The sequence below is a fragment of the Pinus tabuliformis genome, chromosome 3_2 (genome assembly GCF_031772625.1).
Source record: "Pinus tabuliformis cultivar Carrire ecotype Pingquan chromosome 3_2, CPIR1, whole genome shotgun sequence".
In the NCBI taxonomy this organism is placed as follows: Eukaryota; Viridiplantae; Streptophyta; class Pinopsida; order Pinales; family Pinaceae; genus Pinus; species Pinus tabuliformis.
In genome coordinates this window covers 351,501,936-351,790,293 of record NC_142302.1, presented here as the reverse complement: position 1 = coordinate 351,790,293, position 288,358 = coordinate 351,501,936, and the positions used below count along the sequence as shown (strand labels likewise).

The 288,358-nt window shown below is 38.8% G+C and overlaps 1 protein-coding gene and 1 long non-coding RNA gene across 5 annotated transcripts; both read right to left on the bottom strand.

The window, feature by feature from the left end:
* Window positions 1–52,503: 52,503 nt before the first annotated feature.
* LOC149180914 (shaggy-related protein kinase kappa-like) lies at window positions 52,504–281,454 on the bottom strand. Of its 4 annotated transcripts, none has more exons than XM_089416387.1 (13): window positions 281,131–281,454; window positions 278,100–278,343; window positions 277,862–277,954; window positions 277,679–277,738; window positions 277,303–277,575; window positions 187,830–187,904; window positions 123,715–123,771; window positions 123,410–123,550; window positions 123,245–123,295; window positions 123,053–123,148; window positions 53,524–53,607; window positions 53,283–53,385; window positions 52,504–53,185 (listed from the first exon to the last, which is right to left on the bottom strand). In XM_089416387.1, exons 2-13 carry the CDS (start codon window positions 278,250–278,252, stop codon window positions 53,097–53,099), a joined length of 1,275 nt encoding a protein of 424 aa, XP_089272513.1. In that variant the 5' UTR covers window positions 278,253–278,343; window positions 281,131–281,454; the 3' UTR covers window positions 52,504–53,096. The 4 variants fall into 4 exon arrangements, with proteins under 4 accessions (XP_089272513.1, XP_089272514.1, XP_089272511.1 ...); XM_089416388.1 differs by having other exon boundaries at window positions 281,229–281,454; XM_089416385.1 differs by having other exon boundaries at window positions 278,100–278,360; window positions 281,131–281,452.
* On the bottom strand, window positions 256,703–257,439 carry LOC149180915 (uncharacterized). The gene is made up of 2 exons (XR_016257501.1): window positions 257,303–257,439; window positions 256,703–257,209 (listed from the first exon to the last, which is right to left on the bottom strand). It is a non-coding gene; the product is annotated as an uncharacterized LOC149180915 (long non-coding RNA).
* Window positions 281,455–288,358: the final 6,904 nt, after the last annotated feature.

Sequence of the window (288,358 nt, the reverse complement as noted above, 5' to 3'; positions counted from 1 at the left end):
GATGCTGCTCAAGTTGAGGCTTGGCAAAAGAAGATAGCAAAGTGTCGAAGGATTCTGTTGGAGGGCGTGAAGGATCACATTGTATCCAGCCTGCATGGAAAGGCTTCTCCATACTTGATGTGGAAAGCGTTGACAAATTTATTCCAAAGCAAGAGCGACCAAAGGAATTTGGCGCTCAAAGATAAACTCAGAAACATTAAGTGTGAGAAACGAGACAGTATGCCCAAGTATCTCACGAAGTTCACCCAATGCTGGGATGAGCTAGGAAGTGTGGGGGTGACTATCGATGATGAGGACTTGGTGAGCTTGGCTCTCCTTAGTCTTCCAAAGAGTTGGCATTCCTATCAAGACTTTGTCAATGGTCGGGAGAAATTGCCAGGATGGGACAGACTTTTGTCTGATCTTGTGCAAGAGGAGATCAGGCCGAATACCAGGGACAAATCTTCATCAAATGCATCTGATGAAGAAAATTGTGCTTTGGCTGCCAAAGCAAAGAAGGGGAAGAACAACAAAGCTTCTCATTCTGGTACGAAAGGCAAGAAGCAGGACATGTCCAAGGTGAAGTGCTTTCATTGTCACCAGCACGAACATTATGCCACAAATTGTCCGCAGAAGAAGAAAAATAAGCAAGCTGTTGGATCTGCAGTGGGAGAGGCCTTAGCCTCGCAGTTTGAGCTAGATTTTTCATTGATCGCATGCTTGGTATCAAGTGTGATGGGATTGGTATGGTTCTTGTACAGTGGTGCGTCTTTTAACATGACAAGAGATCGAGATTTGTTTTCTAATCTGGATGAGAAAGATCTTGGAGTGCACATCGAGATGGGCGATGATGGTAGATACAGTGCGACTGGTATCGGTACCATTTCCTTTAAGAGGGAGTCTGGTAAACCCTTCGTATTGAAGGAAGTGATGCATGTTCCAAGATTGAAGAAGAATCTTATCTCTGTGGCGATGTTAGAATATAAGGGATATGATGTTGTCTTCAGCGATGGAAAGGCTTTCCTGCGCAGTAAGACAATTGGAGAAACCCAGAAGATAGGGGTTCGAGTCAAGAACCTTTATCAATTGCATGTAGATAGCTGCGCAGCAATGGCATGCAAGGTAGGAGGATTGGTGAGCCAGGATGATGGCGAGTTATGGCACCGGAGATTGGGCCACCTTCACCATGGAGCCTTGAAGATATTGCAGCAAATTTTTACTGGGCTTCCTAAAGGCACTCTTGCGCAGTCATATCAGTGCAAGGGGTGTACTTTGGGAAAATTTGTGAAAGCCACCTTTCATGAGAAGGATAGTCGTGCCACGACGATCCTTGAGAGAATTCACACAGATGTGTGTGGACCTTTCTCAGTAGCTTCGACAGCAAAGCACAAGTACTATGTGATCTTTGTTGATGATTTCTCTTGAAAGTGCCAGATCTTCTTCATGCAGAAGAAGAGCGAGACATACTCAAAGTTCTGTGAGTTCAAAGCACTAGTCGAGAAGGAATCGGGGAAGAAGGTGAAGGCTCTTAGGAGCGACAATGGTGGTGAATTCATCTCTGGAAAGTTCAAGGACTTCTGAAACGCAGAAGGGATTCGAAGAGAGCTCATAGCTCCCCATAACCCACAGCAGAACGGGGTTGCTGAGCGGAAGAACAGAAAGATTGTGGTTGTTGCACGGGCGATCTTGCATTATTAGGGCCTACCCCTTCACTTGTGGGTCGAGGAATGCAATACTGCAGTATATGTGCAGAACCGTTGTCCTCACAAGATACTTGGCATGAGTACACCCGAGGAGGCTTATTCTAGTAAGAGGCCTGATATTTCCCATTTGAGGATTTTTGGTTCTCCTGTTTACATGCATGTGACGAAGGATGCCAGGAAGAAGCTGGAGCCGACTGCAGAGGTTGGGATATTTGTGGGGTACACCGATACGCCCCACAACTATCGTGTGTATTTGCGAGACAGTCGCAAGACTGTTGTGCGACGGGATATCAAATTTCAGGAGGAGAAAGCCATGAAGTGTTCGCTTGAGAGGGAGCCACACTTTCATGCAGATGAGAAGCTATTAGTTCCTAAGGATGAGCTTTAGGATGTGGATCAGCCACAATATGAAGTTCATGGAGTGGAAGAGACCACTCATGCAGTGCTAACCATCAGAGGGCGAAAGCGCACTACAGAAGCTGAGCGACTGGCTCAAGATGCAGAGAAGGTTGTAGGACCACCTACAGCACAACGCAAACAGAGACAGTCACCTGATTGGTACACTGGATACATGGCTCTTGTGAGAAAATGTGTCGTGATTGAGCCATCCTCTTTCGAGGAAGCTGTGGAGGATCCCGCATGGGTAGATGCCATGGTGGAAGAGTATGATTCGATTGTCAGAAACAGTGCATGGGAGATTGTCCCAAGACTGGAAGGGAAATCAGTGGTGGGTTCGAGATGGATCTACAAAGTGAAGCAGGCAGCTGACGGGAGTGTGGATAAGTACAAGACAAGATTTGTTGCCCGAGGCTTCTCACAGATAGAGGGGATCGATTATGAGGAGACCTTTGCACCTGTCGCAAGGTATTCTTCCATACGGACGATTCTTGCTCTCTTAGCGCAGATGGGGTGGCACATCCATCAAATGGATGTGAATACTGCGTTCCTCAACGGAGTCATTGAGGAGGAGAATGCTACTTCAGTGGAGGTAGTGGATGCCACTGTTTATCGATAGTTGGTGTGGTCGCTTATGTATCTAGTCAATACACGACCTGATATATGCTATGCTGTTAACCAGCTTTCAAAAGTTATGGTTAAGCCAACCAAGCTCTTCTAGAAGGCAGGCAAGCATGTATTGCGTTATCTCAGAGGCACATCGGGATATGGATTGTGGTACAGGTAGGAGGATGAGGTGAAGCTATGTGGCTTCACGGATGCAGATTGGGCAGGGAGCCCAACGGACAAAAAGAGCACATCTGGAGGGATCTTCAGTATCGGGTCGAAAACAGTTTCTTGGTACAATAGGAAGCAGAGATCCGTGGCACTCAGTTTAGCAGAGGCCGAGTATACGGCAACAAGTTTGGCTGCATGCGAGGCTATATGGATGAGGAAGATCCTGGTCGGGTTGTTCAGGTCACACTTGGAGCCTACTGTGATTTAATGTGATAAGCAGAGTTGCATTAAACTCTCGGCTAATCCAGTATTTCATGATAGATCCAAGCACATCGACATCAGGTACCATCATATCAGAGATTGTGTGCAGCGGAGAATCATGTTACTTTTATACATTCCCACGGAGGATCAGGATGTTGATATCTTGACGAAGGCACTCACCAGGAGAAAATTTGAATACCACAGAGGCAAGATAGGGGTTGCAGATAATCCATATCTTGTTGAGAGGGAGTGTTGAAAATGCAACAAGATGATGGAGCTTAGTGAAAAGAAGTTTCCTTCACTAAGTGAGCCCGCAGGCTATTTTTGGCGCAAAGTATATTTTTAGACTATGTCCATTTTTAGACATATGGATCATGGTCTATGAGTTGCAGGATGCTATTTATGGATGATTGGTCATGTTGGTAAAAATAGATGGACCTCTATTTTTAGACATATGGACGGAGTCTATTTTTAGACTACCAGTCTAAAAATAGAACAGTCAAATATTATTAGCTCTTAATAATATTTGGACTATAAACATTATCTTATCCTCTTGCAGCACTTCAGTTCAAGCTACGAATGTGGCACATGCAACTGCCAAAAGGAAATGTGCTTTTCCTATGGGTTAGTTGAGCTATTGCATGATGGACTTCATTTAGAACTCAAGTGATTGAGTTTGGTGGAGTTGATTGAGGAGTTGATGGAGTTGTGTTCAGTTTGACTTAGTTGAACTAGTTGTATTTAGTCTAACTGCCAAATACACTAGTGATGAGTGATGTGAATTAATTATTAATTAATTCACTAATTATTAACTCATAAATCAACTAAAGAATACATCAGTTAACTCAGTGCATGGACAGTTCAATGGAGACAAGTGTTAGAGGTGGGTGAAAGGGTGAGACTACTATCAGTTGTGACTATAGCTGTGCATGAGATTTGCACAATCATTGATTGAGATTGCCAATGAGGATTGCGCAGTACCAGCCAAGGGAATTCAAACTTGGATCAGATCTATTCTCAACTTGGATTGCGCAGTAGAGGCGGGCAAACAATGGAGGAGATTTGAACCCGTGACTTGTTCAGATCTGAGCTAGTTTGTGTGTAGCATGTGGAGATAGTACTAAGTACTTGTGAGGAGTATTGTACTATGTATTGTTACATGTTCTCTATCATTACAATATGTAGATAGTTGGGGGTTTTCAGCTGTATGTTTTCCCCATTACATACTGTGTTGATATGTGTGATTGATGTTTCAATGTGCGCATGCAATTGTTTTAATTCTGCAAATTGATGATCAACGTAGAGGAGGTTATGTATTATGCATGCATTCCACAGATAGTGTATAATCAGGATAATCTCTATGAATAAGTGTCATATTGTTCAAATTTCTACATAGCAAGTTGAAGCTTGCATATTACCGAGGTTCATGCCTCAATCATGTTGGAGCCTAGAGCAAGTCGAATCTTTCTCATCTCTAAGGTTGGTTCCTGTTGGTTCTTCAAAATGTCATATTTTTCATCCTCTTTTCATTCACTTTTAACCATATTCCACTATCTTATAACCTTACATTAAGACCATTTTTATGATTATATATGGGTTTAAAATTATTATATTATTTTCCAAAGCAATTATTTTATTATTTTGAGTGAATGTATGATTAAATATTAGAAAAATAACATGTTTTCACTTATATCTAGAATATAGATAAGTTTTGTGATGTTTGTAGGCATTTTCTAAGATTTCAACGGTGTCATATTTGACCATTTAGTCCCAAAGTCGAATTTCATATTTAACCCTTGAATATTTGATGAAGATTTGAGATAATCTTTCAAGCACATTTGATGGAGAAGAATCATGGAAGTTTTAATAATTTTTCTTATCAAATACTTTAGAAATTTGTGAGAGGATATGTAGAAATGCTACTTGTTAGATGTTAACACATGGTTGTAACCACATGATATATATGTGGATCTAGGAGAGATTTGTGGATATATGAGAGGTTTTTGGATCTACATTTATTAATTAGTTATCTTAGTTTTTGTATAAATAGGAGTGCCTTCTCCACTCCAAAGGAGGGACTTTTGCAGCATAATTCCAAACTATGATGGAATAAAGCATATTTGATAAGTTCTTGTGTTATTTAATTTATAGTTTTATATTCTTGTTTTGTTACAAGATGTAGTTTTATAATTCATTTAGTTTATATTAGTTTTCTTATGTTTTAAATTAGTTTCTTTTGCAGATCAATAGTAGCACTTTGCTTAGGGTTTCAATTATGATCTTTCAACACTTGATCAAAGATGGTGATTTAGACTGGTAGCAATTTTCAAGCACATAACTTTTGATGTAACTTTTGGGAAAACTAAGATAGCTCTCCAGAAACGAAAACATGGGTTTTGTGCAAAATGAGCCCATTTAGGTGAGAAGAGGGAAATTCTTCAAAACAATTCATGGTTTTGGAGATATTCATGGATCTTTCAAATGTATTTTCCTAGATTTTGTATTGCGACCACAAATGTAACAATAAAAGAAATATAACAATAAAAGAAATAATTTGAATTTTCCATCAAATTAAGAAAGAGATCATTCATTTTGAAACTAAATTAATCTAGTTTCTGAAGTCATCACAATTATCTAACAATTCTCTAATCTTTTTAATTAAGAAACAACTTACAATACAATGATCACATAGTTTAGGATTTGATTCATTTTCCTGTTATAGATACTTTATTTTCAGGTTTCTAATTGTCACTTCGTTCTTTTCCATGTTGCAATAAAGCACTTGAAAAATATAAAAATACAAAAAGATTTCAATTCTAAAGCATTCTCATGTGTAATTAGAGTTGATTTCTTTCCTATACGAAGAATGTTTGGTTTCATAAAAATATATTTCAAATGCTTTCTAGATTAAATTTAAAAGCTTTGATAGATTAAATTTACTTTATAGATTAGATATTCTCGTGCTTTCATAGCTTAAGTTTACATGCTTTCATAGATCAAGATTCCATGCTTTCATAGACTAAGTTTACATGCTCTCATAGATTAATTTTTTAATGTTTTCCTAAATTAATTCTCCAATGTTTTTTTAGATTAGTATTTCATTTTAAGTCATTTTATTCGCTTCCATAGAGTATAAATTTCTTTCATTGAAATTTATTTCCATTAGAATTGAAATCTAAACTCCTAGGATATATTGTGTCGTATGCTTCACAAGTCTATGTACCCGGATTGGCAATTTAATGTATAGTAATTTAAAGCACAATTAATTACCTAACAGTGCCTTAATCAAGTTGTAGACTACTCCAAGTAGTATCTTGTAGATTTTGGGGGTGGGCACCTCCAGCAGGTTGGTGCCTACAAATCTATGCAATGAATTGAAGAAGAAGAAGAATTTGTGGTTTTCTCCCATATGGGTTTCCACGTAAAAGTTTGTGTCCTCTTGTATTGATGTGATTCCTTTTTGATGTGTTGTTGATGTGATAATGGCTCATTAATGAATTGTTACAATTATTGATATGATGCAATTAACTATGATACATTGCTACATAATTTCTCATTGATAAAAGATTGTGAAATTTTACAATTTCTACCACTCTAATTCATCCCCCCCCCCCCCCCCCTCTCATTTTGATCTTTGTTCCAATAATGATAGATATATTTCCAATTGAGATGACCAAAATATTTGCACATGTCAAATTTAACGAACATACATTTATTTTTAGATGTTTTGAGAGTATGAATATGGTGTTGTACTAAGAGAATATTATCCAAGATTTGTATTCCTTAAATGTAACCTAATTTCTTGTGAGAGATTAGAGTTGGGAGCAAAGGCTTAAGTTGATTGGCAATAAATTTTGAGATTATCTTGTATATAATGTTGCGTAGAGAAATTGACCTGTAGTCTGAGGGACTCTCTGACTACCCTGTTTTGTTAATAAAGGTTAGAAAAGTTGTGTTTAGGGTAGGCAAGATAGTTGTTGATCTATGTGATTCCTCCACCAGAAGCCACACTTCTTCCCCTAGGATGTCCTAGCACTCTTGAAATTATTCTATTGTGAATCTATTTGGACCAAGAGACTTGTTTTTTGGCATTGTCATGACTATTTCCTCTACCTATTTGTTAGATATTCCTCTATTGAGACTGTCATTTTGGTCTTGAGAGACCAATTTAGGAATTTGTAGGGTAATCATGCATATGTTATGTGACCTATTTCTACTTGGTTCTAATAAAAAATCCAGATAGAAGCTTACCATTTCTTGCTTAATTTCCTTATGCTTTTTTAATTTTTTGTCCCAAGGAATTCTTGATATTTGAGATCATGTCATGTTTCCTATGTTGTATCATTTTTCAATGGAAAAATTTAGTATTTTTTCTCCTTCTTTGATCCATTGTATCGTATATTTTTATCTTCGAAGTATTTCCTCTTGTAAAAACTTTTCATTCAACTCTTATTGAATTATGTCTTCTTTTTGGTTTGTCTCATCTATTCTCCCTTCTTCTACGATGGCTTGTTGTGTATTTTGCATTTATTTTTGTATATTTTTAACCTCTTCCTGAATGTGACCAAATTCCTTCATGTTCCATATTTTAAGTCATTGTTTAATGTACTCTATCCTTTCTTGAAAGAAATAGATTCTGGTTCCCTTCATTCCTTATATTTCCTACCACCATTTTTTTCAATGTTTGATTTGAATTTGGGATGCCTAATATAAAAAAAATCAAAATGGAAGGGTCCTACTTTTGGTGTTCCTTGTTAATTCAGTTGAATTATTATAGGCCAATGATCAAATCCTGAGCTAGGTAGGATTTATGCTTCTGATTTTATACCTGAGGTACCAATAGATTCACTTATCATGAATCTATCTAGTCTATAGGCTACCTTATTTCCCCCTCGTCTTCTCTTGTTCTAGGTATAAAGTCCATTCTTGGTTTCTAGATTGACCAATTTATCTTTCTCAAAGAAGGAAGCGAATTTTTCGGAGTCCTCATCTAGTATTCTTAAGACTCCTCTCTTTTTTCTCAAATACTTGATGATGGTTAAATCTCCTCTCATTATCCAATGTTCTTATTTTATGATGTTGTCAAGAAAGTGAAAGGAATCTAAAAAATTTCCCTTTTCTGCACTTATGTTTGGACCATAAACATTGGTTACATAACTGGAGATTGTTGATCCGATGAGTTGGAGTTTGATGGATAGGGTTCTTGTTGTGGTAAATAATTCATTTACCAAGATAGTGGAAAGGTTCTAGGTGATTCCAATCCCTCTCATTGTTACTATTGTGTTTTATCTATCTGTTTGTTGTTGTGACATAGTTTTTTGGAGATTTTTTCTAGGGATTTCGATTGAAATTTAGTTTCTTGAAGCATAATAATATCAATTTTTTCTATCATTTTTTTGTTTTTTGGAAGCTTCTACTTTGATTTTCATTTGATATCTCTTACCTTCCATGATGTAATCTTCATGACAGGTTATTTGGGGAGGGATGGAAGGTTTTTGTCATGAGAGAAACCCTACCTAAGTTAACCAAAAAGTCTCTCAATTCTTGACTCTGTTGGGTCCCTATAATACTAGTGATTACCCCATTACTATTGTAGTTATACCCCTTATTAATATTTTTGTGCCCCTATTGCCCCCATATTGTTATTATTGTGCCCCATAGAATCCCTCTATTTTTATTTTTGTGGCTTTATATTATTATTGTTAGGTCGGCTGGATTATATTGTGACTCCTTAGACTCCTATATATAGAAAGGAGGTTTTGTCATTTGAATCATCCAAGAATTGTTCATTTATGTAATGTAAAGGAGGTTTCCCCCTCAAAGAGGCTGAATTCTAAGGCGTTCATCTATCTTTTCTATCTTTTCTTGAGCTGGTTTCATAACATTTGGTATCAGAGCTTTGGATTCTAGGGTTTTGTTGCTCCAAACAAGACATCGTGGAATTTTCGCTATAACTTTTTTTCTGTGATGTTTTAGAAGTCGCAAAAAAAACCCATTTTAGAAAAAATCACGCTGAACTTTGGGTCCAAATTTCAGAGCTTTTTGTGTGATATTTGCGGAGATATGATCTGAGGAAGTTGGTCTTTTTGCAGACTCCTGAATTACATTCAAAACAGGTGACCTGGGGAAAACCGTCATAACTTTCTCTCTGGGGATCGGATTGAAATTTCGTAAGAAGTTACAAAAAGAGGATGGACTGTAGTTTCTTTTATGCATGTTTCAGATCCAAAGGTTGAAACAGTGACTCGTGGCACGTCGTACAAGTTCGCTCTACTGAACTAGTCTATAAGCAAGTCACTGTGGGAGATTTCACATAACTCTTCCTTGGAGAATCCAATTTGGGTCAGACTTGTGGCATTGGAAAGAGGACACAGAGGGCTACTACAGCTCACAAATTCAGAACTAGATGATTGGAAAGTACAGAGATACATCAGAGGCAATATCAAGCTCCTACAAAGTGAAAAAAGGTGTGTAGATTTTCTTAAATTTTTGCTTAAGCTTGGTTTGAAAATTTATTTTGAAGGAATTCAAAGGGCATAGTAGAGAATTATTATCAGTAATTGATGCCCGGAGGAAAGAAAATGCAAACACCTAGTAAGGAACTTGAAAGCTCTAGCATGACTCATGAAGAAGAGGAAGAAATGCAACATGATATATCAAAATTACAAGACCAAGTGCAACAATTGTCCCTTGCACAAAAAGGAACAGAATCTAAGATGGATGGTTTAAAGAAAGATGTAGAAGCTAAGATGGATGGTTTAAAGAAAGGTGTAGAAGCTAATATGGACTTTTTAAAGAAAGGCGTAGAAGCTAAGATGATTGACATGGAAGCTAAGATGGATGATTTGAAGATAGATTTGAAGACAGACATGGACGAATTGAAGATAAATATGAATAATTTGCTACAAGAAATGGTCCCTAAGGGTGAAAGGGTACTAAAGGAAACTCATGATGAGAACAAAATAAATGTTAATCATGATTCCATAGACGCTAATGTTGGATCGAAGACTCACCATATTCCAAAAATCGATATGAGGAAGTTTGATGGCAAGGATCCTGCCACATGGATATTACAAATGGAGCAATTCTTCGATCTCAATAATGTGCAAAACACACGAAAGATACGTATGGCAACTTTATATTTGGAACCAAATCAGTTTGTATGGTATCAATGGCTTTGCTCTCGTAAACCATTTCACTTGGGCAATTTTTACGGAAGAATTGATAGCACATTATGAGGATACAAAAAGCAACACTTTTTTTAGCCAATTGATAAGTCTCAAACAAAAGGGTTCAACAATGGAGCACATTGAGGAGCTCCAAAAATTGAACATAAGGGTAAAATATATTCCAGAGGAGCATAGGATTGATGTGTTCATAGGGTCTTTAAAGGATAATATCCAACATGATGTTCGCCTTTGGGAATCTAATTCATTAGAGAAGGCATTCAGGTTAGCAAGAAAAATGGAAAGCAGAATTATGGCAACCAGGAAGCATACCACTCACAACTATAAAGACGGAAGTGTTGTTGCCCCTAGTCTTCCACAACCTATAAGGTTGACACCACAACAATTGGAATAAAAAAGAGCAAAAGGGCTTTGTTACAGTTGTGATAGCAAATACACTAAAGGTCATAAGTGTGCTAAGAAGAAATTATTCTACATAGATTGTGAAGAGGAAGAAGAAAAGGAGCAAGAAAGGTCAAAAGAAGAGGATATACTCCTGGAACAAAGCCTAGATGAAGAACAAATAAATCCGACCATATCTTGTAATGCATTGGCGGGAATTACCACTCCTCAAACCATAAAGATAGAAGGACAAATCAAGAAGAAAAAGGTAATAGTGTTGATTGATTCAGGAAGCACCCACAATTTTATTCATTGTAAGGTAGCAAAAGGATTGAATTGCTTCCTATATCCAACACCAGAGTGTCAAGTGATGATTGCAAATGGAGGAACAATAAATTGCTCTGGAAAGTGCCATAATATCAAGCTATCCATGGGAGAATATGTATTGACTAGCCCAATGCTTTCCATTCCAATGGGAGGTGCTGATGTTGTACACGGAGTCCAATGGCTACAATCCCTGGGTACAATAGCTTTTAATTTTCAAGAACTTTTCATCAAATTTTCTACGGAAGGAAAGGAAGTTGAATTAAGGGGTATTGCAGGGAAACCAAGAAAGTTAATCAGCTCTAATAGTATGACAAAGCTTCTAAAAAAGGAGCAAAGAGGTGTAATTGCACAATTATGCTCGCTAGATGTTTCCACATCGGAATCATCTATTTCTCCAGATCTCCAAAAAGTCCTGGAAAATCATTCCAAGGTATTTGAGACTCCCAAAGGTCTCCCACGTATGCGTGATCATGATCATGCTATTCATCTGATTCCAGGAAGTGTTCCTCCAAACATCAGGCCATACAGATATCCATATGTCCAAAAGAGTGAAATTGAACGTATGGTTGCAGAAATGCTAGAGGCTGGTATAATTCAACCGAGTCAGAGTTCTTTCTCTGCTCTAGTAGTATTGGTGCACAAGAAGGATGGATCATGGCACATGTGTCCGGATTATAGGGAGCTCAACAAGCTCACTATTAAAGATAAGTTCCCCATTCCTGTCATTGATGAATTACTCGATGAATTGCATGGATCAATTTACTTCACCAAGTTAGATCTCCGTTCAGGATATCATCAAATCAGAATGAAGACTGACGACATTCCGAAAACAGCATTTAGAACTCATGAGGGTCATTATGAATTTTTGGTCATGCCTTTTGGCCTTACTAATGCACCTTCAACATTTCAAGGTTTGATGAATTCAATTTTCAAACCATTCCTTAGAAAATTTGTGTTAGTATTTTTTGATGATATACTAATCTACAGCAAGTCTTGGAAGGATCATGTTGAACATGTTGACAAGGTGCTACAACTATTGAAGGAGAAACAATTATATGCAAAAAGGTCCAAATGTTTCTTTGGAGTCCAGGAGGTGGAATATTTGGGTCATATTGTATCTCATGAAGGAGTTAAGGTAGACCCTAGCAAAATTAAAACCATTAAGGAATGGAAAATCCCCACATCCATAAAGCATCTGCGAGGATTTCTTGGGTGACAGGGTATTATCGCAAGTTTGTTAAGAATTATGGGAGAATAGCAGCACCTCTAACAACATTATTGAAGAAAGATGCATTTTCATGGACTCCGGAAGCAACAAAGGCCTTTGAACATCTTAAAGAGGCAATGTGCCAAGCACCTGTCTTAGCTACACTGGACTTCACAAAAACCTTTATTGTGGAATGTGATGCTTCAGGAAATGGAATTGGTGCTGTTCTGATGCAAGATAAAGACCCATTACTTTCGAAAGTCGTCCAATCAAGGGAAAGTTTTTAAGCAAAGCTATTTATGAGAAGGAAATGTTGGAAATAATACTGAGAGGGGGGGTGAATCAGTATTATCTAATTCTTTTAATAAATCTTCCTTATTTGTTCTTTGAATTATTTTTGCATGTCAGTACCATAAAATAATGAGCATGAACAAAGAAAACAGATAGTCACACCAAAGAACACAAGATGTAAGGTGGAAACCCAATGTGGGTGAAAACCACCTGCTGCAATATGTCTCTATCTTCTTTCAAATTAGAAACTCCTTTTACAATGGTTTTGTACTGGTGCAGTCCTTTACCAGTACGCAGGCTGCAACCTGCAGAGAGCTACAACTCTCTCTCGTTTTCCAGACTCTCCTGGAAGGGAGCTACAACCCCCTACTTCTTTTCTTACAAGGACCACTTTTCATAAATTTTCAAACTGGATCCATAAGCATCAAATGATCATCAAGTATAAGAGAATCACCCAGTCAACTGTAGTAACCAGATCAACAATAATAGAACCAAACCCAGAACACAGCAATGATAAACAGAGATTTTAAGAGAAGTAAGCAGCTTCACCCATGTACTGCCTGCTTACAGTAAGCACCCTGCTCAACTGCTCGCCTGCTTATGTACGCACCCTGCTCAACTGTTCGCCTGCTTACGTACGCACCCTGCTCAACTGCTCGCCTGCTTACATACGCACTGTATCCATTGAACTGCCTGCGGACCTCCGCACCTGCAACCCTTCTGTGCCTGCGTACCGGCACACCTGAAATGCTTCGTTCCTGCGTATGTACGCACTTTTCTTTCACTGTACCTACGTACCTTCGGGCATAGATGATTTCAAGACTTCAAAAATAACCCAGACAGTCAGATCTACAGATCTGAACATGCGCCGAAGAGATCTCAATCTATCAGTAGATTCGCCTTATTTAGATCTAGACATTACTCCCAAGAGATCATAATATTTCAGATCTAGCCCTCATAAGATATTCAACACAAAACATGCTCAAGCCAAATGATCTCCTTTGCTTTATATAGGAAAGCTCTTCCTTAAATCAAGTATCAATACCACGGGCCGACACCATAATAACACAAAACCGTCGGCTAAATACCAAAGGTTATGTTGGCATTATGTTCTCTGGTATGGCTATATGTTACAGATGTTGTACTTGATGGCAACTCCCATGACAAGGCTCTCAATTTATTGAAAAATAAGAAGGACGCAGGAAATTAGTTCAGAAGGTGCGTACCCGCAGGTACACCTTGCAGGGACCGCGTCCAGAGATGCAGGCCAGCCGTTCAGGAGGTGCGTCCACCCAGTGCACACATTTCTAGGCAGTGAAAAGCTCACGTGGGGGTTTCTTGTGTTTTACTCTTGGTATCTAGCCGACGGTATTGTGTTATTATGGTGTCGGCTCGTGGTATTGTTCCATGTTTTGAGGAGGAGCTTGCCTATATAAAGCAAAGGAGATCATTTGGATTTGGCATGTCTTTGGTTGAATATCTTATGAGGTGAGATCTGGTCTAGATCTAAAAGGCGAATCTACTGAAGGACTGAGATCTCTTTGGCGCAAGATCAGATCTGTAGATCTGACTGTTTGGGTTACACTTAAAGTCTTGAAATCATTCATACCCGAAGGGACGCAGGTACAGTGAAAGGTAAGTGCGCCGGGACGCAGTGCAGTAGGAGGATACCTGCGTGGGGACGCAGGGTAGACGAAGTTCAGGTGCGTCCGGGACGCTGTTCAGTAACTGGAGATCTGCGTGGGGACGCAGGGCGACCAAGGTTCAGGTGCGTCCCTGAAGCAACAGGACGCGGCGCGATAGTGTCTTTGGGTGCGTCCCTGCAGCAACAGGACGCGGCGCGATAGTGTTTTTGGGTGCGTCCCTGAAGCAACAGGACGCAGAGCAGTTGAAGGAACAGTGCGTGGGCACGCAGCACAGCAGAAGGATCTCTGCGGGTGGTCGCAGGAAAGCAGAAGGTGAACTGCGTCTATACGCAGGTCACAGAAGGGAAAGTTGCGTCTCTGTATTAAGATGTTCTGTTGATTGAATTTCTCTGTTGATAAGGTGTTCTGGGTTAGTTCTGTTATTGCTGATCTGATAACTGTAGTGGACTGTAACTGATATGTACTTGGTGATCATTTGATGCTTTATGAAAAGAAGTAGGGGGTTGTAACTCCCTTCTAGGAGAGACTGGAAAACGAGAGAGAGTTGTAGCTCTCTGCAGGTTGCAGCCTGCATACTGGTAAAGGATTGCACCAGCACAAAACCATTGTAAAAGAAGTTTCTAATTTGAAAGAAGATAGAGACATATTGCAGCAGGTGGTTTTCACCCACATTGGGTTTCCACCTTACATCCTGTGTTCTTTGGTGTGACTATCTGTTTTCTTTGTTCATGCTCATTATTTTATGGTACTGACATGCATAAATAATTCAAAGAACAAATAAGGAAGATTTGCAAAAGAATTAGATAATACTGATTCACCCCCCCCCCCTCTCAGTATTATTTCCAACAATTGGTATCAGAGCAGGTCCTTTCAGAGGAAGCTTAATCGCTTGAAGGAAAAGATCCATCAGAATGGCTAACCCAGAAAGAGAGGCACACATCAGGCCACCAGTCTTTGACGGGAACAATTTTACTCACTGGAAGATAAGAACCACTGCATATCTACAATCACTTGGAGCAGAAGTTTGGGGAATCGTAGAAGGAGGATACAAATTCCCATCAGCAACTCCTACAGATCCAGCAGAGAAAAAGCAATATGAGCTCAATGCCAAGGCCGTTACTGTCCTATTGAGTAGTTTGACTCAATCAGAATTTATGAAGATCATGCACTTCAAATCAGCTAAGGAAATATGGGACAAAATCGTTACAAGCTACGAAGGAGATGATCAGGTAAAGAGAACAAAGCTTCAAACTCTCAGAATCCGGTATGAAACTCTTAAGAGGCGTAATAATGAAAGCATAGCTAATTATTTCCTACATATGGATGAGATTGTGAATTGTATGAGGGATCTAGGTGAAGAATTTGAGGAAGTTGTCTTAGTTGAAAAAGTTTTGAGATCTCTGTCTGCTAAATTTGATTCTAAAGTATCTGCCATAGAAGAAAAGGAGAATGTGCAGAAAATCACCATGTCACAACTTCATGGGATCTTAACTGCTTTTGAAATGCGACAAGAGGTACCACCAGAGGCCACATTCGAAGTGTCAGAGGAAGAAGATGAGGTAAATTTTGTCAAGAATCTTGAACGGGGAACTGGACGGTTCAAAGGTAAGCTACCTTTCAAATGTTTTCTATGTGGTAGAGTTGGTCACTATGCTGCTAGATGTCCTCATAACAAAGGAAAGATATCTGAAGAAGATGGTAGAAGCTATTATACCCATATTAAAAGTTCATTCAATGATAGTGAAGATATTAGAAGTCTCATGGCACATAAGAAGAAGAATGCTTCATCCAATAATAGCGAAGATATTAAAAGTCTCATGGCACATGAAGAGATGAATGCAGAAACTGAAGAAGTTGCCAAATTAAAAGAACAATTCGAGACAGAAATCAGGGTATGGGAGAAATTGCAGGATATAGTAAAGGATCAGAGTAAAACTATTCAGAGACTTGAATCAAAGATCCTCTCTCTAAAAGAAGACCTTAGAAAATCAAGAGAACAGAACAAAGAAGATCTTGAAGATCAAGAACATGAATTGACCAAACTAAAGCGACAAGTGGAAGAAGGAAGAAAAGCTGAAGAAGACCTAAGGAATCAATATCTGAAAAAGGAAGAACAACATCAAGTTGAGGTAAATATCTTGAAAGGTAAAATAGAAGAAAAGGATAAGCTTTTACGATTTCAAGATAGTACTAAAGTCTTGGATGATATTCTTAATAGTCAAAGGTCTCCTGCTATCAAGACTGGTCTTGGTTTTCATGAATATGTTGAAGGTGAATCTAGTTCACAAGGTGAGGCAAGAAAATCCAAGGAGAAATCTGAAATGCTCAACAAGGAACAACCAAGGAAAGAAATTCCTCAAGGAAGATCCTTTACTCCTAACTATGGACGTGATAGACGATTATTTCCTCCACTGAAAAATGTTGAATGTTATGTATGTCATAATCTTGGACATGTTGCAGCCAGATGTAGAAGTAGAATGGTTCAAGAAATATCATCGCATCCCAGGTATTTCAGATGATATTGCTTTGCCTGCAATGCATATGGACACAAAGCAGTTGATTGTGATAGAAGGAACATGAAAAATATAAGATGTTATACATGCAACAACTATGGGCATAAAGCAAGGGAATGCAGGAGCAGACTTCAAAATTCAAAACAAGAGGACCATACATCATCACAGTTGCAGGAATTGAAGAAGACAAAGACAGAAAGGTGTGGCATAATTCAGACAGTTGACACAGGGGAATCTGAAAGTGATGAAATTCAGTATTCCATCCTGCATACGCTGATATAATACAGACAAGTCGCGTATATACGCGAGTTACAGGCTGCAAAGTCGTGTATATGAAGAAAGGGCAGCAGAATAGACCCAGGTTCAGTCATGGTTGGCTCAGGCTCAGGGGGAGCAGAACAGACTCAGGAGATGGTACAGGTTCAGGGGGAGCATATAATGCATTGTTGGCATTATGGAGGATGGTCAGAAGGAGATCTTGGAAATAGCTGCAATATGTCTCTATCTCTTTCATGGTGGATCATGGTTCTTTGTTACAGATCTGGTTCTTTTTCAAGGGGAGCATGATCTTAGGGGGAGCATACCCCTTTGCCCTTGATGTCAAAGGGGGAGAATGAAGCTGAAGATTGTAAGGTTGCCATCAAGTCCAAAGGGGGAGATTGTTGGCATTATGTTCTCTGGTATGGCTATATGTTACAGATGTTGTACTTGATGGCAACTCCCATTACAAGGCTCTCAATTTATTGAAAAATAAGAAGGACGCAGGAAATCAGTTCAGAAGGTGCGTACCCGCAGGTACACCTTGCAGGGACCGCGTCCAGAGACGCAGGCCAGCCGTTTAGGAGGTGCGTCCACCCAGTGCACACATTTCTAGGCAGTGAAAAGCTCACGTGGGGGTTTCTTGTGTTTTACTCTTGGTATCTAGCCGACGGTATTGTGTTATTATGGTGTCGGCTCGTGGTATTGTTCCATGTTTTGAGGAGGAGCTTGCCTATATAAAGCAAAGGAGATCATTTGGATTTGGCATGTCTTTGGTTGAATATCTTATGAGGTGAGATCTGGTCTAGATCTAAAAGGCGAATCTACTGAAGGACTTAGATCTCTTTGGCGCAAGATCAGATCTGTAGATCTGACTGTTTGGGTTACACTTAAAGTCTTGAAATCATTCATACCCGAAGGGACGCAGGTACAGTGAAAGGTAAGTGCGTCGGGACGCAGTGCAGTAGGAGGATACCTGCGTGGGGACGCAGGGTAGACGAAGTTCAGGTGCGTCCGGGACGCTGTCCAGTAACTGGAGATCTGCGTGGGGACGAAGGGCGACCAAGGTTCAGGTGCGTCCCTGAAGCAACAGGACGCGGCGCGATAGTGTCTTTGGGTGCGTCCCTGCAGCAACTGGATGCGGCGCGATAGTGTTTTTGGGTGCGTCCCTGAAGCAACAGGACGCAGAGCAGTTGAAGGAACAGTGCGTGGGCACGCAGCACAGCAGAAGGATCTCTGCGGGTGGTCACAGGAAAGCAGAAGGTGAACTGCGTCTATACGCATGTCACAGAAGGGAAAGTTGCGTCTCTGTATTAAGATGTTCTGTTGATTGAATTTCTCTGTTGATAAGGTGTTCTGGGTTAGTTCTGTTATTGCTGATCTGATAACTGTAGTGGACTGTAACTGATATGTACTTGGTGATCATTTGATGCTTTATGAAAAGAAGTAGGGGGTTGTAACTCCCTTCCAGGAGAGACTGGAAAACGAGAGAGAGTTGTAGCTCTCTGCAGGTTGCAGCCTGCGTACTGGTAAAGGACTGCACCAGTACAAAACCATTGTAAAAGAAGTTTCTAATTTGAAAGAAGATAGAGACATATTGCAGCAGGTGGTTTTCACCCACATTGGGTTTCCACCTTACATCTTGTGTTCTTTGGTGTGACTATCTGTTTTCTTTGTTCATGCTCATTATTTTATGGTACTGACATGCATAAATAATTCAAAGAACAAATAAGGAAGATTTGCAAAAGAATTAGATAATACTGATTCACCCCCCCCCCTCTCAGTATTATTTCCAACAATTGGTATCAGAGCAGGTCCTTTCAGAGGAAGCTTAATCGCTTGAAGGAAAAGATCCATTAGAATGGCTAACCCAGAAATAGAGGCACACATCAGGCCACCAGTCTTTGACGGGAACAATTTTACTCACTGGAAGATAAGAACCACTGCATATCTACAATCACTTGGAGCAGAAGTTTGGGGAATCGTAGAAGGAGGATACAAATTCCCATCAGCAACTCCTACAGATCCAGCAGAGAAAAAGCAATATGAGCTCAATGCCAAGGCCGTTACTGTCCTATTGAGTAGTTTGACTCAATCAGAATTTATGAAGATCATGCACTTCAAATCAGCTAAGGAAATATGGGACAAAATCGTTACAAGCTACGAAGGAGATGATCAGGTAAAGAGAGCAAAGCTTCAAACTCTCAGAATCCGGTATGAAACTCTTAAGATGCGTAATAATGAAAGCATAGCTAATTATTTCCTGCGTATGGATGAGATTGTGAATTGTATGAGGGATCTAGGTGAAGAATTTGAGGAAGTTGTCTTAGTTGAAAAAGTTTTGAGATCTCTGTCTGCTAAATTTGATTCTAAAGTATCTGCCATAGAAGAAAAGGAGAATGTGCAGAAAATCACCATGTCACAACTTCATGGGATCTTAACTGCTTTTGAAATGCGACAAGAGGTACCACCAGAGGCTGCATTCGAAGTGTCAGAGGAAGAAGATGAGGTAAATTTTGTCAAGAATCTTGAACGGGGAACTGGACGGTTCAAAGGTAAGCTACCTTTCAAATGTTTTCTATGTGGTAGAGTTGGTCACTATGCTGCTAGATGTCCTCATAACAAAGGAAAGATATCTGAAGAAGATGGTAGAAGCTATTATACCCATATTAAAAGTTCATTCAATGATAGTGAAGATATTAGAAGTCCCATGGCACATAAGAAGAAGAATGCTTCATCCAATAATAGCGAAGATATTAAAAGTCTCATGGCACATGAAGAGATGAATGCAGAAACTGAAGAAGTTGCCAAATTAAAAGAACAATTGGAGACAGAAATCAGGGTAAGGGAGCAATTGCAGGATATAGTAAAGGATCAGAGTACAACTATTCAGAGACTTGAATCAAAGATCCTCTCTCTAAAAGAAGACCTTAGAAAATCAAGAGAACAGAACAAAGAAGATCTTGAAGATCAAGAACATGAATTGACCAAACTAAAGCGACAAGTGGAAGAAGGAAGAAAAGTTGAAGAAGACCTAAGGAATCAATATCTGAAAAAGGAAGAACAACATCAAGTTGAGGTAAATATCTTGAAAGGTAAAATAGAAGAAAAGGATAAGCTTTTACAATTTCAAGATAGTACTAAAGTCTTGGATGATATTCTTAATAGTCAAAGGTCTCCTGCTATCAAGACTGGTCTTGGTTTTCATGAATATGTTGAAGGTGAATCTAGTTCACAAGGTGAGGCAAGAAAATCCAAGGAGAAATCTGAAATGCTCAACAAGGAACAACCAAGGAAAGAAATTCCTCAAGGAAGATCCTTTACTCCTAACTATGGACGTGATAGACGATTATTTCCTCCACTGAAAAATGTTGAATGTTATGTATGTCATAATCTTGGACATGTTGCAGCCAGATGTAGAAGTAGAATGGTTCAAGAAAGATCATCGCATCCCAGGTATTTCAGAGGATATTGCTTTGCCTGCAATGCATATGGACACAAAGCAGTTGATTGTGATAGAAGGAACATGAAAAATATAAGATGTTATACATGCAACAACTATGGGCATAAAGCAAGGGAATGCAGGAGCAGACTTCAAAATTCAAAACAAGAGGACCATACATCATCACAGTTGCAGGAATTGAAGAAGACAAAGACAGAAAGGTGTGGCATAATTCAGACAGTTGACACAGGGGAATCTGAAAGTGATGAAATTCAGTATTCCATCCTGCATACGCTGATATAATAAAGACAAGTCGCGTATATACGCGAGTTACAGGCTGCAAAGTCGCGTATATGAAGAAAGGGCAGCAGAATAGACCCAGGTTCAGTCATGGTTGGCTCAGGCTCAGGGGGAGAAGAACAGACTCAGGAGATGGTACAGGTTCAGGGGGAGCATATAATGCATTGTTGGCACTATGGAGGATGGTCAGAAGGAGATCTTGGAAATAGCTGCAATATGTCTCTATCTCTTTCATGGTGGATCATGGTTCTTTGTTACAGATCTGGTTCTTTTTTAGGGGGAGCATGATCTTAGGGGGAGCATACCCCTTTGCCCTTGATGTCAAAGGGGGAGAATGAAGCTGAAGATTGTAAGGTTGCCATCAAGTCCAAAGGGGGAGATTGTTGGCATTATGTTCTCTGGTATGGCTATATGTTACAGATGTTGTACTTGATGGCAACTCCCATGACAAGGCTCTCAATTTATTGAAAAATAAGAAGGACGCAGGAAATCAGTTCAGAAGGTGCGTACCCGCAGGTACACCTTGCAAGGACCGCGTCCAGAGACGCAGGCCAGCCGTTCAGGAGGTGCGTCCACCCAGTGCACACATTTCTAGGCAGTGAAAACCTCACGTGGGGGTTTCTTGTGTTTTACTCTTGGTATCTAGCCGACGGTATTGTGTTATTATGGTGTCGGCTTGTGGTATTGTTCCATGTTTTGAGGAGGAGCTTGCCTATATAAAGCAAAGGAGATCATTTGGATTTGGCATGTCTTTGGTTGAATATCTTATGAGGTGAGATCTGGTCTAGATCTAAAAGGCGAATCTACTGAAGGACTGAGATCTCTTTGGCGCAAGATCAGATCTGTAGATCTGACTGTTTGGGTTACACTTAAAGTCTTGAAATCATTCATACCCGAAGGGACGCAGGTACAGTGAAAGGTAAGTGCGCCGGGATGCAGTGCAGTAGGAGGATACCTACATGGGGACGCAGGGTAGACGAAGTTCAGGTGCGTCCAGGACGCTGTTCAGTAACTGGAGATCTGCGTGGGGACGCAGGGCGACCAAGGTTCAGGTGCGTCCCTAAAGCAACAGGACGCGGCGCGATAGTGTCTTTGGGTGGGTCCCTGCAGCAACTGGACGTGGCGCGATAGTGTTTTTGGGTGCGTCCCTGAAGCAACAGGACGCAGAGCAGTTGAAGGAACAGTGCGTGGGCACGCAGCACAGCAGAAGGATCTCTGCGGGTGGTCGCAGGAAAGCAGAAGGTGAACTGCGTCTATACGCAGGTCACAGAAGGGAAAGTTGCGTCTCTGTATTAAGATGTTCTGTTGATTGAATTTCTCTGTTGATAAGGTGTTCTGGGTTAGTTCTGTTATTGTTGATCTGATAACTGTAGTGGACTGTAACTGATATGTACTTGGTGATCATTTGATGCTTTATGAAAAGAAGTAGGGGGTTGTAACTCCCTTCCAGGAGAGACTGGAAAACGAGAGAGAGTTGTAGCTCTTCGCAGGTTGCAGCCTGCGTACTGGTAAAGGACTGCACCAGTACAAAACCATTGTAAAAGAAGTTTCTAATTTGAAAGAAGATAGAGACATATTGCAGCAGGTGGTTTTCACCCACATTGGGTTTCCACCTTACATCCTGTGTTCTTTGGTGTGACTATCTGTTTTCTTTGTTCATGCTCATTATTTTATGGTACTGACATGCATAAATAATTCAAAGAACAAATAAGGAAGATTTGCAAAAGAATTAGATAATATTGATTCACCCCCCCCCTCTCAGTATTATTTCCAACAGGTTAAACATAAGAAACCCCACGTGTGCTTTTCTCTTCCTTGAAATGTGTGCACTGGGGGTACGCACCTCCTGTACGGGATAACTGTGGGTATGTACGCACTTTATGTAACACCGACTTGCGTATACGCACCTTATGTAAGGTGTACCTGCGTACCCCTTATTTTCTTCAATATTTGATAGCTGATCATCAATCTCTGCTGCTGACTTGAAGTACTGTGATCTATCACCTGAATGGGTTGCCATCAAGGACAACACTTTAGCCATAATGCTAACACCTTTATTGTGGAATGTGATGCTTCAGGAAATGGAATTGGTGCTGTTCTGATGCAAGATAAAGACCCATTACTTTCGAAAGTCGTCCAATCAAGGGAAAGTTTTTAAGCAAAGCTATTTATGAGAAGGAAATGTTGGCAATACTCCATGCACTTAAGAAATGGCGACCCTACCTAATGGGTATACACTTCAAGGTAAAAACGGATCATGATAGCCTTAAATACTTTTTACAACAAAGATTATCCTCTGAAGAGCAACAAAAGTGTGTCACAAAGATGTTGGGTTATGACTTTGAAATCATCTACAAAAAAGGGAAGCAAAATGTGGTGGCAGATGCACTCTCAAGAAAGGATGAGGATGTGGAAGCATTGTTGTGCGCCATTTCTATTATCCAACCAGATTGGATAAACGAAGCAAGGGAGGAATGGAAGAATGACAAAGAAGTGTGGGCACTTATTCAAAAGTTACAACAAGATTCCAGTACGTCTGGTACATTTAGCTGGCAAAATGATTCGTTATGGTACAAAGATCGCTTATACCTCTGTAAGAATTCCCAGCTAAAACAAAAGATTCTTATGGAATTTCACACTTCTCCCTTAGGAGGGCACTCAGGATTTTTAAAAACTTACCACAGGGTTAAGAAGGAATTTTTTTGGGATGGCCTTAAATCAGATATTCAAAATTTTGTGGTTGAATGTTTGGTTTGCCAACAAAATAAAGTTGAAACAATTAAGACACCGATCTATTACAACCTTTATCCATTCCAAGCCAACGTTGGGAGGAGGTTTCAATGGATTTTATCACAGGTTTACCCAATTCTAAGGGAAAGAGTGTCATCATGGTGGTAGTTGACAGACTTACCAAGCATGCACACTTTTGTGCATTATCACATCCATTTAAAGCCAGTATAGTTTCTACTGCATTTATGGAAACAATTCAAAAGCTACATGGAAACCCAAAGATTATTGTAAGTGACAGAGATCCTATTTTCACTGGAAATTTTTGGACAGAATTATTTTCTTGTCTTGGTACTCAGTTAGCTCATAGCTCATCTTATCATCCTCAATCTGATGGGCAAACTGAGATAGTAAAAAAATGTTTGGAAGGATATCTTCGTTGCTTTGTATCTGATAAACAGACACAATGGGTCAAATGGTTGCCTCTGGCTGAATGGTGGTATAACACTTCCTTCCATACAGCAACAAAAATGACCCCATTTATGGCACTTTATGGGTATCAACCAACATCCATCACATCATATTTAAGAGAAAATTCTAAGGTTCAGGCAGTGGAACATCACATCGAACATCAACAACAAGTCCTCCAACTCTTAAAGGATAACCTCGTGTTGGCACAGAATAGAATGAAACAACAGGCAGATCAACATCGCAGTGAAAGAAGTTTTGATGTAGGTGATTGGGTATTCCTACGGCTACAACCATATAAGCAAATGTCCCTCAAGTAAGCTAAGAAGGATAATAAATTATCACCAAAGTATTATGGTCCGTACAAGGTGTTGCAAAAGATTAGTACTATGGCATACAAATTGGAGCTTCCTGCAGCTTCTCGATTGCACCCAGTTTTCCATGTTTCATGTTTAAAGAAGGTTATAGGCGACAAGCTCCCAGTTCAAACAATATTGCCAGAACTTGACGAGGAAGGAAAAACTATATTGGAACCGGAAGCAGTCACAGAAACAAGAACTCGACAGCTACGAAATCGTTCAATTTCAGAGTATCTTACCAAGTGGAAGAACTTATCCGCTGAATATTCCACCTGGGAGGATGAGAATATATGCAGAAGTATCCAGAACTACTCAAGCGTTGAGGACAACACTTTTTTGAAGGATAGGGGCATGTTGGGTCCCTATAATACTAGTGATTACCCCATTACTGTTGTAGTTATACCCCTTATTAATATTGTTGTGCCCCTATTGCCCCCATATTGTTATTACTGTGCCCCATAGAATCCCTCTATTGTTATTTTTTTGGCTTTATATTATTATTGTTAGGTCGACTGGATTATATTGTGACTCCTTAGACTCCTATATATAGAAAGGAGGTTTTGTCATTTGAATCATCCAAGAACTGTTCATTTATGTAATGTAAAGGAGGTTGCCCCCTCGAAGAGGCTGAATTCTAAGGCGTTGATCTATCTTTTCTATCTTTTCTTGAGTTGGTTTCATAACAGACTCAGTTGTTTGTTAGTTTTCCTCCCTTTTTTTTCTCATTTTCCTAGCTTTTATTTCTCTTTGACACTGCAAGATGTTTTATTAGTATAGAAAGAGATGGGATTCGAAGGGTTACCTTGGAGCTAATGATGTAAGGTTTCTCGTGTTTTTGTGTTCTCCCTATTAATCAATTATACTTCATCTTCTTGGATTGCAACTGGATCTTTCTCTTTCTATTCTTAAGCTATATTACTTAGGTTCATATTTCCTAGTTCACAAAATTCCTCTTCTATTGTTTCTTTGTCTTGCACCATTCCTTCTATCATGTAAATGTAAATTATCTGTTCAGATTCTACATTTGGATTTGGAATAGCTCAGTCTCCTTTTTGTTGCATATATTTATTTGAGTTATTTTTTGCATCATATATCTTCCTTATGTTGGGGCTTCAGCCTCTAAGTTTTTTAGAGCTGCAAAACTATTTTGGTTTTTATGATCTACTTCTTTGTTTTTCCATGTCATTTTACTAGGGATCTTCCTTCTATTGTTACCAGAGTGTACCCTTCCTGATCTATCTCTTGAGCTATTTTATATCCTGATTGTTCAGTGTTTAAAGGGAATTATTTTAATATATTTCCACATTCATAATGTCATTTGTATCAAAAGGGTACTTTTTCATAATCAATCGACTAAATCCATATATTATCTTGGTAACTAAGTTGAATGGGGGCTAGCAAGATTTTTGACATGTCCATATATGTGCATAAAACAAGCGTAGAATGTGTAATGTACTTGCTTTGTGGTCTAAGAGAGCATGACAAAATTTTCTAATTTTTTCCTTATCCATTCCAGGATTTCTGGGTCCCAAAATTCCTGAGGAAGAGAATACAATCTAATCCAACTAGGACAAAATATAAGTCCTCTATTTCAGGATTGAATCTTTCAATCCAATGTTTTAAATATAGGCCTCCAGAGTGAAGAAAGTAAAGGCCACCTTGGAAGATTTGATATTTGTCCCCCACATAGTTAAAAATGGTTTTAAATAAACCTCTTGATCAAATCCTTAGTTCCATATCTCTTCTGAGGGTCCAAGTTATTATAATCCATATTATTTAGGTCTTTTCATAAATCAATATACACACAAATTTGCAGATCAGTACATGATCTTGCGTATATTGTATCTTGGATCCAACCTTAGTAGTGGGGATTTCATATAGTGGTGTTTCCACTGCTTATTGCAAGTAGGAGTTGGAGGACCTATATCCTTTGTGTTGGTGGATCGAGGTTTCCTTCCACAGATCCTTTGTGTGCTCATGTGTGGTTGTGATTTTTCCTTTATCCTTCAAAATTGAGTTAGAGTGTTTTCCTAGTCTAGGTAACTTGTCATCCAAAACATCACAGTAGGAGGGGATGTCCCAGCACCCCCCTCCCCCCCATTTCCTAATACCATTTTTTGGGACAAAACCCTAATACATTGTAATACTTTTTCTACTTGAGTTCAAAGAGAGTCGCAACCCAAACATAGTAATTATTATAATATCAAATGTAATTAAAATTATTAATAATAATAACATATAATGGGGTGGAAAGTGTGGAAGGGGTTATCATAAGCCTTGAAGTAAAAATTTAAACATTTTATGCCTAGGTTCTTAGTATTTCTTCAACCAATAGTGTAAAATCATATGACTTACTTCAAGGATTAATGATATCCAACAACTTCAACATCCAAAAATTGATTGTTAATATGGATTTAAAGACTATCATTATCCAGATGGTAAATAATTCTACCCTTAATGGCTCCTAGCATTAATGATAATTCGAGCAAGGAAAGAATAAAAAGAAATTTCTTCCATTAAGCCATATCATGTAGTAAGGGAAAATAATAACTTGGCTAATCATGTGGCTAACCATGCCATTGGTCTAAAAATTAGGGATATAATTGTTAATGGTAAGTTTATAACCACCCTATCTCATAATCAATCATAGTAGTCATGGAATGTATCACTCTTTTATGGAGTCACATGATTCAATGTAAGGAACTTTGGAGAATAGGAAGTCGACTAATGAGACTCAACTTCACCCCCTTCTTTGAAGGGATTATATAAAAGTTCACACTATTTTGAACTAAAGCAAAATTATTTCCCTCAACACGGTGAGATAATGGAACATCGACCCAAGATTCTATAGGATGTGGTGGGTTTCTAGCGTTAGTATTTGTGGGTTTTTTTCTTCTCCTTTATTATTACTAGCATAATTGACTTCATCATTTCCACTTCAATCTTGCAAGCCTCCACCTTGGCACCCTTTTGGATTTGATATGAAAACTGAGAAATTTTTATTGCTTTGTACATCCATCTTTGCTGATGACTCTACTCTTTAGGGGTTTGTACCTTGTAAGTTGGAATATGACATATCTCAGAATAGGTTTTTGTGCCTAGATGCCATTATTAGCATCACTCTGGCTATTTTAGGTTTCTCTCTAGTTTAATTGGAATTTCGAAGATCATATATTATATCTTTGTTTTGAGGAGATTGCTCCTACTCCCTCTGATATTAAATTATTTCTCCTTTTTCGTTATGTACCCTTTGTTTGTCTCTTTCATGATAATCTTATGGTTTTTAGGATTTTGGATAGAAAAAGAAAGCCAAAATTTTAAACTCTACTCTAAGGAGAGGGATAGAAAAATGCAAACTTGTGTTTCAAGTTAATGAAAAGTTATTGCTACTAAAAGGAAGATTGGATTGTTACATATTATTGATGGGTTATTATGAGTTGTATAAGATCAAAATTTCATTAATTTAGCACCACTTTATACCACTAATTTTAACCTCTGATCCTTTGTAAGGAAAAAGTTACCTATTATAGATTGTTGGGAGAGAGATGTGGGCCCCAAAAATTAGGTTTGAATCCTTTCTTCCTCCACCAATAACAATGTTTTCTTTGAGCCTGTGTTATTGATTTAATTATAAAAGCATCTTCCATTCAACTTAACTTAACCTTTTACTGAAATCATGGCCAAATTTGGGATTGATTTTGTACCTTAGTTATGTTATTATATTCCTTTAAATGGTTGTAAATAAACCTCTTAAAGTGGGAAAGAATGGAACAATTAACTCCCTTTTGCCTCTTATAATACCTGATATAAATTTTATCAATACTAATACCCACTTAGGCAGATTCAAAAACATATTAATCCTTCACTGTATTTACAAAATGAGTTAAGTAATATTGGTTGTGTCCTCCTTGTAGTAGCTTTCTTAAAGTAGGTTGGAGTGGAAACTTGGCCTTATTTTAGTATTTTATAAATCTCTTGTAATTTTTTATTAACACTTTTAAAATGCACTATATCTTTATAACAAAAAATCACTATAGCCCAAGAATATATCTAATATCCCACAAGTCAAATATATGAATTTTTTAACTTAGCAAGGATTGAGGCACACTAGAGTGTGTAACATCCCCTACGTTGACTATTATACTTGTAAACATGTTATATAATGGGCATTCCAGTGCAATGACTATTGTTGGAGAAAACTTTATTTAAACGTAATGAAGTAAAGCTTCCCTCCCTTCTTTTCGATCAAAGAAATAAAATATTGAAGAATCTCAATTAATCTCTTACGTTCTTAAGATTCGATAGACCATATTGGTCTTAGTGGATATTAATCATCATCATCATCATTAATGTTGAAATGCATTAGTGCTCTTTTTCCAGCGTTGAGATGTATTAATCTTTAATTAAATTTAAATTTTATTAATTATGTATCAATGTTTTATTAAATAATAATAATAATAAATCAAATATAATTTTTATTTATTACTTATTATTTAAATGTAAGCATATTGGAGAGAAGGCACGGTGGGAGAGAGTTTGAGAGAGATAATGTTTGATTCAAGTGCTTAACGTGGACCTCCATATCGCACCTTGTTGAAATCAAATTCCATACCACTTACGATTAAAAAGAGCAATTCCCTATTCTGTCCAAAACCATTAATGCAACTGGGAAAAACTTTAGAGTCGGAAGATCCACCAACTATTGGGAACATTAAGGGGCAAGATGGTAGGAAATGACATGTTGACCTCTCCTTCTTATGATATGAAGAGGTAATGTACAAAGGAAGGGTATGTGGGGGAAATTGGTGCCCTCTAGATCATATCTGGGACATAGTTATACAACCATAAATATGTTAGCAGAGACTCAGACATGGGTTTGACTTGACTTTGGATAAATTATAGAGATTCGGTGTGGGTGTGAAGCTCATGGAGAATGTTAGACCTATACTAGAGCATTGATTTGTCCTATATTTTTACGTAGTGTTAGTGTTACAAATTTGCGCACAGAGGGATATTGAGTTGAAACATTGGGTGCTTGATGAGACTATGAAATCACCATTGCTTCTTGTGGTTGTGAAACCACCAGTTCTTGTCTCACACTATTGAACCAACCATACAGTGAATATTTGGTGTTTTTGGTTGGCTGTGAAACCACTAGTGCTTGGTGAAAATTTGAAACCACCAATTCTTTCCAAAACTTCTATTAAACCACCAACAAGTGATATCAATCTCCTAGTCCAATCGATGTTACCCCTATGAAGTTAGTTCCTCAAACTTTGGACCTAGCTTGGGACTAGTTCATTATAGAGCAGGGTTCAGCGTAATAGATCTACATTTGGGAGGTTAGTGAGAGTCCATTCTCCAATTGTCAGCAAGAATTCAATCAAGAAGATAAGTAACCTGGTCCATGTTGGTTTTTTAATAAAATTTGAGCTATGTTTAATTATGATGGAAAAAAAATTATGTGTTCCTCTACGTGAATGACGCATGAACACAAAACTTTCTATATATCTATGATGAAAAATCTAGCTGAGATGTATGTTTTCATTTGATTTTCTAATTCTTCTAAAGAATTTAGAATTTTCCACTTGCCTCACATGTTGGAAAAATACCATAATTTTGTCGCATGCCCTATGTGTGCCTAGGACATTTAATTAGTACTATAATTATGAAATTCAGGATGTATTAGACTTTACATTTGTTGACCATAACGTAATGTGGATTCTAGAAATGATAGAATATGATTTATGAATTATGTTTGTTCTGAATACTAGTGTTACAAATGTTTTTCACTTAGTTATGAAATTACAAATATTTGATTCTTGTAAATGATGCAAGTTGTATAGATATTTGGCTAAGTGTTGCTTGAAAGTCAGGCGAAACTATCACTTTTTCTAGCACTATAGTTTCAATTTATGTATTTCGTATAAGCTCTCACTACATCTAGAACAATGTTCCATGAGCAATTTAAATATTACTAGTGTAAATTGAGTTGCCACTGCACCCCCTTCTGGCCTCAACATTTATGTTTGAGCAATTACATTCACCCATTTAGTCACATGATGTTGAGTTGGCATTCATAATAAGCTCAGATATACGTATATATATTATGAAAATGAGTTGGGTCATGCCCCTTTTCTAGCTTGAACTTTGTTTTTTGAGCAATTACATTCACCCATTTATTTTGCATTGTCGAATTGGCATGCATAAAACGTGATATGTGTGTGTGTGTGTGTGTGTGTGAAAGTTAATTGGGGTTGAAAAGATGTGGAAAACATGTGAGGAGTTTTTTCTGAACCCAATGTTTCAAACTTCAAAATGAGTCCATCTTCAGGGAATTGCAATTCATAATGAGGAGTTATAATGTAATTATAGAGCTACTAATTTTTGATAATTAAGTTTGGGATAATTTTTATTCATGTCAACTCACAATGTCCAAATTTAATTTTTAATTTTTAATTTTCTTTAACAAAGACTTCCAAGTGTTACTAAGTTTCAGAATGTCATATTGGTTCATGGTGTTTGTACTTTTTTCAAATTTTACTGTTTCTTTAACTCTTCTTTTTAATTGGGTTTGTTTAAGGTTTGGGAAATTACTATCACCCATATATTTACGCACCACTAGGTTGCCAATGTAGAGAAGGTCACGAGTTCAGCATGACTATTTGTTTCCTTTGTGTAATTAACTTAAGATTGGTTTGATCGCCTCAAAAATGTTTAAATCATGGTCATGGCTTTCATCCTATGAGATATCACACTCAATCAATTAACCATCGATGCATTCAAGCACCTTCTCCCTAGGAAAGGATTATAGGAGGAAGGTTGTGGTGATAATATTTTGCCTTCAAGAACTTGATAACATGAGAGTTAGCCTCACAACTTGTGGTGATAATATTTGGACTTTAGAGCTTCCACAACACAAGATTCGACCTCACATTATTTGGCATCCAACCTTCTCTCAAATACGTTAGGTATTCGGCACTCAAGCCATTTGAAAATTCCAAACATTTAACAATGATGGGTGGTCCAAATCTACCAACTTAGTGTAATACAAACTAGGATCTCACCATATATCAGGACCTCAAACCCCAAGAGATTCAAGTCGCAAGCCACAATTGAATGGTCCCCTAACCCGCTATGTCATAATCATGGTAGGATCTGCATGTTCTCGGGCCTTCAAGCTTCGAAAATATGTTTAAGCGCTCATTTGGACCATGGTCGATGGATCTTGAAGATGTGATGTGGCCAAGGTAGGTCCTGCCAAACTCTCGATCATTAGACAACTATGCAGAGTTAGCATGGCAAAGCCAAAGAAGGACCCCACCAAATTTTTGGCTTGAGGTCACCAAGTTGTTTCATGATGAGCTTGTAATGGGAACTTGTACCCCCGACCAAAAGTAGGATATGCCAGACTACATCCACTGGACATGGGCTTGTGGTCATCGAAGACTAAAGTTACGAAGTTATAATAGACCATCAATGAGCAAAGTTCGTTCCTATGTGACATGGACCACATGCTCCACTACGTTATATTCTCGGTCTTTGACTAGAACTCATACATAATTAGAAGCACCACATGTAAGCTCAAACCAACCCACTCTAGAGATGTGCACCCACAAGTCCACTTGGAATTTCCACTTAGGTCATGAGTGAGCCTTGTGGGTGCCACGTGGCATACCATTGATGATTTGGCTCTAATGGATGAAAAAAATAAAGTGCATAAATTTTGATTTGGGACTCAAATCGAGGAAAAAATTATATTGTTAAAAATATTTCATCAAGCTAGACATGATGGAAATGTCAATTTTAAATTCTACAACTTTTTGACAATGATCATTTTCATAACCCTATTTTTATAACAGACTATGAAGGTCGGGTTAATACTTCAGTAACACCTTCCACATCCCACAATAGCACAAGGGGGTGGGAGGGAGTGTTACAAAGTGGTATCAGATCCAGGTTCAACACTTGGACTAAATGGGACTTGAAAATTCAAATTTAGAACCTTGATACAAAAAAAATCATAACTGAGGTCCATTAGTAGACCTAAAGAAATTCACAGACATAATTTAAATAATATCTTAGAAATTGAATTTAAATTTGATATTAATGTTACACTTATTAGCATGCTAACAACTTTTGTAAAATTTTAGTTAACATAAAATCTAAACATCTTCAATATTAAGATAGCATTTAACTAACAATTGTGTGTGTTTAACATCACATAAGGTAGCATAAGTTCCATCTAGAAAATAAAGGATGAGCTGCAACATTGTGCAATACAGCACGGACATAGCCCAGTAGGATCAGGAGGAATAATTAGATGGGAATGGGGTGGAGGAGAATTCCCCTGATGAAGAGGCGGATGCCTAGTTGTTGGGGATGAAGAAATACTTTAGAAGTACATGACTACTCTGAGAACATTAAAGCCAATATAGAAATTTTCAACTTAAAAGGCAAAGTTGATATACATTGGGAGGTCTTAAAAATGTTAAAGACATTAAAGAAAAGGAGTTGTTATTGAATAAGTTTGAAAAATGTTTTTGGGAGAACATGTTGAAAAGGGTACTAAGACCTCAAGATCAAGGAATTTCACAGGCTTAAGTTGGGGTAGATTATTCTTGATGAGTTCACAAATAAATTTTCTAAACTACTAAGGTATGTACCGCACATCAAGAATGAAAAAGTAAGAATTCAAAGGTACCTCAGTGGGTTACCTCAAGAATTTAGAGACAAGATCGAATTTTACGAGCCCAAAACATTAGAGGATACTATATGGAAAACCAATTACTATTACGAGTAGTCCAAGCATAAGATTGAGAACCATATTGATCGGAAGAATAAATATCGGAGCAATATCAAAGGGAAAGGATCAAAAACCTACGGGCATAAGTAGGTGGGAAAGGCGATAAATCCATGACTCCTGCAAAAGGTGATTTCCCATGGACATTTCTTGCTAATAAAAAACAATATTCTAAACTAGTAAGAGAAGAATCCAAGGGGTTCAATAAAGCACCACTTTAATGGTGTATATATGGAGGAAACCACATGCGAAGGAATTCTCCTGAACCACAAAAGCATAATGATAAAAAAAATTACAACGTAGAAGAGCCAAGGACGATGAATGACGTGGCATAGACTATGCCTTGAATTTTCACAACGTTGGATAACTAGTAAGTGGATCATCAACCCTCCATTGTCAAGATAGAAAGTACAATCATCATTAGAGAAATTTTGAGGTCTAAAACGGGCCTCCTAAGGAATATTATAAAATAACAATGGAAATAATAAAATAAGATTAGATTAGATTAGTTCATCATGTTTTGGAGGGAAAAAAATAAAAATAAAAATAAATATACACTACTTTTTCAACTTGTATTTTCAACTTATCTCCCAATTAGTTTACTCAAATTTTGAGTAGGAGCATTTGTTGTATGCAGAATTTAATTTTTCATCCAAGGAGTACCCGTGTCTTTTGATGGACCCTACTACTTGAAAAATGTGAAACACGTGAAAAAATATGATTGCAATCACGTTTTTCATGTATTTCACATTTTTCATGTGGTACGATCCATCGAAAGTATGAAACATGGGTACTCCTAGGATGAAAAATTAAATTATGCATCCAACGAGTGTTCCTGCTCGAAATTTGAGTAAAATCATAGGGAGATAATTTGAAAATACGAGTTGAAAAATTAGTTTTTTTAGTTTTTTATTTGTTTATCTTTTTACCCTTTTACTCCAAAAATGGTGAATCATCCTCCATGGTTGAAATTATCATATTGAATCCTATTGGTCCTTATAAATTTGATTTTTGTTGTACATTTTTGTATTGATACTCATTTTATACTTCAAAATTTCTTTAATGTAACCAATTAGTTTCAATTTTAATAGATCTAGGCTCTAGCCTTAGTTATGTTAGACCTAAAGTTGTAAAATATTTTACCATGCAAAATAAGGAGCATGCCAAGCCATGGTTGGTCTAGCTAGCCACGAGATCCAAGAAGAAACTAACAAAGTTAGTAGAATCATGCCACCTAGGACTAGATTGCATGCCTATGACAACAAACCTCAAAATGCTTCCATTAGTTTCATATGATCTATTAATTGGCATGGACTAGCTAGTAGACCACATAACCAAAGTGGAATGTTACAATAAATCATTGGAGTGCCTTGATGATGAAGGTGAAGGAAGCACATTGCAAGGGAATAAAAAGCCTATTTTGTCAGACGTATTTTCACATTACAAACAAAGAAATGCAATCAACATGGATTTACTATGTTTATGATCCAGGTGAACATTGTAACAGAAGGCAACAAAACTGAACTTGAGGATCACCGTGTTTCATAGCAATACAATGATGTATTTCCAAATGACATACTAAGGTTACCACCCAAGAGAGACATTGATTTCTCTATTGAAGTAATTCCCAGTTTGGTACCAATTTCTAAGACACCATATCGCATAAGCACTCTCGAACTAGAGAAATTAAAATTGTAGCTAAAGGAGATGTTGGATAAGAGATATATCAAACCTAGCATATACCCTTAGGGAGAACTGGCTCTATTTGTGAAGAATTATGGTTATGTGTCAATTAATAGCAAATGAACAAAGAAACAATAAAGAATAAATCTCCACTACCTAGAATCGATGATTTATTTGACCAGCTAAGAGGATCCATTGTGTTTTCAAAATTTGATTTAAGATCTAGCTATTACTAAGATAGGATTAAGGATGAATTCATTCATAAGACTATGTTTAGGACAAGATACGGGCACTACGAGTTCATGACGGCTCCATTTGGAATTACAAATGCTCCACCCATGTTTATGTGTTTAATGAACAATGTTCTTATCCAATACCTAAACAAAATTATGCTAGTATTTGTAGATGATATTCTAGTTTACTCGGAAAACAAAGAGGAACATGAGGAGCAGTTTAAGGCAGTATTATAATTATTGAGGGAACAAAAGTTATATGATAAAATCAATAAATGTGAATTTTAAAGAATCAAGTTCAATATTTGGGGCACATGGTCTCAAAGTAAGGTGTGGTTGTGGAGCCCAAGAAGATCAAGGCCATCATGGAGTGGCCCACTACCAGAAATGTCACAGAAGTCATATCTTTTATGGGGTTTTCCAGATATTACCGGTGATTCATCTAAGACTTTTTGAATATTGGGCATCCAATTATAACCATGTAGAGGAACAGGGTAAATTTTCAATGGACTTAGTGCACATCCAACTTTGAACAACTCAAGAATTTTCTCACCAATGCACCTATGTCGAGGATAGTTGATGCAGAAAAGGATTTATTGGTTTGTACAGATGCATGTAAGGAAGGGCTAGGTGGATTCTTATTGTAATGAAGGGATGTGATCTTTTATGAATTGAGAGAATTAAATGAGCATGAAAATATCCATGTCACCCACAACCTAGAACTCGCAGCAATTGTGCATGTGCTAAAGATGTGGAGGCACTACTTGCTTGAAAGCAAAATTTGTGTTGATGTCATACCATGGAGGGTTGAAATATTTATTCGACCAGCCTAAATTGAATGAAAGACTGTCCATATGGTTAGCCCTCATCAATGAATTTGACTTTGAAATCAAGCATATTAAGGGTAAAGAGAAATGGTGGTAGAGGCATTTAGTAGAAGTCTGCAAGTGGCTCACTTGGTAGCCGTGAGAGCTGTAAATTTAACATCAAGGTAAATATCAAGGAAGAATTAGTACAATACAAACACTTCTAGTATGTGAAGGATTGTTTGAAAAAAGAGACAAAAGGACAATTGGCTAAAAACTACACATTCACAGATGATGCAATGCTAAAATTCAAAAACGGGTGGTATATGCCTTGCATGAGCGACTTGAAGAAGCTCATTTTAGATGAGTTTCACAAAATAACTTATTCAGGTCATCCCAGATATCAAGAAGATGTATTATTGGTTGAGTATGAAAAAATAAGTTGCATAGTACATTGCTAAGTGTTTGGAATGTCAACAAGTTAAAGTGGAATGCAAACACCCAGTTGGATTGTTGCAACCAATCCTGATCCCTAAGTGGAAGTGGGAACTAATATTCATGGTCTTCATCACGATATTTCCAAAGGTGCCAAGACAACATGATACCATCATGGTGGTAGTGGATGGATTAAGCAAGGAAACTCACTTCATACCTATCAAATCCACCCACAAGGCCATTGATATTATGCAAATATTCATGAAGGATATATTCAAACTGCATGGCATACCCAAGAAGATAATATCATATTGGAATTCCAAATTCACATCAAACTTTTGGAAATCATTACTTATTAGGTTTCAGACTCAATTGGAATTTATCACAGCATAGCATCCTCAAAATGATGGACCAAACGAGAGAGTGAATAAGGTGTTAGAATACATATTGAAAATGTGTGTTATGCACCAGCCAAAAAGGTGGGAAGAGTTTCTTCCCTTAGTGGAATTTTCATATAATAACAGCTATCAAAAATCATTAAATACCATCCCCTTTAATGCTCTTTATGATAAAAGGTGCAATATACCCATTAGTTGGGATGACTCAGTAAACAGGGTAACATTGGGGCCTTATATGTTTAAGGAGATGGAATAAGAGGTCAATAGTATCATACAAAAATTGAAGCCAACCTAGGACAGACAGAAGAGCTACACAAACATATAGAGAATTCATAGAGAATTTCAAGTGGGATATCATGTATATATCCACATCAAACCGAGGAGGACTTCACTAAAAGTAATATCATGTGCTAAGTTGGTACCCATGTTTTTTGAACCATTTCAGCTTTTGGAGAGAGTGGGGTCAATGGCTTATAGACTAACCTTACCCCCGACCATTAAGGCTCATGATTTATTTCACATATCCTTATTAAAAAGGTATGTGCATGATTCTAATTATGTAATTGATTGGTCAGTGATACATGTGGAATTTGAGGGAGAGTTCCAACTGAACCTTTACGCAGTCTAGATTGAAGACAAATTGTGCTCCGTAACCAAGGGATAGAGAAGCTTAAGGTGCAATGGAAGCACTTTGGACCCAATGAGGAAACTTGGGAGCATGCAGATCAAATGAAAGTATTGTACCCATTTTTTTCAATATGTCACAAAAGTAAAAGAGTTGTATCTATAAATCTTAGATTTTGTAATTTTTTTCCGTTTTATGAAACAAGAAGGATGGTGTTCCTTTAAGGGGTGGCATTTGTAACAACCCATATGTTGACTATTATACTTGTAAACATTTTATATAATTGTGTATTCCAGTGTGATCATTGTTGTTGGAAAAAAAATAGTTTAAACATAATGGAATTATTAATGTAAAAATTCATTAGTGTTGTCTTTGCAATGCTCGACTGCATTAATGCTTTAATTATATTTAAAAACTATTAATTATATATCAATGATTTATTTAATAAAAAAATATTAATTATATTTTTTATTTATTTTTTATTATTCAAATTTAAACTTGCTAGAGAGAAGGGATGATGGGACGAAGAGAGAGAATTTTTGGTTCAAACACGTCATATGGACCACCATACCACACCCTGATGAAATTAAATGCTATACCCCTTGCAATTGAGAACATTTGTTCCATGTTCTAGCCAAAATCATTAATGCAATTGGGCAGATTTTCAAAGTCAGCAGACCCACTGACTGTTGGGAGCATGAATGGGCAATGTGGTTGGGAGGTGCCATCATGACTAGTCCTAGAATTTCAAATTTATCTTGCCTGACAAGTGGAAATTTGTTGACAATCATTTCTTTTCCATGCCTACCAGTTATGTAAATTCACAAGCTTCTAATGTTTATGTGTCGTTATATGTATTTTTTTTATAACAATAGGGAGGTAGGCTTTAATGTAGTTATCTTTAGAAAAATAAATCATAGTAACTCACTACTTTATGAAATGTATGTCAAAGTAGACAATGTCACTACTTTAATCATTCTAATATTTCTTAGTATTCCCTTTTTGTGTCTGTAAGTATCTCATTTGCAGCCAATCCACAAAAGAATGGTGACAAAAAATAGGTGTTCTAACTAAATAGATTGCCAAACTTACCCTCCATCTAAATCACTTGTTATAATTTATGATGGACAACTTAAATATTTAGACATCAAATTGAAGGTTTCAAAATATTTTTACCAGTCAAAAGTGACGTTCCAAAATTTTCTATCCATGTCAAATACGTTTAAAAATGGAAAAAATGTTATGCAGAATGTCAAATTCCAGGCTCGATCTCGACCTCCTCATTTCAGGAGATGAAGAGGTAGTGTACAGAGGAAGGAATAGTGGGGGGAATTGGTGCCCTCTTGACCATACTAAGGACATAACTATACTGCCATAAATATGTTGGCCCATACTCGGACAAGGTTTGACTCTCCTTTGGAGAAACTCATGGAGAGTAAGTGTGGGTGTGAATCTCATAGGTAGCATTCAACCTGAATTGGACCACCAATCTATCCTGAGCTTTTACCTAGCGTTACCAATTTAGGCACAGAGGGAGATTGAATTGAAAATGTAGGGTGCTTGTTGAGACTGTGAAACTATCGATTCTTGTTGAGACTGTGAAACCACCATTGTTTGTTTGTCTCGAGCTATGAAACCACCAATACAAAGAATCTCTAGTGCTCACAGTTGGCTATTAAACCATTAGTGCTTGCTGCAACTGTGAAACAACCAATGTGTGTCAGATTGTTGTTAAACCACCTACAAGTGATATCGTTCTCCCAATCTAGCCAATGTTACCTGTGAATTTAGTTGCTTGGACTCTACACCTAGCTTAAGGGTGGTTCGATATGGGACAATTATCAACATAACAAATACATGGTTGCGATGTTAGTGGGAACTCTTTTCCAGTAACCAATAGGAATTGAATCAATTAGATAAGTAACATGGTCCACGTTGATTGTTTTATGAAAGGTTGGTTATGTTTAGTTGTGATGGCAATTTCTTGTATATGTGCCTCTGAGTGAATGATGCATGAACACATAACTTTCTATATATTTGCAATGAACAATCTAACTGAGATGTTTGATTTCATTTGAATTTCTAATTGTGCTGAAGAATTTATAATTTTCCACTTACCTCACATGTTGTGACAAATACCAAAATTTTGTGCTTGGGACATTTAATTAGTATTGTAACTATGAAATTCAGGAAGTCTTAGACTTTACATTTGTTTACTAGAACGTATTGTGGCCTTTGGTAATGATATAATATGAATTATGAATTATGGTTGTATCGAATACTGGCAATATGAATGTTGTTCAATTAGTTATGAAATTACAAATATTTGACTGTTGTGAATGATGCAAGTTGTACATTTATTTGGCTATGTGTTTCCTGAAATACAGGCGAAAACTCACAATTTTTCCAGCACTGTTGTTTGAATTTATGTATCTATTACAAGCGCTCACTACATTTAGAAAAGTGTTCCATGAGCGATTTAAATATTACTGGTGTAAATTGATTTAGAACTGCGCCCCCATTCTGGCCTCAACATTTCTCTTTGAGCAATTAAATTCACCCATTTAGTCATGAGCTACTAAGTTGACGTTCATAAGCAATATATATATATATATATATATATATATATATATATATATATATGGGTAGTTCACCTTTTATGGCTTGAACTTTGTTGTTTGACCAAGTTGGCAACATAGAGAAGGTCATGAGTTCAGCCTAGCCATTTGTTTCCTTTGTGTAATTAACTTAAGGCTGCTTTGATGGCCTCAAAATTGTTTAAATTGTGGTTGTGGATTTCATCCTATAAGGTACAAGCGCCTTCGCCTTAAGACAGGCCAATAGGACAAGGTCGTGGTGATAATCTTTGGCCTTCAGGCGTTTGACAACACTAGATTCAGCCTCGCATTGTTTGGCGACCAGCCTTCACTTGAATGCATTTGGTATTCATCCCTCAAGCCATTTGGAAATTCCAAACTTTTAATGTTGATGACTTGGTGTAATATGAATTGGGAGGTCGTCGAAACTTGGGACCTTGAACCCTATGAGATTCAAGTCGCAAGTCACGACTAAATGGTCCCCCAACTTATCATGGTTCTTTCACCTTTGTGGAGTTTTATTTTTTACGAAGTCATAAATTTTCGTTGGACATATTTTTGATGTTATAATGACAACCACTAGATTTCATCATAGGTCTAGTCCATCATTATGTAGTCGAAGAAATAAATGGTTGAAATAGTACAATTTTCTCATTATAGATTTTGATCATAAAATTTTATATATAAATTTTAATTCACATAAACTTGGATTTTTTTTTTTAGAATTACAGCAAAGTGAATATGAAAAATGTGTTGCTGTAATTTTGGAGGCAAATATTTTATGTGAAAAATACATCCACAACGTTCTCCCTTTGTGATGTGTTTCAAGATCTAAAAATTGAGGCAAAAAGTCATTGCACCCGACCTTAAAAAGACGTCTCAATGTTGGATTTTGAACTCCAAAATAACTCAGAATATGAGTGTGGTTAGTGTTCATAACTTTTTCTTTGTTCGTGTGCTTTGCATGAGGCCAAATAAACTGCATCATCCATGGTCCATAACCCCATCAACAATTTCTTAAGATGATTTCTAAGTCAGCAAACCAAAGTAAAGAGAATAGTGTAGGTGAACTTTGCATAGAAAACTCCCAAACAACCATTAAAAATGTGCCTCGATAGTTTTTGAGATTGATATTGTTTTGTCTTGCCTAGGAAGTCGTTAGTTTTTTAGATTCATAATGTTTTGTCTTGCCTAGGAAGTCAAAATGGTGTGCTGTCAAAGATAAAACATAGTGGACATTGAAGACTTTCCAACAATTGGTTTCATGATATCTTTGGTTTCCTTTATAATGTACTTTTCTAAGACAAATTTCCAACAATTGGTTTCATGATATCTTTGGTTTCCTTTATAATGTACTTTTCTAAGACGAATTTGGAAGCTTGGCACCTTCACGATAATTTTAAATAGTTGCATTTTTCATACTGCTACAGCTTGGAATTGAATTTCATCAACTCCGAGATGACCATTGAGCTCCAAGATGATTATTGAGCTTAAGAAGCTCTTTGAACCAGTGCTTGTGTTTACATAGATTATTTGGCCTTATGTCGAACACATTCTTGCACTTTATAGCTCAAAATTGGATTCCATAAAGTCCATTATGATCGGCGACTTTAATAAAGTTGTCCAAACCACTCTACACACATAATTTCCACATTTAGTTGTCAAGCATATTTTTACTCAATGTGGGCCCCAAAGGGGACTACAAAATATAGGATTATATTATCTTTGTGATGATCAATGACCCCATTAAACTTATCCAAACCATTTACAACAGAAATATTTCATTTGATTAATTTTCATAATTTAACCTAAAGTGGACCTTATAGGAAAAAACTAATTTTGAGCACTAAACCTTTTTAGGTAACACCACCATAAATAGTCACAATATTTGAGAGATCATGTACTACAGAGAAGGTGCAAAGGTCACGCAGTTAGTGGAGTTATTAATCCAAACCCCAATAAAGTAGCCTCATACCCACTTATCTTAGGACAAGACCCACCATTCAAAGAGTAGATGTCCAAGAGATGGTGGTCCAAGATCTCTATGCAAGTATTGGTTCATTATAAAAATGAAAGGTAAGGTCATCAAGTACCACTCCATTTGTTCCTTTGTTAACCATTCCTCACAATCAAATAGGTCAACCCCCCACAAAATAAAATGAAAGGTCAACAGACCCACGGTGATCCAAAGAAGGATGAAATCATCTACACACAAACAATGTGCAAATACATATAGACAGTCATCAATTTCAATTGCAGTGGGATGAGACTCAGCAAGAATGTGATGCTTTATGCCATGATAAATAGGTTATGGCTGATGAAACTGAAGTTGTTAGAGCTTATTTCGTTCATATGTAGATATCCCTACAAGAAGACATAGAGACTGAATATTTGCTCTTGATGAATACTTTGCTACTATGGTAGAGAAAGTATATCAAGCAGTGGAACTCATCTGGGAGTGCAAGCACACACTACAAGAGTCACTAGTAATGGAAAATACCATAGAGTCAAATGCATTGTAACTAATGAACACCATTGACCAAATCACCTATCAATAGAAGAGACGAAAGGGAAACTTAAGGGTGTGATTGAACGATGCAAAGATAGATCCATCCAAAATTGGGTGCAAATTATCAAGAAATGAGAGAAACCAATTGATCCATTATAGGAAAAAAATTGTTTAGAGGCACAATGAAGCCAATCAACTCATGTATTCAAGCCAAAAGGAGATGAAGCTAAAGGAAATTCAACACAGTAACAAAGAATTGGACCCATTGTTCTAAAACCATCTAGAGAAGTGCAAACCCTCCTTCACCAACTCAAGCCAATGCTACTTGAAATATACAGTACTCTTGTAACAAAGAATCCACAATTTTGTTGAAAGCTTCACTAGCCAACATAATCATCCCAATGAACAAAACCATTTCAGATTACAAGCATAGCTCTTTTAGATAACCATTTTGGAAGGAAAATGGACAAAGGAAATGGAATCAATTCTTCAATTCAAAGGATATGTTCTTAAGTTAGTCCCAAAGTTTGGATGCTTCATTTAGAAAAACAACCCTAGGTTGATTCAAGAGAGAGAAAATATACGTGGACGAATCTTGGTGATCCGAATTCGATTTTTTCATCCATCTCGATGCATTTGGAGTGGAAAAAGTGGAGGAATCAGCTCACAGGACCGTTTTTATTGGCGGGACCCAGTTTGGCGAAACAGGGTTTGAAACCTTCCAGGAGCATTTTGAGGCATAAAACAACATTTTTTGGGTTAAAACTTTGCTGCATAAATCTCACTCCTTTTCATCCTATTCTACACACAGAGAACTTTCCAACGACGCAATAATCGCATTAATCAAAGTGTGTATACAAAATTTATGCCACTCAGAAGTTGACCTTGTTTTCACACCTATAGTTTGGGAGGATGCCGCGTCAAACCCCATTATTCATGGAAAAGGGGCTAGCCTCATGTTTGTGATGTCAAAGACTCTAGAAGAGTCTATTTTATAAATCTAGTTAAAAGTTTATATAGTCAAACTTAACCACTATCAGGCTATCGGGTTGTGTTATAACCAGGCCACGAGGAGGAAGAGGCATTCCGTTCTTTCGACAGCGTTTTGTTCCATAGTTGAGCAAAGATAGCTAGGAGAGGTAGGAGGTTGAGCACAAAGAGAGGATATGTGCAATGTAGCATCCCATGGGCCACAGACATTACGTCTTTATATCTGCAGCCATATTTCTAGACAAAGAAAGAGAGCAAAGCAACCTCACCCTCCAGCTGGGTTTTCTCCTAAAAGGGTTTCCCATAGAGCATATCTTGTGTATTATGTGTGTGTGGGCTTATTTTGTCATTCTCTACTTTTCTGTTTGATTTACTTTTACATGCATGCAGTAATTATAGTTAGTTTTATAGATTTAGAAATTAAATAAAACTATAATAGCGTAGAATCTCAAATTTTTAATATAATATGAACATATTTGTTGTGACAAACTGTCCTGTGGAATATCCACGACAGTTTACAGATCATTTGGTATCAAAGAAGGTTTCTTTGGGTATTTTGTGCAGATTGCAGAGATCTAGATTGGCGAGGACTAAAATCGTAAACCCTAATCATGGCAACGAATCTGTAAACGAACCTCGTGATCCTATAGAGGTGAGGTTTTCGTGGCTCGAAGAACAAGTCACGGAGATAAACCGCAATGTCAACCTCCTCATGGTGGCCCTAAGCAATAAGCTGGGGATATTTGGAGAAGAAGGGGGTTCAAATGCAGAGGACAAATCAGGAGAGGGATCGAGAGATCGGGAAGACGTAGATAACTAGCCGAAGAAAGAACCCGAAAAACATCAACCCAGTTTGAGTGTTGTGAACCGATCCCTGTTTAAAGTGGAAGCAAAAGTCGATACCAAGCCATATCACGGCGAGATCGATGCTCTGAAGCTGAACCACTGGTTGCAATAACTAGAAGTTTATTTCAGTGTCCATGAGATCGAGGAAGGGCAAGAGATCTCATTCGCATCGCTGAAATTGGAGGGGGATGCACTGACTTGGTGGGAGAGCCACACGAAAACCCTGAGGTTGGAGGGAGAACCTCCAGTGACTAAGTGGGAGGATTTCAAAACCCTCATTAAGTCACAATTTTATCCCATTGGGTGCGTGGAAGACCAGTGGATCCGGTTGCATTACTTCAAGCAAAAGTCGGGTCAAAACGTGCAGAAGTACACCACAGAATTAAAAAAAAAATGGCTATAGTTTTGGGTATCTCTCCAAAGAACCCAGATGTACTCCTCAAGTATTTGGGGGGTCTGCACCGCCATCTGCATGAGCAAGTGATGTTGTTCAAGCCCAAAACGGTGGACGAGGCTTGTGTACAGGCACAATACCTGGAGAACATAGGCCTGAAAAGAGCGCAATCAAGTGGATTGAAGCAAAAGGAGAAAAAAGATGCTTCTAAGGATGGGAAGAAGAAGCAAAAAGGGGGAAAAGATAAAAAGACAACAGCCACAACACACCAGTGCAAAGATCCTAGCAACCACTGCAACATTGATGGCCATACAGAGGAGAAGTGTTGGAAGTTGCATCCATAGCTAAACCTGAAGAACAAGAAGAAAGATAATAAGAAGAAGAATCTCATGGCCACTGATTCGAGCAACCAAATTGAAAGCATCTCATATGTGGATGAGAATATCATTTGTACATCAGTGCAGAAGGAGGTGAATATGAGTAGCCTTTAGCAACAGGAAGAGAAAGAAATGACCAAACTCTTCCATGTAAAGATACAGGTCAGGAAGACGAAGATTGATTCTCTGTTTGACTCAGCATCACAGGCAAATCTCATTGCAGTAGATCTAGTCAAGAAGTTGGGGTTGGAAGTTTGTGATCATCCAAACCCATATCCACTGGCATGGGTACATAACGATGCAGAACTGAAGGTAACAAAACAGTGCAAAATTAGATTTGTTATCACTGTTGATTTTATTAATGAAGTGGATCTGGATGTGGTTCCCCTTGATATATATGGATTCGTGCTTGGGAATCCATACATGTACATGCGTGATGCAATATTCATGAGGAGAGATAACTAGTACCGACTCATTAAGGATGGAAAAGCGTTCATCATCAACGCGCACAAAGGCAAGTTGAAAATTTCACTGGTAAGTGCCAACCAAACCAAGAAATTGATCAATTCCAGCAAGTAGTATGTTTTATTGTTTTTAATGGAAGGTTAGTTTGTAGATGAGTCAATAAGAGGCAAGTCATCCCTAGAGGGGTGTACTAAGAAACAAAAATAGAAATTGGAGGAGTTGTTACAGCCATACAAGGACGTGTTTCAAGAGCCTAAAGGGTTACCCCCTAAGAGAGAAGTGGAGCACGAGATCCAGCGATTGCCAGACTCCCCATTGCCAAATATTAGGTTGTACAGGCAATATGTTATAGAAGCAAGTGATGTGAAGAAACAGTTGCAACAGCTGTTGGAAGAGGCTGTCATTCGACCGAGTACACCTTGTGGGTCACCCATCATCATTGTGCCAAATAAGGATGGGACTTGGTGGATGTGTATAGATTACATGGCATTGAATAAATCATGCTCAAGAACAGATACCCCCTGCCCAGGATAGACGATCTACGAGATCAGTTGCAGCAAGCAAAGTATTTCACCAAGCTAGACTTGAAATCTGGATATCACCAGGTTCAAGTCAAATAAGAAAATACATGGAAGACCACCTTCAAAACTAGGCAAGGTTTGTATGAGTGGTTAGTTATGTCTTTTGGCCTATGTAATGCACCAGCTACATTTATGAGATTAATGAATGATGTACTATGCCCTTTTATAGATTCATTTGTTATTGTCTATTTGGATGATATACTAGTATATAGTGCTACCTGGGAGGAGCATATTTCACATTTGACGCAGGGGTTGGAAACATTGAAGAAGCACCAGCTACTAGCAAATCTCAAGAAATGTGAGTTTGTGCAGCAATCCTTGGTGTATTTGGGATATGTGATTGGTGGAGGAGAATTGAAGATAGATCCTTCCAACGTGGTGGCCATCATGAAATGGTTGGTGCCTACTAATGTTACTGAGATTCAGAGTTTCATTGGAGCAGCACAGTACCTGAGGAAATTCGTAGCCTCGTTTTCAGTGGTAGCAGCACTACTCCACGTCATAACAACGAGTGGCAAGATTTTCCAGTGAGGAAAAAGGCAGCAGAAGGCTTTCGATGAGTTAAAGAAGAAGATCAGTGAAGCACTAGTTTTGGCATTACCAAACTTGCAACGGCCCTTCGAAGTGGAGACAGATGTGAGTGGGTATGTTATGGGAGTTGTCTTGATGCAAGGAGGAAGGTTTGTTTGCTACCATTCTGAACCATTTCATGGGGCAGCTCTTAACTACCCTACCTACGATAAGGATCTATATGCCATGGTGCAAGATGTGAAGAAGTTGAAGCACTATCTAATGGGAAAGGAGACGATAATCCACACGGATCACCAACCGTTACAGTTCCTGCAGGCTTGGAATAAGCTACAACATACCAGGGATTACAAGTGGATGGGGTTTTTGCAGTAGTTTCATTTGGTGATCAAGTATAAAAAGGGTAGCACAAACAAGTTGGTTGATATGCTTTCAAGGCCACAGCTTTGGGGACTCTTATGCACATGGAGCCATTCACCCATGATGTATATAGAGAGGCATATTTAGAAGATGAGGACTTCAAGGAGGTGTATCAACAGTTGCAAAGTCAGAGTCATGTGTACGATGGCGACAACACCGTTAACTACCATCTCCAAGATGGGTTACTCTATAAGCTGGATAAGCTATGTGTTCCTAAAGGTGAGCGTTTACAGTTGATTAGAAAGGCTCACACCTCCAAGGTTGCAGGGCACTTTGGTGTAGGGAAGATCGTGGCTAACTTGCAGAGGTATGTGTATTAGCCCAAGATGCAAGAGCAGATAGCTAGGTTCATAAGAAGATGCATGCTTTGTTGTACCAGCAAGCCTAGCAACAGGAAACAGGGTTTGTATCATCCCTTACTTGTACCTACTTGTCCTTGGGAAAGCATTTCCATGGACTTTGTGGGAGGTTTACCGACAACCAAGAAGGGACATGACTACCTGTTCGTGGTAGTTGACAGGTTCAACAAGATGTGTGTTCTAATGCCCTGTAAAAAGACCATCAGCGGACAAGAAGCAACAAAATTGTTCTTTGGACAGGTCTAGGTACACTTTGGGATACCAAGGAGCATCATTTCTGACAGCGATACAAGATTTCTCAATGCATTCTAGACTACATTGTGTGAGAAGATGGACACGAAGTTGAAGAGATCTACAGCATTCCATCCACAGACAGATGAGCATACAAAAGTAGTCAACTTGACTTTGGTGCAGCTTCTAAGGGGTTACAACTAGAAGCATCCGAAGACTTGGGAGGAAAATCTTGTATATATACAGTATTCTTATAACAAAGCTATCCACACTTCTACAAGAAAGTCCCCATTTGAAACTTGTTTTGGATATTTGTCACCTTCACCTTTGGATATTGCATATGGGCAGCAAGGAGTAGTGAAGGAAGACCTTACAAGAGCTGCTTTGAGGGCTGAAAAAATTATAGAGGAGATCAAGCAAATCGATCTACATGTACAGGAAACACTACAGAAGTCGCAGGTGAGGTATAAGGTTAGTCATGATCAGCACAGAACAGAGAAATCATTCAAGGTGGGAAACAGAGTATGGCTATAGTTGAACAAGGAGAGGTTGCAGGGGCTTGGTAAGAAAACCAAGGCTCTAAGGTATGGTCCCTTTGAGATACTAGAAAAGGTGGGTGATAATGCCTATTGACTAAGTGTACCACCATATATGCACATTTACTCAATTGTAAATGTAGAGAATTTGAAACTCTATGAGCCTTCCATGCTATAGATCAGGAAAAGGAACAGGTTCTTCCTTCTGTGGAGGATTTGGCACCAGAAGCTCAAGCAGAGTTGGCAAAAGATACAGTTTTGCAAAAGAAGTACAAAACTACAAGACAAGGGCAACAAGACCTTTCACAGATTGGGTTGAAGGGACAACTTTCAAGCAAAGCTATATGGTACACGAGAGAGAAGGTGGAGGAAACATTTCCTCACCTCACTCAATAAAAGCTTTTGGGGACCAAAAGCCTCCCAAAATGGCGAGGTGTGATCCGAATTGGATCATTATATTTTTTGTCATCCATCTCGATGCATTTGGAGTGGAAAAAGTGGAGGAATCAGCTCACGAGACCATTTTTTCTAGCGGGACCCAGTTTGGCGAAACGGGGTCTAAAACCTTCCGGGAGCTTTTTGAGGCATCAAATGATGTTTTTTTGGGGTAAAACTTTGCCACTTAAGCGTCGCACTTTTTCATGCTATTCTATACACATAGAGCTTTCCAACGGGGCAAGAATCGCGTCAATCAAAGTCCGTATGAAAAAGTTATTTCACTCAGAGCTTGACCTTCATGTTTTCACACCTATAGTTCAGAAGGATGTCATGCCAGCCCCCATTATTCATGGAATGTGGGCTAACCATGTGTTTGTGATGTAAAATACTCTAGAAGAGTCTATTTGTAACTCTAGTTAAGAGTTGATGTAGTCAAACTTAACCACTAGTAGACTATCGGGTTGTGTTATAACCGAGCCACTAGGAAGAAGAAGCATTCCATTATTTTGAGAGCATTTTGTTCCATAGTTGATAAAAGATAGCCAGGAGAGATAGGAGGTAGAGTACACAGAGAGGATTTGTTCACTATAGCAGCCCATGGGCCACAGAAATTACTTCTTTGTATCTGCAGCCATATTTCCAGACAGAGAAAGAAAGCGAAGCAGCCTCACCTTCCAACTGGATTTTCTCCCGAAAGGTTTTCCTAGAGAGCATATCTTATGTATTATGTGTGTGGGGGCTTATTTTTTCGTTCTCTACTTTTCCGTTTGATTTACTTTTACATGCATGCACTAATTACAGTTAATATTTGTGCACTATAGCAGCCCACGGGCCACAGACATTACTTCTTTGTATCTGCAGCCATATTTCCAGACAGAGAAAGAAAACGAAGCAGCCTCACCTTCCAACTGGGTTTTCTCCCGAAAGGTTTTCCTAGAGAGCATATCTTATGTATTATGTGTGTGTGGGCTTATTTTTTTTTTCTCTACTTTTCCATTTGATTTACTTTTACATGCATGCACTAATTACAGTTAATTTTATAGATCTAGAAATTAAATAAAACTGTAATAGTGTAGAATCTCATATTTTTAATATAATATTATCATATCTGTTGTGATGAACTGTTCAGTGGAATATCCACGGCGGTTTATGGATCACTTGGTGGCCCCCTTTTGCTAGAGGACACTTTGGTGACAACTCAAAAGACAAAGATATGAGTTACACCACTCGGAGTGAAGCTCACTGACAGTAAAAAAGTGTATCAAAGACAACAGAAAATAGAAACCAAGGTCTTATGATGACTTCAGGTGATTTAAGCCTAGAGTGGTGAAATGCTAAAGGCACTTGGCAAAAATTATTAAAGATGTCAATTAATCCATAAATGAAGAATTAAAAGTAAACTAACAGTTTTTGAGTTTGAATGAGTCCTCCCACCTCCTGGTACAAGTGTATACATTTAAAGGCATTGAATGATTTGGACTGCAGATGTTAGTTGTGTCATGATTTGGATCCATAGTAGTACTATTGCATCTTAGTGAGTGAATGAATAATATGGAAAGATGTATTGGAACATGTCAAAGTCTGGAATGAGACATCTTTTTCAATTTATGGTTTCCTTTGTGTTGTATGGTGATGATATTTTGTCCTTTATCCATTACGTTCAATGAAAATATAATTGCATAGCCTATATTGCATACATAGATTTAGATATATAATGATCTTGATGGTATTGTTCACTAGTTAAATGTGTAGGAGGAAGTTGCAATATGATGTTAAGAGGCATGCAATGGTATTTTTCATTTAAGTATAGTTATCAATATGGAAAATGGTTGTGTTAGTCACACCATTTGAGCCCTACATGATATGTCTCAAGATAGTGGTTCAAGTGATACCTTCCCCTCTACGAGGATTGAAAATGTCAATGCCTAGACAATAGTGAACCCCTTAGTGGACACCATGTAGACCTAGGTCTCAAATTGAGCCAAAAAGCGAGGCAAATATAAGCACATTCCAACTAATAGATGACCACTCAAGCACAGTGATACAACTATAATAGCTTCCAACATGCAATAGGTCAAGTTTCTTCTATGAGATACAGTGACTTAGATGTTGCTGACAAGAAGGAACTTATGGTAGAGGCATGGGAAATAGAAGAACCACAACTAGAATGGGAATTTTTCTCTCTAAGGTACTGTATAATTAATGCAATAAGATAGAGAGGAGAAGCAACAAGAAGCCTCCCTGGTTACAAGGATCTCACACCATGCACTACTCAATTTGTAGAAGAATCAAAGATACGTGGGAAGTTTTTTATTGACTATGTACAAGGAATTATTCGAGTTTATAATCACATAATAAACAAATTTGACTTGATTAATTCAACCAATACTAATGTAATATTTAATAATGTTTTGACTTGCAATTAGCATATTAAAGGATTAAAGGATTAGCTTATTAAAGGATTAAAGTATATGTTGGCATTGAAAAAGAAAAATAAAAAGTAGTATTTTATAACTTCTTTGGCCTTTTCTATTTTTTGCTGTTCTGAAAATTATATATATATATAGGTAATTCGTTCAAATTTTTAATAATAAATTGAATATAAGTCATAAATAAAAAAGTTTCAATATGCATTTTTAAATAATATTAACATGTATTTCAAATATAGTAGTTTGCAAAAAAAAAATCTCTTCTACCCACAGATTAAGCAAAAGATTTCAATGTCAACTATATACATATTATATATAGTTAGTTATTAAAAGAAAAACTATGTATATAATATATAGCGCAGATGGAAAAAAAAAAAAAAAATATTATGGTTAAAACATTTCAAATAATTTTATTATTTTACATATTATATATATATATATATATATATAGTCTGTCACTTTTGTCTAAAATCTAGCAAAGATTTGTTGGAATTGCAAGTTTAAGCTAGGTAAATTACACAATCCAACTGCTTAAGGGGATTTTCAACGCATTAAATTGATTTATACATTCAAAAATGCAATTTAAACAATGAAAATTTTCACGTGGTGTATATATAGAGATTAACCACAGATCTATCAAACACTAATCAAATCTCTCGAGATGCAAATATTTTTTCAAGTTTTGCACTATGATAGTAATTTGGACCTCGAGATTTGATCTATTGGGCGCTTGTTAGATCCATGGATAAGAAATATCTATACTAATTTACAGACACTACTACAACTCCCCATATTAAGCGGTAGAGCACAGCCTTCCTCAAGGTCATCATCTGAACCTAAAGGACATGATCTAAGTAACTCGACATGAAATGAGCCTGAGCCTTTAAAGATTCATAGCATGAACCTGCATTGCATGTATTGTAAACTTTATCACCATATGTAACGATTTGGTGTAAATGCGTGCTCGCTTATCATCCTGCGTAATTATTTGTGTCATTGTTTGCTCACCTGATCACCCTATGTTCCTCATTTTCTGGTTCACGTGATGTTTCGTTCTGTAGTCTTTGAAGCATGCATAAATGTGTCACCTTATCACCGTGTTCCTCATTCTTCCCGTTCACATGTTGTTTCATTATGTGGTCTTAAAGAAATTATTTTGCTAGATATTTATTCATAGGATGCATTAAAACAGGATAGGAATCTTCAATTCCATATCATTTCAAATAGCAATCACTGCCTTCTTTAACAAATAAGTTGTAAAAACCAAATTTAATGCTTCATGGAATACATAAAATCTTGGTAGCTTCTCCGTAACAACATTCCCTGTCTTGCTTAACAAATGACTTGCAAAACCAAATGTAATGTTTCATAGGATATATAAAATCTTGATAGCCTCTTCCTAAAAACATACAAGACAATAAATGAAATAAAACAATACTATGATAATCTCTACAAACTACAAGGTAAAAGCTAACGAAATGCCAATCTACAAAAATCGAATTATCACGCATATCAGTGACAGGAAAATTGATAAAAGGTCAATCAAACAAGTGTCATGATTCTACCCTGTAGATATTCTAGATAAACTGCCAGCAGTATAAAAAAGAATGAGATAAGTGTACAATTAGCAAAGTTCCTTCCACAACTTACTGGTACAATCGAACATACATACAGAAAAAATCTGTTGGAACTTCTGCAATATAGCAACTGCTAACCATTGGCAGAAAATAAACATAGTTACTACCAGTCAGTATCATAAATGATAAAACAGTTGCAAAACATGTTACAAGCACATATATTTTGTCATGTCAGAAATCAAAACTAGAAAGCTTAAGGGATCTCAATCCCTATTATTTTGGCATAGGTTGTCACAGACACATAGAACCTAACCATTGTCCTATACACCTTCACAACACATACTAAAATGAAAAGGCAGGTCTTCCAGAAAGCTTTGGAAGAGAGAATTTTTCTACTTGCAAAACTAGCAGAATACCAAAACCAGCTGCTAGGATGCACATCTCACATGGCCCATCTGTTGAAAATGTGAGCAGAGAGGATGCGACAAATCTGCTAGGCACCACTCAGTTATCTAGACGAGCTAGAAACGAGTGAGGAAATCTTTATTTTTTCATCGAACCTTCAAATCACACAATAGGCCACAATTAAACATCTGGACCATTATCCTTGAGACCTATGTGTGTAGGGCCATAAATAAATTCTGCTTCCGCGCATGTTCAGGAATGAGCCTTTCCAGAGTATCCGGAGGGATACCGGCCAACTCTGAAAGTAAAATTTAAGAACTCAGATACTCCTACATGAGTTAAGCAGATCTATAAGAAAAACTCTAGTAACAAGCATTTTAACATGAAAAGTATACCTTGGGGTTTGAAGTTGAACAATGGAGGCAAAGGTCGACCATTAGGTAGGCGAGTGTTAGGATCTCGCAACTCATCAAAGAACGGGTGGATGCAAGCATCCAGCTGTGGATCATAGTAATACATGCATAAAGCTCACATCTGAGCAAACGATTAGTTGCACCAAAAAGATCCTAACGTGTACAGGAATACACTACATGCATGCTAATGACATAAAATTACAAAATAGCAATTATGACTTACAGCAGTGCAACGAAGATTAGGCGAATACTGTAACAGCCTGCTTACCAAATCCACTGCTTCTGGAGGTAAGCGTTTTTGGAATACCTGACATCAAGGATGTTACCGCATAAGACGCTACAGCAATGATCCCTCCTTTGTATTCTATCAATAAACGAACCAGTTCAAATCTTATCCATCAATTTAGGAATAGTTAGTTCTTGCTTTCTTTAAACAAAATTTCCAATTTTGAAGAATGTATAAGATCTGATGCTCTCGCACACGTGCTTATAGTCTATGAAAGAATGTAACATCCTCCGCATAACATGAATCTCAATTCGCAATATTGACTATTCTTGGGGTTTGGGATTGTACTTGTAGTCAAATGGTAACTTGTTCAAGTCGGAAGGCACAAATTTGCAGTTCCATTTTCGTCCACTTAATCAGGCTACTTGTGGTTGTTTATCCAAAGCTTCGAATTTCCTATCCATGATGATGGGAACAGGTGGTGGTAGTTGATATCAGGCCAGGCTATCAACATAAAATGCCCAGATCCCACCCTTCCTATCCCATTTCGCTCAGGAGTCCAACATGATATCTAATAATACCAAATGTCAAGGAAAAAGATCCACGAGGTTACGAACAACTTTCCTGAAAAGGATTGTCCTTGGGTGCAGTTCAACTTTCAGATTACAGAATATAGAGTCTAGAATCTAGACAAGTTCATGTATGAGCCAGACTTGATAGTGACCCTCAGTTGTTACTATCAAGATCAAAGCTATCGGACTTGGATTCGAAAAGGGCAAAAATTATGCATGGGCTTGGACTTGGATGAATAAAAAGCATCAAATATTAAAAAAAAAAAAACTTAAAAAATAATAACGTTCGTATCAATGTAAATACAAACAATTAGACACCAAATAAAGTCTTTTTCATTTATATTGCATGCAAGGATTCATATTGGCAAAATTACGTCAAGATACATAAACTAAAGGCTTCTCTTCTGCATAAATTAAAGTTTCGAGACATAATCAATGATACCAGAATCAATTCTCACCGCACCATGTTCGCACTCTGGACGAAAGTGTTGCCGGAGTGATCCCAAGAGCACTCCTGAGAGTGCACTTCCACCCCAAAAAATGTTCCCGAGTCCGTTCCAGAAATCCATTCTGAAGTGTGCTCCCAATGTGCTCCTTTGGCACTCCCTGTACACTCGTCCCTGTACACTCGTTTATTTTTATTTTTGAGGTATATTAACCTTTCAGGGTGTCACCATGGCATGGAGCAAGGGTAAGGGAAGTATCAAAACCTTGTGACAACTATTTTCTCATACTATTTGTGGTTTTATTCATCTTTAGTTACAGGTTTTATTCATCTTTAGTTAGGGTTTTGAGTGGGCTTCTTAATTATTTTTTTAGGAAAGCAGATTACTGATAGCTTGGAGGACTGCTACCATAGTCACATTCTACCATGGTTAGATAAAGCACATTCTAACATTGTTAGTTAAAGAGCCTTGTGGTTTTATTCATCTTTAGTTAGGGTTTTGAGTGGGCTTCTTAATTATTTTTTTAGGAAAGCAGATTACTGATAGCTTGGAGGACTGCTACCGTAGTCACATTCTACCATGGTTAGTTAAAGCACATTCTACCATTGTTAGTTAAAGAGCCTAAGAGGCAGCACAATCCTCAATATTGACTTTAGGGATGACATGGATGCAAAATCGTTGAGGTTCATCTATCCATATCGTATACCAATCAATGTGCTCTTCCAGTATAACCATCGACGATTACAGCTCCAAGAATGAGGAGATGGAATTGTGTCACTAAACAAGGAAAAAAGCCAAAGTCCGCAGCACTCTAGGATGGTTTATAGATGAGTGGGCATCATAGTGCATATCCATTGTATCTGATCGTTGGACAAATGCTAGCATTTGATAAATGTTGTTCTTGGCATGTCAATCTAGTGGTGCTGTGTCCTTTCCAGCCCATCACTGTGAATCATTCGTCACGTCTACTTATATAACATTTTAGAGCTCCTACTGAGAACCATTAGATTGGATTATTCAATGTGATTCAGGTAATTATTGAGGTCTAAAATATATTTACAAACCACCTCTTGCACTACAATTATATAATATCTATATAATTATGGTTAAGTTCAATTAAAGAAATCTTTAAATATAAATTAATAAAAGCTCCTACTGAGAACCATTAGATTGGATTATTCAATGTGATTCAGGTAATTATTGAGGTCTAAAATATATTTACAAACCACCTCTTGCACTACAATTATATAATATCTATATAATTATGGTTAAGTTCAATTAAAGAAATCTTTAAATATAAATTAATAAATTATTGAGGTCTAAAATATATTTACAAACCACCTCTTGCACTACAATTATATAATATCTATATAATTATGGTTAAGTTCAATTAAAGAAATCTTTAAATATAAATTAATAAAGAAGCCCACTACTCATTACAAATAAAAGTATTTTTGGGAATATAAATTATTTTTAATAATAAATGTAGTACTACTAAATTACCATCCATAATTTGAAGCATATAAAATGTTACTACTTAAAAAATAATATATAATTCATAACATTGATTTTTTAAAATTTGAAGCATATAAAATGTTACTATTTAAAAAATAATATATAATTCATAACATGGACTATATGAATAAAGATTGAGCAAATCCAAAAGCGTTTTATAACATATAACTTTAAAATTAAAAGCAACACACCCTATCATATTCTCCTTATAGAAGTGGGTCTTTCCCCTATCGAGAGACTAGCTATGACTAGGCTTTTGTTGTACAAGCACAAACTCAATAACATAGGAGACCATAGACTTCCTAAGCTAGCTTTAAATTCCAGTCAAAACCACCTAAGGCTCAAACCAGGTTGGTATAAAGACACCAGGGCCTCGTTAAACCATTGGGAGATCGACGAGAATGTTGCATTGCAAAACATTAATAACATTAAAAATATTGTTACTTCTAAGTTCAAAGAAAAATGTGGTGTGAGAAAGATTTAGCAGCTAAAAGAAAATTAAGATATTATAAGGAGGTCATCAACCCCACCCTAGAAAATTAAAAGTATCTCTCTGTTTTAACTAGCTCAAAGAAGAAAATTAATATAGCCAAGATTAGAATGAACTCTCATGAGCTCCATAGTGAAACGGGTCATTGGCCAGTTCCTAAAACACCATGGATGGAAAGGTTCTGTCATCTCCGTGAAAATATGAACATCAAGATGAAAATCACTTCCTCTTAAAGTGCCCCGCTTACAACCACATTAGATCTCGGTTTCAAAACCTTTGTTGCAATACTGACCTTCCTAGCCTTTTACGTTGTCAAAATTACAGTGAACTCGACAGGCTTCTCTCCAAACTTTTTGAGCATAGGAATAAAATTTTAAATCAAACTAAATAATTTGTTTCTTTAGATCCAATAAACCAAAGTTTGGTCTAAGTAGACATTAACCATCATTATCATCATCACAAAATCAAACTAATATATATAGATACATAAGATAAGAACCATGTATAAATCATTTATCCATATATAAATTTAACTTTAACTAATATATAAAGGGCATTCCATGTATTACATTAGTTAAATTAATATATGAATATAATCTAACTAATATAAAGAATACGTGAAACTGAAACTAATATATGAGTACCCCGTATTAATTTAACTAGCATAGGTCGTTAATGGGTATTTATATATCATTTTAATTAATATATCTGATATAAACTAATATATGGATTACATGGTTCTATGTCTACCATATATTCATTAAATTAGTGTCGGTGGATTTATGTATATAATATGAATATATATATATGGATTACATGGTTCCATGTCTACAATATATTAATTAAATTAGTGTATGTGGGTTTCTATATTAAGATGAATATATATCTATGTAATGAATTATAATTTTTTATTTAATTTAGCATATAAAGTGTGAATAATGTTTGAAAATATATTTATTCAATTTTATTTATTTATTTTGAATTGGTATTTAATTTTTTTTAATGTATTTAGCCTTGAAGGGTTAGCTCAATTGGTTGAGGTCTTGTTGCTAAAGCACCTCACTATTGGGAGGTCACAAGGTCAATTCACCTCGATGCCCTCAAGATTAGGCTCTAACTAGTGCGGAAGGCGGGATATGACCCCTTGGAGTAGATTTGCCTGGATGTTGAAAATGTAGTGAGTAAAGGTCTTATGGCTTGTGCCTTAGCCAGTGAAGACTTCGATTTGTCTTTCTCTAGCATGAGTGCGAGCTCATGAGTTAAACTTCAGTGAGAATGAGTTTATTTCTAGTTTACTAGAAGGATCATCAAGATGGCATGCGTAGAGTTGGAGCTTCACTTAAGTGAAGTCTTCATCAGTTTGACTACAGAACGAGGTCGCAGTTATAAGTTCAGTTAGAGCGAGTTAATCTTCACTCTTGATTGAAGGAAGAACGAGTTAAGACTCCAAGTGTTGATTTGGGAGAGAATCAGTTGTACTTTTAGTTAACTTGCTACCAGAACTCGAATTCTAAAATTAAATTGAGTCTTCCTTGCATGCTCGAATTGGGTCTATAAAAAGGTGGACAAAGGCACAAGAAATCACAAGTTTGTTCATGAGTTTGTGAGATCATTCTTTGATTGTGGAGTGCACAGAATTGAGAGCTTGTGTCCTAAGAAATAGGAGACCACAAGTCCACAAGAAAATAGGAGGATTTGCGCTAGAGATTAGGAGTTACTTTGCATAAGGAAATAGGGATCTAGTGCGCTAAGAAATAGGGACCTAGTGCGCAAGGAAATAAGCCCAAGTGCACAAAGATCAAGAAGCTTCTAGTGTGCAAAGATCAAGGAGTAGGGATCAGGGATTGCAAGGACAATTCAAGGCTATCCAGTAGGGGAATAGTTGTGTGCTAGAGGGTCGAGACTAAGCAGTGATCAAGGTAGGCCGAGATCAATTGTATCAGTTGAGATTAGTGAGAAGTAGCAAAACGCTTTCTCAGAGACAGATTGCTTTGTAATAGATCCAAATTCTTAAGAACAATCAATAAAAAAAACAAAACAAAAAAGGCAACCTTTCCCATTTGGATTTCCTGGGTAAACAAGTGTGTCAATTTGTGTGATTGAGTTTTTATCTCTCAATTATTTTTCGTTGTTTATAAGTTGTTAAGAAACTATGTATCTTGGTGAAAGCAAATTGGGTTTCAATTTTCACTTATTCATCTAAGTAATTGCAGAGTTTCATGGAAATTTAACATGGTATCAGAGAGCAGAGATCAACATAAATACCAGCACCAAATTTATTAGTCAATTAAGAGCGCAAATTAGGTAGAAGGCTTGCGTTAGAGTTTTGAAGAGAATTATCTTTGGATAGCAATATGGCGTTCCAAGGACTAACCAGATCACTATTTAGAGGGAGCCTTGAACTTCTTCTCATGGAAGGAGCGGATCTCAGTGGTGTCGAAAGATAATGGGGTGCTAGAATTTGTCAAGCAACAAATAGCTCCACCTCAACATGCCCAACAATTGATCCAGCATAATAAAAGTAACACCAAGGCCAAGAGGATCATTCTTGAGGGGGTTAGAGACCATATTATCCCTCATCTCCATGGGAAAAAGACAACATATAAGATGTGGAATGCCATCTTAGATTTCTACCAGTGTTGGAAAATAGATGTGGCAGCGATTAATTCCAATTTTCCTTAACCTTAATACTTGTTTGTGAACTTTATTATTCTTCTTGCGTTTCTTTATTAGATCTTCTTCATCAAACAAATATCAAAAACAAAACAATAGTGGGCAAAGATATTAGGCTCCAAGCCACAACAAAACCACTCCAAGGGGAAAACCCAGAAACTCTTCTCTTCTTATATAATTTGCTTTAGATGAGACAACAAAAGACCCAAACCCTAGACCAATTCCTCCTCCAAGTATGAAGGCATCCCTTCCAATAAGTCCTTCTTTGATATAGCACCAACCAGCTTCAAACTGCAACTTCGAATTCCCACCTTTAGTATTGCTACTTTGACCTGCAACTTCGGCCCTGACGCTGTTGTAGAAACCCCAATCCAACTTCTTCAAGAGATCCTTCTTTGAGCAAGACAACTCCTACGGTCAACAAAGACAAGACAAAATATTCCTTCTCCCAGTAACTTAGTACTGCACTTTGTCCAACTGCAACATGGACCTGTTATTTCGACCTCTTTTGTAGCCACAGAAACCCTAGTTTTTCACACGTGTGAGAGAGAGAGAGAGAAAGAGCCCAAAAACAAATTTGTTCTTCTCTTCTTGGATTCCTTTTGTCTTCTAGACCTTCGCTCTTTCTTCCTTGTCTCTTCTTTCCCTAGATCAAACTTTTTCTTTTGAGATCGAACTTGATGATGAGTGAGTGCCATATGAGGTCGAACTACTTGTATTTATAGCCTTTCTAGGGGGTCGAATTCCCTCCTTTAGGCCGACTTGAAGTTGTCAAGGCCGACTTGTATTTTGGAGGTTTCCCAAACTTTCTAAACTCAAAAATAAATTATTTTGCAAGATATATTTTGCCTGGAAGGGTTTTATAAACATGATGTTGACTCCTTTGACTCATGACAATAAATCTTATGACCTAACAAACCCTAGAAGCATGAAGAACATGTTTTTACCTAGAAGACCATCAATAATGAGCATGAAACCCATGCTTTATAATAATAACTTTTTCTTTTCTTTTTGTTTGTTACATAAGATACAGATTGAAATGAGCACAAAAACAATTATGAAGACCGAAACTAGTTACATTTCCAACACTCTCTCATAACTAAGAAGGTATTCATAATTGTACAACTTGTACAACATCATTTTCAAACTGAAGAGTTCTCATAAGATCAGTTGGATCGATAACCCATCTGTAAGCATCATTATTATGACCAACACAGTCTCTAAGGCCTAACTAGACAAGCTCTACTTTATTCAAGAGCATTATGTTGGGAGGCTTTACGTGTGATATCGCATTGCCTCTACATGGCACATACCCCATCTGGATGTTCACAAGGTATGCCCTTTTAGGACTATTCTTATCTTGGATCGCCATTCCTGAGTCCTCAAAGAATATCGATCCTCTTCGAGCACTCTTCTCTTGGATACATGTCCCATTCTCAAAGAGTGTCGGTACCTTTCCCTTCTTGGATTTTATATCCTCAAGGAAACCACAGATGCTTATCTAATCCTCCACCATTCTCTCTTCATCATCTGAAAAAGATAATTCACATGTGATGTCCAACATCACTCCCTCTCAATCAGAGAGGATATCCCTATTCCCTTTTGATTATGGAATAGATCCTTGATCCTATCAAGGAGACTCCTTTACTCCCTCTCAAATCTAGAGGAGATTCCTAACTTCTTTTCTTTTAGGATAGGCATATCCACAAGCTTTCTAGCTTGTCTTCATAAGAGTATCAGCTACCAATTCTCCATAGTTGTATGGCTCCCTCTTTCTTTCACATCTCATCATATCGAGCCTGCTTCCTTTCGAAGTATCATGGAGGTCATCTCTCTCGCTGATCACTTTCATCTTTGACATCATAGATGAAGGCATTGCATTGGATCTTTCCAAACTTCAAGTTGATCATAGCTTCCTCGTGAAAGTGATCTCCTTTGACCTTCAGGTTATCTTCTCGCACTACTACCTTTCAATCCCAAGATGTGCACATCCTAACTTCACAGTTATCAGTACCAGATATTGAGCTTCCCTCAACATTCTTCATTCATTTCCATCCATACAGTTGAACTTGCTTCAACTGTCATCATGTATTCTTGCAACATCCTTCCAGGTAGTAAAATGTGAAAATTCCTTGAAATGCGGCAACTGGAATTAATTCTCTTAATTGATTATCAGTTTACTAATTTTATGATTAATATCGAATTAATCACACTGCAATTTCTTCACAAAATAAAACACTACGGAAGATAAACTGGAAACTAAGAAAACACTGGCACACACACATAAAAAAATCAGAAATTGTCTCTCCAAGCCCCTGCAAGTGATCTCTCAATTGAGAGATGTTCATCAAAAAGGATGCCATGTCCTCATCCTTTGATTTCTTCATTTTATATAGTTTATTCCTCAAAGACATCTTTTGTCCTGATGTACTTACAGAGTACAAATTCACTAGCTTGTCATACATAGCCTTAGAAGTTTTCATATTTGCAACAAATGAACAGGAGGATCCTTAATGGATTCAACTATGATCCTTTGTGCCCTCACTTCTCCTTTCTTGTACTTCGCTAGTTCCTGAGTCTTGTCTTTACTAGGTTTAGTGATTTCACCAGTAACAGATTCCATTACCTCATGTTCTATAAGTTCCAGGTCAATCCTTTTCTTCTAGGCTAGCAAGTTTGATGCTCCAACGAGCTTATTTCGCTTCTTGTAGAAAGAACCAATATGACCTGCAGATTCAGACATAGAGTAATAATATGATACTTACTTGATAAGCAACATTCTTCTCTTCCTTGATGGTGTCTTCAACTTTCTTGATGCTTCCAAGATCTTTGAAGAGACTTCAATAATGTCCTTGAAAGATGTTTCCTAGGATTCCTCCAACAACAGCTTCCAAGAGTCATTAATGATACCTAGATCCTTTGATGCTTCCTTCAAGAAGGTCTTCCAGTGATTCTTCAACTAGATCACTTGTTCAAGAGAGAACAACAATCTTCTTGTAGTATTCTTCAAGCTTTCTTCTGATGAGACCCTTCTTCTAAATCAATAGGTATCCTTTTCCCCTTAGAAAACCCTTCTTGTGTCTACAAGATGATCCTTCCAATTGCCTTCCTGTTCACCTCAGCGTTGATACCATGTTGGAAAATGCAATGTGGCAGCAATTAATTCCAATTTTCCTAAGCCTTAATACTTGTTTGTGAACATTATTATTCTTCTTGTGTTTCTTTTAGATCTTCTTCATCAAACAAATATCAAGAACAAAACAATAGTGGACACAGATATTAGGTTCCAAGTCATAGAAAAACCAATCTAGGAGGAAAACCCAAAAACTCTTCTATTTTTGTAGAATATGCTTCAAATGAGACAGCAAAAGACCCAAACCCTATCCCAAGTCCTCCTCCAAGTACCAAGTCAGCGCTTCCAATGAGCCCTTCTTTGATCTAGCACCAACCAACTTCAAACTGCAACTTTGACTTCCCAGCATTAGTACTACTACTTAGGCCCTATAGTTATTACAGAAACCCTAATCCAACTTCTTCGAGAGATCCTTCTTCAAGCAAGACAGCGTCTCCTAAGATTAGTGAAGAAAAGATAGAATATTCCTTCTCCCAGCAACTCAATATTGCACTTCGTCCTACTGCAACTTGGACCTACGATTTCTGCCCTTTCTGTAGCTGCACAAAACCTGATTTTTCACATGTGAGAGAGAGAGAGAGCCCAAAAATAGATTTTTTCTTGTCTTCTTAGATTCCTTTTGTCTTCTAGACCTTCGCTCCTTCCTTGTCTCTTCTTTCCCTAGATTGAACTTTTTTCTCTTAAGATTGAACTTGATGATGAGTGAGTGCCAAATGAGGTCACACTGCTTATATGTATAGCCTTTCCAGGGAGTCGAATTCCCTGCTTTAGGCCGACTTGAAGCTGTCAAGGCGAACTTGTACTTTGGAGGTTTCCCAGACTTTCTAGACTCGAAAATAAATTCTTTTACAAAATATATTTTTCTCAAAAGGGTCTTATAAACATGATGTTGACTCTTTTGACTCGTGACAATAAACCCTATGACCTAACAAACCTTGGAAGCATGAAGAACATGTTTTTACCTAGAAGAACATCAATAATGAGCATGAAACCCACGCTTTATAATAATAACTTCTTCTTTTCTTCTTTTGTTTGTCATAGAAGATACATATTGAAATGAGCACAACAACAATTATGAAGATCGAAACTAGTTACATTTCCAACATCCAGTGATGCTTGGAAGTCTGCTCTGAAGGACAAGCTAAGAAATATCTGGATGAGCAAAGGAGAGCCCATCATCATGTATCTTTCCAAGTTCATTCAAGTTCAGGATGAACTAGGTAGAGTGGGCGACACTATAATAGACAGTGACCTTGTGAGTCTTGCACTTCTGGGACTTCATAAGTCTTGGGAGATTTTTCAGGATACAAACAATGGCAGAGAGAATATTCCCCGCTAGGAAAGGTTGTGGTCAGAAAGCGTCCAAGAGGAAATCTAGAGAGGTATGAGAGCTAGGAGATCAGCTACGACAGAGGACGAAGAGAATTTTTCCCTAGCAGGCAAAGGTAGCAAAGCCAAGGAGAGGTCGAGCCCAATTAGACGGGCAAGAAGAAGAAGGATTTGAGCAAGATCAAGTGCTTCCGTTGCCATGAGTTCGGGCATCATGCCACTAAGTGTCCTAATTGGAAGAAGAAGTCCAGTAAGGATCATGTGGCTACATCAGCTAAGGTAGATGTGTTTTCTTCTCAATTCCAGAAAGATTTCTCATTGATAGCTTGCATGGCAAGCTTAGTGGGCAGCACCGTATGGTATATTGGTTCAAGAGCATCCTTCCACATGACCAGGAACAAGGAGTATTTTAGCAAGTTGGAAAAGAAGGACATGGAGTTTCACATCGAGCTAGGAGATGATGGCAAGTATGTGACTAGGGGAGTTGGTACTATCAGTTTTGAGAGGAAGTCAAGTAGCTCTCTCCATCTCAAAGATGTCCTCTATGTTCCAGGCCTAAAGAACCTTGTTTCAGTAGCTACCCTAGAGGACAAGGGTTATGATGTCATCTTCAGCAGAGGTAAGGCTTACCTCAAGCACTTAGCTTTTGGATGTATGAAGTAGATAGGTGTGAGGATGAAGAATTTGTATAGGTTGAAGGTTGAGAGAGGCGCAACCTTGAGCAGCAACGCAGGAAGTGCGTAGATTAGAGACGTGAGGTTTGAGGAGAGCATAGCTCTGAGGGAGTCCTTAGAGCAAGAGAAGGTTGGAGTAGCTAAGGAGGAGCTACTCGTTCCCAAGCAGGAGCCTCAACCAATATCACAGATTGACTCTCAGCCACGAGACAAATAGGTCATGCAGGAGAAGAGACCAGGATGAGTGGAGTCATCCATTCAGTCATTGACTCCCAACACAGGGAGACGAAGAGCCAAGTGGGCTGATCAAGAGGCCCGGGAGCGAGTTGAGGCTTCTAGCTCTATGTTCAAGCAGAGCAAGCAACTACAGAAGTACATGGCATTGATGATTGAGTATATGGCATTGATGACTGAGTTGATAGACTCAGAGCCTTCTTGTTATGAGAAGGTGGCCTCTCAGCAGGTTTGGCAGGATGCCATGGTGGAGGAATATTCCTCCATCATGAAGAACGATGTCTGGGAGATTGTGCCACGCCCAAAGGGAAAATCAGTAGTAGGCTCACGATGCGTGTACAAGGTGAAGCATGGAGTAGATGGAAGTGTGGAGACTTACAAGGTCAATGTCTTGGATGAAGGAACAATATTAGTTGCTGAGAGGGAATAGGTGGCAAGGAAGACTGATACTTCAAGTACTACCAAAAGCCTCAACTGGTATGATATGACATTGTTAGATGCTCAAGATCAGGATCCTAGGAGAATGGTTGGAAGGAATAGGTCTTCAAATCCGATTTCACAGTAGGAAGTAGGAAAGTCCTCTAGTTTAGAGGGAGCAGCTACAGCAACAGATAACGTGGTGGTGTTGGAGATAGATCCAGGTGGAGGAGGTTCTTCCAGAAGTACCTTCTTCACTAAGAGGGAGTGTTGAAAATGTAGTGAGTAAAGGTCTTTTGGCTCGTGCCTTAGCAATGAAGACCTTGATTTGTCTTTCTCTAGCATGAGTGTGAGCTCATGAGTTAGACTTCAATTAGGATGTGTTTATTTCCAGTTTATTGGAATGATCATCAAGATGGCATGCACAGAGTTAGAGCTTCAATAAAGTGGATCCTTCATCAACTTGACTAAAGAATGAGGTGGTAGTTATAAGTTTAATTAGAGCGAGTTAGTCTTCAGTCTTGATTGAAGGAAGAATGAGTTAAGACTCCAAGTGTTGATTGCAGAGAGAATTAGTTGAACTCTTAATTAACTCGCTTTTAGAAATCAAATTCTAAAATTGAACTGAGCCTTCCTTGCATGATCAAATTTGGGTCTCTAAAGAGGAGGACAAAGGCACAGGAAATCACAAGTTTGTTCACGAGTTTGTGAGATCATTCTTTGATTGTGGAGTGCACGGAATTGAGAGCTTTTGTCCTAAGAAATAGGTGATCACAAATGCACAAGGATTTAGGAGATTAAGCACAAAATTAAGAGCTTGTGTCGTAAGAGATTGGAGACCACTAGAGCGCAAGAAAATAGGAGGATTTGCGCTAGAGATTAGGAGTTGATTTGCACAAGGAAATAGGGATCTAGTGCGTTAGGAAATAGGGACCTAGTGGAAAAGAAAATAGGCCCAAGTGGGCAAAGATCAAGGAGCTTCTAGTGCGCAAAGATCAAGGAGCAAGGATCAGGGATTGCAAGGGCAAGTCAAGGCTATTCAGCATGGTAACAGTCGCGTGCTAGACAGCCGAGATCAAGCAATGATCAAGGCAGGCCGAGATCAATTGTATCGATTGAGATTAGTGACAAGAAGCAGAATGCTTCCTTAGAGACAAATTGCTTTGTAATATATCCAATTACTCGATAACAATCAATAAAATAACATAACAAAGAAAGCAAGTTTTCCCATTTGGGTTTCCTTGGTAAACAAGTGTGTCAATTTGTGTGATTGTTTTTTTATCTCTCAATTATTTTCCATTGCTTATAAGTTGTTAAGAAACTTTGTATCTTGGTGAAAGCAAATTTGGTTTCAGTTTTTAGTTGCCTAGTTTTAAGTTATTCATCTAAGTAGTTGCAAAGTTTCATAGAAATTTAACACCGGATTTTCCTCTGGGGAAAAAAAACTTTTGATGTATTGAAAAGTACTTTACATTATGAACATATTTTTATTATATTCGAAAGTAATTTATGAGTATTTTTTTCATTATGATCACTTTACTTGTAACACTACCAAGGTTAATTATAAGTTGTCGTTCACCATTTAGAACGTGACAAATAGGCATCTTTAAGTCGAGCAATTGCAAATCAACTAGTGGGGATGATGTCATCCTCTAAAATGTGATTGGTTCTTTTAAAATTGATTTCTAGAGTACATTTCGGTTTTGAAATCCATTTTTTCCCACAAAATTCCCCTAATGAATGCATCTGATTAAAAGGAAGCAAGAGCATCATTGAGTAAGTACATCTTCACATCTTTTGATCTAAGTGTTTAGTGCACATATAAAACCTTGTACATGATATTGTTAAGCATAAAGAGTGTGAATGGACTAATGCTTTGTACAAGAGAGGGAAGATGATCATTAGATTCATCATCAAGAAAAGTTTTTTCCACTACATTCACTGCTCTAAGTTACAACCACAATTTTTTGTAAAAATACTTCTTATATTCACATAGAAACCTATTTACAACATCAAAGGAAAAACAAAGGTAGAATAATCTATACAATGATATTTACATCCTCTTCCTCAATGCTACTAGAAAAGAAATAAAATTTGAATAAACTGTAGGTTCCAACAATTTCGTAGCTTTGATAGATTAAAAACATTTAGCCCAAAGTAATGTGCATGCCTCCATTCTCCAAGTCTGACAGGATGAAAATGAGGATCAAATCTCATTTTCAAAACACATTTGCACCAACATCTCCAGAGGACAAACAAAACCGAAATTCGCAGACAATACAAAATGCTAATAGGAGAAGAGTGATGCAAAGACCTAGAGTCACCAAAGAAGGTTGCACACCAATGTACTTTCCCCTAAAAAGCTACCAAAAGCTATGTTTGTACATGATCCCTATTACCACTCAAACTAGCAGGGGACCTAAGGGGAATCCCTAAAGGGAAAATGTTAGGCCAAGGGCAACAAATGGAGTCTTAGCCCACTATCACCTCAGCTAAGGCTCCCTTCTATTCACGGACTTTCACCGATGGGAGGAGACCCGATATGTGTGGAGTCACTAATGAAAGATAAGTCAATGGATGTGAGTGACCCGAATAACCCTTTTCCCAGAATTTAAAGGATAAATATTGCTTGCTTTGTAAGCAAGGTACTAGGTAATCTAGGGAAAGGAAGAGAGGATTTGAAGGTTAGGTGTATTGTCGCACAAAGTGTCTAGACACCGCGACAACGCTCAGAGTAAGGGTTGTCACTCTAATCCTTACTTTGCTTAGACTCTCTCCTAGACAAGTCAAAGGGGGCAGTCCGTAGGGGTAAATGAATGAGGAAAACCTCTGGAACACAAGCTCTAGGAGACATAAGGCTGAATAACTTAATGAAAATGAGACAAGTTTTGATTAACTGAGTTATTTGTATATATCAACTGAGATGAATAAGACACAACCACAAGATAAAAATGATTTTTAGACCAGTGCCTTAGATGCTCAATTAACCATGAACCTACTTGAAGAAACAAAATCAAGCTATTCAAAAGAGAATTAGAGATGTGATAGAAACAACGATCTTAGCATGCAAAATATTCTAGCAATTAAATTCCGAAAGATCTAAATACCATGAAGAACCATGAAATTTAAATGCTAGGCAATTCACAATTTTAAAATTAAAACGATTTTTCTTTAATGACCCAGATCTAGAAAAAAAATCGTTCTCCTATAATCAATCTTTAGAGACAATTTAAAAATATTAGGCATGTTTGACTATAGGGAAATAAAAATGTCAATACCACAAAATTTTCCCTTTAAATTTTACTCCTAACACAAAAAGACACCAAGAAGGAACTTTAGATTAAAAATTTAATTATTCCTTGGGCAATTTTTTTGTGTTAAGCTTGTGAAGCAAATTTAATGTGGTAAATGTAAAAAAAATCAAAAGGCTTTTAACAATTTGAATTTTTAATGGGCCAAAGGCCACATAAAAATTTAAATTTTTTAATGCCCAAACTCCCTTTTAATTTAATTTCTTTAGAAAAATCAAGGTCACATTAATAAATAAAAAAATGGAAATGAATTTTTTTTTTTATCAAAGGAAATCAAAGTATCATAAAGAAGTCAAAACACGAGGAAAAAAAAAATGAACTTTAAAAAAAAAAAAAATCAAAGTCACAAAAGAAAATTGAAATCAAAAATCAAAACAAAAAATAAACTAAAAAAACGTGAAAAGCAACTTAAAAAAAGTAAAATCGAATAATGAAAAGAACAAAATCTAACCCTAACGTATGTTCAAAACATAAAGAATACAATGGAAATCGAATGAAGGGTTTGTGTGCAGGCAGGCTCGACGGCGGCAGCGAGGGAGCACGATGCAGGTTTGCGGAAGGATAGAGTTGCGGGCAGAGATGGAAGCAAGCAGTGTATGGAAGAATGGGAATGCAGGGACGCAGGTCAAGCAGCTACAAGGGATGCGATGGTGGCGAGCTAGAGGTTGCACGAGTAATGAAAGGCAACGGGAGAGGGGAACGAGGGGACGTGGGCAAGAGCGAGACGAGATCTGCACAGCAAGGAGGAACGTGGATTGCAACGTGCAGAGAGAGTTGTCGGGGAAGAGTTCACGCAGAAAGTAAAGGGCAAGGAGCTGACGCAAGGGTGAGGGAGATGGCAGCGTTGGTTTGGGAGGAGGACGATGCCAATGAGCAGCGAAGAAAGAAAAACGCAGGAAGAAGAGAAAGGCCACAGGGTTAAGGAGAAGTTGTAAACTGGCAGGTGCGTGGAGCAGCAAGAGAATGACACACATTAGCTATGGCTAAGGGATGTTGTGACAGTCACAGGGAAATGGGAGACAGGTCAGCAAAGGAGGAAAGAGGGTTTCCAAACCCTTCCCTTAAAAAAAATTGCAATTTCTTTAAATTATTAAATGTGCCGAAGAAAACCCTTGGAGAAATATGCTGACAAACCCCAGAGATCCAGATCTTACCCTCCAGGGCCTAGATCTAGACTCTACACAAATTTTCTCTTCAGATCTGCAGCTACACAATAAGAAAGAGAACACCCAAACAATATATACAATGATAGATCTGAAAACCCCAATAAACCCTTGTTAGATAATTACAATATTTACAGACTGAAAGCTCTAAGTAGCCAGATCTACCATTATGTTGCAAGGAAATTGAAAAAAAAAAACATAATTTTAAATGGAGATACTAAATTAATTTTAAATGGAGATCCACAAAACAGCAATCTTATGATAAGCCCTAGGATTAGATAGATGGGCTCTTCAAAAAATGCAGATCAAGAGTTGGTTGGTCCAACTGAAGACTATCCCCTAACGCTCAATATTATCTCAAGATTTCCCTGCAAAACTTATTCCAACCATTAAAAATAGAGAGAAGAAACAATAATTAAATTAACACAAAATAGAGATACCTGCTATTATGTTCGAAATTAAAATTATTATTTAAAATCTAGCAAACTGAACAAGATACATGTGCTCAGATCACTCTTAAAAAGCTATCATCAATGGCTTCAGAAAAATTTAAGCATGGAATAAAAAAACATCTTACAGCATGCCCATGAAGAGTAACACCACTAGATCTTAACCCCAAAGTCTTTCTTTATTATCCAGAAAAAGATTACACAAGAGCTTCTTGCTTAGCACACGACTCAGAGATCAGATAGATCGACTGACAAATGACCTCCTATTTAAATATAAATCCTCCAACAGCTAGTTAAAGTGATCCTCATCAAAATAATCTCGACCGTTGATAAAGATTAAAATATCTTTTAATCTTATGCATCGAAATTATTTTATTTTTGAGGAAATTTGAATTTTTCATTTAAATGCACTTTAATTAACTCAAAAATAGAAGTTTTGAATTAATTTCCCCAAAAATTGACTTTCACTTAACCCCGAGAGATTAAAGGTTTAAAATTTATCAAAATAATTAATTTACCTTAGTCCCCAAACCTCTTAAAATTTAATTTTTTTGGACCGATGAATTTTGCCTATGGAGAATTTATATTTACCTAATACTTGGAATTAATTAAATTTATGGATTAAGATTTTAATTAATTTTGGGCTAGAAAATTTAATTAATTAACCTATGAGGGGATAAATTATTTTTCCAACCCTCAAATGTTTAGCCATGGTGTTCTAATTATGAGGGACCATGCGCTAAACATTTTACATCAAGATTTACACATTTTTACACCATTTGTTACAGACCCTCACAGAGTACCCATTTCTGCAACATAAGTATAATCTGGCAGACCAAGCAATTTGTAATAAACTAATCTAACCAAATAGTTAGGATTATTCCCAAATTACTTTTACATAGACTCAATCTAGAACACTAGGACTTGCCTAAAATCCTAGCAACAAATCCATTCCAGCGTTGGGGTAAGACTAGAGGAAAAAAACTTTACCAACCATCCGAAAATGGATCAGTGAGATTAAAAACCTCCCAGAATGGATATCGTCACTAGAAAGGTAGGTTTAACTAGGTTGTTACATACACTACACGGTTCTGTTGAGATTATTTATATCATATACATGCATAATGGGTTTACATTATAACATGATGATTAGGTGGATGATGATAGTTGGATGACACAGACACATCGATCAAGCGATATCCCTTTTGCAAAAAGGGGGTGTATTGCTATGGGGTCGTTGACACGGAGTGGTCAACAAGGTTTATGGGATAAGACTTGTTAAAGAGTTTCCCAATCCCTAAAATCCTTGTTAGAATTGGTATCCCGGATGGTTCTAGGAGAATGGTCTTTCAAAGGAGTGGGACCACACGCAGTCAAGTGGACTCGGTCTAGGGTATGAGGAAGGAATGTAGCAACCAATGATATTTTTACCCTAGACAAAGTGGGGAGAGGATCAAAGAAAATATAATTGCTCAAAGATGTTATTTTGACCTCGGGGTGTGCTAGCCTTGGGGATGGCAAGGCAAGTTTTGGTCCCGAAGCTAGGGCTTGGCTTTTCTCCCAACTCCACCATTGGAATGTCCTCAAATTTGGAGGAGGACTAGAGGAAAGGCCAACGTAGGAGACCCTAGGAGATCGAATTTTTTTAGTGGCTAACTTGTCGAGAAATTGATGCCCTAAGTACCCCAATGTGGCTAGACTTGGGAGAAGGTGAAGGAATAAGAGTTTTGGTTACCACCCTTGGTAGATCAGAGCCTTAATCCTTGGGAGAATGGACTCTATGTTGATTATGTGATAGATTTCTTGGTTCCCAATCAAAGAGGCCTCGAAATTATTTCACAGACCCTCTAGATCAAGTGAAAGCAATCTTGTAGCTTTTATACTTCAAATGCACAAGGGGAATGGTTTATCAAGGTCAAATTTTACCCTTAGGAGATTTCATTCGCACTACATTGGCCATACATGGAGAGAACGTTATAATAGAGACAATTCCACAATATTAAGCAATAACTGCATGCAGCAATTAGCCCTAAAACAACAAAAATCCCAGTCCAACATATATGACAAAAGTAACAAGAATAACATCAAAATTCCGTACTTACATGCAGTAGAGTATATCTAACCATTCACAAATGACAACAGAAAAACTCCAAGATAAGATAGACCAACAACCATACATCAAAATTCATCCATAAAAGCTCAAATTCATCCTCCAGAAAAAAATGCAAAATTCTCTAAGGAAGAGAGAGATCCAATCCATATTGATGATGAGAAACAATCTCACCTTACTTGTATTTATACACATCTTATGAGTTCGAATTAGCCTCCTTAACCTACATAAGCCCCAAAAATAAAATAATGTGCTAATAATACAACTTTTGGTGACAATTCCACCAAACTAGCTCATAAATGAGAAGATAAGTCTCTCAAGAGGTCAAATAATAATCTATGCATGTTGTAGGGCCCTCTAAGAGGCCTAATGAAGTCCATGGGTGCCATAATGAAGAGAAGGACGCTCAAAAGTAGTGGGCAAGTGGATGGCCCCTTGTAATAACCTGTGGTGCTCCAAATGACATCAAGGGGCACACAAGTGTCCTCATAGATCTCCAGGCAAATCGAAGAAGCCTATAGGCTACTCTCAAGGGCTAGGATGATGTTGTAGGTGATGCCACATCATCGTAGAAATCCGTGGAAATCCTAGATCATCTGCCAAGTGTATGGTGTAGATTTGGGGTCCGCTGGGCATGATGGATCAAGTGCATCCTCCTCGTCCAATAAGTGAACCACGAGCAATCTCTGAATGGTTGGGGGGATCCATGGAGTGCAATCTGCTACTGTGGAGGACCATGGCTCTCAACGCTCACCCTACATGTGCCAATGTAGGTCTCTAGAGGATTAGGACCTCGTATAGGGAGACCAAACCCCAAATGGAAACCATCTGCAACCCTGCATAAGATCCAACACGTCCCCTAGCCTTTCAGTGCAATAAGTAATTAGAGAAATCGAGTAAATGAGCTTACCTAATCATGAACCATAGGTGGGGACTTCATAATGGCCTGCCCTTCCATAATGGGCTTCAAGATGTGCTAATGTCTCCTAAACTCCAAGTGGGTTAACCAAGCACCCTTTTAGGTGGTTTCTACTTCTAAAGGGGACAATATTCAAGGTACATCCTTCAAAAGGTGGTGGCATGTGACAGATATGGTGAATGAAGTAGGGGATGAAAAGGGGTAGCCCTGGGTCACATGTCAAGGTGCAAGGGTAGCTAATAAGACGGAAGCCTACACTTGGGTTTATAATGTATAGGAGGGAGCAATCGTGGTACATAAGGTGCCCCAGCCTTGATTTTTCCATCCTTCTTTTATGCCTTTTGCCTTTTTGTGATTTTCTTTGATTAAATGCTCGGGGCTCGAGGGGTTAGAGCATGATGTGTAACATATAGTAGTGGAATCCCCTTTTAAGATAGGGCAGTTCATCGCCCACGAGGGGTTGGGACAATCATGGGTTCCTATATGATGAAGAAGACTGATAGAACCTGTAAAAACCAGGGTGATGGCCATGATAATGGGATAGAGCTCATGCATTGGCTTTTGCCCACGTGCTAAAACGTTTTTGTCCCGGCCATCTTTTGCATTTTGTGGTACTTTTTCTGTTGAATGTGGCCATATATGCTTTTAACTTTCTTTTCAGCTGCATCAACCTCCGGGCTTCATTTCAGGCCATGACGCAAGGTGTTGGCAAGGGGAAGGTGCAAGCTAACCCTATGTGTACCCAATGGAAGAATGTGGACCCAGGCGGGAAAAATGATGGATGGGGCAATAATGAATGGAAAGAGGGTTATATGAGCAGATAAGGGAGCAGGACCACACAACCAAAATCAAGGTTTCCCATGAAATACCATCCCTGAAACCAAATGGTCAGTAAAAGAAATACCACAGGACAAGAATCCAAGGTTATGTCATGTCCCTATTTTTATTCTTCTTCATAGTACAACCAGGGTGGATTTCCAGGGCAGGGGATAGCCAGGTCAATGGAGCAGGTTTATGTCATCAGGGGTCTAGATGGAGTTTTGAGGAGTTTTTACGGAATTTGATGGCATTCGCTTGGCATATTCCATCATCCGCGCAATTTGCCTTTCGTTCCATAGCATTCCGACAACTTTAAAAAATCAGCATTATTATTGGGCATAACTTAATTAATTATGCTCGAGGTGGCATTCTAGGGAGGTTAATTGATGGAACACCTCAGTGTAATAGCTCATTGGAACCAAGACGAGAAGATCTACAGGATGGGATGCTAAGAAGAGACTTCTAGTGGCTAAAGAGAGTATGGTGGGTGATTTACCATTTTCCTTATAGTTAAAAATGACTTTAATTAGTCATTTAATTAAGGAAAAATAATTAATTGGAGAAAAAGGGCCAAAAGTGACATAAGTGAAATAAAATAAAATTAAAGGGTCACTTTATAAAGTCAATGGAAGAGCTTCTAGAATAATAATAAAATAATAAAATAAGATGCTTATAGAGGCTTGGAGACCTATCCATGAGATCTATAAAAGAGGAGGAGAAGGTCATTTGGAGACATCTTGGATTTGTTATTGTTTCTTGTATGAGAGGTTGAGAACCTGATTCTCTACTCCATTGGTAGCCCCAGGATGGAAACCCTCGGGTGATTTAGAGAGATTGCATGAGCACCCATCTCCCCCTTGGTGGATTCATTCAAAATTCACAAAAGCTCTTATTGTTTGCAGTTTCATTTTGAGAGGTCAGATCTGGTGCTATAGCAGGGACATTTTGAGGCCAAATCTAGTTCATAGTAGTTGGTTGAGTTTCTCAGCCATTTTCCAATTGTTTCATATTGTTATGTACTATTGTTTTTGGTTAATATAATAAAGCTGAGATTTCCTTCTACTCATCATCGTTATTTGCATGTTCTATGTTATTAAATTTTACATAGCAATCTTTTTTTTATGAGTGGAAATTTTCTGTGAAGGGTTTGTTCCAAATTTATTTCATTTGGGACATTACAGGTTAATTCCTAAAAGGGGTCTAGGGGACAGAAGCACAGACCTAGCCCATCCTTTCCACCGAATCCCCCCATTAATCCATGCCCAGAAGTGTCAAAGATAAGCAAACTACAATACTCAATTTCAAAATAACAAGGCATACCTTTAGATTCGAGAGGCCAACCTTCAAACATACGATCATGGCAGATGGGCGAGGGACCACATGGCTGGCTCATGTGGCAGAGAAATGGCACAATGAGCTAGTTAATGGCTACAAGGGGTTGTTGGCTGCCGGCTGAGGACCATCTTGGAGAAAAAAATTCTCCTAGGGATATTACCCACAAAACAATGGGTAACATCTAGCTCCAACTAGGACATGATCTCTCGAAGAAATGGGTGAAGCTACTTGAACGAGAGGTCACGATAACTCTAGCAATCTCTTGGTTACTGTAGACTTGTCACCTACACATATACTAGATGGAAAAACATGGGGCAGCATGCTTTTGCGACATCTCATGATCGCACATGCTAATATGTTAGGCCATAAAATCAACAGAAAATAAAATATGCATCTATCTATCATGAGGAATATCATATGATGCTATTTCTAATGCAAAAATCAGCGTGCAATGCACACTACTATACCATACATATGATACAATGTCAAGTGCTAGGTATAATCATAGACCCAATGCAACCAACATGTCAATCGATCAATACAAGAATGCATGCTTCCATGATTATTTTTGCAATGGACTCGACAATGGGAATAATAATATGAGGGGTTGTGAGGGAGGGAGGTGGGAAAACAAGAGACCCATATGTCATAGAAAGGGATCCTAGAAGAAGGAAAAGACACCAGTCAAGAGGATTGGGTTTGACCCTTCAACCAGGAGATGGAAATGTCAATAACCCAATATATGAATCTTTGATGGAGAATTATCTCAGGGTTATCATCCTTAGGGTAAGAAGGGGTGAAAGACTCAGACATATTTAAGATGATATCGTTTTGGTCATTGGGAAAACAAGAAGTGGGCTCATCATCGTACCTGGGGAAAAACCATGATTCCTAGTTTTTTATAGGGGAAATCAGCGCTTCATCAAAACTAGGGGGATGAACATTATCACAAACATCTATCTCCGGTGTAGGGGAAGAAACCTCAAACATGGAGAAAAACCCTTTATCAATGGCATGGCCTAGGGAAGCATCCTCCTCAATTTCTTCTATATTAGAGTCATCATAATTTCCCACAATCTTGGAAGGCTCTTCTTTTATTGAATCATCTTGGAACATAAAGAAAAGACCTTTCCAATCACTAGGAAGGGCTTCATAAGGACCAACATTGTTATTTGGAAGGGGCGGAGCATTTTCTTCTTCCTTGAGCTCATTCTTATGGTCTTGAGGAACCATGGGGTCTTCATTTCTATAATCATACCTAATTCCCCAATCAACAGCCCCAAAGTCACTCGTAGATTCTTCGTTTATTTGACTATCATGATCTTCCTCAGAATCCTCAAATTCTTCACTATATATTTGGTGTTGGTTAGAATGCCATTCATTCCCTTCTTTAGACAGGGAGGATTTTTCCTCCATTCGTTCTCGAAGAATGATTTCCAAGGTATTTACTGCATGATTTCGAATAAATGCCTCAAGAAGAAGGTCATCGATAGGATTCTCTTTATATATACTTCTCATGTTACGGAGCCTTTCCGATTGCTCACAATAGTGGGAGAAAATCTCAAGTCATATGTGGCTGTCAGTTTTTTGCAAGACGTTTCACATTCCATCATCCATTCTTGCAATGTTTAAGGGCTCTCGAGCTTGAGATCTTCCTCGTCATATTTAGACGACATGCTTTCCAATTCATGAGTCTCTCCCTTGGCATTATTATTAAAGTACGCATCAATAAGAGGCCCTTCTTCAAACATAAAGCCATATTCAATAACTTCCTCCTCTCGAAGGGCCACATTTAACATTTGTGATATGTCTTCATGAGATTCGAAACTCGGCCTTTCATGCAACAAGAACTGTGTAGTCAACATCTGAAGAGAAGGAATGCTTTTAGGTTTACATGATTCAAGCCAATCATTACTTGGGGAAATGGATAGGACAAACAATTCCATTTGGTCACAAGGTTGAGTTATATTTTGCTTTGAAAGATACCTTATGAACCTTACCACGTGGTTTGCCGCGAACTGTGGATCCCCGTCGAACATTAGCATATTCTTCATGGATTTCAATGAAGGGCATCTTGGAGTCCCTGTCATATCTATGGCGGGAAAATATATGGTCAACATGTCGTTGGGTCCTTAATGACATGGGAGTCGCTAGTGTGAATGAAATTGCCTTAACAAATTCTTGCTTCACCCTACAAGCATTGACTTTAAAGTTGAATGAAGAACTAGGGCTTTGTTCTTCCAACAGATCCGCCAATAATGACATGTCAATATGTCATATAGGGAACAAAGCACATGTTTTGTGTCCCCAGCAACAGTGCCAAAATGCTACTGCTCAAAGTAGCAAAGGACCTAAGGGGAATCCCTAAAGGGCAAATGCTAGGTCAAGGGCAACAAATGGAGTCATAGCCCATTTTCACCTCAGCTAAGGCTCCCTTCTATTCACGAACTTTCACCAATGGGACGAGACCCGATATGTATGGAGTCACTAATGTCACTAATGAAGGATGAGTCAATGGATGTGAGTGACCCAAATAACCTTTTTCCCATAATTTAAAGGATAAAGATTGGTTGCTTTGTAAGCAAGGTACTAGGTAATCTAGGGAAAGGAGAAGAGGATTTGAGGGTTAGGTTTATGGGATAAGACTTGTGAAGGAGTTTCCTATTCCCTAAAATCATTGTTAGAATTGGTATAGCGAATGGATCTTGAAGAATGGTCTTTCAAAGGAGTGGGACCACACGGTGCCAAGTGGACCCAATCTAGGGTATGAAGAGGGAATGTAGCAACCAATGGTATTCTTACCCTAGACAAGGTGGGGAGAGGATCAAAGAAAATATAATTGCTCAAAGATATTGGTTTGACCCTGGGGAGTGCTAGCCTTGGGGATGGCAAGGCAAGTTTTGGTCCCAAAGCTAGAGCTTGGCTTTTCTCCCAACTCCACTATTGGAATGTCCTCAAATTTGGAGGAGGGCTAGAGGAAAGTCCAGCGCAGGAGACCCTAGGAGATCGAATTTTTTTAGTGGCTAACTTGTAGGGAAATTGATGCCCTAGGCACACCAATGTAGCTAGACTTGGGAGAAGGTGAAGGAATAAGAGTTTGGGTGACCACCCTTTGTAGATCAATGCCTTAAGCCTTGCGAGAATGGAGTCTACGTTGATTATGTGTAAGATTTCTTGGTTTCCAATCAAGGAGGCCTCAAAATTACTTCACAAACCCTCTAGGTCAAGTGAAAGCAATCTTGCAGCTTTTATACTTCAAATGCACAAGAGGAATGGCTTATCAAAGTTAAATTTTACCCCTAGGAAATTTCGCTCACACTACATGGCCCATACATGGAGAGAACGTTATAATAGAGACAATTCCACAATATTAAGCAATAACTGCATGCAACAATTAGCCCTAAAACAACGAAAATCTCAGTCCAACATATATGAAAAAAAGTAACAAGAATAACATCAAAATTTTGTACTTACATGCAGTAGAGTATATCCAACCATTCACAAATGACAATAGAGAAGCTCCAAGAGAAGATAGACCAACAACCATACATCAAAATTCATCCATAAAAGCTCCAATTCATCCTCCAAAAAAAGTGTGAAATTCTCTAAAGAAGAGAGAGATCCAATCCAAAGTGATGATGAGAAATTATCTCACCTCACTTGTATTTACACACATCTTAGGAGTTCGATTAACCTCTTTGACCTACATAAGCCCCAAAAATAAAATAATGTGCTAACAATACAACTTTTGGTGACAAGCCCACCAAACTAGCTCATAATTGAAAAGATAAGCCTCTCAAGAGCTCAAATAATAATTTGTGCATGTTGTAGGTCCCTCTAAGAGGCCTAATGAGGTCCATGGGTGCCATAATGAAGAGAAAGACCCTCAAAAGGAGTGAGCAAGGGGGTGGCCCCCACTAATAACCTGTGGTGCTCCAAATGACATCAAGGGGCACACAAATGTCCTCATGGGTCTCCAGACAAATCAAAGATGACTATAGGTTGCCCTCAAGGACTAGTATGATGGTGTACGTGGTGCCACATCATCGTAGAAGTCCTGGATCATCTGCCAAGTGTATGGTGTAGATCTAGGGTCAGCTGGGCAAGATGGATCAAGTGCATCCTCCTCATCCAATAAGTGAACCACGAGCAATCTTTGAATCACTATGGGGATCCATGGAGAGCAATCTGTTGTTGTGGAGGCCCATGGCTCTCAACGGTCACCCTACATGTGCCAACGTAGCCCTCTGGAGGATTAAGACCCTGTATAGGAGACCAAACCCCAAATGGAAACCATCTGCAACCCTGCATAAGATCCAATGCGTCCCCCAGCCTTCCAATACAACAAGTCATTAGAGAAATCAAGTAAATGAGCTTACCTAATCATGGACGACACGTGGGGACTTCATAATGGCGTACCCTTCCATAATGGGATCCGAGATGTGCCAATGTCTCCTAAACTCCAAGTGGGTTAACCAAGCACCCTATTAGGTGATTTTTTCTTCTAAAGGGGACAATATTCAAGGTACATCCTTCAAAAGGTGGTGGCATGTGACAGATATGGTGAATGAAGTAGGGGATGAAAACGGGTAGCCCTGGGTCACATGTCGAGGTGCAAGGGTAGCTAATAAGAGGGAAGCCCACACTTGGATTTATAATGTATAGGAGGGAAAAATCATGGTACATGAGGTGCACCGGCCTTGATTTTTCCACCCTTCTTTTATGCCTTTTGCCTTTTTTGGATTTTCTTTGATTAACTGCTCAAGGCTCGAGGGGTTAAACATGATGTCTAACATATAGCAGTGGAATCCCCTTTTTAAGATGGGGTGGTTCATCTCCCACTAGGGGTTGGGACAATCATGGGTTCCTATATGATGAAGAAAGCTCATAAAAACTATAGGAACCAAGGTGATGGCCATGATAATGGGGTAGAGCTCATGCATTGGCTTTTGCCCACGTGCTAAAATGTTTTTGTCACGACAATATTTTGCATTTTGTGGTACTTTTTTTGTTGAATGTGGCCATATATGCTTTTAACTTTCTTTCCAGCCACATCAACCTCCAGGCTTCATTTCAAGCCATGACCCAAGGTGTGGGCAAGGGGAAGGGGCAAGCTAACCCGATGTGGACCCAATGGAGAAATGTGGACCCAGGCGAGAAAAATGATGGATGGGGCAATAATGAATGGAAAGAGGGTAATATGAGCGGATAAGGGAGCGAGACCACACAACCAAAATCGGGGTTTCCTATGAAATACCATCCCTGAAACGAAATGGTCAATAAAAGAGATCTCGCGGGACTAGAATCCAAGGTTAATTCCTAGTCTAGGGCACAGAAGCACAGACCTAGCCCGTCCTTTCTGCTGAATCCCCCCATTAATCCATGCCCAAAAGTGTCCATGATAAGCAAACTACAATACTCAATTTCAAAATGACAAGGCATATCTTTAGATTCGAGAGGCCCACCTCCAAACATACAATCATGGCAGGTGGGCGAGGGACCACATGGTTGGCTCAGGTGTCAGAGAAATGACAAAAGGAGTCACTGATGGCTGCAAGGGGTTGCTGGCTGAGGACCGTCTTGGAGAAAAAAATTCTCCTAGGGATATTACCCACAAAACGATGGGTAACATCTAGCTCCAACTGGGACGTGATCTCTCGAATAAGTGGGCGAAGCTACTCGAACAGGAGGTCATGAGAATTCCAGCAATCTCCTGGTTACCATAGACCTGTCACCTGCACATATATTACCCACAAAACAGTGGGTAATAATCCCAACAACTCCTAGCAAACAAGCTATCCTACAACAAACATTTCACCATTTCAGAATGATGGCAAGGTAAAGGCCATCTAAGAGACCACCTTTTGACAACCAGGTATTTCAAGGAAATCCTTGATAAATGACCAACCATGCAAACACACACAGCTTTTAAGACACCTACACTAACCAAACATTGGACAACCTAAAGTCATCAAACAAGGTCACATGCCAATATACTTTCCCCTAAAAAACTATCACAAACTATGCTTGTACATGATCCCTATTACACCCTAGTTTCATTTCAGTGCACCTTATATTTTTTCACCTAATGCAACCAATCATATGAGAAAATTGTGTCTATCTTGATGATGTTGTAGCTCAGAATACCAGGATTAGATGTGCCACCATGATGCTTTGCATCCTTGTATCATCATCAACCAAAACTGTGACCATTCTTGTACTCCAAGCAAAATAAATAAACCAACTTACTTTACATGCATAATCCAATATTCACCATTAAAAATCTTTGATAAGAGCTCAATCGACCAAAAGAAAACCTTGGGCCTAATCGGCGACTAGGCCTCCATTGCACACCAGTAACAAGAGGAGTCAAGAATGAATAATGAATGTGTGAAAAGATCATCCAAATAAGAATTTGATTCCCTTATTTATATAATGCTAAGTTGAGTTGTTCCCTCCAAAAATATGCTGAAGAGCCCCACATAATCCATGAATCAAGGTAATAAGTTCACATGCCAACCTCAAAAAATAGCCATCTCAACTCAAAAACATAACAAAATGCCTAAAATGACACATTATTTAGCAAGAGTAGAGACTTCTCCTCGGAGTGCAAGAATATTGCAGAGGGTAGAACTCCTCGAAGATGCTTGTCCTCTTCTCTAGAGATCAGAACTATCAGCATACCCCAAATTTTCTTCAAATAATGCTTATGTAATCTCTGGGTTTCATTTAAAGAAATAATTGATTGGTGCTTGAGGTAAATTTCCATGGGTTTATTGACTGCATATCCATTGCCTGCAAGAGTTTAATGATTATGTGAATGTTTAAATGTCTCCCCCATAGCATATGTTTGAATAAATGTTTTCATGCCAAGTGTTCATTAAAATGTGTCAAAATTATTCTAGGAATTATTGGCATATGTTAGAAAGGAGCATTATAGTGTCCCAAAATGCCATTGAAAATTACTTAAAAGGGACATTACAGTGGTATCAGAGCTTTCATTTTGCCAACCTAATGGGATTAATAGTGAATGAGGGAGTTTTATCAAGCACTCCCAACGGAATTGTACAACAGTACATAGGATGGTTCCTTAACAATAATGTTTTCATGGAGAAAAGAAAAAAATAGAACAACAAGCCTTTCTCAAAAAGATTCCATGTTACTCTTCAACACAAGCAACTGAGGAATCTACAAAATGAAAAGGAAGTGGGAAAGTGGCTCTTCATACTTCGATCAAATTTGAAGTTTATGAAAACATGAGATGTCCTCTATAAACTGGAGGAGCTAGACTCATGTTTGTCTGAGGTAGACCAAGGTAATTGGAAGATTTTAAGTTGGGTTTTGAAGCCATCCTTGCATGCCTTGATCCAACACAGGTTTTTGGAACACCCTTGTGGAGAGGTAAGACTTGCAGTTGATTCTTGCCTCGATGAGATCATAAGGATAATTGCCCTTGTTCCCGCTGCAATGATAACATTTTAAGAAAGGTTCTACAGTTGAATGTAGAAAGCTTTCCTACATTGCATGATATCGAGGGCCCTACCCTTGGTAAGAAGCTCAAGGTCTTAAAAATTGACACACCATTTCTGGGGTCTGCAATTTTCAATCCTTGATGTCTCCACTCCAGAAGTTTGTAGCTTATGAGCCCACTAAACTAGCTTTTCTCGCCTTAAATCACAGCAACAAACTCATAGATCTCCAAACACCCCAACAGACCACCATCCCTTCTCTACGACCTCAGCCTTTCTGGCTGCTCCAAATTTTTCGTTCTTTCAGTGGCCAAGCATTCTGCCAACGTGGATCCCTCCTTTAATGCCACTCGGTGGTCTAAACAAAACCTGGTGTGTTCTCTTCCTTGACCCAACTAACCAGGGCCAACAGCATCGACTGGGTCGGACCGACTAACCCAACTTCAATCTTACTAATGGGTCGACTAACAAGCCTACCACCTCATCCGTTCTTACTCTTAGTCGAGGGTCATGGAATCGGTCTCTTCCAACCTTATTCCTTACTAGCTATAGTTAGGGGTGGGTCTTTACTGCAACTCAGTTCGACTGAAAGAAACGACCGACGAATGATCAGGTCGACTAAAATGACTCCAATTTTCTCAACGGGGCCCACACTTGGTCAAGGTTCAATTACTCGACTGACTTTCTTCTTCAATGGATGTCACAAGGCCCGACTACTGAAGGGAGTCCTAACCCAACTCTCCACGAAGTTGTTCAACACTTAATTCTCTACACCCGGCTCAAATCAACAATTCTCACTACACTTTGTCAATCCAACGATGTACGCATGGGTTGTGGTTCCATCCTCTCTGAACTTTGCATAAATCATGAATTCCTCGCTTTCCTTTAGTATGGAAGTGTTATCACTACCACCATCTAAACTCCAATTCTACCACGAACTCCAATTTCCCTTCGGCTTGACTTAAAGGCACAAACCTCCAATTCTCAACACTTGGATGCACGACAATCTTGAACTGGCACTCATATATGTATCCAGCTTCTCAGCCATGGTTTCGTTCTTCCACCAAAGCTACCTCCAACTTTTTTGTTACTTTTCTCCTCTACTCTCCATCAATCTCTGTCACCTTGATAGTCTGACAGATCTCCCCCCTTTGCACAATCGTTTCTGAACTTTTCTCCACGACTCCTCCACCACCAAGAAGGAACTCAAACAAGGACTATGACATGTAACATTTAGTTGACTTCCACAAGGCCACTTATATGACAGCAATATATAAGAAAAATGTAATATCCCTAAGGGAAAATTAACAATTAATATACAAAGCAAAATAGACAAACACACCATGAAATCAACACAAACAATCAAACCACGAATTTGCATCCAAATTGCACTATGTACTCATTTTATTAATGGAAATAGGTGTACAACAAGGTGTTGGAATGAGTGCACCTGGGCTTGCTCTAGGCAAGCTAGCAAAAGCCCAAAATGATCAATGAATCACCCTCCTCCAATCTGCTGCTAATTCGGCCCAAGTGTTACGTTGTAGATGCCCACAAATGGTGTTGTTTCCTTAAATGATCTACTGATAGAGCCCTCTCCGCTAATCAGAAAATTTCGGGAAATTAATCTCGACCTCTACTCAAGAAACCCAGAATAACCCACGAAAGGTTTGGCCAAAGCTTGACCCCCGAAATTTGATTCACTTGGGCTTGACTAGCTCTCCTACTAGGCAAATCGACCCACCTGAAGATTCTGTTGTTGAATACTCCAAAAATGTCTACAAACCCTGTTAGAAGGGGCTCCCCAAGCCTTCCCTCCAAGTCTCGTCCACAAACTACCCTCACTCCTCAACTTCCTGGAGTGCCTCTAGCTAAGACTATGTAGTCCCTGCGTTGCTGGAACTCTCCCCGTTGTTGTTACTCGACTCACTACTGCTGGTACGAATTGGGATGAAGTAGAACTCCCTCCTTGGGCTGGCACTCGAGGTCCACCAAAGCAAGGGTTGGGATTTCTGCTCGGAAACACCCATTGTGTTGAACAACACATGCAGACTTGGCTCACTGCTCAAGCGTGATTTGGGGTAGCATCGAATGTGCTCTAGCCACAAAAATTGGTGGAGAGGCTAAGGCACATGAGATCTCCAATACCCAGAAAGGGTTTGGGCAAATTCTAAACAATTTGGGAGATATTAAAATAATTAATATTTTTAATGGAGTCCCTAAGTCTAAACATAGGGAAATTAAAATATTAATGTGAATTAATATAACATTGTGTTAGAATGGTCCAAAAGTCATGGATCAAGCCAGATCTAATCTTAGTCGTTGATTAGGGACTTAATCTCGGCCGTTGATTTGTCAACGAGAAAAGTATAAGAAGAGACTTGAGGGTCACTTGGAGAACACACCAAGAGATCAAGATTTCGACTTTCTGGCTTTGGGTTTGCTAAGAAAGTTGAGAGAGTGATCAAAGTTGCAGCTGAGGGGCAGTGAATACAAAAGCAAAGAGGCAGAGATAGCACCGGGAGGATCAGCGCAGTAGCCAGAGAGAGGGACGCAGAAGCAGCCAAGGGTTCACGCAGAGCCAGCCAGGGCTCACGCAGAGCCAACCAGGAGTTGCGCAGTGCCTCAGAAGGCCAACATGGGTGATGTAGAGGGCCAAAGGACTGATGCAGTGCCTCCAGAGGCTGACGCAGGCCAATCCAAAGTGATGTTGGGCTAACGCTGGGCCAGAGAGAGGCTGACGTAGTCCCTAGAGGCTGACGTTGGGGTTTCGTGGGGCATATTGGAGCTGTGAAGCTGCCAGAGTGTTTATCCGGGGTTTCAGCCAAAATATCTGCTTCCAAGTAGAGAGGTACTACTGCCGAAATTTTTCTCTGTTGGGTGAGTCGGATTTGGCACCCAGATTGTATTCTGAACCTGCCTAATAAATCAAACCCTCAGATAGTTGCACCGGTTTTCCCACATTGGGTTTTTCCAAGGACATGAGTCCAAAAACAACAGTGTCATTTGTGTGCTTGTTTCTGTTTCCTTCATTTGATGATCTGTAATGTGTTGAGCATGCACTTGTATTTATTTCTAGTATTTACATGGTAAATAACTTGTTAATTAATAGAACAAGTAGATAGGAACAAATCAGTAAAGTGCATGAAGGGTTTCTAACAGGTTAGACTTAGAAAGTTCAACATGGTATCAGAGGGTGGTTGAAGATCACAGGAGAACCGAGGAAATCAGCCGAACAAAGCAGTAGCAGCAAAAAACAGTTGTCCCGAGTGACAGAAGTTGTTCCTAGAAGAGTAGCAGCAAGGGAGGGGTGTCGCAGTGCCTGTGTCATCAAGATTGAGCCAAGAAGAGGCAGCGCAGAGGCTGAGGGAAGCAAAGGAAGGCTCACGCAAAGCCACGCAGAGGCCAGGAGAGTTGATGCAGTTGGCTGAGGAGGTTGATTTGTTGGTGTCGTGATTGCGCAGAGCCTAGGAGCTCTAACCTTCAGTTTGTTGGGGTTTAGGAGGCTGTGGGTAAGTTGCAAAGTGGACCTGGTGGGGTATTGTAGTCAGGTGAGTACCCAACAGCGCAAGACCAAGGTAGAAGGAGTTGTTGCCGAAGTGGATTTCTAGCCAAGGAATCCAGATCAGTGTTGCAATTGCACAGACGATTAGAGAGGGGCATCTCAACATTGGCAGAAGGGTTTCCAAGAGGGAAATCGAGCCTCAGAGGAGTCATACCAAGAACTTCCAAGAGGGAAGTAGAAGAGCAGCGAGATGGCACTACACGGAGTAAAGAGTCCAGGACAAACTGAACGGAACCTCAAACTTCGCAGTTTGGAAGGCCAGAATCTTATCCGTACTAGACAGGAATAGTGTCAAGCACTTCACTTTAAGGACGATAGCTATCCCAGTTGACCCGATTGATAACGAAAGGTACGAGGATGCAATGGCGAGGGCTAAGAGTATCATCCTTGACGGGGTCAAGGATCATATAGTACCACATATTGTTGAGAAGAACACAACACAGGAGATGTGGGAGGCCCTAACCAAGTTGTATCAGCATACTTCCGTGCAGAAGAAGATGCTACTAGAAAATTAGTTGCGATCATACCAGATGAAGAAGGAAGAACAGATCGATCCATTCCTCTGTCGATTGAAGGAGATTCGGGATCAGTTGACTTCCATAGGGGCAACGTCGAATCCAGAATTGATGGTGAGAACAGCCCTAAACGCAGTCTCAGAAGACTGGGAGGTGTTTGTCCAAAGCATACTGGGCAGGGCGACCCTTCCAAATTGGGAGGAAATGTGGGCTGCTCTTCACCAAGAAGAGATCTGAAGGCTGAGCAAGGTGGGAAGCAGCGGCAAGGGGATCAAAATCAAGAAGGAGGAGGAGGAGGAGGAAGATGTTGCCCTAGCATCTGAGGGAAAGCAGGAGAAACAGAAGAAGAAGAACCCCTCCAAGGTCAAATGCTTCCACTGTGGGGAGTTGGATCATTATGTGACCCAGTGTCCAAGGAAGAAGAGTAAGGGAGAGGCCTCCAAGACCAAGGTAGCGCCAGCAAGGGCAGAGAAGGAAGTGGAGATAGACGATGATTGTGCCATGAATGCTCATGTGCCACTTCAGAAGAAGTGGGGAGACATCGAGCTGTGGTCGGGAGGACTACAGGCGATGAGGGGCAGGATCCTCGAGGTACCCAGCCTCTTGGATTAGACCTTGCTACGGGAGCCCCGAAGAGGTGTAGCAGTATTGGTGATGTCAGTAGAGACGAAAGCGGATGGAGTGACAGAGACAGCTACAGTGCAAGATTCCCAGGACAGCGCGAGGCTAGTAGGTTGCAACAGTGCGAGAGGCACGGGAGTGTTGCACCAGTGAAGGATGGCACAGAGAGGTGTACAACGATGCAAGATGCATAGAGTTGTTGCAGCAGCGGAGAGGTCAGAGATGGAGCACTTGTCAGTGACAGAGGGAGCTTCAGCATCAAGAGTGTTTCTAGCCTGACGGAGATGTCAGAGATGGGAGATCAGTTACTTACATCTCAATAACTGAGTTGTAATGCAGCAGTTAGCAGTGGTAGTGCTATGGGCAGCATGATGCAGCATGATGAGAGGGGTTGCAATGCATATGCAACAGTGGCAGTGGCAGGGCCATGGGCAGAGCACGGATGCAGAGGGAGTTACAGTACGAATGCAGCAGTGGCAGTGGCAGGGCCATGGGTAGCTGTACAGGATGCAGCCGTGCAAAGGATGTTGGGCAGCAGGCCTAGCATCAGCACAGGGACCGATGTCGAATGATCAGAGTGATGCTCAATGAGGAGTATTACTAGAGCACAATCCTCGCTAAGAGGAAGTGTTGATTTGGGGTAGCATCGGATGTGCTCTAGCCACGAAAATTGGTGGAGAGGCTAAGGCACATGAGATCTCCACTACCCAGAAAGGGTTTGAGCAGATTCTAAATAGTTTGGGAGATATTAAAATAATTAATATTTTTAATGGAGTCCCTAAGTCTAAACTTAGGGAAATTAAAATATTAATGTGAATTAATATAAAACTGTTAGAATCTAAATTGCACGAAACGGGGAAACCGGTACGAGTTTCCGAAACGGGCACGGGTACGAAACGTGACCCCCCCAAATTTTGGAAACAGGGAAACACAATATATATATATATATATATATATATATAGGACATTTAAGAAATATGTGCAATCATAAAGCATATATGATACATTCTAATTTATTACATTATGATTAAATTGTCAATGCATAAACTATAAGTCTCTAAATTTATATCACATTTACTCATGAATGATCACATAATGAAAATAGCAATATCCAAAATCAACCACGAGAAATTTCTAATTTCTTGTCTCGTGCTTGATTCGAAGTCTCCTCCTACATAGTCGAACGACCTTAGTGCTCTTGATTAAATACAAGTTCCATACCCTAGTATCCTACGTGCTATTGATTATTGGGAGTCTCCCCTGCATAGAGGGTTTGGTTCTCTTGATTAAATACAAGTTCCATACCCTAGTACATGACAAAATCCAATGGAAACATTGCAATCCCCCCAATCCTGAAATCCTGAAAAACAGATAAGTCTGCTGGATTTTGAGTGAGATCTAAAATTCTACTTTCTCCATATGAAATCCAATGAGGGCGAAACCACTCTTCAACATCCTGAGTCATTTCATGGTAATGTTAAAAATTTAAGTAAAAGGATGAAAATGAAAAATAAAGGAGAATGTCACCATCCAGAAGATATTTTAGTCGCCCAAAAAAAAAATAGAAGCAAAAAAATAAAAAAACATACAAGAAAAATTCAATTTAGAAGAGGAAACTCCGTCGTACGACCTGGAAACGCGTTTCTGGCCATACTGGCCATGTTTCCTCCTCAAGAAACGGGCCAGTACGGCCAGAAACGCATTTCCAGGCCGTACGGTACGAGTTTCCTCGTTTCCAGCTGGAAACGGACCCTTCTCCAATGTTTCCTGCAACTTAGGTTAGAATGGTCCAAAAGTCATGGATCAAGCCAAATCTAATCTTAGTCGTTGATTAGGGACTTAATCTCGGTCGTTGATTTGTCAACGAAAAAAGTATAAGAGGAGGCTTGAGGGTCACTTGGAGAACACACCAAAAGATCAAGATTTCGACTTTCTGGGGTTGGGTTTGCTAAGAAACTTGACAAAGTGATCAGAGTTGCAGCTGAGGGGCAGTGAATACAGAAGCAGAGACGCAGAGATAGCACCGAGAGGATCATCGCAATAGCCAGAGAGAGGGATGCAAAAGTAGCCAAGGGTTCATGCAGAGCTAGTCAGGGCTCACACAGAGCCAACCAGGGCTCAGCAAAGGCAGCCAGGAGTTGCGCAGTGCCTCAAAGGGCCAACGTGGGTTACACAGAGGGCCAGAGGACTGACGCAGTGCCTCCAGAGGCTGATGCAGGCGAAGCCAGAGTGACGTTGGGCTAACACTGGGCCAGAGAGAGGCTGACGTTGGGGTTTCATGGGGCATATTGAAGCTATGAAGTTGTCGGAGTGTTTATCCGGGTTTTCAGCCAGAATATCTGCTTCCGAGTAAAGAAGTACTACTGCCGAGATTTTTCTCTGTTGGGTGAACCGGATTTGGCACCCAGATTGTATTCTGAAACTACTTAATAAATCAAACCCTCAGATAGTTGCACCGGTTTTCCCGCACTGGGTTTTTCCAAGGACATTAGTCCAAAAACAACGGTGTCACTTGTGTCCTTGTTTCTGTTTCCTTCAGTTGATGATCTGTAATGTGTTGAGCATGCACTTGTATTTATTTCCAGTATTTACATGGTAAATAACTTGTTAATTAACAGAACAAGTAGGTAGGAATAAATCAATAAAGTGCATGAAGGGTTTCTCATGGGTTAGACTTAGAAATTCCAACATGAATCACCCTCCTCCAATTTGTTGCTAATTCGACCCAAGTGTTGCATTGTAGATGCCCATAAATGGTGTTGTTTCCTGAAATGATCTACTGATAGATCCCTCTCCGCTGCTCAAAAAATTTTGGGAAATTAATCTCGGCATCTACTCAAGAAACCCAGAATAACTCATGAAAGGTTTGGCCAAAGCTTGACCCCGGAAATTCGACTCTCTTGGGCTTGACTAGCTCTCCTACTGGGCAAATCGACCCACCTAAAGATTCTGCTGCTAAATGCTCCAAAAATGTTTGCAAACCATGTTAGAAGGCTCCCCAAGCCTTCCCTCCAAGTCCCCTCCACAAACTCCCCTTACACCTCAACTTCCTGGAGTGCCTCTAGCTAAGACTACGCAGTCCCTGCGCTGCTGGAACTCTCCATGTTGTTGATACTCGACTCACTACTGCTGGTACGAATTGGGATGAAGTAGAACTCCCTCCTTGGGATGGCACTCGAGGTCCACCAAAGCAAGGGTTGGGATTTCCGCTCGGAAACACCCAGTGTGTTGAACAGCACATGCAGACTTGGCTCACTGCTCAAGCATGCTATGTCAAAAGACAAATTCTAAAAATGATAGATGATGAGAAAAATGAGAGCCCCTCCTTCCTTTAGTCGATTTGCCTCCAAGGTTGCCAATGTGGGCCCATATCGAATTTCCCTCAACAATTTTTCTCTAATGAGAGCATACTCTCTATGTGGGCCGAAATTCCCTTGTGGTGGCCCCCACACTCCACCAAAGCCGCAATCTTTCCATCGAACTCTAATGTTGGGATGCTTCTCATGCCAAAAATCGAATGTGGGTCCCCTAAGCCCACTTCTCCTAAGTGAAACAATGTAATACGCCAAAATTGAGCAAAAACTGATACTCAATTAGTGAAACACTAAGTAGGAATATCACAATCCTCCCTGCCAAAGTGTTTCTTATCCTCAAGCAACTGAAAAGGAGGATGTTGTAGTATCTGTTCCCCCTCCCAAGTGGCATCCTCATTCGATACATTCCTCCATCGAATCAAAAACTCCCTAATGACCCTGTTATGCAGATGTCTCTCCTTGGTGTCCAAAATGGCCTCCGGTTCCAGCACTAACTGCCCCTCATCATCCATAGGGGGTAACTCTGTAACAGCTATAACCTGATGTCCTAGTGCCTTCTTCACGCAAGACACGTGAAAAATGTTATGCACCCGGTTCCCTAGGGGTAGCTCCAGCTCATATGCTACCTCCCCCCCCCTTCGAGTGACACGATAAGGCCCATAGAAGCGAGGTTTGGGCTTCTCGGCCCCCTTCGACTGCCTATACGGCTGGAGCCTCAAAAATACCAAGTCCCCTACTTCGAACTACTTCTCAACTCTGCCCCTGTCTACATAAAGCTTCTGCTGATTTTGGGCCATTTGCAAGTCATCCTTCAAAGCCCTCAAGATATCTTGGGTCTCCTGTATCCAGTCCTTGGGGGCCCTGCTGTCTCCAAACATAATGTCAGTGAAAGATAACGCAGTATAACCATACAGAGCTTGGAATGGCAACATACCTATAGACATGTGATGCATAGTGTTGTAGCGGTATTCACCTAAGTGCAGCCACCGTATCCACGATCTCTACTGCCCATGTCACATAGTTACGCAAGTAGCCCTCCAGCGACTTGTTAAGTACTCTGTTTACCCGTCTGTTTGAGGGTGGTATCTAGTACTCGGGGTGAACTGAGTACCCACCAACCGAAATAGCTCCTGCCAAAATCCACCCATGAACCTGTTGTCCCAGTCACCAACGATGGCCTTCGAAAGACCATGTAGCCAAAACACCTCCCTGAAAAACAATTCGGCCACCTGTCAGGCTGAGTACCGAGCTGGAATGGCAAATAAGTGAGCATACTTCGTCAAGCGGTCCACCACTACATATATGCAGTCTTTGCCCTAAACTATGGGCAACCCAGTAATGAAGTCCATCGATATGCTCTCCCATTTCCCCTCTGGAATGGGAAGCGGCTGCAATAGGCCCGCGAGGCATGTCTTCTCTCCCTTGTTCCGTTGGCATGTTTCACACTCCCGGATATGCCTCAGAACATCATCCTTAAGGCCCTTCCACGCAAAGCGCTCCCTGATGGTCCGATAAGTCTTGGTGAACCCTTGGTGCCCTATGAATGGTGAATCATGAGTAGTCTGTAGAATCTTCTCCATTAGCAGGGAGTTGGGTACCAAGAAATCGGTCTCGATAGTAGATCACCTCGTTCATCACCTGATACCAATCATCTGTCACCAACCCATCAAACACCTCACATGCAAACTTGTCCTTGGAGTACTCCACTAATAACTGTGTCCTCCAATCTGAGGGGATGCTCATCAAGGAAAGAGTGGTTGGCCTCTTGGACAACGCATCAGCCACTACATTGTGCTCCCCTTTGACATACTCAATGTCAAAGTCATATGCATGTAGTTTGCTCACCCACTTCTGTTGCCTCTCCTGCAAATGTTTTTGCTCCAAAAAGAACCTGAGGTTGTTGTGGTCGGCCTTGACCTTAAACTTGTTCCCCATCAAATACTGCCTAAACTTGGCCAACGCATGCATGATGGCCAACATCTCCTTATCATAGATGGCGTACAGTAGCTCATGGGGCAGTAGCTTTCGGTTATCAAATGCTATGGGGTGCCCCCCTACATCAATATGGCCCCCACACCCACTCCTGATGCATCACACTCCAGCACGAAGGGCTGAGTGAAGTCAAGAAGTGCCAACATCAGACAGCTACTCATGACCTCCTTGAGGCAATCAAATGCCTCCTGCGCTGTAGTGGTCCACTCAAAGGCCCCCTTCTTCGTCAAGTCTGTGAGGGGTGCAGCTAACTAGGAGAAGCCCTTCACAAACTTCCCGTAATAAGTGCAAATGCCCACGAAACCCCTCAGCTCGGTCACATTCTGGGGCTCTGGCCAATCCCGGATAGCCCTAATCTTCTCCTCATGTACTCTGACACCATCCTCCCCAATGATGTGCCCTAGGTAGAGCATCTCGGTCAACCCAAACTCGCACTTGGACAGTTTGGCATAGAACTGTTGCTCCTCCAGAATGCGCAATACTGCCTCAAGGTGTTGCAAATGCTCTTCCCACGTCCAATTGTAAATCAGTATGTCATCAAAGAACACCAACACGAACTTCCTCAACTACCCACGAAACACGTGGTTCATGCATGACTGGAATGTCGCAGGTGCGTTGGTTAGCCTGAAGGGCATAACTAGGAAATCGAAGTGCCGATAATGGCACCGAAATGCTCTCTTCGGGACATCATGGTCCCTCACCCATATCTGATGGTACCCTGACCGCAGATCAATCTTCGAGAAGAACTTAGCTCCCCTCAACTCATCCATCAGCTCATCTATACGGGGAATGGGATAGCAGTTCTTCAGTGTCTTCTTGTTGAGGGCCCTGTAATCTATGCACATCCATAAGGACCCGTCCTTCTTCTTCACCAGCACAACTGATGAGGCAAAAGGGTTATAGCTGGGCCTGATGTGCCCAAGTGTTAATATCTCACGAATGGACCTCTCGATCTCATCCCGATAAGCCTTGGGATGTCGATAAGGGGTGGTGATGACGGCTTGCACCCCTGGCTCCAACTTGATAGTGTGCTCAAACCCCCGGTCAAGCGATTGACCTGGTGGTATGTCCCCAAATACCACTAGATACCTGTCAAGAATAGCTTGTATCTCTAGATGTGGTGGCTTGGGCTTTACCCCAGCCTCTGAGATCCTCAACTCCACCGCCCCCTCAATGTCCCCATGTCTCAAGTCAGCCTCGATCAAGTGGGCCGAAACCTAAGTTGCAAGAAACGTAGGGTAGGAGGTTGTTTCCGTACGGAAACAGAAACGAAACCCTGAAACGCATGTGGTACGGCCGTGAAACGTGTTTCTGGCCATACTGGCACGTCTCACGATGCAGAAACATGGCCAGCACAGCCGGAAACGCGTTTCGCGGCCGTACGACGCACGTTTCAACTTGTAACTATGTTTCTTTTATTTTTAATTAGGTTTTTCTAATGCCTTCTAGTTGCTTCTAGATGCCTGTCTAAAGTTATAAAAGTGAACTTTTGCCCTAGTGTTGATATGCAGTTCATCAGGAAGTTTGAGGCATATGCAATTCATGGTAATGTTAAATTCTTAAAGTAAAAGTGATATTCTCCTTTATTTTTCATTTTCATCCTTTTACTTAAATTTTTAACATTCCCATGAAATGACTCAGGATATTTGAGAGTGGTTTCGTCCTCATTGGATTTCATATGGAGAAAGTAGAATTTTAGATCTCACTCAAAATCCAGCGGACTTATCTATTTTTCAGGATTTCTGGATTGGGGGATTCCAATGTTTCCATTGGATTTTATCATGTACTAGGGTATGGAACTTGTATTTAATCAAGAGCAAGCCCTCTATGCAGGGGAGACTCCCAATAATCAGGAGCATGTAGGGTACTAGGGTATGAAACTTGTATTTAATCAAGAGCACTAAGGTCGTTCGACTATGTAGGAGGAGACTCCCAATCAAGCACGAGACAAGAAATTAGAAATTTCTCGTGGCTGATTTTGGATATTTCTATTTTCATTATGTGATCATTCATGAGTAAATGTGATGTAAATTTAGAGACTTATAGTTTATGCATTGACAATTGACAATTTTATCATAATGTAATAAATTAGAATGTATCATTATGCTTTATGATTGCACATATTTCTTAAATGTCCTAATATATATATATATATATATATATATATCGATATATATATTTGTGTTTCCCTGTTTCCAGAATTTCGGGAGGTCGCCTTTCGTATCACTTCCTGTTTCGGAAACTCGTACCCGTTTCCCCGTTTCGTGCAACCTTGGCCGAAATAGTGTGCGGTGGGTATGAGTGCATCCCCCAAAGCAACACGGCCTTGCTATCTGGTCCTACGAACTCCATCTCCAACTTCCTCCAATCTGTTGTGACTTTGCCAAGCGTATAGAGCCACTGGACTCCCAACACTACATTGGTGTTTGGTACATCCACCACAAAGAAATGATCTGTCATGGAGTAGTTACCCATGGTCATTGTCAAGGTTGGCACATAACGAGTGCACTGCATGGTTCTATCCCCAGGCACAAGAACTAATAATCCCTCGAACTCGTCAATTGTGATGCCCCTCCTCTGAACCAATAGAGCATCAATGAAATTGTGGGTAGCCCCACTGTCCACCAAAACTAATACGCGTTGCCCCTGAACAATGCCTCTAATCCTCATAGTCAAGAATTTGGGTACCCCACGCAGTGATGCAAGGACCCCTCTAGTAGGTGCCAAGGAAACTCCCCCTGGTGGTGGTGGTGGTGGTGGTGGTGGTGGTCCTTCCCCCTGAGGTGTTGTGTTGTCCTCTCCACCCATCTCAAAATAGGTCTCATCCTTTGCATCCCTGTTAGAGAAGACCTCGATATAGTGGGCCTTGCCTACTACACAGTTATGGTCTGGTGCCCACGTTTCTCCTCCTCTGGTATCTTCGGGTCTCCTCATCCAACTGCCCATGCCCCTGATTGGCTCTCAGTGGTGGAGCCCTGGTATCCTGCCCCCTCTGTTGGAAACCCTGTGTAGGGGGTAATGGTGCCTGTGCCCTAGGTAGGGCATCTTGTAAATCTCGGGCTCTCCCGAGTCCCTACCGCATCTTGTAATGTAGTGGGCATGTTGGACCTCACTAACCCGCGCAATTGCTCTACTAGCCCATCCATAAACATGAAGATCCTCCTAGACTCCGACAAGTCAAGCACCATCACAGACAATTGCAAAAACTCTGAGATGTAGGATTTTGCACTCTCGGTCTGCTTGAGCTTTGTCAACTCCTCGAAATACTCCTCTGGATCCTTCCTCTCAAACCGCTCCAACACCCTCTTGGTGAAATCATAATAGGCAGACACTCCCGCATATCCCAACATGGTCAATCCATGGAACCACCAGTCGTGGGCTTCCCCTTCCAGATGCAACATGGCAATCTTGATTGCCTCTCCTTTTGTCATTTGGTTCAGTTGGAAGTAAACATCCAGCTTTTCGACCCATGCATTCGCTGAGCTCTTGGAGGAGCCATTGAAGGTTGGGAGAAATAGCCTCCCCACAGTGTGTTGCAAATCTATCCCTTACATGTAACCTCCTCCATTTTGTCCCTTGGGCTTATTGTTGCCCTTCAACTGACATAAATCTTTGAAAGTAATGGCCCTCCCAAAATCAAGCCCATAAGACTGATACTCCCAAAAATAGTCCCCATAAGGTGCCTCCTCCTGCTCCGGCTACTCACCTGCTCTAGATTGTACGAATGTAGGAATGGTGGATCTAGGGGGTGTGTTCTGAATCAACAGCATGTTGACATGGAGAGATGCATGTTGTTGTGAGATGCCAGATCCTTCTCCATAGTGGAAATCCCCTTGGACTCCGTAATGTCCCAAATGAAATAAATTTGGAATAAGCAAAAATTTTCTAACTCAAAATTCCTTCAGATAAAAATTCTATTCATAAACAAAAGATTGCCATGTAAAATAAAACAAATAGAGTGTTGCAATCCCATAACACAATGAACAAGAAATTCTCAACTTTATTATATTAGAAGAACTGGGGTTTATATGCACATCCAACCCATATAGATGAGATAAAATGGCCTCAAACAGATCTACAATAATGCCGCAATCGGCCTCCAAAACAAACTAAAAAACAATAACTGCAACCTGTGAACCCTGAATGGATCCACCAAGGGAAGAGATGGATACTCGCCCACTCTCACTGAATCACCTGAGGGTTTTCGTCTTGGGGCTACTGCTGAAGTAGAGAACTGCATTCTCAAACCTCTCCACAACGACAATACACAAATCCAAGATGTCCCAAATGATCTTATCCTCCTCTTTTAATACATCTGATGGATAGATCTCCAAGCCTCTAAAAGCATCTTATTTTATTATTATTCTAGAAGCTCCTCCATTGACTTTATCTTAAGTGACCCCTTTTTGTTTTATTTTATTTTATTTTACTTAAGTCACTTTTGGCCTATTTCCTCTAATTAATTATCTTTCCTTGATTAAATGACTAATTAAAGTCATTTTTAACTAAGGAAAATGGTAAATCGCCCACCATACTCTCTTCGACCACTGGAAGTCACTTCTCAGCATCCCATCTTGTAGATCTTCTTGTTTTAGTTCCAGCAAGCTATTACACTAAGATGTTCCATCCATTAATCTCCCTGGAATGCCACCTCGAGCATAATTAATTAAGTTATGCCAATAATAAACCCGTTTTACGAGAATTATCACAAAGTCATGCAACCAAAAACAAGATGTGTGGAACTGCTCATAATCATGAATATGCCAAGCGAATGCCATCGGACCCCATGAAAACTCCTCAAAACTCCATCGGAACCCCTGATGACATAAACCTGCTCCACTAGCCTGGCTATCCCCTGCCCTAGAAATCCACCTTGGCTGTACTATGAAGAAGAATAAAAATGGGGACATTACAGACTCCCTTTCCCTTGTTGCCAATGCCATTTCGCTGGCCCATTCCTTCAATGTTTCGAGATAAATCCTGCACTGCCTTCAGTAGGAGTTGCGCAAACTCCTCCTCCTCCCTTTTGTCTCCCTCATTGTCCCCCATGTTGGTTTCTTCTACCTCCGATTTTGTAGTCACAGGATCAGGGATGATCTCTAACTATCGTTCCTTGCTTCTATACCTCTGCCTCTGCTATGTCACATTCTGCCTATCTCCTGGTGTCATAGACTGCGCTACTCCCACAAGCTGTGCCAAGTCTATGAGTTTTGATACCACTGTAATATCCCTAAAGGAAAATTAACACTAAATATGTAACGCAAAATAGACAAACACACCATGAAATCAAAACAAACAATCAAACCATGAATTTGCATCAATATTGCACTGTGTACTCATTTTATTAATGGAAAGAGGTGTACAACAAGGTGCTGGAATGAGTGCACCTAGGCTTGCTCTAGGCAAGCTAGCAAAAGTCCAAAATGATCACTGAATCACCCTCCTCCAATCTGCTGCTAATTCGGCCCACGTGTTGCGTTGTAGATGCCCATAAATGGTATTGTTGCATGAAATGATTTGCTGATAGAGCCCTCTCCGCTGCTCAGAAAATTTCGGGAAATTAATCTCAGCCTCTACTCAAGAAACCCAGAATAACTCATGAAAGGTTTGGCCAAAGCTTGACCCTGGAAACTCGACTCTCTTGGGCTTGACAACTCTCCTTCTCGGCAAATCGACCCACCTGAAGATTTTGCTACTGAATGCTCCAAAAATGTCTGCAAACCCTGTTAGAAGGCTCCAAGCCTTCCCTTCAGGTCTCCTCAACAAACTCACCTCACTTCTCAACTTCCTGGAGTGCCTCTAGCTAAGACTACGCAGTCCCTGTGCTGCTGGAACTCTCCCTGTTGTTGTTACTCGACTCACTACTGCTGGTACGAATTGGGATGAAGTAGAACTCCCTACTTGGGATGGCACTCGAGGTCCACCAAAGCAAGGGTTGGGATTTCCGCTTGGAAACACCCAGTGTGTTGAACAGCACATGCAGACTTGCCTCACTGCTCAAGCGTGCTATGTCAAAAGACATTCTGAAAATGATAGATGATGAGAAAAATGAGAGCCCCTCCTTCCTCTAGTCGATTTGCCACCAAGGTTGCCAATGTGGACCCACATCGAATTTCCCTCACCAATTTTGCTCTAATGAGAGCATACTCTCCATGTGGGCTGCAATTCCCTTGTGGTGGCCACCACACTCCACCAAAGCTGCAATCTTTCCATCGAACTCTAATGTTGGGATGCTTCTCATGCCAAAAATCAAATGTGGGTCCCCTAAGCCCACTTCTCCTAAGTGAAACAATGTAATACGCCAAAATTGAGCAAAAATTGATATTCACTTAATGAAACACTAAGTAGGAATATCACAAAAAGTAGATCAAACACACGCAGGGGGCAATTTGGAAAGTACGTAACCTCTAATCAGGACAAAAATTAATCTATAGAGGATTTACAATGGTTCCTATCTGAGCTCTTCTAGACTCTTTCCATAGTTATCACTCTTATTCAATTTGATCAAGAGTTTTTCCTATTCTCTGAGCCTCTAATCCATGAGAGCCTACTCTAACTCTAACTATACACACCTTTAGGATTCCCTTGGTCTGGGAAAATATCTTAACAAATAGAGTTATCAGGGTACCTGTCCAAAACCATTTCACAACTCATCTTGACACTTGTCATTATTTACAAAGGCCCAATTGGTCAAAACACCAACTCATCCAAAATATCCTAATAACACAGTGATCCAAATTCTTTCTTGAATCAGGACACATGGCTTTACATCAAAATACTCCAAATTTCTAATTTATACATACTAAAAGTGAAGGAAAACAAAATCGTCTTCAGAATTTCCATGACCCTTTCAGGTTTTTAAACAAAATGATACGCCGAGGGTTGATGCTCATGCATCATACTCCCTAGGTGGAAAAGTTTGACCTCTTGGTCAAATGTCTTCAATGTGTTGAGTCCTCCAGGGTCCCAAACAAAGTGTTGTTGTTCATATGCATGGTTGTCTTGTTGTTCCAATTCTAGCTTCAATCTGCCAGGATGCCACACATGATTTTGCAGTACTCCACTTGTCTTGTTGATGTAATCTTGCACCTTGTTGTTGGTTGTCCTTCCATTCTGATTGTACATCCTTGTGGACACCTTTTGCATCAACATCTCTACTCCGGTTATATCCTCTTACTGGTCCAAACCTTTGGTACCAATCAACCTCATCAATGTCTTAAGGACTTCAATCTCCACCTCATCATATGGCTTCCATTCTTCATTGTAAAAGCTCATCATTCCTTCCCATGCATGCTTTATTGACAATAGATTTCCATCTTTTTCACATTGAATGGATCCATAGCAACAAGTTTTCTTCCTATTGTTGCCCTCAACAAAGAAAACTATTTCAAACTGCTGGCCATTTTATAGAATAATTTCTTGCCCCATACTCTCCGCTTGAAAATGAAATAATTTTTCATGAGACAAACTGGTCTCAAGCCTCTTCTCCTCTTCTGACAGCATCTGTTGTCCTTCCTTAGCTCTTGCAATTGTGCTTTCAACAGTCTGTTCACCATACAAATTACCATGTGATTTGGATGCTTCAAGCATCTCAACTTCCTTCAATTTCTTGGCTTCATTCTCCACGCATCCTTCCTCAATCTTGGGACTTTCCAACCAGTCCTCTGAGAATTTCAATTCCCTTTCATATTGTGATAGCATGATATATTGTCCCTTCTCCTTGCTGTAGTTGTCTCCACAATTTAGCTCTTTGGCTCTGCTTCTTTTCGTAACACCCTTCAAAAGCTTCCCTTCAACCTTTGTATGACTATCTTCATAAGCCAACTTCATTTTGTCTACAGGCATGGCTTCCCTTGTTTTATGGCAAGACCCCTTCTGATTGCCTCCAAAGGATAATTCCACCTCTTCTCACTCCTGCTCTATACTTTCCTCCTTCGAGACATTCTATCCATGCTCATCACCTGTGAGACCTTCTCTTATGACAACTTTTAATTATTGTCCATCTTCCTTACCTGCAAAGCCTGTATCCACACACAATTTGTTAGTTTAAAAAATGCAAGGCTCTCTAGCCTCATTTTCTATCACCTCCTCCTACTTTGGACCTTCCAGTCCCTTCTCCTTATCTTCAAGGAATGGTTCTTCTTCTAGTTCACAGTAGTGAATTGCTCCTTCCTTTGGATCAGTTGCTCTAAGCTCTTCTCCTTCCATCCAGGCTTTAATCAAAGGCCTCATCCTCCTTTTCCACAACTCTCTAGCTTTTGGGGATTTATTCTTAAAATCCTTCTACCTAACAAGTATTCTGACCCTTTTCCGTAGGACCCACATCTGTCTCTGGTCTTCTTCCCTCTCTTATAGCAGCTATAGCAATATGTTGACCTTTTCCCTTAGTTCCGCCATCTCTTGATCAAACTCTTCTTGGATCATTCTCCTCCTCATGCCATTCTTTTGGCATCTTTCTCTCCTTTGTTGTGGCTTACACTTGACCCTTCTTATGACTAGCAATGGCCATTTCCTTCTCCTTCTGCATGAGCTTCTCCATGCTCATCATGAGTTGCAACCTAGCCCTATTACAAGTCCTTCCTCACTAGTTACCTGAACACCTCACCTCAACCTACCTACTGGTATTTCTCTTGGTTCCCTCCTCTGGAACCTCTTAAGCACTCCTTGCTCCTCTCTGGTTGTTGCACCTTGCTCACCTCTCTTGAGAACTCCTTTGGTTCTCTTCTCCTCGAGGACTACCTTTGTCCCATTCTTCTTTCCAACCTTAGCTGGAAATCTGTAGATGCAGACTTTCTGCTAGAAGGCTCTCTTCTACCACCGTCCTTTTCTTCCCTTTTGTTGCTACCTACACTTATTAGTTGGCTAGCTAAAATTTAAACAAATTCAATGAACAGTTACCTGCCATGGTTTCTGAATTTCTATATCTTAGGTTTCTTGTTGTTCTTCACTCGGGTGAGATTTCTTCCTCTTCGTCCAGCTCTGCATCTTGCTGGAATTTCTTCCTTTGTGCCACTTCCTTTTCTGAACAGTCATCTTAATGTCCGCTCCTAGACTTGTTTCCTCTCAAAGTCTTGTATGGTGCTCCTTGTCTTTGCACTCATTAGGCTCTTCGCGCCTGCTCTAATGTTTCTTGTCGCAATTCTCTAACCCTTTGCAATCCGCTCCCAGAGCTTCCTCTTATACTTTCATAACTCCTACCCTCCCAGAGCATCTTCTATTTTGATATCCTCTGTCTTGACTCTATTGTCTCTGCTACGAATAGTCTTTCCAACCGTTCCTTCTCGTTGGCTGCAATTTCCTCCCAATTTTTCTTTTTGCAAAATAATCAGATTGTCAATTATAAACAAAACAATCATTACCTCTGCTCCAAAGTCCCCACTAGATTCTTTCTTCCCCTATCTTCAGCAATTTATGTTCGCTAGCTGCAATCTCCCTCTATATATTAATACCCAAAAGAGCCTTTGCGCTCTGATACCACTTGATGCAAACCGATTTTGGGGTTTGCAATTTTCGATCCCTGATGTCTCCACTTCCAGAAGCATGTGGGTTAAGGGCCCACTAGACTAGTTGTCCTCACCTTAAGTCGCAGCAACGAACTCATAGATCTCCAAAGGCCCCAACAAATCACGATGTGCAAGCCACCATCCCCTCTCTGTGACCTCGACCTTTCTAGCTATTACAAAATGTTCATTCTTTCCATGGCCAACCATTATGTCAAGGTGGATCACTCCTTCAACACGACTCGGTGGTCTGACCAAAACTCGATGCATTATCTTTGTTGACCCGAATAAACCAGAGTCGACCGCATCGACGGTGTCAGACTAACTAACCCGACTTCGATCTTACTGGCAGGCCGACTAACAACCCTACCACCTCGTCAATTCTTACCCTTAGTCGAGGGTCTGGCAGTCGGCCTCTTCCGACCCTATTCCTTACTGGCTAGTCGGGGGTGGGTTCCGACTGGAACTTGGTTCGACTGAAAGAAATGACAAACGAATGGTAAAGCTAACTAGAGATGGTGGAGACAACTAAACTGACTCCAATTTTGATGAGGCCCACACTTGGTCAGGGTTCGATTACTCAGTAGATATTCTTCTTCAATGGATGTTACTAAAGGGGGTCCCAACCGAACTCTCCACGTTGTTGTTCAATAATTAATTATTTGCACCCAGCTCCAATCAACGATTCTCACTACACTCTGTCAATCCGACAACGTACACGTGGGTGGTGGTTCCATTGTCCCTGAACTCTGTGTGAATCCTGAATTCCTCGCTTTCCTTTAGTATGGAAGTTTTATTGCTGCCACAGTCTAAACTCTAAATCTACCACGAACTTCATATTTCCCTTCAGCGTGAATTAAGGGCGCAAACCTCCAATTCTCAACACTTAGACGCACGGCAGTCTTGAACCGACACTCATATATGTATCCAGCTTCTCAACCACAATTTGGTTCTTCCACCAAAGCTACCTCCAGCTCCTTTGTTCCTTTGCTCTTTTACTCTCCATCAATCTCTATCACCTTGACAGACTAACAAATCTCCCTTTGCACTATCTTTTCTGAACTTTTCTCCCTGACTTCTCTACCACTGGGAAGGAACTCAAACAGGTACTACAACGTGCAGCATTTAGTTGAATTCCATAGGGCCACTTATACGACAGCAGTATATAAGCAAAAATAGATTAAACACAGGGGACAATTTGGAAAGTATATATCTTCTATTCAAAACAGAAATACAAAGGATTTACAGTGGCTCTTATCTAGCTCTTCTCGACTCTTTCCATAGGTATCACTCTTATTCAATTTGCTCAAGAGATTTTCCTATTCTCTGAGCCTCTAATCCACAATAGCCTACTCTAACTCTAATTGTACACACCTTTATGATTACCATGGGATGGAAAATTATCTTAACAACTAGAGTTATTGGGACACCTGTCCAAATCCACTTCACAACTTAGCTTGACACTTGTCACTATTTACAAAGGCTCTGTTGTCGCACAGATTGTCCAGGTAGGGCGACAACGCTCAGACCGGGGGCTGTCACCCTGATCCCCGATCTCTCTGTTTAAGTCGTCTCCCTGAAGCAGGCTAAGGGGGGTAGACCCTATGAGAAAAAGCAAGACCAACTAGGAACCAGTTGGGTTGGGGAAACAAGCACTTGATAGATTTTAGAATTTGATTAGATCTTTAAATGCTTAAGACCAGTGCCTTATGGAGTTAATGAAAACCAAGTAATTAATTAGTTGTCACTGCTTATGAAGTAATTTAACGATTGCTTGAAAATATTTACAAAATATCAAACATGTAATGAGCATTATATAATCCAAGGATTTTACCAAATGCGCAATGTTCTAGCAAATAAATTTCAAAAGATCAAATATTTCAAGAAACCACGAAATTTTAAATGCTAACCAACTTACAAAATGATTCACCACTTTTCAATAGCTAATTTTTAAATAAACATTTAAGCACATTTAACTATAAAAGAGTGGAACATAGATACCACAAAAGACACCAAAATGAATTTTCAATTTTTAGTTAATCTTTTCAAAAAAATATATATATATATATATTTTTATAAAATTTTAAGCTTAAAAATAAAACAAAACTAAAATCCTAATAAAATTAAAATCTAATCTAAACTTAAATCTAAATTAAATATAACCTAAAGACGAACCCTTTATAACTTTTTTTTTTTTAATTTTGATTTGAAAAGTTAAAATTAAGCTAAATTAAGATCAAACCAAAAAAAAAAAAAAAACTAAAATCCTTTTTATGATTTTTTTATTAGTTTTATTTTTTAATTTTTTTTTATTATTTTTTATTTAAAAAAAAAAAAAAAAAACACTTAAATCTAATTCTAGAACTAAAGCATAAGAAAAAATAAAAAGGAACCCTTTTTTTAACCTTTTATGATTTTTTTTAATTGATTTTTTAACATAAAATTGAAATCATAAACAAATAAAATGAAATTTATAAAAAAAAAAATTATGAAACCTAACCTAGGCTTTAAAGAAATCAAAAATATATACACCCTTAACTATATACAAACATAAAGGTAAATAAATAAATAAATAGAAAAAGAATTAATAAAAACTAAACGCATACATAGAAAAGTAAATCGAAATTTTGCTTTGTTTTGGCAACTGTAGGCTAATACGCAGAGAGCGTAGGAGGAAAAAAAAAATGTAGATCTGGAGGCTGAGCAAACTGGTCGGTGGAGAGAAGAGTCTCACGCAGATTGTAAATGATGAATCGAATCAGTGAGGGAGCCACGGAAGAGCAGACAGAGGAGGGCACGCTTTTTTGCAGGTTGGAAGTATGGACGGCAAAATGGCACCAACAGATCAATGTGAGGAACTTGTATGGCAGAGTGCTTGCAGGTACGCGGAAAAGAGAAGAAAATACGCAGAAATCCACAAGTTGATAAGGAGCAGCAATGACTGCGTCGAGCCGGAGGGGAGCATATGATGGCTGAGGGATATGCGTGCAGATCTGGAGATGGTTTGATGAGAGGGCTGCAAGCAAAGAACGAAGGACTGCGGATTTATAGAAAGGAGACAGGGAAAAGGATGTATGGCACGTGGAGATAGCTGAAGGTTTGCTTTGCAAATTGGATTGGCAGCTGCGCAGAGTTGTACGAGCAATGGGCAGCGTGGAGTGTAAAGAAAAACACGTGAAGGCTGGATGAAAGGTTGCAGCGTTTGAGAGGAGGAATATGGAAGACGCTGCAAGGAGATGGGTAAAAAATGGCAACGTCAGCGGATAAAGGGGGTAGCAAAGGTGATCACGCGGAGAGATGGGCGCAATGCCAACAAAGGATGGCAGCGTGAAGGTTTGAAAAGAAGCGCTGGAGATGAGTGGGGTTTCAAGTTTGCTGGTAGCGGAATGGAGGGACTGCATAGAGGATGAGGGAGCCGCAGTTGGGGTTTTCTGTGGGAGAAACGTAAGATTAGCAGCGTGGGAATGGCCAACGTTTGACAAAAGTGAATCAAGGGTAGAATTAAGGGATCTGGTGATGATAAGAGAGCTGGGCAGATTTCGAGAGGGTATTAAAAAAATTGAAATTTCTCTACAACCAAAATGAAAACCCAGGAACTTAGAAAATCCCACAAAAATTTATAGATCTAAAGTAAATATTCCTGCCAGAGCTGATCCTGAGGCCAAATCTTACCCTCTAGGGCCTAGATCTTGCCTCGGATAAAATGTTTTCTTCCGATCTGCAACCTACAATAACAAAAACCAAACACCCAGAAATAAAATGTGCAAGAAACAAAACTAAAAACCCTAAAACCAGCTAAATAATTACAATATTCACAGTTTAGAGGCTCTAACTAGCCAGATTTGTCAATATGCCAGAAGAAACATTTTCGGAATTTTAAATTTAATGTGAGGTGCTTCAGAAAACCCTTCATGCGTCCGCAACAGAAATTCTAATGATAAGCCCGGGATCAAAACTGGCTAGGCTCTTTAGAAAATGCTTTCTCGGGAGTTGGTTGGTTCAGCGGAGAACTTCCCCAAACGCCCGGTAATATAAAAAAAAGGATTTCCTGCACAGCTTAAATCAACCATTAACGAAGAAGGAGAAAATGATACTAAAATCCAAATGTAATGGAGATACCTGCCATCATATTCAGAAATTTAACTATCATTCAAACCCTAGCGACTAAACACGATACCTGTGTTTAAAATCACTCTTCATCAAGCTATCATCAATGGCTGAAAATAAATTTATGCAGAAAAATAAAACATCTTACAGCATTTCCAAAAGAGTAACACCAACAAGATATCAACTCCAAAGTCTTTCTTTATTGCACATAAAAAAGGGACTACAAAAGAGCTTTCTTTAGCACAGGACTCTAAGATCGAATGATCTCAAATGACCCCTAACACCCTATTTAAAGGAAAATTTCCCAATGGCTAGTACGAGTGATCTATGTCAAAGTGATCTCGACTGTCAATGAGGATCAAAATCTCTTTTAATCTCATCCATCAAAATTTCAAATGCATTTTAATATATTAAAAATTTGAAATTTTGCATTTATTTCCTCAAAACTTTGACTTATTATTATTTTATTATTTTCTTTTCTTTTATTATTATTATTATTATTATTATTTTTAAATTATTTTTTATTATTTTTATATTTTTTATTTTTTATTTTATTTTTTATTTTTTATTTTTTTATTTTTTTATTTTTTATTATTTTTATTGCACCCTCGAACTTAGCCTTTGGAAAAATCACCTAGGACCTAGGACTTATGAGGGGATAAAACATTTTCTAACCCTCAAGACAGTTTACATCATGATTTTTACATTTTTACATCTCAAAGAGGAAAAACCCATTTGACATAGACCTTCATAGACCACCCAGTTCTGTGACACATATAATCTAGCAGATCAAGCAATTTGTAATAACCTAACCAAATAGTTAGGATTATTTCCAAATTACTTTTACATAGACTCGACCTAGCACACTAGGATTCCCCTAAGATTCTAATGACAAAATCCATTCCGGCTTTGGGGTTAGGTTGAAGGAAAACTCTGCCGACCATAGGTTGGTGAGACAAAAAACCTTCCGGAACGTAGATCATCATTAGAAGATTAGGTTTACCTAGGCAAATACATACATGACACATATCTGCTACGATTATTTACAATTTACACATGCAAACGTTTACAAAATAACATGATCGGGCTGATGATGACAGTCGAATGGCACGGACACATTGATCAAGTGCTATCCCTTTTGCGGAAAAGGGGGTGTACTGCTATGGGTAGTTGACACGTAGTGGTCAACATCTGGCTCTACTTGGGGACACGTTGCTGCATTGTAGGCATGTGAGAATCCAGAATCTGCATCCACGCAACACACAAAAAAACATAAGTAGCGTCCATCCAAAAATCATCATATAACATTAAGCATAGGAAAGATATAAGCTCTTCATTTATTAACTAGTCTAACAACATGAAAAAACAAATCTAACTAAAACATTGAAATAAAAGGGCATAAGGATAGAAATACAATACAAAGATGCCCCATGGCATCAAATGCGTTCAATATAGTGCATACTGAGCATTTGCCTGCTTTCAGGCAAATCTGTCAGCTGCTTCTCGGATGTGCCATGTCCAATTCTGCATACGGTAGGACTTTTTCCTATCTGAAAATCAAGTTGCTCGCGACCATCTGATGCATCAAATCTTCTTCTCGTTCTCTTTCTTTTGCGTTTTTCCTTTGTGGCACGTTGTATCACTGATGACGTGGAACTTTCTGCTTCAAAGCTCTCAAATGAAGTATGTAAGATATGCGTGACATGTCTTTCTTCATTCTGCATCTGCCCTATCAAGGATGATGGATCAATCTCACAGGTGCCATGAGTTATAACTTGATCTTCTATGACTGGTGGATTAATCGTGTGAGCATCAACCTGATTATTAATTTCCCTTTTATCCAGGTCGCCTTCAATTAGCCATTTTTCAGTGGAACAAAGGACCTCATAATAAGATGGAGCTTGTTGCAACAGATAAGGAGGTGGTTTTTGATCTATTGACATTCCCTGGTTTCTTTCATCCGCTGACCGCTGTTGAAATTTTTGAACCTGTATTTCAATGGCATCCATCTGACTAGAGTGTTCAACCTTCATAGCAGTGATTTCCCTGGCATGGTCTTCTTCCATGGTCAATGACTTATCCTGAAGACATATTTGACTGGCTCCCATATCTTTTATTACTTTGTCGTCCTTTGCCTTTATGGTCATCTAGCAATGTTGCATAAAGTTTATCTCTTTCTTATGATTTGCTTGCAGGGTAGCCAACTGATTATTATAATCGAATCTCATGATGGTCATTTCATCATCCATAGTTGACAACTTGTTCTGAATAGCACTTATTTCTTCCTGAAAACTTGCTTCCCTGGCAGTCACTTGATTTGAATGATTGAGTTCCATGATCATCATATTTTCCTCTAAGCCTGATAACTTGCTTTGCATAAAATTAATTTCCCTGTCATGATTAGCTTTCATGGTCTCAATTTCCTTAGCATGCTGACTTTGCATGTCGGTTACGTGATCAGAGTGTTTAATTTTCATGATTTCCATCTCCTTATCACATTTTTCCAAGTGGGTGCATAAAGCTCTCACATCATTGGCGTAATTAGTTTGATTGATCTCCATATTTTTTACCAGCCACATTAGTTCTTCTATAATTTGCTTCTGATTTTCCTTTTCATTGTCGACACTGATTTTACAATTTGTCCCTGCTTTTCCACTATCATGGATTTGATCTGCAATGGTACAGGTGGATGGCACATTCTGATATGAAGAATTGTCTTGAAATCTTCCATCGACAGCTGGACCTTTCATAAGATTACTTTCATTCTTTTGCACAATTTTAAGGGCACAAGGCGAGCTATCTTGATAACCAGATCTATCTTTAAAAGCATTGACAATGTCTTGTAACGAAGTGAAAGAATCTTCAGGACAATTATTAAACCAATTCAAAGCATCACCCTCTAAAGAAAGGACAAATAGACGCATTTTGACATCTTCATGATCATACAAAGGAGATCTACAATATATGATCATTATACGAGTAAACTTGCATAAATGCTTTCTAACAGCGACTGAATCACCACTTGAGAACAAAGGTAATTTAGAAATGGCCACTTCCGGAACATCATGGAGAACATCAGTAAAATGACACGAGGTAAACGAATAATCCATGATGAAAAATGAGGGACCAAATGGATGATAGAAAGAGATCTCTACTCAAGAAAATCAAGAGATGAAAGAAGTGGAGTCGCCACTTGAACAATGCGTCTAATTCTAAGATCCAAAAAACAACAAACAATCAGATATGAGGGAGGCTTCTTGTCTGGGAAAAATAAAAGAAATGGAGTCGCCACCCAAACAAGAAACAAACTGAAGAGTAGGCGCTGATATGACGAAAGATAAGGTGATAAAAAGATCAAATGACACCAAAGAATGTTGGTTGTTTGACAGGCTAATGAATGGCGGAAAAGATGAGATGATGCCAAAAAATGTTGACCTTGTTGGCTCAAATGAAAAGATTCCAGATTCCAGATGAGAGACAAGAATGAGGATGAAATGTCGTTGAAACGCCAGGGACAGAAAAACTCTATCCCCGGCAACGGCGCCAAAAAATGTTGTCGTTGCTGGGCCAAATGAAAAGATGAGAAATGAATTGTCGTTGAAACGCTAGGGATAGAAAAATTCTATCCCCGGCAATGGCGCCAAAAAATGTCGCACAAATTTTCCAGGCAGCGTGACAACGGTCAGACCGGGGGCTATCACCCTGATCCCCAATCTCCCCGTTTAAGCCGTCTCCCTGAAGCAGGCTAAGGGGGGTAGACCCTATGGGAAAAAGAAAGACCAACTGGGAACCAGTTGGGTTGGGAGACACAGTGAGGGGAAACAAGCACTTGATAGATTTTAGAATTTGATTAGATCTTTAAATGCTTAAGACCAGTGCCTTATGGAGTTAATGAAAACCAAGTAATTAATTAGCTGCTACTGCTTATGAAGTAATTTAACAATTGCTTGAAAATATTTACAAAGTATCAAACATGTAATGAGCATTATATAATCCAAGCAATGATTAATTTTAAATATTCAATAGATGCGCAATGTTCTAGCAAATAAATTTCAAAAAATAAAATATTTCAAGAAACCACGAAATTTCAAATGCTAACCAGCTCACAAAATGATTCACCACTTTTCAGTAGCTAATCTTTAAATAAACATTTAAACGCATTTAACTATAACAAAGTGGAACATAGATACCACAAAAGACACCAAAGTGAATTTTCAATTTTTAGTTAATCTTTTCAAAAAAAATTAATTTTTATATACTTTTATATTTTTATATAATTTTAAGCTTAAAAATAAAACAAAACTAAAATCCTAATAAAATTAAAATCTAATATAAATTAAATATAACCTAAAGACTAACCTTTTTTAACTTTTTTATTTTTTTTTTAATTTTGATTTGAAAAGTTAAAATTAAGCTAAACTAAGATCAAACCAAAAAAAAAAAAACTAAAATCTTTTTTATGATTTTTTTATTATTTTTTTATTATTTTTTTTTTTTGGACCCTCGAACTTAGCCTTTGCAAAAATCACCAAGGACCTAGGACTTATGAGGGGATAAAACATTTTCTATCCCTCAAGACACTTTACATCATGATTTTTACATTTTTACATCTCAAGGGGCAAAAACCCATTTGACATAGACCCTCATAGACCACCCAGTTCTGTGACACAAATATAATCTAGCAAATCAAGCAATTTGTAATGACCTAACTAAATAGTTAAGATTATTTCCAAATTACTTTTACATAGACTCGACCTAGCACATTAGGATTCCCCTAAGATTCTAATAACAAAATCCATTCAGGGTTTGGGGTTAGGCTAAAGGAAAACTCTGTCGACCATAGGTCGGTGAGACAAAAGACCTTTCAAAACGTAAATCATCATTAGAAGATTAGGTTTACCTAGGCAAATACATACATGACACGGATCTGCTAAGATTATTTACAATTTACAAATGCAGACTGGGTTTACAAAATAACATGATCAGGCTGATGATGACAGTCGAATAGCACGGACATGTCGATCAAGCACTATCCCTTTTGCGGAAAAGGGGGTGTACTGCTATGGGTAGTTGACACGTAGTGGTCAACAAGCTCAATTGGTCAAAACACCAACTCATCCAAATATCCTAACAACCCATGATCTAGATTCTTTCTAGAATCATGACACATGGTTTTACATCAAAATACTCAAAATTTCTAATGTATACATACTAAAAGAGAGCAAAAGCAAAATTATCTTCAGAATTTCCATGACCCTTTCGGGTTTTTAAACAAAATGATATGCCTAGGGTTGATGCACTTGCATCAAAAATCATGGCAAGAAACAGATTGTATGCCATTATGCTTAATCTAGAGTGTGATGATTTGATTCTTCAAATATTCCAATCAGAGTTGCAGGAACCATCCCCCCTGGGTTCATGAGGCGGATTCGCGTCCCGGATGGATCAGTAGTAAATCCTTGGGCGGAACCGCAATTCCAAAAATCAGAACAACGGTTCCACCCTTTTTGTTTAGTTCCTGTACTTTCAGAACCGCAACGATTCCAAACTGCGGTTCAGTGGGCCCAAACCACATTTCTGCAGGCCCAAACCGCAACTCAAACACAGCTTTGTGAAGCATTTTCTCTTCTTTTTTTTTGGAATTTTCAAACCAACCATGATTCCCGAACACTCCCAAGGTACTCCCTAGATGCTCCCTAGATGCTCCCTAATGGTAATGTTAAATTCATAAAGTTAAAGTGAAACCCCCCTTTTACCTTTCATTTTCATCCTTTTACTTAAATTTTTAACATTACCATGAAATGACTCAAGATGTATGAGAGTGATTCCAACCTCATCAGATTTCACATGGAGAAAATAGAATTTCATCACCCATTCAAAATTCAACAGACTTAGCACCTTTCAAGATTTCAAGATCAATGGAATTGTGGCATTTCATTAGATTATATCATGTATGAGAGTATGTGATTGGCATTTAATCAAGAGCACCAAGCCCTATATGTACCCCAATGTTAATGGTGTTGATTGTTGAACTCCTTTGTCATGGCCTTAGCAAAAATGTACCCTTCACTAGAGTCAAAATCATTGATCATGCATGTTAAGCTTCTTCTACCATATTATAAGACTTGTATTAAGCAATTTAATCAAAATTGGGCAATTGTTGGCGAATATCCCTAGAGAATCGAAGTAGAGGCAAAGGCTAGACAAGAGGAGAGGAATCTAGATTCCAGATAGTTGACGCATCTATATGGTTGATGCTCGAATATTTAATCATTAATGTACAATGGGTGCCATTTCTTTCTTGATTTGTGTACAATATTCATGCTTTGATATATTCAGCAACTAATTTGGCACTCTGGATGTTTTTTTTAATATAAATGCAATGATATAACATATAATAGACGCTTCTAGGACACTTCGCTTCTGAGGACTTTTGGAAAATGACGCTTTTAATGCTTCGCTTCCAAAAAACGTCCATGATTCATCCTCGCTTCGTGCAACCTTGATTCCAATGCTTCTTTAACAACATCAGAGATCATCATCGAGACATTGTTAAAACTAGCATGCAAAATATTTTGACTTTAATTTCAGGTGAAGATGATGCCATTTGCAAGCAGCTGTGATCAAAGTTATTGGTTATTTGGAGGAAGGAGTAGATTGTTATGCCTGTTGCTCGTGAATTTTCAAAAATATTGGTTGAGCATAACCTAAAAAGGTTCAAAAAGAAGCTAACTAAAAAAGAACTAATGGGTTGCAGGACGCAAGATATTCCAACAAGGGTAAGGACCAAATAAGAAAGAAGCAAAATTGTCCATCATGTCAAGGAACGTGGACAACTGGTCACTTTGGTGGAAGAAAGGATCGATTGTAGCTAAATGGTGTTGAGGTCAAAGGAGCAGTGGTGACTATGGAGCGTGGAAACAATACCTTACTTCAAGAAGAGAACGTGTCAATTGATGAAGAACAGGTAGAAGAAGAAAGGGTTGGTGAAGCACATTCCTTGACATCTACAGATGCCATAACACAGGAGCACACAAAATTTGATGGGTGAGCCTCTTATGATGATCAAGTATGAAAAAACTTTCAGATTTGCAAAGACTTGAGGAGAGGTATAGTTCACATCAAAAGAATCATAAAACCCTCTTATGGAGAACTCATAGAAGGCTCAAACGATAGTATTGGACGAGACAGTTGAGCATTTAGCGATCAATGAAGTGCAAGCAGGCATGAAGATAGTCATCATGGCTACAAGGCTTTCAAATAATAGTCAACATGAACATACTTGGGAAGAGATTAAAAAAGACTTTTCAGCAATTAAGGAGAGAACGAGGGCACTAAAGGACACAATACTATAGCAAGACACTACACCTAAGACTTTGGAGTTAGAAGTTCTAAGATAGCTGCCAATCTTGTCAGTATTGAGCGACAGTTAGAGTTGCTAGTGGGGCAACAACAAAACTCCACTTCTGAGTTGTGGAGTAGTCCTCTTTAGCAATACATAGACAGGGCTTAAAGCGCTAGATGCCCATTTTTCAGCCCTCATACAAATGAAGGGACGACACATAAGGTTGGGATCAATGAGGAAGAAAGAACCCAATCTTGTAGGTAGTTTCTACAGGAGGACCAACTTATTGGGATACTGAAGCACAAGGCGGAAATTTTACATAGCAGCATCCCAATTGTAATCAGAGTAGCACAGCATCAACATGGTGGTCTTTTTCAAGGATTGATGATGGCTAGTGGGAGAGACATTCACTAGGAGATCATGAACTCCAGAGGTGTTATGGTTACAGCTAACATCCCCCATGACAAAGTCCCATGGCAATTAGACAAAAGGAGATTATGAGTTGGTACCCTAAGAAGTGGAGGATTTATGTAAGGACAATTCTAGCCAGGTTTATAGAGCAACAAGAAATTTTTGGGGGCAATAGACTCCCTATTTGGCAGTGGGATCCAGGTGGGTCATCCCATCACATGGCAGAGCTTGACTACCCTATTTGGCAGTGGGATCCAGGTGGAACCGTGGATCATCCCATCATATGGTAGGGATTGACCAAGCAGGAAAGCACAACTGGGAGAAGGAGGAGGTGTCATGGCAGAGACTCTTCCCGAGGTACTAACAACATACATTCTTTGTTTGGTGGATATCCCACTAGTTGAGGGGATACTCCAAGAACAGGCTTGCCAGTGAGTACTAGATGTTAGAGCTTCTACAAGCAATGGGTGGTTTGGAACATGCATGCAATAGCATGAGAGCTCAAATTCCTTATAGGAGATTTATAGTCTGCACTTATATCAGATTGGAGCAGTGAAAGCTTCGGGGAAGTACGAACAGGGAATTGTTAGCGGGTCTACCAATAGTTCATGGCAACAATTATAATTACAAAGAGGTTAGCTGAGTGCTCAGCTTATGCATTTCCTTACGATTCCGTGGGAGTATAGGGTTGCATCATATGACAGCCAACATAATGAAATTCAGATATCATCAGGCCAAGGGGGCAACAGACAACTTAGCATGGAAAATTGACCTCAAAGTTGCTCCAACGTTATTGAAAGACCAACAGCACCAGTTTTGCCTGAAGATATATCCTCAAGGAAACTGGGTGAAGCAGAGTGAGGAAGCTACTAGTCGATTGGAGTTGTTGTTAAGCAGTGGGCCTGGGACATGGAAGGGTGAACACTGTAGATTAAGCCAACAGGGAATGAGCTTCTAGAACAAGATGATTCATGGGGATAGTACCGTGTAGCAAACAAGACATAGAATTATCTTGTTTATCATTACATTAGCAGCCAGTATTTCAAGTGGGTGAGATATTTCCATCATTTAATCTCCTGATTATAACCTCAAGTTAGTCATACAGCAGCAAATGGGTCAACAAGAACCGATGGAGCATGTGATAGAATGCAGCAACAAGAAAGTCTTCTGGATGAGGATCTAGTTAGTACCTGGTGCCCACAGAACTTCACACTTGCCAATAGTTCATTATGGGGTGGCATGATAAGGCTTTTCACAAGAGGCCTTCCAATCGCAACTAAGGTCACAAAGCGTCATTGTATAATTCATCTTGAAGCATGCATAGACTATGCTATAGGGGGCAACCATGAGGAGCTAGCTCTTCACTTTTATCACAATTTTTTTTGGAACATGGCCTACATCCTTTAGATATGGCAAAAGGAGTGATTTGGAATTTAACAACATCGAGGTGATACAACAGAAATGCGCTGAAACCTTCCACATATTTATTTGGGATTCTGGTATTGGTGTTTGGATTACTTGGGGAAAAGCAATTTCAGGAAGGGATGATTGTAATGTCCCTTTTTCTGGATGATGGTAGGAGAGACCATCTCAATAGCCTAGCCAGTCTAATAGGCTACAAATTAAAATAAATTGTAGAACCTCAGAGGAGGAATTAATTAAAAGGGTGACTAAGGAAAAAGAATATTAAAAAGTCACTTTATTGAACGAAGAAAAGAGGTGGCCCATTGTATTTGAACAATCCATGGTATTGACCCATGGTATTCTGATAGCCATCGCAATAAAAGAAGGACAAGAGCGCATTCCCGGGACATGATTGGATGGTTGGACATTTGTTGAATTGATTTTGTGGGCTGACTGATCTTTGTGTGAGAGTTTGTAACCCTAAGAGTAGATCTACTTCAAGGGTGGATCTATCCTCCCTAGGGATCAATAACAGTTTTGGTGTTGCAACGATACACCCTACCTAGTCATTTGTAGGGATCACTCAGACTCCTCATTTGATTAATTTGTGGAATTTATTGTAGGAATAAGGAGGAACCACCCAGGTTTCTCACTTGATCGTAATTGAAGAATTTTGTTTTAGTGTTTTACTGAAGATTTGTGACGTTGTGGCAGCATTCATGGTAGTAGGTAGTTGAATAAGAGTATTAGTAGTTACAGTGAGAGGAATGCAGGTTATTTTCCAAGCAAGGAGGTGCAACTAATACCTAGGTCAAGTTATTGGAGAATTTATCATCATTTTCTTAAGATCGAATTAAGGAAGCCAAGCTCGAATTCCTAGAGATCGAATTCTTCCTTGCAAGATTCAAATCCCTTGGAGGTCAATTTATTGCTAAGGGAAATTTATTTTTGTGGTCAAGTTCTTGGCTAGGAAATCTATGGAGGCCAAATTTTTAATATTATTCGATGGGCAACTTATTTATTTTTAAAGGGACAAATTAATCCCTTAGAGGTCGAGGTTTTGGAAAACCAAATCTGTTTGGGCTGAGTTCATCTTCTTCTCTAGGTCGAATTGAACAGTGAGAAATTTGGGGAAGCTAATGCAGGTTGAAGTTTGAAGGTTGAATTGTGCCCTAGCCATGAATTAACAGGAGTTGAGTTGTTGAGCGAATTTATGGAGGACAATTCTCGGCAAGACGAGTTAATTTCAAAGAACAAGGTTTCATTCACATAGAAGTCCAACAATATTGTAGTCACGAAGTAAACCCTAGCGCGAGCAAGTTCTTACTGAAGACCAAATTGACAGGTTGAAGGACAAACTCTCTCTAGGTTGCATTGCATTAATTGTTAAGGTGCCAAATTATTTAACAAGAGTAGAGACTTCTCTTTGGAGTGTCGGAGTATTGCAAAGGGTAGAATTCTTGGTGGTCACTTGTACTCTCCTCCAAAGATCAAAACTATTAGCATACTCTCGGTTTTTTTCAAATAATAATCAAGTAATCTCTGGGTTTCACTTAATAAAATAATTGGTTGGTGCTTGAGGTAAATTTCCCAAGGTCTATTGAGTGCATTTTCATTGTCTACAAGGGTTTAATGATTATTTGAATGCTTACATGCCTCCACCATAACATATGTTTGAAGAAATGTTCATTGTTTTCATGCCAAGTATTTGTTAAAATGTGTCAAAGAATATTTTAGGAATTATTGGCATATGTTAGAAATGCGCATTACAGTGTCCCAAAAATCCACTGAAATTTATTTAAAGGGGCCATTACACAAATGGTTAAACATGACTTCATAATTCCATGACTCAATCATGACTGAGAGTAATTTTCATTTAGAAAATGTGTTGCTTCTTCCTTAGAAGTAATTGGCGAGATCTTTGGATCCCTCATTCTAGAAAATTTAAAGCATTATCGGTGTTTAACTCACTGTCCCACAAGTACATGTCCCCTAGGGTGGGGGGCACGCTCCCTGTTGCCCACCAAAAGTGGGTACCCCTAGGAGAGCGTCTCTCCTATTCATCTTCTTCCAATTGGCAACCAGCAACCACTGATAGCCACCTTCTAGCCGATGTGATATGCCCACTTTATCTCCACTCCCTATATCAATTGTATGTTTCCTCGCCCATCTGTCGAGAGCATATGTTAGAAGGTGGGAAGTATATCAGTTGTATGTTTCCTCGCCCATCTGTCGAGAGCATATGTTAGAAGGTGGGAAGTATATCAGTTGTATGTTTCCTCGCCCATCTGTCGAGAGCATATGTTAGAAGGTGGAAAGTCCAACCCAAAAGGTATGTTTTTCATGACGCAATCAGGTGCTTATGCTTGTTATTCATTTGGGCATTTTGGGCATGGATTATTGGGTAACTTGGAAGAAGGAATGGCTTTGATCGTGGTTTTGTTCCCTCACCTTAAATGGGGGGGGGGGGTTAATCCTCAATATTAGTCCCGTGGGATCTCTCCTATTAGCTTATGGCTTTAGGAAGGGCACTACTTGGGAAACCCTAATTTTGGTAGTGTGGTCCAGTTTTCCCAAACCACATTTTGCACTCCTCTCCACACATTACAAGCCTTATTTCACCATTCTCCTTCTCTGGTCCAAATGACCACTAGATCCACAGGCCATGGCAAACCCCCTCCCCTTGTCCACATATCTGGGTCGGGCCTAAAAACGTTGCTTTGGAGGTTGATGCAGCTAAAAGAAAGTTAAAAGTATATCATGGCCACAAACAAGAAACAAAAGAAAAAGGAGATCATAAAATGCAAAAGATGATCGAGACATTTAACATAGCGTGTGGGCAAAAGCCAAACATGAGCTCTACCCCTTATCATTATGGCCATCACCCTAGTGGCCCATGAGTGCCCCCACATCATTAAACAAACCGATACACGTCTTAACCCCTAGTGGGCAATGAACTACCCCACCTTAAGGGGTTAATAATTGCTTTACATCATTCACAGCATGATCTCACTCCCTGGAGCTTCAAGCAATAACACAAGAAAAACCAATTAAAAAGAAAAAGGTCAGTAAAGACAAGTGGAAAAGCAAAGGTTGGGCTAACTCACGTAACCACAATTGCTCCTTCCTCACATATGCATGCCCAATATGTGGACATCCCTAATCATTACTATCCTTATACCCATGGCATTTGGCCTTGAGACCCCTATGTCCCATCCATTTCATCATCATTCACATGCCACCTATTAATTAAAGGATGTACCAAGGACCCATCTTTCCCCTTAGGAGTTGGGAACACCTAATAGGATCATTTATTAACCACTCCTACCTAGGGAGGTAACACTATTACGAAATCAAAACCCCAAGTTTGGAAGGGAAGCCCCATATGAAGTCTCAAATTTCCCTTGACTAACAAGCTCGGTTCACCTAGATGCACTAATGAATTATTGTACCTGATGGTGAAGATGCAACACTGGACATTATGTGTGATTAGCACATAGTTTCATCATGGGTTGGGCAACTTAACTGGGGCCTAAGTCCACTAGAGGAGCATATGACACCCTCCAAGTGAAGCGTTGAGAGCCATGGGACTCCTGTTACTTGCATAGCATCATCATTCCACTCCATGGGCACCTACAGCACTAGAGAAGTCTGTGCTTTGCCCCACATTATTCATGAGATGATGCACTTGGACTAGTGTGCCCCCAGCCAGCTCAATAGTGCACCTATGGTTTGGCAAATGATTCGAGGCCTAGATGAGGTTTGTCTCATTCCCTAAGACATGGGAGGGCTAGCACCATTCTCCGAGCCCTTATTGATGGAGTAGATCTAGGCTATTTAATCACCAGGAGACCCATGAGACCCATTTTGTGCCCCAAACACAAAAGTGGGGTCCACATGATGATTTGCATGGTTATCTAGGGACCAATTTTTGGAGCCCTCTTGACTCAATTTGGCACCAAAGGAACTCAACGCATGCTTCCAAGAGGCCCACGCAGTGATGACATTAGCATTTTGTCCCTCTTGTGGGTTAATTTTTATAATTTCACATTGGCTATGTGGTTGGCTTGAAACCACTGTCATTTTTTGCCCTCCATCTGACAACTAAGAGGGGCTTTATGCTAAAACTAGACTTGATTGGACATGTATAAATATGAGAGACCTCATTTAGTCTCTCATCACCATCCCACTTGGAATTGGACCTCTTAAGAAAAACTTGCACTTGTTTCTTTTGACTATTGGAGATCTTTTGGATGCATTTCGATGTATGGGAGCTAGTTCGATTTTGTCTTTGGAGCTATTTCTTGGATATTGGATGGATATATTGCATGTCATCTTGTAAGTGCTTTATGTTGATGGATTTTTTCTCTTGAAATTGTTTAATGTATGGAATTGTTGCTTCTAGAATGTGCTAATTGTGCCCTAATTGTTGAAAATTAATTTTTGAAAAGGCTTTCTAGTTGAGTATTGCATATATTATTAATCGTATGACATGTAATGAATGTTCCTAGTGGAGGAATCCTTTAACTCTCCATCAAACTCCATTATCTCTTGAAGTAGGTAAATGCTTAAACTTGGTACCTAGGGCATCAATTTTAAGCCTCCTTAGAGACAATTTAGCTCATCTTGAGCCTCCTAAGACTCCATATGCCCAAAGGACAAGGCACTAATCCAAGTCCTTGGTGGTCAAACTTAATTCTTCTCCATAAATTCTCCTCTCTAAATTTTTGTCCTCTTAAGGTAGGACAGCTAGGCTAGGGCTTAGAGTAAATTGCATAGGAGAGGTTTTGTGGGATTCCAAGAGCCTAAACATCAAGCCTAGGGTTTTGACTACTTGACCTTAAAGTTTGGTGGGCATCCACTTAGATTTTGTCCATAAAATATCTCTCTAAGCGTTGCCCTAAGAGGGAAACCCTAGCTAGTTTTCCTCAACTTGGGGACTTCTTTGAGGGTTGTATGAACTTAGTACTTGGTGAAGTATATCGTAAGAAGCCCTTTCTCCCTATTTCCTTGATCTTGGCAGTACCCTCATCCACGCAAATTTACGAAACCCTAGCTTTTGTGCAATCCATTTATACGGCTCTTATAGGGAGTGAAGCACCTTTTGAAGCATTATATCATCACCTTGAGCATTCCTTGAGGGGTCATAATCCATCACATTGCACCTTAAGCCCTAGAATATCAATAAAGGTGATTATTATCCTATCGGGACTCCTCCCATCGGTGAAATTTTGTAAAGAGCAGGGGACCTTGGTTGTGGTGATAGTGCGCCATTGTCCCATTGTTAGCACTTAGTCTAACTCTTTGTCTTATAGGGTTTCCCTCTCCAAGGCCTGCTAGATTTTGTGGTAACACTCCCCATGTTTCCCATGCTCCCCGGGAAAGGAGGACACCTAGGGAAACATTTCCCCAAGTCCCCCTTTTGGGGAAACTCAGGGAAACATTTCCCCAGTGTGGGGAATTAGTTTCCCCAAAAGGGATGTTTGTGGGCATTCCCCACTAAATGTTGCATAAAACAATAATTTATGAGGGGGAAACCTAGTATTCAACTCTAGGGCCCTACTAATGCTCTATAATTAATGGTAAATTCTCAAAGTAAAAGTGCTTAAAATTTTCACATTACTATTAATTGTTTCAAGATGTTTGAGAGTGGTTCCCACTTCATTGGATTTCATATGGAGAAAGTACAATTTTAAATCCCACTCAAAATCTAGCACACTTAACAGTTTTCAAGATTTCACGAATGGGGGGATTGCAACATTCCCACTGGATTCTATCATATATGAGTGCATGGAACTAGCATTTAATGAAGAGCACTAACCCCTTTATGTACTTTGATGTTGGTAGCATTGATTGTTGAACTCCTCTATCATGGCCTTAGCAAAAATGTACCCATCACTCAAATAAAATATATATTTGACATGTTAAGCTTTTTCTATCTAATTTTAATGATTAGAGGGTGATATTGATGAGGAGGATCCCAATATAGTTACTTGTTGTGATGATATGTAAGTATTTGTTGTAGCTCGACTTTTTTGGACTATAGAGCCTATCTAGAGCCTCTTTGTTGATGTATTTTTGTTCAAATATGGATTGCAATCGAAGCTATTTAGGTTATATGCACCCTTACTAAATATCTATGAGGAACATTGCATATTTGTGTATAATGGTTTGGATTCATATGGATTCACATGAATATTTATGTCTTCTTTTTTTCAAAATTTGAATATTTATGTATTTTTTTGCTGACTAGTTCTTTTTTCCAGTTTCCGGTTTTGGGGTCAAGTGGTTCGATGACCAATCTAATCTTGATAGCATTGGTTCATTTTCAATTTTAACTTTTGAGTCTTGACTCTAGATACTGATGACCTCAAAATGAGTCTTTGACTCATCACTTTTGACTGTTTTTGAGTTTGAGTAATTTCAATTTACTATTCCAATCTTCACACTTTAGTATCTTCCATTTTGCTTAGTGCTAAATTGCTAATTATATTTTAGAATCATGAATGATCAATTTAAAATGGCATAGATTCTAGAATGATGAATGGTGAATTTAAATCAATGTAGATTCTAGAATGAAGATCAATTAATTTAAATCTATGTATATAATATTTTACTATTTCTGTTTCATTGAATCATTTATGATGTATGAATCAATGTATTTCATTATTGAATTTGAATTATACACACACACACACACCCTGATGTCCCCCTGTCCCCCTTGAATTTCCCTAAATCTTGTGGGTGCTCCCACACATCCCCCCTGTGTGTCTCCCCATTTCTGTGTCCCCCCTTCCTTGAAACTTGATGGAACATTGGTTTAACTAAGTTGCAGAGATCAAATAAGTTCTGGTTTGAACTTCTCTCTTTCCAATCGGATTATGACAAAGGATTCAGAGCTGGGAACAGTTCTGTAATCTCTGCGTTACTAGTTAATATAAACTCTGTTATATCAGTGGTAATTTAGAGCTTGTTCAAGGGTTGAGTAAGGGACCACTCAAAGGAAGGCAACTGATGAAACCCCTTCTTACTGTACAGTGTAGTATGATTTCATAGTTAGCAGTGTAGTGTGATTTCATTTCTTCATCCTGATTACTGAAAGATACTGTTGTGAACACTGTTCAACTTCAGCCGTTGAATGAACAGGTAGTAGTTAGGATCATTACCTTCACCATGTTTTCTAGTTATTGAATGAATTTGTTTGCGATTAATTTCTCATGTCTGAAGATCATTTTTTCATAGATGCATCTTAGGCTAAGAGAATTTAGAACTCTTGAACATTATATTTCTCAGTGGCCTAATCCCTGTAGTTTGCATGTATAATTTAAGATACCTCTGAAGTTTATACAATCCGGGATTGATAATAAAAATTAGTTCATATAGTTCAACACTTTATTCTTGTAATTTTGTAGCCCATCACGTATTCCTCATGAAAGGTGCCTAGGAAATCATCAAAATTATTGCTATGCAAGGTTAACCTGGTAGGCAAGTTGGGCAGCAGTCAGGGATTTTAGATCCAAAGAAGCTTCAAGGTACTCAGGTATTCACTATTGTGCACATCTGCGTGTGTGTATGTGAGTGATCACACGCCTACCACTTTTCACAACATTCTCACAATGAAAAAAGCACGGTATAGTTCATCAATCTGAGCACAATGATAAATCTAAGCTTCAAATGCAAAAGATGACCTGTACCTTGTGCCAAGGGTGAGCCTTTATCTGAGGGAATTTGAATTCAGTATAATTAGGATTCATGCATTTTATTTCCTCCCTGGTAGGTGTTCCCAAAACCTGTAAGAGAAGTCTTAATGAAAATCAGTAGAGCAACACTCGCATAAATGATTTGCCACAGGAGCTTTAGCACGTATCAACAGCAAAAGAAATTACCTTGATGATTTCAACAAGTTGGTCCACACCACTTTCTCCCGGGAACAAAGGCTGTATGACAGAGAAATAGAAAGAAATATAAGGTTATGTAATAGATAGACTTAAACCAAATTTAATGACAAACCATCAGAGTGAAATAAACAGAGTATACTATTTCCTACCAACCTGTCCGAGAAGTAGCTCAGCCATCACGCAACCTGTTGACCACATATCTATTGCAGTTGTATATTCAGTAGCACCAAATATAAGCTCAGGAGCTCGATAATATCTGGAGCATATGTATGAAATGTTTGGCTCCCCTTTAACCTGATACATAGAACCACGCTAAAGATAAAGCAAGGTGCAGATAACCAACACAAGAAAGACCTGTCCCTTTATATGAGTATGCACAATATCGCAGGCAGTAAGCTTAATAAGAAAGAGCTTTACACATGAAGCAATTTATCCAACTGAATGAATAGAAAACGCACCAGTACTTTTGCACTGCCGAAATCACAAAGCTTTAACTGATGTGTGTGAGGATTCACCTGAAAACCAGAAAAAACATTAGGATATTAAGGAAGGGAAATCTTTGATTGCTTCAGTACAAGCAATACTGAAAAAGAGTAACTGTAAAGTATTGTAATAATTGCACACTATGTTTGGTCCCATTCAACAATCCCAATATCTATACCCAACTTTGGATAGAATTCTGAGAATGTATAGAAGTCCAAGTTAAAAAACAAAGATTCTTTCTAATCATGTGTTTATGATACTTTCTTTCCTACCAAAAAAAAAAACATCAAAGAAAGAAGTATCTTTTAGATGCTGGTGAATAGAAATTTACCCTAAAACCACAGGCAATAATAACACAAGATGCACGAGCTTACTCTTCCTAATGTTATTTCTAATGTGACTCATTTTATTTGTAGATTTTCTTACCACAAACATACAAGCACTGTATGTACCTTTACTTCCCTTAGCTAATTTGGATGGTCATATTAGTCTAAATCGCCATATACTTTTATGACTTCTGCACTTAAGTTCATTTTTCACCTGTGGATTACTTCCAATGAGAGTATTTGTTGCAATGTTACAATGGTTTTGAATTACATAATTCTCGTGCCATTGATCTAGAAAATTCTTCAACAAATATTGAACATACTTTACAAGCTTGAAAAAATCTAAAAAATGATAACAGAAACATCAGCTCAAAATTTTTGCTAGCGAACCAAAGGACAAACAAAGAGAGGAACTGTTACCAACACAAAAGTGGGTAACCCTCTAGGAGAAAACAATTCTCCTACTTTGGATAGCCAAGTAGCTAGCAGCCCTACATTGCTCAATATACGATGATATGACATATTCCTCTGTCATTTGCACCAGTCAGACACCTCTCGCCATCTGGCATTCTTCTTGAAGGAAGGTGGGTGACCATTCAGCAGTTACTTTAACCATTTTGCAATCATATGCATTTACTTAATGTTTTGGGCATTCTAATATGAATTAAGGGGTGATCTAGATGATTGACTGATCTTAACTGTAAATTCTAATATGAATTAAGGGGTGATCTAGATGATTGACTGATCTTAACTGTAAATTTGTTCTCTCACCTTACCAGGGAGGTTAATTTTTGGCCCTAGTCCTGTGGGACCTCCCTTGAGGCCTTAGGGTTATAGGAGGGGCACTACATGGGAAACTTGGAATGAAGTAGCATGTCCATAGCTTTTCCATACTTACCACTCTCCACCATTCCCCTTATTTCATATCCATCCTTTGGGTTTGTTGTCATTGGTTCATTGGGATTGGCACCCTCATATCCTCATCCTTGAATCTGGAGCAGAAACTTTTCCCTAGATGTTGATGCAACTAAAATAAAGGTAAAGCGTAAGATGGTCACAATGAAAGAAGAGGAAAAAGTAAAATGCAAAAGATGGTTGGGACACATTAGCCATCAGTCGGTTCCTAAGCACTTGATGCTCCATCACATAATAACGGAACCCTTGTATGTGTGAAATTTCCTTAATTGTGGTATCCGGAAATTTAATCTTCTATCTACTGGAGATTATTTGTCTTCAAAAAATTAATTCAGCAAATAATGATTAATTCACTATTGCAATCTTCACAAATAAATACAGGAACTAAGAAAATAATGCACATACATGAAATTTTGACACCGATATTTTTGGACAAATGTCCCTAGAAAAACCCCAATGTGGGAAAAACCAATTTTGCAGATGAGGGTTTATATTCTTATTAAATCTTCAATGAAATTGAGAAATACAACAATCGTTTTCCTCTCACTAGCAAAGCTCCAACATACAATTTTTTCTGCTGGTAAATCAATCTAGAAATCCAAGTTTCCTTTGCAAAATAAACTCAGCCTCCTACCTGCAACTCGCACTCCTACCTGAAACTTGCACTGGCAACTGGAAATGCGCACGACCCAACTGAAACTCGCACTACCACTGGAAAATCATTCCTGCAATGCCTTCTTCTGCCTGCAACTCGACTAAACAATTCGTACTTCCTCTGGCACCAGCCTTTGGCAACTAGAAATCGATTTGTTTCCCTCTACAAAATAATTCAACCTCCCTTCCTGACACTGGAATGTTGGAATCACTGTGGAGAATTTCTCTGAAAAATCTCTCTGTTGAAACCCTGTTGTTGGTGTCTCCCTTTGCGCCCTTGCTCTCACTGCAAATCGCACCATTCAGTGTCTTTGTTGTGTTCTCCAAAGCCCCATCAACTTCCTCTTATAATGCCTCATTGAGCAACCAACGGCCACAATCTAATCACAATCGATGGCTAAGATCATCTTCACCCTGTCAAGTAACTTTTTCGAAACTCTCTAGATCAAAATCGATTTTCCTCAATTCATCTAATTTAATTAACCAGTTTTCCAAAGTTAAACTTGGGAAAATAATTAATAATTGGCTAATTAATCTAATTAAGGCTTTTCTTGCAAAACCTTTTCTGGGTATTGGAGAAAATGTGTTCCTTAGCCTCATAGACACTATAGAGACTAGAACACCTATCTATTGCTACCAAAAACTAACACTCCCTCTTAGCGAGGAAGGTATTCTCCACTACTCCCTTCTTATTCCTGAAGTAGACAAACTTTGCCTTACCCAAGGCCTTCGTGAGAAAATCTGCAATCTGTTGATCTGTGGGAACATGCTATAGTCGAACTAATCCACGTACACAATCTCTGATGAAGTGGTATTTGATGTCGATATGCTTCGACCTATCATGAAAGATTGGATTCTCAGAGAGCCTGATGCAACTCTGATTATCATAGTAGATACTAGTTGAACCCAACCTCTGACCAAACAAACCCACTGGCAACTTCTGAAGCCAATAGCTTCACATGTGGCCATGATTGCTACCATGTATTTTGCCTCTGCAAAACTCAGTTCCATGGACTTCTGCTTCCTATTGCACCAAGAGACAACCCTTGATCCAATACTGAAGCAACACCCTAAGGTGCTTTTTCAATCCACTGAATTATCTGCCCAGTCAGCATCTATATATCCACACAAACTGACACCATTACCTCAAGCATATCTCAATCCATACTCGAATGTGCCTCATAGATAGCTCAATATGTGTCTCGTTGTTGTCCATTTTACTCTCTTCGACTCCACCATGAACTGACTGAGAGTGTTGACTACAAAACAAATGTCTGGCCTTGTGTTGACCAGATACATATGAGATCCGATGAGCTGCCTATATAAGGTTGGGTCCCCATATGCGTCCTATGATGCGTCTATCTTCCTCTAGTTGGTAATCATTGGCGTGGACATGGTTCTACAGTCCTGCATCTTGAACCTCTTCAAGATATCCATAGTATACCTCCCTTTCCCAAGGAAGATATCCTCGTTCATCTGCCATAACTTCAGTCCTAGGAAGTAATGCATGAATCCCAAATCCTTCATCTCGAACTTGGCTTCCAAGCCCCTCTTGTAGTCCTCTATGAGCCTTGATGACCCTGTCAAGAATAGATCATCCACATACAAAACTTGGATGAGTAGCTCACCTCCTACCATCAAATAGTAGAGGTTGGAATCTGTTTCTCTCTTAACGAAGCCCATCTGCTGCAAGTACTTGTTTATCCGACGATACCATGCTCTGGGAACTTGTTTGAGCCTATATAGTGCCCTCTTAAGTCTGCACACATGCACTCCTCTCTCATGCATCTCAAAACCTTATGGTTGTTTGATGTACAGCTCCTCCGCTATCACCTCGTTCAAGAAAGTTGTCTTGGCATCCATCTAGTGAATCAGCCATCCCATTTGTGCTACTAGAGATATCACGACCCTGACGGAAGTGTATCTGGCCACTAGTGTGAAGGTATCCTCATAATCTATGCCTTCCTTCTGTGCATACCCCTTGGCCACGAACCTAGCCTTATACTTCTCCACCCTACCATCTGTAGCATACTTGATCTTATAGATCCATCGAGAACCTACAACTGACCTATCCACACGTCTAGGCACGACCTCCCATACATCATTTGATGGAGTTGTACTCCTCCACCATGGCATCTTGCCACACCTGATGTTGTGCAACTTCCTCATAGCTAGAAGCTTCTCTGTCGACGACTTCTATCACCAACGGTTTGTACCTATATGGTTGTCTATGCTCTCTAGTGCTCACTCTAGCAGCTCCCATGAACTCTTGCACATCTCTCAACGTCTGAAGCACCTTGTTGTTCCTTCTCATGCTAGTGGTGGTTGGAGCCTCTAGCTCCTCATCCTACCCCTACTGCTCCATCTATTATGAATTCGCAAGACCTCCTGCACCTGAGCTAGTGCTTGTGCTAGTAATTGTACTAGTACTTTGTTGTCCCTGTGGTTGTCCCTACAGTTGTTGCTCAACCCTCGGAGCTTTTGTTGGCCAACTCTAATCATCTATTGGCAACTCGTGAGATCCCTGAAGGCTTTCTCCTCCTGGAACTTCACGTCCTATCTCACGATGATCCCCCTACTACCAGGAAAATAGATCCTGTATGCCTTGGATGTTTCGTTGTAGCCAACAAAATAGCCCTTCTCTATAGTTTGATCCAATTTGGTGCGTTTATCATCTGGCACATGACAGTATGCTACGCTGCCAAAGATCCTGAAGTGCTCGACTTTTGGCTTCTTCCCTGTGAAGACCTCCTCTGGTGTTATCTTCCCCAACGCTCTGTGAGGAACCCTATTCTGTATGTACACTATTGTGCTACATGCCTCTGCCCATATAAACTTAGGCATATCCTAGTCATATAACATAGTCTTTGCTGCTCCAACAATCATTCTATTCTTCCGTTCTGCAACCCCATTATGTTGTGGGTTGTACGGAGTTGTCCACTCTCTCTCGATGCCCTCCTTCGCATAGAACCCTGTGAAGGCTTTATCTGTGTACTCGCCTCCATTATCTGTATGAAGCACCTTGATAACTTTTCTTGTCATATTCTCCACAACAGACTTAAACTCTTGGACCTGACTGAAGACCTCGTCCTTCGTCTTCAAAAAATAGATTTGGGTCTTCCTGGAGTAGTCATCAATGAAGGTCACGAAATACTTGTAACCCTGAGAGATCTGGTAGACAACAAGCCACAAATATCTGAGTGTACTAACTGAAGGACACCACTTGCTCTACTATCACTCCTTGGGAACGCTACCTTTGTGAACTTCCCAAGTACACACCCTATGCACATGTCATAGTGTTTCGTGCTCAATTCCCGAACCCCAGTTAGTCTCGCTGAGCAATTTCAGTGCCCCATGATGCAAGTGTCCCATCCTCCTATGCCACAACTCTTCCAAGTCTTCACCACTGCTACTATTGTTGCTAATCAGTGCCTTTGGAGAATCGAACTGTAACTTGTACAACTTGTTGCTTCGAACCCCAATCTATTTGAACTTTGACCTTCTTCTAACTCTTGGTGTTTGATGTACCCCTTCTGCCCCAAAAAGTAGACATCGTACTCCTTATCATGTAGTGTAGAAACTGAAATCAGGTTCATTCATAGACCTAGCACATGCAGCACATTTGTAACACCAGTGTTCTTGCCTGACTCCCTCTAAATGTTGATGGTGCCTCCCCCAACTGGAGTACACTTCGTCTTGTTTCCCATCTATATCTAGAAGTCCATCTCCTCTTCCCTGTAACTGGAGAAATAGTCTCTAATCCCTATCATATGTGTTGACGCTCCATTGTCTATATACTAGACTCTAGTGGACGTGGAGCTAGATAGGCATGCTACGAGAGCAAATTAATCTTCTAAGAAGACAAATCCTCAGTGTCCGTTTAAGTTGTTGTCTACTTCCCCTTCTTTTCCTTCTTCCAGTTAGGACATTGGCTAACATAGTGACCATGCTTACCGCAACCAAAACATTTGACCTTACTTAAGTCCTCCTTCTTGTCTCCTTTTGAGCCTTGTCCCTTACTGGAACCCTTCTTCACCTTCCCTTTTCCTGCTAAGGTGACATTTTCTTGCTCCACCTTCGGTGATTTGCCACTGCTGCTACTGGTGCCATTGACCATGTTCAGCCTAAGCTCCCCCTGAGTGAAGTCACTCCATAGGAAATCCTATCCTGGAAGTGTGTCTCGCCCAGAAATCACTTGAATGAACATCTCCATTCCTTGGAAAATCCATTGAGTGTTCTGCGCACTAGCTCATCGTCATTTGGCTTGTCTCCTACTACAGCCAATTCATCTCTGGAAAGTCGAACCTTGGTGAAATAAGAAGTCATGTCCTCACCCTTATGCTACTTGATGGTCCTCAACTTCTCTTTGAGAAACATCTTCTTGCTCTGTAAAGGACTATGGTACAGGTTGACAATCGTGTCCCACATCAACTTTGTTGTGTCCATCTTTGTGATATGCAGAACTATATGGTCCTTGACACCATCAATGATAATCCTATTTGCTTTGGCATTCTCCATTTTATAGGTGGTCAATTGTTGTGGATCGGTCGGTACAGCAAGCACATTCTCCGCAAACTCCCTCAATCCATACTCATCCAAAAGGAATGACATCTTAGCTTTCCAAACTCCAAAGTTAGAGGCTCCATCCAACCTCTCCTGATCTCTCAAACCAGCTGCGGACATCTTTGGAAAATATGGAAATGTAGTGAACTCAAATAGATTGGAGAATAACTGAAGAAATCGAACTGGGTTAAAACCCTTGACTTTCTCTTCATGTGCCTTGTGTTGATTTACTCCTACAAACCCTCTATGCTTAGATCTATTCTGATACCATGTGAAATTTCCTTAATTGCAGTAACTAGAAATTTAATCTTCTATCTACTAGAGATTATTTGTCTTCAGAAAATTAATTCAGCAGATAACAATTAATTCACTACTGCAATCTTCACAAATAAAGACAGGAACTGATAAAATAATGCACACACATAAAATTTTGACACATGTATTTCTGGACAGATGTCCTTGGAAAAACCCCAATGTGGGGAAAACCATTTCTGTAAATGAGGGTTTATATTATTATTAAATCTTCAGTGAAATTGAGAAATACAACAATTGCTTGCCTCTCACTGGCAAAGCTCCGACATACAATTTTCTCCACTAGCAAATCAATCTGGAAATCCAAGTTTCCTCTACAAAATAAGCTCAGCCTCCTCAGTGCAATTTGCACCCCTGCCTACAACTCGCACTCGCAATTGGAAATGTGTACGACCCAATCGAAACTCACACTACCACTGGAAAATCGTTTCTGCAACGCCTTTTTCCGCCTGCAACTCCACTGAACAACTCGCACTTCTTCTGGCACCCATCTCCAGCAACTGGAAATTGATTTGTTGCCCAGAGTTGTGCACTGACCAACTCACACTAACTAGTACAACCTCTCTACAAAATAATTCGGCCTCCCTTCGTGACACTAGAATGCTCAAATCACTGTGGAAAATTTCTCCATAAATTCTCTCCTCAATCTCTCTGTTGAGACCCTGCCACTGGTGTCTCCCTTTGTGCCCTCGCTCGCACTGCAAATTGTACCATTGAGTGTCTTTGTTGTCTTCTCCAGAGCCCCATCAACTTACTCTTCTAATCTCTTGTTGAGTAACCAACGGCCACGATCTAATCACAATCGATGGCTAAGATCATCTTGACCCTATCAAGTGACTTTTCTGGAAGTCTCTAGAGCAAAATCGATTTGCCTCAATTAATATGATTTAATTAACTAGTTTTCCTAAGTTAAACTTGGGAAAATAATTAATAATTGGTCAATTAATCTAATTAAGGCTTTTCTTGCGAAACATTCTCTGGGTATTGGAGAAAATGTATTCCTTAGCCTCATAAACACCATAGAGTCTAGAACACTTGTCTGTTGCTACCAAAAACTAGTAGTATATCCCAACCCTAATGAGCAAGAAAATGACCCATCATTAAAGGGTAAATAAATGTTATATCATTCAAAGCAAGCTTGGACACCAGAGTTATGCTCCCTGCCAAAGTATTATCAAAAAGAAGTAAAAGGCACACCAGAGGGGTGGAAAAAGAAGGGTTGAGGAAAGGGTAACTCATGCCTCCATAATTGCTCCCTCCATATATCTATATACTCAAGGCGATGGACGACCATCAGCAGGTCCCATGACCATGGCGCCTAGCCATGAAGCATTTCCCCTCTGTTGCCACATTATCGAAACACCTATGGTTGAAGGGTTGACCTAGGACACGACACCTTCCCTTAGAAGCTAGAAGCAACTACTAGGGTTAACCACCTAGCCATCAATAACACAGGTTGGGAACACTTTTACAAGACTTGGCCTAGTTAAATATTGGAAGATGATCCCAGTTTGAAGTATTAGTATGCCCTTAACAATTGAGTATGGCCCATTATGATGCATTTAGCCTCATAAACACCATAGAGACTAGAACACCTGTCCGCTGCAACCAAAAACTAACAGTATGTCCCAACCCTATTGAGCGAGAAGATGACTCATCATTAAAGGGTAAATAAATGTTATGTCATTCAAAGAAAGCTTGGACACATGAGTTATGCTCCCTGTCAAAGTATTATCAAAAGGAAGTAAAAGGCACACCAGAGGGGTGGGAAAAGCAGGGTTGAGGAAAGGGTAACTCGTGCCTCCACAATTGCTCCCTCCATACATCTATATACTCAAGGCAATGGACCTCCATCAGTTGGTCGCATGACCATGGCACCTAGCCATGAAGAAATTCCCCTTTGTTGCCACATTATCAGAAACGCCTATGGTTGAATGGTTGACCTAGGACACGACACCTTCCCTTAGGGGCTAGAAGCACCTACTAGGGTTGACCACCTAGCCATCCCTAAAACAGGTATGGAATACTTTTACAAGACTTGGTCTAGTTATATATTTGAAGGTGATCCCAGTTTGACATATTATTATGCCCTTAACAATTGAGGATGGTCCACTATGATGCATCTATGGTCATTTTCCCTAATGACTGGTAATTTTCACTTGAGTTTGGGATTTTTTTAGGGTTGTATAGAGACCTTGAGGGAACATGCCTCCACCACAGTGATGACCTTACACATGCGACATTGCCCCTCCAGAGCAAAAGGTTGGGCACTTTGATGACTCCAACAGATGATTGACACCTCAAAGCACCCCTAGATGTCGAAATGTTGAGCTCCTATTACATGGCTTTGGTGATTCTGAATGATCAACATAATTTTTGACCTAGCATAACCCCAAGTTGGCCTTGGCACTGTCTGATGGGCATGACTTGTTCTAAAGTCCAAATGACGATGGTTTGTTAGTTTTTGTAGCATTAGATGGTGTTCTAGTCTCGACAATTATCAAAGAGGCTAAGAAACACTAGGACTCCAAAACCTAGAAATGTTTCAGGGAAATCCACCTATAAATGCCTTAATTAAGTTAATTAATCAGTAATTATATTTTTCATAAGTCTAACTTAGGGAAAATGATTAATTAATAGCAATTAATTGAGGAAGGTGAGTGTTAGGCCCCTATACTACTAGTGTAACCCCTTATTGTTATTAGTACAACCCCCTTATTATATTGTTGTACCCATGTAGTCCCCATATTGTTACTATTGTGCCCCATAGAAGCCCACTATTGTTATTATTATGCCCTTACATTATTATTGTTATGTCTGCTCTGGTTATGTTATGACCCCTTAGACTCCTATATATAGAAAGGAAGTATTTTCATTTGGATCATCTAAGAATTGTTCATTTGTGTAATGTAAAGGAGATTGCCCCCTCGAAGAAGCTGAATTCTAAGGCATTGATCTATCTTTTCTATCTTTTTGTGCGCTGGTTTCATAACATTTGGTATTAGAGCTTTGAATTCTAGGGTTTCACTGTTCCAAACAGGTCATCGTGGCATTTGCGCTATAACTTTTTTTCTGCGACGTTTCAGACGCTAAAAAAAAACCCATTTGGGCCGAAATCATTCTGAACCGCAGGTCCAAATTTCAGAGCTTTTCGCACTATATTTGCGGAGATATGATCTAAGGAAGTTGGCATTTTTGCAAACTCCCGAATTACATTCCAAACAGGTGACCTGGGGAAAATAGTCATAACTTTTGTTTTGAGCATCAGATTGAAATTTCGTAAGTTACAGAAAGAGGACGGACTGTAGTTTCCTTATGTATATTTTCAGATCCTAAGGTCGAAACAGTGACACGTGGCACTTCCTACAAGTTCGCTCTTCTGAAAAGGTATATAATCAGGTCATCTTGGGAGATTGTGCATAACTCTTTCTTGGAGAATCTAAATTCGATCAGACTGGTGGCATTGGAAAGAGGACACAGAGGGCTACTGCAGGTCGCAATTTCAAAACTGGAAGAGCCGAAATTACAGAGTTATAGTCATTTCAATATCGAGCTCCTAAAATCAAGAAAAGGCGATATGAGGAAGTTTGATGGCAAGGATCCAGTAAATTGGATACTTCAGATGGAGCAATATTTTGATCTACATGGTATACCAGTGTTACAAAAGGTATGTATTGCATCTTCATATTTAGAACCGGATCATTTTTTATGGTATAAAGGGCTTTGTTCTTGTAAACAACTTGTTACGTGGTCAATTTTCACAGAGGAAATGATAGCACATTATGAGGATACAAAGAGAAACACCTTCTTTAGAGCAACACCACAACAATTGGAAAGAGTAAAAGGGCTTTGTTATATAGTGGAAAGTAAAATTATGGCAACAAGGAAGTCTACCCCTCACAACTATAAAGATGGAAGTGTTGTTTCTCCTAGCCTTCCACAACCTACAAGGGTTACACCACAAAAATTGGAAGAAAAAAGAGAAGAAGAGAAAAACGTCTTTGTTACAATTGTGATAGAAAATGCACTAAAAGTCATAAGTGTGCTGAGAAGAAATTATTTTACATAGAGTATGAAGAGGAGGAAGAAAAGGATCAAGAAACATCAAAAGAAGAGGATATATGCCAGGGCCCAACCCCAGAGAAAGAAGAAATGAATCCGACCATATCTTGTAAAGCATTGGCAAGAATTACCACTCAAACTCTCAAGATAGAAGGACATATCAAGAAGAAAAAGGTTTAAGAAGTGAAAGATCACATCGAGAAAGAAGAAATGAATTCAACCATATCTTGTAATGCATTGGCCAAAATTACTAATCTTCAAACTATCAAGATAGAAGGACATATCAAAAAAAAATGTTCAAGAAGTGAAAAATCACATCAAGCATCAAGAAATGAATCCGACCATATCTTGTAAAGCATTGGAAGAAATTACCACTCCTCAAACTCTCAAGATAGAAGGAAATATCAAGAAGAAAAAGGTTCAAGCAGTGAAAGATCACATTGAACATCAACAACAAGTTCTCCAACTTTTAAAGGATAACGCCACTTTGGTGCAGAATCGAATGAAAAAACAGGTAGATCAACATCGCAGTGAAAAATGTTTTGATGTAGGTGATTGGGTATTTTTACGGTTACATCTCAAGCAAGCTATTTATGAGAAGGAAATGTTGGCAATACTACATGCACTTAAGAAATGGTGACCTTACCCAATGGGAAGACACGTTAAGGTAAAAATGGATCATGATAGTCTTAAATACATTTTAGAACAAATATTATCATTAGAAGAACATAAAAAATGGGTCACAAATATGTTGGGTTATGACTTTGACATCATCTACAGAAAAGGGAAGAAATTTTTTGTTGCAGATGCACTCTCAAGAAAGGATGAGGATGTGGAAGCATTGTTTTGTGTTATTTCTATTATCCAACCAAATTGGATAAATGAAGCAAGGGATGAATGGAAGAAGGACAAAGAAGTGTGGCCACTCATTCAAAAGTTGCAGAATATCCCAATTCAAACAATATTGCCAGAACTTGAAGAGGAAGGAAAAATCATATTGGAACCTAGAGCAATCACAGAAACAAGAACCCAACAACTAGGAAATCGATCAATTTCAGAGTATCTCATCAAGTGGAAGAACTTACCCGTTGAAGATTCCACATGGGAGGACAAAAATTTTATACAGAAGCATCAAAAACTACTCAAGCGTTGAGGACAACACTTTTTGAAGGAGAGGGGCATGTTAGGCCCCTATACTACTAGTGTAACCCCTTATTGTTATTAGTACAACCCCCTTATTATATTGTTGTACCCATGTAGTCCCCATATTGTTACTATTATGCCCCATAGAAGCCCACTATTGTTATTATTATGCCCTTACATTATTATTGTTATGTTGGCTCTGATTATGTTATGACCCCTTAGATTCCTATATATAGAGAGGAGGTATTTTCATTTGTATCATCTAAGAATTGTTTATTTGTGTAATGTAAAGGAGGTTGCCCCCTCGAAGAAGCTGAATTCTAAGGTGTTGATCTATCTTTTCTATCTTTTTGTGAGTTGGTTTCATAACAATGAGATTTCTCTAGAAACTCATACAAATCAACTCAGAAATGATCTCAGCCATCAATAAGGATTTAATCGTGGTTGTTGGTGATCCAACTGGAGATTATAAGAGGAGGTTGATGGGGTTGGAGCAAGACACACTTGGAGAGCGAGTTTCCTTGGCAGTTCAATTTTCCAAAGAGAAGCATTCAGCCACAAGAATTCAAGCCAGAGAGGGGACGCAAAGACAATGAGGGACAAAGTCGGTGAGTCCGGAGGAAGTTTTCCAGTTCTGGAGAGTTAGCTAAAGGAGGGTCAAGTTTCCTCAGTGAGGTCGCGCAGGTAGCATCAGAGGCAGAGTTCGATTTAGCTAGAGTGAGGGTCGAATCAATTGCTGGAGGCCAAGAGATTTTTCAGAAGCGCTAGCGAGTCATTCTTAGAGGCTGAATTGAGCTATACAACTTGATCAGAGAAGCTTCCAGGCAGTGAGTGTGAGGGCCTGCGCAGAGGTGACATAGGGGCTTTCGTGTGGCCAGTTTGTGCTAGTTGTGGAGTTGGATCAGTGTCAAGTGAGACAAATTTTTTTTCACTAATTTTTGTGGCAAGTTTATCTTGTAGAGGATTGCCAATTTTCGGCATCCAATTGTACTCAGAATTTTTCATTAGTGCATAACAATAAAAACCCTTAGCCGTTGTACTGGTTTTCCCACATTGGGTTTTTCCAATGACATTTGTCCAAAAAATAGTTGTCAAATTTTTATGTGTGCTAGCATATTTCTCAGTTTCTAACATTTTATTTTCCGCAGTAATTTTATGGCGAAAAATTGCAATGTGATTTATTTATTGTTTGTCGTAGCAAATAAACTGCATAATTTACAGTTAAAAGAATAAATTTCCAGTTGCTGGAATTAGACTTGTAAAATTTCACATGGTATCAAAGGGAGTTTGGCAGACAGGAGGCTCTTAGACGAGGAGGGAGAAATTCATAGCTAAGAGGGAGCAGCAATACGATTTATTCCAAGGTTCAAATTTCTAGTTGCAAAGTGCAGGAAGGGTCCATTTGTCTGGGAAGTGATTCCAGCAAGCAAAAGGTGAGCAGCTCGTATTTTTTGCACAGCAAATTCCTTGATTGGGCACAAATGGTTTTTGTGGCAGTTTGCAGTAGCAAAATCAATGTCGGGTGGAAGACAAATAGCACACAAAATTATACTCAAGATGTCTCCAGTCGATTTTCTAGAGTCTTCCATTATGGCCATGGACAAATTTAATATTCAGGAGGCTACAAAATTGTCTTCCAGATTGGAGGATGCATTTGCTTGTTTTAATACCTCAGCTTCCCAGGGACTCTGGTATATGGACAGCGGATCGTGAGCACACATGACAGGAGTTATAGAGAATATTTCTCCACCTATAGTGAGGAGAAAATGGACTTCCAGATAACAATGGGAAATAGGACGAAATGTACTCTAGTAGAGAGAGGTACCATTGACTTAGAGAGAGAGTCAAGAACAAGCACCAGCGTTACAGATGTATTGCATGTGCCAGGATTGGGTATGAACCTGATTTTAGCATCCTGGTTACAAGATTGGGGTTATGATGTCCACTTTGTAGGGAAGAAGGTGTTCATCAAACACCAGAACTAGAAGAAAGAAAAATCGATTGGGGAACGAAGCAACAAATTGTGTAAGTTGTAGTTCGATTCTCCAATGGAACTAGTATCAATAGCATTAACAGTGGCAAAGACCTGAATGTGTTATAGCATATAAGGATGGGGCATTTACACCATGGAGCACTTAGGATGCTCATGGAGATAGTGACAAGTGTTCTAGAATTAGGCATGGAACATGATGATGCGTGCAAGGGGTGCGTACTTGGGAAGTATGCTAAGGCAGCATTCCCAAGGAGTGACAACAAATCAAATGGCGTGTTACAGCTTATACACTTAGACATTTGTAGCCCAATGTCCACTAGCTCTCTCAGAGGGTACAAGTATTTCATCACCTTTATTGATGATAATTCCAAGAAAATCTGGATCTATTTTCTGAAAACCAAGGATGAGGTCTTCAATCGCTTCAAGGAGTTTAAGGCTTTGGTTGAGAACACAACAGGGAAAAAGATCAAGGTGCTTCACTTAGATAATGGAGGTGAATACACAAATAGTGACTTGCGAAGGAAGGCATCAAGAGGGGTGGACAGTCCCATACAACCCACAGTAGAATGGGGTGGCGGAGAGGAAGAATAGGTCTATAGTTGGGACTGCAAAAGCAATGTTTTAGGACTAGGATTTGCCTAGGTTCTTATAGGCAAAGGCATGTAACACGCCTGTGTATATTCAGGACAAGGTTCCTCACAAGTAGTTGGGGGAAAATAACACCAAAAAAAGCCTTCTCAGGGAAGAAGCCAGGGGTCAGTCACTTCAAGATCTTTGGTAGCATAGCTTATTGCCATGTACCAGATGAGAAGCGCACCAATTTGGATCAAACTGCAGAGAGAGGTTACTTTGTTGGGTATAGCAAAACCTTCAAGGCATACAAGATCTATGTCCCTAGTAGCAGGAAGATCATAGTGAGATGGCCCGTGAAGTTTAAGGAGGATAAAGCCTTCAACAAGTCTTGTGAGATGCCAGTAGGTGATCAGAGTGAGCCAGCAAAAGCTCCATTGGTCCAGCAGTAGGGATAGCGATAGGGGCCACCGCTAGGACCACCGCAAGGATAGTCAAAGGGATCTAGTACTATTATGAATACCAGCATATCCTCAGGTGCAGGAGATCCAGTGAGTTCGCAACAGACGAAGCAGCAGAGGCAGGATGAGGAGTTGGTTGAGCCTCCCACCACTAGTGGTCGAACCAGTAGGGAAGTTCGTCAAACATTGAGAGATGCAGAGGAGTTCAATGGAGCTCCTAGGACGAACAAGAGAGAATGCAAATAGGCAAACAGGTACCAAGCATTGGTGGCACGGGCTAAAGAACCTTCCAACTATCAGGGGGCCGCATAGCATCAAGTGTGAATATATTCCATGGTAGAAGAGTATAGTTCTATCATGACTAATGATGTTTGGGAGGTAGTGTCGAGGCCTGAGGGCAAGTCAGGTGTGGGCTCTCGATGGATCTACAAGATCAAGTACATTGCAGACGGCAACGTGGAGAAGTACAAGGCTAGGTTTGTGGCAAAGTGGTATGTGCAAAATGAAGTTATAGATTAAGAGGAGACCTTCGCCCCTATTGCCATATACACTTCTATCCGGTCAATTACATCCCTAGCAGCACAGATGGGATGGAAGATTCACGAGATGGACGTTAAGCCAACATTCTTGAACGGGGTGATAGAGGACAAGGTGTACATAAAACAGCCAGAGGGCTTCGAGACACATGAGAGGTGCACACATGTGTGCAGCCTGAAGAAAGCTCCATAAAGCTCAAGCAGGCTCCTAGGGCGTGGTATGGTTAGATTGACAGCTACTTGCAACAGATGGGATTTGTCAAGAGTGACGCAGATCCCAACCTTTACTACTTGATGGTAGAGGCAGTGTTTTAAAAACCGGCTGGTTCACTAGCCCACCGGGTCAAACCGGCAGAAAAACCCGATTTGACCCCTCCCTTCGCCAAAAAATTAGCAAAACTGGTCCTAACCGGCCGATTTAAGATAGAACTGGCCGGTTCATGGTCAAACCGGCCAATTCCATCATAAACCGGTCGATTTATTGCCAGGGCAACCATAAACCCCACAGAATGCATTTTTTTGAGTTTTGAAGTTGTTTTGAGGGAAATTTGGGGTTGTGTTCCTCCAAATATAGTCCCTCCAAGAAAATTATGCCTACCCTATCATTTTCCTGACACATCTCAACCCTAGCAATGTTGGCAATTAATGGTAATGTTAAATTCTTAAAGTAAAAGTGACATTTCCTTTAATTTTCATTTTCATCCTTTCAAATTTTTAACATTACCATGAAATGACTCAAGATGTTTGAGAGTGCTTTCAACCTCATTGGATTTCATATGGAGAAACTATAATTTTAGATTTCACTCAAAATTCAGTAGACTTGATGGTTTTTAGGATTTCATAGTTTGGGGGTTTGCAATGTTTCCATTTGATTCTATCATGCGTGAGGGTATGAGATTGGCATTTGATCAAGAGCATGAAGCCCTTTAAGAACCTTGATGTTGGTGGCATTGATTGTTGAACTTTGTTGATGTTGGTGGTATTGATTGTTGAACTCCTCTACCATGTCCTTAACAAGAATGCACTCTTCACTCAAAGGAAAACAACTGGTTAGGCATGCTAATCTTTTTCTACCACATTATAAGGTTGAGGAGATGAACCCTTCACTCAAACCAAAATCATTGGTTAGGCATATTAAACCTTTTCAATTTCTATCATGTTATACGGTTGAGCAATCCAAGTCTAAAGACTTTGAGCTAGATGATGTTTATGTATCTCTTGTTGACGATGTTTATGTATTTCAAGTAAAGTTGAATCAATGATGAGTTTCATGAGTGACCATGTTGATCAGTGGGTTGTAGTTTTGATGTCTATTTTTGCTACTACTACTAAAGTTGTAGAGGAGTTTTAGGAGTCCTCAAACTCTGAGCCATATTATTTATGTAGCTCATGTTGATGATCTCTTGTCTAGTAGTGGTGATGAGTTTGATCATGATGAGGAGTGATCATGTTGTTGATCACAGATATGTAGACTTGTAGTAGGTCAGTGACCCCATAGCTTAGAGCATTGTTTTCAGACTCTAGAGGCCATTTAGAGCCTCATTGATTATGTATTTTGTTGCAGATATGTATTGCACTCGATGCCATTAAAAAAATAATTTTTTAATGTATTTTTTAAAAACCGATTCGTTTAGACCTTACCAGTCCCGGTTTGACCGATTCCGGTTCAAAACCCGGTTCATTAGGTGGACCGGTCCGATCACCAGTTCCGGTTTTTAAAACATTGGCGTAAAGGATGAGCCACTCATCCTTGATACAGGTGGATATTGGTGACCACCCGCCTATTCCACTTGGACCCCCACTGTTGTTTCTTTCAATTTCCTTAATGTAGCACAGCTTACTATTTTTGGCAATTTTTTGGGTCCTAAACTCGCAGAGTCGTTTTAAGGGCCTAAATGACATTTTTTGGGAAAACAGATAGACCGGAAAAGTGAAAGACCAATTTATTGTTTTTTTTTCAACCTCCTCTTGGAGATCTTCAAAACGAGGTATTATGATAGCCAAACAGAGATAGTATGCCAAACTTACGACCCCAGGAATTTGACCTTCCAACTAACCCCAGCAGTGTCCACAAGCTTTTGCCGCTTCATCTCCTAGGGTTAGGTTTTTGGATGTTTGGAGTTTCCCATTGTTTCTTAATGATAAAAAGGCCTGTGAGCCTCATTGTAACACAATTCAGAAGGCATGTAGCTGCCACACCTCTTCTCAGAGATAAGCTACCATCGCCTGAGCTAGTTTATTTCCATTCTGCATGTAACAGTTTTCAATACTTTTTTATTAATGAATTGAAGTTTTGTTTTCCTCGTATCTCTGGGTTTCTGTTCATATCTGTATTTCATTTGGTTCCTTCATAAATCTAGATCAGTGGTATCAGAGCAGACTACTCTTTCTCTATTGTTTTGTTCATGTCCCCAACGAGGTCGAAGTATAAGTAGTTAGGGCTCGAACTGGTTGAACCTTTAAAAGACCGACCTCGCCGACCCTGATGGCCTCCCATGGCGGAAGAAAAGAAAGACAAGGGAGCAGGAGATCCTTTTAAAATATTGCTCGAAGAAGCTCTCGAGCGACAAAGGAACACAATGATGGACAACTTTGCCCAAATCCTTCCGCAGATGCCCACCAACAATGCATCTTCATCCAACAGTCACTTCGGAGGCGTAGCCCCCTTCAAGGTACAAGTAAACTTCGATATCTCTATATTCGAAGGTCAAATAGATGTAGAAGTTGTAGATAAATGGTTGAAATTGTTGGAAGGTTACTTTTCGGTCCATAGTTTCTCTGATAGGGAGAAGATTACTTTTGCACTGCTTAAGATTGCTCCCCATGTCAAGGACTGGTGGGAAACTTACTTTGAGAAAAGGGTTGAAGAACCCACTCTATTTACAGTCACCCCCTCTTGGAACTCTTTCTGAAATGTTGTCAAGCAATAGTGTTACCCCGTGGGGAGCTATGAGAACAAGTACATACAGTGGACAACTCTATGACAGCAAAGGGACCAAGATGTGCATGAGATCACAAATATTTTTCATACTCTAGGCACAAAGTTGGGTATCAAAGACTTTGAGCGACATAAAGTGCTCCAGTACCGTGAATGTCTGCACAAATACATTCAGGAAGAAATGGAGTTCCTAGACATCTCCTCGCCTGGTGCAGCATATCAATATGTTGCCAAGATTGAACAAAAATTTAAACAAAAGAAGCGTGACTTTGGATCTACGAATCAGAAACAGGGAAAGAGCACCCCCAAACCGCAGAACAAAGGACAAAGCCAAGGCAGGGTGACCCAAGACAACCCATCGAAGCCGCAAACAAAGAACAACACCACGAAGACAAAGAAGGATATGGGAAAGTGGTGTGAGTTCCATAAGAGCCCCACTCACAACACAAATGAGTGTCAAGCCAAGTAGTCACGGTGGCCGAGCTGAAGGCTTCAAAGTCAAATGCACGATCCAACTCTGATTCAAACCCGACAAGGGGAATGACAAAGGGAAGCAGATTATTGATGCGGATCCCAACACCACCGTTGCCACCACCAAGATCCTAAAGATTGAGCTTCAAGATCCAAAGGAAGGGGAGCATCTCGTCCACTCGCAGATGTGGGTAAAGGGGTCTCTGTTGCAATTCATTGTCGACAGCGGAAGCCAAAAGAACATCATTTCAGCAAAGGTCATGAAGCAGATGGGCCAACCGACCACACCACGCCTACAATGGTACACCATCAAGTGGTTTCACCAAGGATGAGATCTTTGCATCAGCCAGCAGTGCCACCTTCCCTACAGCTTCAAGCCCTTCAAAGATGAGGTACTGTGTGATGTTGCTCTTCTTGAAGTTTGTGATGTATTATTAGGCCAACCATACTTGTGGAAGCGTCGTGTTGTGTATGAGTCAAGGCCTCGCACTATTATTATTACTTTGGATAGTAAGTTATATAAAATACTAGAGGTAGCCCCACCTACCGCCATCTCTTTGATCTCTGCCAAGCAATGCAGTAAGATCATCTCCAAGACCAGGAAATTTGTTTCCTTTTGTATTCATTCTCAAAGTAAAGGGAACATCGTGGCCACATCCATAGCCCCCACGGAAGGTTCCACCGCGTAACAGAGGCAGGTGGATAAGATCGTGGAAGAATATAGGGACATCTTCTCCTCACCCACAAGGGTACCCTTGCACTATCAGGCCAAGCATTCAATCGATCTGACTCATGGAGCACCTCTATCCAATGGGTCAATTTACCGTCGCTCCATTCTGGAAAATGAAGAGATCAAGAGGTAGATTGAGGAGTTGCTGCAAAAAAAAGACATTCGACCAAGTTCCTCACCTTGTGGGAGCCCAATTGTACTTATACAAAAGAAGGATGGGACCTGGAGGCTTTGCATTGATTATCGGGCACTAAACAAAATTATTGTGAGGAACACGTATCCAATTTCACAGATTGATAACCTTTTGGACTAGCTCAAGGGGGCCAAGTATTTCAACAAGATCGATTTGAAGTCTAGCTATCACCAGGTTCCAATAGAGCCCACAGATGTATGGAACATTGCCTTCAAATCCAACGAAGGCCTTTTTGAATGGTTGGTTATGCCTTTCGGGTTGACAAATGCCCCTACTACATTTATAAGGCTGATAAATGACATCTTGCGGCCTTTCACCAACTCGTTCGTGGTTGTTTATCTGGATGACATCCTCATCTTCAGCAAGTGTTGGGAAGAGCACTTGCAACACATTCGGCAGGTCCTTCAAACCCTACGGCAGCACAAACTATGTGCCAACTTGGAGAAATGTACCTTTGGCATGAGCCAAGTCCAATATCCGGGTTAAATCATAGATGAGCAAGGTGTGCATGTGGATCCGGCTAAGTCATTCGGTATTGGCCAACCCCGACCACTCTAATAGAGTTTCGCAGCTTTTTGGGCCTTGCCAATTTTTATCAGATGTTTGTGTTGGGATTTTCCCATATCACCTGGAAATCCATCTCCATGGACTATCTGTCTAACTTCCCTTCTACCAAGCATGGTAATGACTATGTATTTGTTGTCGTGGACAGATTTTTTATGATGGTTATATTGGCAGTCTGCAAGAAGAGTATCACAACAGAGCACACTACCAAACTCTTCTTTGAACGAGTGTGGGTACATTTTAAGATCCCGCAAATCATTATATCAAATCGGGATAGTATGTTCCTGAGCACATTTTGGTCGAGCCTGTGGATATTATTGGACACGAAGTTCACCAAGTCGACTACATTCCATCCCCAGACTGATGGCCAGACAGAGTGTGAAAATTCCTAGATCTAACAATCTCTGGAATCCTACTGCAACAAACTGAATCTACTTCACCTAGATCGTAAACTACATTACAAACTTATTTCAGATTTCTTCTTGAAATAATGAAGTATATTACTGAAGCATCCTACACCAAATTAAATATGATTCTGAAACATAAAAATTGAGCACGGAAATACAAACACATAGGACACCATTATTTTTGGACAAATGTCCCCGGAAAAACCCAATGTGGGAAAACCGGTGCAGTAGCTCTGAGGGTTTATTTTTATTAAGTAGTAGCAAATTCTAAATACCTCACTGGGTTATTCAGTTACAAAGAGAAATATTGGCAGAAAGAATTGTGAGGTTACCTCACATTATCACTGGAAATCCTGGCTGATCCAGCCCTAAACTGATTGTCTCCCCAAATTTTCTGGCTGCCTCTACGCTGCCTCTGCGCAGTGCCTGCGTCAGCCCAGCATCAAGCTCTCTGGGGATTGCGTCACTCCTCTGGCTAGACGATTTGCTGCCCAAGAGATTCGATTTCTGCCTCCAAGTCTCAAACCCCATCTCCCAGCTTCTGAAACTCGAATTCCTCTGTAAATTTCGGACTCCTCACTGGTTTCTGCACTGCCTCTACGTGGCTCTACATCAGCCCCTCTGGCTCAACGCTGCCACTGCTGGATTAATCTCTACCTATCTCTATTGATGATTCTCCGGCTGAGAAGATCACTTTCTCTCCGAAAGCTATCCCTGCCCCTCCGTTGCAAGAAATCTCCTCAATCGAATTTTCTTCCTGACAACTTCTCACTTCAGAGAATCGATTTCTTGATCTCTCTTGGTGTTTTGACTTGATCTTCGTCTTTTTCTAGAAGTTACACCCACAATTAGATTAAAACCCATTAGGAACCCCATTAAAAATATTAATTATTTTAATAGAATTGTCTCTAGGTGGAATTTCCCAAAATGGTTTATGGGTTCTTTGGAATACATGTGCCCACGCCTCCCTGCAAAATTTGAGGCCTAAAGCACATCCAATGCTACCCCAAATCAACACAGAGGTCGTCAACAGGATGATAGTGTACATACTCCGCATGTACAACTCCAAGCATCCACAAACCTGGGATGAGAGCCTTCCCTATGTGCAACATAGTTATAACAGAGCTCTCCATAGCGACTGGTCGCAGTCGCTTTAAAATGGGTCTGGGATTTCAAACATTGTGTCTAATTGATGTTGTCATGTATCGTGTGACTACACAAATAGAATCCACACATGTAGAGTACGAGGTTGATCAAGCAACCAGGTTTATTGAACACATCTAGCACATCCGCCAGCAGGTTCATGACATCCTGGAGAAGTCCCATGCCAAGTACAAGTAGCAACATGATCAACATCGGGTGCCACATAAGTTTCAGGTGTGCGACAAAGTTTGGTTGCATTTGCAGAAAGAACGCCTTGTTAGAGCCCATCGGAAGATCTGACCATTCTGATACAAGCGTTACACCATCACCAAGGTTGTGGTGACAACGCTTTCGAGCTCAACATTCCCCGATTCCTTGGTCTGCACCCAGTGTTCAATGTGAACTACCTTTGGCTATACTTTCCACCATTGTTGGACACATCAGACATTGCAGAACAGCTAACACCCACAAATCTCAACCCAAATTGCATGGAATAGGCCACAACTGATCGGATTATGAACACACAAATCAAGACCACTCGCCAACAAAAACCCAACTGTATCGGGTTGTCAAAGTTGGCCAACTCCTTGTAATATTCCTAACCTGAAATATTCCTCAAACCCCAGTAAAATCTCAACCAGAAAAACGCACAAGTGGTATAGTAGCCGAGAAAATCACAGAGATATAATAACAATAGTGCAGCAACAATAATATATATATGAAATATAAACAGATACACAAGAAATGCAGTGAGAAATGCTAAGCCATTTTATTATACTAAGTAAAGGAATGAGTACAAAGGTGATCAGAAAGACGACACCTCGACTTGCTCAAGGCAAGTGGAAAAATATACTCAAAATAGCAAAGAAATGGCTCCTCTCTGAACTGCGTCCAAGCTGCTGGAGATCTGCAGTGCTATTGCTGCTGCTAGAAATCAAATGAGGATTTGGGTTGATCCCCTCCTCAGAAAAGGCTGAAACTCTGGAATCGGACTCTACTCAAGAAACCCAGAAAAACCCAAAAAGCTTTCCTAGAATGGCCGACCTCCGGAAATCACCCCCTTTGGGTTCTGCGCAATCTCTCAAGGCTCTGCGCTGCCACTAAATGAAACCCTCCAGAAATTTGCCTAAAACCTCTGCCAAAACCCTCCAATATGCAAGGGTTGATCCCCTGCTCAATCCCCCAGCACAAATCCTACTACAAACCCTCAATCCCGAAATCCTGCTAGAAAGAATTGCGTCATCACTCTCAGTGTTGTGCAGTCCTCCAAGATGCTCAATCCTCCTGCCAAAAATGTTGATGGAACTACTGCCAAAAATGTTGATGGAAATACCTTGCCCGAGTAGGCACTCGAAGTCCCCCAAGGCTAAGGGTGAGATCTCCGAACGGAGACACTCAATGCACTAAACAGTACTGCAGACTAGCTAAACAGCGAGTGTGCTCTAAGTCGAAGTGACTAGCTCAAATGCACATAATCGAATCCAAAATGAAGAAGCTTCTCTCTCCTTTATAGCCTTTGCCTCTCTCAATTCCAAGGCCCACCTTCTCCAGCGTAATTCCTCTCTTGCCACGTGTTTCTTTCCTTCTGCGCAGTCCCTCCAAGTGTCTGCGTGGGCTCCATCTCTGCGTCCCCCTTTGGCCCCCTTGGCTCTCCTCTAAGTCACAACGTTGTGCTACTAGGAAGTGACTTTTATTCTAAAAGTGAGTCACGTCTCCTTACCCTCACCTTTTTATTCATAAATAACTATAGAAAGCAAAAATAAACAAAATCGAATATTCCAATTAACCATGGCTAATTAGGAATATTACAGTCTCCCCCGGCAAAATGTTGCTTGTCCACAAGCAACTGAAGTGATGGATACTGCAAGATTTTCTCATTCTCCCAAGTGGCATCCTCATCCGGAAAATTCTTCCACCTCACCGAGAATTCCCAGACCGTCCTGCTCCGCAGCCGCCTCTCCCTGGTATGAATAATAGCCTCTGGCTGCAACACCAAATGCCCCTCATCATCCATGGGTGGTAGCTCATCTGTCACTGTCACCTGTTGCCCCAATGCCTTCTTCAAGCATGATACATGAAAAACGTTATGAATCTTGCTGCCTTGGGGCAGCTCCAACTCATATGCAACCTGTCCAATCTTGTGTATCACCCTGTATGGCCCATAAAAGCAGGGCTTGAGCTTCTTAGCCCCCTCCTGCTTCAATGACGACTGTCGGTATAGCTGTAATCGTAGGTAGACCATGTCCCCTACCTCAAATTGTCTCTCCACCCGACCCCTATCAGCATACAGCCTCTGCTAGTTCTGCACTGTAGCCATGTATCCTTGAGAGGTTGGAGGATATCCTGGCTCTCTTGGATCCAAATCTTGGCTCTCGGAGCCTTGTTATCACCGAACATCATGTCAACAAAAGATAAAGGATGATACCCATACAAAGCATAGAATGGTGACATACCAATGGACATGTGATGTGTAGTGTTGTAACAGTACTCCCCTAGATGCAGCCACTTCAGCCATGCTCTCTGCTACCCACTGACATAGTTACGCAAGTAGCCCTCCAGCCAATTGTTAACTATCTCTGTCTGTCCATCTGTCTGTGGGTGATAACTGGCGCTCGGTGTCAACTCTGTCCCCACTAGCCGAAAAAGCTCCTGCCAAAACCCACCCATGAAACGGTTGTCCCTGTCACTGATGATGGTCTTAAGAAGACCATGTAGCCTTAAGACCTCTCTGAAGAACAACTCGGCCACTTGATCTGTTGTGTAGTGTGCGGATATGGCAAAGAAATGTGTGTACTTCATCAACCGGTCAACGACAACAAAGATACAATCCTTGCCTTGTACCGTGGGCAACCCTGTGATGAAGTCCATCGAAATACTCTCCCATTTCCCCTCCGGGATGGGAAGAGACTGCAATAAACCCGCGGGATGGCTCATCTCCCCCTTGTTCCTATGGCAAACGTCGCACTCCCGGATATGTTGGAGTATGTCCTCCTTGAGGCCCTTCCATGAGAACCTCTCTCTGATGGCCCTGTAGGTTTTGGTAAACCCCTGATGGCCGGCCAATGGTAAATCATGTGATGCCTGGAGTATCTTCTTCTTGAGTTGAGATCCCTCAGTCAAGAAGATCCGATCCCTGTAGTAGATGATCTCATCAACCACCCTGTACCTGTCATCCGCCACCTGCCAATCCAAAACCTCACACGCAAACCTGTCCTTGGAGTACTCTACTAAGAGTTGATGTAATATCCCTAACCTGAAATATTCCTCAAACCCCAGCAAAATCTCAACCAGCAAAACGTACAAGTGGTATAGTAGCCGAGAAAATCACAGAGATATAATAACAGCAGTGTAACAACAATAATGCATATACGAAATATAAACAAATACTCAAGAAATGCAGTGAGACATACTAAGCCATTTTATTATACTAAATAGAAAAATGAGTACAGGAGGTGATCAAGGAGATGGTACCTCAACTTGCACAAGGCAAGTGAAGAAATACACTCAGAATATCAAAGAATGGCTTCTCTCTGAACTACATCCCAGCTACTGGAAAACTATCGTGTTGTTGCTGCTGCTGAAAATCAAATGAAGGTTTGGGGCTGTTCCCCTCCTCAAAAAATGCTAAAACTCTAGAATCAGACTCTACTCAAGAAACCCGGAAAAACCCAGGAAGCTTTTATGAAATGGCCGACCTCCGAAAATCACCCCCTTGGGAATCTGCACAGTCCCTCAATGCTCTGCGCTGCCACTGAAGAAACCCCTCCAGAACTCTGCCTGAAACTCTGCCCAAAATCCTCCAATATGGAAGGGTTGGTCCCCTGCTCACTCACCCAGCACGAATCCTCCTGCCAAACCCCAATCCAAAACTCTTGCCAGAAATAACTGCGTCATCCCTCACAGTGCTGCGAGTCATCCAAGATTCTCAATCCTCCTGCCCAAAATGCTGCTAAAACTACTGCAAAAATACTGATGGAAATACCTTGCCCGAGCAAGCACTCGAAGTCCCCCAGGGCTAAGGGTGAGATCTCCGAACGGAGACACTCGATGCACTAAACAGTGTTGCAGACTAGCTAAACAACCAGCATGCTCTAAGTCGACGTGACTAGCTCAAATGCACATAATCGGATGCCAAAATGAGGAAGCTCCTTTCTTTTTTATAGCCTTTGCCTCTCTCAATCCCAAGGCCCACCTTCTCCAGCGTAATTCCTCTCATGCCACGTGTTTCTTCCCTTCTGCGCAGTCCCTCCAAGTGTCTGCGTGGGCTCCATCTCTGCGTCCCCCTTTGGCCCCCTTGGCTCCCCTTTATGTCACAACGTTGTGCTACTAGGAAGTGACTTTTATTATAAAAGTGAGTCATGTCCCCTTTTTCCTCACTTTTTTTTTAATTCATAAATAACTATAGAAAGCAAAAATAAGCAAAATCAAATATTCCAATTAGCCATGGCTAATAGGAATATTACAGTCTCCCCCGGAAAAATGTTGCTTGTCCTCAAGCAACTAAAGTGATGGATGCTGCAAGATTTTCTCATTCTCCCAAGTGGCATCCTCATCTAGCAAATTCTTCCACCTCGCCAAGAATTCCCGGATCATCCTACTCCGCAGCTGCCTCTCCCTGGTATTAATGATAGCCTCTAGCTGCAACACCAAATGCCCCTCATCATCCATGGGTGGAAGCTCATCTGTCACTGTCACCTGCTGCCCCAATGCCTTCTTCAGGCATGATACATGAGAAACATTATGAATCTTGCTGCCTTGGGGCAGCTCCAACTCATATGCAACCTCTCCAATCCTGCGTATCACCCTGTATCAGTGTTGCGGGGGAGCGCCCCCCCCCCCTCGCTCCCGCTCCCGATCCGCGCTCCGGGCGGGAGCGACTCGGGAGCGGGTCGGGAGAGCGCTCCCTAAAAAAAATTTCGCTCCCTGCGTTTTCGGGAGCGTTTTGCCTTTTTTGCATTTTTTTTTTTTGTAGTAATGTTCGAAATGCAATTTTTTTTGAAAGAAACAAATAGTTTTTGAGTGGGGCAACTTAATGATCAAGTCTAGGCCCTAGTATTGATATGCTATTCATGGTAATGTTAAATTCTTAAAGTAAAAGTGACATTTTCTTTAATTTTCATTTTCATCCTTTTACTTAAATTTTTAACATTACCATGAAATGACTCAGGATGTTTGAGAGTGGTTTCGTCCTCATTGGATTTCATATGGAGAAAGTAGAATTTTAGATTTCATTCAAAATCCAGCAGACTTATCAGTTTTTCAGGATTTCAGGATTGGGGGATTGCAATGTTTCCATTGAATTTTGTCATGTATTAGGGTATGGAACTCATATTTAATCAAGAGTACCAATCCCTCTATGTACCTTGATGTTAGTGACATTGGTTGTCGAACTCCTCTATCATGACCCTTCTAAAAATGTACGCATCACTCAAACAAAATCTTGACTTGACATGCTATGCTTTTTCTATCTTATGTTAATGCTTAGAGGGTGATATTAATGACAAAGATCCCTATACAGATACAAAGGTAATGACAAAGATACCTCTGGATATTAATGCTTGGAGGGTGATATTAATGACAAAGACCCTGATTTTGCAACAAGACTAAAAAATTAGACATTTCTCGTGGTGGCAAGAGGCCCAAGCATAAGAAATAGATAATAGATTTACTTCTCTTTTCTAGTTTCTAGTAGCTTTTATAACTATTGACTCTTTCATATTTATTATGATATTTTTTTAAACAATATATGACAATTTAAGTTTGAAGTTGGCAATTATAACTCATTAGTAATGAATTATGAATATGATGCTTCATGAAAGTTGAAAGTTGTTTCATTTCATTTCATTTTATAACATTTCATTTCATGTTAGATATTATTTGTTGTAATGGTTACACTTAGCTTACAAGTACAACTTTGGTGATCAATGATGATAAATGTTATATATTGAATTTTGAAAGCTTGAAACTTTAAGATTGATGAATCATGAGACTCAATATGTTGTATGTTACTATGTTACTAACTTGCGGACGTGGTTGATGAAGATTATAACTTCTAGATGATTGTTGTTATATGGTTCAATCTATGCTTTTTTATGTTTTTTATATTTAATTCATCATTCTACATGTTTTTGTTGACATATATGTATCAAAAATTAAAAAATATAAAAAATATATATATTTTTAAAAAATCGCTCCGGGATTCGCTCCCAAACCGGGAGCTTCTGAAAATGGTCGCTCCCGCTCCCGCTTCCGCTCCCGCTCCCTGCTTCCGCTCCCGCTCCCAAGTAACATTGCCCTGTATGGACCATAAAAGCGGGGCTTGAGCTTCTCAGCCCCCTTCTGCTTCAATGACGACTGTCGGTATGGCTGTAATCGTAGGTAGGCCATGTCCCCTACCTCAAACTGTCTCTCCCCCTGACCCCTGTCAGCATACAGCTTCTGTTGGTTCTGCGCTGTAGCCATGTTATCCTTGAGAGCTCGGAGGATATCCTGACTCTCTTGGATCCAAATCTTGGCTCTCGAAGCCTTGCTATCACCAAACATCACGTCAACAAAAGATAAAGGATGATACCCATACAAAGCATAGAATGGTGACATACCAATGGACATGTGATGTGTAGTGTTGTAGCAGTACTCCCCTAGATGCAGCCACTTCAGCCATGCCCTCTGTTGCCCACTGACATAGTTATGCAAGTAGCCCTCCAGCCACTTGTTAACTATCTCTGTCTGTCCGTCTGTCTGTGGGTGATAACTGGTGCTCGGTGTCAACTCCGTCCCCACTAGTCGAAAAAGCTCTTGCCAAAACCCGCCCATGAAACGGCTGTCCCTATCACTGACGATGGTCTTAGGAAGACCATGTAGCCTGAAGACCTCTCTGAAGAACAGCTCGGCCACCTATGCTGCTGTGTAGTGTGTGGATATGGCAAAGAAATGTGTGTACTTCGTCAGTCGGTCAACGACGACAAAGATACAATCCTTGCCCTATACCATGGGCAACCCTGTGATGAAGTCTATCAAAATACTCTCCCATTTCCCCTCCGGGATGGGAAGAGGCTGCAATAAACCTGCGGGATGGCTCATCTCCCCCTTGTTTCTCTGGCAAACGTCACACTCCCGGATATGTTAGAGTACGTCCTCCTTGAGGCCCTTCCATGAGAACCTCTCTCTGATGGCCCTGTAGGTTTTGGTAAACCCTTGATGGCCGGCCAATGGTGAATCATGTGATGCCTGGAGTATCTTCTTCTCGAGCTGAGATCCCTCAGTCAAGAAGATCCGATCCCTGTAGTAAATGATCTCATCGACCACCCTATACCTGTCATCCGCCACCTGCCCATCCAAAACCTCACATGCAAACCTGTCCTTGGAGTATTCTACTAAGAGTCGAGCCCTCCAGTCTGTGTCCAAGCTCATAAGAGACAATGTGGCTGGTCTACGTGAAACAGTATCTGCTACCACGGTGTTCTTACCCTTAACCAATGTTACTTGGGAGCGGGAGCCAGAGCGACATTTTTAGAAGCTCCCGGTTTGGGAGCAAATCCTAGAGCAATTTTTTAAAAATATAAATATTTTTTATATTTTTTAATTTTTGATACATATATGTCAACAAAAACATGTAGAATGATGAATTAGATATAAAAAACATAAAAAAAAACATAAATTGATCATTGAACCATATCACATCAATCATCTAGAAGTTATAATCTTCATTAACCATGTCCACAAGTTAGTAAAATACATATTACAACTGCAACATGTTGAGTCTCGTGAATCATGATTCATCAAATTCAATCTTAAAGTTTCAACTTCAAGCTTTCAAAATTGAAAATTCAATATATAACATTTATCATCATTGATCACCAAAGTTGTACTTGTAAGCTAAGTTTAACCATTACAAGAAATAATATCTTAGATATTTCTAAGTCCTAACTTCTAACTGTTAACATGAAATGAAATGTTATAAAATGAAACATGAATAATGAAATGAAATGAAACAATTTTAGTCTTTCACGAAGCATCATATTCATAATTCACAATCATTACCAATGAGTTATAATTGCCAACTTCAAACTTCAAATTTTCATTGTCACAGCCATATATTGTTTACAAAAAATATCATTATGATATGAAAGAGTCAAGAGTCAAGGACTCAAGACTCAACAGTTATGAAAACTAATAGAAACTAGAAAAGACAAGTAAACTGTAAATCTACATGTGGCCCTTGCCACGAGTGTCTCCAGGAGTATAAGCAGGTCGTGGTGGTCTTCTAGGAGTCTCCCGCACAGACCGACGACCGGAACTAGAAGGCACATGCCCTCCACATGAGGGTGTAAATGGAGGTGGCGACAGCAAAGGAACAAGACTCGGACCTCGAGCACTACTACTGGATGGTGAAGGTGGAGGTGGCATGGCTGCTGCAACTGCAGTTGCTTCATCTTCATCCCTTATAAGTTCCTCTTCCAGTTCTTCAAGATGCACTATACCATCCTCCAAATTGTCATCGTCTAGGTGATTGTCCCAAATTTTATATGTGGGATCCTCATAAGCCCAATCACAGTAATGACTCAACAACCTCAAGTTGTAGTGCACATAAACAAGCTTTCTGCTCGGTTTTCATTGACTCTGTTTCTTTTCACACTGTGTATGAAGCTGTAGGTGCTCCAACACCTCTCTGCAGAAGAAGTATTCACAACCTGTGATAGAATTTTTTTGCCAATTTTGGTAAAATCGCCATATGTTTCCCACCATGTGAGAGCATCAAATCTATCTCTGTCTTCCATTGCATGGAAGGTACCAAACAAACTAGTGCCACTAAAGTATTTGCCTATTTCAAGGCGCACAGCTGCACATTCCTCCCTGTCAGGTATCAACTTTTTTAATGCTTGCAAATATCCACTAGTTACCTCTGCATCTAAATGGGTTTGGTCCTAATCCCACCCCCTGGTGCAGGTTGGCCCAACCAAGATGTAGAGTAGTATTTTGGCGTAAGGATATACGCCAAGCAATGTAGTGGAAGATTAAGTCTATTCCACCATTCACACACACAATCATGAATCAGTTTGTACAAGTTGGGATCTCTGTTATGAACAATATCTTTTATTTGCCCCAACATGGTATCCATCTGCTCATACACCTCGCCAATCACTGGTTTGTCTGTATCTGCAAACCGAATCATGTGATAAATGGGCTTGGTGAAATCCAATACTTGCCTCACACTTGTCCAAAACTGACCTTCGAGAGCGGCCTCCTCCACCAATTCAAAACCTCGCCTGTCAGCTACATCTGTAGCCCTTTCCTTTAATACCTACCAATGTGGACTTGATACCATGCTAGCCAATGACTCTCTTACCTTCAAAAGGCGCCTAAAGGTGAGGTAATAGCTACCAAATCTAGTCTTCGCAATCTTCAACAACTCCAATCTCGAGTGATTGCGGAAAAAGCCATGGGTATTGCTATGATTTGTAATAAATTTTATCATTTGTTTGCCTTTCTTGTACAAATCACCAATCCATTTGTATTGTGCATTTTTGTTCTTGACAACATCATGCATCAGAAGGTTCAATGTGTGAACCAAACATCCAGACCAAAATATGTTGGGGTATTTATCCTCAATAATTGCTCCCACTGCCTTACAATTAGGAGCATTATCAGTGATGACTTGGATGACATTGTATGGCCCAATACGGTCAATTGTTTCAACTAATGCTTCTGCAATATTGATGGCGGTCCTGAACTTGTCTGAGTAATCATGTGCAGTTAGAAAGATGGCACCACTAACAGACACAGCAAGAACACTTATCAATGGCTTGCCTTTTACATTTGTCCATCCATCAAATACAATGGACACCCCATGGGCAGTCCAAGAACTTGTCATTCTATTCAAAGAATGTGATATTTTTGCTTTTTCATGATCAAGTCCAACGGTTCTTGCCTTGTCATACCCAGGGCTCTTGTATCCTTTAGGGGCATCATTTATGGCAGAAACCATTTCGTGCCAATAAGGTGAGCGAAGAACATTGAATGGTATCCCACATGCATAGAAAAACCTGTAAACCTTTGAATCCACATCATTCCTACAAGCCTCATCAACGAAATCTGATATGGTTCTACGCCTTAAAGCTGATGACCTTGTGCCTCCATATCCACTGCCTTGGGAGGATGCTAAAGGAGTTCTTTGTGATTGTGATTGCGAGCTTGGTTCAAAGAAACCCCTTGATTTTTTTGATTTGTATTGGGCTTCCTCCTCTTCCCTTATGTATTTGGCTCTATCCGCTGCTGACACCGCTGGACAAGTTTTGATTCCTATTTGTTTGTCTCCATCCCATGGCCTTTTCCAACAGAGGTGTTTTCTGGCACGGGTGTATGAACCTGTGTAATCATTGTTGCAATGGGGGCAATGAAATTTAGTGGTTCCACCCCCTCTCCCTGCTTCAGGCCTGTTAACATATTTCCACAATGGGGTTTGGTCTTGTTTAATTTTTTGAGAGTCATGTTCACCCTCCTCCAGCTCCTCCTCACCTGGGTTTTCATCAAATCCACTTTCTCCAGCTTCTTCATCCCCCTCTTCATTTTGGCCCCTCCGTTTCCTACTCTCCAGTACCATAATAACCATAAAAGGGACCAAGAAGAGGAAAATGCCAAGAAATATAGCCAGGTCCATGATGTTTGATATTTGTAGGCTTTTGAATCTGCAAATTAATTTAATTTATTTAGATTAATTAATTTAATTTATTAATTTAATTTAGATTTATGATTTTTTTACTAAATATAGTTAATAAACTAAATTAACTAAATTAAACAAACTAAATTACTACCTAACTAAATTAAACTAACTAAATTACTAAGTTACTTACCTCTTTGTAGGCTTGCTCCTTGCTTCTCCTCGCTCCTTTGCTCTTGCTCTCATTCAAGTGATAATGAAATTTTTTTGGCCCCATTGTGTTTTTAAAACATAAAAAAAATTTTAAATTTGATTTTTTTTGGCGTCCGCGATTTTTTTTCTCGCCGGATCGCTCCCGTCGTCGGCCGAATCGCTCCCGGAGCGAAAATTTAAAGCTCGAGAGCGATCGCTCCCGAGCTATAATTTTCGCTCCGGTTGCGACGGGAGCGACGCTCCTGATATCGCTCCCGATTTTGGCAGGGAGAGGAAACTTTTTTATCGGGAGCGCGCTCCCGAGCCACTCCCGCCTGGAGCGCAAATTGGGAGCAGGAGCAGGGGGGGCGCTCCCCCGCAACTCTACCCTTGACATACTCAATGTCAAAGTCATATGCTTGGATCTTGTTGATCCACTTCTGCTGCCTCTCCTGTAGCTGCTTCTGCTCCAAAAAGAACTTGAGGCTGTTGTGATCAATCCTCACCCTAAACCTATTACCCACCAAATATTGTCGATACTTGGCCAATCCATGCATGATGGCCAGCATCTCCTTGTCATATATAGAATACAACCTCTCGTGCGAAAGGAGCTTCTGGCTCTCATAGGCTATAGGGTGTCCTCCCTGCATCAATACTGCGCCGATCCCCTCTCCCGACGCATCACACTCCAAAACAAATAGCTGCGTGAAATCTGGCAATGCAAGCACTGGGCAGCTGCTCATAACCTCCTTGAGCCTGTCAAAGGCTCGCTGCGTTGTATCCGACCAACTGAAAGCCCCTTCCTCGTCAAATCTGTCAGGGGTGCAGCAAGCTGTGAGAAACCCTTGACGAACTTCTGGTAGTAAGTACAAATGCCAATGAATCCCCGGAGTTCTGTCACGTTCCTCGGCTCCGGCCACTCTCTAATGGCCCGGATCTTCTCCTCGTGGACTCTCACTCCATCCACCCCTATGATGTGCCCCAAATACAACATCTCCGTCAACCCAAACTCACACTTGGAGAGTTTGGCATAGAACTGCTACTCCTACAAGATACGAAACACTGTCTCAATGTGCTGGAGATGCTCCTCGCAAGTCTTGTTGTAAATGAGAATGTCATCCAAGAATACCAACAGAAACTTCCTCGAGTGACTATGGAAGATGTGATTCATGCAGGACTGAAATGTGGCGGGGGCGTTGGTTAGCCCAAAGGGCATCACCAAGAACTCAAAGTGCCCATAATGACACCTGACGGCAGTCTTGGGAATGTCCTGCTCCCTCACGCGAATCTGATGGTACCTAGATCTCAAATCAATCTTTGAGAAGAACCGTGCTCCTCTCAACTCATCCATCAACTCGTCGATCTTGGGTATGGGGTACCTGTTCTTCAATGTATTCTTGTTCAGGGCCCTGTAGTCAATGCACATTCTCAATGTGTCGTCCTTCTTCTTCACCAACACCATGGAAGAAGCGAAAGGACTCGTGCTCGGCCGAATGTGCCCAAGAGCCAGCAACTCCTGGATAGCCCACTCAATCTCATCCCGATAGGCCTTGGGGTGCCATAGGGAGTGGTAATCACTGCCTGTATGCCCTGCTCAAGCTCAATGGTGTGCTCAAACCCCCAGTCTGGTGGTTGTCCTGGTGGAATCTCCCCAAACACTATGGCATACAGGTCAAGGACGAACTGTATCTCTGGATGTACCGTTTGCCCTGTAGTCCCTACCTCTGATGCACGCAGCTCCACTACCCACTCTATGTCCCCCTTCCGGAAGATTGCCTCCATTCGATGAGCCGAAACAGTCTGAGGCGGATATGTGCGTTGTCCCCGTATCTTCTCATGCCTCCCTGTCTTCTCATCATCCCACTCCATCTCTAGGGTCTACCAATCTGTCGTGACCTTCCCTAGAGTGATAAGCCACTGAACACCCAGTATCACATTGGTGTCCGGAATATCGACCACGAAAAAGTGGTCAGTGAATGTGTAGGTGCCCATCGTCACTGACAGCTCTAGAACATAACGAGCACACATCATGGTCTGATCTCCCGGGACCAAGACTGAAAACCCATCGAAGCTCTCTGTCTGTATACCTCTTCGATCAACCATCTGTGCATCGATGAAGTTGTGGGTTGCCCCACTATCAACCAAAACTGATACTCGTTGACCACGTACTGTCCCCCATACGCGTAGCGTCGGATACTTGGGAACTCCTCGCAATGCTGCAAGGGCCCCTCCGGTAGGTGCAAAGATGCACCACCTGTTGCTGGCAGTGGAGGTGGCAAAGGTCCCTGCACGGCATGACTATCTCCTGCCTCCACATCATCCCCGTCATCCTCTTCCCCACTGCTCTCAGAGAAAAAGTCAATAAAATGTGCTTTGCCAGCAGCACATCTATGTCCTGGTGCCCATGGCTCCTGATAGGTGAAGCACAACCGCTTTTTCTTCAACTCCCTCCTGGCATCATCATCAATCTGTGCTCGTCCTGGATTCCCCTTTGGAGGTGGAATCCTCACATCCTTCCCCTTAGACTGGAAAGTCTGTCTCTGGGGGTAAGGTGTCCGGGTCCTGGGTAAGACATCCTGTAAGTCACAGGTCCTGCTAATAGCAGCCTGGAGTGTGGTTGGTCTAGTGGATTGAACTAAACCCCAAAGTGGCTCTACTAACCCCTCAACATACATATAGATCCTCCGTGCCGTGGATAGATCTAGCACCATCACTGAGACCCTCTCGAAATCTGCAATGTAGGTCTCTAGGCTCCCTGTTTGTTTGAGCCTCGTCAGCTCAACAAAATGCTGCTCTGGATCCCTCCGATCAAATCGCTCCATCAATCTCCTAGTGAACTCGGCATATGTCGTCACTGTGGAGTGTCTGAGTGTAACCATCCCATGAAACCACCAATCCTAAGCCTCACCATCCAAATGCAATGTTGCCACCTTGATGGCCTTTGTCTCCGACATCTGGTTAAGCTGGAAATAAATGTCCAGCTTCTCCACCCAAGACTTTGCCGAACTGTTTGATAATCCATCAAACGTAGGCAAGTGGAATCTACTCGCTGCACGGTGGGTGTCACCATCATGGTAATGTCGGTACCCTCTGCGATGGTCGCAGGGTTTACTATCCCGCTGGAGCTAAACAAAATCTCTAAATGAGAGAGCCTCCCTGAACTCTTGCCCATAGGTCTGGTACTCTGGAAAATGATCGCCCATATGACCGGGCTCTGCCTCCTGCTGGGCTCCGACCCCCGTGTCCACTCCTAAGAAAGTGGGCACGGTAGAGCGTGTAAGGGCATGTGAGGCCACCTGTTGGGTAGTATCACGCTGCTCTGGCAAATGGTGGGATGCACCCGATCCCTCACCAACCTGGAAAACTTGTGGGCTCTCCCTAACCCGAAATATTCCTCAAACCCCAGCAAAATCTCAACTAGCAAAATGTACAAGTGGTATAGTAGCCGAGAAAATCACAGAGATATAATAACAGCAATGCAACAGCAATAATGCATATACGAAATATAAACAGATACTCAAGAAATGCAGCGAGAAATACTAAGCCATTTTATTATACTGAATAGAAAAATGAGTACAGGAGGTGATCAGGAAGATGGCACCTCAACTTGCACAAGGCAAGTGAAGAAATACACTCAAAATAGCAAAGAATGGTTTCCCTCTGAACTGCGTCCCAGCTGCTGGTAACTGTCGTGCTACTGTTGCTGTTGAAAATCAAATGAAGGTTTAGTGTTGTTCCCCTCCTCAGAAAATGCTGAAACTCTGGAATCGGACTCTACTCAAGAAACCCATAAAAACCCAGAAAGCTTTTCTGAAACGGCCGACCTCCGAAAATCACCCCCTTAGGGATCTGCGCAGTCCCTCAATGCTCTGCGCTGCCACTGAAGAAACCCCTCCAGAACTCTGCCTCAAAATATGCCCAAAATCCTCCAATATGCAAGGGTTGGTCCCCTGCTCACTCACCCAACACAAATCCCCCTGCAAAACCCCAATCCAAAACTCCTGCCAGAAAGAACTGCGTCATCCCTCATAGTGCTACGCAGTTATCCAAGATGCTCAATCCTCCTGCCCAAAATGTTGCTGAAACTATTGCAAAAATACTGATGGAAATACCTTGCCCGAGCAGGCCTCGAAGTGCCCCGGGGCTAAGGGTGAGATCTCCGAACGAAGACACTCGATGCACTAAACAATGTTGCAGACTAGCTAAACAGCCAGCGTGCTCTAAGTCGAAGTGACTAGCTCAAATGCACATAATCAGATGCCAAAATGAGGAAGCTCCTTTCTCCTTTATAGCCTTTGCCTCTCTCAATCCCAAGGCCCACCTTCTCCAGCATAATTCCTCTCATGCCACGTGTTTTTTCCCTTCTGTGTAGTCCCTCAAAGCGTCTGCGTGGGCTCCATCTCTGCGTCCCCCTTTGGCCCCCTTGGCTCCCCTTTAAGTCACAACGTTGTGCCACTAGGAAGTGACTTTTATTCTAAAAGTCAATCATGTCCCCTTTTTCCTCACTTTTTTTTTTATTCATAAATAACTATAAAGGCAAAATAAGCAAAATCAAATATCCCAATTAGCCATGGCTAATAGGAATATTACAGTCGAGCCCTCTAATCTGTGTCCAAGCTCATAAGAGACAACGTGGTTGGTCTACGTGAAAGAGCATCTACTACCACGTTGTTCTTACCCTTGACATACTCAATGTCAAAGTCATATGCTTGGATCTTGCTGATCCACTTCTGCTGCCTCTCCTGTAGCTGCTTCTGCTCCAAAAAGAATCTGAAGTTGTTGTGATCAGTCCTCACCCTAAACCAGTTACACTACCACGTTGTTCTTACCCTTGACATACTCAATGTCAAAGTCATATGCTTGGATCTTGCTGATCCACTTCTGCTGCCTCTCCTGTAGCTGCTTCTGCTCCAAAAAGAATCTGAAGCTGTTGTGATCAGTCCTCACCCTAAACCTGTTACCCACTAAATACTGTCGGAACTTGGCCAATGCATGCATGATGCCCAGCATCTCCTTGTCGTATATAGAATACAACCTCTCGTGCGGAAGGAGCTTCCGGCTCCCATAGGCTATAGGGTGACCTCCCTGCATCAATACTGCGTCGATCCCCTCTCCCGACGCGTCACACTCCAAAACAAATGGCTGCGTGAAACCTGGCAATGCAAGCACTGGGCAGCTGCTCATAACCTCCTTGAGCCTGTAAAAGGCTCGCTGCACTGTATCCGACCCACTGAAAGACCCCTTCTTCGTCAAATTTGTCAAGGGTGCAGCAAGCTGTGAAAAACCCTTGACGAACTTCTGGTAGTAAGTACAAATGCCAATGAACCCTTGGAGTTCTGTCACGTTTCTCGGCTCCGGCCACTCTCTAATGGCCCTGATCTTCTCCTCGTGGACTCTCACTCCGTCCACCCCTATGATGTACCCCAAATACAACATCTCCGTCAACCCAAACTCACACTTGGAGAGTTTGGCATAGAACTGCTGCTCCTGCAAGATATGCAACACTGTCTCAATGTGCTAGAGATGCTCCTCCCAAGTCCTGCTGTAAATGAGAATGTCATCAAAGAATACCAACACAAACTTCCTCAAGTGATTGCGGAAGATGTGATTCATGCAGGACTGAAATGTGGTGGGGGCTTTGGTTAGCCCAAAGGGAATCACCAAGAACTCAAAGTGCCCATAGTGACGCCTGAAGGCGGTCTTGGGAATGTCCTGCTCCCTCACGCGAATCTGATGGTACTTGATCTCAAATCAATCTTTGAGAAGAACCGTGCTTCTCTCAACTCATCCATCAACTCGTCGATCCTGGGTATGGGATACCTATTCTTCAGTGTCTTCTTGTTCAGGGCCCTGTAGTCAATGCACATTCTCAATGTGTCATCCTTCTTCTTCACCAACACCACGAAAGAAGCGAAAGGACTCGTGCTCGGTCGAATGTGCCCAAGAGCCAGTAACTCCTAGATAGCCCACTCAATCTCATCCGGATAGGCCTTGGGGTGCCTATAAGGGGTGGTAATCACTGCTTGTATGCCCTGCTCAAGCTCGATGGTGTGCTCAAACCCCCTGTCCGGTGGCTGTCCCAGCGGAATCTCCCCAAACACTATGGCATACCGGTCAAGGATGGACTGTATCTCCGGATATACCGTCTACCCTGTAGTCCCTGTCTCTGATGCACGCAACTCCACTGCCCACTCTACATCTCCCTTTCGGAAGACTGCCTCCATCCGATGAGTCGAAACAGTCTAAGGCGGATATGTGTGTTTTCCCCATATCTTCTCATGCCTCCCTATTTTCTCATAATCCCACTCCATCTCTAGGGTCTTCCAATCCATCGTGACCTTCCCTAGAGTGATGAGCCACTGAACACCCAGTATCATGTTGGTGTCCGGAATATCGACCACGAAAAAGTGTCCAGTCAATGTGTAGGTGCCCATCAACACTGATAGCTCTGGAACATAACGAGCACACATCATGGTCTGATCTACTGGGACCAAAACTGAAAACCCATCGAAGCTCTCTGTCTGTATACCTCTCCGCTCAACCATCTGTGCATCAATGAAGTTGTGGGTTGCCCCACTGTCAACCAAAACTGATACTCGTTGGCCACGTACTGTCCCCCGTACGCATAGTGTCAAATACTTGGGAACTCCTCACAACGCTGCAAGGGCCCCTCCAATAGGTGCAAAAGTTGCACCACCTGCTGCTGCTGGTGGAGGTGGCAAAGGACCCTGCACGGCATGACTATCTCCTGCCTCCACATCATCCTCCTCATCCTCTTCCCCGCTGCTCTAGGAGAAGACCTCAATAAAATGTGCTTTGCCAACATCACATCTATGTCTTGGTGCCCACGGCTCCTGACAGGTGAAGCATAACCGCTTCTTCTTCAGCTCCCTCCTGACATCATCGTCAATCTGTGCTCGTCCTGGATTCCCCTTTGGAGGTGGAATCCTCACATCCTTCCCCTTAGACTGGAAAGTTCGTCTTTGGGGGTAACGTGTCCGGGTCCTGGGTAAGACATCCTGTAAGTCCCGGGTCCTGCTAATGGCGTCTTGGAGTGTGGCTGGTCTAGTGGATCGGACTAAACCCCGAAGTGGCTCTGCTAACCCCTCAACATACATATAGATCCTCCGTGTCGTGGATAGATCTAGCACCATCACTGAGACCCTCAAGAAATCTGCAATGTAGGTCTCTGGGCTCCTTGTCTGTTTGAGCCTCGTCAGCTCAACAAAATGTTGCTCCAGATCCCTCCAATCAAATCTCTCTATCAATCTCCTAGTGAACTCGGCATATGTCATCACTGTGGAGTGTCTGAGTGTAACCATCCCATGAAACCACCAATCCTGGGCCTCACCATCCAAATGTAACGTTGCCACCTTGATGGCCTCTGTCTCCGACATCTGGTTAAGCTGGAAATAAATGTCCAGCTTCTCTACCCAAGACTTTGCCGAACTGCTTGATGAACCATCAAACGTAGGCAAGTGGAATCTACTAGCTGCATGATGAGTGTCCCCATCATGATAATGCCGGTATCCTCTATGATGGTCGCGGGGTCTACTATCCCGCTGGAGCTGAACAAAGTATCTGAAGGAGAGAGCGTCCCTGAACTCCTGCCCATAGGCCTGGTACTCTAAAAAATAATCGCCAATATGACCGGGCTCTACCTCCTGCTGGGCTCCAACCCCGCGTCTGCTCCTAAGAAAGTGGGCATGGTAGAGCGTGTAGGAGCATGTGAGGCCACCTGCTGCGCAATATCACGCTGCTCTGGCAAATGATAGCATGCACCTGATCCCTCACAAACCTGAAAAACCTGTGGGCTCTCACGCTGTCTGGCCTCTACTGTCATGAATCTCTGCCCCATCACCTCAATCTGCCTCAACAAATCCTGCACTGATTTGAGGAGCATGTCCGCAAATCTCTTCCCGTCCTCATCTGCCATCGGAGCCTCCTGCTCTGCGTCCACCCTAGGCTCCTTCTGTTCTGCGTCCACCACAGGCTCCTCCTGTTCTGCGTCCACCACCGGAACACAGTCTCCCTCTCCGTAGGTGTTCTCCAACCTACACCCAGTGTCTCTGTATCTCCTACCACTGTAACAGATGTAGGGTTTTTCCCCTGGTGTCATAGATTGCTAGCTCCACAGGCTAAGCCAGATCTATGCTCTGATACCACTATAATATTCCTACCCCGGAATATTCCTCAAACCCCAGTAAAATCTCAACCAGAAAAACGCACAAGTAGTATAGTAGCCGAGAAAATCACAGAGATATAATAACAGTAGTGCAGCAACAATAATATATATACGAAATATAAACAGATACACAAGAAATGCAACGAGAAATGCTAAGCCATTTTATTATACTGAGTAAAGGAATGCGTATAGAGGTGATCAGAAAGATGACACCTCGACTTGCTCAAGGCAAGTGGAGAAATATACTCAGAATAGCAAAGAAATGGCTCTTCTCTGAACTGCGTCCAAGCTGCTAGAGATCTACAATGCTACTGTTGCTGCTAGAAATCAAATGAGGATTTGGGCTGATCCCCTCCTCAGAAAAGGCTGAAACTCTGGAATCGGACTCTACTCAAGAAACCTAGAAAACCTAGAAAGCTTTCCTGGAATGGCCGACCTCAAAAAATCCCCCCCTTGGGGTTCTGCGCAGTCTCTCAAGGCTCTACGCTGCCACTAAATGAAACCCTCCAGAAATCTGCCTGAAACCTCTGCCAAAACCCTCCAATATGCAAGGGTTGATCCCCTGCTCAATCTCCCAGCGCAAATCCTACTGCAAACACTCAATCCCAAAATCCTACCAGAAAGAACTGCGTCATCCCTCTTAGTGTTGCGCAGTCCTCCAAGATGCTGAATACTCCTGCCAAAAATGTTGATGGAACTACTGCCAAAAATGTTGATGGAAATACCTTGCCCGAGTAGGCACTCGAAGTCCCCCGAGGCTAAGGGTGAGATCTCCGAACGGAGACACTCAATGCACTAAACAGTGCTACAGACTAGCTAAACAACCAGCGTGCTCTAAGTCGAAGTGACTAGCTCAAATGCACATAATCGAATCTAAAATGAAGAATCTCCTCTCTCCTTTATAGCCTTTACCTCTCTCAATCCCAAGGCCCACCTTCTCCAGCATAATTCCTCTCTTGCCATGTGTTTCTTCCCTTCTGCACAGTCCCTCCAAGTGTCTGCATGGGCTCCATCTCTGCGTCCCCCTTTGGCCCCCTTGGCTCTCCTCTAAGTCACAACGTTGTGCTACTAGAAAGCGACTTTTATTCTAAAAGTGAGTCATGTCCCCTTACCCTCACTTTTTTATTCATAAACAACTATAGAAGGCAAAAATAAGCAAAATCGAATATTCCAATTAGCCGTGGCTAATTAGGAATATTACACTCTTGTACCAAAGCAAGTGGCTCACCAGGGACCAATTTCAGCAGAAGTTTCCCCATCTCATGGAGGCACTCAACGCAATGGGAACCATTGGTTCCTAAGGGAGGAGGAGTGATCCAGGTGGATATTGGTGGCCACCCGCCTATCCCACTTGGACCTCCACCATTGTTTCTTTCAGTTTCTTTAATTATAGCACAATTTACTATTTTTGGCAGTTTTTCAGGTCCTGAACTTCTGGAGCCGTTTTAAGGACCTAAATGGCGTTTTTTGGGAAACAAGGGAGATCGGAAAAGTGCAAGCACAATTTACCATTCTTTTTTTGGCCTCCTCTTGGAAATCTTTGAAACGAGGTATTATGATAGCCAAACGGAGATCGTATGCCAAAATTACAAACCTTGGAAGTTAACATTCCAACTAACCCCAAGGGGCCCATAAGCTTTTGGCGCTTCATCTCCTAGCATTAGGTTTTTGGATGTTTAGGGTTTCCCATTGTTTCTTAATGATAAAAAGACCTCCGAGCATCATTTTAACACAGTTCAGAAGGCATGTAGCCACCACATCTCTTCTCAAAGATAAGCTACCATCGCTTGAGCTAGTTTATTTCCATTCTACATGTAATAGTTTTCAGTACTTTGTTATTAATGAATTGAAGTTTTGTTTTCATTGTATCTTTATGTTTCTGTTCATATCTGTATTTCATTTCTTTCCTTCATAAATTTGGATGGATGACCTATTCATGACAAGGTCATCAAGGGTCATAGAGGACTGCGAGAGGAACCTCACAGCAGAGTTCGACATGAAGGATTTGGGGTTGATGCACTATTCCCTAGGCTTGGAAGTGTGGCAGAAGGACAGGGAGATCTTCTTTGGTCAAGGGAGATATGCTACAGAGATTCAGGATGCAAGATTGTAGACCCATGTCTACGCCCATGATCACCAACTAGATGAATATAGATGCATCAGAGGACAAGGATGTTGACCCCACCTTGTATAGGCAAGTTATCATTTCTCTCATGTATCAGGTCAATACTAGGCCAGATATCTACTTTGCAATCAACACTCTCAGTCAATTTATGGTGGAACCGAAGAGAGTGCATTGGACAACAGCACGGCACATTCTGAGGTATTTGCACAACACAATAGAGTATGCGTCGAAACACACACGAGGGTATGATGTCAAACTATGTGGATTCACAGATGTAGATTGGGTAAGCAGTTCAATGGGCAGGAAAAGTACCTTTGGGTATTGATTCAGTGTTGGATCAGGGATGGTTTCTTGGTGCAGCAAGAAGCAGAAGTCAGTACCACTGAGCTCTGTAGAAGCGAAGTACATGGTAGCTAGGACAACGACGTGCGAAGTTATATGGTTTCAGAAGTTGTTGGTGAGTTTGTTCAGGCAGAGAATGGAGGCGACTAGTGTCTACTGCGATAATCAAAGTTGCATCGAGCTCTCTGAAATTCCATTGTTTCATGAAAAGTCGAAACACATAGATATTCGATGTCTTTTCATCAGAGATTGTGTGCAGTGTGGAGCAATGTAGCTACAATATGTTCCCACAGAAGAGCAGGTTGCAAATATACTCACAAAAGCTCTAGGGAGAGCTAAGTTCGTCTATTTCAAAGAGCAAATGGGTATAGTGGAGAACCATTTTCAGTAGCAAGCGTAGAATTTTGGATCCCAGTTGCAACAACAGCAGTAGCTTGAGAGGGAGTGTTAGTTAGCTGTAGTTTAGTGCCAGAGTTGGCAACAATACAGTTGTACAATGCGGTGTCAGCGACAACACAGATCAACATTTTCAGAGTTGCGCAGTAGTTAGTGGGCAGTGGCGGAGTATCATAGTTGTCAGACATTAGCAGCATGTATGGACGATGTTATGGAGACAGTTGGAGAAGACCTTCCTCGCTAAGAGGGAGTGTTAGTTTTTGTAGCATCAGATGGTGTTCTAGTCTCGACAGTTGTTAGAGAGGCTAAGAAACACTAGGACTTTAGAACCCATAAAAAGTTTTAGGGAAATCCACCTAGAAATGCCTTAATTAAGTTAATTAATTAGTAATTAAATTTTTCCTAAGTCTAACTTAGGGAAAATGATTAATTAATAGCAATTAATTGAGGAAGGTGAGATTTCTCTAGAAACTCATATAGATCAACTCAGAAATTATCTCAACCATCGATAAGGATTTAATCGCGGGCGTTGGTGACCCAACTGGAGATTATAAGAGGAGGTCGATGGGGTTGGAGAAAGACACACTTGGAGAGCGAGTTTCCTTGGTAGTTAGATTTTCCAGAGAGCAACATTCAACCGAAAGAATTCGAGCCAAAGAGGGGACTCAGAGACAGTGAGTGGCAGAGTCAATGAGTCCGAAGGAAGTTTTCCACCTCTGGAGAGTCAGCTAAAGGAGGGTCGAGTTTCCTTAGTGAGGTTACGCAGGGACTGCATAGGCAGCTTCATAGGTAGAGTTCGATTTAGCTAGAGTGGGGGTTGATTCAATTGCTGGAGGCTGAGGGATTTTCTAGAAGGGCTAGCAAGTCATTCTCAGAGGTTGAATTGGGTTGGACGGCATGATCAGAGCAGCTTCCAAGCAGTGTGTGTGAGGATCTAGGCAAAGGTGACACAATGGCTTTCGTGTGGCCAATTTGTGCCAGCTGTGGAGTTGGATCAGTGTCAGGTGAGACAAATTTTGTCTCACTAATTTTTGTGGCCAATTTATCTTGTAGAGTGTTAATCATGACAATGGAAAAGACAAATTATGAATGATAAACATTCAATTGCATCTATTATTCACAATGATACATATATATAGTACATTGGTGTGACCCTTGGATTCATATTCCAAATGATCTTTTAGACTCTGGTGGTTGTTCACATTCCACACCAACCCATAGAGGATTAGGTGTCCAACATTCCCCCCTTAATCCGAAGGGTATGTATGAGTCCAAGAAGAGATTTGTAATACAAAATGTGCAAAAACATGCATGGCAGCACTAGGCTGAAAATGCTCTCTGAAATGTTGGTATAAGGCGGGTGGTTTAAGGATGACCACCAACACTGGAACGCTTAGTGCAGTTCCCGTAACTCTTCCAAATCTGGCATGAAGTTGAGGTCTTCTGCTAGAGGAAGTGCTCCTCCTGTTTTGAAGAGGGAAACATTCAACCTTGAAAGGGAGGTCTCACCCCACATAAAAAGGGAGAACTTCAACCTGAAAAGGGAGGTCTCAACCTGTGATGGTTTAAGGATGACCACCAACTCTAGAATGCTTAATAGAATTCCTAAAACTCTTCCAAAACTAGCAAGATGCTAAAGTCTTCTGCCAGAGGAAGTGTCCCCAATTCTTTGAAGGGAAGTCTTAACCCTGCATAAGGGAAGTCTTAAGTCTTTTAAGGCTGACCACCAACTGAAGGCATGTTGTGTGGCATATTTGTCTCTAGCTAGCTACAACTCTGAATCTGGTGTGGCAGGTTGTGGCTCAGACTCCCTTGATGTGGCTTGGAAACTTGTAGATGGCCATCACTTCCCCCCCATCAGATACAAGGTGAGATGATGGAGAAAACTCAATTGCAAGATTGTTCAATACTCTAGAATAAGTTCTGACATATGACTGAAATATCTTCTTGGCTGTTGAAGCCCACTGCCAAGAAGCGATCTATCCAAGATGAATCTTTGTTGTTGCAGGAGGCTTGTTTTTGAAGCATTTATTTGAAGAATGAATGGTTTTATGACATTGCTCACATGGATGAAGATCAAAACAATGATCTTTCATATGGCCAACTCGGTCACAGTGTTTCCATTTAACAACTTTTGGTTGTGAATGTGGAAGAGCAGAATCTGGAACGGTGAAGGTGAACCACCATGAAGAAACCCAGCATCCTCAAATTTGATGGGCTTTGAGTAATCTGGAATATGAAAGGACACATCCTTGTCATATCCAAGACCAATTTTGTGCTTGTTGTTGACAAGCTATTCCCAAGGTCTGATGATGGTCTTGGGAAGTGTGTTGAATTTTTTCTTCTCCTTCATTGGGCACTGAATCTGAATGAACTTCAACATTATTGACTTGTTGCTAATGGGAGTCTATCTCAATGTTCTGAACAAAAACAGGTTCAGAATGTTGTCTTTTCCGTCATTCATCTCGCTGAAGCTGAGATTAAAGCTGCAAAAATTCAATTTTGTCTTGTACATTTTGTAGAAAGAAATTAACATCAACAAGAGTGGTTTTGCTGATTTTGCTTGTCCTCAGCAGTAGAAAATATTAGATTGCTCAGTAATTCTAATACTTCATCAGCCATTTTCCAACGATTTAAATTCTTGAATCCAAATGTACTCCCAAGACCAAATAAAGAATTGCTACCTTTCTTAAAAATAAGATGTATTTGAATGTTACAGAAGGACTAGCACAAACACCAAATGTAAGAGTGGTGCAAGATCCAAATATCAAGAGGTAAAATGCGCTGCAGCGATGGATTTCTGAGGATCTCTTACGATTTTAAAACTGGTTGGATTTCATGTAAGACTTGAGAAATTGAGGATTTCGTTGGTGGTCGGCTTGATCACATCATTGATGGTATCCTGGTGTGTAAAATCAATATTCTTCACATTACCATGGTTGAGTCTCTTATCCACATTGCAAAATTGATGCACCCTTGCAATTCTCTTTTACCAAGAAAATTGTTGAGCACTTATAGTTAAAACATTGAAAATCTTGTATCCTTATCGCACCTGCAAATGCACTCATGTAACATATACCTTAATATTGCTATGATAGTTGGTCTTTATCTATGTCACTATCATAATTTTTTTTTCATCACCATCAACAAAAAGAGTTCATGCATATGCGCCACATAGTCTTGGCAAGTTATAAATATATAATTTGCAGGAGATATAACACTCAAAGTCTAAATGAGGCCACTTTTAGACGCATTTGAAGGTTTTCACGATGTTCCATCAATACCAATAGCCTTTCCTCATGGAAGATATAGCAATCATCTTATTCTGTAAGCTATAACGCTCAGGCAGTTCGATATCAAACTAGCACAGGTCCCACTCAATCGCTTCAAAAAACAGGAAGGCCGACAACATACTGGAAGCAGTGTAGTAGTTGAGAAACATTGCATCTGTGTAAGAGTTTTAATGGGCTACAAATAGGTCACAAACATAATATACTACTCCATCAACACGGGGGGAGAGCACTTCAAAGTAATGGCTCACAATGCGTAGTCCAACATGAAGAGAAAACACTTTCACACAGTTACACTCCTTTTTCAACAGAAGTATATACTAATCTCCAAGCTCGACATATATTTAAGGCCCAATTTCCCCTTTCGTGACTTAATTGTCAGCTCGCCAGATTATAGATTCTACTAGAACACCAATGCAATAGGAGAGAGTGCACAAAAAATGGAAAAAAATTGAAAACTTGACGCAAATAGGATTTCCTAAGCACATTGGCGTGGATGCCTATTAGAATGGCAGCGACAACGTTACAAAAGGTATGGCAGCAGTTGCGTATGGAGGGTCGCATATGGCAATCACAGCTAGAGTGTCAAGGAAGGGTGCTGACTGTGTAAGGGGAGAGGTCGAGGGTGCCACAGGTCTCGAGTTTGATTCTCGGAATGGGGATTTCTCGTGTCCTTTTGTTATCAACAATGACTGCTGCAACCTTAACAACGTCCCCTATTCTCGAATCCGCGAGGAAGTTCGCAAGCAGGTCTCTAGAGCAAGTGCGGTTTTACTGGTTTGGGTCATGATTGGTAATGAAACGGTTATGCAAGATTAATAGTAACAGTCCTAAGAGATAGGGGATAGGTGTGGAGTGAGGTTTACAAACAATGCCTAACACGCTGACCAAAAACAGGCTCCGACAGCGCTGAGATATTACATTATTCACAATCATTGCATGCAAAAATTGTACTATGAACGACGGTTGCAGGCGAAGAAACCCAACGCTTAGATAGGCATTAAGGTAGAAGCAGACAGGGCATGCAAAATAGGCATTGTTAAATGTCCAAAGAATAAACTACAACAAACCTGATGAAGGGCATAAATGGCCCAAAGCTTCAACGACATTCTACTTACAGCAAGTCGTACTTCAACAACTAGGAAAATAAAGCATTAGTTGTGCAGGTCTGAGTAGGAAGGGGCATTAAGGTCCCTACGAGCAGGTGCGGAATGAGGAATAGAGCGCTCAGTTTTGACAAGTGGATAGGGCAGAAATGACAGGCATAAAACTAGTGGCTCACACTTTGATCAGGGCAGGTATTTGCCTCAAGCTCTGATACCATGTTAATCATGACAATGGCAGAGACAGAATATGAATGTTAAACATTGAATTGCATTTATTATTCACAATGATACATATATATAGTACATTGGTGTGACCCTTGGATTCATATTCCAAGTGGTCTCTTGGACTCTGGTGGTTGTTCACATTCCACACAAACCCATATAGGATTAGGTGTCCAACATTAGAGGATTGTCAGTTTTGGGCATCCAGTTGTACTCAGAATTTCTCATTGCTGCATAATAATAAAAAACCTCAGTTGTTGCACTAGTTTTCGAAGAACACCTTCCTCGCTAAGAGGGAGTGTTAGTTTTTGTAGCAATGAATGGTGTTCTAGTCTCGACAGTTGTCAGAGAGGCTAAGAAACACTAGGCCTCCAGAACCAAGAAAAAGTTTCAAGGAAATCCACCTAGAAATGCCTTGATTAAGTTAATTAATCAGTAATTAAATTTTTCCTATGTCTAACTTCGGGAAAATAATTAATTAACAACAATTAATTGAGGAAGGTGAGATTTCTCAAGAAACTCACACGGATCAACTTATAAATGATCTCACCCATAGATAAGGATTTAATCGTGGTCGTTAGTGATCCAAATGGAGATTATAAGAGGAGTTCGATGGGGTCAGAGAAAGACACACTTGGAGAGTGAGTTTCCTTGGCAGTTTGATTTTCCAGAGAGCAGCATTCAGCCAGAAGAATTTGAGCCAGAGAGGGGACACAAAGACAATGATGGGCAGTGCCATTGAGTCCTAAGGAAGTTTTCTAGTTCTGGAGAGTCAGCTACAAGAGATTTGAGTTCCCTCAGTGAGGTTGCGCAGCGACTGCGCGGGAAGCTTTAGATGCAAAGTTCGATTTAGCTAAAGTAAGGGTCAATTCAGTCGCTGGACGCCGGGAGATTTTCCAGAAGGGCTAGGAAGTCATTCTCAGACGCTAAATTGGGTTGGACGACTTGATCAGAGTAGCTTCCAAGCAAAGCATGTGAGGGCCTACGCAGAGGTCACGCAGAGGCTGATGCAGGGGCTTTCATGTGGCCAGTTTGTGCCAGATGTGGAGTTGGATCAATGTCAAGTGAGACAAATTTTGTCTCACTAATTGTTGTGGTCAGTTTATCTTGTAGAGGATTGCCAGTTTTTGGCATCCAATTGTACTCAGAATTTCTCACTACTACATAATAATAAAAACCCTCAGTTGCTACACCAGTTTTCCCACATTGGGTTTTTCTGGGGACATTTGTCCGAAAATAACTATGTCAATTTTTTGTGTGTGCTAGCATATTTCTCAATTTCCGACATTTTATTTTCTGCAATAATTTTATGGTGAAAAATTCCAGTGTGATTTATTCGTTGTTTGTCGTAGCAAATAAACTACATAATTTACAGTTAGAAGAATAAATTTCTAGTTGTTGCAATTAGACTTGTAAAATTTCACATGGTCATCCCTAGGATCACAAGGGAGGGCTTGCACTACTACTTGGAGCCCCAATGCTAGAAAGGGATGATGCCATGTCACATTTCTAGCCACTGAGAAGGTGACGCAAACCACCCGAAGCATGGTTTTTAACACTTGGAGCCATTTTGAGGCACTTCTTGTAGGGATCCCCTCAAAGGATGGAGTTCATTATGATGATGGGGCATCCCCCTAGCCCATTCGATGCCCTTTCACGGCATTTATTGCCAAAAAAGGGCATAACATCATGCTTATGGAAAATTTATAAACCCACATATGTGAGCTTTGTGGCCTATTTTTGTTATTATGAGCTATTGGGTTGGCTTGTAACCCACTATCTTGATTCATACTCAAAGTCAAACTTGTCATACGGTTTTTAGGCTAGTATGAGTGAGTGATATACCTCATATATATTGAGGATCACACAGTTCTTATTTTCCATCATGACACTTGGATTTTGGCCCCTTCTTGAGAGCTTGACTTAGCCTTAGTGTAACTCGCTACTTGTGGAGATGTGATTTTAATGGTGTTCTTGCTATGGGAGATTGGCTTATGTCTTGGAGATGTCTTTTTGGGAGTGAAAATAGGCCTTTTCATGGAAGAATTGTAAGATTATTGCAACTATTTCAATGTTTTACATGTAGTTAATTATTTCTAGAGTTTTTCTTTTTTCCATGTCTAAATGCAAATTATCTATGGATAATCTTAGTTAATTTTTGCTTGTTGAATATTCTTCCTTCAAATCTATAGAAGACCTCCTAGTGTGCTTCTCTTTGTTAATTTTGGTAGCTCGGGGACAAATTACATTCGTATAGTCTTCCTCGTGAAGAAAGACCCCTCCTAGCCCTTGGAAGAATTTAATTTGATTAAGGAAAGATATTTTGTAATATAAAAACCCACTTGTGCACAAAAAGACAGGTCGGCCCAAAAGAAGAATTTGGACACCCTTGGATGGCTATAAATAAAAGTCAAGTGACCCTCATTTGGACATGATCATCAAGCATCTTCTTTTTCTCTCTTCTTTGATTTGGCTCGCACAAATCTGAGGTTGGTTCACTCAGGTCCGAAATTGCAAGGTCCAAAGCTCACACATGTGATTAGGGTTTTTGGTTATCAGCCACAGGATTGCCATAGGATATTTTCAGTTGCAACCGCAGGCACGCAAGCCTATGCGTGCGGTTGGAATCTTTCAACCGCACGCACATCTCTCTCTCCATGCAGTTGGAATCTAGGGTTTGATTTTGACAATTGACTGCAGTTGACCACAAATTCCGACAGCTGATGACAGTTGACCACAGGCTAGTGAACAATGACTTTGATTAGTATTATTGTTGGTTTCAACTTTGGGATATTTTTCGGTTGATTTTTCCAGATAGTCTTGTGGATAAAGAATTGGATTATTGTACTCTCTCTTTGCTAAATCATTCAATGACAATCTAATAAGAAGAAGAATTTGAAACGGTTTTGCCCTGTTCTCCAACCAATCCCGATGCCTCTATGTGTGAATGATTTTATTCTATTGTTCTTTTATGTTCCATTGCATTGATGATGATATTGTTCTTTCTATATAATTGCATATGTTGTTGAATAATGTTATGATGTTGTGGGGTGAATTCAATGTGTAAATAATGAAATGCAATTATCTAAAGCAAAGAACAATACAGCCCTAAGAAAAACTAACACTCTTATTTAACTTCTCGCCTCACAAAAAAGATAGTTAGGGTTTATTTAAGTGGAAACAAGAGCTTTCCCCCCATTACTCCAAGCATTTGTCCTTTATCTCTTGAATTTCCCTAAAGACTCCATCACCCAAGTAGGATTAGCCACTAGCAATCTTTATGTTGATCAAAAACTTCGAAAAACTAAACATTTTCCTTCTTTTCTATTTTCTCTAAGCCTTCTATGGCAAGCCGCTAGGGCATTTAGCTAGGGCCAAATTAGTTTAGGGCACTTGTGGATGAGTGTTTGTGGTAATAAAACGTATGGTTTATCTTGGTATCTTTTTAACTTAAAATCTGGCCTTTTGCATGGTAAAATTTCCTCTTGGAGCACTGACATCATGCTTCTCTAGATATTTTTCTCCCTAGAAAGGTGAATTCCCCGAAGCTTTGAAATTAAGTAGGGTTGGGATTTCAAGAATGAAAAGAAGAGGTCATAGAGATGGTGTAAACCAAGAGACACAAGGACCAAGAAAAAGAATTGAAAAGTTGGAAACAGTACAACAAAGTGGAGAACTTGAAGCCAATAGTTCGAAATAAGAGCGCAAAGAAGAAGAAGAAAATCAATAGGAAGGAGATGTTGCAACACAATTGCTTAGATTTTTGAAAAGTAAGAGAGTAGCCATAGTAAAAGCCTCATATTATGATGGAAGCATGAAAGTAGGAGCGAAAATAGATTATACATATGAGATAGAAAGATATTTTGAGTACAAGAAGATTGAAGAATCAAACAAGGTGAAGTTCACCATTACCAAGTTGAGAGGGCATGTTGTTATTTACTGAATTTGTGCAGTGAGAGTATGTTCGCCCAAACAAGGAAAAGATCAAGACTTAGAGTAATATGGTGTCTAAGTTGAGAGATATATTCTTGCAAATTAATTATAAACAATTGTCTTTTAGATAGACACAAATTGTACAACAAACATACCAAAGCATGCCAGATTTTATACATTTAATGAAGGAATTCTAGCAAATTTCCATCCACACAAGTCATGATGAGGAAAAGAACCAAAGAGTCTTCAGGTATGTGTATGCATTGAAGTTTTCAATCCAAGATGAGATGAGCCCACATAAGGTAGGTATTGTTGAGTAAGAGTATCTATTGGCATTACGAACAAAAGAAAACTTAGTGCACAATGATAATAGCAAGAATGTTAATAGAGGAAGAGGTGGTCCAGGTAACAAGAGCCTAGAGCCAGACATAGATGATTCACGCAAAGAGAATGTCAATAAATCAAAGGAAGGTGGAACATTAGGACAAGGAAGAGGCAAAAACTTGAGGAGGATTTCGAGGCAGACATCAAAAATGCTAGTGACTACAAGAGAAAGATTTACATAGGGATGCCACACTAGGAAATGAGACTAAAACATAATTGGCCTAAGCCCTAAGGTGAAACACAAGGAGATAACATAGTTGATGTAGCAATAACAAAAAAAAGTGTAATGGTAAGTACAAAGACAAGATATTGTGTGATATCATCCCTATGGATGTATGTCAATTGTTTTTCAAGTGACCATGGAAGTTTGATCATTTTGTTATACATGAAGGGACAAAGAACATTTATACCACCATGATGGATGGGAAAAAGTTCCAACTGCTTCCCATGAAAGATGAAGACACAAGAAATGTATAGTTATTGACAACAAAAGAAATTTCCACTATTGTGAAAGAAATCAAGGATTGTCATGTAATGGCTTCTAGGAAGGTGATAAAAGATTATAAAGGAGAGACAAGTGAATTGGAAAAAGAGATGCCTTACGATGTAACAAAATTGTTGCATTGATCCTTGAATATTGTAAGAGAGGATTTGTCAAATGAACATTCAATGAAGAGGAAGATTGCACAAGAAATAGATCTACTTCAAGGGGCTATGTTATTGAATCAAGCCATGCAGAGGATGCATCCACTGGAGAGTGCCAAATGTGAAAATTCTATCACCATAGCAACTGATTTATTTTACCTACTTATTTTCCAATAAGTTATTTACGAAAACCCTTCAGTAAATATTAAAATAAATTCTACTACAGATATCACACCATAATACAGAAACAAATACATGCACAAGAATCAAACACATCAACACAGATATTTTTGGACAATTGTCCCCGGAAAAACCCAATGCGGGAAAACCGGTGCAGCAGAGGAGGATTTTTATTATTAAGCAGCTTTTTTAGTACATTGGGTGCCAAACTAGCTCACCCGACAGAGATAAATTATTCGGCACCTCTCCTAGGCTCAGCGTCAGACCAGCGAGCCTCTGTGCAGCTCCCAGACCCTCTGCGTCAGCACTCTACCTCTCTGCATCAGCACTAGGGCTCTTTGTGTCACCCACACAGGCCCTCCAGTGACTGCGAAGTCCTGCTGCTTCTGTGTCTTCCTTTCTGATCTCTGCGCTAATCCTCCGGCATTGTCCCTGCCTCTCTGCTCTGTACTCGCTACCTCTTACTACACTCCAGGCCTCTAGTTCGAATTTCTCAGCAAAACCCGCTCCAAAAATTGAACTAACTGATCTCCCTCAGTGTATTTCCAACTGACCCTCAAGCCTTCTCTTATACTTTTCCTGTCAATGAATCAACGGCCGAGATTAAGTCCCTAATCAATGGCTAAGATTAAAATAGACTTGATCTTCGTCTCTTAGAAGCTTTTCATCCTTATCTTTATTAATACCCATTAACATTTTTATTTTCCTAAGTTTAGACTTAGGACCTCATTAAAAATATTAATTATTTTAATAACATTTCATCCGGAAGGAATTTTCCAAAAAGATTTATGGGTGTTGGAGATCTCGTGTGCTTTAGTCTCTCTACCAATTTTCATGGCTAGAGCACATCCGATGCTACCCCAAATCAACACTTCCTCTTAGTAAGGAATATGCTCTAGTAATACTCCATAACTGAGCATCACCTTGATCATCCGGCACCGGTACCTGTGCTGATGTTTGGCCTTCCTGCCCAACATCCTCTGCACTGTTGCATCCTGTACTGCTGCCCATGGCTCCACCATTGCCACTGCCACATTCGTACTGCAGCTTTCCCTGCATCCGTGTTGCTGCTGGTCCTTCTTCCCAACACTGCATCTACACTGCAACATCATACCCATTTCTGCTACTGAAATGGATTCTTTATCATCCCCATCTTCTCCCTGAAATAATCAAACTTTGTTCTTCCAAGGGCCTTGGTAAGGATGTCTACCACCTGTTCTCATGTAGGAGTGTAGCTCAATTGTACAACTCCTTGTTGGACACAGTCTCTGACAAAGTGACACAGAATATCAATGTGCTTTGACCGCTCGTGAAATACTGGATTCTCAGAGAGCTTGATGCAACTCTGATTATCACACATGATCCTGGTCGCTTCCATCTTTCTTTTGAATAGGTTCACAAGCAGTTTTCTAAGCCATATGCTTTGCACGAAGTTGTGCTTGCAGCCATATATTCTGCTTTAGCTGAGCTCAGAGCTATTGATTTTTGTTTCCTACTGCACCAAGAGGTTATTCCCGATCCAATGTTGAAACAGTACCCAGACGTACTTTTCTAATCCACTAAACTTCCAGCCCAATCTACATCAGTATATCCACTCAATCTGATATCCTTACTCTTGGTGTACAAGAGTCCATAATCGACTATTCCCTGTATATATCTGAGAACATGTTTGGTTGCTGCCCAGTGCGCCCTCCTCGCTTCCACCATGAACTGACTGAGCATGTTGACAACGTAACAAATGTCTAGCCTGATATTGACCGGATACATCAAGGACCCCGTGAGCTATCTGTATAAGGTTGGATCAACATCCTTTTCTTTTGATGCATCAATTTTCTTCCAGTTGGTGATCATTGGAGTAGTCATGGGTCTACAATCCTGCATCCTGAATCTCTTCAGAATTTCTGTAGCATATCTCCCTTGTCCAAGGAAGATCTCCCCCTTTTGCTACCAAACTTCCAACCCCAGGAAATAATGCATCTGTCCCAAATCCTTCATGTCGAATTCTGTGGCTAGATTCTTCTTGCAGTCCTCGATGAGCCTAGATGATCCTGTCAGGAAGAGATCATCCACATATAATACTAGGATTAGAGGCTCATTCTCTACAACCAAATAGTAGAGATTTGGATCTGTGTCACTCTTGACAAACCCCATCTTCTGCAAGTAGCCATCAATTTGACCATACCATGCTCTAGGTGCCTGTTTCAGCCCATACAAGGCTTTCTTCAATCTACATACATGAGACTTCTTCTCATGTGTCTCAAAGCCTTCTGGTTGTTCAATGTATACCTCCTCTTCTATTACCCCGTTCAAGAATGTCGTTTTGACATCCATCTGATGAATCTCCCATCCCATCTGTGCTGCAAGAGATATCACGATTCTAATAGATGTATACCTGGCTACTGGGGCGAAGGTCTCTTCGTAGTCAATTCCTTCCTTCTAAGCATACCCCTTAGCCACAAACCTGGCTTTGTATTTTTCCACACTACCGTCTGCAGCATATTTAATCTTGTAGATCCATCTCGAACCTACCACCGATCTATCTTGAGGCCTAGGCACTACCTCCCAAACATCGTTCACCATTATAGAGTTGTATTCCTCTACCATCGCATCCAACCAAACCTGATGTTGAGCAGCCTCCTAAAAACTGGAAGGCTCCCCATCCTGAGCTACTAATGCTTGATATCTATCTGGTTGTTTTCGCTCCCTTTTATTGTTTCTTGGTGCACCGATGAAATCTTCTGCATCTCGCAAAATCTGTCGAAGTTCCCTGCTCGTTCTTCCTCTGGTAGCAGGTGCTTATGTTAGCTCCTCCTCCTCCTGTGATTCTTCCTATTCCGAGGAAGAATTCTTGGCTTCCGTTGGTTGAAGTGGTTTGACCAACGGCTCATCTTTTGACTGCTCCTCGGAAGGCATTTCTCGAGATTTTCTAAAGGCCCTATCTTCCATGAACTTCACATCTCGTCGAATTACTACCTTCCTGCTCCCTGGAAGATAGATTCTAATGCCTTAGCGTTCTCGCTATATCCCACTAGATATCCTTTCGCTGCAGTTTGATCTAACTTCTTCCTTTTATCTTCGAGTATACGACAATATGCTAAACTCCCAAATATCCTGAAATGGCTGACTTCAGGAGTCTTTCCGATGAAGACTTTCTCTAGAGTAATCTTGCCCAGTGCCCTATGAGGAGTTCTACTCTGGATATACATTGTCGTGTTGCATGTTTCTACCCACAGGAATTTTAGCATATCCTAATCATACATCATGGCCCTAGCTGCTTCCACGACAGTCCTGTTCTTCCTTTCCGCTACTCCATTCTGCTCCGGATTGTAAGGAGTTGACCACTCTCTTTTGATGCCCTCCTTAGTGCAAAAATCATTGAATTCCTTATCAACATATTCTCCACCATTATCTGAGCACAAAACTTTTGTTTTCTTCCATGTCAAGTTCTCCACCAGAGCCTTGAATTCTTTGAATCGACAGAAAACCTCGTCATTGGTTTTCAGAAAATAAATCCAAATTTTCCTTGAGTGGTCATCAATGAAGGTGACGAAGTATTCGGCACCACTAAGAGCTTTAGTGGACATAGGTCTGCAAATATCTGAGTGTATCAATCCTAGTACACTCTTGGCCCTGTTTCTACTTCTAGGAAATGTTGCTTTAGCAAACTTGCCCAGAGCACATCCTTTAGATACATCATCTCGTTCTGTACTAAGATCTGGAACTCCTGTTACAGTTTTCCTGAGAATTCTCAGAGCCCCATGGTGCAAATATCCCATTCTTTTCTGCCATAGTTCATTCAAATCCTTGTCTCCATTACTACCTATCAGTGCCATTGGTTATTCTAGTTGTAACCTATACAACCTGTTACTTCTGATTCTGATCTGCACTTTCTTTTTCCAGCTCAGGTGTTTGACGTATACTTTCTCCTTGATGAAGAAAATGTCATAGCCCTTGCCTTGAAGTTGCGATACAGAAAGTAAGTTCATCCCCACTCCTGGTACATGCAGCACATTGGTAGCACGGGACCGCTCTCTCGTTTTTGTTTGAAAAACTATGGTACCCTTCCCTACTGGGGTACACTTTGCCTTATTCCCCATGGTGATCTAAAAATTCATCCTTTCCTCCTGATAATCTGAGAAACATTCCCAGATTTCTGTCATATGCCGGAGGTTCCACTGTCTATATACCATACCTCTAATGATGCAGAGCTTCTCACAAAAGCAACTTCTTCTTCCAATCTGGAAGCCAGCATAGAGAAATCGAAATTACTGTCTCTTGTGCAATTTTCTAAAAATTTGCGCGAGTCCCCTGACGTAGATGCCTCTGCATCATGATCTCGACCCATAATTGATTTTCCCTTCCTATCTCTGATTACTTGCTCTGATACCATGTGAAAATTCTATCACTGCAGCAACTGATTTATTTTACCTACTTATTTTCCAATAAGTTATTTACGAAAACCCTTCAATAAATATTAAAATAAATTCTACTGCAGATATCACACCATAATATAGAAACAAATACATGCACAAGAATCAAACACATCAACACAGATATTTTTGGACAATTGTCCCCAGAAAAACCCAATGCAGGAAAATCGGTGCAGCAGAGGAGGATTTTTATTATTAAGCAGCTTTTCTCAGTACACTGCCTGCCAAACTGGCTCACCCAAAAGAGATAAATTCTCTGGCACCTCTCCTATGCTCAACGTCAGACCAGCTAGCCTTTGCGCAGCTCCGAGACCCTCTGCGTCAGCACTCTGCCTCTTTGCATCAGCACTGGGCCTCTCTGCACGAGTCCCCTAATGTAGATGCCTCTGCATCATGATCTCGACCCATAACTGATTTTCCCTTCCTGTCTCTGATTACTTGCTCTGATACCATGTGAAAATTCTATCACTGCAGCAACTGATTTATTTTACCTACTTATTTTCCAATAAGTTATTTACGAAAACCCTTCAATAAATATTAAAATAAATTCTACTGCAAATATCACACCATAATATATAAACAAATACATGCACAAGAATCAAACACATCAACACAGATATTTTTGGACAATTGTCCCCAGAAAAACCCAATGCGGGAAAACCGATGCAACAGAAGAGGATTTTTATTATTAAGCAGCTTTTTTGAGTACACTGGCTGCCAAACTGGCTCACCCGAAAGAGATAAATTCTTTGGCACCTCCCCTAGGTTCAACGTCAAATCAGCTAGCCTTTGCGCAGCTCCCAGACCCTCTGTGTCAGCACTCTGCCTCTCTGCATCAACACTGGGCCTCTCTGCGCGAGTCCCCTAACGTAGATGTCTTTGCATCATGATCTCGACCCATGATTGATTTTCCCTTCCTGTCTCTGATTACTTGCTCTGATACCATGTGAAAATTCAATCACTGCAGCAACAAATTTATTTTACCTACTTATTTTCCAATAAGTTATTTACGAAAACCATTTATTAAATATTAAAATAAATTCTACTGCAGATATCACACCATAATACAGAAACAAATACATGCACAAGAATCAAACACATCAACACAGATATTTTTGGACAATTGTCCCCGAAAAAACCCAATGCGGGAAAACCAGTGCCGCAAAGGAGGATTTTTATTATTAAGCAGCTTTTCTGAGTACACTGGGTGCCAAACTGGCTCACCAAACAGAGATAAATTCTCTGGCACCTCTACTAGGCTCACCGTCAAACTAGCTAGCCTCTGCACGGCTCCCAGGCCCTCTATGTCATCACTCTGCCTCTCTGTGTCAGCGCTCGGCCTCTCTGCGTCACCCACGCAAGCCCTCCAATGACTGTGCAATCCTGCTGCCTCTACATCTTCCTAAGTGGCTCTGCGTCTGCCTTTCTGATCTCTGCGTTGATCCTCCAGCACTGTCCCTGCATCTTTGTTCTGTACTCGCTACCTCTTGCTGCATTCCAGAGCTCTAGTTCGAATTTCTCAGCAAACTCCACTCCAGAAATCGAACTAACTGGTCTCCCTCAATGTATTTCCCACTGGCCCTCAAGCCTTCTCTTATACTTTTCTGTTGATGAATCAACGACCGAGATTAAGTCCCTAATCAACGGCTAAGATTAAAATAGACTTGCTCTTCGTTTCTTCGAAGCTTTCCATCCTTATCTTTATTAATACCCATTAATACTTTTATTTTCCTAAGTTTAGACTTAGGACCTCATTAGAAATATTAATTATTTTAATAACTTTTCATCCAGAAGGAATTTTCCAAAACAATTTATGGGACTTGGAGATCTCATGTGCTTTAGTCTCTCTACCAATTTTCATGGCTAGAGCACATTCGATGCTACCCCAAATCAACACCAAACACTGAATTGATGACTTGAGGATTTATTGTTGAGAGGATTGATAAGGAAGATCATAAGTTTTTTTGTCGTACCAACATTGTTAACAACAAAGAAGGATTACAAGTGGAGAATGTGTAGTAACTCAAGAGCACTAAACAAGATTACAGTGACGAACAAATTCCCCTTACCAAGGATTGATGACTTGTTGATAGTTCGAGTGGCACAAGATATCACCAAAGATTGTTTTGAAAAGTGGCCATCACCACATTAGAATTAGGGAAGGAGATGAATGAAGACAATATTCACAGCCAGGAATGGACTCTAGAAATGGTTGGCAATTCTTTTAGCTCTTACTAACACAGCAAGAACATTTATAAGGCTAATCACTAAGGTGTTGCATCCTTAGGTAACTTTGTTGCTCTATACTTGGATGATTCTTTTATTTATATAAAAAGCAAAGGTGAATAGTTGCAAGGTGTCAAGATGGTGCTAGAAGTTTTCACTAGGGAGCAGCTGCATATAGACTTTAAAAAGTTTAAGTTCTTTATGCAAGCATTATTATATTTGAAATTTGTCACCTAATGGCAAGGATTGAGCATGGACCCAAAGAAGGTGAAGGTGATACTGGATTGGCCAAACCACACAATGTACATGTGGAACGAAATTTATGTGGCATTGCTAACCTTCATGGGAAGTTTATTTTAGGATTCAATGGAATTCACACACCTATGACAGTGATGAAGGTGTGGAACAGTGTTGCGGGGGAGCGCCCCCCCCCCCCCTCGCTCCCGCTCCTGATCCGCGCTCCGGGCGGGAGTGACTCGGGAGCGGGTCGGGAGCGTGCTCCCTAAAAAAAATTTCGCTCCCTGCCTTTTCGGGAGCGTTTTCGGGAGCGTTTTGCCTTTTTTGCATTTTTTTTTTGTAGTAATGTTCGAAATGCAATTTTTTTTGAAAGAAACAAATAGTTTTTGAGTGGGGCAACTTAATGATCAAGTCTAGGCCCTAGTATTGATATGATATTCATGGTAATGTTAAATTCTTAAAGTAAAAGTGACATTTTCTTTAATTTTCATTTTCATCCTTTTACTTAAATTTTTAACATTACCATGAAATGACTCAGGATGTTTGAGAGTGGTTTCGTCCTCATTGGATTTCATATGGAGAAAGTAGAATTTTAGATTTCATTCAAAATCCAGCAGACTTATCAGTTTTTCAGGATTTCAGGATTGGGGGATTGCAATGTTTCCATTGAATTTTGTCATGTATTAGGGTATGGAACTCATATTTAATCAAGAGTACCAATCCCTCTATGTACCTTGATGTTAGTGACATTGGTTGTCGAACTCCTCTATCATGACCCTTCTAAAAATGTACGCATCACTCAAACAAAATCTTGACTTGACATGCTATGCTTTTTCTATCTTATGTTAATGCTTAGAGGGTGATATTAATGACAAAGATCCCTATACAGATACAAAGGTAATGACAAAGATACCTCTGGATATTAATGCTTGGAGGGTGATATTAATGACAAAGATCCTGATTTTGCAACAAGACTAAAAAATTAGACATTTCTCGTGGTGGCAAGAGGCCCAAGCATAAGAAATAGATAATAGATTTACTTCTCTTTTCTAGTTTCTAGTAGCTTTTATAACTATTGACTCTTTCATATTTATTATGATATTTTTTTAAACAATATATGACAATTTAAGTTTGAAGTTGGCAATTATAACTCATTAGTAATGAATTATGAATATGATGCTTCATGAAAGTTGAAAGTTGTTTCATTTCATTTCATTTTATAACATTTCATTTCATGTTAGATATTATTTGTTGTAATGGTTACACTTAGCTTACAAGTACAACTTTGGTGATCAATGATGATAAATGTTATATATTGAATTTTGAAAGCTTGAAACTTTAAGATTGATGAATCATGAGACTCAATATGTTGTATGTTACTATGTTACTAACTTGCGGACGTGATTGATGAAGATTATAACTTCTAGATGATTGTTGTTATATGGTTCAATCTATGCTTTTTTATGTTTTTTATATCTAATTCATCATTCTACATGTTTTTGTTGACATATATGTATCAAAAATTAAAAAATATATATATTTTTAAAAAATCGCTCCGGGATTCGCTCCCAAACCGGGAGCTTCTGAAAATGGTCGCTCCCGCTCCCGCTTCCGCTCCCGCTCCCCGCTTCCGCTCCCGCTCCCAAGTAACATTGGTGTGGAAATTTCAACGTAGCGAGTGAGTGCAAGGAAGGTTTGAGATGTTGAAGGAAAGAATTACGAAAGGCCCTAGAGTTGGCATTACTTGATTTTGAGAAGATGGTTCAGGTGGAATGTGATGCAAGCCGAATAGTTATTGGAGCAGTCCTAGCCAAGAGGCCAGCCCACTAGCATTTTACAATGAGAAATTGAATGAGATACGAAGATATATCCCACATAGTTTGGAATTCTATGTTGTGAAACAATCCTAAAGCACTGGAGACATTCCCTGCCAGAAGAATTTGTGTTGTATACAACTCATCAAACCTCAAAATTTATTAATCATCACATAAATTTGAATGCGAATCACATGAGATGGGTAGAATTCCTAAAGAGTTATACATTTGTGTTGAATCACAAGTCAACAAGGAAAGCAAGACAGTGGAAAACTGATGTTGAATATAAGAAAAAAGTGTTGGTTGCATTTGAGGAGATAGCGTAGTTGTACATGCAAGATAGGGATTTCATACAAATTGCGGAGAGTTGCAAAAATTCAATTGCACAGGACAGAAGTGCAGAATTGGACATTTCCTTGCAAGGAAGACACTTGATCAAAGGTAATAGGTTGTGTATTCCTGACGATTTGTTGAGTAAGAGTTTGATCAAGCAGTTGCATGAAGGGGGATTAGCAGGTCACTTTGGGAGAGATAAGACCCAGAGCTTGCTTGACAAAGTGACCCTTACAATCCTAAGGATGCCAAAATTGCAGAATTCTAAATGGCCCTAATCTTAAGACTCTAATACCAACTGAAATAGGCACAAAACAGCAATATGAATACTCACATACAAGAACAGAAAACCCAAGAGAGAGGGCAAACATGAACATAGAAGGGAGATTGTCATAATGTACTGGTACACTGTTCACTGTATTGTCTATTTATAGAGGTATAAACTTAGTGGAAAGTGATCATGTTTGACCATGTCTCCTAGGGTTACCATTAAATTATACCTAATTAGGTGGGTGATCACACATGTCCAAGCCTCCTATGAATTATATAAAAATGGACAGGAAAAGTAAAGTGAACTGCAAATTAAAATTATAACACAGTCCACTAGAAAATTAGGGACTAACTCACATCACCTAAGTACACATCGGATGCAATGGAGACCCCAAGCCCTATGGATGAGTCCCCATGGTTAGCTACCTAGAAATGAGGTTGTTGTAGCTACTAAAGGTGTTGTTCTCTTCAAAATATTGAAATTCCACAATAGTGCGCCATTAATTGCTTAAATTCAACATCCCAAGTACAACTCATCATTAATTAAGCAAATTGTTGCTCAAATACACCAAAATAGCACAATCAAAGCTCTTGCATATGCACAGAGAGGAAGAATTGTTATGAAATCAGAAGATGGGTTACATATACAAGTTGCTCACTTCTGAACCCTTGTTGGCCAGCATGCTGCTAAAACGGATGCCACCCCATACGGGGCACTCCTGATGTGGAGTTCTGACACCCCTGCCCCCAAATGAGGCCCAACACTGACACCATTTAGTGTCTAAAAGAGAAGCACGTCAGCTTAATGAAGCATCTGGCCTTTCCCATAGCTTTCATTATCTTAAATACAATACTAGCTACTTGTGAATAATTTATTTCTTTCTGTTTATAACAACATGAACTCTAATTAGCCATAACGTTAGTAATTTTTCATTGTAACTGTGTCTTAACATAATTAAACAAAAGTAATGATCTAGCCACAATTCTGCAATTTTTAACATCCAAGTCAAATCCCACTAATTCCAGAAAATATCCATTGTCTTTGCTGGTGACTATTTTTGCTGATTCCAGATAAACATCTAAAAGAATAAGAAAACAGAGGTCCCTCTTCATTGAATGAAAGAACAGGTAAATTTACTTACTAGTAAATTCTGTGGCTTGATATCACGATGGCAAATACCAACACAATTATGAATATATGCAAGTGATCTGCAAATCTGAATATTAACAAAAACTCAAGTTTAGGACAACATATTCCTTAGCAACAACAGAAAACTGAAAAATGTGTCAAATCAGTATGTTTCCACTCATGAACGCATTCACTGACAATTCTCACCTATTTGATATCATGGTACGTTAATATCATACAAGTTTGAATAAGATTCGGTACAGAATAAATATGAACCAAAATATATGGAAAAGACTTGAATAAGGAACTATGCATCTCATAGATAAAAGAATGGATTCAGTCCAAAATTTAAAAGAATTTTATCTCTTAAAATTTTGCAATAAATCATATAAATAACTCATTCCTTAAAAATAAGGATAAAATTATATATATATATATGGGGGATTTGGGCTGTTATTTAGGGGGTTATGAGTAGACGAGAATCAAAGACTAAACGGATATTATCCAAGACAGCCAAAAGTATGTTGACCATACTATATCAATCTTGTACGGAAAATCCACCAAATTTTGAAATGACGCCGAATTTCCATACAGCAAAGGGCTAATACGACGAAATCTTGCTACCATTGTTAATATTAGTAAGCATTTGCAGATTTATCCTGTTTTCACATAATATTATATTGCAATTGATCCATTTTTAGTAATGGTTAACAATTAAAGTTCTACCTTGTTTAATATAATTATCTCCATTACGATGAATCCTCCGTTCAAGAGATGAGCAGCAACATGTATCCCCATTAAAACTAATTCATTTACTTAGAATACACGATAACATTTGCAAGGAAATATCTACGAAGTAAAACTTCTAAAGACATTGTAACCTACAAAATGAGTAGTTGAAAAGCAACTATAAGCTAAAATACACATACTCAAAAAGCAATATAAGCAACAACTTTGCTTATAGTGAATCCTCTGTTCAAGAGATAAGCAACAATAAGTATCCATGATAAGACTTCTTTGACTTCAACACGGTTAAATTTTGCAAGGAAATATCTGTGAGGCAATAATTCGAAAGACATTGTAGCCTGCAAAACGAAACACTGACAAGCAACTACAAGCTAAAATACACATACTCAAGAAATAATGTAGGCAACAATTTTGAAATCCAAGTTTCTAAATTATTATTTCATAAGCCAGTGATGTACTGCTTTACACATATATCTTATAGTCCAAAGTTAGCAAAAGTGTGGGTATGAGATGTTGGTATTGTTACCCACCACTTTGTGGGTGATATCTGTAGGAGAAAAAATTTCTCCTAGATGGTCCTCAGCAGGCAGCCAGCAGCCACCAAATAGCTCGATGTGCCACTATCTCTGCCACCTGAACCATCCATGTCGTCCTTTGCCCATTTGTTATGATCTTATGTTTGAAGGTGGGCCTCTCAACCCCAAATGTATGGTTTTTCATTAATATAGTTGAGTAATTTTGCTTACTTATCATGGACACTTTTGGGCATGGGTTGGTGGGGGGATTCGGTGCAAGACTAGGCTAGGTTTGTACTCTTGTCTCCTCTGCGCCATTGGTGGTTAGCCTTGTATCCTAGTCCCATGGGATCTCCTTTACTGGCTATTAGCTTTACTGTTGGGACTACATGAGAAATCCCGATTTTGGTTGCGTGGTCCTGCTTGCCGACATCATATACATCGCTCCCGTCCACTCATTCTAAACCCATTTATCACTTTTCCCATCCGGGTCCACATTTGTCCGCTCAGTCCACAAAAGATTAGCCTCCCCCTCCCTTTGTCCACACTTTGGGTCGAGCCTAGAACGTTGCCCCGAAGGTTGATGCAGCTAAAAGGAAAGGAAAAAGCATAATTTGGCCACTCTAACAAGGAAATGTACCACAAAATGCAAAGGATGGCCAGGACATACAAATTTAGCACGTGGGAAAAATCCAAACATAAGCTCTACCCCTTATCTATGGCCATCACCCTAGTTCCTATGGGCCCTAGATGAGCCCCCTCCACATTAAGGAACTCATGATTGTCCCAACCCCTGGTGGGAAATGAACTTCCCCACCTTAAAGGGGGTACCTACTGCTATATCCTACACATCATGCTCTCATCCCCTGGAGCCTCAAGCAATTGTGAAGAAAAATCAATCAAAGGTAAAAGGCATATGAAGAAGGTTGGAAAAACAAAGGTCAGAGTAGCTCGTGTACCACAATTGCTCCCTCCTACACTTATATACCTAAGTGTGGGCTTCCCCTATTATAGCTACCCTTGTACCATGGCATGTGACCTGGAGCCTTCCCCTGATCCCCACTCCATTTCATCATTATATCACATGCCACCTACCACTTGATGGATGTACCATGGACATGTCACCCCCTTTAAAGGTTGAAACCACCTAATAGGGTCCTTGGTTAACCCCCTTATTGAGCTTGGAGACACCTGTACATGCCAAAGCCCACTATGGAAGGGCATGCCACCATGAAGTGTCCATTTGATTCCATGATTTGTAAGCTCTTTTACTTGATTACTCTAATGATTTGTTGTATTAGAGGGCAAGGGGATGCATTGGATCTTATGCAGGATTGCGGGTGGTTCTTCATTTTGGGTTTGGTCTCCCTATACGGAGTGCAAGCCCTCTCCAAGGTCACAGTGGCACTTGCAGGGTGAGTGTTGAGAGCCATGGGCCTCCACCATAGTATAGAGAACTTCATGGATCCCCCAGCACCATTCAGTGATTGCTTGTATTCCACCTTTTGGATGAGGATGATGCACCTGGATGACCATGCCCAGTCGGCTTCACACTTGCACCACACACTTGGCAGAGGTTCCAGTGTCCAGATGAGGATGTGTCTCACCGCAAGAGACAAAGGGAGACCAAACCCCAAATGGAAACCATCTGCAATCCTGCATAAGATCCAATGCATCCCCTAGCCTTGCAGTACAACAAGTCATTAGAGAAATTGAGTAAATGAGCTTACTTAATCATGGACCACAGATGGGTGTTAATTTTTGGTAGCATCAGATGTGCTCTAGCCATGAAAATTGGTGGAGAGGCTAAGGCACATGAGTTCTAAAGAACCCAAAAACCGTTTGGTGAAATTCCACCCGGATTGTATTTTATTAAAATAATTAATATTTTTAATGGGATTCCTAAGTCTAAACTTAATAAAATTAAAGTATTAATGGGTATTAATCAAAATATGGGTCAGAATGTTCTAGAAAGCGGATCAAGTTGAGTTTTAATCATAGTCATTGATTAGAGACTTAATCTCGGTCGTTGAAGTCTCAACGAGAAAAGTATAAGAAAGAGGCATGGGGTTCATTTAGAAAAACACATGGAGAGAACGAATTGATCTGGAGTTCAATTTCTGGGGCTAGGAAGCTAAGAAATTTGAACTGAGTGATCATTCTGCAACAGAGGGGCAAGGATAGTTCGGGAATACTGGGCAAAGAGGCAGAGAGCCACTAGTGGAGGCAGCGCAACATCTAGAGGGACTGACGTTGGGTTAGTTTGGGCCCACGCAGGCCTGACGCAGAGCCAGAAGGGCCAGTACAGAAGTGAGGTTGCCCTCACGCAGAAATATGAAATTGTCGGGGAGTTGTCGGAACAGCCAGGAGAGGTTGACGCAGAAGCTCCAGGAGGCAGAAGAGACAGTGCAGGGCTGACGCAGGGCCAGCGCAGAGATAGTTGGGGTTAGCCAGTTTTGTTGTTGAATCAGCCAGAAACTACTGGGTAAAGTGAGGTAATCTCACTCAGTTTTCCGCCATTATATTTTTCTCTGTCACTAGATTGTTGGGAGGGAAACCAACATTGTATTCAGAACTACTTCTTAACAATATAAAACCCTTAGAGTCGCTGCACCGGTTTTCCCGCATTGGGTTTTTCTGGGGACTATTTTATCCAAAAATAACGGTGTCCTATGTATCTTGTTCTTTGCTCAATTTCTTGTTTCATGTAATCAAATTAAATTGGTGTAGGCTGCAGAAGTAATTTACTTCAGTATTTTTCAGAAAATAACTTGAAAATGTATATTAAAATCAAGTAGGAGAAGTAAATTCAATTTTGTTGCAGTAGGGGTTCCTTGATGTAGGAATTTTCACAATGGGGACTTCATAATAGCCTGCCCTTCCATAATGGGCTTCAGGATGTGCCAATGTCTCCTGAACTCCAAATGGGGTTAACCAAGCACCCTATTAGGTGGTTTCTACTTCTAAAGGGGACAATATTCAAGGTGCATCCTTCAAAAGGTGGTGGCATGTGACAGATATGGTGAATGAAATAGGGGATGAAAAGAGGTAGACCTGGGTCACATGTTGGGGTGCAAGGGTAGCTAACAAGAGGGAAGCCCACACTTGGGTTTATAATGTATAGGAGGGAGCAATCGTTGTACATGAGGTGCTCCGGCCTTGATTTTTCCACCCTTTTTCTATGCTTTTTTTCCTTTTTGTGATTTTATTTGATTAACTGCTCGGGACTCACAGGATTAGAGCATGATGTGTAAGATATAGCAGTGGAATCCCCTTTTTAAGGTGGGGCGGTTCATCGCCCACCAGGGGTTGGGACAATCATGGGTTCCTATATGTTGAAGAGGGCTCATAGAACCTGTAGGAACCAGGGTGATGGCCAAGATAGTGGGGTAGAGCTCATGTATTGGCTTTTGCCCACATGCTAAAATGTTTTTGTCCCGACCATCTTTTGCATTTTGTGGTACTTTTCCTATTGAATGTGGCCATATATGCTTTTAACTTTCTTTTCAGCTGCATCAACCTTCAGGCTTCATTCCAAGCCATGACCCAAGGTGTCGACAAGGGTATGGGGCAAGCTAACCCTATGTGAACCCAATGGAGCAATGTCGACCCAGGCGGGAAAAAATGTTGGATGGGTTAATAATGAATGCAAAGAGGGTAATATAAGCGAATAACGGAGCGGGACCACAAAACAAAATCAGGGTTTCTTGTGAAATACCATCCCTGAAACCAAACGGTGAGTAAAAGAGATCGCACGAGACTAGAATCCAAGCTTAATTCCTAAAAGGGGTCTAGGGGATAGAAGCACAAACCTAGCTCATTCTTTCTGTCGAATCCCCCCATTAATCCATGCCAAGAAGTGTCCATGATAAGCAAACTACAATACTTAGTTTCAAAATGACAAGGCATACCTTTATATTCAGGAGACCCACCTTCAAACATACAATCATGGCAGATGGTCGAGGGACCACATCGCTGGCTTAGGTAGCGGAGAAATGCCACAATGAGCTAGCTGATGGCTGCAAGGGGTCGTTGGCTGTCTATTGAGGACCATCTTGGAGAAAAAAAAATCTCCTAGGGATATCACCCACAAAATGGTGGGTAACAAGGATTTTACAATTTATTGTAACAGATGGTGATCAATTTACAAGATAACAAGCAGTAGTGACCACTTTTGCCCACAACTTGTTAGGTCCCTATAATACTAGTGTAGCCCCCTTATTTTTATTGTTACTGTATCTCCCTATTATTATGGTTGTGCCCATGTAGCCCCCATATTGTAATTGTTGTTCCCTATAGAAGCCCACTATTGTTATTGTTGTGCCCTTACATTATTATTGTTATGTAGGCTCTTATTATATTGTGACCCCATAAACTCCTATATATACCAAGGAGGTCTTATCATTTGTATCATCCAAGTATTGTTCATTTACGTGATGTAAAGGAGGTTGCCCCTCAAAGAGGTTACTTTTCAAGTCATTGATCTATCTTTTCTTCTATTTTGTGAGTTAGTTGCATAACATTTGGTTTCAAAGCTTTGGATTCTAGGGTTTCGCTGCTTCAAACAAGTCACCTTGGCATTTTCGTTATAATTTTTTTCTACAAGGTTTCAGAAGCTGAAATTTCGATCACATGGAGTAGAAATCTTGGTGAACTTCATGTAAAAGTTTCAGATATTTGTTCGCTACAGTTTCTAAGATATGGTCCGAAGAAGTTAGGGTTTTTGCACACTCCAAAATCCAATCTCAAACAGGTGACCTAGGGAAAATCGTCATAACTTCCTTTCTGAGCATCGATTTGCATTTTGTAAAAAGTTACTGAAATTGCACGGACAATAGTTTTTTGTGTATCATTTTTCTAGTCTGAAGGTCGAAACAATGACACGTGGCATTCCGTACAAGTTCGCTCTACTAAACTAGTCTGTAATCAAGTCATCGTCGAAGATAGGGCATAACTCTTTCTTGAAGAATCCAATCCCAGTCTGACTTGTGGCATTGTTAAGAAGACTCAAAGTGCTACCACAAGACCGAATTTCTGACTTTAGGAGGCCGAAATTTCAGAGATACAACAGTTTCAATATCAAGCTCCAAAAAGTAAGAAGAAAAAGGTGTGTATTTTTTTGAATTTGCATAATTTTTGTTTGAAAAATCAAGGCATAGTAAAGCATAGATATCATTATCTGGTTCCAATATGCCTCAAAACAAAAAATGGATACTCCCAATAAGCAACCAGAAAGCTCTACTATAACACATGAAGAAGAGGAAGAAATGCAACATGATATATCAAAATTACGAGACCAAGTGCAACAAATTTCACTCTCACAAAGAGTAACCAAAAATGAATTGGAAGAGATGAATGTTAAGATGGATGGTTTAGAAGTAAAAATAAAAAGAGACATGGAAGGTTTGAAGGATAGTTTAAAAGCATATGTGGAAGCAATGATGGATGTCAAGATGGAAGGGTTGACAAAGTCGCTGCAAGAATGGCTTCACAGTGTTGACAAGGTAATCCATGAAAATCATGATGAGGACAAAAGGAATATGAGTTATGATTTTAGACACTCCGGTGTTGGGTTTAAGAACCACCACATTCCAAAGATCGATATGAGGAAGTTTGATGGCAAGAATTCGGTAACATGGATACTAAGATGGAGCAATATTTTGATCTCCATGATGTGCAACACACACAAAAGGTACGCATTGCATCTTTATATTTAGAACCCAATCAGTTTGTATGGTATTGATGGTTTTGTCCGCGTAAACCACTTGTCACTTGGTCAATTTTAGGGGAAGAAATGATAGCACATTATGAGGATACAAAGAGCAACACCGTCTTTAGCCAATTGATAAATCTCAAACAATTTGTGAGACTCTCAAAAGGTCTCTTCTCAGCATCTTCACCACTTTCATTCTCTCCAAGGATTGATCCCTTCTCTCGTTCACAGTAGTGAAATTCCACCTTACACTCGATTTTTCTGGGTTCTTCATTCAATCTAGCACACATCCTTTGTCTCAACTTCACTTGCAATGAAGGCCATCTCACCTTCTTATTCTTCATTATCCACCCAGATCCCTGGTCTCGTAATAATTTCTTTATATTATTGAATTCTGCCCTCAACTCTGTCATTTCCTTTTCAAGTTCTTCATCATTCATCTGCCTCATGCCAACTGCTTTGGCAGTCTAATTGTGACCTCTCTTTGAACCCTTGGTGTGACTATCAGTAGTCATCCTTACTTCTTCGTTCTTTTGTAAACTCGCTTTGTCCACGTGTGAGTTGCAATAAGCTTCTTCCACCTTTGTAACGAGTCCTCTACTTGTCACCAATACTAAGTCAACCTCTTGGCCTCTCCTTTTCACTGGTTCTCTACACTAGAACCCCTTCTCGAGCACCTTTGCTCCTCAACTTTCAAAGTTGTTATGCTTCTGCATCTTCAACTACTCACCTCTTCACTTCCTCTTTTGAGAACTCATGTTGTCCTCATCTCAACAAATTCATCTATTGTTGGGATTCTGTCACAATTTCCTCTTCCTCTATTACTTCAGCTGCTATAATGGTTGTTATCGACCTCCCTTTTGTTTGTTACCTGCAAACAAAATTCTTCATGACCAGAGTTAGCATAAAGACATCATACTTCAGTTGTGCCAAGATCTTCCTTTGATTCACTCTATTAAATCTGCAACTCTATTTCGCCAAGAGATTTTTGTCCTATGTCTTCTTTTCTTTCTACATTGCTTCTCCAAATAATTTAACCTCTATATTCTAAGGTTCACAGACAATTCTAGCTCTAATACCAAATGATGCATGGCTATTACTGGTTGTGCCAATATGCTAACTTTAAATTCCCACAAGGCCCGGCTTAGGGAGAAAAAGTGCTTCCTTCAATCCCAACTTAAGGGAGATAAATCTCTTCCTTATTTGTTTAAATTCTAAGTGAGAGGAGTCATGAGGGTGTGGGTCATTCAACTTCAGACCCTTTAAAACAAACACAAATGTCGACCCGTTCATGGGTGATTTAACTCATTCCAAACCTTGTATGGCTTCGGGGTTCCAACCCAATCCTTCATAAAGAACCACCGCAGCCAAAATTCTTTGCAATATGCACGCAGACCCATATAAATATACACAAGTCATGACTGTGGAACGGAGGTTCTATAGCACAATGTCCCTTACCTTTCCTTTATAATGCAGGTCCGAGTCATGGCTCATAGTCTTTCCTGTATTTTCTAAGCTCCTACCAATGTTGTAGCGACCAAGGGTTATGACCTTGGCCCCGGCTCTTACATGTTATGTACAAGCTCCAATCGCCTAGGACACGTCAGCCTGTTGCTACTTCCACCATTGATCCCGTCAACCAATGCACACTCTATGTCGTCACCTTTAGACGTCAGCCCTGCTTTACGTCATCTTGGCTGGTCCAAAGATGTGCACAAAGAATTTCAAAAGAATTTCGTCCAGGAGATAGACTCCAGGTAACGAAGTTTCTCCTGTCAAATGTTGTCCTCAATCTTCATCAATAGTTGTCAGTCCACAGGCCCCCGTTAGTCTCTTTAGCCTCGAATACACACTCTTCGCAGCACACCGGCTTTTCACGCCTTGTGTTCAAATCTCTAGAGGCATCACCCATACGCCCGTAGTGTAGGAAGATACAAGCAATAAAAAAGCAAGTCCCATCACCAACTCCGGCCTCTGGAGTTTTGGTGTTTGGAATCGATTTGCAAAGAGTCCTACTTGTGTTGGCTTCCGCGTCAACCTGACTCTTTCAAATAATGCATAAAATATTGACCTCTGAGATGAGTCAATGTTCGCTCACGGTGCCACTTGTGCTCCACGCTAGCCCAGCTACTTTCTTATTGGTGACCTTACACGTCATCTCAGTCCTCATCAACCTAGCTACTCCCTTGTGCGCTCATCTTCAATCGTTCGGGAAGAACCTTCAAGTCGGTGTTGTTAATTAATGCCTTTACCCTGACAAAACTTTAGTTCCGTCTCCTAGCCTCTGCCAACTGACGATCTTCTGTTGATATTTGGAAAAACTAAGTATTATGCTCTTCCTTCATCAAGCTCTTAGCTACCACAGCACTGCTCCTCTATCACAGGTATCTCTCCAGACTTCCACTGCACTCTTCTATGAATTCCTTCCGGCCGTTTATAGCCTCCACGCTTCCTCTACACTACTCTGGCTACGTTCAGGAAGAATTTTATTCTTCCCGACCTCTGTGATCTTTGTAGGCTCTTGTGGGTTCCTTCTGCTACGCAAATCCCTCATGAGCTTCACTACAAACATTCTGCAACGTTCTCACCAGTTACAACCACAGGAATTCATTCAACTAAATATGACACATTACTCATTAAGAACAGAGGCTCAATTCCACGCATTCAAAACTCACAACAAAGTGCTTCCTCTATTAATGAATATATATGCACATAATTTACAAAAGGCCCTCTTCTGGCCAAATTTACATTGTATTGGCCCTTATTGGCCTCGTGACCACACTCAGCGTTGATCCTTTCTAGTCTCTCCTCTTTTCTTCGATGGATTCCCCTAATGCCTTTTTTGCTTACAAAAATACACAAAAGGATCTTGAACCAGAATTAGTTCAAATCCACAATTCACTCAACTAATAAGCTCCTAAGAATCCTCTAGATCCACAAAATCCTCTCAAGAAATCTATCATATCCCAAGATCTCTCTAACTCACTCAACCTCCCGAGACTTCTTCTTAGAAGAAGATCTCATTCCATACCAATTACATTAATATTACAATCTTCTTAAAAACATAGAAAATTACAAATAATTGACAATTGAACTCAATTAGGGAACCAACTCCCTTGGTAAATGAAAGACCCCTAAGTCTAGTCAAAATGTATTTTTGACTTGGAGGTTGGATGCTCCCGCATCCACATTATATTATTGATGGAAAAACTTGCATTTCACTCTATTTACAACCCTTGTAACCTTCTTACAATAATTTCATGCAAATATTTCTCCCTTGGCATTTGACAATCCTCGTGTTAATGGAAAACTTCTGATATGGCTTTAGATTATTATGGTAAAAAACTGTGTCTAATGTGTGCTTCAAAAGGCTGCAAGCTCTTTTAGAAATAATTCAGAAAAGAAAACTGAAACAGCAGCAGTAGAAAACCATTAAAAATATAGAATAAAAGCATTATAAAACCTAAATTTATGCTTACGATGATGGTGCAGGACTTGCTAAAATATTTTCTCATTAGTGTTTAGCTTATATAGTAGATTGTAGCTGAGTGATCTTTATGGGAAGATGTAAGGACCCTTAAAGAAATGTAATTTGGGGCTAACATCTTTTTTGTACAAAGGGATAGAAACAGAGTCCTAATTGTGTGCAAGTGCAAAAAAGATATGAAAAATGTAATGTCAGTTCAAACTATGAATAGAAATCACATTTTTTCCCAAAAAAAGATTAACAGCAGTAAACAAAGGAATTGTAGACCTCGATTCTATCTCAAAAAATCATTTCGAATCTGAGAAAATGCTGGACACTTTGCCCTAGATGCTTTGTTGCTGCCAGAACTATGATTATGAAGCCTTGTTTTTTGCTTGTGTACCAAAACTTGCTTCGTATGTCGTAAACCATTGATGTGGATGACCTAGATATATCATCTTCCTTTCAATTACTTTCAGGTTCAGATGAGGTATGTGTGAAAATATGCAAGTGAAAGCAGTGAAAAAGAGGACTTTTTGGATCATTTCTAGGCTTATAAAGACAAGTTGGGCCAAAAAACATAGACTCAGCAAATCTCACTCATTGACCCAGTCCTTAAGTGTCATTGAATAGGAGGTTTGAAACACTTGTGGACATGCTTTAGATAAGCTACGTACTCATTTCATTATAGGATGAAGATGCTTGGACTCTAGAGGTAATCTACAGTCTCAATGTTTATGTATTTCCCAAAGTTCCCTCAAGCTTTTAGGATGCAAGAGAGGGGAATCGCATATTGGGGGAATGCAGAGACATCCCCAAAATTAAAGGGAATTTCATTGGGAAGGAAGGACTTCAGGGTCCCTACCATGGGGATCTCTAAAGTTGTTAAAAAAAAAATACCAACAATAACAATTCATCCCATGTAAATTCATCATTGTTCAATGTAAATACTAAAATAAAATTTGTAAATAATACAAACACTATTCATCAATCACCACTATTATTATCATACTTTAGGTTGAATCATATCTCATATGTTATTGTCATATTCAACAGTGAATATATGCACATCAAAACCACAATTTTATAACTCATCACTGTTACCCACTACCTGTGGGTAGTATGCATAGGAGAAATTTTTATCTCCTAGATAGTGCTCAGCCAGCAGCCCCTTGCAACGACCAGATAGCTCGATGTGCCATTTTCTCTACCACCTGAGCCAGCCATGTGGTCCATCGTTCGTCTGTTATAACTTATGAATGTATGTTTGAAGGTGGGCTTCCCAACCCCAAAGGTATGACTTTTCATTAGTTTAGTTGAGTGACTTTGTTTAATTTTCATGGACATTTTTTGACACGGATTGGTGGGGGGATTCAGCAAAAAGAGTGGGCTAGTTCTGTGCTCTCGTCTCCTCTGCCCGATTTGGTGTTTAGCCTTGTATTCTAGTCCCATGGGATCTCCTTTACTGGCCACTAGCTTTAGGGTTGGCACTACATGAAAAATTTCTATTTTGGTTGTGTGGTCCCGCTTCCCGACATCATATACATTGCCCATTTCCACTCATTTTAACCCCAATCATCATTTTCCCATCCAGGTCCACATAGTGTTAGCCTCCCCCTCCCCTTGCCCACACCTTGGGTCAGGCCTAAAATGATGCTTCGGAGGTTGATGCAGCGAAAAAGAAAAGAAAAAACATAATTTGGACACTCTCAACAGCAAATGTACCACAAAATGCAAAAGATGGTTGGGACACACAAATTTAGCACATGGGCAAAACTCAAGCATAAGCTCTATCCCTTATATATGGCCATCACCCTAGTTCCTGTAGGCCCTAAATGAGCCCCCTCCACATTTAAGAACCCATGACTATCGCAACCCCTAGTAGGAAATGAAATACCCACCTTAAATGGGGGTATCTACTGTTATATACCACACAGCATGCTCTTATCCCCTCAAGCCCCAAGTAGTTACGAAGAAAAACCAATAAAAGGCAAAAGGCATATGAAAAAAGGTGGAAAAATAAAGGTCAGGGTAACTTATGTACCATGATTGCTCCCTCCTACACTCATATACCCAAGTGTGGGCTTCCCTCATTATAGTTACCCCTTTGTCCCATAGCATGTGGCCTGGATTCTTCCCTTGACCACACTCCGTTCCATTATTATATCACTTGACACCTTCCATTTGATGGATGTACCATGGACATGTCACCCCCTTTAAAGGTTGAAACCACCTAATAAGGTGCTTGCTTAACCCCCTTATTGAGCTTGGAGACACTTGTACATGCCAAAGCCCACAATGGAAGGGCATGCCACCATGAAGTGCCTCATTGATTCCATGATTTGTAAACTCTTTTACTTGATTATTCTAATGATTTGTTGTATTGGAGGGCAAGGGGGCGCATTGGATTTTATGCAGGATTGCAGGTGGGTATCCATTTGGGGGCTTAGTCTCCCTATATGGGGTTGTAGCCCTCCAAAGGGCCACATGGGCAATTGTAGGGTGAGCGTTGAGAGCCATGGGCCTCCACCATAGTAAAGATTACTTCATGGATCCCCAGCACCAATCATTGATTGCTGGTGTTCCACCTTTTGGATGAGGATGATGCACCTAGTTCACTATGCCCAGTCGGCTCCACACTTGCACCATACACTCGACAGATGTTCCAGGGTCCAGAGGATGTCTCCCACTACAAAGGGAGGCCTTATGTCGTCATCCTAGCCCTTACAGATGGTCTACAGGCATTTCCAATCCACTTCGAGACTCATGAGGATGTCCTTGTAACCCCACACCCACATGGGAGCACCACAGGTTCTTGCTTGGAAAACAAGGGGCCAACCCCTTGTACACTATGTTTGGAGTCCATTTTCACATCATGGCACCCCTTGGACTTCATTAGGCCTCCCGAAAGACCCAACAACTCACTATAATGATCATTTTTCCCTCTTGAGAAGCTTATTCTTATGTTATTGAGTTATCTTGGTGGGCTTGTCACCAAAGAGTGTTATTATAGCACAATATTTTATTATTTGCGGCTTAATTAGGCCAAATTAGCTAAATCTAATTCATTAGAGATTCTATAAATAGATGAGAGGTGATTCATTCTCTCATCATCACTTGGATTGGATTGGTCTCTCTTGAGATATTTTCACACTTTTTGTTGGGTAAACTTTTTGGAACTTTCTTGATGGACTATGATGTTTGGATTTTTGATATTGTCTTTGGAGCTTCTTTCTAATGCGAAGTTGATGAATGGATATACTCTCTCTCTCATGAAAGTCAAATTTTGATGCTATTCTTGTTATTTCATTGGTTTATTGCATGTTATGATTATCATTATTCTTGTATGGGTTAAAGTAAATGCGAAATTATTTCGAGAACCTTGAATAAGTGATTTAATGCATGTGTTGTACTTGAAGAGAGCTTCATCTCTTTGGCAAATTTGAAGCATAAATCCATGTTAACCTAGTTCTCGCCCTTAGAGAGGCTAGCAAAGATCAATTAGGACTCCTTAGCACACAAAAATTCTCAATTTATGTGTATCTTGACTCCATTAAGCCCAAGCAATAAGGTATTGATCCTCATATTCCTTTGGTGATCAAATTCCCTCTCTTTCCTTGACTTTTCCCAATTCTAGGCCTACACCCAAAAGCTCTCCTAGGACATCACACGAAATCTTTTGTAGCCATCCAACCACCTTGAAAATTGGTCCACAGCTGCAATGGGATCTTCGCAAGGGGTAATCCAAATTTGAGCACTCGAGATATCACAAGCCCTAGCTCGAGGATCATTTCTCTCCCTAGGTTGATTTTGGGTTAGTGTCCTCACTTGGATCATTGCATTCAAATTTCAAAAGAAAAATAGTTCTTTGATCCTATTCTCTTCCCTAATTAGGTCAAGCCCCTCTTTGGTCGATCAACTCCATACCCTTGACCTAGTTTGGGTCCACCTAGGTTCTTTGTGGTCCCACAACTTTATAACTCAAATTCCACAAGGACTACATAGAATCCATTTCTCCATAAGGATCCTTAAGTCTAGGAAGCCCCTTGTCAAGGCATATCCTCCAACCCTAGGCCAAGGTATCCTCATAGCCCTTCTTAGAGAGCCCATCACCTTGCTTCTCAAGCAAGTAAGCTATTTAATTGAGTCTCTCTTGTGAATAGGCTTTAGGAATCACTCCTTATCTGATCATTGATCCATTCATCATTGTGATTCCTCTTATACCGGGTCTCCTCCCATCGGTGAAAGTTCATAAAGACAAGGGAGCCTTAGCTGTGGTGACACTGGGCTATCGCTCCATTGCTACCCCTTGACCTAGTAGTTGCTCTATAGGATCCCCTGCTAGTTTGAGCGGTAACAATAACAAAACCTAAATAATACTAAGTAGTAGACACTGAAGTTTGAAATAGTAAATTAAAATTACTCAAACATAGTGAAGAGTGAGATTGGTTGATTAGTATCTAGATTCAAAAGTTAAAACTGAAAATTAACTATAGGCCGTGAAAACTAAAAGTAGCTAAAACAAATCAACATTAACTTTGCACTTGTGTAAGTAATCAAACTAGGGTACTCATGCCCAAATAGGTCTTACAGCCATGTGCCCATATACACATGCTATTAAATATAGCTCTAGAAATTCTCACAAGTGTATGCCCAAGCATGTGATGCTTGAAGCATCTACCTATTTTATTACCAACATACCATCTACTCCCTCCATGGCTCCTATCATCCAACCACTCTTAGTAGAGAATCCAGGTTTTCCTACCTCTAATATCAAATATCAAAACTAAGAGAGAGAAATAGCAGAACTAGATAGGCAAAATAAACACAAACAAGAACATAGAGTCAATATTTACCCTGGAAACTCTTATTCGAAAAACTAGCATCCAAATAGAGATCTATTACTTCTTTGACCAAACCCACCAAACACCAAGTTGCTTAAAGCATTTTACAATGCTTAAATAAGCTTCATCACAACAAATAACATGGGTTTCCAATACCTTGAACATGTAGACCACAAATGATAAACCTATCAATGACCAAATCAAAGTGTGTGTGTGTGTGTGAGAGTGTTTGTTCACCAGCAAAACCAACAACTGGGCTAGGCTCATACTCGTGTGACATGGGGTTGATTCTGCTTGCTACCACTATAACCTCTATGCATACCATCACAGCGCTCGCACAACATCAGGGACTAATCAGGTGTTTGAACCAGCAACATCACAGGGAGTGCCTTAACAATATACTCTATTGCCAACTATTATACACCCTAGGGGCTAACCAAATCAAAGTTATTCTAATTACTTTATAAAAAAATTAAGATTAAACCAACATAACTTTGATGTCTAATGGTTTGGATTTGCAACAATCTATGTGACCATATATTTGTTTAATTAAAATTTTAATATTTTATTTAGCCAGTTCTTATACCAATGCTAATCTTGTTTGTAATTTTGTGACAAACAACCACTCTAGTTTTGAATAACTTCCTAATAGTTCCTTTGACTATTAGTGAATTCTCCAAGGAGGTGTATCCGAACCCAGAGCTTTTAATACTTTATTTAGCCAGTTCTTATACCAATGCTAATCTTGTTCGCAATTTTGTGACAAACAACCACTCTTTTGAATAACTTCCTTTGACTATTAGTGAATTCTCCAAGCTAAGTGTATCCCAACCCAAAGCCTTAGAAGACCAACATTGAAGCGGAAAGTCATTGGCACTACGGCTACAAGCACTCTTCATCGTGACACCCAGACCGCTTTTGCGGCCATTTCAGCTCATGTAAGGCTAACATATACCTAGGGGACTTGAACTCCGGTAGGCTAATATAATCATACCTGCTTTAGCAACAAGCCAAGCCTGATGTAAGGTTTTTACTACTTTAATTTTATCGCTGTTACTGAAGTCATATTTATTATTGAGAGATAACTACTTTCTTGATAGGCGACTTGATCAATTGCATTTTCATCTTAGGTTATCAACAGTTGAGTCTATCATGTTATAGTAGAAATAAATTCGTGGAGGCGGATTAGTGAATTTTGTAGACTCGCTAGTTGCAGCCTCCTCAGCTCAAGCCATGCAACTTAGAAAGACACGATCATCGGGATTGTTTCAATCTTGTATACTAATCCACGGATACTTTTGGAAAACCGGTGCACATATTGGCTGGAGCACTGCTCAATTTTCGGTAACATGCCTTTCACCGTGCAAATCTGCAGAGCGTTGAACTTGTAAACGTAGGCGTGAGGTAGGCCATCGAGAGAGTAGGTGGCCCTTCTTAGACAGAAGAAATATATTAGTTTCATCTGGACAACCACGGCCTTGTGGATTTGCGGTTTCTGGGTGAGCCAACTAATTCTTAGAGCGTGACTGAACTTTTCTGAAAATTAAGTGACTCTTAGAGCGTGACTGAAAAGTTGGAGATTAACATACGGGAAAGGTAAAACGCAAATAATTTGAGAGAGAATTGTCGCGCTGTGACTTTGAACTTTGGCCAGTTTCAGGGATTACTGTTTTTTGTTTTCTTTTTCTTTTTCTTTTTAAGTTATAAGCTCATTTTTAATGTTCGAAGGCAATTGTATTGCAAGCATGGCTTGTTTTGGTGCCGAACTGATTTAAATCTCATCTTTCATAAGAAAATTAAAATTGTTTCCGACATATTTAAGTTTCAACTTGACAAAGAAAATTAAAATCACTCTGTACATAGCCATATTGGCCTTCACTACATTACGTTCGAGACAGATTCTGGAAACCGGTTATTTTCCTATTGGGTGACTGATGATCCATTCATTGATGCGGCAGGGGACAACTGGGCGACTGATGATCCATTCATTGATGCGGCAGGCGACGACCCGGTGACTGATATCCATTTATTGATGCGGCAGGGGATCTCGTCATGGGCCTATTTATGTATCCTATGCCCACATCAACATGAGCTGCTGGCAGGTTTTTTGACAGTGGTACTCTGGTTCCATTGTGCCTCCGTGATTTTTTTCTCTGTGGACTTCCCGGTGATGGATGCGCTGTTTACAAAATTCTCATGATATTTGTGGCTTGTTGTTGTTGCTTCTTGTTAGTAGACTTTGTCTATGATTTTGTGTTAGCTGATCGCATACATTATTTTGACCTATGGAAAATTACAATTACAGTTTATGTAAACTTTGATATATCGGTAATATAATTAGAGTTTGTTTTTATCGTTCTGTGAAAGGAAAAAAAAAAACATATATATATAAACTTAAATTTCAAAATAAAATAAGATCAAAATTGCTTTGCACAGTCGCTAGATCATATTGGGCACACAACGACTAGCCATAGAAAAGCACACGCAAGACGTGAGCATACATTAATTTCGTTTTTAATATACTTGTTAAAAAAAAATAATTGTTTTAATTTTGCTCGCAAATAAACTTATGAAGAAAGAAAGGCAATAATTAAGCAAGTACCAAGAGTGTCATGCAGGAAAGAGAATCCTTTAGCGTGGTCAGAGAGAAATCCACTTATTCAATACTTGGGTTCCATTTTATTTACTTTGCAAAATTATATTTTTGTCAATATTTCTCTGACTTTTCTATTTTCTATTTGAAATATCAAGGCATCTTCCGAGTGGTGTGAAAGCATTTTTTTATACTAACACAAACTCAATTTTTAGAGAAAAAGGTTACAAACATGTTTTGACATCTTTAAACACAATTTATCATTCAACCAGGTAAAAGCCAGCTAAAAAGCATACATGCAAAGAATACAAGTGGGATCCCCTCGTAGGACACCCTTGCACACCTTCATTAGTACTTGGTGAGCAGTATCACTTAAACAAAATCCATCTGAAAATTCAATCTTCCATGTACCCATTCGTCTAAGCACACCTAAATCCATGTTTAAGTTGTTGCTATACTACACCAAACACAATATTCAAGGATATCAATTCTGCATACCAAGGAATTATGTGGTACAACCAAGGGTGCAATTTATTCTCATTAATGCACTCAAAGACCAACTGGGCACTATTATCGGAAACTGTAAAAGGTGTATTAGAAAGCTATCACACCTAGCCTCTACAACACAAGCAACGAAATTCCTACATAACTTGGAATATCATGAATTTGAGTATTTCCTTGTGCTAAAGTAAATACCTGGGAAAAAACCAAAATCCCCCATCAAACTAAATCATTGTTGGAGACCTATCTCAAAAGATTACTCTCACAATATTGATCGTGTTGATATACCTCTTGGGTAACATTTTAGGTAAACCTTGTGCGCCCAAGTCAAAGCCAAAGTTTACCAATGGCCTATCTCAACAACATCCTCTTGCAACATTAATGGCATTGGTCTACTTCCCCGATAACCCTTCTTTTGGTCCCACGACTCACAGTACAAACATGTTAGTGATGGAAGATAAAAAGAATGGCATAATGCTAGCAATAAAGTCCCTCATATAAACAATCGATACAACCAAGGACTAACCTCGAAACCACATGACTACCATCAATGGGTAACTCACACTTTGTTTTGATAAACTTGAGAAGCTAAAGGATAAGCATGATGATGGTGAATTTTCCACAAGTAAAGGTTCTCACAAGTATGGCCCCTTTCTCAACAATTCCCTTGATATGCTGCATCGGTTACCTAAGGTAAGTCTAAATATGTTTGATGGGTTCAATCCAACCAGATGGGTAACCAAATGGAACACTACTTTTCCCTCCAAGCTATACAGAATAACTTATTGAAACTTAGAATGGGAGTTTTATATATGGATTGGAAATGCCAGTAGTTGTGGCAATGGCATAAGAAATCATATCAGGGATACATTGCATGGAAGTAGTTTGTGAAATCCCTTTTTGCTTGCTTTGAAAAGGATAATAATCTTGTGGAACCATTGCCAAATTACATCAAGCAAGGACAACAAAAGAATACATTGATGCTTTTGAGCACTAGGCAATATGGACAAAAAATTCCATTGATGAATTTTTGAAGCAATGTTTTGTTAGAGGTCTCAAGGAGGAAGTTAAAGCCCACCTTGAAATGATTCACATCACTCCCTAGTTGGAGGTCTCTTACTGAATTTCTTATGCACATATTGTGACATATGTGAAGCCCAAACAGCGCAACCAAAACTGTGTGCCTTCTCAACACCCTGATCCACCCCTTAAGGTCCAGAAGTTGAGGCATGTTGAAATGGTGGAATAGCAATTCAAAGGTCTCTACTATAATTGTGATGAAAAACATTTCCCTAAGCATAAATGTAAGGAACAAAAATTATTTATGGCTATCTCCAAGAAAAATTTTAATGATGAAGCCAAATGATTCACTCCAAAGGAAATCACACCTCTTACAAAGGACATTCCTGCCCCAGAGCCATTATTGTGAAGAACGCCAAGCCTCCCTTCATGCCTTGATTGACATTTTAGCTCCTCAATATTAAAGTTAGTTGGCTATACCAAGCACACAAAGGTGATTATATTAATAGAAGCAGCAACACCCATAATTTCATTCATTACCACATCGCAAAAGAAACACATTATTATATCCATATGGTAAATAACTTTCAAATTATAATTGCAAAGGTAGGCAATCTATGAAATGTGGTGGCAAGTGTGACAATGTGAACTTCAAAATGCATCATTATTTTTATAAGACTCACATGTTCACCATTTAAATGGGAGGTTGTGATCTCATTTTGGGTGGAAAATAGTTGAGAACATTAACCATAGATTTCCTAGAATTATACATGAGTTTCAAGAAGGGCGAGCATTACTACACTCTCAATGGTCTCAAAGTGGGCTCTCCAAAAATAGTCAATTCTCATTGCATGGAAAAACTCCTAAAGAAGGATCATTTAGGCATTACTACGCAATTCTATGACATCCATGTGATGGAGGACGCTTCCCCATTAGTTCATCATAACTTGCAATTGGTTTTAGACAAACACCCACAAGATTTCGAACTACCCCATGGACTCCCACCCTCATGCTGTGAGCATTATCATAGTATCCCACTGATTACAAGTAGCCAACCACCTAATGTGTGCTCATACCGCAATCCTTTTGCATAGAAAAATGAGATTGAAAAGATCATTCATGAACCGGTGGCAGCATGTCTGATTTGTCCTAGTACTAACCCTTATTCCTATGCAATCATCATGGTTTCAAAAAAGGAGGTGATTAAGGCATATGCCTCAACTTTTGTGCTCTTAACAAATTGATAGCCAAAGATAAATTTCCCATCCCAATCATTGACAACCTTTTGGATCACCTACACAAAGCATAATGCTTCACTAGACTTGATCTCTGTTTGGGTTATCACCAAATTAGAATAAAGAAAATAGTCCTAAAATGGTTTTCTGCACACAGGAAAGCAATTGTGAATTCCTAGTGATGCCTTTTTAGCCTTGTGAAAAAAGTCTTCCGACCCATTTTGTGCCATTTTGTCCATGTCTTTTTTGATGATATCTTGATACAACAGAACTTCAGAGACACATGTGACACATGTGGATCAAGCCTTACAAATCCTTTGCAACCACCAATTGTTCATCAAATGTTTTAAATGTGCTTTTGGTGCCTCAAAATGGAATAATTAGGATGCATTGCCAACGACGATGACATAGCCATTGATCCTAAAAAAACCAAGGCAATGAAAGACTAAACTCACCCGAGGACTCTCAAAAGTTTGAACTTTGTGTGATTATTGTAGGGAGTTTGCGTAGAACATAAATTAATGCCTTCAACAAGAATGACATTGTAGAACATGGCTTATAGGATTTAAAGAGTTCAATAAGATTTTCATATTGAAATGTGGTGCATCAAGAAAAGGTATTGGGGAAATGTTAATGCAAAAAGGATGTCGCCCAGCCTTCACTAGTAAACAGTTGCCTAATAAAAACACTCAAAATGACCTATGAAAAGGAAATGAGGGTTATTCTTCACACAATTGATACATGGTGTCCTTAATTGATTGGGTATCTTTTCCAAATTGAGATAGTCATAGTCTAAAATACTTCTTGGAACAAAGGTTGTCCTCACTAGAGGAGCAAATGTGTCACAAAAATGTTAGGCTATGGTTATGCAATGATCTACTTAAAGGGAAAGAAGAATGTGGCGGGAAATGCTTTATCTAGGGACTATGAGGAGGAAAGCTCCCTATTTGTTTGATCTTTAGCAATGCCTAATTAGATGGAGGAGATATGTCAAGAATGGTTGCTAGATGCTTGGATCATTTAACTTCTCCAATAACTCCAAATACAGATCAAGGCTAGACTTGGTAGAACGATGCATTGTGGTATAAAGAGCATAACCTTTTGGACCAAAAGTAACAAAGTTACCAACCTAATGAGAACACTCCAGAGTTCTTGTTTTCTTGGAGGTCACATTTAGTGGCCATGTTTGTCGTCGTTTCAAAAAGTGGGGCGCTTTTTTTGTGGGGTGGTTAAAATTGCCGATGGTTTGCAATCATCGCCTTAGTAGCCAATACCAAACCCTCAAATCAAAAGTGATGCTACCAATAACACTTTGGGGTCAAAATCGTGATTTTTTTGAAATCGTGACTGGTACTCTAATAAATAAAATACCTAAAATCTACCCTTAAATCCAAATTCAAAACTTATTTATTAATTAAATTAAAAATTTTAAATAATTTACATTAAAAACTAACAAGAAAATGGGGAAAAATTTTAAGAAAAAAAAAAGGCACACTTTCATTAAAAAAAAAAATTGCAAAACACAATTTAAAAAAATAAAATAAAATAAAAAATAAACCAACTAAAATGAGAATGAAAGATAATAAAATTTTGAATAAAGAAATTCAAACCTTAAAAACTCAAAATTTTAAAAAATAAATGAATAAATTAAAATTAAAATACACATACACACACATAAAATCTGGTCAATTGGGTCTAGTTCAAATGGTTCAAAGAAATGTTGTTAACTTCCCCACGCAAGTTCAATTCTATGCAACATATTGAGTTCATAATGAGTTAAATTCCTACATGTGACATATTGAACTCATAGTGAATATTTATTGTAATGCCTTTGAGACATGTTGTCTAAACATGTGTATTATATTCCTCCTATGTAATATAAAGATATTTCTCATGGATAATATATATATATATATATATATATATATAGATAGATATAGATATAGATATAACACATAGTGAAGTCATTTGTATTTATCTCGAATGGTAGCAAGAAATTCCCCACCCACCTTCAAGAAATTCCCCGCTCATAATGAATTAAATCCTTGCGTGTGACATGGTGAGTTCATAGTGAATATTTATTGTAATACCTTTGAGGCATGTTGTCTAAACATGTATATTATATTCTTCCTATGGAATATAAAGATATTTCTCATGGAAAAAAAAAGAGACCATATATATATATATATATAACAGATAGTGAAGTCAATTGTATTTATCTCGAAACAGATAGTGAATTCAATTGTACTTATCTCGAATGGTAGTAAGAAATTCCCCACCTACCTTCAATTGCCGCAAGTGATATGATAAATTTTGTAATAATTTTGATTCTTGTTGATGAGTCTTAGGAGTCCCTTAATAATCAAAATATGTATATTCCTCATATGGAATATAAAAATATTTTTTAGGGGAAAAAATAACCCATAATGAAAAAAAATACAAATAAAAAATACTATAAAAACAAATTAGGAAAAAAAATTAAAAGGAAATTATATACATAAAGAAAGATTTAAAAAAAAAAGTTAACAACACAAATATTCAAAATTGATTTGAAATTTTTAAAATCCTTGCCAAAAAAACAAAATTAACAACATATCAAGGGGAGGGTGTATTGGTTAATTTTGTTTTTTTCAATGTTTTTAATTTTTTTTGTTTTTATTTTAATATTTTTTTGTTTGTTTTTAATATTTGTTTTTTGTTTTCCCTAAGTAGGGAGACTTTGATGGGATCAATACCCTATGAACAATCTCCGCCTCTTGTATGAAACAAAAAAGGACAGATGGGGCTTTGTAAACGCTATTGAAGCACATCTCTAAGGGGGTGGCAGCAAACACAGGTAATGGTAATAATGTTTGTGCAAGGGAAGGGTGATATAGCTCTCATGCCTAGTACAATTGCACTACATAATACATCCTTGCTATATGGATCCACTAGTGGAGCATATATTACATAGCAATGCCATTATGGATTCACAATCCACCATGATAATCAAGCATTGGTGATTACAAAGGATTGTTACTCTTGGTATATAAGATCGATTGTGGTTTTCTAGGTATGGTGAATCTCTTGGCCTGCTCTCCAATCATATAAGATTCAGTGTGCTCTTTGTTTGTCAGAGTCTCTATAAACAGCACGATAAATCTGGTTGATAAGTCTGTGAAATCTTTTTTTTCGCTTAAGAAGCCCATGCATGCTATTCATGGTATATTTTTCTAGGGACCAGAGGACCCTGTCAGGTTCAATTTGGGTCCATGGGTTATAGCTTTGCTCCTAAAAAAATTCTCTTTTTTTGCTCAAAAGTCCCAGTGGTTCCACGTTTGTCTCCGTCCCTTGTTACGGTATCCCACCCTTTAGTTTTTGTTCTCACCTTCATTACTTTCATGGCTTCTCCTTTGACCAATAGTGCTCGACTGTCATGACTTCCCTTTATCCTTTCTAAGATTTTGTCCCCTACTTGTTTGTAATCTTGTGTCTGGAAGTCATGACAAAGAGAAGGGGCAGTGGTGATAGATGTGGTAGTCAACGAGGAGGTGCCAAGAGGCCAAAGAAGGCCTTATGGTTTGAGAGTTGAAGGGGTAACACAAGAGGCTACTAATATATATTGGGAACATATACCTCCCAATATATGTGAGCATATCTCCAATGCTAAGTATGAGATCTAGCTTGCTCATAGGGTGATGTATGACTAGGACGTTAATGATGAAATTGGAAATTGAGTGCCAAAAGTAGGCAACTCAAGGGCTAGAGACAATAATTGTTGGAAAAATTGTTGAATTGTACTAGCATAGCAAAATAATGATAGAAAAGACTCTTCATGATAGGGATGAGGCAAAAGAGGAGGTTCTACTTCAATTGGATGAGATGTTACTCCAGCTGAAGGATAACAAGGCCAGATTACCAAACTCTTCTTCTCAAGCGCTAGACCGAGAAGCCCTAGACCTCTCAACTGCAGCCTATATAAGCCCCAAGATAATCACCAGTGACAATCTCCACATCATATATTAGTTTATCACGATTATATTTGTTGTTTTTTCGTCTTAACCTACTAGGGCATATCAACTATCATAGGGATAGGAATCTTAGATAGTTTTTAGTTTCTTATGATATAGTTGGCAATGTATTAACTCATAATCTAGTACAGACAATATGGATAGACAACTTACTTTGTTGTGGTTAGTCAAGTTTCTCAAATCGTTGACCAACTAAACACATGATGTGTAGTGTGATATAATTTTAGATAATTAAATTAACATAATCTAGCTTAAAACAATATTATTAATTTTTTTAATTTGTTAAATAAAAATGTTTGCTAATTATATTTGTAATATAATGTTTTATTTGATTTTTTTTGAGCTTTTACTTCGTTTTCCATCTTCTTTTTAATTTTGGCTTTTTCACTGGGAAGCTTAAATTTTGTCATTTTTCTTTTTATTTTATTTAATTATATATATATATATATATATATATATAATTATTATTATTATTATTATATCTCCATCAGGGCAACGTATAAGGCATTGAGCTTTTACTTTGTTTTCCTTCTTAATTTTGGCTTTTTTCATTGCAAAGTTTAAATTTTGTCATTTTTATTTTTATTTTACTTTAAAAAAAAATTATTACTATTATTATATCTCCATCACGGCAGTGTATAAGGCATTGGATTTTTTGTTTGACCTTTTATTAGACCAAAAGAAATTGCAGCTTATCTATGATTTAACATTACAAATTGAATTTATTATCTTTTGTTAATATTTTAATTATCTTAATCGACCTCTTATTTTGTAATAATTACATGTGTACAATAGTAGTCTTTTTAATATATAGTTAGTAATTTTTAGGATCTTATGGAAGTTGTGTAAATGATGACTGGAGCAACCTTTTCATAATATAATTCATAATATAATGCCATGTGATATAGTTACTATAATAGAAATTGTATGCAATAACTTCTTAGTTACAATAATCATGGCATGATTCTTGGAATTTGGTATAGTTACAATGGAATTATTATTTTTTATCAATTATATATATATATATAATTAAAAAATTAAATCAAAATCAAAACAAATTAAAAAACCAAATCATATACAAAATTTTTTTTCCAACTTTTCACTTCTTAGAGAAGATATCTTCTCATGGCCCAACATCATTGATAAAGACATTTGTTTTCTATGGGAAAATATGATTCATTGAAATTTTAAAACCTTACAAAAAGGGTAGTACCATTCCCACTTTATCCATCTATCCATGAGGAAATCTTCATTCTTTTTTAATTTAATTTAGCTATATTTAAACTAAGCAGCATGTACTAGCTACTATTTAATTGTTATTTTAACTTGGTGGGATATTTTTTTTAATTTTTATTTAAATTCTCATTTTTTAAATTTTTATTCTCATCTTAATTTTTTCCCAAAAAAAATGTGTATTGCAAATTTTTTAATGAAAGGGTGTCTTTTACTTTTACTTTTTTCAAATTTTATTTTTCCTTTATTTTCTTTTTCATATTGTTTATGAGGTTTTTCTTCTCAATTTATTTGATTTTTAATGTAAATTATTTAAAAATAATAATTTAATTAATAAATAAATGAATTTGGATTTAGAGTCAATTTTAGATATTTTATTTATCATGTATCAGTGGTCTAGGCTACAATTTCAAAAGAAATTGATTTGTCCCCAAAAATAAGTTTGGTGCTACTAGTAGCATCATTTTTTTTATTTGAAAGTCAATTTTTAGATTTGGTATTGATTGCCAAGGTTGTGATTTCAAGCAAGTCACAATATTAACCACCCTACAAAAAACAAGTGCTACTAGTAGTGCCACTTGTTGAAATGAGAATTGATTTTGATGTTTTTCACCAAAAAATATGAGTTTTTTTGAGCTAGAGCTCTCATTTTGAGGTGACATTTCTCATTTAAGTCGATAACTTGGTTAATTCAACATTCAATGAGAATATCGATTGAATTACATTTCTCTCCCACAATAGCTGACCCATGGTTTCAAAAAACATATGAATGGATTAAGCATTTGTTCTTCTAGGAAGGCATGAATAAAAATATCGAAGTCTTTGTGGTAGAATGTGACACATGCTAGAGGAACAAGGGTTGAATGGTGAAGGCTCAGGGACATTATAGCCTTTATCTATCCTTGCAACAATTTGCACTACCATTTCCATGGCTTTTATTGTCAAATTACCTAAAGAAGGAAATAAATTAGTCGTCATTATCATCATTAACTACCTTTCCAAATATGTTCACTTTTATGCCTTGGAAATCACAAGGAACAATAGGCAGGTCGTGCTCACCACTAGACTTCAACCATAAATAAGTCTGCAATAGCTACTCAAGCCACTAAAGCTAGGTTTGGTTGGGGCACCAACAAGAAACATGTCCCCTGTCTAAGGCTTGAGATGCAACCAAACCATAGTCAATTTCCTTTCAAAGACGATGTTCTTATATTGACGATGTTCTAGGCACCAATCCTACATAACAACCAGATACAACCCAATCCCGAAGGGGATACATTGATATTTGATAATAGCTATAGAACAAATGGAACTAGGTGACCCGAATCCACTCAAGAGTGGAATCCAAACCAAGATTCTAGTAATCAATTATATGACCACTAACCGCAATACCTGAAGTAGAACAAAAAATATCAAAGAACAAAAGAGCCCTATTAAAGGATTCATGATCAACATGGATAGAGAGGAGAGAATCGCTTATGAAATAATTATTAACCATCTCTAGTGCATCAAGGAGAAAAATACCACAAGCCTGTCCTCTAAAATGTGTGACCTCCATTGAGATATTTCGAGGCATCTACAATGAATATATATAAATGAAGTATAAAGGGCAATCCTAATGAATAGACCAATGAAGAGGAATACACAAAGATAAGGAATTGTTAACTGAAACAAAGGCCAAAGCATTGGTGAAAAGAGTATTCACCATTGACACACACCGTAAACCAAATCCCAAGCAAGACAACATCTCTAACATAACGAACCAATCAACCCTATCATAAGCCTTGTCAAAGCCAATCTTCAACATAAGGCATTATTGACCAGTATGCAGGGCCCACTTCATAGCCTTCCAAAGTTGAAACCACAATATTTAATATGTACCTCCCTTGCCCAAAACTTGTCTACTTTGGTCAAACCAAATACCAAGCAATTAATTGAATACTCAAAGCGAAGGCCTTGGCCATGATTTTGTAAGCGATCATGGGGAAGGTAAACAACCACCAATTATAATCTTGAAAAGTGGATGAAGTTCAAGTCGAGTTGATCAACAACCATATTAACTCAACCTACTTCTTGGCTCAGAGGCCCAGTTTGGTACCAAACAGCTTGACTCGGTTGGTTTATTACCAAACTAGTCCTACTCTATTGAGTTTATACCAATTCCGTCAAGTAGGCACGAACCCCACCAACATTTAATATTCATTTTTTCTTTAAAAAATTATTTCACGAAAAACATTGGCAATTGATGGTAATGTGACATTCTTAAAGTAATAGCGTTTACTTAAATTTTTAACATTACTATTGATTGTTTCAAGATTTTGAGAGTGGTTCCAACCTCATCGAACTTCATATAGAGAAATTAGAATTTCATATCGCATTCAAAATTCAACAGCCTTAGAAGTTTTCAAGATTTCAAGATTTGGTAGGATTGCAACATTTTCATTGGATTGTACTACGCATGAGGCTATGGGATTGGCATTTAATCAAGAGCACCAAGCCCTTCATCTACTTCAATGTTGTCTACTTCAATGTTGGTAGTATTGATTATTAAAATCCTCTTTCATGGCCTTAGTGAAAATGTATCCTTCACTCAAACCAAAATCATTGATTAGGCATGTTAAGGTTTTTCTACCATATTATAATGTATAAGGATCGGATTAGGTAGTTTCATCAAAATTGGGTGGTGTTGACTTACGTCCCTAGAGGATCGAGGTAGAGGCAAAGGTTAGACAAGAGGCAAATTGTGATATTAATGATGAGCTTACAAAATAAGTGATGGTGAAACATTACTTGTTACTTCTTTTTTTATTGCTCATTTATTCATAATGTTTTCGTTCAAAGTTCCATATTTTTTTGGAATCATGGGTTGGAATCTTTGTCATATATATTTTTCATTAAAATTAAGAAAAAATTGTGTATTTTTTAGTAAATTGAATCATTGAAATCAAATCAATATGAGTTTGGGCTTGAGTCCTAGTTGACCCGTGACCAATTTTGAATCTAAGTTCAAGTTTAAATACATTGTTGCCAACCCCCAATGTTATCTCTCACTACACTTTTAAGGATGAGCATAATTAACCCCTGATTGAGAAACTTAGACCAATGACTAGATGCAAAGACCTCGAAAGCCAGACTACATTAATCATCACCTAAGAAGTCCCACATCGCCTTACAAAACTCACAAGGCAAACCATCAAGCCTAGGGAAATTTCCATTTTATATGAAGGTCAAAGCAGCAAAAAGCTCACCCTTTGAAGAGTCTTTATCCAATGTAAGCAAGGGACAACTTTGCAATAAGCATCTTGAGTAGCTAGCACACTATCCATCATATCATAAGCATTAAAACTAAATTGCAAATTAGATATACACATACCATCAACATCCAATTTATCCTCTACTAGAGAGTCATCTAGTCGTCGAAGACCAATAGTCAAAATAAAACTTTTATCCCTCATCCCCCCTAATCCACTAGAGACAATAATGAACCTAGCATTATATAGTCCTCTTCCCTCCTCACCATCATTTCCAATTTCATAAACTCCTCTCAAAGAATGGCATAATGAATATCCTCCTCGAGAAAGGTGTGGGCCTCCTCCAATTTTTACCAAGACACATGCAACTCCTTTCTCCTACAAGCCATCATCCGGCCCCATCCTCTCATGAAACCCACCCTACAACCAACAACAACCTTCCACCAAAGGATCTACCCTTGCACGATTCGTTGCCACGGAGAAGGAATCCCCACCCAATGAACAACGGCTCGAAATACCTCTAAGTCTACAGGTGAAACATTCAAAATGAAAACTAAAGACAACGCCGCATCAACAGAGTGACCAAGAGAGTATGGTCTAGGTCAAGAGATGAACCAACCCAATCACATTTATCAGCAAAATCATTAGGCAAAATTTGCCAAAGAAGGCCATCTCCTTTCAAGGTCCATAAAAGTGGTCTAATCAAGCATAAATGTTATTCTATCCCAACCTATAGTAGGGCAAGGTGAAGCAACCTCCATAGTTAAGACCCTTCTATATCTAACTAGGATCAAAGATATGTACAACTACCTTCCATTGAAACCAAGCCTATTTCTCCAAAACCACTAATCATTAAGCCTTTGCCATCACTTCAATCCCTATCCCACTCCACCATATTAAAATTCCACCCATAATCCACTGCAATTTGAAAGAGAGGATGCCATCCAATCCCAAAGGCAAGCCCTTTCAACATTGAGATTGGGGGCATACATTGCACCAAAACCAAGGGCCCGGTCTTGGATCATTAGAGTGGCCCAAGCACATCTATCCTCGTGATCTACCCCAAAAGCAATCACAAAGCCTTATAGGAAGAAGAAAGGGCAATCACAAACCCTCCACTGCCCTAGGAATGATTTGAATCCAAAAAATGTCCATTCCAACAATAGTTCATCCAACTTTGAAGCTCAAATCCAAATAAATTCACACCCTGTAGGAAAACCACATTTGAACAAAATGATTGCAACACCCTTCTACCAAATTGTTTGTCACCAGGAATCATCATCCCTCACACATTCCAAGACAATAAGGAGAGCCCCATTTCAATAGGAGATGAAATCCTAAACTACTATAGCAGTTGGCAATATCAAAACCCTTGAGAAATCAACAATTCGATGACTAAATTATCACATCCTTGTAGTATTCCATTTCTTGTTGTGGACTCGAAGCACTAGTCACTCGTGTACATCAACTAGAGAGGAATATTCCCTCTACTTATGAGACTCAACCTATTCAATCTCCATACTATGCCTTTGATGGATAATAGTCCCTTAACCATCAAGACCGGAAACCCAAGGCACACCAAGTTACCCTCTCAAGAAGGAAGTACTAAGAACTAATGACTAAATCACCTAACTAGAAAATTGAGCAACACTACCACCTGCACCTACACCTAAACCACTAGAGCCTCGACTACCACAACCTCCACTTGTGCCCCTACACCATGCCACCTACCCTTGAACCTATGCCACCATCTCAAGAACCACCTCCTCCAATACCTAAACCCTCTAAAGAACCACCAACACCAGGGCTCAAAGCCATAGAAGAAACCTCAGCTTTGCTTATGAATGAAGATAATTGTGAGTTTATGAAAAAATTGTAAATGGAAACACAAAGAACAATTGATGGATGCTAACAAGAAAAAGAAGTTATTGATCAAAGAATGAGGTCCCTCTTATCATCGATATGTCAATTGTACACACAACATTCCCCTACATGAAGAAGCCCACCTTCTCAAAATGCATGGGAACTTTTAAAAGCCAAGTATGATCCCACTAGTGTGTCATGAATTATATATCTCAATAACAGATTTAGATTTAACAACTTGAAGATAGTTAAAAATGACAATGTGGAAGAATATTTGACAAAATTTGATATGGCTAATCAATTGAATGCCATAGATGTCAATGATTGTTGCCTTCAACAATGTGACATCCAAAGTTTGTTATGCTTGTGACAAGAATTGAAGTTTTTAAAAGAATATCAGATATCAAAAAGGATAAATTAACCAAAATGTTGCAATTAGCAAAATAAAAATTAAAAGCAAACAAGAAAGTTTGGAGCGTGCATTCACAACTAAAGCAAACATAAAATATATGAAGAAAAATAAAAATCAAGATGATTGCATGTCACATAACAAACAAATGGAGGGGTTGAAGAAGAAATTAAAGTAAAAGAGGTGGAGAAAAGAAATTTGAAAAAAAAGTTGAGGAATATGGGGGAGCAATGATTTAGGAACTTCTTGTTTCTCCTATGGAAAACCCATATCACAAAAAGACTAGAAAAGGAAGCATCGGCAAGATAAATAAATTTGCAAATATAGTAGTCAAATATAATCATGCAAAAATGTGTTCTTCACCACACTTGAAGCATAGTGTGAAAAAAAATTCTAATCACTCTCGTTTATATCTCCTACAAATCATGCCAAAGTATTAGCTAGGAGGATTATATTATTAATTTCCCAAATAGTTGGGGAAAACTAGTTTTATTAAGGACAAAGTTATTCTTGGTAATGTTATCACTCTCCCGGAGGTCTTGAGTGAGCCCAAAGTGTGAAAATCTCTATTCCAATAACCTAGGTAAATGAATTCTTTCTTATTTCCTTTCTTAAAAATTAATTTATATTGAATTCTTCATTTCATAGAATAAAATACATTCATTGTAAATTTAACTAGAAATAAAAAAAATCAGCAGAAGCTACATGAAGCCAATCTCCAAAATACACACAGAAATTTATACACTTCAAATATTAGCTTTTCATTAAAATCACTCCAAGCTGACAAGCACTCTCAAACTAAGAAAATAACCCACTATGAAAAGAAGAAAAAATTATAGCAAAACCAGGCTATTGTGGTGCACCATATAGCCTATATGGCCCCGCCAAAACCTATTGTAAAAACTCTCCCGTTGTTGCTAAAATATGTCCCATAAATTTGTATGGCCGCCCTTCTCTTTTGTTGGATTGTACAACCTCTTGAACTTGCCTCTACAACTGTAGTGTATGGCCCCTTCAATTTCTAAAATCCCAGTGAATATCCTTTGCTACTCACACCATTTCCACTTTTATCCTTTGGACTTGCACACTAAGTGAAAATCCTTTAGCAGTCTCTCACTTGTGTTTTTCTAACACTCTCTATGTCTTTTTCCTTGAACTTTGTCTTTCTTTTATAGCATTGAGTTGACGACCAGGTCTCCATAACACTAAACTCTCAATGAGATTCATGGTTGAGATTAAATTGCAATAGACAGTGGAGATTACATCTAAATCATTAGAGTAAATACTTCACATTTTATTAGACATTAATTAAACATTAATCAACTCATTAATAAATGACTCTTCACTTTAATAATTAACTTTAATTAAAGTGAATTACAAAATAAAATTTGGACGACTCGCACAAGACCAACACTAGACTTGTGCGGAAGTTCCTATCTGATGCTACAAACATCAACACTCCTTAACAAGGAAAGAACTCTTTGAAGAGCCGACTAGGACTGGTTTTCCCTCCGGTCTTGGCACAATATCCCACACATCATCCTCCACCATGGCATTACTCCAAAGTTGTTGGTTTGTTGCTTCTTCAATGATGCAACTTATTAGTGCCATATAGTTCGAAAACTTCTTGGGAGGCATACTCTCCCTGATTGCACTCCTAGGACACTCCACATGCTCTTGAGCATCCCTTAATGTTTACTTGAACCACCGAGGTCTCCTCAAAGAACTAGAAGGATTTGATCTCTCTTTCTCCTCATCTAAAGGTTGACTTACTGAATTGGAAGCTATTGATACAGACTCAACCTTCAAAGCATCATGCTCCTCATCCTCTATCATTGGTAGGATCTCATGTGACTTCCTAAATGCAAGATCCTTTTTGGACTTCACATCTTGGCTCATGACAATCCTTAGTTGTGCTAGAATGAAAATCTTGTAAGCCTCCAAAGTTTCATTGTATCCCACAAACATGCCCTTCATATTGGAGTGCTCCATCTCGGTCCTCTTCTCTTATGGTACACGTATATACTCTGCATAACCAAAGACACATAATCGACACACCTCCAGCTTCACACCAATGAATGCTTCATTCAGTGTCTTGTCCTATTCGACTGAGTCCCTAGACAATCACAAAGTTCGAGATCATATTGTCATGAGTTGTAATCCTCATCTTCGTGAGGTGTTATCATGATCCACTGATGAGTTGTCAGTGAGATCTAGATCTAGATATAGAAGATATAAAAGGTCAAATTGATGAATTATAAATCCATGTCCTAGGACTAATACAATGTGTAATACAATGGAATTAAGGCCTTTCCAACCCATTTGATTGCCTTTTCTTGCTCACGTTAATTCTTAACATGTTATCAGAGCAAGGTTTTGTTTTTGGGACCTGTGAATCCCAAAGTACCTTAGAGAAATTTTGAAGTCTAAAATGATCCTCAAAACAAAAATGTACAACCAAAATCAATTTTATAAGAACCAATAGGATTCAAGATTCAAGATGATGATGTCAACCATGGGGGATGATTCACCATTTTTGGAGTTAAAAAGTAAAAATATTAAAAATTAAAGATTAAAAAATAAAAATTACTTTTCCAACTTTTATTTTCAACTTATCTCCCTCTAGTTTTACTCAAATTTCGAGCAGGAGCACTTGTTGAATGCAGAATTTAATTCCTCATCCAAGGAGTACCGACGTTGCATACTTTCAATGGACCCTGCTACACGAAAAATGAGAAATACATGAAAAAAATGTGATTAAATACATGAAAAACGTTATCGCAATCACATTTTTCAGGTATTTCTCAACTTTCGTGTAGTAGGGTCCATTGAAAGTATGCAACATGGATACTTCTTGGATGAGGAATTAATTTTTTCATCCAACGAGTGCTCCTGCTCGAAATTTGAGTATAACCGTAGGGAGGTAAGTTGAAAATACAAGTTGAAAAAATAGTTTTTTATTTTTTCCCTCTAAATTTTGATGATGTAATCTAAGCTTGTTTTATTATTTCTACTATTATTTTATAATATTCCTTAGGAAGCCCATTTTAGACCTCAAAATTTTCTAATGAGGTTTCGACCAATAAAGCCACCACCTAAAGAATCTATTCCCTAGCTTATATCAAATATCCCACTTCAAGTTTCGAAGCCTTATCAATCAAATTTGAATCAACATTTATTGCACAATTGGGAATTCCATCACAGCAATTGGTCTCCTCAACAAAAAATCTACAATCATTTCAATTATTCAATGGAAATGTTCTGACATAACAGTTGTTCACTTCCAGATATTTAGATATTGGAGGTTTTTCAAGCATATCTTCATCGAAGCTCAGTTCAACAATTTCAGATTGAATATGACAAAAGTTATTAGTACAAATGTTGTACAATTATTCAAACTTGTGATTTAGAGGGAATGTTAAATTATGAATCCCTAGACAATTACAAAGTCCTAGACCACATTGCCATGAGTTATAATCCTTATCTCGATGAGGTGTTGTCATGATCTACTAATGAGTTGTCAGTGAGATCTAGATCTAGATCTAGAAGGTCTAGAAGGTCAAATTGATGTTTCATAAATTCATATCCTGTGATCAATGCAATGTGTAATACAACAGCATTAAGGCATTTCTGCCCATTTGCTTGTTTCATCCTGCTCATGCTAATTCTTAACTTGGTATCAGAGCGAGGTTATGGGAGATGATGAAAATGTCAGAGCCATGGCTAGTGAAGATGTCCCGAAAGTGAGAGATTTGTTTTAATATTTTGATTGTACTAAGATTTGATTTATGGTATGGTGAGCGCTACAAAGCCACATACAAGATCTAAGATCTAGTTTGACACATTTGGCATCAGGAGGATAGGAGTTCCATCCAAATAAAGTTCAAAGTTTATCCAAACAAGCCACCAATATTGTTTGGTCTGTTTTTTGCTTTGTCTAGATGTTGGGCAACTAGTTCTTGAAGAGATTTATTATCACCAGGACGTGGTCTTGTTGAGAACCATCACGTGGATCATGAGAACCATTAAGTGAATATGATGGAGACCTTTACATCATCAATAAATAAATAAAACTGATGTGTGTCAAAGATTGAAGTTGATTCGTTGCACACTTTGCAAGGTGTCATATAACTCATTATCATCAAATACCATCTCATCCCCAAAAGTATAGTATTATTCTTCCCTAAATCCTTGAGTAGATCTTCGAAGGAAGCGGGGATAGGGCTTGGGCTCACATACCTCATGTCAATTCTTAACATCATCATATCTAACCATCGTGGATGAGCCTAACCAAGCAAAAGGAAGGTACGAGCCTATGTTCTCATCATCATCGTTTTTGTTGTACATATGATGTCATTGATGTCAACTGCGATGCCATTGATGTCCACTGCAATGCCATTGATGTTAAAGTCTAGTAGCATGGGAGATTGTTAAAAACATGTTGTCATTGTGAACATATTGTTAAAGTTGCAGTTTGGATATCATATCTTTGAAGGAATTTTTCCTCTTGCTCCCTAGTCGAAATGAGAATGAAAGTTGTATAGTTAATAGTATGTTCTGAGACCTTTCCAACGGTGCATGACACTTTGCCTAACTCCTTCATACTCTGTAGAAAATTAGGTTCAAAGTGGATAGGCCAAAATGGATGATAAAAAGAAAAATTGCGCCATCAGATCAGGACGCTTAGTTTGATTGGCAACGGGAGGGGACCCAGGTCCGTCCAAAAGTTAACAGAGAGGTACCCCCTGTGGTGGAAATCATCATGGTTTACTGACTAGCTTGGTGGCAGCATATGATTAGGTACGAGTCCCCCCTTGCCCCGTACCAAAACCAGGAAGGGCCCCACTGCGATACCAGTGGTTTTTTGCTTTGTCTAGATGTTGGGCAACTAGTTCTTGAAGAGACCTTTACCATCATCTGAGGTTCTCCAGTGGTCCAAGGGTGCAAGTAGCATGCACATTGTTGAATTTTGTAACTATGATCGATCTTCATAATGTATATTTGGCCCTTGATGTATTTGCATTGATTATTGTAAAGCATATTTTAAATGCTAGAGTCAAAAGAAAAATATATTTTGAGTCAAAGTCCCATTGTGACTTTTAAAAGAAGAAAATTTGAATTTTTGAAATTGAAATTTTGGCTCCAAGTTTGTCAAGTTGGCCTCCCACCAAATCAATTCGGCCCTAGGTAGAGCCACACCCATTCGACCCAGTAGATCACTATATAAAGGCAGTTAGACCTCATTCTCTCCACACTAATTCGCATCTCTCCCTCAAGCAAGTTTATGGGTAAGCAAGTGAAAGACAAGAAGGACAAGGAGGATGAAAAGGAGGACAAAATCATCTTCTCTCACTCTCTCTCTCTCTCTCTACAAATCACATTTTCTAGGTAGTTTCTGTTGCAGGGGGCTGAAATTATGGGCAGTTGCAAGCACTGAAATTTCTAGGATTCTGGCAGTTGCAAGAAGGCCGAAATTTTGGGTCAGATCAGCGAAGCTAAGTGCTGGATCAGTTTGGGGGGCTTGACTTGGAGGGTTTGACCATAGGTCTAGGTGTGTCTCTTGTTGAATAGAAGAATTTCTCTATTGGAGAAGGTTGTAGGGTTCTTCCCCAAGGTAAATCTTGTCTCTCTTTGTGCATTGTGATCTCTATTATTCTACTATTCTTGTATCGTTGAATTTATGAAGTGTAATTATTTAACGATATACTAAAAAAATAAAAGAAGATCAACATCATTAGAAGTAATTATCATATTTTTAGAAACACTATAAATATCAACATGGAATCAAAGCTTTGGTGAAGGAAAGAACATTGAGATCACTTTCAAGGAAACTCTACATTGAGATCACCATTGTTAAAGTCCTTGTTGATTTTCAATCATGGCCTCTTCTATGAAATCAGAAAACAAGCTAGAAGGAGCCTCAAACTTCAGAGCTTGGAAACTTAGAATCAATCTTATTCTTGCCAAGAACAAAGCTTTGGATATTGTGACAAGGAAGGTTGTAGAGCCAATAGATGTTGTAGGGAAAGAGAAGTTTAAGGAGTCTTATAGTGGACTCCATTAGAGATCGTCTAATCCCCTACATTGCAAAACATGATACTTCCAAGAAGATGTATGATGCCCTAACAAATCTATACACTACCAAGAATGTTGGTCAAACCATGAGCTTGAAGAATGAGCTTCATGATATAAGGATGACAAATGATGACACCATGGCTTAATATTTCGTAAGGATTTCTCAAATAAGAGAACAAATTCAATCAATTGGAGAAATTGTTCCTGATCAAGAACTAGTGACTACCGCACTCAATGGCCTACCTAGATCATGGGATGCATTTCCAGTGAGCATAAGTGGTAGGAAGGAAGCCCCTTCATTTGAAAAACTATGGGCTTTTTGTGCTCAAGAAGAATCAAGTTTAATATCAAGAGACCGAAAGGAAGAAGAAGCTCAAGCATTTGCAGCTCGTTTCAAGAAGAAGAATGGAGGAAAGAAGAAATTTGGTTTCCAAAATCATAAGTCTAAAGGAAGACTTGCTCCACAAGGGAAGAAGGATATGTCAAAGGTTGAATGTTATCGTTGTCACAAATTTGGTCACTATAGGAACCAATGTCCTAAAGGAGATAAGGATAAAAAGAGAAAATGAAAACAACAAGCTTCCACAGCTGAACTTGATGATGAACACCCTAAGAAGTCTAGAGGTGACAAGGATTTCTTTTATTTTTCTGCTCTACCAAGTTTTATTGCAGATGACGACAATATGTGGCTTGTGGATAATGGTGCTTCCAAGCATATGACAAGAGATCATGGAAATCTCACTAGCATGATGGAAAGAAAACTATCACAAAGGGTTGAGCTTGGAGACAACCATAGCTATGTCGTTAAAAGAGTTGGAAAAGCATCCATTGAGCTGGAATCTGGTAACAATGTTCATCTTTGCGATGTTCGATATGTGCCAGGTTTGAAAAAGAACTTGGTCTCTATTTTATGTTTAGATGACAAAGGAGATAGAGTAGCTTTTGTGGATGGCAAAGTACTTATGGTCTAAGGGCTCTAGTATATATGATGCTAGGGTTATTAGGATTCGTGAAGGGAGACTGTATAGGCTCATAAGTCAACTTGCTCAAGCCCTAGTACATGATGAAATTAATCCAAGTGAACTATGGCATAGGAGGTATGGCAATCTTCATTATAGAGCATTGCCTGGATTGAGTCAAATAGTTTCAGGAGTTCCTGAATTGCAGATAGAGCATGAAGTTGTATGTAAAGGTCATGCAGTTGAAAAGAACATCAAAAAGCCATTTCCAAGCAGTGACAATAGATCCAAAGAAGTTTTGAATTTGATCCCCTCTAATGTTTGTGGTCTTATGCCTGTGAGATCGCTTGGAGGTTCGTTATATTATGTAACATTCATTGATGACTTCTCTCGTAAGATGTGAATCTATCTCTTGAAGACTAAGGATGAAGTCTTCACTGAGTTCCAGGGATTCAAACATGAAGTGGAAAACTTGACAAGTAAGAAGATTAAGATTTTGAGATTTGACAATGGAGGAGAATACACCTCGAAAGAACTCTTTGCTTTCTGCAAGGAAGTTGGAATTAAGAGGGAGTTGATTGTTCCCTATAATCCACAAAAGAATGGTGTAGCAGAACGAAAGAACATGTGCATTTAAGAATATCTCAAGGCTATGATCCATGATCTGGATTTGTCGATGTTCTTATGGGGAGAAGCATCATTGGTAGTTGTACATATTCAAAATAGAAGACCTCATCAAATTCTAGAAGGTATGACTCGTGAAGAAGTGTTCTCTCTCTAGACAAAAGCCAAAGGTTGGACATATGAGAATCTTTGGTTGTCCTATATACATTCATATTCCTAAGGATAAAAGGGACAAGCTAGAACCTTAAGGAAAGAAAGGTATATTTGTTGGTTATAGTGAATCATTAAAAGCCTATAGAATTTACATTCTAGAGCGGCGACAGATTAAGGTCAGTGGTGATGTCACTTTTGATGAGAAGGTTGCATATTGGAGGTCTAAGGAAGTTTTCCATGGACTCCTATGATGTAAAGCATAAGGATTCGAAAGGAGAACGTTTGAGTTCTACGGAATGTCCTAAAGAGCCAGAAGGACATTGTGAACCAGTAGAACCAATTGTTATTCCTAAGATTAGGAAGAGACTAGCATGGCTTAAGTCCACTTTGGCAAAAGAAAAAGGACATGCAACTCCTGATGGAACATCTAGAGAAGTTAAGAAACCTAAAAAAAATTCTAGCTATGCATCTCTTATGATGAGCCTTATTGATGCAGAACCTTCCACTTATGAAGAAGTCGCTAGCCAACAAGTGTGGAAGGAAGCTATGAATTAAGAATAGAAATGCATTATGAAGAATGATGTAAGGGAAGACAGTGGTGACTTCCAAGTGGATATACAAGATTAAGCATGTTGCAGATGGTAGTATCGACAAATACAAGGCAAGGTTTGTGGCTAGAGGATTCTCCCAAGAAAGAGGGAGAAGACTATGATGAGACCTTTGCTCTTGTTGCCAGGTACACCTCCATTAGATCCATTATCTATCTTGCTGCTTCATTGGGATGGAATTTACATCAGATGGATGTAAAGATTGCTTTCCTCAATGGTGTGATTGAGGAAGAGGTGTACATAGAGTAGCCTCAAGGTTTTGAGGTGCATGGAAAGGAATCTCATGTTTGCATGTTAAAGAAGACCTTGTATGGAATCAAGCAAGCTCCAAGAGCTTGGTATGCTCAAATTGACAACTATTTGACGAGACTTGGATTTACCAAGAGCGATGTTGATCCAAACCTTTATTTTAAGGTTGTGAAGAATGCACATGTGATCCTATTGCTATATGTTAATGATATGTTTTTGATAGGTGTCAAGCCTCTCATCATTCAGTGAAAGAAGTAGTTGGCTTCTGAGTTCAATATGAAGGATATTGGTCTGGTGCATTCTTACTTGGGATTGGAAGTATGGTAGACCGCTGGCAAAGTTTTCCTTAGTCAAGGAAAGTATGTTATTGAGATCCTTCAGAGATTTGGCATGATGGACTGTAAATCCATGGCTACTCCCATGATGACTAACTTGAAGAAGTTGAGAGGTTCTGAATCCAGCTTGGTAGATCCATCTATGTACGATGGTTGATTGGCTCATCGATGTATTTGGTTAACACCGGGTCAGACATTTGCTTTGTAGTGAACACATTGAGCCAGTTCCAGGTGGGACCAAGACATGAGCATTGGATTGCAGCAAAGCAAATTTTGAGATATCTACGTGGCACTGTGAATTGTGGCTTGAGATATGTTGCAAACAAGGATGTACAGCTTCAGGGATATACGGATGTTCACTGGGCAGGAAGTGTTGATGATAGGAAGAGTACCTTGAGGATATGGTTCAGTTTGGGCTCCATTATGATATCTTGGATGAGCAGGAAGCAGAGGTCTGTCGCACTCAACACTACACAAGTAGAGTACATCGCAGTCAATTAGGCTTGTACCGAAGTAGTGTGACTTCGAAAGTTGTTTGCAGGATTGTTCGTCCAGGAGCTGGAACCGACAGTAATACATTGTGATAATCAAAGTTGTGTGAAGATTTCAGAGAATCATGTATCCATGAAACATATCGAGATTAAGTACCACTACATATGTGACATCGTGCAAAGGAGAGCAGTTAGGCTCAAGTACATCTCCACCGATGAGCAAACAGCTGATATTTTGATGAATTCGTTGTCCATAGAGAAGTTTGTGTACTTCAGGGACAATCTAGGGCTGGGTGCTAATGAGATAGTACCATGGACAGACATTCTCCTTGTGTCAAGTTTGACCAGATTAGGGAGAAATTGTCCAACAAAGGACAATCATTCTTCCTATGTCATAATTGTTGACCAGATTAGGAAGAATGGTCCTAAAGGCCGAGGATCACTCAGTAGAGTGGGTGTCTTTCAGCATCAAGCTCAAATTACTCGCTAGGTAGGTGAGTGAGCTAATTTAGCATCATGGCCCGAATTACTTAGGAGTGTGGCCTTTGTTTTTTGGTCCAGATTACTCATATGGATTGAGTGTGTCCTTAAGGTTTTACCACGAGTCACGGTTGTTGACTAGATGATGGTAAACCTGGACTAGTCAGTATACCATGAGGCGCCTACTAAAAATCATGGAGACTAATAAATGCTAAAGACGTACCATGTGTGAACAATTGTTGACCAGATTATGGTAACTTGTTGATGTTGTTGTTCTACCATGTGCCAACAGTTGTTGACCATATTATGGTAGTTGATTTATTTACCATGTCACAGTTGGTGACCAGATTATGGTAATGATTTTGTTATAACCTTTTTCATAGAGAAATTTTTCATGTGTCATAGTTGTTGACTAGATTAGGAAGAATGGTCCTAAAGGCCCAGGATCACTCAGTAGAGTGGGTGCCTTTCAGCGTCAGGCTTATTACTCGCCAAGTAGGTGAGTGAGCTCATTTAGCATCATTGCCCAAATTACTCAAGAGGAGTGTGGGCTTTGGTTTTGGGACCAAATTACTCATATGGATTGAGAGTGTCCCTAAGGTTTTACAATGAGTCACAGTTGTTGACCAGATGATGGTAAATTAGGACTAGTCAATGTACCATGAGGCGCCTACTAAAAATCATGGTGACTAGTAGATGCTAAAGATACACCATGTGTCAACAATTGTTGAGTAGATTATGGTAACTTGTTGCTGTTGTTGTTTTACCATGTGCCAATAGTTGCCAACCAGATTATGGTAGTTGATTGATTTACCACGTGTCACAGTTGGTGACCAAATTATGGTAATGATTTTGTTATAACCTTTTACATAGAGAAATATGTCAACTTGAGAACACCTATGACAGTGATTATGAATACCTCCCTAGTTAAAAGGGATTGTTGAATTTTGTAACCATCGTCGGTCTTCATAATGTATATTTGGCCCTTAACGTATTTGTATTGTTTATTGTAAAGCATATTTTAAATGCTAGAGTCAAAATAAATATATATTTTGAGTCAAAGTCCCATTGCGACTTTTAAAAGAAGAAACTTTGAATTTTTGAAATTGAAATTTTGGCTCCAAGTTGGTCAAGTCGACTTCCCTCTAAGTCAAGTCAACCCTAGGCACAGTCACACCCATTCAACCCAACATATCACTATATAAAGGCAGTTTGACCTCATTCTCTCCACAACAATTCGCATCTCTCCTCAAGCAAGTTTCTGGGCAAGCAAGAGAAGGATAAGAAGAACAAGGAGGATGAAAATAAGGATGAAATCATCTTCTCTCTCTCTCGTAACTCGCATGTATGGAAGGTCTCTCTCTCTCTCTCTCGTTCATATTTTCTCGGCAATTTCTATTGTAGGGCGGCGAAATTTTGGGCAGTTGTAGGGGCCGAAATTTCTGGGATTCTGGCAGCTGCAGGAAGGCTGAAATTCTAGGTCAGATTAGCAGAGCGAAGTATTGGATCAGTTTGGGATGCTTGACTTAGAGGGTTTGACCAAGTTTTGTTGTGTTTTTCCCCTTTGTGGGTTTTCCCCAAGGTAAATCTGGTCTTTCTTTGTGAATCGTGATCTATATTGTTCTACTATTCTTGTATCATTGAATTTATGAAGTGTAATTGCTTAATAATATACTGAAAATTAAAAGAAGATCAACATAATTAGAAGTAATTATCAGCTTCTCAGAAATACTATAAAAATCAACACGCATAAGCTCAATACCCGAATCTAGATTCGAACAAAAATGAAGGATTTGGTCAAAGTTTTGGTCCAACAAGGTACTGTGTGGAGGTAAAAGATATCCGACCATACGAATATCCGGGGGTAGGTAATGTTTGCTGCTAACGATAATACCTGGATCCAAATTCAATTGCGAAGGCAAATTAGACAATGTTCTATGGTTATGATTTCGTATAGAAGTCATTAAGATGTATCTGGGCTTCAGTTCATCCGAGCCTCAAGCAGGTGTGTGACTTAAGGAGGACTCGAATTCCCAAATATCAAGAGCTCATACTTTAAGACTATGGTCATGTCAAATGGTCCCTGCACCCGGTCGTATGGGATAATGTTGAAGCCTCTAGAGCTGAAGTTAAAAGTAATCTGAGAAGTCAAATGATCCAGGTGATCAATTACTCATTCCATGTGAGTGGACTTAGATCCAGATTTAGTGGAACACGTGTTTAAACCAAGTCACGTCGTGTGGTTTCATGTAACTAAAGTTAAGCCCCTGAGGTTCCAAGGAGTCGTTGGTACAGTTGTGATGTTTTTGTTGTGCAAAGAGTGAGAAGGAATAGATAAGTTGAATGAAGTTTTGTGCCAACATAATAGGTCTGATAATGAAGTCTATGGTAGACATGTGACCAAGGAAGAGTTTGGGGATGAGGTCTAAACAGACAAATCGATATTGTATGCAAAATTGAAAGACATAAAACAGGCAGTGACAAGCAATATAAAGGAGCAGCATACAAGAGTTGTGATAAAAACAGAGCTGGTTATACAAAGAAGGGATCTAACAAGCATTTCAGTTTGGTGCATGTTGCTGCAAAATCTAGCAAGCATTAGAGAGGGGTAACCTACAAGGCTATCACTAGACCAAGGGAAAACAACGGGTAGTGGCCCACTATCACCATAGCCAGAACTGTTAAGGCTCTATAATACTAGTGATTCCTCCATTACTATTGTCATTATATCCCTTATTGTTATTGTTGTGCCCCTATTGTCCCCATATTGTTATTATTGTGCCCTGTAGAATCCCACTATTGTTATTTTTGTGCCTTTATATTATTATTGTTAGGTCGGCTTGGTTATATTCTGACCCCTTAGACTCCTATATATAGAAAGGAGGATTTGTCATTTGAATCATCCAAGAATTGTTCATTTGTGTAATGTAAAGGAGGTTGCCCCGTCGAAGAGGCTTATTTCTAAGGCGTTCATCTATCCTTTCTATCTTTTTGTGAGCTGGTTTCATAGCTTTGGATTCTAGCGTTTTGCTGCTCCAAACAGGTCATCGTGGCATTTTCGCTATAACTTTTTTTCTGCAACGTTTCAGAAGCAAAAAAAAAGAAACCCCATTTGAGAGAAAATTGTGCTGAACCTTGGGTCCAAATTTCAGATCCTGTATTGCTATATTTTAGGAGATATAATCTGAGGAAGTTAGGGTTTTTGCAGACCCTCGAATTACATGCCAAACAGGTCACCTTGGGAAAATCGTCATAACTTTCTCTTAGAGCATCAGATTGAATTTTCGTAAGAAGTTACAGAAAGAGGACGAACTGTAGTTTTTGGGGTACCATTTTCAGAACCTAAGGTTGAAACAGGGACCTGCGACACGTCGTACAAGTTCGCTCTACTGAACAAGTCTATACTCAGGTCATCGTGGGAGATTTGGCATAACTCTTCATTGGAGAATCCAATCTTGATCATACTTGCGAAGTTAGAAATATTACTCAGAGAGTTACCGCATGAAGAAATTTCAGACCTTGGAGATCCAAAATTACCGAAATACATCATATTCAACATCAAGCTCCTACAAAGTGGAAAAAAAAAAGGTGTAGTTTTTTTTAAATTTTTGCATAAGCTTGGTTTGAAAAATTAGTTTGAAGGAATCCAAAGGGCATAGTGAAGAATTATTATCAGTAATTGATGCCCTGAAGAAAGAAAATGGAAACACCTAGTAAGCAACCTGAAAGCTCTAGCACGACTCATGAAGAAGAGGAACAAATGCAACATGATATATCAAAATTACAAGACCAAGTGCAACAAATGTTACTCGCACAAAAAGTAACAGAAGCTAAGATGGATGGTTTAAAGAAAGACGTAAAAGCTAAGATGTATGGCGTGGAAGCTAAGAATCATGGTTTAAAGAAAGGCGTGGAAGCTAAGATGGATGGTTTAAAGAAAGGCGTAGAAGCTAAGATGAATGACGTGGAAGCTAAGATGGACAGCGTGGAAGCTAAAATGGACGTCATGGAAACTAAGATGGACAATTCGAAGACAGGGATGGAATATTTGAAGACAGATTTGACAAAGTTTCTACAAGAAATGCTTAGTAATGGCGAACGGGCAGTAAAGGAAACTCGTGATGAGAACAAAATAAATGTTAATCATGATTTCATAGACTCTAACGTTGGATCGAAGAACCACCATGTTCCAAAGATCGATATGAGGAAGTTTGATGGCAAGGATCACGGAACATGGATACTACAGATGGAGCAATTTTTCGATCTCCATAATGTGCAAAACACACAAAAGGTATGCATTGCAACTTTATATTTGGAACCAAATCAGTTTGTATGGTATCGATGGCTTTGCTCTCGTGAACAAATTGTCACTTGGGCTATTTTTACAGATGAAATGATAGCACATTATGAAGATACAAAAAGAAACGTTTTTAGCCAATTGATAAATCTAAAACAAAAGGGTATGATGAAGCACATTGAGGACTTCCAAAAATTGAATATAAGGGTAAAAGATATTCCAGAGGAGCATAGGATTGATGTATTCATAGGGACTTTAAAAGATAACATCCAACATGAGGTTCGCCTTGGAGAACCAAATTCATTGGAGAAGGCATTCAGGTTGGCAAGAAAAATGGAAAGTAAAATTATGTCAACAAGGAAGCCTACCACTCACAATCATAAAGATGGAAGTGTCGCTGCCCCTAGCAATCCACAACCTACAAGGTTGACACCACAACAATTGGAAGAAAAAGAGCAAAAGGGCTTTGTTATAGTTGTGATAGCAAATACACTAAAGGTCATAAGTGTGCCGAGAAGAAATTTTTTTACATAGATTGTGAAGAGGAGGAAGAAAATGAACAAGAAACGTCAAAAGAAGAGGATATACACTAGGAACAAACCCTAAAAAAGGAAGAAATGAATCCGACCATATCTTGTAATGCATTGGCTGGAATTACCACTCCTCAAACTATCAAGATAGAAGGGCATATCAAGAAGAAAAAGGTAATAGTGTTGATTGATTCGGGAAGTACCCATAATTTTATTCATTGTAAGATAGCCAAGGAATTGAATTACTTCCTATATCCAGCACCAGAGTGTCAAGTGATGGTTGCAAGTGGAGGAACCATAAATTGCTTAGGAAAGTGCCATAATATCAAGCTATCCATGGGAGAATATGTATTGAATAGCCCAATGCTTTCCATTCCAATGGGTGGTGTTGATGTTGTACTAGGAGTCCAATGGCTACAATCCTTGGGTACAATAGCTTTTAATTTTCAATAACTTTTCATGAAATTCTCTTCAGAAGGAAAGGAAGTTGAATTAAGGGGTATTGCAGGGAAACCGGGAAAGATAATTAGCTCTAACAGAATGACAAAGCTTCTAAAGAAACAACAACGAGGCATAATTGCACAATTAGGTTCACTAGAGGTTCTCACATCGAAATCGTCCATTTCTCCAGATCTCCAAAAAGCCTTGGACAATCATTCCAAGGTATTTGAGACTCCCAAAGGCCTCCCACCTATTCGTGATCATGATCATGCTATTAATTTGATTCCAGGAAGTGTTCCTCCAAACATCAGGCCTTACAGATATCCCTATGTCCAAAAGAGTGAAATTGAACGTATGGTTGCAGAAATGCTAGAGGCTGGTATAATTCAACCTAGTCAAAGTTCTTTCTCTGCTCCAGTAGTATTGGTTCACAAGAAGGATGGATCATGGCACATGTGTCCAGATTATAGGGAGCGCAACAAGATCACTGTTAAAGATAAATTTCCCATTCCTGTCATTGATGAATTATTGGATGAATTGTATGGATCAATTTACTTCACCAAGTTGGATCTTCATTCAAGATATCATCAAATCAGAATGAAGACTAAAGACATTCCAAAAACAACATTTAGAACTCATGAGGGTCATTATGAATTTTTGGTCATGCCTTTTGGCCTTACTAATGCACCTTCTACGTTTCAAGGTTTGATGAATTCCATTTTCAAACCCTTCCTTAGAAAATTTGTGTTAGTATTTTTTGATGATATACTAATCTACAGCAAGTCTTGGAAGGATCATGTCCAACATGTTGACATGGTGCTCAAACTATTGGAGGAGAAACAATTATATGCAAAAATCTCCAAATGTTTCTTTGGGGTACAAGAGGTGGAATATCTGGGTCACACTGTATCTCATGAAAGTGTTAAGGTAGACCCTAGCAAAATTAAAACCATTAAGGAATGGAAAATCCCCATATCCATAAAGCATCTACGAGGATTTCTCAGGTTGACAGGGTATTATCGCAAGTTTTTTAAGAATTATGGGGGAATAGCAGCACCTGTAACAACATTATTGAAGAAAGATTCATTCTCATGGACTCCAGAAGCAACGAAGGCCTTTGAACATCTTAAAGAGGCAATGTGCCAGGCACTAGTCTTAGCTACACCGCACTTCACAAAAACCTTTATTGTGGAATGTGATGCCTCAAGAAATAGAATTGGTGCGGTTTTAATGCAAGAAGAAAGACCATTGCTTTCGAAAGTCATCCAATCAAAGGAAAGTATTTACACAAAGCTATTTATGAGAAGGAAATGTTGGCAATACTACATGCACTTAAAAAATGGCGAACCTACCTAATGGGAAAACACTTCAAGATAAAAACAGATCATGATAGTCTTAAATACTTTTTAGAACAAAGATTATCTTCAGAAGAGCAGCAAAAATGGGTCACAAAGATGTTGGGCTATGACTTTGAAATCATCTACAAAAAAAGGAAGCAAAATGTTGTGGCAGATGCACTCTCAAGAAAAGATGAGGATGTGGAAGCATTTCTTTGCGCCATTTCTATTATCCAACCAGATTGGATAAACAAAGCAAGGGATGAATGGAAGAATGATGAGGAAGTGTGGGCACTCATTCAAAAGATACAACAAGATCCCAGTACATCTGATACATTTAGCTGGAAAAATGATTTGTTGTGGTACAAGGATCAATTATACCTATGTAATAATTCCCAACTCAAACAAAAGATTCTTATGGAATTGCACGCCTCTCCCTTAGGAGGGCACTCAGGATTTCTAAAAACCTACCACAGGGTTAAGAAGGATTTTTTTTGGGATGGCCTCAAATTGGATATTCGAAAGTTAGTCGTGGAATGTTTGGTTTGCCAACAAAATAAAGTTGAAACAAGACCGATCCTAGGACTATTACAACCTTTATCCATTCCAAGCCAACGTTGGGAGGAGGTTTCAATGGATTTTATCACAAGTTTACCTAAGTCCGAAAGAAAGAGTGTTATCATGGTGGTAGTTGACAGACTTACCAAGTATGCACACTTTTGTGCATTATCTCATCCATTTAAAGCGAGTACAATTTCTACTGCATTTATGGAAACAATTCAAAAGCTACATGGAAACCCAAAGATTACTGTAAGCGACAGAGATCCCATTTTCACTGGAAATTTTTGGACAGAATTATTTTCTTGTCTTGGTACTCAATTAGCTCATAGCTTATCATCCTCAATCTGATGGGCAAACTGAGATAGAAAACAAATGTTTGGAAGGATATCTCTTTGCTTTGTATCTGATAAACAGACACAATGGGTCAAATGGTTGCCTCTGGCTGAATGGTGGTATAACAATTCCTTCCATACTGCAACAAAAATGACCCCATTTATGGCACTTTATGGATATCATCCACCATCCGTCAAATCATATTTAAGAGAAAATTCTAAGGTTCAAGCAGTGGAAGATCACATTGAGCATCAGCAACAAGTTCTCCAACTCTTAAAGGATAACCTCACCTTGGCGCAGAATAGAATGAAACAGCAAGCAGATCAACATCGCAGCGAAAGAAGTTTTGATGTAGGTGATTGGGTATTCCTATGGCTACAACCATATAAACAAATGTCCCTCAAGCAAGCTAAGAAGGATAATAAATTATCACCAAAGTATTATGGTCCGTACAAGGTGTTGCAAAAAATAGGTATTATGGCATACAAATTGGAGCTTCCTGCAACTTCCCGAGTGCACCCAGTTTTCCATGTTTCATGCTTAAAGAAGGTTATAGGTGACAAGATTCGAGTTCAAACAATATCGCCAAAACTTGATGAGGAAGGAAAAATCATATTGGAACCTGAAGCAGTCAAAGAAACAAGAACTCGACAACTACGAAATCTATCAATTTCAGAGTATCTCATCAAGTGGAAGAACTTACCCATTGAAGATTCCACATGGGAGGATGAGAATTTTATACAGAAGCACCCAGAACTACTCAAGCGTTGAGGATAACACTTTTTTGAAGGAGAGGGGCATGTTAGGGCCCTATAATACTAGTGATTCCCCCATTACTATTGTCATTGTATCCCTTATTGTTAGTGTTGTGCCCCTATTGTCCCCATATTGTTATTATTGTGCCCCATAGAATCCCACTATTGTTATTTTTGTGCCTTTATATTATTATTGTTAGGTCAGCTTGGTTATATTGTGACTCCTTAGACTCCTATATATAGAAAGGAGGTTTTGTCATTTAAATCATCCAAGCATTGTTCATTTGTGTAATGTAAAGGAGGTTGCCCCCTCGAAGAGTCTTATTTATAAGGCATTCATCTATCTTTTCTATCTTTTTGTGAGCTGGTTTCATAACAAAAAACCCCTACCCTTTACGGATTTTCACCAATGGGAGGAATCCTAGTATGTGAGAAGGTCACCTAACGAATATTCTAGGGTTAGGGTACAAGGTGACTCAATGAGACCTTCTACAAGAAAGGCACAATTAAGGATAAGGGCTCCAAGAGGCAACTCGCTCTTTTTATAGAGGCCTAGGGTTAGAAGCACATGAACTAGGGCTTGCTTGATTGGTTGAGTGTTGGGATGACCAAAGGTCAAGGCAAAGGGAAAGGGTTTCAACCAGTCATTTTCAACATGACAAAGGCTCACGAAACGCTCAAACAAGTCCCTAAGTTGAAGCAAGACTAGACTAGGGTTTTACCTTCTGAATGGTGCTAGTAAAACATTTCTAGGGGTCAGTGCCTCTTTTTGGTTGGCACTGATAAATGAATGAAACAGTAGGTTGGTGCCTACAAGATCATTCAATAATAAAAGAAGTTTTTATATATATCTAGTATATTTTTTTTGTTGTTGATGTGATTGATATTATATATGCATTGAATTGTTTTGATTGGTTAAAATTAGCCATTATACCGATTTACCCCCTCCCTTCTCAATATAATCATATTTCTAACAGTTTTTATGTATGTGTGCCTCCTCCTATATACATCGCCTCGATCTAGATTTAATGTGATCCAAAGTCAGATTGTGACTAGTCTTGGCATCATTTCAACAAATTTTGGCTTTGTTCATGTGCCTTTGCTCATCGTGTATTTACTCTAATTATTAAGGTTTGATGCACCCGCCCACATATCGAGTTTTGAGCAGCGAAAGACAAACACACATTGGAGTCGAAAGCATGATATGCATTAAAAGGAAAACCTTTCCAAATTGTTTCTATTTTCGTTGCATCTTAGAATTTGGTGCTTATTATCAATTTTTTAATAAAGTAGACATTTATTGCATAAAGTACAAGGCATAGTTTAGTTATTTTTTATGGGTTACAAATACAGCTTTACAAGTTTTATTCTCAGGGTCACTGCAATTTTAAATCTTGAGCTTTTCAGGGTCATTTTCAACTAGTGTTGAAAAATCAGCAAGGGTCCAAAAAACATCTTCTCAGAAACATCGATGAAAAAATCAGCAAAAATCACCAAACAAAGGCACATATTAAAAATACAAAATATATTCATTTTTTCAAAATCAAAAAAAAAGAGGGAAAATTTGGGAAAAAAAAAAAAAACCATGATTTTTTCAGGCCAAAAAATCGACTAGTTGAGAAAATCGCAATTTTTCGAGACATCGCTGAAAAATCGACGATTTTATCAACATTGTTTTTTACTTTGAAAATTTTAAATCCAAAATTATTGTTTTGGATTTGATTCCTAATTTGGGTATCCTTGGCTCTACGTAATCCTCTTGAGGTTTTGGAATAGATTCAACTTAAGACAGAAAGGGAGTGCACAAATTGTGCATCATCGGTAGTGAGGCCCTTTCCATCTCGCATGCACTGTTAAATTTTTGTTCCTCTTAAAGGATTGTGGGCCATGTATATCCACCACCATCCAAGTGAAGAAGCTTGTGGGCCATGAATAACCAGAGCAACAAAAACCACACATCAAAATGAGGCCCGTGTGCTTGATTGCATTATGAGTGGATAAGAATAAATGTCAATCAATCTACACCAACAGTTGATTTACCAATGATTTGTCTCCATAGCAATCCACAATCTATGTGATAACCAAATCCACATGAAAAGGGTAATATAGTTATTTATTTATTTCTTAACTTTGAAAGCAACAAATATTAAATCTTAGGATAAGCGGTGAGTTAGATATAAAGTTGATAGATTTTTCAATTAAGATTTTATGATCATTTGAAAGAGAAAGTTGAGACATTTTGCAAAGTTGGGAGATTTTTAATTGCCAAAAAAAAGAAGATGTTACTCATATTTTATAAAAAGAAGATTATTCATATTATTATAACCTTAAAAAGAAAGGAGATATAAGTTTTGTTGGCAAGAGACAAAGGATGACATTTCTTCATGTGAAAGGGAAATACCATTCTAATCATGCAAAATGAACAAGAAGATTTATTGCTATGGTGATGAAATCCTCGATCCAGTCAAAAAATTGAATAAGGAGGTCTAAGGACAATTGTTCATGTAATAATTGTGTCTAGTTCCGGAGGTCAAGTGAATCAATCATTGTCATCAAAATTCAAGTCATTTTAATCACACTTTAGGGTGCATGACCAATTGTACCTGACACCCTCAAGTAACATAAAAATCAAGCGAGCATGAGATAAAAGAGCTAATCAAGTGAGTGAGTTCAAGTGAGTGTCAAGTGAAAAATGGGTAAAGGAGAAAAAAATTTACAAAACGCATCTCAAGAAATCAAGGATTTCCAAGAGTACAACCATGAAGTGCAAAATTAAATTGAAGTACTTGAGTGAAACTTACATAACAAACAAATCATAATTGATCAAATGGTTGATACATTGAAGTTAGAAAATAGTTTTCAAAGTGATATGCACATGAAGGATCAATTGATTGATGCACTTTAGATAAAATTAAAAGAAAAGAAAGATTAAATTGATTATATGCTTGATGCAAAATCTACAGCTAAGATAGACACAATTTGTGACATAAAGGTCCTCATACAAAAAGCTAATGCAATTTGTATTACAAATGAACTCATCCAGAATGTTGATGCAAGTGGTGACATAGAGTTGTTAGAGAAGATCAATGCAACATATGATATAGAAGATCTTATCCAAAAGTTTGATGTAGCATGTGAAACAGATGAAATATTGTAAACGATTGATGCACATTGTGAGAGAAGACCTAATAGAATCATTCAGTGAATTAATGAAGGAAACAAGGAATGAAGATGAGTCACAAGCACAACATGACGACAACAGCAATAGCAAAAGAAAATGTGAAGAAGCAAAAGAACATCATCAAGATTTTTCTAAGATGTTTGTTCAAGCTTGGAAAGAGATATCATTCAACATAAATCTACATGGCTTGGGATATGACAAAGGAAACAAATTGCATATTCTGGATTATTCCAAACTAGTTCAGTTTCTGAGTGCGGGATTTCTTTAAGATGTGCGAAATTTTGAAAACAAATGCCAACATTGTCAAAGAATTTGTCACATCGAAAGTCGGTGTTTTTATCGTCATCCTTATCTTCATTGTGGGAAGACAAATCACTTCTTAGAAAAAATGTTGAAAGCATAAGTGGGTTAAGAAGATACTTAATTATGGATGGAAAATTCTTGGAGATGGAATCAAGAGGTAAAACAATTACATTAGTCTCACTACCCAATCAAGATAGAGATAACAACACAAAAAAATAGAAAAAGAAAAAAACTATCAAGCAATTATTCTAGATGATTTTGGTCATGACCCAAATCCAATTCTATATGTTCTTTGAAGTCAATGATGGTACTATCCACACTTCAAGGGGATGAAAACAATGATAAAAATAAACTTTCATACACCTTTAAGGGGGTGAGTAAATTGTGCTGAAGAATCTAGGGCAATCAGAGTAATAAGATTCTTCTTACGATGATAACTACTTGTGAGGTACTTTTTACTTTTAATTATTAGCACAGTCTTCTCTTGTTGTTATTAGAGAGTGTTTTCTTACTTCATCAAATAGTTACCAAAACAAAGGAGACAAGAACACAAGATGTTGGCTCTCTGCCAAGGCTAAAACCTCTCACTCTTTGAAAGGAAAATCTACACAAATTCTTCTTATAGAGATTCCAGTTGACGAATACCAAGACCCTTGACCTAGTAGCCACTCCAAGACCAAGACACCAATCCTCTTCTTCGTCATTGTTGAGATCATCATCACTACTACTAAAGTCATCATTGTTGTATCACTGAGGCCTTCACTACTGCACCACCGAGATCTTTATTACTGTTGCACCCTTGCTGCACCTTCACCGAGATCTTCATCACTGTTGCACCATTGTTGCATCTTCACCGAGATCTTCATCACAACAATGAGATCTCCATATATATATATATATATATATATATGAGAGTTGTACCGAGGTCTTCATCATGATCTTGACCTTGTAACTTACGTCTTCATCAAGATCATGACTGAGATCATGATTACAACTATGCCGAGGTCATGACTGTGTCTAGGATGTATGCCACACCGAGATCCTCCTCATCACAACTATACCAAGACTGTGACTATGTCTAGAGTGTATGCCGAGAGGGTATCACTGTGAGATCACCTAGATCCTCCACATCACACATAAGTCGAGACTGTGACTGCGTTTGGTATGCCGAGACAAAGATCTTCAAGACTGCAAGGAGGTCGAGACTTCATCTCTGTACCCATCCAAAAACCACAGAGATGCTTGTCCGAAATCTATCTTTCTGTGGTGACCCTAGCCACATATATATAGTGGTTGCTCATCATAAATAAGCTGACTTGTCATGCTGAACAGGTGTGTCTCCATATGTGAGCCGACTTGACTACTTTAGCTATTTTTGAGGCCGACTTCTTCAAGAGGGATTGTGCTTGTCTTTGGAGGGCTTTTAGACTTGTATACATTTAAACATAGGCTCAAGAAGAGCTTCTTCATACATGACATTGACTCTTTGATTTAATAATAAATCCTAAGGCTCTCAATGGGAGCCACTAACAAATAAACCTCTTGCTCATGACACCCATGTAACAAGGCATACAAAAATAATTTTATTTCTTTTATTTCATCATTTACAAAGATCATGTCATTATGAAGACCGAACCTAGTTACACTTTCTTCAACAAATTGATGAAGTAAAATTGGTTAGTGGTTATCCAAAAAAAAAACTACATTATTCAACTGAAAATAGTGAGTGGAAAGCCAAAAACCACCATAACAATTAAAGATGGTTTGTAGTCAACCAAAAAAACCACCAATTTAATGGAAGATGGTTGGTGGTAAGCTAGAAACCACCAGTACCAAATCAACTAAAGATGGAATCCAAAGCTCCAACTTGGATCCTTTCAACAAATTTTTCACCTTGCACTTGATAGGGGGGTATATCGAACATCGGGCTTCAAGCTTCAAAGTTTTATCAATAAAATTTCAATCAACATTCAGTCAACAATTGGGAATTCCATCATGGCAATTGGTCTCCTCAACAAAAAGTCTACAATCATTTTAATTATTCAACGAAAATGTTCAAACATAACATTTGTTCACTTCTGGATATTCAAATTTTAGCGATTTTCCAAACAAATCTTGATTGAAGCTCAATTCAGCTATTTTAGATTGACAATGACAAAAGTTATTGGTACAAAGGTTGTACAATTACTCAGACTTGTGATTAAGGGTGGGAACATTAGATTATGAGTCCGTAGACAAATACAAAGTCTGAAACCATATCTTGATGAAGTGTTGTCATGATATACTAATGAGTTGTCAGTGAGATCTAGGTCTAGATCTAGAATGTCAAATTGATGTATTATAAATTCATAACATGGGATGAATACAATGTGTAATACAATGGCATTAAGGCCCTTTCCACCCATTTGCTTGTCTTGTCTCACTCATGTTTATTCTTAACATGTCCTCCATGATCCTATGAGGTCTCCTATTCTAGATGTAGACCGTCGTATTACATGCCTCTACCTAAAGAAACATGGGTAAATCTTGATCATGGATCATGGCCTTCGTAGCCCCTATGATTGACATGCTCTTTCTCTCCACAACCCCATTGTGTTGTGGGTTTTAAGATAGTGTTAACTCCCTCTTAATTCATGCCTTTTTGCAGAAATTCTTGAAATCATTAGATATATACTCACTTCCATTGTTCGACCTCAAGACCTTGATCTACTTCCTTGTCTGGTTCTCCAAAATAGTTTTGAACCGTTAAAACTAATTGAAGATGGCATCCTTGGTCTACATGAAGTAGATCCATGTCTTTGTAGAGAAGTCATCAATAAAAGAAATGCAATACATGCCTCCCTTTACTAATAATACTAACATCGGCCATACATTCAAATGTATCAAATCCAAAATCTCCTTGTATCCAAAATTGTTCTTGGAAAAGCAACCTTGGCATGCTTTGCAATTGCACACCCCTTGCATACCCCATGTTGCTCAATATTGAAATCTGGAAGACTAGTGACAATATCCATCAAAATCAACAACACCCTATAATTTAGGTGCCTCATCCTCCTGTGCCACAACTCACACACAAGTTGTCAGTGATACGAACCAAGGCTCGAATAGGCTCACCCACTAACCTGTACAATTGCCCTCTCTAAACCCAATAACCTAAGTTGTGTCAAGACTAGATCCTCCTAGTCTAATAAGTGTTGGCCCTTTCTGGAACTCCTTGGCCAAGCCCTGGCCTTCCATGCCCGGTACTGAAAGCAAGTTCTTCTTAAGCCCTAGAACATACAACATATTCTTCAATTCCAACGAGTTACCTGACTCAAGCTAAAACAAAATTGCCCCAACTCCTTTTATTCCATACGTGGCATCATTACCAAGTTGTACATGTACACCTGAGTCCTGCTCCATCAAACCAGTAAACAACTCCTATGGTGATGTCATATGGCAAGATGCACCACTGTCCATGTACCATGCACTCCTAGAAATTGTCCTAGTAGAAAGGTAGGAAACAAATGAGAAATCCTTCCCAATTGTCACAGTAAACTCACTCATTTAAGTTTCAATTGAGGCTGCTACCTCCTACTATTAACAACTTCTCTCCACCCTTCTTCCTCTCTAGACACAATGATGCATAGTGACCATGCTTATGACATACGAAACACTTGAATTTACTCAAGTCTCTCTTCTTCCCCAGATGTTAGGATGAGACATTACTCTTCCTTTACCAGAACCCTTTCCTTTGGCCTTCCTTGTCTAACTAACAAGGGCCACGTTCTCATGCAAACATCGCCTCCCTTAGAAACAGAAAGCCCCCAAGCATCTAATTGAACCATCAACAAGTAAATTGAGGCTTTCCCAAATTTGGCAATGATTTGATGAAAAATCTGCCATTCTGAGATCTTAGATTCACCAAAGCAAAGTACATCATCAACGAACATAAGATGTGAGATTGATATATTTCTCGTAACTCTACAACTGATAATCTTACCTACCTCCTTAGCCACTCTGATTCCTCTGATAAGCCCATCAATGACCAATAGAAACAGTAATGGTGACAGCACACATCCTTGACACAAACCTCTAGAGATCCAAAAGAAATCTGTTGGCAAACCATTGATCAACACAACCAAATTCGCCGATGTGGCACATGCCATGATGTAGTCGATGTGTATACGGGGTAAACCAACTTTATCAATAATCAATTTGAAAGCCACATGGCTCTAATCTCCTACTCGTGAGCTACCAATCATTGCGGATTTGTTGTTGAAGAAACTACTTTGTCAACAATCTCCCAAAGATCATTTCCTTCAAAATCAAAGCAACTCTTACTTCCCAAGGCAAGAAGTTTGAAGCTCCATCCAATCTGTCTTCAAACCTAAGACTAGTTGCCTCCATCTTCTAGATTTAAACAAAACTGCCCTGAAAATGTGCTTAGTCCTTCAGGTACCCAGTAGAAAATATTTGTTGGTCCCCAAATCTACTAGATCTTCCTATTGTATACCCAAATCTGCAATAGATTTGTGATTTGGTCACTTAGATCTGCAATATTTGCTTGTTGTAAACCTAGATCCACACTAGATCTATTTGTTGGTCACTCAAATCTGCAATCTTTGCTCGTTGTATATCCAAGTCTACACTAGATTTATTTGTTGGTCACTCAAATCTATACAATTTGCTTGTTGTATACCCAAACCTACACTAGATCTATCTATTGGAATCTTGGTTTTGCAAGATCTGCCTATCGTAAACACAGATCTACTGTTTTGTAGCCTTCAGATTCATTATTGTAACCTTCAAATCTGTTATTGTAGCCTTCATATATGTTGCAGTAACCTTTAGATTTGTCGCAGTAACCTTTGAATACATTGTTGTGGCTTTCAAATCTAGTGTTGTAACTACTTGGAAATTGAACAATCTCCATTTCGACAAACCTAGATCAAATAGTTCCCTATGATTTCCTTACTGAAAAATTAATTTAGATTGAATTCTTCAGCTTATAATCTCCAAGATGCACACAAAAATTTTCACCCTTCAAATATTAGCTTTTCATTAAAATTACTCTAAGCTTACAAGGACTCCCAAGCTAGGAAAGTAACCCCTAATATAATAAGAAAAAATTACAGCAAAACCTGCCTGTTTCTGCACCATACAACCTGTATGACCCTACCAAAACCTGTTGTAAAAACATTCCTACTTCTGTTCAAATCTTTCCCAAAAATTTGTATGGTTGCCCTTCTCTTTTTTTAGGTTGTATGAACTCCTAAAATTGCATATGCACATGTTGTGTACTAGGATAATCTCCTTTTGTCGCTCACATGGTGTCCTCTTTTCTCCTTTCAATTTGAACGTTGAGTGAAAATACTTTATCACTCTCTCACTTGTGTTTTTCTAATGCTCTTTGTATGTCTTTTCTTTCACTTTGTCTTTCTTTTATAACATCGAGTAAATGACCAAGTATCCATAACCCTAATCTCTCAATGAGATTGATGTTGAGATTAAATCTCAATCAACAATGAAGATTACATCTAAAGTATCCATAACCCTAATCTCTCAATGAGATTGATGTTGAGATTAAATCTCAATCAACAATGAAGATCACATCTAAATCACTCATGTAAATAATTTACATTTTTCTAGACATTGGGCAACACCCTAATAAAAAGGCTCTTCATTTTAATGATTAACTTTAGTTAAAGCGAATTACAAAATAGAAAAGACATTTTTGGATGAATTGCACACATCTGACACTAGACCTATGCAGAATTCCTATTTGATGCTACAAACATCAACAAAAAGCGTTGATTAAAGGCTCTTTTTTTCTAAAATCGATTTTGATAAGACACATGACAAGGTTGAATGAGATTTCAGCCTTGAGATGTTGGATTAGTTGGAGTTTGGTTCCTTCTATCATAGGTTAATGGAAGCTCTCTTCTTGCAACCTTTAGTAATGATAAGTGTGAATGGTGTACTTTTTTATCCTATTCTTCTACAACAATCTATTTGGAGAGGTTGTCGTCTTACTCATATGTATGCGATTATAGTCAATGTTCTAGATCATTTGTTGGAGACAACTAGGGTGGAAGAATAAATCGAAGGAATTTCTTTACATTGTGGCAACCAACTTGTCAATGTCCATTTTGCAAATGACTTGGCTTTAATGCATGAATTGACTCAATAACCTATGGAGAGTGCCATTCTTTGCTTTGACACATTTTCAAGAGCTCCTAAAGCAACTATTAGCACGGAAAAAATAGAGGTCTTTTTTACTAGCCAAGATGATCCCCATGATTAGTTGAGTTAAAAATGGAAGATTATAAAACCTATGGAGATTCTTCATTATTTGGGCATTCCTTTTGCTATGCAACTCTCTCATTGATCAATGGAAGTCAATGACCGCCCAATTTGAAAAACAACTTCCACGTTGGAGTCATCTCAATCCTTCACTTGCCAAGAAGCTTACAATTGTTGATATAACTCTTGGACCAAGCCACATTGTCTTTTCCATTCTTAGGAAACTTATTAAAAAATGGAGAAGGTTCATTTTCTTTGGGGCAAGGAACATGGGTGAAAAGGATCCCTTTGGTGGCTTGGGATATTTGCACTTTACCAAAAGATCGAGAGGGATTAAGCTTATCTGACATAAGAACTCAGGAAGTTGCTCTTGTCAATAAATGAGTAGTACAATCAAAGGAGAGGGTTGCTCTTTGGAAACTTTTATTCTATCACTAAAGTCAACATACTCACCATATTCACAGAATTAAAGGCCCTTTAAGATAAATGAAATAATTATAAATGTTAAGTCCTTAAAGCTTTTAGATTCATTTCCATTTAAAAGGATGTGGGTTGCATGATTGCGTGGAGAGGCACTCTCCAACCCAGTATGGAAGAGATATTGTAATGTCATGCCATGTCCTATGAAACATTTTGACCCAGTTAAATTACATAACAATAAAAAATTAAAAAAATAAAATAAAATAAAAAATAAAAAATGAAATTAATAATTAAAATAAAATTGAGGTAAATTAGTCAATTTACTATTAGTAGATTTTTGGCTCCAAGTAGTAAGAACCCATGGATTTTCCCATGGTATTCTTCTTTAATGTAGTCTATTTAAATTTTAAAGGTATAAAATTCATGTTGTAATGTCCTATCCTATTCTGTTAAACATTTTGACTCCGTTAAATTACATTTAAATAAGAAATTAATTAATTAAATTTAAAAAATGAAATTAATAATTAAAATAAAATTGAGGTAAATTAGTCAACTTACCATTTATGGTTTGTTTAGCTCCAGGTTGTGACAATAGGTGATTTTTCCCATGGTATTCTTAACCCATGATTCTTCCCATGGAATTTTTCCATAATGTAACCTATTTAGAGGCATCAAATTTCATAGGATTTACAACAACCATCATCTTGTGTCATGTAAACATTAGTTGTTTTTTGACTTCGGGTTTTGTCAACCCATGCCCTCAAGATTCAACAAATCTCATTTGAGTTACCAATCCTAGGACAAAAAACCAGGGGATCAAAGGAAGCCTATTACATTGAGGGTTCCTTCTCATTAATTGAAGCTCGAGATCTCCAAGCTGAGGTAGTCGATCGTCAAGGAATAGGGCTTGGAATTTCGACTCCTAAAAGGAAGTCTTACGATGATATTATCTGCCAAGAGAAAATTGGTGGTTTGAAGTTGCAATAGACAACTAAAATCCATAGCTTAAAGGTCTATGGATCTCCTTCTAGAAAAGTTGTTGTTTTAAGTAGTTGGTTTTCCATAAGTTTGATGATAGTATCATAAACTAATCTAAATTTTGTATAATTAAAAAATTACATATAAAAAAATTTCTCTATTTGCATCTAGGGCTTTTTCATAATAAGACTTTATGTATAGGAGAGGCGGTTCATGATATGGAAATTTTATTGTGGACTTAATATTTTTGAATGAAATTTTAAATAAATTATAAAAACATTGAAACATTTATTGTTGGCATTACGAAGACTCGTCAAATTGGTATAAGAAATTTCACAATTGACATAAATCCTCTAAATTTATATCTATAAAGATTCAGACATCATAAATGGAACTGAAATAAGTATCTAATTAAATATATAGATTGGATGTGATTGCAATATTCAATAATTGTTTTTTGCACCCAAATGTGCTCTCCATTTACACTAGCGAGAGCATATCGTTGAGGAGAGAATAATTTGAAATTTTATTTTGGTTTTCCAAGAAGCAAAGGGTCTAGGCCTCTAACTTCAACCAATACCATCTTTGTGTTAGCTAGTAATGTAAATCAGCCTTTCCGGTAAGAGAAGTTAAATTCAATTCAATTCTTTTATATTTTTTCAAATTAACTTTTATTTGAATTTATTAATATATTTTAGTTTAAAATTATTTGATTAAAATTAATAAAATAATAAATAAATTTATATAACATTATACAATGAAAATAAATGATAAATAAAAATCATCATAATGGCAAACGTATATTCCAAAATCATCTCCAGCAACATTTTCATTTTCTTGAACTGAATTTAATTTTTATAGCTTTTTCTATTGTTTAAATTTTATTTCTAATATGGGACTTTTACAAAATTTTGAAATTAAAATTTTACAAAATTAAAATGGCAACCGGAGATGTTCAATTAAATTAAATTCATTTATATTTATTCCAAATTAACTTTTATTTTAATTTATAAATATATTTTAATTTAAAATGATTTGATTAAACTTAATAAAATAATAAATTATCTTAATAAATATTTTCATTCTAAATATAAAACCTAGCGCCTAGAGGGATCAAATCTCTTGAGGTGCAAATCTCTTTTAGAGTGAAAAGATATTTGATCCCTTTCAGTGGTTGGTAAATCCAAAGTTATGATGGATCTAGACTCGTATATAGTATCTAGTTTTCTCACATGGCAGTTTGATGGACAGTCATCATGGACCTCAAGATGCTTGGATCGGCATCGAGACCTATTTACACATTTCAGCCTACCAACGTCAACTTTGTCTCTAGACTATATTTTTCAGCAAAAAAAATTGGCCCTAAAATGCTTCTCTTGAGCAATAATCTAGATTCACAAGCACTAATAATGGCATACTTGGTGTGATCTTAATAGAGATTAAATTGTTTAGATAGAATTGTTTATAATGCCCTCTATAGTATCATCCTTGAAGTTACAGTTTTAAATGGAATTCTATAGGTCTAGGTCAAGTTTATTACAAAGGGATTAGACATGGAATAGTGGGAAACAATTCTATATTTATGTGGAAATAAATCTTTATGACCTTGTAAGGCAAACCTCAAACATTGTCTCACACAAAGTTGGGGGATGAGGAATCCTGTAGCACATTGGTTGAATTGGTGTCAAACCATTTAAAAATCTCAATTTCAAGAACAAATTATGGGGGTGGCTTGTGCTTCACCAAGACTTGGTTTTCGACATTGTCACCTCTTCAACTCAATCTGAGTGGAAAAACCATAATCCATAGATGCAACCTTGAGGTAACCTTAGGCTAACTACCATTGTCATTTTAGTATAGTTCTCCTCTTCACTTTTGGACAACTCTCTAAACACCAAGTGGGGTATCCCTAAGTATGTTATGGATATGACTAAGTCTAAAAGATATAATTATTCGAGAACACAAGACTTAACAAGTAAATTTTAACAATAATAACTATGTGATGCACAGGTTTACTTTGTGAAACATAAATGAGATAAATCCCCAATATAAGATATGACCTTGAAAGTAAAAGGATTTAACACTAAGAGAAATCTTAGATACGATGCTTCACACAAGTCATTTCCAGCATTTATAAAACCATGTATACATCGACTAGATCCAACTTAGGTAAACCAATTCATAATCAAATGGACCTACGAATCAAATCTAGACTCGTGATATTATTTAGGGCATTTTCCATATTTACACAAGTGGCAAAAATCACTTGTTAAACCCATGCAATTGATGCAAAATTAAGCTCAGCAGATTAACTCACAAATCTGATTTCTTATATGCTAACTAATAACACAAGTACAGGATATAAACTTGAATTAACAACTTGGGAATAATCATAATTAGGGTTTTATGAGTGAGACTAAACAAATTCTGGAATGGTGATTCAAATGAAACAAATCTATGAAATTACTTTTAGCTATGCAAAATGACGAGACCTGAATTTGAAATACAATAAATGATATTCAAAAATTTATGTTATATTTCAATAAACAAAGAAAATAAAGGATTTTTAGGATTTTTGTATGGTGGTTGAAGAAAGAAACCAATGCCAAATAAAACCCTAGGTCCAATTGGTTCAAGAACCATCTTAGAGGGATATTTTCTGATGTAACTGGAGCTGGAACTGAAGCATGGAAGCTCACAAGATCCACCCTAATATTGCTGGAAATGAATGTGGATCTTTCACAAGGGCTCCAAAGGATGCTCCTTTAACCAACTACTTGAATTTACCCTAGAATTGGAATCAACATGCTTGCAAGTATTCCAAAGATATATCAAGCAAATTATTAACCCCAGAAAAGATAGAAAAGGGGAAAATAGGTGTTGCCAGACTAAACTCCCTCCAAGTAGTAGATAGACCCTTCAAATGGATCAAGTCATCGGCCTTTGCCATGTAAAAGAATCCACACCACTTCAAGCTTAAAGAACCAAAACATTCAGCCACACATGAAAGAAAAGCCTTAAATGACACCCCAAAATAGCCTTAATGCTTGATATTTGACAAGTGTTGTCTCAAATATTCCAACAACAATAAAATAGCCAAGGAGGGGAGCCTCTTGAATAGAGTTTTAGGTTGAAAACCCCTATGAATAAGATAATATTATCCTAGGTTAAAACCCCAGATCTAGCCTAGGAGATCATAAAAAACCATTGTCCTTTAACTACCTAAGGAGGAGAAGGTCAACAATACATAGAAGATGTGAAGTGGTTATGCCACATGTACAATAGTCTCGATGGAGGGACGACATCTTCATCAAAATGAGGAAAAGGCTAGGTCAAAGCTCCAATGTCTAGCCTCTAATCGAGGAGTGCGATCTAACAACCTCCCTCAAGTGAGGATGACCCCTCAAAAGATGAAATAGCTAGGCATGCAAGACATCCAAGGTGGCATGTGTGGCACCAAGAAGATGGACGGCTCATCTCAAAATGCTCCAACAGCCCCAAAGTGAGCCCTCCAAGGTAAAACTAACTCCTCAAAGCATGTCAATGATCACATCTAAGGAATGAGGAGTCAAAACAAGCTCAACTTCCAAGGAAGACACTGCAGCCTCATCAAAAGATGGACAACTTCTCAAGAAAGGTGACATAAGCCTCTAAATGTGTGAATAATAGTGCAGCACTCCAATGGGGTTGATGTGTCATCCTCTCATAGTCCATCATATAAAAAAAGTGACCCCATTGAAGGTTAGGTGTTCAAGGGCAGGCCAATCCATCGTCCAAGTGCATAAAAATATGTAAAATGGGAAAAATGCTCCATGTGAATGTGCTTCTCATTAATCTCAAGGGCCAAATAACCCAAAAGTGCTCAACAAATAATCACCTAGGAAAAAGTATGACATACATTCATAGATTCATGCTTAGGCTAAAGGGGAAGTGTGTTTCTAGGTATAAAAACCTTACAATAACATGACATAGCCTTTACAAAGAGTAAAGTAAAAAAAAAAAAACTAGAGGAACTCTAAGTAATGTGTCACAATAGTGCGAACAGCCTTGCACACCCCAATCGACCATAAATGATCTCTATAAGAAGGTTAGAATGAGCCATAAGGATAGGACTCGCCTTGAAATCAAATTTAAAAAGGACAGGTCATGACCAACCACAAGGGTCTAGAGAACTCACCTAAGTGGAAAACAAAAAACAAAAAACAAAACTTAATTTTACATAAATCACTAAGCTAGTCTAGTGAAAATACAATTGTTACATAATCACAACATTTGGCTCATCATGATAAATCATAAAGGTCTCTTTAAGATACAGTTGATCATCGAACACTAGGCTCAAACGTCATCTCAAAAAATGTGTACAAGATCAACTGAGATGCTAAGACAATTTGGAAAAAAATATAGGGCTACCCCGATGTAAATCTGAGTAACAAACACCAAGCGCCATAAATTTGGTGTCACAATGTTACACTTTATGGTAGGCATGAAACAATAGAGGCATGTCTTTTGGAAATACTCATTTGTTAAGACCTTTTGGGCATTGTTACAAGTTGAACTTACCTATTTGTTTATTGTCTTGCTTTTCTGAAAACATCCTCTCCTATGGGACACTTGGATATTTAGAGACAACTACAAATCTTTATGGCAGAGAGTTCAATTTTCGTTATTGGCTTTTTGTGGAAAATCAATATAAAGCTTCTTGTCATGAGGACCCGTCCCCTCTTTAGCCCAAAGGGATTGAGCTCTTTAATATTTTGCTTGCTAAATTCAAATTCATTTATTTCCTCTAAACATGCAAACTCCCTTCCTATTAGGGCCCAGGTTCACATGCTCACATTTATAACTTTTTTACAAAGGGAATTTCCTTATAACTTCGCTGCTAGATTATTGTAATCCTCTTTGTTCCATGATGTAACTATTTGTTCCAATGAGGTAATATATGATGCATTTCTCTAACAAAAAATACCATGAACTAGTATATTGCTTGCAAAATTTATTTGTCATGTATTTTATTGCCTATAAGTTTGAACATATGGATAGAGATATCTCAATTAACCTTAGCCACAAGGTCAATCCACTATATCAGCATGGATTAAAGATTTCACATTTGTAAATATAATGTAAAAATTATCACCATGTCTCTAAAATTCACCACAAAATCTCCAGGTCATCTGTGCTATGTTTCTCAATTTTAACAATCAAGCACAATGGAGAATGATCTAAACTAATTTTTGAACAAGAGTAACTAATGCCAAAAATAAAAGGCGATTCAAAGAGATAGGTAGAGTTATTTGTGATCCACCCAAGGCATGTTGCCAATGAGAACGCCATCAGTCACAGGTTCAAATCCGGTTTAGTCCCTAGAAGTTACCAGCAGCTATTATAGCTAGCAGTTCAGCTACGCTCTATCCAAATATTGTAGGGAAGAAAGGGGGACCTTGTGAGATTTTCTTTGGAAAATAAAAGGTATAAATATTTGTGATATTATGCAAACAACTTACCCAGCGAGGAAAACTATCCAAGCAAAGATTTCTCAAAAAAAAGAACAAGAACTAAGAGATGATTGCAATAGGTGGGGAGGAGGAGGGGGTCCAATTTAAATGCAATATTGCATCAATCAGAATGCAATATAGATCAAGCCTCAAAAATCCTAAATGGCATTAAGGTGAAAACTCCTTCCTTTTAGTTAATGTGAAATTGCTCTATTTTTGGATGCCAATAATGCAAGATCTTCACTTCAAATGTGTTCCTCTATTTATTATACTTAAAAATCTAGGATGGAGAACCATATCTAGAGCATGGAACAACCCTTTTTACTTTTATGTTATCCTGCCCACCTGTTTTCTGTAGCTTGAAAATTTTTCATTTCATGTTTAATGGGTATTTTAGCTTGGCTGTAACTCGCGAAATTTGAAACTGAAAAAGTCATGGTTATTTAAATTTCAAAATTGGTCGTCATTTTGAGATTTGGTGGCTTTCTGTATTTCAAATTTTTAATGCAATGAAAAATAGTCACATAAATTAAAAGGGATATGAAAACAAAGAAATGTGAAGGAAACATCAGGGAATCATTCTGGAGTAATATTTAAATTCTAGTATTGAAAGTAATGGTGATTTCAGCGCTAGTATCAATATGACTTTGCTCTAGTTTTTGCTCTTTCTATACTATTTTTGTGATTTCTTAATTTTTTCATACATTTCTGAAGCATCTAAACTAAGAATTTTCCCTGCAAAATTTGCAAGGTCAAAATGATAGAATTAAGCAGGCGTCAAGTTGTTTGTTAAGTCGAGGTTGTCCACATATGTTAGTCTTTCTTACCATAAAGCATTTTCTAGTGACATGGTCTCAGCATATTCTCCATAATTTGATTTAATTTCAATTTGTCGTTTGTCTTTTTTCTTTGTCTATTTTACTTTTTTTTTCCAGCTAGGTTGAGCCTAGGCCATGGCCAGCCCCAATGTTGGATGGAAGAACACTCTGCCCACAAGTGGGATGCTGTTGCTAGGATTGTGCAAAGCTTAGTCAAGCCTGAACACCTCACGAGCGCATCTTAACCCCATAGGTGACTCCCACCCTGAACTCCTCCCCATAAGATTTGAACTAGTGACCTGATGAGGACTAAACCGCACCCAAACCAACTAATCTACACCTCATAGCTTTTTCAATTTGTCAACTTAACTATGGGTAATCTCCACTACTAAATTTAATTGATTGTCCAAAGTATTAAAATAACCTTCAGTAAACTTAACATCCATGTTGCTCGTAACGTTTTTTGGAAGTCATAAAAACATATACTTCGAAGAAAAGGGTCAAGGCTATATCACTTACTTTATGGTTCATATAAAGGGGAATAAAACATGCCATCTTGGTCAGTTTATCCGCAAGTACAAGTTTTTGTTCATTTTGTTTTGTCTTTTTAGTAGGCAAGTGTCAAAGTTCCCATAGATGAATTATTTCTTGTTATAGGGAGTCGGTAGAGTAGCATAAGGTTTCTAGTTCATGCATTCTTTTATTTAGCAGATAATTTTTAGTATTCTATATCTTTCATGTTCCTACAATAGAGCTAATGTTTAGCCCAAATTCCAATCATATGTTTTGGTTTTTCGTATGTGACTTGCTAACAAGCTATTATGAATTTCATAAATATATTTTATGAAAAGGATTCATATCGAGGAGCATAATTACATGTTTGCACCATCATCCTCTATAATATAATTGGGTGTGCGATTACACTTTTTTAACAATTAAAAAATACACAAAAGAAATGGCATTCTTTGATATCTATGCTATCATTTTTTGGCATATATTCGAGAGAGGTCATCTGTTACTATGTATTATTTTCATGCTTTATAAGAGTATAAGATTGTATTTTATAAAATATTATGCATCACTACCTCAATTTTTGTTGGTGAATTCTTTTTCGAGTGTATAATAGGGATTTATGATCCAATATTAATTGTGAGTCATTATTTTTCAAGTCATTCTTTATGTTCTGTGTAAGTCATTTTACGTCTCTAATTATAGGCAATTATGGGTCATCTATATCAATGAGTGTTGGTGAATTCTTCTTTTGGAGGATTATCATAGTCATGCGTGGTCCATTATTACCTAGGAGTTAATTTTGAGGCATAATTTTCTTTCTTTACAAGTCATTTTAAGTTTGTAATTTTTAGGATCATTATCACCTTAAGTCATTATCTTTCAGGTTGTCTTACCATGTCTTAGTGGCATGATTCTCTGCTAAAAATTCATAGTCAAACATGTGTTATCCTCTATCTATGTTACTCATTTTTCACTTAAGCTATTACTCTTCCATCTTGGGATAATACAACTCCTATAACTTGCATCTCTATGAATTATAAATAGTTTTGAGCAATGTTGTGAACATCGTGATCGGGATTAAATCGGCGAGGGGAAAAAAATCAGGAAAAAAATCGGCAAATACAAAAATATTCATTTTTTTCAATTTTTTTGATATCTAAAACATCTACAACATAAAATAAATGCATTGACACATAAATATGATAAAAGAACTAATATATAAGATGTGTAATATCATTTCTAGTGCAATCACACATAATAGTGAATCATGTCCTAAATAGTGAGTCCTAAGTCCCAACTCAGCCTCAAAATATCAACAAAAAATATAATAATGTATTTCATATCATGAGTCATAATGTCGTATACAATGAAATGAACCACATAACTAATACTATTGATTTCCTCTGCCCCTCTTAAGAGAAAATGCAATATCTTTCCCTCTAGATGTAGATGGTGGTGGAGTTGGTAGTGGACTCTGCTATGCTCTAGAAGCTGAAGAACTAAGAGCTACAGGAGGTAGACCACGTCCTCTACTAGCGATAAGGATAGCCTAGATAAGTGGTGTCACCTCTTCCTCCTCCTCCTCTACCCCCTCCACTACCTCCTGCTCTAACCAATCAACAATAGACTCCATGAGAGGCCTCTCGACCTCAACCCTCCATGTAGCAGTGGTGTCAATCCCATCCAATGAGATGGCCTCCACATCAAGTTGCCTCACCCACAATCGAAGATTGTAGTAGACGTAGACCATGTCATTAAATCGATGGGACTCCAACCTGTACAAGGGTCATAAAATAATAATTATAAAAAAATATTATTTAATGAATCCAAAAAATTAATTGGAAATTTGGAATGTTTTAAGTTTTAACCTGTTGTGCTTCTTGGTGTGTATTTTTTCAAATACACTCCCGTAGCGCTCGCATCCTGAGGAGCTACATGTTTGGCTGAGCACTCAAATGGCAAGCCTTTGCAAATTGGTACTCTGCCACCATAGCTTCTCCACCATGCATCTACAACAAAATTACAAATAAGATAAACATAAGAAAAAAATGAAATTTGAAAGTTGAAGCAAAGTATGAAGTTATGAACTTGAAGAGACAATGAAATTTGAAACAACTTAAAACATACATGGGATTTTAGTCTTCCTATCAACTACAACCATGTCAAAGCTAAATGTGCCACATGCCATCCTATATATCTCCATTTCTTTGGAGATTTCTGCACGTTCTGCTAGAGATGGCACCATCCTCTGAACACAGGTGAAGAATCCATCCATGACCTCAGCATCAAATAAGAACCCACAAGAGTAAGCAAATGTGGGGTTCAGGTAGATCCCTACAGCATGAATGGGACAATGGAGTGTATTGTTCCATCGTTCATCAATCACTTCCCATAGGAGGAGTTGTTTCTAAAACCCCTCATCTCCCTTATCATCATAGTAGGTCTGAATGGATTCTTTGGCCCTGTCCATGGCCTCACACAAGTAGCCTATTGCGGGCTTGTCACCATCAACTAATCAAAAAACCTTTACCAAAGGTTCAGTAATGTTGCACACCTCCTACACTCCCGCCCAGAAGCTTTCCTGGTATGAAACTAATCTGCATATGGCCTCTCCCTCTGGTTTGTGGCTAAATGCCAAAGCGCGCCACTCATATGAAAGAAACATTCTCTTCACATCCCATATAGAATTCAAGAAGAATTGAAGAGATATGAAACTAGTAGCAAACCGTGTAATGGCAGGGCGCACTAACTCCTTGCTGTTGGTGAATGTTCTCATCAAATGAAGCACAGATGCATGATTATATATAAATTTTGTACTGCTTTTTGATGAGTCAACAAGGTCTTTGACAAAAGAAATTTTTCCTATGTCCTCCAACATCAAATCAATGCAGTGTGTAGCACAAGGTGTCCAAAATATGGTAGGATGCCTCTCCATAAACATCTTGCTAGCAGCAATATAATTTGCAGCATTGTCCATTATGACTTGGACAACATGCTCTGGACCCACCTCCAGAATAAACACATCCAGCAAATCACATAATAATCGTGCATCTTTGATATGTGCACATGCATCAACAGATTTCATAAACATTGTCCCCTTGGGACAATTAACCAAGAAGTTTGTAAGACTTCTACCCTTTTGATTGGTCCAACCATCTGACATCACAGTGCATCTTGTGTGTGCCCATGATGCCCTAAACTCCTCCAATCTCTTGGCGCAGTCAACCTTTTCATTTTGAAGAATGTGCCCTCTAAAATCGTCATAAGAAGGGACTTTGTACCTTGGGCCAACACTGCAATATCATCAGCAGCAGGTTGGAAAAATGGATTGTTTCTTGCAACGCTGAAAGGAATATCACTCCAAAGAAGAAACTTGCCCAACAACTTGTCAGCTTATTCTTTCTCCTTTTTTTAATAATTGAAGAGATAGATGGTTGTGAACCACGTGTGGTTCTAGGAACAAAATATGATGAGGCAGCTACGGGGTTGGTTGTAGACACTGACGCTGAAGTAGAACCAGTGCCACTCTCATGTTCACCTCCTAACACTCTACTCCTTGCTAGTTGACTCTTCAGAGCTGACTTAGATAGTTTGGTTTGCTCTATTTCTTCCAATGATCTGAGGGCTCTTTGGATGATTTCCGTATTTATATTTGAGCAAGGCCCTACCTCATGTCCAGGGATTTGTGCAAGGTGATACTTCAATCTGTATACCCCCCCTGTCATATGATGCCCACATAACTTGCAAGTCAAGTTTGATCCAATTTCCTTGGCATGTTTGTAACTTTGTTGAACTCGAGTTTTAATGTAAGATGAAGTTTGAAGTTGAACATAAGGCACAAGAAGAATTGCAAGTTAAAAAAATAAAAATAAAAATTTACATACAACACATTGAATTTTTTACCAAAAAAAAGCCTCAACTCAATGCAACAATAATGGAAAAAATGCACGTTCAAACCCAAGCAAAAATGATGCAAAAAAATCTAGGGCACAAGAAGAAATTAAACTTATAAATCTAACAATCAAGTTTTTGCATTTTTGACCAAAATGAACCCTTTCCACTCTATGCACAAAAAAAAAAAAAAAACAATCAAATCCACTCAAAAATCATTGAAAATCAATGGGTTATAGAAACCCAAGCAAAAACAAGAAAAAAACAAAAAAAAAATGGCCAAATTTGATGCCCATACCTGGAAACCACACTTTGCTGAAGAAACTTGGTCCAAACTCGAATTTTTCTTGCTTGGGATGCTAAATTCCTTCGCTTTTCTCCTCTCTTGCCCTTGTAGATGACTTCTTCTCCTGCTCAACTCTCAAACTTGCCCACTATCTGAAAAAAGAGACACAAAAAAACAAAAAATCGGCCCTTTAAACTCGTTGTTTCTGCTGTCCACAATTTTTAATGATCGGATCGCAATTTTTTGCAAATAAAAAAATCTTTGAAAAAATCGGCGATTAAATCGTTTTGGCGAAAAAAATCGCGATGTTCGCAACACTTTTTTTGAGCAAGTGTTAGGGTTTGTGCCTCCATTAATCTTTTCTTTAGGAGGTCACGTGACTCATGTTGTTTTTGTTCCCATCCAATTTTTTTTATTTCTTTACAAATTCTAACAATGTTGTTATTATTTGAGAAAAATTTAACACATCTTTTATAAAATCATGTTTTAACAATGTTGCTTTTATTTCTTTACAAGTTTCATATTTTTTGGATGTTTCTAAGGGATCTCCATTCCTTAACTACTTTGCCTATTGGACGGTTGACAAAACTTTTTTTAAGGTGGTGTAACCTAAATATTCAACTTCCTTTTCGGAAGAAGGTACGTTTCAAGAGTCTTCACAAAAAAAACTTTTTTTAAAAAACTGATGTATTCCAAATATTCAACTTTCTTTGTGGAAAGGTTACATTTTGAAAGTTTGGAATTTAATTTTGTCTTCTTTGGTTGTTTTCATATCAATGTAAATCCATCTTAACCTTAGATATATAAAGCACCAAAAGGAATCAAATTTCTTGAGGTGTAAAACCTTTTGATGGTGGAGAACTTGGGATCTGATCCCTCTCAACACTTGATAGATCTAGAGCTAAGATGGATATAGGTGGCTTATTGTAAAAATATATTATTTTTTCTTGCAAAAAACCAACGTGATGTCCACATTGCACTTGATTATTCACTCATGACACATATCCTCCATATTGGTTTGGTTATTATTGAAGTATATAATTTTTTTCATATATAAAGTCTATGTCACATGAAAGTCACGCTCACTAACTTGTTACATGCCTCCTTCACACTAGATTGTAAAAGTTGCCTCTCGAATGGAACAAGTTTAAGATGAGATTTATGCTCCTCTCCATTTCTATTAAAAACATGTCATCTCATATTACACCAATGAATCTCCCTAAGTAGATAGGATATGATTTTACATGGTCTCACAAAAGCAACAAGTGTACTTAGAGTTCTTTGTACATAGAGTTCTCTTGGATACATCTTTCATTCTCACCTAGTGATACCCACTTCTTAGGTTTATTTTTTAAAAGACAATTGTCATTTGAATATGTCTAGGAAGTCATTTATTCTAGATAGGGAGTATTTGTCTCTTAATTGGACTTGATTCAAAGATCCATAGTCTATACACTTTTTTCTTTTGGAAATGCTTCAAATATTATTTCAAAAAAGAAATGAGTACAACATAGTTCAACATAGTTACATCACATAGATTAACAAGGGACTAGTAAAGTCCTAATCCACAAAATCTAGAAAGGCCATCACATCAACCCAACCCCTCATGAAGAGGGACTTAACATCATGTTCATGAACTTGCATGAGTAGAGCCAAGTCTTGCTTAAAACTCTATAAATCCCCAAGAGAAACCGGATGCAGAACCTCACTAAAAGTAACTTTATAACAATGTTTCCACAAACAAACAATTGCAACTAATGAACTAAAAGCCAAAGTGCAATTTGCAATGATTCTTGGCCATCCAAGTATTCCCAGGAATGGCCTCTTCCACGAGAGCAAAGCTACAAACAAAGACTAAAATTCAATCTAAAAACATGACCAGAAGACCTAGATCGACTAACATTTCCAAAAAGCATATTACATTATCTCCTCCTTGCCACACCCTACATAGGTTGAAGTAGTAATGCTAAATTTTTGCAACCTACTCTTAACAACAAATTTGTAATGAATTAATAACCAACCTCAAAATTTATGTTGAAGGAGGCACAAGCTTTCCAAATGGATTAACAGTGTCACAACCATCTCTCCTTTAGATCTCCAAGACCCCACCTTTTATTGAGCGAAACCCTATGTCAAACAAGTGTCGCACCAACTCATAAATGTCCTTCATCACATAGGTATATATTGGTTTACCACTTTGCCATCTTCAATCCCTCCAGATAGGAACTCCTCCCATGAATCTGTGTTTTATATAAATAGCACTTTAGAATCATACAGTAATGAATCACAAGAATAGCATTGTATACAACAAAAGGTTTTTGAGCAAAGTTAAGAGGCCATCATCAAGTGTTGGAATTCCATAAGTCCTTCCAATAGAAATGCCCTTCTGCGCCAACCTTTTATCGGCATCACTTGGTGAGTGCCCAAGCTAACCCCCATACAACTGGAATGTCTAGATAGGTTAGGAGGCTAGATCCTAAGCATGCCATCAACCTTCAAACTGCCAACTAAGAAAACCAAAGACTCTTTACCAAGCTACCCACACTGTCTTAAGCGAAACTGAATCAAGGATTACAAAGGACTTCAAATTACTAATAATGTCACAATGTTGAAAAGGGCCCTTTATCCCTTTAATGTGGTAAGTCCAATGAAGCACGACCCTTATAAGACCCTTCCATACTCGCGAGTCTTGACGAGTCACATGTCGAAACGGGTCACTCGCATAGAACGTGCACATAAGACCCTTACCCGCGCTGACTCGTGTAAGACTCACGTTGACCCGTTCACTCGTATCAAACTAGCACGGACCCATATAAGACCCATTCCAGGGCCCAACACGGACTTCCTTCAACAAATTTCGATCTTTTTTCTTTGTCTATTTTTTAAGATTTGTATTTTGTCGAGTCCTATAGGGGTCGTTCTTGATTCTTATACGAGTCGTCGAGTCAATAGCCAAGTGAGTCTTATATTAGTACGAGTCGTGCAACACTGAGCAAACCTAGTGAATATGGTGATGTTGTAAGACCATAGTTTTTAAAATCGGCTGGGTTGAACCAGAAATCAAGAGCTTGCTAACCGGAGTAATAAAGCCGATTGATGGCCGGTTAGGACCGGTTAGGTACCAAAGCAGTTGGTTTTTTTGGTACCTAACCAGCCGAGTTTGTAAAAAAACGACCACCTTGGATTAAGCATGCACTAGTTCTATAAATCTAAATCAAAAGACTTGTTGTTGGTGAGAGGGAGAGCAAGTCTACCAAGTTGCTACTTGATGCTCCCTAAGACTTCCTAGATGCTACCTAATGGTAATGTTAAATTCTTAAAGTAAAAGTGACATTCTCTTTTATCTTTGCCACTTTTACTTACATTTTTAAGATTACCATGAAATGACTCCAGATGTTTAAGACTAGTTCAACCTCATTAGAATTCATATGGAGAAAATAGAATTGCATTATCCCATTCGAAATTTAGGAGACTTAATAGTTTTCAGGATTTCAGGATCAATGAGATTGTGCCATTTCATTAGATTATATCACGTACAAGGGTATGTGATTGCCATTTAATAAGAACACCAAGCCCTATATGTAGCCCAGCGTTGGTGTTGTTGATTGTTGAACTCCTTTGTCATGGCCTTAGCAAAAATGTTATTATAGGGAAACTCGATGAGTTATTATCAAGCAATCAAGTTAATGTGGAAGCCTAAGTTTGATGAGTGATCATGTTGATCAGTGATTTGTAGTAGGCTAGCAGCCTAGTATCTTGAGTTGCACCATTGTTTGTGGACTCTAGAGGCCATTTAGAGCCTCATTGTTTATGTATTTTCTTGATGATATGTAGTGCACTCAGTTCCATTTTAATATATATGCACCCTTACATGGTATATAGATGAGCAGAGTTTGTATATTTTATCTCTAGTGGTTTGGAATCATGGTTTGTAATCTTAAAAATTGTTTTTTTTCATTAATAATCAATTATTTTATGTATTTTTTTCAATTCTAGTTTATTGAATCTGATTTGATCCAGTTTTGGTTCGAATCACGGTTAGATAGGCAATTGATTTGAAACCTGGTTCTGGTTTTTAAAACTGTGTGTAAGACCTGTTAGGAAGCATCCCATTCTATTGCCCATGTAACCCATCTGCTTGCTAGGGCCACCCTTTAGGCTTGGACATAAAAAACACCAAACCCCCTTGAGCATGAGTAAGGTACGAATGTCACAAGCAACCCCGCCTTGTTTGCCCAAGAGAAACTATAAAGCACATATTCTAAACCTTTATAAGCTACTTTGAAAGGAAAGAGACATGAGGAATAATACATATGGCTTACTACTAAAATTATGTCCATCATTGTAATGTGCCCCGCAAGTATCAAGCCAAGAAGAGACCAAGTTAGGATTTTCTTTTCAAATTTTCCCATGATTCACAAGAGAAACCTATAAGGAAAAGCGGATGCCAAAATACTAGATGATCAACCCAAGTCTAATACACTTCCACTTCATATTCAAATAGTGGGGGGTCCTCCTACCTAATAAGAAAAACCTATGTTTTCTCTTCATTAACCACTACCCTAGCAACGTCTACAAAATTATCCAATTATAACATCGTGCCTTCCACCAAAATGTTGGTCAGTTCAGGGGTTAGATTCGAGTCATCTACAAAATGGACATTCATAAGTTGATCATTGTCAAGCAAATAAATACCTTTGATTTGCCCCTGCATTTGTGTTGCCTCCAACAAGTATTTGAGAGCAACAACAATTATGATAAAGGGATGTGGTGCCAAGAAACACCTCCAAATGAAGCACTGCAACACAATAGGTGTCGTAAGCACATCATTCACACTAACACATAAACAAGCCCACAAGAAGTGTGTCACTACAAATCAAAGATACACAAATACAAATCCTAACCAATCCAAAATGTTGAGGATGAAGTCCCATTCAAGTCTATGAAAACGTTATCAAAATTGATCTTTAAAAGGATAGTTTTTTGCTCAAGCTCTAAAGCCCACTCAAGGCCTTCTCAAGTGTTAAATTTCCATGGAACTCTGTAACTACTTAGATGAATCACTGAAAACTTAAACTAGTTAACTTTCACCAAGATATAGAGTCTCTTAACAATTCATATGCAGTGGAATAAGAAAACAAAGATAAAAACACATGCACAAATCAACTAATACAATTGATCTTGGCCTTCCTTGATCAAAACTTGATCTCGGTTTTGCACAAAATTGATCCTTTGTTGCCTCCTTGACTTGCTCTGCAAACCCTGTTGTCTTGCTTCAATTCTACTCCTCTTTGGCCTCCTTATCCCTTGTGTTGATCTCCTATTTCATAGCACACTTCCAGGGCCTACTTCATAGTGCACTTGGGCTCCTATTTTTTAGGACCCCAACTCCACACAACCTACGCACAACCAATTCTCCTAAATTCTAGCGTTCTTGTGCCTCCTATTCTTTAGGACATAATTCCTACACTCTACAATCAAGGCTCTCTCTCACTAACTAGTGAGCTTCGACATGTCACAAACATTTGTGCACAAAACAATTGTGCAACCCTTGTGCCTTCATCCTTCTTTTATAGATTCGATCCATGCTAAATTAGGCAAGTTACAAATTTAGAACTTGAGTTGTGATTTACTAGTTAACTAAGTCGAACTGTTCTCTCTCCAATCATCATTGGAGTTATAACTCATCCTTCTTCAATCAAAGACTGAAGTTCCCAACTCATTCTTTCTAAACTCGAATTGCCACTCAATCCTATAGTCAAACTGAAGAAGGGACTACGTAATTGATCCTCCAACACTACGCATGAACTTGTGAAGTTATTCCCGCAAACTGGAAATAAGCTCACCATCTCCATGAACTCACTCCATAGTCAAAGAAAAACAACTTGTGGTCTTTCTGGCTAAGCCATGAGCCAGAGAAGACCTTCCACTCATTACAATTTTCAACACTCCCTCCCAGAGAGGAAGGTACTTCTGGAAGAACCTCGTCCACCTGGAACTGTCTCCAACACTACCACATTCTTCGTTGCTACAGTTGCTCCCTTGAACTAGAAGACTTCCCTACTTTATCCCGTGGAATCTAATATGAAGACTTGTTCTTTCCAACCATGCTCTGCGAGTTTATCACCTCAGTCATAAGTGCCATGTACACTGTGTATCTCTGTGACTACTTACTCTCACTGAAGGTGGTACTGGGAGGTCCAACTCTCTTCTGATTCTCCCTGAACAACTCTTCTGCCAACTTGGTTCAAACTCTCCCTGTATTGGGAGACACAAACTAAGTGGCTACCTCCACTCACCCTAGGCTCTATTCCTCATCATCCTGCTGGTCAGCCCAACTGCCAACTAGTTGAGACTCAAACTGAGATACTAGCTGAGACTTCAGCTTGAGTAGCTTCTTCTCAGGTACTCTAACCTGCTCTTGCTCTAAGGACTCTCTCAGAGCCCTCCTCTCCTCAACCGTCACTTCTCTACTCTACGCACTTCCTGCCTTGCTGCTCAAGGTTGTGCATATCTCTACCTGGAACTTGTAGAGACTCTTCATCCTCACACCTATTTGCTTCTTACATCCAGAAGCGAATTGCTAGAGGTAAGCCTTACCTCTGTTGAAGATGACATCATAACCCTTGTCCTAAAGGGTAGCTACTAAAACAATATTCTCCTTCAGGCCTGGAACATAAAGGCCATCTCTGAGATGGAAAGGATTACCCAACTCCCTCGGAAAACTGACAGTACCAACTCCTCTAGTCGCATACATGCGATCATCTCCTAGCTCAATTTGAAACTGCATGTCCTTCACCTTTAGGTCGCTGAAATACTTCTTGTTCCCAGTCATGTGGTAGGATGCTCCTGAAGCAATATACCATACGATGTTGCCTGTTGAGCTTGCCATGCAAGCTATCAATGAGAAATCTTTCTCGAACTAGGCAGAAAATGCATACCTCTGCTAATGTAGCCACATGATCCTTACTGGACTCCTCCTTCCGATTAGGGCACTTAGTTGCATAGTGCCCAAACTCATGGCAATGGAAGCACCTGATCTTGCTCAAATCCTTTTTCTTCTCGCCCTTCTGACTACACTCAACCTCTTCTCGGCCCTTCTTGCCCTTGGCTCTGCTACCTTTGCCTGCCAGGGAAAAGTTTTCCTTGTCGTCTACTAGAGCTTCTCTACCAGCTCTCGTCCCTCTCTGGATTTCTTCTTGTAACACAATCACTCCATAACCTTTCCCAACTTGGAATATTATTCTATGTCACTTGCTACATCTTGGAAACTATGCCAAGACTTATGGAGTCCTAGAAGTGCAAGACTCGCAAGGTCTTTTTTTGCTACTATATCACCCACACCACCTAGCTCATCCTGAACCTATATGAACTTTGAAAGATAAGTGATGATGGGCTCTCCTTTGCTCATTCGGATACTTCTTAGCTTCTCTTTGAGAGCAAGCTTCCTAGCATCACTGGAACCCTTATACAAATCTAAGATTGCTTTAAACATCTCATATGTTGTCTTCTTCTCATGGAAATGAGGAATAATATGGCCTTTGATCCCCTCAAGAATGATCCTCCTCGCCTGGGTGTCATTATTGTTATGTTGGGCCAATTGTTGGGCATCTGTAGGTGGCACTATTTGCTGCTTCACAAACTCTAGCACCCCATTATCTTCCAACACCATTGATATTCGCTCCTTCGATGCACAAAAATTCAAGGCTCCCTCTAAACTGTGATCTGACCTTAGTCCTAGGAACGACATATTGTTATCCAAGGAACTGCTCTGCTCTACAAACTCTAGCGCAAGCCTTCAACTTGATCTACATTGTCCACTAACTTGTCAATCTGGTGTCAATCTGGTGTTGGTCTTTATATTGATCTCTACTCTGATACCATGTTAAATTTCCATGAAACTCTGCAACTACTTAGATGAATCACTGAAAACTGAAACTAGTTAACTTTCACCAAGATACAAAATCTCTTAACAATTCATATGCAGCGGAATACAAAAACAAAGATAAAAACACATGCACAAATTGAGACACTTATTTTTCTCAGGAACCCAACAGGGAAAACCTACTTGCCTGATGTGGTTATTTTATTGATTGTTCTTGCAGCAATTGAATCTATTACAAAGCAATCTGTCTCTCTTGGGAAAGTGTTTTGCTTCTCACACAAATCAGCTAATACAATTGATCTTGGCCTTCCTTGATCAAAACTTGATCTTGATTCCTGCACACAGTTGACCCTCTGTTGCCTCCTTGACTTGCTCTGCAAACCCTGTTGTCTTGCTTCAATCCTGCTCCTCCTTGGCCTTATTATCTCCTATTTACTAGCGCACTTGAGCTCCTATTTTTTAGGACCCCAGCCCCACACAACCTACGCACAACCAATTCTCCTAAATTCTAGCGCTCTTGTGCCTCCAATTTTTAGGACACAATTCCTACGCTCCACAATCAAGGCTCTCTCTCACTAACTCGTGGGCTCTGTCTTGTCACTAACCTTTGTGCACAAAACAATTGTGCAATCCTTGTGCCTTCATCCTTCTTTTATAGATTCGATCCATGCTAAATTAGGCAAGTTACAAATTTAGAACTTGAGTCATGATTTACTAGTTAACTGAGTCGAATTGGTTCTCTCTCCGATCATCATTGGAGTTATAGCTCGTCCTTCCTTCAATTAAAGACTAAAGTTCCCAATTCGTCCTTTCTAAACTCGAACTACCACTCGATCCCATAGTCAAACTGAAGAAGGGGCCACGTAACTGGTCCTCCAACACTATGCATGAACTTGTGAAGTTATTCTTGCAGACTGGAAATAAGCTCACTATCTCCATGAACTCGCTCCATGGTCAAAGAAAGACAACCCGTGGTCTTTCTGGCTAAGGCACGAGCCAAAGTATACCTTCTACTCGTTACAATTTTCAACACTCCCTCTTGTGATAAGACTATCTAAAATAAATCTGACGTTTATGAAACTTGTATGCTCCTTGTGAAAATTCTAGCCACCAACAACCAAATCTGCTTGGTAAGGGCTTTGGCAATTATTTTATAGGATACATTTGGAAAGGTAATGGGTAGCCAACCACCCATCGAATCCTATTTAACACCTTTAAGAATGAGTTTGATGATCCCAATATTAACCAACTCCCCATACCCCTCCCCTTGTTAGGTAATAACCTAATCGACAAGCTCCACAACGGCCTCCTATAAAGGGTCAAAACCTAGAAAGTGAAAATGATCTTCAAAGACATGTTGAATCTCCACAGAAACCCCACAAAGTGAAAATGTGGTGAAAATGATCTTCAAAAATGCTTAAGACCATAGACCCAACAGAAACCCCACATGTTACTCGAATAACATCACAATGACCCAACAATGAGACATCATGTGGACATAAGCCTCTCCAATCCAACTTGTCGCGTCTAAAAATAAAGAGTAGTATGCACCAAATAATGCTCATGAAAGCAGTTGCACCACCAAAAAGAGGCACCAAACCAAGTAAAATGCCAAGTATCCACATAGAATGAGCCCTCCAAGAATTTATGCATGTAAGTCATAATAAAATAATTCTCTACATAGGAAGATGTCGTCCAAGGTCCACCTAGGAGAACCCATTAAGTGCACCCTCAAAGATGCATGAGATAAAAAACATATAATAATCCTCCTAGGAGAATGCTCCTTAACAACCTCCTCTAAAAATAGCGAGAAGTCCACAAGATGTATGCAACCCATACACGCGTGAATCTCAAGGCAACCATCTCCATTCATGGATGTGCAAGTTGCCAAGTAGATGGAGCACCCTCCACAAGCTCTCCCTCTGAGACAATTACCAAAAATAGCAAAAAGAACCTTCCACATGCACCCTCCTATAAAAATCTCCAATAATAGAAAGGCGACCAAGTACAAGAATGATAAAGCCACAGGTGTGGCCCTTCAAGAATGCCACACACCTCCCAATAAATGCCCTCCATGGCCACCTCAAATAAAATGATATATACGCCAAGTCAAAGAGGTGAGAGCACTCTCCATTGAAGGTCAAAGATGGAAAGTGTAGCTGATATCTAGGTCACTATGTTTAGCTGCTACCCACCATGAAGTTCAAAATTGGCCAAAATTCAAGGAATGATGAACAAATTTGTTCAAGTTCATCCATTAAATTTAGTTGAATAGAAAAAATCCCATGTCCATCGCTATTGCAATTAAATTTGTAGATAAATTGTTGTGTTATCATATTCACAGGACTTGATGTTGGATCCGCATTTCAGATACATATACGGATGTTATGGATCCACCCATATCCGCGTAGGATTCGCCATATAAACAGATCCTTCAAACCCATAAATGGATCCCATGCTATTGAAATGGATCCTGTGCCAACTACCCCTCACATGCCAGATCCCAAACAAATAGCATTATATTTTTTGGTTTATTTTTTATTTTTTAAGGATATTTGCCACCTGTATGAAGCCCTAATAAGCAAATATACTATTTAGATTTTTAGTTAGATTACTTATTAGTAATCTATAGGCTATATAGTTGTATCAGTTAGTTATTAACAACTTAGAGTCTATATAGCACATGATAATGCTAGCAGAAAAGGTATAACACATCAAAATTTTAATTTTCAAATTTTTATACTACTAACAGAAATGCTTTGAGACAATACATAGATAATAATTTATAGTGTACAAAAGATGGTTGTATCATTAATAATTTCATTAGTTCAATCCCCTCCAACTCCAGTTGAAGAGTCCTCCTATAACAGTATGATACATAGAATATAGCATGTTCTCAAACAGTTTACAACATTCATTTAACGCTGTAACTAGATGGGAATTTTTAGATTTTAAGATAAATTTCAAGAAAGATGATAGGCTGATCATGATGTAGAGTTGAGATATTCAAAGGATAAGCATATAGACCCATCTTTGGACATGTATTTAGACCTACTCTACATCATCATATCAATAGAGTGATCATTGATGAGACACTCAAATTTGTATTTTACAATTATCCTTTCTGTATAAAGCATGATGCATCATGATTTGAATCTTCAGATTTATGAATTATTTAATGATTTTAGTTCTAATATTGTGATTCATGAATGGTCTTGATTTTTAACTTTGAGTATGTTTTTTAAAATTAAAAAAAATATAATTGTAATTTTCGTATATGGTGTTTCAACTTTCCCCACCATATACGAATCCTGGCTTTTCAAAAATATGGTGGATCTGTATCCGAATCCTAATATGTATTCATATCTGTTTTTGTTTCTTGGTAAATTAGGTAAATTGATTTTTTTAATGGAACTTGTTAAAATCTACTTATTTCTACAATTAAAAGAATACACTATGTAGATATTCATATTTACAGTTTAGCTTATGAGGCCCGAATGTTCTCTCCAATCATTAAAATTCATTCTTTGGAATGGTTAACATTGAAATGTCCATAGGGTATAGTCTATTGAAACTAGAAGGGTAATCAAAAAGCATGCACTCTAGAATCAAATAGTGAATTAATCCCTTCGTTTTTAGTTAGCTAGACCCCACCTTGAATCATCCATTCACATGGAGACAAATAGCCAATTCAGATGTTCACCTACAAATTGTATATATCTGTTGCACAATGTGTATACATAAAATATATATATCATATATATAGGATATAATATAAAGCATTTTTGGATTAAATTATTTATAGAGTTAACTTATATAATTGGTTTAGTTTAGATTATAAATTAAATCAATCAATAATAGGTTATAAGTTAATATAAACTTATTTATAATAAATGCTTAATTTGTGTACATATATACATATACATACATACATATATATAACTAAAAGTAATATTGCACATGACGTGCATGTTAGGGCGGCTGGGGCGGTTGGCTTTCGCACCCCCCAGCCGTGATCGAGTCCTGCGGCGGCCCTCGTTGGGCGATTTCGAACGGCTACGCCGTAATATGTTGGCTTCGGCCATATTCTGCTGATCTGCTGGCTTCGGCCATATTCTGCTGGCTTCGGCCGTATTGTAAAAAATATCTGTAGGCTTCGGCCATATGTGGATTTTCTCTCTGAAAAAAAACTAAAAGTAATATTTTTATTATTTATTATATATAGAATATATAATATATAATATATATATATATATATATATATATATATATATATATATATATATATATATATATATATATAATAGTTTATAACTATATATCCCTAGATGGGGTGGCAAATATGAGCCAAACTTTGGACACATGCAATGAGCGGGGGGATCGGATCCACCATCGACAACCCACTCATGTGAGGGGGAAGGAGTGGTCGCCTCACCCTCTGTTTAATCTATCACATAGCTTCATGATGCCCCACATCAAATCCATTCTGAGGGCTCATTCATTGCTTGCAACTGACATAGTTGGGAACCTTCCCGAAGGTAATTAGGATATGTCAATGATTTTTCATTCCATTTCCTCCATTATCGCGCTTGGTCTAGCCACTACTCTTTGTGCTCCTCCCATTTGCAGAGTAAGTACCCACAGACAAATTGTTGTTTTCTCAATTCGCAAGGGGGTAGGACAAGGTCCTCCTAACTTGGCCTCCCCCGTGGAGTTTATCCCCAGCTCATTCGATCTTCCTCCACTCAAAGCCAAAGTGTGTCTGCGCAAGGTGGTGGTGGCACTAATTTGGAACTCTCACACTAGGTGGAGGGCAAATCGTATTGCAAGTAACCTACAGAAGTGGGAGTGGAGGCTACACTCTAACTGAGCTTCATTCCGCAGCTTTTGTGTGCAAATACTCTGGGCAACAGCCTCCCAGTGTAGTGTTTTACTCAGAATATCCAAATGTTGGCTATATATTCTCTTTTGCTTGTTGGAGCATGAATATGCTTGCACTGTGTTCATGACTATTTAGACTACATGTTGTGTTCTCTCGTTATTGGTAGCACCTTTCTGAGCCGGGAAATTTACCTCAGCTACTAGCCCCCTCCTTATACATCTCTCCCCGCAATGCTATTGGTTGTCTCGACATCCTTTGGTCCCTACAAACCCCTCCCTTCACTGAATTTTCAGATATTCCCTCTCATGGGTGCTTCCTTTCATGCCTTCCTCTCTACTACCATAGTTGTGCTCTACTCCTCTCTTTTTGCTACCTTCGCTTCTCCCTCAATTTTTCGCTCCTCCACAGCATGGCGAGACAAAGTGCTAAAAGTCGTCAAGGTTCCTCTAATAGAGTAGAAGGGAGCACTAGGCCAAAATGTAGCCAAAATATATTACTCCCAAACCCCTATTGAAATTCAGGATGAAATTAAAACTTTTGTTGCTAAAGTCCATGCCAACATATATGAATATTCAGATCCCAAGGTGCTAGCTTCTATGGCAAAATGGGTCCCTTATCCGGGGCACACCCGTGGAAGACAGCACCAGTACCTTTGCACTATATAACTCTATTGGAATATCAAATCCCTCCACAACAAAGTGCTTTTGGAGCGTAATGAAGCAAAATGAGAGATCTTGACGCAATTAGATGAATAGCAATTGGAGCATCATGACTTAGGACTCAAGCATCGCGATATGGCTTTGTATCTTACCTAAATAGAGACCATTCTAAGTCGTGGCAAGGATCCAACCTTACTTGGGACTCCATTAGAACCTATTAACATGTCCACATCCTCCTGAGTTGTTTTCATAGCCTTCAGTTTTCTTAGTATGACCTCCCATCTATGGGATGCCTTCTCTTGTTAGTTTATATTGTTTGTACTTGGATGTTTATGTTAAGCATGGTTTTGTTTATATCATTAGCACTGGTGAAGCTAGCAAACTCAACAAATACTAGCATAGCAAGTGTTGTTTTTGTGTTAAGTTTTGGACTAGAGCTCTATTTTTCCGCCACTAATCTAATTTTCCTAGCAGTAGACCAGGGCGGTAATACATGATATCTTTGTAATGCCTTTTGATATCTAATAGAAATTGATGAATTTACAAATATATATATATATATATATATATATATATATATATAAATGGGGATTTTTATCAAAATCTTTTGGCTAGGCGAAATTTTCTCGAACTTCTTGTTGACGAATTCAAACATGAACGAGAAGACTTGGGCTGAAATATCCATGCCATAAAGATAAGAGAGCACCTAGGAGAGGTGTCCTAGAAAAGTGTGCCATGTAACTACCTCAACCAGCCAAAAATAACAAATACTCTCAAATGAAATGCACCATAGAGAAGTGTGCCAACCTCTCTAAGAAACAATAACTTAATGCATGCCTTGAAAATTATGGCCTAAAAGAGGGGGGTGGGAGCGCTCCAAAAGTAAAACTCGACCAACTCCAAGAAACCAATCCAAGAGTGTGAAAAGGAAACCAATGAAGTTGGGTGCCCCAAATATTAACCTTAATCTAGATAAAGTAGATTAATTCAACCATTGAATGGTTAAATCAACTTTCACATGTGCACACAAAGGTTAATACTCAAATACAACCATAGTCCCCCCTCCAATACACCAACTAATTAAATCACTATGAACATGTGTGCCAATGACAAGTGCACTCTAATGGAGTGTCGTACCATGTAAATAAAATATGTTCTCCCTAGCAAAACCCCAACATGATAACAACAAAACATAAAACCACCACTAAGGGATTATTACATCAAAAATCATCATCGAACCTTAGGAAAAGGTTAGATCACCATTAAATAATATGTGATATCCCCTCCCTTCCCCTTCTAACTCATAGCTCTATGATACTAGCAAATATGTACCAAGTTGTGATCAACAAGGCAAGCACATGCAAGAAGACCACCAAATCAACAATAACAACCATCCAACCAAGGAGAAGTGAAACTCCCCCAAACTAAAGATCTCCATCAAATGATATGATGCCATGTAGAGAAAGGGCTCCATGAAAATAAACCCCACCAAGTTGTTTCAAAAGCTCCAATGAACCAATAGCAAATCTCAATCAATGTGATGAAAATCACAATGCGGAACCTCATACAATATGAGGTGTAACAAGGTCCACTCATCTATCCACTATAGTTTCTGTACATTCTCAATGTTGTCTTTATTATTGGCCAATAAGGAAACAACACTAAAAGGTGGTTTTGATGGATGGAATTTTTTCAGTTCCATTTCTCCAACCTCCTAACACCATCCATTAAAGGGGTTCAACCCTAATTGTTGTTGCATAACCTAAAGGGAAGTATAGACTTGGATTTCATGACTCTTCCTATGCCATACAACCATCTTGCCCCAACCCCAAAGGAATTTCATTCTGTGAAGAATAGCTACCTCCCACCAAGAAATCCAACCACTCTCCATGACAAGGTTGGCAACCAAAAACCAAACCAGTACGACCATAGCCCTACACTCATCAAATTGAAGTAGAAAGAAATTGAGCTTAAAGGAAAATTGGCTACATTAGGACAATGGCTACCAATAAGCATTCAAGTAGAGATGGGGAAGTGAACAAACCCCATACTAGTCAAGTCAATGTGCACTAAATATCCAATGGTAGAAGAAAAGGTAGCCACATGCAAATTTGCACTAAAAATTTCTAGCCTAGCCTATATGTGACAAGTACCACATTGATTGTGTGTATCACCCTACCGGTGCAAGATTCTTCTGACTCAAAACGATATTGAAGACAACCAACAATCTTTTACAAACATTCCAAGCTTATCACTCATTACCAAAAATACCTGTAGGCTGTACCACACCCTCCAACATGATCACCATCTCACTCAACCATATTAAAATCTTTACCAATGACCCCTCAATAGGTTGGAGATACCAACAAGCATCACAAATGGGTAAAACCAACCAGATCACTATGGGCACAAACAAAACAAAAAATCCATGCCTTACTCGATAACATCACAATCATCCAACAATGAGACATGGGGTCCATACCTCTATCCAATATAGTCTAGACACATTCTTAGGGTGTTGCCTTTCTTTTTGGCCAACAAGGAAACAACACTAAAAGGTGATCTTGATGGAAGGATAAATATATTTTCTCGAAATTCTATGAATACTTTTCAACCTTTTTCAACATAGCTTAGCTTGTGGCAAGCTTGGTGGGAAGTCTACCATGAGCCCGAGGGGGGTGTTTGAGGGACCAGGAAAAAATTTGAATTTAAAGTTGGGTCAATTGGACCATTTTATTAGCAAGAGAACAAGTTGGACTACTCCCCCATTGTATAGAGAGAGCTTTCAATAGAGTTTATAATTGGGGAAAATTTTGCAATACTCATACCCATTCTTGGCTTGAATGGAGAGGAACCAGCAAAGCTAATCATTTCCAAGTCAACACAAGAATTTTTTTTGGAGTTTGGAGGAATAATAACATTATGAAATCTCCACAAGATTGAGTTTGATATTCAAGGCCTCAATTGAAACAATGAACTACGCAACAACTTATAAAGAAGCAATACAATATCTCCAAATAACCAAAAGATGGTATTTATCTAAAGTCTTTCAATTCTTTGAATAATAATGACTAACTAGACTTTGTATATCTACGAGCCTACAATGACCATGTAGGCCAACGTACACCATTATATTAATATATTAGACCATAAATTCCCAGAATAATTTACGTTAGTTAACCCCCTTGTTGACAACTCAATTTGGCAAGCATTCTGCTTGTTGAGAAATTCATGTCTTGAGTCTTTACAATGTTAGGCCTACAAGAAAGTTCAAGTACAAGCTTTCATTTTTATAATATTTCACAACAACAAAAAATAGATAGAATGATAGAAAATATGCATGCAACATGTGGAGCAGGAGTAAGCACCTCATGCTTCATGACTTTAAAATAAACCTCCAATGTTTCCAAAGGACTCCAACACTAGCTAGTACCCAGCTCACCCCCCTTGCCCTTGGCCATCAGACCCAGGTGACCTTCACATCACTGGCTTCACTGTCAGATCTCTCTCTCTCACACACACTCTCTCTCTTGACTGGCTCTTAAGCTGTCCACTTTTGCAGTCTTGGACAAGTTCACTAAGAATTTTGTATCGCCATACCTTTGTCACGGTTATATACATGAGTTTTGAGACTGTTCTACTGCAGGTTTCTTTCTTTAAATTATTTTTGGCATCTTCTAGGAGCTGCGCTTGCACTCCCACATTGTATTCATACTAGTTGTATTCTTCAGTCCCATTGACCTACTTTTATGGTCATTTGTTGGGCAATAATGAAATTACCTTATCTTATTATCTTTGCACATATTAGAAATCTACTGTCCAGAAGTGTGACAATTATATTATAGACTAGCCATTAAAGCCAATAAAAAGATGAAATAAAAAAGGGAATGTCTGCAACATGTTTGGTTGCTAAACCGTCTTAGCTTTTTTCTTCTTTTTGAATTTTTACCTTTTGCCTATTTATGACTTTGCTTGTATCTTTGTGCAGTTCCCTAGATTGGCATACTGCATCTTTCAGCTTTATGGAAGAGTAACATATGTAACCATACATGCGTGTGGTCACATCCATTCAACTCAACCAGTTATTCAATTCATGATGAAAATATATTCTATTCCAAACAGTTCCATATCTGAAATTTCTCAAACTCTTACTTCATCTAAGTGTATAAATTTTAATTTGATCTTTTGCCTGATAGGAGTGTCTGCATTTTTTTGCAACAAGGGGATAAATTGATAATACAGGAAACAGGTTAAAGATCACAAACCTGATAACTGTAGAGTTTGACATATATGAGTGGCATTCTTTGGTTCATTCTGTTGTAGTGCCTCGCAATACGATTTACTGTCTCAGGTACATACTCTAATACAAGATTAAGGTAAAGTTCTTCTTTGTCTGTTGTTGAGAAAAAACAGTGTTTAAGAGCAACAATATTTGGATGGTCTAACATATGCATTATCTGCAGCTCTCGGTTCTTGTACCGCTTGTCTTGAAGAACCTTCTTGATTGCAACAATTTCTCCGGTTTCTCTGCATTTAGCCTGCACAAGGTAATCATCATAAATTTTCATTTCAAACACACAAAATAAAATAAAAAAACATTATATAAAATCCCCATTTTGGAATAAAGAAGTCGATTATGACCTGAAAGACAACGCCAAAAGACCCTGTTCCAACCACATGTTCCGCAATGTAGCTGATGGTCTGTCAAGTCAATAAAAGAATAAATAAACAATTGAAAAAAGGACCCGTAAGGAAACTAGCTTCACTTAGATTCTTGGTTGTGACCTAATGAACTCCCGTTGTGAACACAATTATTAGGTGAACCTGTTTAGGTTGGCCATTTCTGCCACCAATGGTTGTAGCTATAATGTGGCCTGACTCTGCACCCATTCCATCAACAATAGCTGGCTCAATATCCTGCAATTGATTTTCATTGACATGTCAGACAAGAACCATGTATAAAAAATATTTCCATGAAAACAGGAAACATGCATACAATAGATGTATTTTTTCAATTCTTCAAAATAGAATTTTTCTCTTGAAGCAAAAAACGTTAGCTTACTTTCTCATCGTCGACATCCAATTTGTTGTCTCTTATCCTCATCTCAAGCATCTCTCTACCAAGCCAATCGACACTGTTCACTGGCCCTTTTAACCTGTTGATTGTCCTCGAACTCCCCACACCTCCACTGTGCCCTAAGCTCGCTGATGCCATAAATGGCTCGAGTTTCAACAATCTGGAAATTAGTGTATTTTTCCCCTTGGCCTTCTACTCCCCGCTCTCATCTCGTTTGGATTCATTCAACCTGCAGATGCTTCCAAGCTGTAGAAACCAGGTTGTGAATAAAGGCGGCACTTCAAAAATATAGACGAGCTAAAGCCAAATTTTGAAGACATCAAGTTTGTCAATAGGCATTTTACATAGCAGTAAATATTTTTCCCCTCAGCCAAAAATAAGGTTTAACACCAAAACACAGGATCAACAAATGTGAAGAGCTCAGTTCCTTTCAAAGAGCCTCGAGCCCTTAAAATAGAAACAAAACTAGAGTTTTCGTGCTTCAATGAAAGCCTGTTTGTTGTATAGGTTTTAAGATTAGTTCTAACAGTGCTGGAAGGAAAACAGAGATCACAGTTTCTCAAGGAATAGTTTTGCATTGGGAAACCTTCCTACAAAAATTCTTTAGTTTTTAAAGGTGGTCAAAATTATGATCCGTGAGTATCAGTATCACAGTATCACCACAATAGAGTCAACACGTGAATTTAAAATATACATGCCAACATCCATAGCTTTTATGATAAGATGCCAAAATCCTAGGGGCTAATTTTATCATGGTTCTCTAGATAAACAATTTCAAAAAGTAAAAATTTCAAAAATGATTCAAAGGTCTGACATAGCGGTCCAATTACAATTCAATAAATAGCAACCGTAAAGACAGAGATACGCAAAGATTAGACATGCAAATCAACTAAAGCATCTATCAACTTATCAAGCTACTATAAGTAATGTAATTAATCAGAAAAATGGATCCAGAAACATCATTAAACTTGTAGAAAGGTTCGTATGAAGTTAGTCAAACTTCGAAGGTATTTCATCTTGAGTAAGCATCAGTTACACTCATAGAATCATCAAAGGAAAAGCATCTACAGAGGAACCATGCAAATGATAGAAATGGGCAAACTATCACTAGCTTGATGTCTTTCATGTGATTTAAATGTGATTGCAACCCCCTAACTTCCATGTATAATTACTACAATTGAATCTCACTGCCCATAAGCTACAATTACTACTAGAAGAATCTCCCAGCAGGTTTCTTTAATGGAGCAATGAATTCTCAGGCCAGTGGATGAGGAGCTCACATTGCTCTTCATGGCAATATAAATATTCACCTCAGTTGGTCCTGCAGTCCAGGACCAAAATCATGGGCAGAAGTAACTGCTCTGTGGGGGCTCTTATTTTGTGCTAGACGGATCTACCTCGACACATTGTTTATGCTCAGCGATTCCAAAGTCAAAATTGACTGGATCAACGATTGCTCGGATTTCGCCCCGCGGCTACTGTGCAATTGGAAGCGCATGATAAAGGAATTGAAATCCAGTTTCAAAGTAGTCCAGTTTTCTCACATTGACAGGGTTCAAAATCCCGTGGTGGATCATCTCTCTAAGCAGGGGCTCCATTGCGAGATGGGTGTTCCCTATATTCTGAACTTTCTTCTGACAAAGCATGGTGGTTTTTGTTATTAGAATGTCTGTAGGTATTATATAATTAGTCTTTTTTGTCTTAAACAATATGTGATACTTTCTTCAGTGAATATATTTTTGGATTATCGCTGCAAAATGCTATAAGTATATATGTATATTTATGAGACGATGGTTTCTAGGTTTTCATTTCCAGTATTCAGTACATGCTTTGTCTTTTAGACCATACAGACTCATGTAAACAGTTTTTCTTTTCAATAGAAAACTGGTTTGTTTTACCTTTCCTGAAGGAAAAAAAAAAAAAACTACCAGAAATGAGAAAAAGAGAAATGATAATGGAACAAGAAATAGGGAAAAGGGATTGTGGGGCATGTTCCAATGTTTTCAACAATGCGACTCTATGATCCAAGATTTTTGTTCTTAGATTAGCGACTTTGCTGACATCATCCACTGCGAAAAGTTGCTAGGGTCTAAGGTTGCTGCTACCTATCTTGCGCTTCATACATATGCTTGTAACTTGGGCATTACGTTTTCCTCATTTTCAATATTTTTTATTTCATAGCTTGTATATTCTTTAATCATTAAACGAGTGCCATTTGTATAACACACCAGCCACTCTCGACATGGAGGTTATGTAGACTGGCTCATACTTTGCCGATGCTTATATTCTTGTTTCAGCTAAAGACATTGCCTAAGTACGAAAGTTGGTATCAAGTTATAGTTGTTCTTATTTTTCTCCAATAGTTATCTGAAGTGGTTCAATAATGCCTGTCATGTACCGGTGTCTTTCACTCAAGGTTTGAATACCTCCTCAGCATCTTTGATTTATTGCCACGCCACTTCTTTGGGTAGAGTTCATTTTCTGTATTACGTGGTGCAGCCTAATTCTGAATTCTGCAAATGCTGTTAGGTTATACAAGAATAGTGCTCTGCTATCATGTATAGAAAGCTTAATACGTGTTCAGCGGCAACCCTCCTTATCCTATTTACCCCCATGCTAGCTACCCGGCCAAGCGATTGGGCATGCTGGAAAGCATAAATCTACTAAGCATTATCCTTAATACACTCAAGACTAGCTACGGATTCAGCAAATGCCACCAGTTTCTTTTGTTAAACAAAGAGAAATAAACATCCAAAGAATCAATTCCTCTTAATGTCAGCCGATCTTTAAAATGCCATGAACAGCTACTCTTGAAGTGTGTAATGTGACCAAACCCCGGATCCGCTAACATTAGAAAAGTAGTAAAATACGCCAAAAGATGTATCCGCTTGCAGGAATAAAATTAAAAACATCAAACCCCGGATCCTATTAGATACACTAAAATTATCAAACCCTAGATTATATCTATACCAAGATTACTCAAACGGATACTAAAGTTAACAAAGCTTCCATTTACCAGCGAATTTCAGCTCCAAAACGCCAGTACAATCACCGAACGACCTCGATTTTACATCACGAGATAAATTCAGTCGTTCTTTTTCCGTGTCTGCGTACCTTGAGGCTGGGCAAAGGCTTCTCCGGGCGCCATTGAATCGATCATCAGTACATCCAATCTTCCAGAAGCTCCTTCGCTCGCTCTATCTGAAACCCCCACTCCCTTTCCTTTCCAGCTCTTCTGCTGCTTCTACTGAAAAATGTCACATGGCACATGAGTTCTCGTCAGTTAACGCAAAATATATATATATATATACAATATATATATATCAATCATATCGGGGCCGATAGACGGAATGTCCTCTACTGCTGCTGGTGCTTGCGTTAGCTGCTTAACTTTTGAACTTCAGTATTGTAATAAAAAATGGCCTTCCGTCGATTGACGGCGCTTGCCTCTCTTTTCAAATTTTTCTTTCATTTCGTGTCTTTACCACCTTTTCCTTTTAACTGCAGTGCTGGAAACCCAGTGGAGTGACATGTGGGAGAATTTTATTGGTTCGACGATGCAACGTGTGCCACCTGGTTTTGGACAAGATTGTCAGCAACTCTAGATAAACAGTCCACGTGGCAATCGAACTCTTAGCCAGCCGTCACTGGTCAGCACACTGCTAGTTGGCCTTCTGTTCCTTCAGCTTTGATAGGCCATGAACCCTTTTTCCCGTGTTAACAGACGTTGTGCATAAATGATTAAATTGGTTTCACTGTGTGCTCAAATGATGGTGTTCAATTTGACGAACCACCCTTCCGGTCAACAAAAATAGACCTGCAGATATAATGCACTTCGGTTTTGGTATTTGTTGGTTTGTTATCACTCGAACATTAACTACCATGTAAACTCATTGTTAACAGGTTTTGAAAGCGACTTTTTTGTCAAAGTTCATATGGTGATTTAAAGTTTATCTTTTTATCAGTATCAAATATTAACTACATTGCAAAGAGTGCAAACTATTTGTTAATAAGTTTGAAAATGACTTTTCTTCAGAAACTTCGTCAGAGAATTTATATGGCGATTAAAGCTTACCTTTTATCATCTACTATATGTAAAATGATTTTTTATATTTTTAAATAAATAATAAATTGATAGGTTTATAATATAATATTTATAGTTCAATTGTATTTATGATATATTAAAGTGGGATGAAAATATAACTAAAATGTTTTGTTATGTTATTATATTCTCGTAATAAAATTTAATATGTATATAAATTATATAATAAATAAGAAAGGTATTCTTATTCTTTACTTCTTTAAAGGTAATAATTTGAATTGTTTTTTTTTTAAATTAAAAGTTTGAGGTGTTGTTATATTTTTGTTTTAATATAAAATTGGTAAGAGTGTGTTAAAAAAAACTAATTAGGATTAATAATCTTTTGTGAATAGTGAAAGGGTTTTAGTTCATAGAGTTTGATGAATAATATGTTTTCTTAATTGATATTTTGAAATTATTAATTTTCTAAAAATTCTTATTCTAATTAAATAATAATAATATTTTTTTTTGCAAATAAATCGTTTTCAATTTTCACTTTTATTTTAACATTTTTCTCTTTAAAATTATAATTATAATAATATTAATGATAATATCAATATTTTGAAACTCTTTCATCATTTTCTATCTCACCGGTAATGAAGCCACTAAATAGCATCTTCAATCCAATTCACTTGAAACTTTAAGTTAACTTTATTTCAAGCTAAATAAAACTTTTTCATATTATTTAACTAAATCTTAAATAATAGTGAATAATCTTAGTCTTATTTTCTACTTGCATAAAACCAACCTCCAAAAGGAATATTAGAAGGAAGGATGCTTTGTGTTTAAGGGAAGACCGTTTATTAAAAATAAAAATAAAAAACTTCAAATTTTATAATCATAGTGATAATCAACATTTCAAATAAACATTAATTTCTCCTCTCAATTAAAACTAAATGCATTTCTAATTGTTTTCAAAGTCAAAATAAACTTTTGAATATCTTATAAGATTGTTCATTATAAAAACTTTTGAATTTGTTGTTGAATTTTACTTCAAGTTTTTCTATAAACATTATAACCCAAACTTCACAACCATATAGAATCATTAAGATTATAAATATGTCAATGAGAAACTTTTTTCCCCACAAATTAAAACTTCACAAATTTAAAATTGTTTTTAAGACAAAAACAAACTTTCTAACCTCCCATGATCATTATTTGTTGTATCATTCTCTAAGCATGGATCAAATTCGTTGAAGTGCAAAACACCTCAAAAGATCATATATTTCAAGTAAGTGTGTGCATGTGTCAACTCTATCTTGAGTATGAAAGTAATTATACATATCCATCACACTCTGTAAATTTTATTTATATATATTACATGTCAATTTTGTCGTACTGAGTATAGAAAAACTTACAAATTTCCTTCATATCAACTAACAGTAATTGAGATATTTTAATTATAAGAACCTTTTCAATTTAAATGATCTCACACAAACACATAAGTATTTTATTTAAGGTGAACATAGAAATATTGTATTTGAAATATTTCTTTATTACCAATATTTTTTTAAAATATTATGCATTCACTTTTACATCTCTTTCATATTGGGATATAGAAACACTTATCAACGTAATGGTTTGTTTTATTTTTTACTTTCAATTGCTCTTTTTATGTTTATATAATTGATATTGAAATATTTTACTAAATCTTTAAATATTTTATTTATGGCTTTCATTCAAATATTGTTTGTTTAATATGTTTTTTAAATGCTAGAAATCAATATTAACATACACAAAATCACCTATTAAATAATAATAAAAAAATTATTTTCATAGTCTATGTTGAAATATAATTTTTTTTAAATATATTATTTATTACTAATATAAAAATAAATAATTTATATATATATATAGAAATATTTTATCTATGATCAACATTAAAATAATTTCTTGTTAACTCTATACTAAATATTTAAAAAATCACACATTTTTCTTACATTAAAATTGACAAAAATAATTTTTCAACACAATTTACAACATAAATTATTTATTTTTTATTATATAAATATCAAATTTATAAATAAAATATTCAAAATAATCATTAAAACACAAATAACTAACTGCAAAATAAATCATAACAAACAAACAAAATATACTTAAAAAATAACCATATAAAAAAATAACAACATGACTATAACAAAAAAAACAAAATATACTTAAAAATAACAACATGACTATATCTCAATGTGAAATAATAATAATAACAACAAAATATACTACAGGTCACAGCAATTCTAATAATAATAATAACAAAATATACTTACAAATCACGACCATTCCTGGAAAAAAAAAACAACAACAACAGAATAACCTTTCATCGAGCCCAACTACACCTCAATGGACCTAACAAACATTAATACTCTTAAAATCTCAACGAGAAAATTCCAGAGATAATGCTTATGGACTAAATACATAAACTTCTCCATCATCATGTAAGATAAAGTGACCTCTTATTAGTACTTTCAAATAAAGCGATATAATATTTTCTTATAATGTGTTCTTCGTTCAAAATTTTATTTACATTTTTTTCAACAAGTTACCATGAAAATTAATGAAAAATATTTAATTTGGATGATGATAATAAAACCACATCGGGCATTTTAATTGGTTAATTTAAAGTTTGTAAAATTGTATAAATAAGGGAATTTAGGTTAAATCATCTGTAAAGTGATCAAGTTTATGGTAAGGAGGACGGATCCTAAACTCGAGAGATTTGTGGCTTGTTGGTTTTTTTTGGGATAAAAATAAATAAAAAACAATAACATATATATGTTTCATTTGATTCACTGTTAAATATATTATATCCTTTAAAGCACGGTATACATGTCTTCTTATCTTGTAGGCATTAAAGTAAGAATGTATTAACACATTAATAATAACCATAAGGTTATTATTGGTGAAATTGTATTTTGGTAGATTTTTTATGGACCATCAAGTTGAGGAGATTGGATAATATTTTCATTAATATTTCTTCCAAATATAACCATCTCTATGTTAATTATTTAATGGTCTATTATCGTATTGAAATTACAAAAAGTGGAATATTTAGCATGACAACATAAAAAATAAGACTAGGAATTTACATGAGGATTTCAGAAACAATTCCTTCCTTCAGCTAGGGTTCTTTCCTTAGCCACCCCATCCTCAATTCTAATAGTAGCTTCAAGCAACCATGGTAACAACGTAGCTAGAGACACTGATTCACCAGAGATTGAGCAAGTGGTCCAAATCTTTAATTCTTAATCACAGAGGCTTTCAAGCGAGGAAAACACTCCAAAGTATAATCTAAAAGGTTTGTCATGAAGCTCCCTCATCCAGAAGTTAAAATGTTTACCCATACCCCAAATGTAAAGCTCTCTTATTGGTGCGGAAATCATCTATAGGAAAGTTTAAGGGACAATGATCAAATCATAAGGATCTCAAATATTGGTTTGAAGAGTATTGATTTCCCTTAAGCAAGAGGACAATAATTTTATTCATCTACAACAAAGATTATATATGTTTCTTGTTTCATCTAAAGGAAGATAGGGCTTTGATCTTACAAAGTGGTCCATACTTCATGGGACCTTGGGATATATATTTGAATCAATTAACATTTGATTTCAAGCATAAGGAGGACATCCAGAGAGGATCACAACATGGGTTCATTTCCCATAATTGCCATTATTTTTTTGGAAAATGAAAAGACATTCAAAGTCAACAATGATAACATTGAAAATTTCTTAGACAAGATGATCGTAAAACACAACCAATACTCATATACACATGTGTGTGTTCATGTTGATCTTTAAATAAGGATTTTTATAGCAATATAATTGAATCTAGACAACTCGTCTCACCTTGGCTTAGGGTTGGATTATGACTAGCTCTTGTTTAATGTGTCATTAATGTGGTCACTTTGAAAAGGGGAAATCCCCTTGCTACTTGGTTGTAATCAAATGGTTACTTGGAAGAAGCAAGGGGAACCCCCACCCAAACCAATTACCTCACAATTCCACTCAACGACATCATTTTACCAAATAAAGTGAGAAGGAAATGCTAATGAATAATGAGAAGAATGCTCTAAAGATCAGTGTGAAGAGAACAAGCACAAAAATAAAAAGACAAGCAAGGCAAAGAAATCAGAAAATGAAAATGAAAGACATGGCAGAAGGGTGAATCAGAAAAACTCAGAGAAATTTTTTTACATGAATGAAGACATAAAGATAGTATGAGAAAATGCATCTTTATTCCATGTGGCAACAAAAAGACACTTAAAAACACCCACATATAAAAATGTAGTTAATTTAACTCTTTACTAATCATTTAAAAACAAAAAAAATCACAATCATCATACTCTTTTTTAAAATAGATCCAAATTTTAAAAATATTTTATCAATATAGTTTACTATATAAACCGGTTGTAAAACGAGACCCATTAGCATGAATTGTGTTAAAAAAAGTTATAATCTATCTCAACAATCATCTCCCCTACCAATGTCTACAAGTATAATATATTCAATCCACCTTTTTAATCGAAACAACCAACATTACTTATTTAAACGTAGGAAAAATGCATGCAACTCTCCTTTTTTGGATTATAAGAATCTTTTGGTTTTGAAAACTTTGCATTTGAGTAGAAATAGAAATAAGGTAGAAGGGCTCCCTACTTATTTTATATATATGGTACCATAGCGAATGTAGTGGAAGCAATTGCGCCTAATTATAATAATGTCACCGTACACATTAGAAATGTGATCACTTTTGGCAAAAATATTAGATTCCCCAAAGAAGGGTGGTCTTACTCTTACTCATTTTCACTACGTTATGGTTGTTGTAATAATTGTATAGTGACATACTTGTCCAATCAAAGCATTGCCATTATTAGTATTTGAGTGGCTATATGGTGTGTGATTGGCTTAAATTTTTTATTGGTCAACACCATATGATTCACCTCATGTAAACTCAAAGAGAAAGGTTGTTTAGCGATGTGAAATGTAAGACTACATTAATGAGATTTTGTAGAATAGAATGGGGTGGTTTTTAATGTATTATTATTATAATATGGTTAATTAAATTAAAGTTTCAAAAGTTAGATTAATAGCTTGAGTTTTTATCGTTAACGTATTTTTGTTATTAAAAGTTACAGGTTGATTTTCTCGATAACTATTTATGGTTGAGCCTCCATGCCTACAGGATCAGGGTTTGTGGTTGAGTAGGCAAGAAGTGATTCCTTCAAGTAGATATGCCTCATACAAATATATGTTGTAGATGTAATGGTCACCAATCTTTGAGATCCATGAGCCACATAATAAAAAATAAAATAATAATAATAATAAATAAATTATATATATATAATGGTTGTAAGATGGGGAATTATTTTTTCTATTTATATTTTATTCTTATAAGTTCTATATTAAACTCATAATATATTGTATATTGTTGTAATGATTTTGAGTCATGTTGTTGATTTGATCTTATGCCCTAAAGAATATAAAGTTTAAGTTTACCCAAGATACATCTTTGAAATGAGAAGAAACACTCAAAGAATTTTCAAAAAAATGTTACTTAGAAGGGAAAAAAATACTATTATATAGTATATAATGTAAGAAAGGAAGAAACAAACATTATAAAACAATAAAGTCGGTTCTCAACCTAAGTTTATTGAAAGTGGCAAATAATAAATATAAGATGTTGGCATTTCATAATTTATAAATATTATATAAAACTTACTAGTATATGTGTTCACGCCAATTTATTAACATGTTATTATTATATATATACGATGACATATACAATGACAATTAAATCCACAATGAGTGACACTTCTCCTCTTCCATATAAAATTTGTCGTAATTGTAATACTTTTTTTCAATCTATAATAACTTAGTATATATTTTTAACTTAAATTTTGTAAGAGACTTGAATTTTTTAATTGATCTGTAAATGGTAGGTTGGTGGTCTATCTTATCTCACCAAGACAGTTCATATATGGAATTAAAATTTAATGTTTTTGCAAGTCGCAATCACAATATGAGTTCAAACTTCATAATATGAATTCAAAGCTTATTAGTCCCTATTCATATTTGCTTCGAGACTTGACAACTTGGTTGCTTGTTTATGGTGTTGTTGATGGTTGAAAAAAAATCGCCAACAACAACAAGGGGAATCACCTAATTAT

What these genes read in the sequence shown, in the direction of transcription:
- LOC149180914 (XM_089416387.1), bottom strand. Translation starts at nt 278,252, where the DNA reads ATGGCATCAGCGAGCTTAGGGCACAGTGGAGGTGTGGGGAGTTCGAGG. An exon ending in AACTTGTTGAAATCATCAAG is followed by an intron (nt 123,149 to 123,244) that starts GTAATTTCTTTT and finishes CTTCTCTTACAG; the next exon opens with GTTTTGGGAACACCTACCAG. An exon ending in AGGCTCACCCTTGGCACAAG is followed by an intron (nt 53,608 to 123,052) that starts GTACAGGTCATC and finishes CCTTGATGTCAG; the next exon opens with GTATTCCAAAAACGCTTACC.